At 34.9% G+C, this 259,240-nt stretch overlaps 23 protein-coding genes, 1 long non-coding RNA gene and 2 pseudogenes across 43 annotated transcripts in view; 9 read left to right on the top strand and 17 right to left on the bottom strand.

Annotated features, from left to right (window-relative positions):
* LOC128156650 (uncharacterized) overlaps nt 1–411 on the bottom strand; it is a 1,895-nt gene extending 1,484 nt beyond the window's left edge. The window contains exon 1 of the long non-coding RNA XR_008239741.1: nt 1–411. This exon is cut by the window's left edge and continues 483 nt beyond it. This is a non-coding gene — a long non-coding RNA (uncharacterized LOC128156650).
* Nucleotides 412–4,031: 3,620 nt separating this feature from the next.
* LOC128155715 (complement C1q-like protein 4) lies at nt 4,032–5,568 on the bottom strand. Its single transcript, XM_052817563.1, has 3 exons — nt 5,462–5,568; nt 4,724–4,886; nt 4,032–4,483 (listed from the first exon to the last, which is right to left on the bottom strand). Exons 1-3 carry the CDS (start codon nt 5,480–5,482, stop codon nt 4,095–4,097), a joined length of 573 nt encoding a protein of 190 aa, XP_052673523.1. The 5' UTR covers nt 5,483–5,568; the 3' UTR covers nt 4,032–4,094.
* Nucleotides 5,569–7,602: 2,034 nt separating this feature from the next.
* Nucleotides 7,603–19,188, bottom strand: LOC128156456 (kinetochore protein NDC80 homolog). The gene is made up of 15 exons (XM_052818617.1): nt 18,766–19,188; nt 18,476–18,581; nt 17,386–17,472; nt 16,957–17,142; nt 16,706–16,789; nt 13,713–13,806; nt 12,795–12,901; nt 12,404–12,548; nt 11,820–12,025; nt 11,474–11,614; nt 10,960–11,049; nt 10,224–10,316; nt 9,993–10,123; nt 8,701–8,803; nt 7,603–8,229 (listed from the first exon to the last, which is right to left on the bottom strand). Exons 1-15 carry the CDS (start codon nt 19,032–19,034, stop codon nt 8,155–8,157), a joined length of 1,917 nt encoding a protein of 638 aa, XP_052674577.1. The 5' UTR covers nt 19,035–19,188; the 3' UTR covers nt 7,603–8,154.
* An 11,170-nt stretch (nt 19,189–30,358) lies between these two features.
* LOC128191156 (complement C1q-like protein 4) lies at nt 30,359–31,265 on the bottom strand. Its single transcript, XM_052863224.1, has 2 exons — nt 31,108–31,265; nt 30,359–30,881 (listed from the first exon to the last, which is right to left on the bottom strand). The coding sequence occupies exons 1-2, from the start codon at nt 31,244–31,246 to the stop codon at nt 30,493–30,495; spliced, it is 528 nt and encodes a 175-aa protein (XP_052719184.1). The 5' UTR covers nt 31,247–31,265; the 3' UTR covers nt 30,359–30,492.
* A 2,693-nt stretch (nt 31,266–33,958) lies between these two features.
* Nucleotides 33,959–46,525, top strand: LOC128155287 (uncharacterized). Of its 5 annotated transcripts, XM_052816917.1 has the most exons (15): nt 33,960–34,357; nt 35,888–36,092; nt 36,272–36,374; nt 36,462–36,572; nt 36,677–36,850; nt 37,484–37,598; nt 39,833–39,980; nt 40,754–40,888; nt 41,934–42,155; nt 42,527–42,597; nt 42,786–42,909; nt 44,577–44,705; nt 45,370–45,507; nt 45,865–46,035; nt 46,317–46,525. In XM_052816917.1, exons 1-15 carry the CDS (start codon nt 34,187–34,189, stop codon nt 46,523–46,525), a joined length of 2,226 nt encoding a protein of 741 aa, XP_052672877.1. In that variant the 5' UTR covers nt 33,960–34,186. The 5 variants fall into 5 exon arrangements, with proteins under 5 accessions (XP_052672879.1, XP_052672877.1, XP_052672881.1 ...); XM_052816919.1 differs by lacking the exon at nt 45,865–46,035 and having other exon boundaries at nt 33,959–34,357; XM_052816921.1 differs by lacking the exon at nt 45,865–46,035 and having other exon boundaries at nt 45,370–45,487; nt 46,317–46,455.
* A 47-nt stretch (nt 46,526–46,572) lies between these two features.
* On the bottom strand, nt 46,573–64,765 carry LOC128155286 (nucleoporin NUP188-like). Of its 3 annotated transcripts, none has more exons than XM_052816914.1 (51): nt 64,689–64,765; nt 63,286–63,343; nt 62,957–63,030; nt 62,520–62,601; nt 60,669–60,749; nt 60,291–60,428; nt 60,101–60,160; nt 59,917–59,985; nt 59,667–59,714; nt 59,485–59,571; nt 59,309–59,385; nt 59,150–59,221; nt 58,976–59,018; nt 58,592–58,795; nt 58,309–58,407; nt 57,918–57,983; nt 57,706–57,828; nt 57,432–57,561; nt 57,277–57,327; nt 56,929–57,036; nt 56,567–56,699; nt 56,148–56,235; nt 55,950–56,026; nt 55,619–55,854; nt 55,445–55,526; nt 55,109–55,228; nt 54,752–54,998; nt 54,436–54,525; nt 54,229–54,354; nt 54,048–54,113; nt 53,212–53,315; nt 53,049–53,121; nt 52,650–52,726; nt 52,445–52,520; nt 52,230–52,358; nt 51,620–51,694; nt 51,439–51,524; nt 50,964–51,118; nt 50,588–50,712; nt 50,293–50,424; nt 50,122–50,205; nt 49,759–49,860; nt 49,429–49,590; nt 49,117–49,254; nt 48,821–48,895; nt 48,633–48,733; nt 48,446–48,524; nt 48,131–48,265; nt 47,726–47,793; nt 47,398–47,527; nt 46,573–47,119 (listed from the first exon to the last, which is right to left on the bottom strand). In XM_052816914.1, exons 1-51 carry the CDS (start codon nt 64,715–64,717, stop codon nt 46,910–46,912), a joined length of 5,280 nt encoding a protein of 1,759 aa, XP_052672874.1. In that variant the 5' UTR covers nt 64,718–64,765; the 3' UTR covers nt 46,573–46,909. The 3 variants fall into 3 exon arrangements, with proteins under 3 accessions (XP_052672874.1, XP_052672875.1, XP_052672876.1); XM_052816915.1 differs by having other exon boundaries at nt 49,429–49,587; XM_052816916.1 differs by having other exon boundaries at nt 50,122–50,190.
* Nucleotides 64,766–66,198: 1,433 nt separating this feature from the next.
* On the bottom strand, nt 66,199–72,503 carry LOC128156553 (uncharacterized). The gene is made up of 2 exons (XM_052818728.1): nt 72,406–72,503; nt 66,199–69,283 (listed from the first exon to the last, which is right to left on the bottom strand). Exon 2 carries the CDS (start codon nt 69,270–69,272, stop codon nt 66,549–66,551), a length of 2,724 nt encoding a protein of 907 aa, XP_052674688.1. The 5' UTR covers nt 69,273–69,283; nt 72,406–72,503; the 3' UTR covers nt 66,199–66,548.
* A 984-nt stretch (nt 72,504–73,487) lies between these two features.
* Nucleotides 73,488–75,936, bottom strand: LOC128156115 (Kv channel-interacting protein 4-like). Its single transcript, XM_052818130.1, has 6 exons — nt 75,845–75,936; nt 75,684–75,741; nt 75,458–75,573; nt 74,892–75,056; nt 74,672–74,718; nt 73,488–73,592 (listed from the first exon to the last, which is right to left on the bottom strand). The coding sequence occupies exons 2-6, from the start codon at nt 75,728–75,730 to the stop codon at nt 73,521–73,523; spliced, it is 447 nt and encodes a 148-aa protein (XP_052674090.1). The 5' UTR covers nt 75,731–75,741; nt 75,845–75,936; the 3' UTR covers nt 73,488–73,520.
* A 685-nt stretch (nt 75,937–76,621) lies between these two features.
* On the top strand, nt 76,622–79,541 carry LOC128155701 (uncharacterized). The gene is made up of 3 exons (XM_052817542.1): nt 76,622–77,486; nt 77,610–77,691; nt 77,812–79,541. Exons 1-3 carry the CDS (start codon nt 76,862–76,864, stop codon nt 78,059–78,061), a joined length of 957 nt encoding a protein of 318 aa, XP_052673502.1. The 5' UTR covers nt 76,622–76,861; the 3' UTR covers nt 78,062–79,541.
* Nucleotides 79,542–80,661: 1,120 nt separating this feature from the next.
* LOC128157409 (serine/threonine-protein kinase TNNI3K-like) lies at nt 80,662–88,934 on the bottom strand. Of its 2 annotated transcripts, none has more exons than XM_052819933.1 (22): nt 88,857–88,934; nt 88,347–88,467; nt 87,971–88,079; nt 87,628–87,731; nt 87,330–87,427; nt 86,952–87,065; nt 86,729–86,827; nt 86,397–86,538; nt 85,887–86,025; nt 85,468–85,572; nt 85,254–85,348; nt 85,006–85,158; nt 84,514–84,657; nt 84,179–84,329; nt 83,587–83,713; nt 83,341–83,408; nt 83,091–83,248; nt 82,949–82,998; nt 82,702–82,834; nt 82,425–82,534; nt 82,014–82,210; nt 80,662–81,760 (listed from the first exon to the last, which is right to left on the bottom strand). In XM_052819933.1, the coding sequence occupies exons 2-22, from the start codon at nt 88,384–88,386 to the stop codon at nt 81,604–81,606; spliced, it is 2,493 nt and encodes an 830-aa protein (XP_052675893.1). In that variant the 5' UTR covers nt 88,387–88,467; nt 88,857–88,934; the 3' UTR covers nt 80,662–81,603. The 2 variants fall into 2 exon arrangements, with proteins under 2 accessions (XP_052675893.1, XP_052675890.1); XM_052819930.1 differs by having other exon boundaries at nt 80,663–81,763.
* A 2,415-nt stretch (nt 88,935–91,349) lies between these two features.
* On the bottom strand, nt 91,350–102,392 carry LOC128156159 (metal-response element-binding transcription factor 2-like). Of its 3 annotated transcripts, none has more exons than XM_052818193.1 (15): nt 102,259–102,392; nt 96,538–97,429; nt 96,331–96,412; nt 96,134–96,226; nt 95,840–95,940; nt 95,345–95,375; nt 95,218–95,258; nt 94,946–95,022; nt 94,710–94,762; nt 94,406–94,517; nt 93,786–93,912; nt 93,239–93,306; nt 92,849–93,019; nt 92,536–92,635; nt 91,350–92,153 (listed from the first exon to the last, which is right to left on the bottom strand). In XM_052818193.1, the coding sequence occupies exons 2-15, from the start codon at nt 97,423–97,425 to the stop codon at nt 91,590–91,592; spliced, it is 2,508 nt and encodes an 835-aa protein (XP_052674153.1). In that variant the 5' UTR covers nt 97,426–97,429; nt 102,259–102,392; the 3' UTR covers nt 91,350–91,589. The 3 variants fall into 3 exon arrangements, with proteins under 3 accessions (XP_052674153.1, XP_052674154.1, XP_052674155.1); XM_052818194.1 differs by having other exon boundaries at nt 96,538–97,475; nt 102,259–102,390; XM_052818195.1 differs by having other exon boundaries at nt 96,538–97,489; nt 102,259–102,384.
* A 1,999-nt stretch (nt 102,393–104,391) lies between these two features.
* LOC128156613 (uncharacterized) lies at nt 104,392–122,074 on the top strand. 8 transcript variants are annotated; one of them, XM_052818808.1, is made up of 25 exons: nt 104,392–104,733; nt 105,211–105,394; nt 105,625–105,755; nt 105,966–106,066; nt 106,235–106,329; nt 106,570–106,766; nt 107,079–107,157; nt 107,447–107,552; nt 107,681–107,764; nt 108,174–108,326; nt 108,679–108,795; nt 108,891–108,970; nt 110,613–110,679; nt 110,792–110,988; nt 111,106–111,175; nt 111,360–111,502; nt 111,835–111,904; nt 112,414–112,475; nt 113,204–113,994; nt 114,884–114,994; nt 116,603–116,683; nt 119,365–119,591; nt 119,857–119,986; nt 120,522–120,555; nt 121,258–122,074. In XM_052818808.1, exons 1-25 carry the CDS (start codon nt 104,537–104,539, stop codon nt 121,279–121,281), a joined length of 3,531 nt encoding a protein of 1,176 aa, XP_052674768.1. In that variant the 5' UTR covers nt 104,392–104,536; the 3' UTR covers nt 121,282–122,074. The 8 variants fall into 8 exon arrangements, with proteins under 8 accessions (XP_052674768.1, XP_052674767.1, XP_052674771.1 ...); XM_052818807.1 differs by lacking the exon at nt 120,522–120,555; XM_052818811.1 differs by lacking the exons at nt 120,522–120,555; nt 121,258–122,074 and adding an exon at nt 120,127–120,510.
* Nucleotides 122,075–125,649: 3,575 nt separating this feature from the next.
* LOC128156615 (adenylate kinase isoenzyme 5-like) lies at nt 125,650–144,695 on the bottom strand. Of its 3 annotated transcripts, XM_052818815.1 has the most exons (24): nt 144,485–144,692; nt 143,474–143,705; nt 142,847–142,888; nt 141,909–142,019; nt 140,942–141,117; nt 140,714–140,827; nt 140,389–140,580; nt 140,040–140,118; nt 139,723–139,944; nt 139,430–139,605; nt 139,167–139,280; nt 138,708–138,899; nt 138,268–138,348; nt 137,386–137,404; nt 132,334–132,375; nt 131,956–132,119; nt 131,700–131,816; nt 131,164–131,355; nt 130,247–130,316; nt 128,919–128,972; nt 128,442–128,605; nt 127,461–127,577; nt 126,147–126,338; nt 125,650–125,868 (listed from the first exon to the last, which is right to left on the bottom strand). In XM_052818815.1, the coding sequence occupies exons 1-24, from the start codon at nt 144,542–144,544 to the stop codon at nt 125,797–125,799; spliced, it is 2,994 nt and encodes a 997-aa protein (XP_052674775.1). In that variant the 5' UTR covers nt 144,545–144,692; the 3' UTR covers nt 125,650–125,796. The 3 variants fall into 3 exon arrangements, 2 of the variants coding, with proteins under 2 accessions (XP_052674775.1, XP_052674776.1); XM_052818816.1 differs by lacking the exon at nt 142,847–142,888; XR_008239737.1 differs by lacking the exons at nt 125,650–125,868; nt 126,147–126,338; nt 127,461–127,577 and having other exon boundaries at nt 128,519–128,605; nt 130,144–130,316; nt 144,485–144,695.
* Nucleotides 144,696–144,829: 134 nt separating this feature from the next.
* On the top strand, nt 144,830–152,612 carry LOC128156616 (GPI-anchor transamidase-like). The gene is made up of 10 exons (XM_052818818.1): nt 144,830–144,958; nt 146,152–146,306; nt 147,492–147,550; nt 148,437–148,513; nt 148,938–149,049; nt 149,167–149,263; nt 149,546–149,663; nt 150,372–150,482; nt 150,591–150,760; nt 151,107–152,612. Exons 1-10 carry the CDS (start codon nt 144,899–144,901, stop codon nt 151,174–151,176), a joined length of 1,029 nt encoding a protein of 342 aa, XP_052674778.1. The 5' UTR covers nt 144,830–144,898; the 3' UTR covers nt 151,177–152,612.
* A 466-nt stretch (nt 152,613–153,078) lies between these two features.
* Nucleotides 153,079–157,876, top strand: LOC128191149 (isocitrate dehydrogenase [NAD] subunit beta, mitochondrial-like). The gene is made up of 10 exons (XM_052863210.1): nt 153,079–153,147; nt 154,312–154,374; nt 154,497–154,636; nt 154,862–155,002; nt 155,117–155,249; nt 155,488–155,621; nt 156,628–156,730; nt 156,941–157,087; nt 157,239–157,394; nt 157,550–157,876. The coding sequence occupies exons 1-10, from the start codon at nt 153,097–153,099 to the stop codon at nt 157,625–157,627; spliced, it is 1,146 nt and encodes a 381-aa protein (XP_052719170.1). The 5' UTR covers nt 153,079–153,096; the 3' UTR covers nt 157,628–157,876.
* A 325-nt stretch (nt 157,877–158,201) lies between these two features.
* On the bottom strand, nt 158,202–163,617 carry LOC128193117 (uncharacterized). 2 transcript variants are annotated; one of them, XM_052866374.1, is made up of 6 exons: nt 163,512–163,617; nt 162,624–163,022; nt 162,038–162,361; nt 161,736–161,863; nt 161,147–161,375; nt 158,202–160,818 (listed from the first exon to the last, which is right to left on the bottom strand). In XM_052866374.1, the coding sequence occupies exons 2-6, from the start codon at nt 162,996–162,998 to the stop codon at nt 159,481–159,483; spliced, it is 2,394 nt and encodes a 797-aa protein (XP_052722334.1). In that variant the 5' UTR covers nt 162,999–163,022; nt 163,512–163,617; the 3' UTR covers nt 158,202–159,480. The 2 variants fall into 2 exon arrangements, with proteins under 2 accessions (XP_052722334.1, XP_052722333.1); XM_052866373.1 differs by having other exon boundaries at nt 162,624–163,076; nt 163,512–163,587.
* LOC128193118 (N-glycosylase/DNA lyase-like) lies at nt 163,537–168,805 on the top strand. Its single transcript, XM_052866375.1, has 7 exons — nt 163,537–163,757; nt 164,423–165,013; nt 165,137–165,269; nt 165,668–165,812; nt 166,017–166,066; nt 166,165–166,224; nt 167,347–168,805. The coding sequence occupies exons 1-7, from the start codon at nt 163,648–163,650 to the stop codon at nt 167,491–167,493; spliced, it is 1,236 nt and encodes a 411-aa protein (XP_052722335.1). The 5' UTR covers nt 163,537–163,647; the 3' UTR covers nt 167,494–168,805.
* Nucleotides 168,806–173,607: 4,802 nt separating this feature from the next.
* On the bottom strand, nt 173,608–182,953 carry LOC128155559 (iron-sulfur protein NUBPL-like). Its single transcript, XM_052817327.1, has 10 exons — nt 182,810–182,953; nt 182,535–182,673; nt 177,327–177,361; nt 177,135–177,225; nt 176,729–176,768; nt 176,524–176,614; nt 176,227–176,320; nt 175,753–175,959; nt 175,333–175,415; nt 173,608–173,765 (listed from the first exon to the last, which is right to left on the bottom strand). The coding sequence occupies exons 1-10, from the start codon at nt 182,915–182,917 to the stop codon at nt 173,694–173,696; spliced, it is 960 nt and encodes a 319-aa protein (XP_052673287.1). The 5' UTR covers nt 182,918–182,953; the 3' UTR covers nt 173,608–173,693.
* A 153-nt stretch (nt 182,954–183,106) lies between these two features.
* Nucleotides 183,107–191,360, top strand: LOC128192399 (tRNA methyltransferase 10 homolog B-like). The gene is made up of 7 exons (XM_052865029.1): nt 183,107–183,431; nt 184,922–185,039; nt 185,263–185,390; nt 185,670–185,822; nt 186,856–187,002; nt 189,559–189,676; nt 190,985–191,360. The coding sequence occupies exons 1-7, from the start codon at nt 183,210–183,212 to the stop codon at nt 191,080–191,082; spliced, it is 984 nt and encodes a 327-aa protein (XP_052720989.1). The 5' UTR covers nt 183,107–183,209; the 3' UTR covers nt 191,083–191,360.
* Nucleotides 191,361–191,704: 344 nt separating this feature from the next.
* LOC128192398 (uncharacterized) lies at nt 191,705–198,909 on the bottom strand. The gene is made up of 2 exons (XM_052865028.1): nt 193,525–198,909; nt 191,705–193,295 (listed from the first exon to the last, which is right to left on the bottom strand). Exons 1-2 carry the CDS (start codon nt 198,167–198,169, stop codon nt 193,282–193,284), a joined length of 4,659 nt encoding a protein of 1,552 aa, XP_052720988.1. The 5' UTR covers nt 198,170–198,909; the 3' UTR covers nt 191,705–193,281.
* A 5,149-nt stretch (nt 198,910–204,058) lies between these two features.
* LOC128155732 (fibrinogen C domain-containing protein 1-like) lies at nt 204,059–227,890 on the bottom strand. Its single transcript, XM_052817580.1, has 6 exons — nt 227,815–227,890; nt 226,958–227,065; nt 226,654–226,793; nt 226,444–226,540; nt 204,708–204,872; nt 204,059–204,451 (listed from the first exon to the last, which is right to left on the bottom strand). The coding sequence occupies exons 2-6, from the start codon at nt 227,040–227,042 to the stop codon at nt 204,216–204,218; spliced, it is 723 nt and encodes a 240-aa protein (XP_052673540.1). The 5' UTR covers nt 227,043–227,065; nt 227,815–227,890; the 3' UTR covers nt 204,059–204,215.
* On the top strand, nt 205,156–208,170 carry LOC128155733 (uncharacterized). The gene is made up of 2 exons (XM_052817581.1): nt 205,156–206,100; nt 206,589–208,170. The coding sequence occupies exon 2, from the start codon at nt 206,608–206,610 to the stop codon at nt 207,289–207,291; it is 684 nt and encodes a 227-aa protein (XP_052673541.1). The 5' UTR covers nt 205,156–206,100; nt 206,589–206,607; the 3' UTR covers nt 207,292–208,170.
* Nucleotides 213,331–218,863, bottom strand: LOC128155731 (uncharacterized). The gene is made up of 2 exons (XM_052817578.1): nt 218,625–218,863; nt 213,331–217,958 (listed from the first exon to the last, which is right to left on the bottom strand). The coding sequence occupies exons 1-2, from the start codon at nt 218,751–218,753 to the stop codon at nt 213,366–213,368; spliced, it is 4,722 nt and encodes a 1,573-aa protein (XP_052673538.1). The 5' UTR covers nt 218,754–218,863; the 3' UTR covers nt 213,331–213,365.
* LOC128155735 (glutamic acid-rich protein-like) lies at nt 223,901–224,683 on the top strand. Its single transcript, XM_052817582.1, has 2 exons — nt 223,901–224,021; nt 224,209–224,683. The coding sequence occupies exons 1-2, from the start codon at nt 224,005–224,007 to the stop codon at nt 224,534–224,536; spliced, it is 345 nt and encodes a 114-aa protein (XP_052673542.1). The 5' UTR covers nt 223,901–224,004; the 3' UTR covers nt 224,537–224,683.
* A 1,528-nt stretch (nt 227,891–229,418) lies between the features above and the next one.
* Nucleotides 229,419–231,213, bottom strand: LOC128155734 (fibrinogen C domain-containing protein 1-like; annotated as a pseudogene).
* A 10,661-nt stretch (nt 231,214–241,874) lies between these two features.
* Nucleotides 241,875–256,505, bottom strand: LOC128155738 (fibrinogen C domain-containing protein 1-like; annotated as a pseudogene).
* Nucleotides 256,506–259,240: the final 2,735 nt, after the last annotated feature.

The following is a 259,240-nucleotide window of genomic DNA, read 5'->3' as shown; positions in this document are numbered from 1 at the left end:
TTTTAAAGTACATTTGTCTAATTGCATTTAGCTATAGATTTATTCAAATCATTTGAATGAATTTGGGAAAGTCACATGTATATTTTATCGCTTCTCAGTACACTTTAACACGCATAATTTACTTGCAACATTAAACTTTTCTAGTAAACTTACAAGAAATATACATTAGATTAATTATTCAAAATAAGTTTTTAAAAACACCAAACAAACAAAATTCAAGTTAAACGCATGTTTTCTGACCGTACAGCTGTGTATATAAATTTCATTTTATTCTTTGCATGTACTATAGTCTATACAATAGATCTACAGTCCGCAAATCTCGGCAATATTTCCGGAAAGCTATAGTTCTGTAGCTCAGCAGAATACTACAGTCATCTATGAAGCACATTTTTTACCTTCATGTTTCATTATTTATCGCAAATATAGCATGGATGTATACGCTACGGCCGATTTAGCATTTCGTTGAGTGATGACATTTCGATTGCGAGTCGCAACAAACTGGCGCATTTATATAGGCCCGCCTATTTGTAATTGGAAACAAATGTCGAAGAAAGCTCATAATAGAGTTGTACTCGCGAGTTAAAAATTATTTGAGAACAAAGGGGGTGATATTTACGTACATGTGTAAATAATGTTATCTATTTGCGAAAAAATCCCCCAAAACCAAAGAAAAGGTTCTCTGATAGCAGAGACGGGTGCATATGGATTAAAGTCACAGATTGTACTTCGCTCATCAAATTGCGTTATTTCAGTTTAGTGGGAAAACTGTTAAGTGAACAAAATTATTATATCTTACATTACCGTTCACAATGTACCATAAAATATTGCATGAGTTGAACCGATTGTTTTTTCTCACAAAAAAAGCTAGCGTTTGCTGCAAATTAGAGATACACGAGCTGATACGCCGTGAAATCCAAAAGACGTTTTACAGCATGTCTTTAATCCCTTATTTGTTTACAAAAAATCTGAACTGAAAATCTTTGAAACATCGTAAAATGTTGTTTGTTTATACATGTACATGTAAAATGGCGACTTGATTTGCACGTGAATTTTACAATCCGAGGTCGATCGATTAGCGTGTTTGAGAGAAAGTCAGCAGCAAGTAAAGCGTCAACATCAGTAGTAAATATTGTCTGATAAATATTGAGGTGCCTGTAATAATATTAATGTTCTTACAGACTGAGTGGTATGGTGGCATATCTCTGCCCCTTTTGTGCAAGTTATTTTCCATCAAATATGTCGACATGCAATATAAATATGTTGACATGCAAGATAGTTATGTCAACATGCAACATAACTATGTTGACATACAAGAAATTGCAATCTGATATGAATTATACAAAATCTCAAAAAATCGTCCACCTGTGACATCCAAGATGCTAGATGCTATCTTTCTATGTCGACATGCAACTTATTTATGTAAACATGCAAGATAAATATGCTGACATGCAACTTATTTATGTCAACATGCAACATATTTATGTCGATATGCAAGTTATTTATGTTGACATGTGGAATGAATATGTCAACATGCAACTTAGTTATGTTGACATGCAAGATAAATATGTTGACATGCAACTTTTAAGTTGCATGTCAACATAACTAAGTTGCATGTTGACATAAATATGTTGCATGTCAACATATTTATCTTGCATGTTAACATATCTAAATTGCATGTTGACATAAATAAGTTGTATATCGACATAAAGGAGTTGCATGTCAACATAAATAAGTTGCATGTTGACATCAATAGGTAGCGTATCTAGCATCGTGGATGTCACATTTTGGCGATATTTAAGATTTTTATTACTCTTATTTGATTGCAGTTTTCTTGCATGTCAACATAGTTATATTGCATGTTGACATAACTATCTTGCATGTCAACATATTTATCTTGCATGTCAACATAATTAAGAGAAAAATAACTTGCACACAGGGGGCAGAGATATGCCACCATAGAGTGGGTTACAAAATTAGGTAAATCACAGGATAGTCCAAAATTAAACACATTTGTATCGTAAATTTCAAGTTTTTTGTTTGTTAAAAGAACACATGAACACTTGTAGAAGAAAGTGTGCCATTGATCGGTTGAAGTTCAATAAAATGTAATTTATCAAAAATTCATTATCAGTATCTGATATGAATTCTTTAGAATAAGCTACAAAAAAATAAATATTCTTCCTCAACTAAAATTAATGCGTTAAAAATGAATGAATTTATCGATGAAGCATACTTGCTGAAATATGAAATGGCAAACCTTTTTAAATTGTGTGTGTTTCTGACAATTGTTTACATCATAAAAAAAAAAACAAGAAGCGATTATTGTGAGATTTCTTAGCCAATTATCCCAGTGATATAGTTTATGCAGTCCTGATACAGAGTTTAACGTAACAACTGGCAGTTGGTGCATACATTATCGATACCGCGTAAGCAGACAGGGTAACGGCTCATTTAAAATAAAACATAATTTCATAAATAATTTAAATATATGTACAAAATGATTAGCAGCTATAACGCTTAAAATATCTGATAAGATTAAAATTAGTTATCATACTGAAATTGATACATAGATAAAACATTGCGTGTAACACTGTATACCTAACAGAGTTATCGTTCGTTATCCGCTAGGGTCCCCGTGAGAAATACTCTTCCGGTCAGAACCGTAGCAATAGACCGTGGCTATTTATAGCCACCGTCTAATAAAAACCCCGTTCACGGTATAAGGATATCTCTGCAAAAATCCACCAATGACAAAACGATATACATAGACGACCCAGGGTGCGAGTATCTTGAAGGTTGTTCTAATGACGGACATTACCGGGGGTTAAGACCGAGAAGTTAAAGTGAGGCGGTTGTTCGGGTATACAGACACTGAAGTCAAATGTCTAGTTGTTAAAACGAAAGCAGAGGTATCCGACCACTACTCTTTACTAGAACCTGAGCCTTAGGTAGCAAGAAACAGTTTTGTAAAAAGGCACCCGGTCAATAATTTTGTAAATTTGAAAATTTTTGTAAGTAGTTAAAAAGTTTCGTAAAAAGTATCCCGTCAAAAATTGTGTAAATTGGAGAATTGATGCATTTTAAAAAGTCTTAAGAATGTTGCTAAAATATTTGAGAGAGAGAGAGAGAGAGAGAGAGAGAGAGAGAGAGAGAGAGAGAGAGAGAGAGAGAGAGAGAGAGGGGGAGGGGAGGGGTCTTGTCTATTTCTTTACGAATAAATTTACATTCGAATATTATTGAATACCATGTTTAATAATTGTTGAAAGTAACCACGTATATTTAATTCCTGATTTAACCCCCCCCCCCCCCAAAAAAAAAAAATAACAGAAGTTTTACCTCCTCTGAATTGTTTATAGTGTTTTTTTATAACACTGATGATTTAGATGTGTACGTGTATTATACTTGTTCAGTATTAGAACAAAATTACCCTTTGAAACACATTTCAAATGGTTCCAACTTCAGCATCATAAGATGTGTAATGACATTAAAGAGTATGTAGGTCTTAGCTTCGATATCAGAGTACAGTTACTCCAACTTAAACTAAGTTAAACAGCTTTAATTGTAAGCTAATTGTTCACTGCGGAAAAATGGTTTTATCTTCTCCTCTTTGTAATGGATAGCTCCTGATATATCTTTGTTTCCGGACTTTACAGGTGCTTGTCTCAGCATCCAACATCAGGTTCTTGTGTTGTATTCTTATTTCTCTCTGGCTCAACAGGGTTAAGAACTCTAAAGTCAGTTTTTTGATGTACGCTTTGTAAATTACAAAACTATATTACAGTAACCTTTCACATTTTCTACCAAAAACAAAGTTAGTAAATACACGATTTTGGTAAAATCAGTTAAATTGGTGGTGGCAAATATTCGTTTATTATCAATTTTGTAAAGTCTCGTTGTAATGTAATCTTGTTTGGGTATTATGACCCAAAACTGTGTGTAATTGTTCGTTCGGGATATCAGTTGGAAGGTTAGGGAAATTAGAATCCCCACGAAAAATAATAATTCCACGACATACAAAACAAACATACAGGTATCCTTCAAGAACTATTTTATTGTTTCCTCAGATCAGTGCAATTAATAAATATCTTAATAAACTAATTAAGTTTAGCTCCACTAAAATCTGAATGTAATTCTCTAATGCTGGCTGTTGAATAATAATCCGCGACATACACGGTTTCACCTCTCTGAAGCAGAAGGATTGCGGAATTGCTACAGGTCAACCACTGAGATTTCCCGCCACCGTTGTTACAAACTTGCCAACTTCTGATCTTGCCATCTACATAGAGACCGGCGTGTGACGCTTTTCCCGGGTCGCTTAATGTGTCAATAGAGAAAATGTACAACCCCTGCTCCGGTGTGGTGAACTTTCCTGTGGTGGCGCTGTAGGCATTATGGGTATTGGTGACCACTGAATCATACACCCACACAACACCCTTTTCGTATGTTTTTGTTGACCCCATATATGCATGAAAACCCACGGGAGCTATAAACGTCAGAGAAAATACTTTTAGAATGAATGATTTTCAAATAATTGATAAAATTTTCCAAAACTATTTTAAAATCTGTTTAGATCTTAATTTTATTAACATTAAAATTATTTTTCAAATCTTTTTAAAACATCAAGGATATGCCATTATATGGTAGAAGCATACATGAACAATTTGTTTTCATTGTCATGCCCATATTAATAAAAACCAAATAGTAATCAAGTCGATAATCTTACCATTCTTCTTGTTGCAGAAACCGTCCTCCACAATAGTTCTCACAGACTTCTGTATAGCCTGTATTTGGTCATCAAACAGCTTCAGGGTCGTGTTTGTGCAATTTCCAGTCACGGAACTGATGTGGAACAACAAGGTCATTGCAAGTACTCCTTGGATATATTTCTGGGAAAAAACCCACCACAATTCAGTTTCTAAATTACGTGTACTTTTTTTTATATTTAATGTGTAGTTCCAAGTGGCTCAAAACACAAATATGTTATAACATCCATCAGGTATTTTTTTGTAATATTTTACAATTAAAAGTCTATTATCTTATGTGGTTTGCCTTTTATCGGGAAGACGTGTAATAGCGAAAATTTCTAAAAAAAAAAATTAAATAATTATAATAAATTACTCAGTGTACTTTTAATAAGTTTTTTACCATACTGAATGTTTCCAAACCAAAGATATTCAATATTCAATTTTTAAAGAGAAAATTACGATTATGTGTCGTTACTGGTGACAAATTAAAAGAAATGCATGCATTAGAACAATATTTATTCAATGATAATACATGTTTTAACTTAAATAAGAATAAACATGTCTTACAACTAAACAAAAATGAAATAATACAAACACAAAAACCCACTCTTAACACGCTTTCATATTACAATTTATTTCGACTCGTTTACACTTAGTGATCTAATATCTATCTCCTAAGTTTAGGTACGAAACGTAACTTTTCTGTAAACATTTACCTCTGTTTTTCCTCCAAACATGTCCAGCAGCTTTGAACAACAAATTTACAAATGGTATTGATTTTTAAGACTTTAGCTTTTATACACATGAAATTTTACTTTTCAGACTTTGTCATGCAATAATGCAATTATATAAACATTATATACCGTCAGTCAATGAGAATTGAGCGATGTTAACCTTGGTCTAATTTTTTAATCAAATATATATTTTGCAAATTGCTGAATTTAAAACCTGACCCCCCCCCCCTTTAATTATGTGTTTGCTTATTTTCAATAACATAATTAACAATTAACACAAAAAAACACCAAACTCTTATCTGAAAATTTAAACTTCAAAGAAATTAATGTTAATAAGAACCAATAGTACATCAATTTATGATATTTCATAATGGATACTTACGAATCAGGCTTTCGGTAACGCTTGAAGTCATAGTATTATATTGCAATGCAATACATGTTTTAAAAATAGTGCTAGTAATATGTAATGACATAAATTAGGCATTACAAGTAATGGTAATGTAATGTATTATGCATATTCGTTTTTTAAATTATGATGAATTGGAGAACTGTAAGTGTACTTTTAAAGAATATAGAAATAGTTCTCGAGATAAAACATTTAGGACAAATTACAAATCCATTTTTTGAAATTGTGAATATTACTAACAATAACATTAAAATTCAAAAAATATTTTACGATTGTTGTTTTAAGAAGTTGGAAATCATAAGTATTGTTTTAAGAAGTACTCAACAACCCAACTCACTCTCTCCCTTGCTTATTAAACAAGTTATGTAAATTGTGCATTTATACATGTACTTCATATATATTTTGTAGAGAACCATTATAATTGTTTATTTTTCCTCTACTCACGCATAAAGTGTATATTGTGTATATGTTTGTAATATTCTCTATGTTGTAAATTACAACCAGAGAGATAAAATAAACTGTTCAAACTGTTTCTGGCTGTGTTCATGAACCATTCACTGAACTGGTTTGCATTGAGGTGCAGGATAATGTCTTCTCCCAAAAAGCAAATAATGCAATACTTCATTCATGTAATAGTAAGGTAATGCTTTACTTCAAGGGAAGTAATAGTAATTCAATATCCAAATGTATGAAGTAATGGAAATGTAATTCATTACTTTCATTAAATGCATTACTTTCATAAACTGGATCCTCTATCCCATGATTCATTACTTTAATATTACATTTAGTGTATATTTCCCATTATAATTGCATTGGATATTGCGACGTTCAATTGTCTTTGAGTACACTTTGCTTAAACGTCACCACGTGTTTGGAGTGTATATAAGGAATAAGGAATCATTCTGTGAGTATTATGAGGTGATAATTTTGGTCGGGGCGTGATCAAATCCAATAAAGCCCGAAGGGCTTTATGATAGATTTGATCACGCCCTGACCGAAATTTTATTTACTTATATAATTTTAAGCCATCGTACGATTAAATATTTGAATATAAATAAGCAAACCCTGCTAGCGCCTCAATTTGGCGTCATTTGAAGTTATATAGTACAAAATCGATACGTAGTGTTATCACAGGCAAAGACACTGGAAAATATAAATATTTATTTTTGTAAGATTAAATGAAACGTTCTACCTTACATAACCAATTTGATATGTACTTTTGAAAATAATCATTAAATTATATCTACTTCACTAATACAAAATTCCTGGCACTTTATTTTAAGTCGCGGAAGCGAACCAGGTAAGATGTTAATATGGTTGTTCCATTGACTGACTGGGAGCGTATATAATGGCTTTGCAGCTAAAATACATATATATTTCATACAAATAGACATCAGTATGAAATATAAGCATTGAATACTTATTTTTGGATGTCGTCAGTCCTGTAACACACCAAGCGGTTCAGACAAATAATCATACCGCGCGTTAACGTGGTATTCAATTTGTCTGCCCTGCTTGGGTTGTCATAGGACCGACTACATCCAAAAATAAGCATTCAATGATTAAATGTGATTTGAGATATTGGTGTCGTTGTAGGCTGTAACATCCTTATAGAGAGTCAACCTGGCTATGCTTTCAACTGAAATCCTCGCTAGCCTTTTAAAAATGCTGGTGCATGATATTTATTTTTATTACAAAGCAAATAAGAAAGAGAAGATATTGTTGGAACATAGATTTATTTTAAAAACTTGTGTTTCCATAACAGAACTTGTGTTTTTTTACTCAAAGTAAACCAATGTAATTGACCCTTTTAATGAGGATAATTCCATTTATCTTAAAATAAAAGTAAACACTATTGTTGGAACAGAGATTATCTTAAGTCTTGTGTTTTCTTGACTCAAGTTAATTAACATATACATGTACAAATAGTGAAACAAAACTACTTAATCTTCAAAAGCTCTATATAGATGTACATGTTGGTATAATAATTGCATATACAAACTGGGCTTACATCAATGTTTGACAGATATCTCAGTCTTTCTGTTGAAGTTACTTGACTTCATCACCACTCCATTTGCAAGATATAATCCTAAAGCATGTGTTATTAACAAGGTTTTGAGCTTTGGAATTCATCCCTTTGACTTTCAGGAGAAGATATGAGCAACTCATCATTTTAGTTAATCATTAAAATTGACCAGATTTCCACCACTCAACAGTTTAAGAGGGAGACAAGACTTGAGAGATTGGCTGACCAGTAATGTGTAGACTGCTAAGATCTCTCTGTCTCAATCTTCACTGTCTGCAGTTTCTCTTCCAGTTTTTGGGTCATGGTTTCCAGAATTCCCTAAAATCAAGATCATTTCACTTAATATGAACACAAATGTACTGTGGAATCACTAAAATTCGTGGGGCCCAGTTTTCGTGGATTGCTTCAATTTCACAGGTTTGTTGGGATGTAATTTCGTGTATTCTCAGATACTTATAAAAGGAAATATGACTTTATAGTCCTAATTTATTTATTCCTGGAAGATGTTAATTTGTGGGTGAGAGTGCCCACAAATTCCACAAAAATTGAGCCACCACGAAATCTAATGATTCCACAGTAATAAAAATCGAAATTATTTTTTTTTCAATATTCATTTCAATGGCAGTTCATAAATTCTTGTTTTTATAAGATTTTATCCAAGTCGCATTACAGACAGCAGAAAAAGTGATTTTACAGGTAGTTACTTTGATATGTTTTTGTTCAGCAATTTTTACATTAGAAGTACAGTTACGTGTGAAGACTGTTTTGAGATTAATAGCCTTAACCTACCTCTACTCTTTCTTTGTGGTCAATCAACTTAGAAAAAGACTTTTTAAGGAAGGTTTTGTACAATTCTAGGTCTTGTTCCATGGACCGCATCTTGCTCTCAACACTAAAACGAACAAAGTAGATACATGTAATATGGCATTTAGAAAATTTCAAGGAGACTGAGTGGTAAACAAATTACCCATCAAATCTACCTTAAATACTAGGTATAAGTTTTATACCAATAAACTATTAATAAGTAAATAAAAATTCCAACTAGAACTGTCCTAATGAGACTAATATAAAATGGGACAAATGTAAGTTTCCCTCACTCAAGTAACTAAATAAATTGAAAAATGAAAAAACATCTTCATATAATGGTGTTTAACATGAATGCAAATTTTAAGGATAATCCATGAGGTCGTTTCCAAGTTTATAGTGGGGACAAATTTGTGTCTACCAACAGAGGACAGAGTGATTCTAATACTAGTACACCCCTTACACTTTGTTAGCAGGGGTATAAATGTAAAAGCTTTAAAATGATGAGTGCACTTTAAAAATAGCGACAAAATAAGTTTTTAGAATGGGCATATTTCTTTAAATTGTAGGAATTGTCAATGTCTTAGCTGCAACTTTATGCAATTACATTAATTATAAATTCATATTTACGTATGGTCATTTTCATAAACAGGGGTCATTACATTTTCTTGAATCTCCATAGGATAATGAGGATGCCCCCTTTTTTACAGACTTAATACAAAGTCAGCACATGTTTGTCTATTGTTCTCCTTTAAATGATAGTTGTATACTTAATTTTTTAAGCTTAAGTTAAAAGAAGATCAAGAGACAAACATGCGCTCATGGTTAAATAGAGAAAAAAACTGTTTCTTCTTGTGCTTGTGCTCTCTGTTGTAAATGGTATACTTTGACCAGTTGAATATTATAATACACTACATGATTTCTAATCCCAGGTAACTTTGAATACAATGTACTACACATTGTCATGTGATGTGTAAAGTAGCACGCATTCTGCTAGGCGATATTATTTGTTTGAAGGACTTAATTCCGGGTCTCAATGAAATCTGATTATCCGTTCTGTGCATTACTGATTACCGGTAATCTATTATAAATATTTTTAAACATGTAAATTCTGAACATCAGCCACAGGTTTATGATCTTCAATGGATACTTATACTGGCCGATATTTTACATTTTATGTTTTGTTTTGGAACCTTTAAAAAATGGCAACATGTAGAGAGAGAGACATGTACATCCACCTCTACATTTTTTTATGAAGGTAAATAGAGTTAACATACCTTTTCTGAGTGTCTCTCACTTCTTTCTGTCCTTCAGATAATGTCTTACCAGAAGACAATTTGATTTGGGACATTTCCTTTTCCAAACCTTCTTTCTCTTCCTGCTGTTTTTCAAACTCCTTCTGGCCAATCTAGTATGCATAATAATACAACAATCAGAACACTTTTTTCAGAACTAAGGAACCAAACTTGGTATCTGTTTTGGACATGTACAAGTTAACAGACACTCACCTGCTTTTTATACTCCAGATCATCTTCCAATCTTTTTAATTGGCTTTCTTTCAGTTTTAGTTCATTATCTAAATCCATGCAATCTGCAGAACACTGAAGAATAAAATTGACAAAATAATGTTAATTTATAATAGTAAAAAAATGTTTCATGAAATTTGTTGGTTTCTTTAATACAACATTGTTAGATCATGTATAATGATTCAGGTCACTGGTAGCTAGTTTATGATGAACTCGTGCAAACAACAAAAACAGTTTCAATCTCCCTATTGTTTAAACATATTTGAAATACTGGATATGGCAAATGATGTTTATATGGAAGCAAAATTCATTAAACTATGTTTCAATTTCTATTATTTCTCATTTCTGACAAAACAACTGCAATCAAATGTTGGCTCACAGTAGAAATACATGTATCTTTCTTTGCATTATACATGTAAACAAAATTAAAAACATTAAAAATGGATACATGTATTTGATATTTAAAAGTTTCCAGCACAAATCTTGACCATGCCTTTTTAATTTCAAAGAGCATGGGCCTTGGTTCCTGCAAGAATCTGATATACCAGATGGATGGATAAAAGTATATGTACCAAAATAACAAAATCAAATTTTAGGACTTGGCAATACAGTTTACATGTATGTACGTCAACATGTACAAAAATATAATCTTTCACACTAAATGATGAAACACATGGATGCATATACATTTATTACAATTTCTGTAAGTAAACTGTACCTGCTCATAGACATCTTTCTCCATCATCAGTTCCTTGGACTTCTCATGTACAACTTCTGCCCACTGCTCTTTTAAAGATTGTAGTGCTGGCTGTCATCAGAAATAATATGGTGATCAAACAAACATATAGGTTTAACAATAATCTGGTCTAAACTATTTTCAAATCTGAGGCCTATCACTTATCACATACTAACAAATCTTACAGGTTCAACCTTTTACAACAGCCGCTTTTTAATCTTTACAGACTTCAAAATGATGCCTACTCCCTAAATCCAAAGATTTCAGTAATTTTTTGTAGTATTACAGCATCCTTTGATTAAACATTCATTTTTGTTCATTGCCTCCAACAATGAATTATACACAACGTCTCTTCGTACCATTTGTTTACACTGGTTATATGTAAATGGCACTAAATTTGCTCTAATGAAGAGATAACTTGTGTAACAACTAACAAATAACTCCAGGTTACATAAACCTGCAAAAGTTTAAAATGGGTAATGATTGATATATGTACCTTGACAACGTCTGTGAACTTGTCCCGTGCATTGTGTCGAGAAGACAGCTCATAATCCACACCACAGGCATACTGTGCAGTGGATGGTATCAACTTTAAAAGCTGCGCTAAATCATTGTACTCATTGCAACTTGATTCAACCTGCAAATGTAAGGAAAACAACAAAGTTTTCAATAATCCTGTCATAATACAAAGTATCTCCCAAAATCAATTTAACTAAAAAATTTCTTTAATTTTTCTCTATATGAAAAATAATGTTGACTGTACATGAACAATGCTTCTGGGGAGAGGAGATATCTTTAACATTTATAACATGAATTCATTCAAAACTACAATTATGATGTACCGTCTCCAGCATTTTAGAGGCCCTCATTTCCTCCGACCAAATCTCTTGGTCCACATTGGCCACTCTAGCTTCTGCATCATCAATCTGACGCAACATGTCCTTTCTGTGAATCTTGATTTGTTCAATATCTTCTTGGGAGAACTCCTGGGACTCAAAAATCAACTGCTTTTCGTCATTGCTTGCCTTTATGTTATGGAGATCAGCAGCTTTAAATAAAATCCCCCAAATACAATGTATGATATTTATTACATAGCTAGAAATCAAATAACAGAAATGTGTTTTATTTTGTCAATCAGACATTATTTTAATTTACCAATATTGGAAAGATGGGTAGTAAACGTTATGAAAGTGTTTTACAAGTGCCTATAATCACTGTATTCAAATAAAAAAAATTCCCAAAGTGAAAGTTATGAAACTGCATGAATCAAGAAATACTGATGATACATGTATTGTAGTTCATGCTGTATGAACATGTATACTGAACATAAGTTTAGTTTACACAGGAATATTTCTGATTTTTTCGTGAAAAATTTGTCTGATTCTTGTTCAACTTATTTCATTGAAATTGAGCAGGTTTTCATTACCTAGTGTCTCTATTTCTTTCTCCACATTTTGGTAATTTTTTTCGAGACTCTCTACATAACCATCCATCTCAGCAAGGTACTTGTTCATTTTCTCATCGTTTTCTTTCAAACATACTTCCTCTTCCTGCATTTTCTTCAATTTCTCCTACAATTTTAAATAAAATGTTACTACATACTGTGGAATCATCATTGTTCGTGGCGGACCAATATTCAGGTCTTTTGTGGATAACCCTTGTCAACAAATCAACATCCCCATGAACAAAAATTATTTGACACTGTAATAGCCAAAAAATCGGACCAAGCAGCTTTAATAAAATATAAACTGTCTGGAAAGAACATGATGTTTTTTTAAAGAAACTGTTTCAATATGGAAAATTTTCTGTAGATGTACCTGGGATTCCTGAATTTCTTGTTCCAGCGAGTCCAGCTCATTCTCTAATCTCTTGTTCTCTTCATCTAAGTTTTCAATTCCTCCACTTATTCCATAAAGTTTTTGATCTGAAAAAAGTAAAATAAGAAAATAATATGTACATGTATGAACAACAATATATCTGGCATGATGATGGCATCTCTCACCTCAGCTGATCTGCTATTGACTTTTTTTTTTTTACAGATGCTATTGTAATAATGCAAATTATGTGCAGTATCTCCCCATGCAAGTTACTTACAATTGATACTGAAAGTTACCGATGGAGTGACAGGTTTTAAACAAGTTTATTCTATGTATATTGTCAAGATCTCTGAGATGATCAATCAAGTTCTATCTACAACAATGTTATTTTTCTATGGATTAGCCAAAAAAAAAAAAAAAAAAAAAAATGTATTGATTCTCAGGCCAATAAATTCAAGAGGCAGGCAGGTATTTTATTTTTTTTGCATGATTTGCAAAGGTCAATTTTCATATTTTAACTTAAAATTCCCCTTTTAATTAAATCAGGCAAAGAAATACATGTATATCAATGCAGCATCATTTGACCAAATGCAGACTGTGCCTGACAACCAAACATTATTTTTTTTTTTGGCCATTTTGTCAAAATTTTAAGATATATACTTCTAAATTAATGGACTCTATTTTTGTGCTTTAACATAATAAATTGGCTGAGAATTGTCAGAACAGTCAATTTTTCAGCTTTTTACACCAACATCTAACTTTGGGGGATGTGTATTTTACATGATTAGATTCTTTATAGAGAACTTTACGATATCCATGTGTTCATAAACTCTATACAAAACCAACACAAATATGTGTACAAATAACCAACACTAAAACTCATTAAAAGCTTTGAGCTACCTAACCCCCCTATCTTACTTAGATGGTTGGACAGCTGCTCATCATAATCCTCAAAGCTGTCATTGCCCTCCATGTATGCGATGTAGGTTTTCTCCACATAGTCAAACAAAATCTGAAAAAATCAATTGTTTCAAGATTAAGGAAGGATTCATGTACAAGCCATTTTGAGTTACTTTTGACTGCTCAAGAATTCAGTCGGTGTTCTTTCCCTTAGATAGCTCGTAATCTATATATCAGTTAATGTAAATTGTGATACCCAAATAAAAAAAGAGTCGATTTTTCTCCTTTTAAGACCATTCTTTCCCATTTCAAACATTCCCTATTCAATTGCATAAAAAGAGAAATTTACAATATCAGAATTTTATTAGTATAAACATTAGCTTAATAAATTTGAAAGACATCTTTCTTTCTTTTTTTCAAAGTCTAGATATCAAATTAAATAACAATGAATACTTGTTTATTCTGATGGATATGAACTAATAGTTTTTTATCTTAGATTAAATGTTATTTGATGTACCGGTAATTGAAAACTCCCAATTTGAACTACTGGTACTTGAATATCATTTCAAAAATATTTTCTTTTGTATGGATACTGGTACCCAAATACATAGATTAAACAGTTTGAGGCTATCTAAGTCTTTTGTGTAAATTATTTAATATTCATTTCCCCGTGATTATACCAAAACAAGAGGCCCATGGGGCCACATCGCTCACCTCAGCAACAATGGGCGTTCAAAAGATATTGTGCCATATGGCCCTCGGTAGAATAACAAAAAAATAAATATTGTTATGTATTCGAATTTTACAATTATTTTTGCATACACGTAATCTTTGACATTGTACCTTCATGAAATACTGTTTTTACACAGAATAAGAAAATCTTAGGCAAGATATAGAATTAAATATTTGGTAGGGGTACACTGTTATATAACTTCTAATTCCCTGTATTTTTGTTCTGCCCCCCTCCCCCACTTAATAAAGCGATCAAAATATATGAGAGTATATAGGTACATTTTATTCCTCAACTATTTACTAGTTATTGTATTTTTTTAAAAAATATAATAGTTATTGTATTTTATCAAAAAATTTTTTATTCAAAAATAACAAATGGCTACAAACCAGGATAATTTTCCGCTGTAATGTTTTCTTAGGAATAGCGATAATTCTTTTATCCCAGCAACAGAAATGTGTCAGAACTATGGAAACTGTTTTAACGATGTCGTTTTTATTTACTCACATTTCACATTATTCATTGTATAAAGAGGGGGCCCCAGAGAGTAGTTATATACCGCATATCATTCTTTAATTTTTTTTGTGTACAAGTATTCAACATACTCTTAACTCATATAGAATTTCTAATGATCAACCAAAATTTCAGCGTCAATCGTAGAATTATAAGCAAGATACAGAGCTCAAAATTTTGCTAGGTTTGAGTCATATTTTGTTCACATGGGTTTATTATATTCAGCTTAAGATTTTTAACTTGGTATTTCCTATTCGGCATTTAAAATGGATAAATATGAATGGCCTCAGATCTGTGTACAAACATAGAATTGTGAGCAAATCTCTGTATCTTGCTTATAATTCGAAGCTTAACACTCAAATATGGTTAGTAAATAGAATTCGTAAACAATTAAACACAAGAAACATGCACTATAACAAATAAAGAACACAATTTATTTTTCAAAATGAATCATATACATGTATATACCTACATGTTTCCGTCAGCGATATTAAACTCTATTTAAACTGAATAAACTCGAGAAAATGCCGAGCATCTCAACAAAACATATTGCATTATTCTACCATTACGCAAAAGATGATACCGAATTACCGATAGCCTGAATGAATTGCATTTTAGTTCTTTCTTAATACATCAGATGTTGCTTAATTTGCGCAGGTAAACAGTAAACTGTTTGATTTACCGAAGTCTCTGTTTGATTTGATGCATAAAAATCAGGAAATACAAGCGACAGTTCCTAGGTTAACGCAAAGCATAAATGAAAACGAAACGAAAATCACAACAAGCTAACCCCACCGTCATATGTGAAAAGTGTTAACGCATTGAAATATTTAGCCTCAATTTACCTAACAAAATCTGCACCAATGTATTTTGCATGTTTCAAAGATTCCCTTCGTACACGAACTGTTGCACAACAAACAAATTCATCATTGTCAGATCGACCCGTTTATCATATAGTGTCATGGCTGCTTTAAACAAAGAACATTGTTTTAGAATTATGGAATACGAGTCTTGGTAAAATGGGTAAGCAAAACCGGGCGGGGGCAAAATAAACGCCGGGGCAGATTGGCAATAGTCAATTCCAATTACGCATTATTTTGCAGCAATATTTACAGCAAATACAAATATACTGGTCAGTAAATATCTTGAAATTTTAATGAGATTGGCAGATTAATAACTGTCAATCTTTTGTTTTGCCCTGGCCCGGTCATGCCTACCCATTTTACCAAGATTCATGGATGCTATAAATTGCTTGAAACATGCCTTTTCTTTCTTATTTTTTTCGTAATAACTCAGATTTGAAACAGAATTAGCCCATAATTTTTGCGATTTATATTTTCCTTCCCATAAGGATTATTCATGCTAATTTACATTGAATTTGCCTCGGTAGTTCTTCAGAAGATTTTTTAAAATTGAGGTTTTCTCCGCTTTCAATGAAAATTTTTCTTTCATTTCTGCAATTCATTCCATAAGAATGCTTTGAGCCAAATTTGGTTGAATTTGGTTACGTGGTTTTAGAGAAGAAGTTCAAAATGTGAAAAGTTTACAGACGGACAGACAGACGGACGAAATGTGATCAGAATAGCTCACTTGAGCTTTCAGCTCAGGTGGGCTAAAAACTATAACATTGATGAATATAAATTTTCTGATGAACAATCAACTCAGAAAGCAAAATATAATGGATTTATCCTTTTATAATTTGACAAACTGATTGCAAATTCTATAGACAAGCGAGTACATAAATTGTAGTTTTGTTCATTAATCAGACCTGGGATTCTGGCAAGGTGTCAAACTCATCTTCATTTGGAGGAAACAGAAAACTGTCTATTGACTTTCCAACTCGCATACCAAACTGAAAAAAATGATAAAAACAAATTCCTATATCAAACCAAAAGTGATATTTTCTAGTTAATACATGTGACTATACACAATGTATTCGGAAGACCTAAACTTCAATTCCAAATTACACAATTGAATACAATTTGTTACAACTTATTGCATGAGGTATAAATATGTTACCTTTATCAAATCTACCATCCAAACGAGAGCTGCCAGTATTGTAGGCCAAGTGTGAGGGGATCCCAATGCATACATAGCAGTTTTTGAAATCATGAAGGGATACCCCAACTCCTTGAAGATTTTTGGGATCTCTTCCTCTGGTTTTTTGCCAATCCTATATCTTGGGGTTAACATGCTGTACAGGAACTACAACAAAGAGTACTAGTTACCACACGATTTCCATGCATTGTTTATTTACATGTACATTAGGCCTCTTGGCATCTCATGAGTTAACCAGGGAAGAAGGCATGCCTAGTTGCAAATAAATATTTGACTTATTAGGTGAAATGTAAATAATGTATATTTTATTATTCTTCTTTTGAAAACTGCAGGAAAAGGATATTTCCCAGTTTCAATTGTCACAAATAATCCTTATTACCACTATCATACCTCAAATATCTGAAAGAAATCTTTCCTTGGTGGTGCCTTGAGAATTTCGGGGGACAATTTGTGTGGATAACCTTTCTCTGTTAAAAACTGAAATGAATCCATGACAATCACATATTTGAACTTGATATACCCATGTAATTTATTTCACATTAATTTAATATCAAAATTTACATTTTTATTTAGATATCAAGGTCTTAATCAACACCACAACTTCAAACTGTCACATAGGCGTTAATGATAATCTAAATCTCAAGTCAATGATCATGTGGAATCATAAATATATATGGGGGCCAATTGGAGTGGATTTCAAATTTTATAAAAAATTGTCAAGATGTTTTTTTTTGTGAATTTGCATCTATGTTTAATAAATAAAGACTGTTCATGTATTTCATAATTATTTAAAGATCTTAATTGTTGATATGAACTATCCAAAATTCCTTCAAATTTGATCCTCCTTATGAGCAATTCCACAGCATTTGTATCATATACAATAATTTGTATGTGTGTTTGTTATCATTATAAAGGAGCAGTATATAGCACACTGTAATTGAGAAAGAAAATTACTCCTGACAGTTATCTTGATATTCAAGGAAGTCCTATACTCTGTCCCAAGACATCCTGGATTTACATTTTGCTTAATAATTGCATGATATTTATAAATACCTCAGGGTTCAAATGACATTCTTTCAAAAGTAAGAAAAGTTTCCAAGATTTCTCAGTCGAAACGCCCCTGTTAGCTTATCAGGTTTCAATACAATGTTAAAAGATGTGATGTATACGGGGATTTTGTATTGCAGTAAGCCCGGATGATAACGTTGTAAAATTGCGTGATGTATTCCAAGTATATTCCGAATGAGATGTAAACATTCCCCATTATCAATCTCCGTAAGAGATCTTTTTTCATTCCTGTGATTTTTGCCGAGTGAAAGATGATAATGTGTCAATGAAATTATCTTGGAAATTATCCCTTTCAACTATTTCAATTGCACTTCTTTCAAAGGTATGTGTATTTTTTTTTTATTAAAAATTGTCCAAATGTGCTGCATAAATATCTTGGGACAGACTTTAATATGCAAAAGTTTATTCTTACCTCTACAAGTTTTGCGACACATATTGCTTGAAAACTTTTGTCAGAAACCTTTCTTGGGTCTTTCAGTATCGTAGTTGGCACACCCATGTGACTTGCTCTGCGTAACCTAGTCCAATGAATATAAGCAAATTGTTTTTAATAATTCACACTGACAGCGTTTTTTCCTGATTACAAAAAAATTGCCATTTGAGAAAAATTTATGTAATAATATTATGTTCATTAAAATAAAACCAAGTGCAGAATTTTGTTACTCATGCTGTTAATTGTAAATGTCAAGATGAATGCTGTACCCTTTATTTGGTGTCTTCCCTTGTCCAAATGACATTCTATCACTGTAGCTGACTGGTTTTTGGTAGTCCATAGAAGGCCTACCACTGAAACCATACCCTGAGCTTCTTTTTGTTTTAGACGAGGATGCTGTAACCTTGGGGTTGTCATCGTTCCTCACCCTGAGGGGACCGCCTCCTCCCACGGATGACCTAGATGTTGATGACGATCGCTTACTAGCACTACTGTAATGCGGAATGGAAGATCTCCCCAATGAGGATGATCTTCGCATGGTGGGAAATGGAGAAATACAAATAAGATTGCTTTTTTTAACTCCTTAAGCGCTTTATAAATTTCAGTTGTCACATAGGCTATGCTTTTTTCGGTTAAAAAGCATTTGATCTGCATACATAACTGTTTGTTTACAAAAATTAGAATTTCGACCTTTCGCGCCTGACTCGTTTACGCATGCGCAGCAAAAATAAAATTAAAGCTTTTTCGGTAATAGTTCCGGCACTTGCAAAATTCGTTTGTGCGGAAACGTACAGAGGACTACTGGTACTAGTATGATCACCGATTTTCCAAAAAATACAGGCACGTAGCATCGCTTTTGAAAAAAGGGTGGGGGACAGACTCATCAAAAAGATTTTGACAAGCAAAGAAAAAGGGGGAATTCCCATCATAATCTCATAATCATTAAAATAAAATCCTAATGGGGGGGGGGGGGGCGTAGTCTCACTCCATGATAACTATTTTTTTTACATGTAAATTTAATAAAAATCTTTGCTGCGAGAAGAAGTGGGGAGGGGAAGCATTCCTTTCCATTTTTCTTCTAAACTAATTTATAATAATTGGAGAATTATGCTGGGAAATAGTTAATAGAACGAAATCACTGCAAAATGCAATGTTCAAGTTTCGCATAATCAATATCATGATCGTATTTTATTTCAAAATACTTTATAACATGCATGCTTGCTAGTTGCTCTTTAAGCGAGTATTTTGTTTATAAAAAAAAAGTAACTTAAGTCATATTTAATTGATTTAACAAATAATTTCCCGGATGTAACGAAGAATTTACGTTACCTATAGTAACAGTAGTCTTCTATTCCATAACATAGGCGTCGCGGAACCGAAGGGGGGAGGCTTCCCCCCTTCCCCCGCACCCTACAATTTTTGCAAAGTTATGTATAACGATAACCAAAGACCCTATTTTTTGTTTTGTTTGGTTTTTTGTTTGTTTTTTTTTGTTGCCTGTCAAGATTGCCCCCTCCTTTTAATTTGCTTCCGACTCCAAGTGCTGCATATTATGTAACTTTGACTTTTTCTCTAAATCAGTGCAATAACCCTAAAAATATTTAAACAATAAAATGCTTTCTTAAATGATTCATGTGGGATATAAAGGTGGCGAAATTGCAGAAAAAAATACATAACACACGTTTATGTTTTTGTTTTTCTGCAATGATCGCTATCTTCATAACCTGCATGAATCATCAAAGAAAGCATTTTATTGTTTATACTTACATCTTTCTTTTACACAAATTAATAAATGGATTGTAAAAAGTAAGAAAAATTTACTAATTTAATGTTAAGGTATACGTTTACTCAAAATGAAAAAAAAATCTATTGTGTATTATAGACCTTTCATGGTAGTGTTATTTTTCACTTTCAAGAAAGTAGGTCAGTGGCCATTTAATATTTTTTGAAAATTTAAGAAAAATCCCTAACATTTTACACTATGATTGAGATTTTCTTAATTGTGAAAATAATACAAATTGCTTAGCTCTTACAAAAATGAAATACAATTCATGAGTGGCAGTGACCCAAAATAGATACAAAGCAATAAGTTTTCATTCACAATTTCTATATATATTCCAATCCAAAATCCCTCTATCAGTTTTCAAATTCTTACCCATTTTTTGATTTAAATCAACAAAAAACTGAGTGATGATAATACTAAAATATTTATAGTATTAAACTTAGTATATTGACCGTACTCTGTTGGCATTAAATTTATATGACTCAGAAGTCAATGATATGGTGTCTTTTATCGTTTTTAAGCATTTTTCAATATTTTTGTAGTATGTGCAATACTAATATCTAATTGAAAAGGTGAGATAAAACCATCAGAAAATATGCAAAATTATGATGACTAACAATTAAAATCTTAACTTTGAATATTAAAGTACTACCAAAAAATATATCAGTGAAAAACATAATCTGAGAAATTTAGTCCGCATTTTGTCCCTCTATTTTGCTAAAATTCCAACTTTGTCTGAGCCTAATTCCATAATTCAGTAAAAATATCGAATTTTTTGTCAATAATAATAATGTTTAGAACAAATTTTACTCATGACATTGAACTTTATAGTAATCTGAATTTGAGAACTCAAACCCTGAGTAAACAACGTCCTTAAAGGACATTAATACGTTAGCGAAAAGAAACCAATGGGTGTCTGACATCATGGTATTTCGTGCAGTCCGTGATTTTTCTTAGGTCGCTGTAGGTCGCGACCAACTGGAACTTTGAAATAACTATAAGTTTATGTAAGAAATAGAGGGAATCAAGTTCGGTAGATATAAATATATACTGATTAGATGCACGAGTACTGTTAAATTACGTAAGTTCCTAGGAGCCAAATTTCGCGGAGTATCAATTTTCAGGTTAGTTAAGATATATTTTTGTGCATTTTTTATCTGTAGAATGATCTAAAAATGATTTTTACTGTTCGTTGGGGGATATTTATTCGGGGGTATTTGGTACCCACGGATTCCGAAAGAAAGTTAAGCACTATTAATATTAATAATTCGACAATATACAAAATGAACAAGGAAAAACATAGAAGCATCCTTGTAAAACTTTTTATTATTTCCGCAGATCAATGCAACAGATACATATGTGGTCAAACTTAGTTGAGTTTAGCCCCACTAAAATCTGAATACAGTCAGTCCTAATTGTGCCGCTTGACGAATGGTCTGCAACATAAATAACATCGTCTTTCTGAATTAGATACCGAGTCTGCAACATGAGCGACATCGCCTTTCTGAAGCAGAAGGATCGCGGAGTTCTTACACGTCAGCCACTGAGATTAACCACCAGTGTTGTTAACAACTTGCCAACTTCTGATCTTGCCGTTTACTTAGAGACCGGCGTGTGACATTTTTCCTGGGTCGCTCATAATTGAGTAGGAGTAAATGTAAAGACCCCGTTCCATTTATCATACACTCACACAACACCCTCAGCGATTTTTGTTGTTGTTGACCCCATATATGCATGAAAACCCATGGGAGCTATAAACATAGGAGAAAATAAGAAGAAGAAAATGTTTTGTCTAACTTCTGTTAGAGATGGCGTCACAATAGTTTTAAGAAAATTATTTTTAATCATAATTAACATTTAGGCGATGTCAATATAAGACATGAACATGCATGTACATGTATTTATTACATAGTTTCATTTCCATACTCATATATTTAATAAATATATAGTAATCCTATCGATAATCTTAGCATTCACGTACAAACTATGTAGTAATGCACTTGATAACCTTACTATTCTTGTTGCAGATTTCATCCCCCACAATGGTTCTCACAGACTTCTGTATAGCCTGTATTTGGTCATCAAACAGCTTCAGGGTCGTGTTTGTGCAAATTCCACTCAAAGAATTGGAGTATAACAACATAAAAATTGTAAGTACTCCATGGATGTACGTCTGACAAAAAAACCCAAAAGTCCAGTTTATGAATAATATGTATTTTTTGTCTCTTTATCTTAGCAATAATAAAATTCGTGCAACTTACGTGCACACCTATTAATGTCCTTTCAGTTTTTTCAAGTGGCCCGACACACCACTCTAATATATATTATTTTAAACTTTCTTGAGGTATGATTTCACAATGAAAAGAATGATATAAGCTCTGAATTATTTTATCTGATTTTTTTTTATTTGTTTTCTAAAAAAAACTGGAAAATGTGTTCTTAGTGCAAACAATGCATCTTAGAGCCTGTTTTTTTTAATCAATCAATGCAAATTATACTTATCTAATAATACATTTATAAGAGAGTTAGATAATCTTTGCAATGTTTAAGATTAAAAGATACATATATGAATATGGAATTAAATAAAATGAATGTAAGAAACAAATAATATGTTGGTGTGTTGAGACACAAAATAAAAATAGTCCAAACATATCTGCTAATATTGAAGATGAATAATCCATTGTCCTTTCCGATATATTTTATTTTATCAAATAAAACATACAACATGACTTGCCAAGCGAGTTGCTATTCCCCGTACTTATAGTGTCGCAAAGTCATAACATCAATAACATCTTAAATACGACGCGACACCATTGTCTTTAAAAGAAATGAACAATATTTGAAACACTTAATCTTTGAGATTTTCTGTGATAAACATTTTATCGGGAAGAGGCATGATTGCAAAACAATAAAAATAACATAAACTTACAACTTACTTATGGTAATGAGAAAAGTATTTAACCCTACTTAAAGTTTCGAAACGAAGGATATTGAACTTTATCAGACCGAAAATTACGTTTATATGTCATTACTGGTGACAACAAGTTAAAACTATAATGAATGTATACATATTTGGCATTTTAATTTAATAGTATAGTATAGTTTATTAGCTCAAAACCACATGGTTAATAGGCATTGTATAAATACATGTAAATACATAATCAATGTGAACAATTTTTTTGCAGTACACAGACACATCTGCCATTATGAGATATTACCGCAAATGTACAATGTAATAATTATATTTAAAAAATAGAAAAGAAAAATGTACAAATATGTATTTTATAATGCTTAAATTATTACAATAGGACGATAATATACATATTAATTAAAGCAAATTATTTCTATACTCTGTGGCTTTCTTAAGAAAAATAAATAGTTTGTTTAATTGTTTCTTATTTCTCGAACTCAGCAACTGAACAAGCTTGAAGCTAGAAGGCTTTGACCAGTAATAATTTTTGATATTAATACACTGTAAATGACTGTACTTTGGGCATTCTAGAATGAAGTGATATTCATTTTCAATCCTATTAAGAGTACAAAATCTACAAATGCGACGAGAGCGTACAGTTTGATTATACCGACCTTGCTCTATTGCTAGTTTATGTGCAGAAAATCTATATTTTGTCAAATAGCGAACAATATTTTCTGATATACATTTTTTAAGATAATACTGGAGACCAAAAGGGTCGTACAAATATTTGTATACGTAACATTTAGAGGAACATGTAAAGAGGGCGTCTCTTTCCTAGATAAAGACATCACATAGTCTTTGCTTAATATCTAAAAACAGTTTTCTTTGATTTGGAACATTTTGTGCATACCAAACATTGCTAAAACCAGCAGAGCACAATAAATATTTTACCATAAAAATCCAAGAATTTTCACATTGGGTGGAATACATATCCTCATATATGTTTTTTAATATACAATTTTGCGTATTTAAAATTTTCATCCAATATTTCAGTATTTTTAACTTTCTAAAATAACTAAGAGCAAACGACCCAGTTCCGTATATATCATAAAATTGGACGTGGAACTGAACACTCTTAGTATTAATTTACAAAATCGAGTATAGACACGTTCAATGTCCTTTCCTGTATGAAAACCCAAACCTCGGCACCGTAATTAAGGCACTGGCGACATATGTATCAAACACTTTTACTTTCGATTCAATATTAAAAAAATTTTCCTTACATGTTTTAAGTATACCAAACATGCATTTGTACGGTGGCTGCCATAGGACATATGCTTGAGATATATTTTTTAAATTCGTGGCCCCGAAATAAAAGTCGTTCCCACGAAATAAAAGTCGTGACCACGAATTAAAAGTCGTGGCCACGAAATAAAAGTCGTTCCTACGGAATTAAAGTCGTGGCCATGGAATGAAAGTCGTTCCCACGAAATAAAAGTCGTGGCCACAAAATAAAAGTCGTGGCCACGAAATAAAAGTCGTTCCTACGAAATAAAAGTCGTGGCCACGAAATAAAAGTCGTTCCCACGAAATAAATTTAGTTTCTACGTAATAAATAATTTCAAATGAAACTACAATTAAAGAAGTTTATTGAATAATATGTCAAAAAGTTCATCTTTAATATCTTATAATTCTTCAAATAAACATTGTATCTTTAGAGGCAACACATTGTAACAAAAACAGAACCTTTAATTTTCATTATCTAATTCCACGGAATTAACAGTAGGTAATAGCCAAACAAACATGAACCAGTTGTGCGCATAATTTCAGTTACTGTAACATTTTACAGCCTTGTCTATATCTTACATTTTATATAGCACTTTTCAGTGGGATGCATATTGATTTGATAAAGTCAACTGGGCTAAAAATTAATAAGAAATGGATTCGTCATTGGATAAAACAAAAAAATGGATTTTTTTCGATATATTTTTCAACAAACTTTTTATTCCTATCTGAAGTTCTACCAGTAATAAATACAAGTCATAATAACAAATAATAAGCTGGTTCATAGAAACAGTTAACTTGTATATTGACCATCTAAAAAGATGGAATACATTAAAGTAGTATATTACACAGTACTTGTTAAACCCATTCAATTCTCATTTAGTTACAACAAATAAAATTCGTGGGAACGACTTTTATTTCGTGGCCACGACTTATATTTCGTGGGAACGACTTTTATTTCGTGGCCACGACTTTTATTTCGTGGCCACGACTTTTATTTCGTGGGAACGAATTTTAATTCGTGGCCACGACTTTTATTTCGTGGCCACGAATTAAAAAAAAATATCTCAAGCATATGTCCTATGGCAGCCACCGTACATTTGCTACCTTGTTGAGCCAGTAATTTCTGTGTTAAATTAAATTTACCATTAAAACTCAAGGTCATGCCTAAATAATTGAAACTATCTACAAGCTCGACCGGTTGCTTATTACAAAACTATCTGTAACTTTTAGGTAGTTTTGATCCTTTTCGGAACACAACAACTTTTGTTTTAGTCACATTTACATCAATACTCCAACTTTCACAGTAAACATGCAAATTATCTAAGATATTTTGAAGACCTTCCTTAGACTCAGACAGTAAAACAGTGTCGTCTGCGTACATCAAACGAAACAATGAGATGTCGTTAAATTGAGTAGGTTCATATACACTCTTATGGAGATCAGATTCGAAGTCGTTAATGTATAAGGAAAATAACAGTGCCTCACCCTGCATTACTCCCCTTGTGGAAGAAAAGAACTCAGAGAGATCGGATTTGAACTTCATACATGATTTAACATGAATGATAAAATACAGATTTTAGTATTTCCTTAACATACTTTACAAATAAGCAATCCGAGAGATGGAAACAGAAGTTTATTGCAAACACGAAAAGCTCACCTTCAACAAATGTCCTTAAATTGCAAATTATTACGACACAAATATTCATAAAAATCTAATATATACAATTCTAAGTTAAAGTAAGGAACAAAGCCATTTGATGCTTAACTTCAGTTTTGTTTTTCCTGAGATTTTCTTCCAAACATGTCCAGCAGCTTTAAACAAAAAATCTAAACATTGTTTCTAGTTTTTTAACATCAGTTTTTATACTAGTACACAATGATAAAACTTTAACATTCAGACCTTGTCATGCAATAAAACAATTATATTAAAATTTGATAACAATGCAAACATTAACAATTGACGTGATATACTAGTAGTCTGCAATTTTAAAGGAGTTTATAGTCTGTAGCTACCAGTATTGATGCTTCATCTCTTTATGTCAATAGAAAAATGGACATGGCGCGTATGTGTATTTGTCTGGTTTAATCAAGTTCAAGTTCAAGTTCTTTATTCCAAGAGACAAATGTCTCATAGGTTATACACATGAACATATACATATTAAATAAACAGTAAGAAAAACAAAGTATACATAATCAATTTGGATAATTCACATGGAGAGTTCGTTGCTTGTTTGCATAATATAAATATTTACCTAAATTACACAGTTCTTTAGTATTAGAGGTAGATAATAACTGTATAACTTTATTGACACTTGGTTTTCGGGAGTAGTACTTTTTAATATACTTATCTCTTAAACTACGAAGTGATGGACAAATAAGTAAAAAATGGAACTCATCTTCAATTACATTTAAGTTGCAAGAAATCACGTGTTAAATTATCATACCTCCCTGTTTCAATCTTTAAGTCATGTGAGGACAACCGTAAACGTGTAATTAATTTACGATATTTTACATGAATTGGTTTCTTTAGGTAAACTTGTAAACAAAAATGATCAAGAACATGTTTATATATTTTGATGCATTGCTTATATCGTTAACAACTTTTTGTTTAAAGACATCACACATTCTATTAAATATAATATCTAAAATAACAGATTTTTCATAGTACTTCGATATAAATCGGCTAAGCCTAAGGTGGACAATTCTTTCCTAATATTTGAAATCCATATGTCATTATTTTTCACCATGTCTTCGTAGCATGCTTTTAAAATACAGTTTTTACTGTAATCAGTGATAAGCAATACAAAACTGTGACTAACATCTTTTCTAATTAGGGCAGCGACAATTGGTATTAACATTAACTTAACAATAATAACACAAGTAGCAGTGAATATATACATACTCATGAAACAAATTGATTAATAAATACGCAATGGATGTAATATGTCAACTGACAAACAAAACACTCCTATTAAAGCTACCCAAGATGTTCGTGAACTTATGACTAACGCGCGTTATTCAATTTGTATGCACACACCGTTGCAGTTATGAGACTATATCTTTCAAAAAATAAGGATTCAATACTTAATATTTACATTCTACTGTGTTTTTCCATTAAATTCTGTGATCTTCAAATGCCTCTAAATGCAACAAGTAGTCAAAGGTCAAATTGACGAGTTTTATTATGACGTCACAAACGTTGAACGCTGTAAACTGCAACGTCACAAGCGAAAATCAAAGTTCACGCCTGTGGCTGTTACTGTGGCTCTTCCATTAATATTAACTTACCCTTAGGATAAGATAGGAATTTTAAGGTATGAATCACATTTGCAGACAAGGCAAGAAGTTAAAAAATGTAAATATAAGCATTAAATCATGATTTTTTGAAGTATACACTCTCATAACTGCAGCGGTGTGTGCAAACAAATTTTCATAACGCGCTAACGCGCGTTACTCAATTTGTATGCACACACCGCTGCAGTTATGAGAGTGTATACTTCAAAAAATGATGATTCAATGCTATAAATAAAAGCATTAAAAGTTTCTCTTAAATTAAGACATTCAGTATAATAAAATAAATAGTGCCTGTTTGGGAGGGTAAGAGTTGAAATTGACACCCCTCGAAAACCATTGTCAACCTCCGCGAAATGTTTTAGACAACCAAATCTCGTGAGTCAATTCATACAATTCAAGCGAAAAAAGCTTATTGAAACAAGATTGGTCTTATGTTTTTAATTTTGTTTTTACATTTAAGTTTCTGAATCATTTAAATACATGAAAATAAAAGATACAGTCGGTAAAAAGTCCTTCAATATATATAATATTAAAATGTTATCACATCAACCTACCAATATCTATATTTTGTATTACTAAAACATCTAACAGAGTAACTCCTCGTTTACTTAAGAATTGTCAGTATACAGAAAATTAGACAATAAATTTGTAAACTGCTGTGTATAAAATCCTGTTGAAAAGGTTTTGGGGGTTTTTTCTTGTCTCTTCCATTACTCTTGACGTCATCATAATGTTTCAACAAATTTTGAGAACACAATGCAAGAAAAATTCCGTGTGAAACACCACAAAAAAACGACGTCATCCATGCTTACAGAACAGCGGTTTGTGTTGACATGAGAAAAACACCGATGGAGACCAAAAAAACCCTGATGAAATCAACAGAAAAGCCAAGGAATACATGAAGGTCATGAAATTTAAAAATGGCATTAACAGTTTTCCGATGGTATATATGAATAACTAAGACTATTGTCGGATGAAAACAAGTAATATATAATATATAAAATTAAGTGGAAACACCGGGTTTTCCCAGCATCAAAGGAAGAAAAGTTTTCAAAAAAAACCCCGGGAAAACAGGTATTTAGATTTTTTCCGCGATCGCAACGGGATAATTCCTTTTAACGCTGTAAACATCGGTCAAACATTAAATGCGTCATAGAATTCTCTGGGAAATACTGTATATACAACAGGACAATTTTAACTATTTATATAACAATATCAGTACAGTTAATTAACAAAATGTTTACAGTAACCGTGCATTATGAAGCAAATGTTTAGATTTTGTTAAAAATGTCAAATGTAATGTGTTTCACACATAATACTTGATTAAAAATATAGATTTAAAACATGACTCTTTGCTTGAACACCGTATTAAGAATTGCAAAAATGGATATTAGCCGCAAAATGTTTAAAAAAGGGGGTACACAATGTGGAATATATTGGTGCTTTTCAAATACTACATAAAATGTCATACTATTATTTTCAAGAGAGAGAATTACTTTATGCTCTTTAGAATATCAGTTTTGAACCCTGATTACACCAAACGATAATAGAACTATCTGTTAGTTATTCAATACTTTTTTGTATTTTATTAGATAAATTATGAATATTGTTTTTACTGCAATCAAAATATTTTAGATCTTAAACATTGGACTCAGTTAATACATGATATGGATTTCTTGTCACACAGGGACAAATGTCCACGTTTTCTTTAAACTGACATTTTGAATTTCGAACTTGGCTTAATTTATATGGTAACTAATTAGACTATAGGGTGATATTATTGTTTTTAAAGGCAATATACATGTACTTACTGTTCTTGTGTGATTTAGCAGTTTTCATTCCATGTGGGATAAAATTATTACTTTTGTGAAAAAAAACTAATTCAAAAATTTTGCTATATTATTTTAGATTGACTTACGCACCATTGCTATATGCTGCTTTAACAAAATGATGAAAATATTAAGATTATACTGATGTACAGGATATCACGGGTTGTATTATATTTATAAAGTTGCACAGACACAATGTCTATTTTTCCACAGGGAAGTATTTTTACGTTGATTCAATCAACCTCTGGTAAATTGTGTAATGTAGCCAGGCTACTGATTAAGAATTTTTTTAACTAAAAATTGTAACCTCTTAGATATGATAACGAACGTGTTTGATTAGATTATTTTTATATAGATTATATGCCAAAGTTAAGTTACGATAAAAAAATCAGTAAAAAAGTAACCTATTTTGAAACAATACCCTCATAAAGATGAAGTATTACATATACTTTAAATATGATTTGTACAGTTGAAGCTTCTACTTAAACGCTGTTTGTTTTCTCTATAGTATTGTAATTTTGACCTTTTTTTGTTTACAAATGTAATAATACTAAAATATAAGATGAAAATACACGATATCTATGAAATCAGTTAAATTTATGGGGACCGTTTTTCGTGGATTATCAATTTTGTAATGTTTCGTAGGAATGTAATTTCGTGGATTTTCTTCTGTATATAATGACCCAACACTGAGATTTATTGCTCGTTCTGTGATATTAATTCTAGAGTTAGGAGTGCACATGAAAGCCTCGAGAATTGAGCCTCAAAGAATATTAATAATTCCACAAAAAAGCATATTCAACATTTACAAAAAACGAACAAAAAGTGTCCTTAAAGAACTATTTATTTCCTCAGATAGAAAAAAACCCAGATTAGTATATGATAAAACTTAGTTGATCTTAGCTCCGCTAAAATCTGAATACAATCCTCTAATGGTAGCAGCTGAATAATGGTCCGCAACATGAACGACATCACCTCTCTGAAGCAGAAGGATGGCGGTGTTGCTACACGACAGCCACTGAGATTTACCACCAGTGTTGTTAACAACTTGCCAACTTCTGATCTTGCCGTTGACATAAAGAGCGGCGTGGGACCACTGGCCAGGGTCGCTTAAAGTGGTATAGGAGAACGTGTATAACCCCTGCTCCGGTGTGGTGAACTTTCCTGTGGTGGCGCTGTAGGCATTGTGGGTGTTAGTGACCACTTGATCATACACCCACACAACACCCTTTGCGATTGTTTTTGTTGACCCCATATATGCATGAAAACCCACGGGAGCTATGAACGTCAGAGAAAATAAGAAGAACAGATTTCTTAAAGCTACTGTTAAATATTTATAAAACTACAAGTATATCAAAGTGTAACAGGATCAAAATTATTTTTTCTCATTGTTAGCATTTAGGCATGTCAACATAAGATATGACAATACGTATATTTATAAGCTATTTTTATTTTCATGCCCATATTAATATAAATCAAATAGTAATCCAGTCGATAATCTTACCATTTTTCTGGTTGCAGAATTCATCAGTTACAATGGTTCTCACACTCTTCTGTATAGCCTGTATTTGGTCATCAAACAGCTTCAGGGTAGTGTTTTTGCAATCTCCACTCACGGGATTAATGTGGAACAACAAGGACATTGTAAGGATTCCATGGATATATGTCGGGGGGAAATATTCACAATAATTCAGTTTCTAAATTATATGGATTTTCTTTTTCTTCAGCTTACATGCAAACATATTTTACTTTCTTTAGGTTCTTACGGTGGCTCGACACACCACTCTATTATTTTATGGTTATATCAATTTTCTTTCTTGAAATATGACATATTATTTGACAACTAAAAGACTGATATAAGGTCTTAATAAATATATATAATGTTTTGTTTATTTTTTTTTCTCTCAAGAAAACAGGAAAATATATTCTTAGTGCAAACAATGTATATTATATCCTGGGTAGGATATAACGCAAATCATAAATATCTTATTATACATTTCAATATTCTTAGTATGTCTTTAAGAGAAAACATTACATATATGAATGTGCAATTAAATAGAATGAATTAAGAAAATTATAACTAATATATTGGTGCATCGAGCCACAAAATTATTAGAGTCAAAACATATCTGCTTAACTTGAAGATATACAATTCATTGTCTTTCAAAGAAATGAGCAATATTACAGACACATTTTTAAAAATATTTTCTGTGATGGACATTTTATCGGGAAGAGGCTTGGTAGCAAAACAATAAAAATAATTTATACACTTACAATTATAACAATAAGAGAAAAGTATTTTACCTTATTTAAAGTTTCAAAACGAAGAATATTAAATTTGATCAGACCGAAAATTATGATTATATGTCGTCACTGGTGACACATTATTTAAAGTCAATGCATGCATTCGACAATATTAAAATAAATGATAAGATACAGGTGTTGACTAAGATTTAAAATGTCCTTAACATATTTTACGACGAAACAATTCGTGAAATGGAAACAGGTATAATTAAATTCACAAAAAAGTTCATTTCAGCCAATGATTTTTCGTAATTATTTACCTGAATGATTTACCGTAATTTTTTACCTGAATGTTTTACCGTAATTATTTACCTGAATGAATTACCGTAATTATTTACCTGAATGAATTACCATATTTATTTACCTGAATGATTTACCTTAATTATTTTCCTGAATGATTTACCGTAATTATTTACCTGAATTTTTCTTCCAAACATGTCCAGCAGCTTTGAACAAAAACTCTACATTGAAACTTCAGTTTTTATACACAGTGATGCTATTTTAACATTCAGACATTGTCATGCAATTAAACAATTATATTAACATTCTAGTACAAATATTTTACTACTTAATGACAATTTAACGCGATATTTTAGAGGCTAAATATTTTATTTGTATACATCATAATGCTTGATTTAAGACGATTTTGTAAAATTTTATATGCTTGTTTCATTAACAAAAGTAACAATAGACATAGAAATAATCTATTTCCCCAACATATTAAAGAAAATATGGATAAATGTACAGTTCTAGAATATGCTATGAAAACAAAGAACAGATAGTCATTTATGGAATTGACATTCATATTCCGACGAATGATCATCATTTGAAGTTGCTCAATGTTCATCAAACTCAAGGATTCTACAGAATATAAATTAGCATTTCAAACATTTGTTTTAGCAACCCAAGCAGGTATTTTTCACTAAGCAAGAAAATTATCCACGTACTATGAAATGATTTTAAAGCTCTCAAAAGGTTACTTTTATTTAATAATTTATGTGAAAATCAAAAAATGAATTCATGCGCATTGTATTTTTGTATATTAAAAACATTAACAATGGAAGTGGGAGTGAATTTGGCAAAAATCAATATAATTCAAATGCAAAATCTGAGTTTTGACTTTGTTACAAATGTTACACTGAATTATGACACCGGATACTGCAGGCAATTCCCACGCACGCACACATGCACATACACACATTACAACTACCTTACAGCACTTACTCAATTGTCTCTTTTAAAACAATTCATTGATAACGAAACTACTTTAAATTATTACAGTTGCTTAAGTCTTTGTTTTATCTACAAACTACCAAAATATTGAAACAATCGATCAAAAGGGCATATGCAAACTCACAAAAATTGCTAAACCAAACACTTTAAATTTTTATGTGGTAATTATTTTAAATTCATATTACAGTTTAACACGTGTCGTCAGTATAAAGGTTTTACAATTGCAATGTTTAAATGAAAGTATTAAATATTGTTCGTTGGTAAGACAAACTGACGACGAATAATATTTCTTGTCATTCTGATTTTAAAATTTCTAATTCCCTGGATATGTCACAGATTTACCCATCCATAGTTTTACATTTCAGAACTAATTACTGTTCAATTATCCTTTCAAGCATAAAACATTAGATAGTTTTGATGTTCTGTAATGATATTGGTATGCACCAGTGAAGTATATGATGTGGTATTCCTATAATTTATCTACATTGGCCTAGTTTATTAATTGCGGATGTCTGATAATACCTACACAGAAAATAACTAGCACTTTCACCTTGATGAAATACAATGCCCACTCAATATTCCTATTGGATGCCTCCAGGTTTTGAAATGCTCATTAATTATCCATTGTATTGACAAACATAGTATGCAAATTATTAACTTTCAAGCACTCGCTGAATAGATGCAGCCAATTTTAAGTAATTTTATATCCCAGTAGTTTTTGAAACTTTTCTGATGAATTATTCAGACATTTGATATTTATTTTTACACAAAAACTCCATTTAATCATATCGATGGCACAGCTAATGAACTTCCTTGATATGGTAAACGCATTCCTATTCAAAGACCTTCATGCTTAAATTCCCATGGAGCAAAGAGTGGTAGTTAAAATTTCATGACACTCGCAGAGCTCACCGTCATAGCTTGGAAAATAAAATTATTATAAACATCGCTAAAAACAGGGACTTTAAACTGTGAAAGGTGTTTCTAACAAAAAAATTTTTAAGAAGGAGAAAGTTGGACGGCGATACAGTTCGGACTTTTAGGACATGGAGAGAGATATACTACGTCATCACTGCCTCTGGCAGAAGAGCTGGACTGGTCCTCCTCCGTTGGATGGCTCCCCACCTTTGACCTCCTTCGCCTGGAACTTGACCTCGCGTGATTCATCATCTTCTCCAACTTCCAACCATTTTAAGTCAGCAAAGATTAAGAAACAGGTAACAATTCATTTTTTATTATTTACGTTTGAAACTTAAATAAAATCAAAGTACTGAAAGCCGGACTCTTTCGGTGTGTCTTTATGCGTATTGTGTAGAAAAGACTGAAATCTCTCTCTCTCTCTCTCTCTCTCTCCCTCTCTCTCTCTCTCTCTCTCTCTCTCTCTCTCTCTCTCTCTCTCTCTCTCTCTCGTGCTTTTAATGTCGGCAAACCGCCAGAGAGCGACCGAATTTTGTAAGTGGCTAAAAACAAAATTATGTCTGTCTAGTAGAAAAAAGTTCAACAGTTGTTGCCTTGAATTTTGCAACAAGCGTTATTGCTAGCGCTCTCGAGCGCTAGCAACTACGTTAGTCCTTTACACTGGAATACGCATGCTCGACTCCATTGTAGGGGATTCTGGGAATACTGTACTACTGTAGATAAACTGTACAATTTGAATTTCGTTTTATAATCTTCACTTGAAATTTTGTGTGTTTATTGTAAATGTAAAAAAAAACCTAACAGTAGCTTAGGTCTTATAATGCAAAGTTATTTTAAATACAATGTATTATAATAAATAGCTAGCTTTATCTTAAAATTAATTCCCTCAAGCTCGGAAAACCCCGGATATGTTTTCCGAGCTTGTCGGAAAGGCCCGAGAAGATACGATTGCTGCATGACAGTACCAATGGTTCTTTGAAATTGAAAGTACAGTAGATACATAATGATTAAGGCACAGTCAATGAGCTGTGCCATTGCCGATGTGAAGCCCACTCTAGATTCACAATTCTAAATTGAGACCCCACTCCAGCACAATTCCAGTACACCACTGTGCCTTCTTATTTTATAATTAATCTATTCAGAAATATAAACCAATGTTTTAGAAATCTGCTTCTGTGTTTTATGATGAGTACAGTGCTAGCTCACCAATCTTTTTATAAGATAAGCTTGTATATTCAATCCCCATTTCTATAACGCGCAGCAAAGTAGTTCATGAATATCATGCGCATTTTATGTGTCCAAAATGCATAGTCTTGTTTTTGAAACACGTTATTAATAAGAAAACTAAAAAAGACAGACAGTTCTCTCGAAATTAAAAAAAAAGACAAAATGCCAACATTTTTGACAAAACGTGGCTTTTTGTGTAACTATTTGGAATAGCGGAAGCTTTTACTTTGACGCTGTTTACATTTTTGTTTCCTTTTGAAGTTGTGCTTTTTACAGTAACATTGGCAATTTGCCTGCCTACAGCCAGGACTCTGCTTTCAGCAGAGCCCAGCTAAAAACCACACAGTTTTTTCAATGAAAAGTGATTTTTATTTAATTTCTATTCTATACAAATATTCTAATTGTTTTTTTGAAACCAGGTAATTTTTTTACAAGATAAAGATCGTTTGACACGTTACATTTCGGCAGAAATTTCTACTGAGCCATATCATGGCTAAACGGAGGAAAATGTTCACTTTTTTAAATTCAAAAGACACTTTATTCACTTCTTTTAAAATAAAGAATATCGCTCAATGGTAAGAATAATTTATCGACTTTAATAGACTGGAATGAGTACATGTACTTCTGATTCGGGGATCCGGCGATGGAAAAGCGTGCCCGATAACATAGGACAGCCTGGAGCAGATGCAGGGAAACCTTTATCTATTGCAGAAATATTGGACAACAGACGACAGAATCGAATGTACAGAAGAAAGCCATGGACTGAAAAAGTGACCATCAAGCACAGCTCTCCAAAATATATAAAAGGTTTAGACATGATGTCTTTGAGATACAAAATGTATGGAACAATAAACGTGTTTAGCAATTCCTTTCTTATTCAGCAATATCAGTTTATCTAAAGATCATTCATACAATTTAATTTATCAACTAGCATATGATTTTTTTTCAAAATGATGCACATTAATTTACTAATCCCACAATTTCAGAGTTTTACTATGGCAGCGCTCTTCCGCCCGATATAATTGACGCAAAGCGAAGAACAAGAAAATACGTCACCAACTCCAAATATGGCGATATATACGAAGTCAGGTTCGTAGACTTTGTAAAATAAAATTGCCGGTAGTTGTTATGTGTATGATATTACAAAACAAAGGTAGATATAGGAACATATTGTAGATGTGAAGTCGACTCGAAGAAAAAGAAAGAAATTAGACCATTCTCTCGCTGGCTGTGGGAAGATGAGTTCAAACTTTGGACAACAGAAAACGGCATTGGCAACCAACACCAGTAACGTCATATACATTCTCCTTATATAGTCTTTTCTAAATAAATGTTTGTTTATGAAACAGTCTCTTACTATTTGCGATGATGTGTCTTTTCCCGCCTTATAGTGGGTATACTTCACTGTTAGAGAGGACCTCCCCCGTCAGGAGTAAGACTCCTACCACTCCTAGTACCGTCCACAACAGCAGGAACAGCCACACTAGCCGCTCCGTCACACCCACGGGGTCACGGGCCCAGACATCCCCTCGCAAAAAGGCGGCACCTAATCCTCACCTGTACGCGTAAGTAGAACCGGAAATAACATGTCGGAGACCTCTAGTGGAGTAGTCAAGTCATTTCACCATCAAATATCGCGTACTGGATCAGCAATGCTCTTAAAAGACCCAAGTCGTCATTTTCAAGATTTTTACAATTGTTTTCGTGGTCAATGAGTAAATAGTATGTGTGGTTCTTGCAGTGACTACCATGTTTCCCATTTCATGTTCATTTAGTTATTAGTATGTGTGATGGTTCTTTTTCATTGTCAATGAGTAAATAGTATGTGTGGTTCTTGCAGTGACTACCATGTTTCCCTTTATATGGTCAGTGGGTCACTAATATGTGTGGTTCTTTTTCATGGTCAATGAGTAAATAGTATGTGTGGTTCTTGCAGTGACTACCATGTTTCCCATTTCATGTTCATTTAGTTATTAGTATGTGTGATGGTTCTTTTTCATTGTCAATGAGTAAATAGTATGTGTGGTTCTTGCAGTGACTACCATGTTTCCCTTTATATGGTCAGTGGGTCACTAATATGTGTGGTTCTTTTTCATGGTCAATGAGTAGGCTAAATGGTATGTGTGGTTCTTGCAGTGACTACCATGTTTCCCTTTTCATGGTATAGAGTAATAATATGCAATGTGTGGTTCTTGCAGTGACTACCACTCTCACCGCCTACAACACCGCCGACGTACGGACGCCGCTCGTCTGATCCAGGCGGTGTTCCGGGGATGGTACATCCGGCGCTTCCTGCAGAATCTGAAGAGAAAGGTAGGCTCTGTGGAATCTAGTGACCATCATGTTAGGACTTCATCAGTTTAATCAACGATAGGATATTTTATTGATACAATAAATGCAACACAATATTGGCAAATAGCCATAATTTCAATTTTAAACTGGTATGACACACCTGCCAATACTAATGTGGATAAAAGGAAGAAAAAAAAGTTTAATCATCCAAATAATTAATCAGTTGTTAGAGTATATGACAAGGTTTAGCAATTTTAATGTTAAGTGTTTTTGGTGGGGGGGGGGGGGATGATTGGGGGGGAGGGGGGGAGTAAAACTTTATACTCTTTGTCAAACCAAGAACGTCAGTTGTGATTTGGAAATTAACAAACGTCTTCCGTTTCTGTCAAATCAAGAACGTTTTTGAAAATGGTTATTTAATTGAATTGCTGTCTTGACATAAGCCAGTTTTATATCGTATTGAGTTTAAAAACATCAGTTCTTTATACATTGTATTATATCAAGAACGACTGCTTTTGTGAAAATAAAAATCGTCATTTGCTAATCATGAAGTTGAGAATTTTTTGAAATGATGAATATAGTAGCTATGATTTATTCATCTATATACACACAGGGGCCAAGCCCATTTTAACATTAATTTCAATGTAACCATAAATAATTACATTGAAATTAATGTTAAAACGGGCTTGGCCCCTGTGGTGTGTCACAATCCTCCAGAGGAATGCAGTTTTAACTCATCCAACAAGAAATATGTTAAATCGTATATCAGTACACCTGTACTCTGGATTTGCGTTGTAATGGATAACATATAGACGGCGCTTCTTCTTGTTGTTCATCTTTTGGACCAAATCAATTATTGGTAGTTTGTCTGGGTTGACAACCCACGAAGATAGATGTCGGGTTTCTAACTAGCATTCCGTTGTCATGCATGCTAGATCTCTAGGGGCAACAAATATTTTACCCTTAATTCAAAATGCCAGCCTGCACTGATCAAACAGTACAAATTATTGATCAGAAAAAAATTAATTAGGTAATTCAAATATTTTTGTCCACATCAAACAACGTCATCTGTAATTTTTTTTAAATGCCACTTTTCCGTAATTGCTTCGAGACATATGGTTTAAATTGAAAATAATCCAATTAATCAAGTCGATTTTGAAAAAGCGATTTGATGCACAGCATGGTACACCGCTCGGGAATTTGGGATCGGGACGTTACTAGTATTACATGTCAAGTTTCCTGCCACAAAAATCTATAGTGTATTATTATTTTAAGCATGGCCAAATTTTAATGGCGATTAATATAGGACGTGAAGTAAAACAGAGCAGGACAAATTACCAATAAGTCACAAAGGCAGGACAAATTAGATGTATATCGGAAACAGTCAAGATAGATAAGAATCACCTGTCAAGCTCGTCAGTATCTGAGCGTTTCAAGACTTATTTAATTATTGAAGCATTGATGAGTGTCCCCCTCTGTTTTCTCTTTTACAGAAAATTTTCTTTTTCTACTTTACCCGATTTATAGTAAACAAAATAATTAACAGTTTTCAACTGGTCATGGTGTTGATTTTAAAGACCACTTCATGGGAATTGCCTTGAGCCTCGAATTACAGTTCATTCCCTGGCATAGATTTGTTGTCTTTGATGTCGGTAATTTCGAGGAGGGAAAAGTTAGTTAGGTCTTATCAACAATTAATAATTAATACACGAGAGCCTACTGCACCTGTATGCTGCATGTTTATGAAGACATCAAATCATTTGGCAAGACTTAAATATTCTCTTTCAATAACAGAACGGAGAGAAACGTTTAGTTTATATAAGCATGTGATGTTTTATTCACGTCAACTTCATTGAGGGCCTCTGTCACTCGTCAGGAGTTGGGTGTCGGGCCCCTTTTATTTTGTTACTTGTCACCGTAACTAACTGTATCAATAACAAAACAAACAAAGAACACACCAGGAAATATCATCTCGAAAAACAATTCTATGATGCAATGAATTAACATTTTATGTTTTCCTCTATTTTAAAATAGGTTGTAATAGTTGGTTGCTTGTTTGTTTGCGATGAAATATTGAAGGTTTTGAATTCGACTGTTGTTTGTACGTTAGCATTGATTCTATGACAATGTCAATTACCACAGTGAATGAAATATTGTAATTTTAAGCTTTTAAATCGGTTCATATATAGTTGGTTTTTATGTTTGTACGACAGTGTCTGGTTTAGTTACCTTATAGAGTGAGTTGACCATTACAGGTACAGCTGGAACACCTGACTTCCTGGGAGAGGTGTGTCAGTGAGTACAAGGACTTGGTACGGCGGGTACAGGAGCGGTATGGCGTCAGGAGGCCGTCCTGTAGGCTGGACCTGAAGGAGTTCCAGGCCTTCCTCGACAGCAAGCTCAGTAAGGCTCTTACAAGCCCAATAAACTTAACTGTAAACTCTAGAGCAAAGGACCGTTAAGAAACCTTACAAACACTTTCGATCAAACTGACTCGGGCTCGGGCTCAAACTCTTCAAATACAGAACTCCTTAAATTTGATAAAGGATTCCTTGCATTGGTCATTTAGATACTGTATATTCCTAATTAAACGCGAGAAATTATTTTCCGTGTGAAATCGCGAGAAGCAACCTTCACGGATTTTAAAATATCGCTTTTTATATTTCAGACAGTTTTGAACTATATAAAAATTGTAACAAAACATTGGGGATCGCAATTTTATATTCTCGCGATTTTTATTAATACAAACATCGGAATCGTGGAATAAAGTACACCCGTAAATTAAGGAATTTACAGTACTGCTTTTTATGATAGTTTTAAAAGTAAGTTTAACAAATCAAATCTTTTAGTCTGAAAAACACGAGTTTTGAAGAGGCATAATTGGCTTAAAGATTACGATTATAAAGTTAGTATTTAGGATGCAAAGAGATTGAGAATATTTAAATAGATTATTTGTGCTTTCTTCACATGCGAAAAATTCACATCTATACAAGTCTCCATATTGTCGTTTTACGGGAGGATGATAGAGGGGGACGAAATATACAATTACTAGTATGTCTTGTTTAGAAATGGAAAAATACTTGCATAGGAGCGAGAACAGAAATTAATGATTTGAATAATTTTCTGATGCTATTTATCATTGTATAGAAATAAACTTTTGGATTTCTCTTTTATAGAATACGAACAGACCTTCAGAAGATTAGCTTATGGAGACCGTCTTCTTAAATCCGACTTACCACGTTTCTTCACCGCCTGTGACCTGCATCCAACTGAGGGAGAGATCCAACAAGCTTTCGAAAAAGTTTTCAAAGGTGTAACGTCATGATTATTTCACACTAAAGATCGTTTTCGTTACACCGAAGAGAGTCTTTGTTTCTCATCATCATGAAAGATATGTCAGGGATAAACGCATAGATCTTAATTACATGTTCTTAAAAGAAAACCATGGAACTTGGACGAAGTTTGGTAATGTTTCGTCAAAAATATTGATTGGCCAGGGTCTGTCAGAGAGGTCGATTAGCCAAGGTCCATTCCATAGGTCTATTTTGTTAAGGATTTTTATCAAGGATGATTCGCTCAGGATCCACATTCAAAGTCGATTTTGTGAAATTTTGTCATATTGGTCGATTTGGTAAGTGTTTCGTCACAAAGATCGATGCGCTTAGGATCAATATTAAGAGACAACCCGATAAAGGCCCAATGCATTGGTCGATTTGATAAGTGACCGTCTCAAAGATCGATTCGATCAGGGTCCGTATTAAATGTAAGTTTGGTTAAAGCCAATCACATGGGCCAATTCGGTCAGGGTCCCACATAAAGGACGATTTGGTTAAAGTCTGTAAAACAAAAGTCAATTTGATTAGGATATAATACAAAAGTCGAATGAATGGGTAAAGGTCTGTCACAAAGGTCGATTTGGTTTGATTCTGCGTTTAAGGTTTATTTTTCAGGATCCGCCACAAAAGTCGACTTGGTAAAAGCCCGTCCTAAATGTTGATTTGGCCATGTTCCGTCACAAAGATTTGGTTAGAATCTGCATTAATGTTATATAAGTCCTGATATCCTTCTCAAAAGTCGCCGTGTCTTTAAGGTTCGTCACTAAATTTGATTTAGTCAGGGTCGGCTTAAAAGATCAATTTGGTTAAGGTGGATTTGGTCAGGATCCTCATGTTGATGGTTCATTGGTTAAATTAGTTAAAATCCAAAAAGTTCAAGGAATAACTCTACAATATTTCATTAGATTAATAGGATCATTACGATTAGTTATGTCTGAGATCACAGTTTCAATAGTGACGCAAGTCGTGAAACTAGGAACGAAGTTTTACTTTCTATCAATGATTTTATTATGAATTTCAGGTGGAAACAATACGGCGGAAGTTATATTTCTGCTGGACTGTTCGACGAGTGTTACCCCGATGTGCTTTCACGACTTGACCCAGTTTGTGAAGAGTGTGGTCGAGTCGTTTACCATTGGTCCCGACAACATCCGGGTGGGTGTGGTTCCCTTCAGTGATGACGTATATCAGGCGTTCGGTATCAACAGGTACAATATGACGTACCAGATTTGTGCGGCAATCGGTTAGTGTACTTCTACACTACTTCCTATCCATGTCCAAATTTTCTAAAAAGTAATTTACAAAGAATCCGTCAACCGTTAACCTTGACCTGCAATATTACTCAGTATCTTAGCAACATTCATAACGCTAAGGAATTTATAAGGCAGTACTAGTTGCTTTTGAAAAATATAAATTCAACAAGATTTTTTCTGATAAACAAACTTGATAAACATGTATATTTGATCTGATTAAATATAATATTTTTGTTACAACTTTGCATTGAATATAACTATATTGATGATGATATTCAACCCCCACCTCACCCAATTATTCAACATTTGAAAGCGTTCTTGGACACTGTACGTTAAATTAATTTGCATGAGGTTTTTTCAGACAACATTGGCCACAAAGAGGGTTTAACCAGGACAGATCTCGCTCTGAAAGAAATGAAGAAGCTATTCATGGTAACTCAGATTTCAAACACGTGCCGTATAGATGTTTACGTGTCATCGTGTCTTGCTTGGGCGTAAAACGAACAATTATGGTTAAAGCACGTTTATTAAACGGATGAAAGCATATGATGATGACGTAATTAAAAGAGTGGTTTTGTAACTGTTATGACTGTCGTAACTGTCCATGTGATTGTTTGTAGTGTTCCAGACCGGGGGTCCAAAAGATCGCCATTATCATCACAGACGGCAAGTCCACGTGCCCTGAGAGAACTCTGCAGAATGCGCGTGACGTCAAAAAGGACAATGTCAACGTCATCACTATTGGTATGCCACACAACATATCACATAAAGAATCTTTTATACAGCAGAGAGCAGAAAGATACCATTCTACAAGAAAAAAATAATAAATAAAGCCGAGTTTTCACACGGAACTTCAGCTGCAGCTAACTAAATAATACTGTATTGAATGCACGACAGAATTTCCAACATCCACCGTAAAGTATTGTTCAAAGCCCAATGCCTCTGTCACATTTAGGCCTATATAGGGCAGATTAGTTTAACCAGGTCGGCCGAAAAACACAGTTCTTATAAAATCACATGAGTCTAGGGTAGTAATATTACTGATATTAATATCTCACCAAGCCGATTATACTTTCTCAGATTGATTGTCTGGAGCATCGAACATCGATCGTTGATATGCGAGTCAGGCAATAATCAGCAAACTGTCGACAGTCCAATAAAGCTATGATGAATGTGTTTAAAGCGTTTTTAGCTCACCTGAGCTGAAAGCTCAAGTGAGATATTCTGATCACATTTTGTCTGTCGTCCGTCCGTCTGTCCGTCCGTCTGTCTGTAAACTTTTCACATTTTTAACATCTTCTCAAGAACCACTGGGCCAATTTCAACCAAACGTGGCACAAAGCATCCTTAGCTTAAGGAGTTTCAAAGTTGTGAAAATTAAGGATCACGCCCTTTTGCAAAGGGATATAATTAGGAATTTATGAAAATTTTCGAGAAATTTTCAAAAATCTTCTACTCATGAACCATAAGACCAGGAAAGCTGAAACTTGTGTGGAAGCATCCTCAGGTAGTGTAGATACAAAGTTTTGAAAATCATGACCCCCGGGGGTAGGGTGGGCCACAATGGGGGGGGTCGAAGTTTAACAAATGAATATATAGAGTAAAACTTTAAAAATCTTCTTCTCAGAAACTAATCGGCCAGGAAAGCTGACACTTGTGTGGAAGCATCCTAAGGTAGTGTAGATTCAAAGTTGTGAAAATCATGACCCCCGGGGGTTGGGTGGGGCCACAATGGGGGTCGAAGTTTAACATATGAATATATAGAGTAAATCTTTAAAAATCTTCTTCTCAGAAACTAATCAGCCAGGAAAGCTGAAACTTGTGTGAAAGCATCCTCAGGTAGTGTAGATTCAAAGTTGTGAAAATCATGATCCCGGGGGGTAGGGTGGGGCCACAATGGGGGGTTCAAAGTTTAACAAAGGAATATATAGGGTAAATCTTTATAAATCTTCTTCTCAGAAACTAATCAGCCGGATGATTCTTTATAATTGTTAAGACTTTGGCCCCAGGACAATTCTTTGGCCTCACAAGAAGGTTCAGAGTTTGATGTACGTTTATATCCCATTTATAAACTATTGTTAAGGATCTTTTTGAGAACTGCAATACTCAACATATGATATGACTATAAAATCATCCTTTTAGAAAAGGGACTAATGATTATAAAAATAAATATATCCAGGGGAAAAATGGATTTTATTTATACAGGATCTACATGTATTATTTTACATTGTCCAGATAGTTTGTATTATGACTCCATTAAGCTGATTTTATCATACCTATTGTTCCTCAGGTGAGCGATGTGGCCCATGGGCCTCTTGTTATAATAATTTTTGCGAATATGATTATAGTATTACCATAAAAAACATGCTGCCTTTCAATAGTTAACACCAATGTTGATATGTCATCAATAGGTGTGGGTAGTCATGTGGACCTTGAAGAACTCAAACACATTGCGTCATCAGAGAGAAACGTGTTCAGTGTTTACGATTACAGCTCTCTACCCAAACTCCGTGACGTCATCTCAAGGAGAACGTGTCTAGGTAAGCATCTGTAACGGGCGGTTGCCCAAAGTCCCGAATTAAGCACAGGAATCGATTCTAGTTTTATAACCGTTTATTAAAACAATACTTGCACAGCGTAACAATAACAGTGGTTACTGTTCAAATGTTTTCTGACCAACCCTCTCAAACCCTGCTTCTAAACAATATATGGAGAACATACAAACACCGTCGGGCTACCCCGGGCCGGGACGTCATATTTAACAAATGACGTTAATTATACAATGAGTGCGACAATTTGATATACGTGAACAATATTACTATAATAACAATATGTACACTAACACACATAAACATATGCTGATTAAATACAATTCAATTACTGAAATATTAATTAATACACATAAATAAAGAACCCCTCGTCGGTAGGTAGGTTGATCAGTCGTAGGTGTAACGTTAAGTGTTGTCCGAAGATCCTTTTGATAGTCTTTCCTTTAATTCAATTCATAGGTACATTCCATCGAGACTATTTAAATAAGGTCAAAGGTCAAATGTCAAACTACTCTGGACCTCCAACCAGTAGACTATGGTGTTGCTCACTCAGAATCCGAGTCTATGTAGGAGTTTGGAAACAAAACATTATAAGCTAAGCTAAGGAACTTCTTGCCAGCCATATTAAGAATTCTTTGCTCTCGACACTTTCCAGCTGCCTGCGTGTTGTGTCAGACCATTCTTCCTCGTATCCGGGATCATGGATTGTACCCCCGTGAGGTTCTGGAACTAGTTTGGACTCTCTACATGCCGATTGGCTGCGAGATTTCATGGTACACAGAGATTGACTACGGTACCATAACGAATGCCCGCTGACACCTAATTCCACAAGGGTGGAACATCCCTCCGAGAACTAGAGTTAATCGTACATGAATGGACATAGATGAATTTGATCATTTATCAGCAAATTTAAAGCATTATTTCGAGTGTTTGTAAAATAAAATACGATTGGATTGTTTTCTCTGAGGGACATTCTACTCTGCGTGGTCAATATTTTACTCACAATATACACCTTTATGTTTGTAGATTTTCGCGCACACCGCCATGCACACGCTATATCGCCTGCTTGGATCCAAGCTCCGGTGCATTTTTCAAAAGGGTGTTTGGTTATGGGTTAAATTCTTAATTGTTAAAATTAAATCATTAACAGATAAAGATATGTCCAGACCTAATTTTGGCGAGAGTTGTCGGCCGTTGGAGCAGCGGGAAGTGCTAGAGGTTTTGTGGACCACATATCCCCCTGCGGCCACTCAACTTAACGTCCGCTCATCTCGCTGGCTCCGGCCCAGGTCAAAAGGCACCGAAGCCTGGTCACTGCTTGGTATGTTATGACTGCCACCTGACTGTTTTATTTAAAGTGTGTCACTTCAAAGTAGGTTTTCTATCATATCAAATATTAATGCACTGTTAAATCACAAATATGCATGATGTAAAACACGGAATGAGATACAGTATTATCATAAAAAATATCACCAAATCATTATATACAAAGAACAGTAAATAAAACTTCATTGGTTACTGCTACAAGTATCAGTCTACTAATTTCATCAGGAATAGCACAGTTTACAGGTTTGTACATTTATTTTATGACCATTATTGTAGATGATAAAGTGAAGAAGTCAACAGACATTAACACATGTCTAAGGCTGGTGATTCAGGCCAAGATAGAACGGGAGGGGTTTATAACCCTGCCCTCAGACGTCCGCGAGGGGGTGGAGGAGGTGTCTGACCCAGATCTAGCCCTAGAGAAGGTCCACAAGTGGATCGAAGATAAAAAGAGAGCAGGAGAGACATTCCAGGGTTTCAGTTAACAACCCAATCACAGAGTGTGATCGATAGCCAATGTTACAAACGAGAATTCTATATGAAAATACTTTTAATGTAATCTTTGTACAACAAATTCATTTTTATATACATAAAACACAGAGCATACAGGCTGAATACATCACACTGGTACAAGTCGGTTTTGATCTGTCTGTCACACTGGTACAAGTCAGTGTTGATCTGTCTGTACTAGGTTAGGAGAACACAGCATAGTGGTGGCTTCTTGTCACTGTATATCCACATTGTTTTTTTTTAAGGGATCCAAACACAAAATCTATTCATTTTAGAAATAACTTATTTCTCCATCGAGTTTCTTCCCTAGTATATGTGTACCGAGATCAGATTTGGACCCTGATTCTTCATCCTCCTCATCACTTTAACACAGCGGACACGAACTCTTGGACGAATTTAAAGAACTCCATTTCTGGGGCAGACATCAGGGCTGTCTGTGACAGGGACCGCCCCAGAACATTGGGAGTGCCGCTGATCTTGGGGCTGGGCTGGCGATGGGCAGAGCTGGGGGAGGGGGATGTTGGGGCCCCTCGTTTCAAGTATCTCTGGAGCTCCATCAGGAAGTAGTTCTACAGAGATAAACAGTCACTGTTAGCACCCTGCTACCCTGGGCTCCACAATTATTTGTTATATTGTTATCAAAAGTTTAACGTTTCTACATCATATCAAATGTACATGTTGACATATTAGAATGTTCGATTTTTTGCATTTTTCTGTCATTAATTAAAAAAGCTTCATGAATAATTGTTTGTCTTCCTTTTATCTTGCCGTTTTTTGTTAGATCATAGTAACTTCACTTGATTTAAAATTATATCTATAAAATATATCTAACAATAATGCTCAGTACCATTTCTGTGCCCAGCTCCCTCTTCAGCAGCTGTTTGTCTGTCTGTGGCAGGCCAGGGTCCCTCAACAATCGCATGGCTTGAGACATGACCAGATACAGGGCGTTCTCCATCACAAACACGATCAGCGACCTACAAATTGACACCGCTTATATCTATATGTAGGTCATCAGTAACAGACATCATCACAAAGAATTTATCATTGAAATTCAGTAGCTGTCCAAGTACCGTATATTTACAGGAGTTATTTTATAACAGTCTACCATTGCTGATCAATAAGAGTAAAAGTGTGTTAACATTAAATTTTATGAATTCTGTGGATAGACTGACTTTGGAATGACCTCCAGGACGTTAGGTTCTGTAGAGGAATGTGGAGACTGACCAGGTTTAACTTCATGCTGTCAACAGAAAAACCTTATGTACCCAAGAGCATTGTTTCTACAGAAATGTACAATGTAATATAACGTGTACATTCTATGTACACAAAGGACTTAATGTGGTTTCACACAAACCTACACATTTAAACATATAACCTTAAATCTGAATGAATAAATAACTAGTTCTCTGCACAATTTTCACAAAAAGGCAAACTTGTTTTTAACTTCACCAAATTTGAACACTCAATAACTTAAGCTTGAACATCCTGATCACTTACATTGTACGAGCATACAGGAAAGAAGATGACCAAACAAAGGTCTTACCTTGGCCAATAGTCTGACCAATCAAAAGTCTTACCTTAGTCAACAGTCTGACACAGACATCTCTCACACAGGAAGTGAAGGTTCCGAATGACGGAAGACACTCCTGCTCAATAGATGGCGCTGTAAAGGCTAATGCTAAAAATGGCTGGTGCTCTGCATAGTCCATGTTCTACATGAAACAAACAAACACAAGCTCCTGTAAGTCTTAACTTAATAATGTATATTTTTCTCTAGATCTTGAAACTTTAAACCTTGTATCCCCATGGATAAGTTACAGAAAGGTAATGGTTAAAGTGATCAATCAGCAGCCCCCTCCCCCCCCCCCCCCCCCCATTTTTAAGTTACTTACCCTCTCATACAAAACCTCGCAAAGTTCTGGAGTGAACTGTCTCAGCATGGAGAAACCTCTGCCTAGTATTTGTAGCATTCTGAAAATCAAGACAGTCATATTATTCCTGATTCTTACATCTGTTAGTTGTTGCAATGATTAGTTAAAGTGAATAGACATGGAGGGAGCAGCCATTTATTTGTCTGACCTTTTTTTGATCACCAGGACATGTTTGGTTGGTAACTCGTCCTCCAGTGAAGACTGATGCTGCAGACTCCGCCTGTGCATGTGGTTTTCTGGTGCCCTGTTCTGTAACAAAATGAACCCGTTTTATTAAGGGGCCTATTGAATCTTTGAAATGGACAATACCAAAACCACCTGGATCTAATGGCCTACCTCCAACATGTGCTGTAGATATCTGGTACTTGTTAGGTAGGCAACATACGTCTGACACAGGTACAAAACACTGCCCTGAAACAGAAAACATTTCAATACACAAAATATACTGTATAATTCACTTATGTAAATTAACTTAAAAAAAATTAATGAATGATGTCAATAAGGTGATGACATATGTTGTATTCAAACAAAAACACACTAAAGTAAATGTTTATCAAACATCAAGCATTATCAGTGCAACCATCAGTATCCATGGAATTCAAAAGAAACTGGCCCAGAGGCCTGGGAATTACCTGTAGCTGATGAACCGATTCAGGGGAGCTAACTCTCCACTGGGGTAGGTATGATGACAGCTGACAAATAAAGTCACATGTCTTCTCTGCTTCAAACAACACATTTTCCTGCAGCAGCACCTTGGACAGCTCAAAGCACTAAAAGATAGAGGTACATATCAAATCATTCTCTGACAGAAAATATACCATAAACAACTGGTAAAATGTATACATTCAAAGAAATCATCTATCATTACCCTTCCATCAAAAATCAACCTTATAAGAATTATTCTTTCTGGTTAAAACTATAAGACAAATGTATATTAATTGTACCTGAAGCATTCTGTCTTGGTGAACCCCCAGGAAATGGAAGGCGTCCTCAAGGAAGGAGAACTTGAGCACCAGTAGAGCTGTGGCATAGAGATCTACACAGAGGCAGTAGACTCCGTGCCATGACAGAGTCACCGCACTCTCGCTCTGTTTGGAGGTCATCTTCTGAAGCACAAAAACAACACACTTACTACACACAAAAAGGTTTTATCTCTGATAGCCATATCATCTGGTTGAAAAATTGCATATAAAACATAACTTAATTATTTACTTTTAATATTTTATTCTGAATGACTGTGATACTTAAGAGAATCATGCAGTAGATTGTTGTACCATGGTTTGCCTCATTGCAGCAGGTTCCAGATCCTCATACAGGTTTGTGACGGACAGACAGAGGTGCTGGGTCAGGCCACTGGAGGCCAAGGACTCGGCCCCCTGAAAAACGGTCAAAGGTTACAAAGAACTCTATCCATGTACTCCAACAAACCAAAAAACAGTCAAAGGTTACAATGCCTTTGTATCTGTCACACAAAGTAAAAGTCAAATCATAGAGAGTTACTTTCTGTGTGTATTTTGACCAGAGTTAGAGGACATTCATGTATCTGTCCATGTTAACTTGTTGAAGAGAATGGTTTAAATTGACAATATGATATTAAAATCTGTTCATATCATCTCCCTGGTAAAATATGAACTAACCTTTTCTTGCTTGGCAATGGTTAGAAACAGTAGTATCACGGTGTGAACAAAGTTCAGACCTTGTTTTGCCTGAAAGAAAGGTTTCTGTTTTTAAGCCTAAAGGATAGAGGTATGCATAACTACAGATTGAATTTATCTCAACATGATATACAAATCTTTTTCAATACAGACCTTGATGAAGTATTCTACAGAGGAGAGTAAGGAGGATATGACGAGATGTTCTTGTAAAACAGGTAACCATGACAACTCAGAAGAAAGCTGAAGGATCACTTCGTCCAGTAGACAGCAACTAACAACTTGCATCTGTATAACATTAAAAACCACATAACACTATCAGCTACATTATAAGAATAAATACAAAATCACAAAGCACTATCAACTAAATTATAACAAACTTCTAAATTACATGGGCAGTTAACTGTTTACACTGTATTTCAGACCAGACAGGTCTATTTTTAGCCCTCACCTTGAGCCACACCTCCCCCGTACTCCCCGGGGTAAGATCTTTGGCGGTCGGTAACTGGAATATGCTCTGGTGGATCACTTCACAGCCGGTCTTAAACACCTCCAACAAAGTGTCTGGGTCCACCTCTGGATACAAAAACAACAATCATAATCATTTGATTTATCAGTAACAATAATTTAATATGAAAGAAAATAAATGCATTTTAAAACCAAACTTGTGGTTGATAAGAAAACAGTTTTTTGAGCAAAAAACCCTGAAAAAGGTGTATTATCAATTTATATCATCAATGTACCAATTGATTGGGTGTTTGTATTTTCTGGTCTGATAGATGTAAATATTGTTGAGGTATATTTCACATAGTACGATACACACTTACTCTTGGCTGGGTTGGGTCGGACATGCTGTAACATGGCCACCAGTGAGCCGATCATCCCGATCTGTAGAGAGGGGACGACCGAGGCATTGTTAGACAAGGCCTCCAGGATCGCCATCTTGACATCACGCACAGTCCTCCTCACATCACTGAGGGCGCTGTAAACATACGCAAAAAGAATGAGTGTGCGAAAATTTTCACACTGATATGGAACACACCCAATGGAAACAGAATAATATGTCAATTTTTGAGTATATAATGTATAGAGTACTGTGGTTTTATCATTGTTCGATTTAATTATTCTATGTACTTAATTTTCTAGACATCCAAAAATTCTAATAAAAGCTCAGTATCTGTCAAAACACTTTAATCATATTATCATAATACTACAAGTACATGTACATGTATTCTGTCAAAATGCTTAGGAATGAATCTGCATTAAAAAGCTCTACTATCATGCTGTAACTTTTAAACACACCTTGTCCATGATGTGATGAGTCGGAAAATCAAAGCACTGGTTATCTTGGCCAGTTTATTGTTCAGCGGGGTGCTGCTTCCATTGATCTAAAACAACAAAATAATCTTCATCTTATCAAAGCTACAGAACTACTTAGTTATATGTTATAATAGTAAATATTGAGCGATAAGAAACCACTAACCAAAGCACGGAGAGCCTCCAACATGTCTATAATGATCATCTCCTTCAACTGATTGTCCATCTTCAGTTGCTCCACCTTAAAATTAGCCAGGAGTATAAGTAATATACATTTTACATGCATGATTCTCAGAAGCATTGAACATAAACTTAATGAAATACTATTATGTCTGTCTACTGTAGTATAATTTTACTACTTTCTAGAAACGCTTCTTGTTACTTGTTATTTATAATGTCACTTGAGGTTTGTTTGTTACATCAGCTTAGTTTTTGTTACCAGAAGTTTGTTTGTTACATATAGTTTATTTGTTACCTGAAGTTTGTTACCTGTAGTTTGTTAACTGAAGTTAGTTACTAAAGTTTGTTCCTTGTAGTTTATACTGTGGAATTATATTTATGTGCGGGGTTCAATTTCGTGGGCATCCAAAAATTTTCTGATTCATGGGAACGTAACTTCTTTGGTAGCAAGTTCGGTATAAATCAAATAAGTACTAAACAAATGCTTAATAAATGCAAAAGAAATGCAGGGGTTATCCACAAAAGCCACGAACATTGGTCCCCCAAGAACTATGATGATTCCCTAGTATTTACCGTTCCTTGAGTTTGTTGTTTACCTGTAGTCTGGTGAGTGTGATAAGGAAGTTCTTCCAGGCGATCAGAAGTCTGAGCGTGTGGTGCTCACTCAGCCCCTCCTTGTGCTGACTGCTTTGTCCCGCCTCAGCGATCAGACAGTCACGGACTTGCTGTAAAGGTAGAGCCTTGTGTTACTGGAGAGAGAGAGAGAGAGAGAGAGAGAGAGAGAGAGAGAGAGATATGAATGTTTTCATACCCCTGTCCAATACTTCAGTCTACTGGTCGAGTTTATTTCTGCCAAACATTTCTTCAGTTTTTCATCAAGTTTTCCGCTACAATTACGCATAGAAGAGCACCATTTACATGTAATTACAATGAATTATTAAATTAAATAAAAGGAAAAACAAAGAAATATCATTTATTTCTCAAAAGGCTTTGATTTTTACAAAATCTTTACAAACCTTGCCACACAGAAAATTTCTTCAGCAAGAATCTCCAACACATGGGATACCGTCTTCACCTGATGTGTGTACACATCCTGAAATATAAAGTCCTGGTGTTAAAAAAGTATAACATTCTCGATTAACACTTTTCATACAGTTGACCCAAAACATTTGGCAATCGCAAAAATATATTGCAAACAAACTTTTGCATTAACTTATACAGAAAGTAACTTGTTATCTTGAAACAGCATTGTTAATTGTAGTCACAATGGTATGGTTCTCGGGAAGAATTTTACCATATTCAAGTACATGTATGTACATGTATTGCCATACTTCAAAGATTAACAATTACCGGCAACACCACTTTATCAAATAAACAATTCAACCTCTTTATTAAATCAACAATCTGGTGCATACCTTTCCTGGTTCCTCTTCAGAGTTTGGTAAATTTCGAGACAGAGGGGCACACACACTCATCCAAAACTTGTCACTGTTGAGTAACAAGTTGCATGTGTTTAGTTTATGGGGGTCAAAAGTTAAGATACAAAAGTTACAACATTCAGAATGGAATCAGACTTACCAGGTTCTCAAGACAGACATGGCTGTTTCTCTGTGACCGGACCAAAGCGAGTGGATGAACTCCATACAGGCACAGAGCAAGTCAGAGGGGCACTTGTAAGTCATCTATAACAGTAAACACAAAGCAAGTCAGAGGGGCACTTATAAGTCATCTATAACAGTAAACACAGAGCAAGTCAAAGGGGCACTTGTAAGTCATCTATAACAGTAAACACAGAGCAAGTCAGATGGGCACTTGTAAGTCATCTATACAATAAACACAGTGTAAGTCAGAGGGGCACATGTATATAACAGTAAACACAGAGCAAGTCAGAGGGGCACTTGTAAGTCATCTATAACAGTAAACACAAAGCAAGTCAGAGGGGCACTTGTAAGTCATCTATAACAGTAAACACAGAGCAAGTCAAAGGGGCACTTGTAAGTCATCTATAACAGTAAACACAGAGCAAGTCAGATGGGCACTTGTAAGTCATCTAAAACAGTAAACACTAAGTCAGAGGGGCACTTTTAAGTCATCTATAACATTAAACACTAAGTCAGAGGGGCACTTTTAAGTCATCTATAACAGTAAACACAGAGCAAGTCAGAGGGGCACTCATCTTGTACATTAACACAGATCAAGTCAAAGGGGCACTTGTAGGTCATCTATAGCAGTAAAGATATGTATACACTGTACTAACACAGTGCAAGTCACAGAGGAACCTTAAGTCAAAGATTATATGTATACATGTATGTTGAACATTGAAATAGTTTTAGCTACTTAAACATTAAGTATGGATAGAGGAGTAGTAAGTTGGTTCATTTAAGTTGTATAATTTTTATGAAGAAAAGTCCTACCTGTTTATCTGCTTCCATTAGATTCAGAACAGTTTGAAGGCAGCTAATTTTACCAATGGATAAATCCTGACAAAACAGAAAAATCCCAGTAATATTACATTCACCACTGTAATCAGATAATCTGGGTATACAAATGTAAGTAGTTTCAGTGCTGTTCCTGTGACACGCTTTCGATACAGACCTTTCTGGCGGCCTCTGATGATGAGGAGTCAGTGAGTTGGACATTTAGAAACATCTCTATCAGACCCGGCTGTGCCTCCACACAGACTGACAAAAACTCCAAAATGGACACCTTCAGCTTCAGGTCCTATAATAAGCACATTAATTACATGTACATAAATTGTTCACACAGAAGTACTATAAAGTACAGAGGGTTGCTGGAACTCACTTCTGTGGCACCCTGTAGGCGGTTAAGGTACATGTCCCTCACTGACTCAGCAGCTCCCCCAAAACACGACAGGATAGACATCTTTGTCACCTACAGACAAACAACAAGATTAAAAGAAGCAAGGACCCATCATCCTTAATTCTTTAAAATAGATCCCCAATGTCATAAAGGTAACCTCATAATAAACCGTCAAAATAACAAAATATCCTTAAAAAATATTTTTTTTATTGTTTAAGCATTAAATTTTCATAATTTTTATCTTGATATTCTATTTAAGAGAGGCTTGAAGTTTGACCTTGAGACCGTTTACACCTACCAAGGCCAGCCTCTTGAGGAGGAGACAGGCCAGCATGGGCAGGCGGGGGTTGTGTTTGTGGTAGATGTACTGGGCTATGGTCGCTACAATGTGCTGGTTCTGGCGGACCACTGGCTGAGAAGATAGAGCCGACTCTACTGGAGACAAGGGCAGGTCAGGACTCTTCAGCAACAACAGCTGGTTCAGAACCGAGAAAGAAATCTGGATCAGCCGGATCATCTCTGCTCCTATACCACCCTCCGCCATACTGAAATACACAGATCAACATGTCTCTTCAAATCCATATTAAATCATCCTCTGTTTTGATAAACATACTGATCTTCAGTTTGGTTGACCAAAGTATTAAATGCCCTCTACCTTCCCTGTTGAACCAAGGCCTGGTCTACATTGTCTGAGCCAGTGGCGATGATTCCCAGCAGAGTCTGTCCAGCTTCTGTGAACAACAGGCTGTAGACAACCACTTCCTGTACTTTAGGTCTGAAAAGCACATAGGTTACTGAATATATCCCAAAATACTACTCACATAGGTAACTGAACACATCCCAAATCACATCACGCAAAGGTAACTGAACAAACCCCAAAATACATCATACAATAGTTGGTTACCAACAAATATTTAACCTTTGAGGGTGTGACAAGGTTTAACTTTTTCAATGGTATATATCAAACATCTACACAAACAAAAAGACTTACCTCTTTGATGTGGACTCTACTGGCTTGCTTCTGTTGATCACATTTTCCAGAGTTTTATGAAAAATCTCAACACATTTTCTTCCTGAAAAAAGCAGACAACTAATTAATTACCTACTGCATCAGAATCAAATATTAATAAATCGGCTCAAAATATGCTTTCTGTAATGCACTTACCAATCAGCTCTCTTGTCTTTAGTTTGTAAAATCTCCATTTTTGAAAAACAGGAAAGATTTCCCGCAAGATGTACATGAAAGAGGCCATTAATTCACTCTCCATGGAGTCTTTGAAGAATGGCTCAATAATGTTCGAGATGAATTCCAATACGGCTGTTGTGATGGGATACGATCCCTCGATACATTCCACTCCAAACAGCATGTTACCATAGCAACCAGCCATCAAACCTTGACCACTGAAAAGAGCATTATGCCATACATTAGCAAAAGAGAAACACAAAAGTATTAAAATAATTTTTTTCTTTTTAAAAATGATGATATTAATGGTAACCTGAGTATTTCTGAGATGTTGTCGATGTTTTCTGTGAGATATGGCAATAACCCAGTCTGTTTCATATTGTGCCAAACCTGAAGCAAAAAAAACCCATCTACAGTCGAAGATCTCCAAATTAACACAATATTAACCATTACCTGCCGCTTAAAGAACATCAAAATTACTTATGTAATGAAACTGAGAGCAATGACTGACCTTGACTGGATTCTGTTTGGCCAGACAGGTTACACACTCTATACATTGGACGATCAGTAAAATAGGTGGGTGGGACAGTCTCACAAATCTACAGGTAAAAAAGACAACTTAGACACATCTTTAAAAGCATGGTCTACAGGTAAAGAGTCATGTATATATTAAATATAAGAGAGACTAAAAAATCTACGAGTTTAATTAATACATTTGGAAAATCTGACATAAATTTGTACAAATATCTATTGAAATCTCACACAGTTACAGTCGAAGTAACCAGAGATTGAAGGTAAAGACAGAATGCGACAGAGACCGACCCAAACCAATATAACTTCTCATCAACGAACTCAGGAGCATAAAACAAAGAGCATGCACTCTCAACTATGATTTCCTGCTGATACAGAGAAGCAGGTGTTTGTCATTACCTGTGGATCAGTGAGTATATACAATGGATGATAGGCTGGAAGTCTTTCTCACTCTGTGGATGATTCTTCAGCACAGCATGTACCAATTCTACAGCATCTGTCACTTTCTCTATCTGTGTGGGAGACACCATGCCTACAACAACATGATCAACACTAAATTCTGTCAAAACCAACAGGAGTTACATGTACATCAGTTGGAGTGTACATATACTTTTCAATTTAAATAGATCTTGATTATTGAAATTTTATATCTTCAAGTTCTCACAATATAAGAAAACCCTGTACTTTAAAGAACTACATGTGCATAAGTACACTGATTTGGATTCTATTTTTACTCTTCTTTGAGGCCTTTTGACACATACCTGAGCCTTGGGCTACCTGATCCAGCAACGTCTCTACCTCACAGAGAAGAAGATCCCATCCACTGAACGTCACATACCACTGGATGATGGGGCTAGCATCATGCTTTGCTGGAAGATGAAATTGGAGATAACATACTGTATTACTTAAAGCTGTAATTACTGTTCCTGGATTTTATTACATACATGCACCCGGTATTACATATTATCTCTTTATCAATATGTTTACTTTACTATATATAGTAAATGTCACCACTGTGCTGCCAATACATTACTGTATCAAACAAAAGTTTTTATTAAAAATAATAAAATTGTACTCTATTGTTTACAAAGTGAATGGTCAGGACTTACTTCCCATTGTGAGTATTTTCCCCTTGGTCCCAGCATTTAATATAAAATCTCCTACAATAAATAAACATACACGTGTGACTCAGATTTCACAAAATACAACAAGGTTTTTTTTTTTTTAGTTCCAGTTCTGAAGAAAACAGAGTTTTGGCCCTTACTGTTTGGGTACGGGCGTTTATTGACAACTAGTTTCCACTCATTCAGTTCCTTGGTGGAGGTGAGGTCAGAGGAGTGGTTACAATCCAGGTACTCCGTGTACCGCTGTAACTGCTTCCAGATGTGGAAAACCTACACATAAAAAAAGAAGTAGGTTATTCTTCACCTCTTTTATTCATCAATTTTACATTTGAGAAGTTCCAAGAGCATCTTGAGCATTTATGTACATGTAGGTTTCATTGCTAGTTAAGCAACTTTTCCCCATGAGAAACTTGCCCTTTCTGCACTTGTTGGTGTGGATTCTGCCAAAGCTGCACTGAACTGGACAAAACTGCTGTAATCCAGAGGAAACCGCAACAAGGCAGAATGATAGACACTCCCCACTCCCTCATCACTCCCCTGTAATTTGGAATATTTGAGGAATGGTAAGAACAAATTCATGACGACTAGAAAACATTTGATAACAACATTGATCAGGAAACACTTGCCTTCTCCCAGAAGTCTTCTGATACACTGACTTGTTTGAGAACAAGGCAAATCACTCTGTGTAAAGCCTGAAAAAAAAACAATTTAAGTATGGATGTCACAATTTCTCAGTGGTTTATTTAATATTCATGGCCATCAATTATCATCAATTCAGTAAAAGTTACAATACTGAAATTCATTGGCAAAAGTGTAACTAGTACATATATAACGTTTTGCCATCTTTCTTATTTTTAAAGAACAGTTGATTCACAGAATAAATATAAGTGACAAAATACACAAAATTTTGTGTTCCACAAATAATAATGAAACCATAGAATCAACTTTCAATTTTAATAAATCAACAAATGAGATGATTTTTATTCATTAATCAATCAACAAGATGCGACATCATACTAGAGCATCCTGGTCGGTTCCAAGCGTGTGTTCATCAAACGTGGACAGGATCAGGACCAGTAGGTTGTAAACAGTCAGGTGTGAGACAGAGCAGATCATCTGGAACAGAGAAATCACAGTGCCAATACCAATGCAACAACCAGCTAATCAGCTCATATCTAATGACATCCCCCTTATCAAATCCTTTGTTCATTAAATTGATATTTTAGACCAAAAAAATTAATGACAGCATTAGAAAATCAATTTTTAAAATGATTTTATCAATTGGGCGATGTCTATTTACCGAGTTTTCCTCGTTGAATGGCTCTGACATCAACAGGTTGTACAGGTAATGGAACACGTGCAGATGTATGGCGGCATTCCCGTACTTCCTGGCCAGGGAAAAGTCTGAGCCTTCCCCGCCAAACATGTGCATGGCTGACCAGAGCAAGAGGAGGGGGCCATGACTGTCCTCAGAACCCAGGGTCTGTACGACCTTATCCAGCTTCTACAGAGTGAGACATAGGAACCAATAAATACATGTACACTCACTATCCACAAAACTGGAAAACACAGGGATCAAGGCCAGCTTTCTCCTTAAGTATATTTCAGTTTTTATAGAGAATATTATTTTTGCCTATATTATACAATACAGATTGTTTTAGTTCAAATGATATACATTACTGACCATGAATGTTTCTTTGTCTTTCAAGAGAAAGTGATCGTTGAAACTGCAATTAAAATCAATATCATCCTTTAAGGAATACTGTAATTATCATCAACTCTAGAATCAGCAAGAAATTCATGAATTATCATACCTACTATTTATAGTGCAGACATAAGCAATTAAATCTATGTTTACCTTCCTCTCTCAATGCAGGCCAGTACAGCCTCAAGATCCATCATTTCAACACAGATCAACACCTCCAGGTATCTGAAGAGAAATGTAAATAAATAGATAACCAACTGTCAAACAAAATTTAAATTGATTAAAGTTCAGTTGAAGAAGAGAATCACAAACCCTATTCTTTTCACCAGGAAAATAAGAGAGTCGTCTATGACATGTTTGTAATTCTGTAATCGCCCAAATCCATGTCGCTGTGCAAAAAAGTAAAATAACAATGTAACTGGAACTAACATGTATAACTTTTATGTTACATCTTAAAATTTGGCATTCACTGAAGTGAAGCGTAATACCTTGAAGAGCTCTAGAAGTTTAAGGACTTGTTCCTCAGGAAGATCAAAATCTTTAACATATATGTACAGGATCTCCAAAATTTCACTCTGAAAATATTATTAAATATGCATTGTAATTCTTTTTCTCTTCCATGCATGTATGCCCATTCAATCTTAGTAACAGAACGCCAGTTGAGCTATACCTGTTCTCTCAGATTCTCCTGCACCCATAAATACATCTGACGGTCATTCTGAAAAGATAACAAACAGGAACTGTTGTGACTGCACTTCTCATAAAATTCTACCAATAAAGTTAACTTTATCAAGGTCAATGTCATAATGAGACTGACTTATTATTATAAGCTTACTATTTGAGATTTACAGGATACTTTACTATGAAAAGAAGACTTGATCTCATGCTACATCTAAATCTATACAGAGATATGTGCCTACCATTAAAATACTGTTGGTCTCCCAAGTTGGGAAAGGTTCTTGTGTTAGCTGTTCAAAGGTCTCTAAAAGCTGAAACAAATATATTATGATTGCAAATTCATCAGATGTAAAGGTCTTCTCCAGCTGAAAACAAGATATCAAGATCAGCTATTTCATCAGATTGTGAGCTTAACTATGTGCTTACCATTTTCATCCAACTCCCACTGACTACCTCTGTACTCTTCATAAAAGTCCCAAACTCTCTCTGAAAAATCAAAAAGTGTTACAATGCAATGACTATGATTACCATTTGCACATAGAATTTGATTTGTTATGTGTTTGTGCGTGTTTGTGTGTTTGTGTGAAAGAAAGAGCTCTCTGCAGTTGACCAGTACCTGGAAGGGGTGAAGGTTGTTCTGCCATGAGTTGACAATGACCTTGACACTTTGGAGGAGGTACAGTCTCTCGGTGTAGTAGTAGTCCCGGACTTTGTAGGCCAGGGCGTGGGCCAGGCGTTCATTCCTCAGCACTTGCTGTAAGCAAACACCCAGCAAGTTCTAACCCATACTAGTATATAAAAATCTTAATTTGTTAGTACTTTTGTAAAGTTTGTAATGGCATCTGTCAACAAATGTAAATCCAAAGAGATTCAATTACCGGTACCTGTCACATGGTGAATTCAAAGAGACATAGTTGTATCAATTACCTGTCACCTGTAATATAGTTGGTACTGTGCATGTACATGTAAGCTGACCTGTGTGATGTTGACTTACCTGCAGCTCCTTCTTGGAGCCCCGGAAGTCGTTGGACAGGTAGGAGGTAAACAGTTCATACGTCTCTCCCTCATCCAGACCCTGCAGGAGCAAAAACAGACACAGTCAGACAGACATACCTGGTATATCCACAGCTTTCATTGACATAGACACAGACAGACAAACCCACAGCTGTCATTGACATAGACACAGACAGACAAACCCACAGCTGTCAGTGACATAGACACAGATGGACAAACCCATAGCTTTAATTGACATATACACAGACGGACAAACCAACTGCTGTCAGTGAAATGGACACAGACACACCTACAGTTGTCAGTGACATAGACACAGACAGACAAATGCAACCGACAAACACGTATTGTTTATTATTCACTACAGAGTTAACTCCTGTAGTGAAACCACCTTTTCAAATAGTTAAATATCATTTGGGGTTAATTTAATCCATACTTAGTTCAGAACACAGGGCGAAATTAACTTCTCTTTCTGAAGAAATTCTGGCAAAGTTAACGCTATAAAAGTAATTGTTTCACTTAACGAGGCCGGGTCTAATTTCTTCTGCCCTAGATTTTTGAATGAAATTTTTTACAAGAATTTCTACTGATATAATTATTATTTTAAGATAAAAAAATAAGACATTTACCACACTGTTTTTTTAAGGGGTCATCTCAAAGTTTGTTAATTTTTAACATAGGACCCTATGGGATTTCGCTTGAAATGATCCAATTTTGCACATTTTTTAAACTTCTGCCATAGGGATTTCTTTTTCTGTTCTACATATCAAAGTTATTGCTAAAAGGCATCAAATGGTCAAATAAAAAAAATCTTTTACCTCCTGGTTTGTTCCAGGGGTCTAATCAAAGTTATTTTTATTTTTGTGTGCCCAATTTCTCAGTTTGTCAGATAATGGCTATTTTTTTATTTGACAAAGACGGAAATGGTGATCTTTATAGTATTATTAAAACATTCAAACATATTTAAGTAATAAATAGATATATAACATCACATATTACGGGTCATTAATATAAAATACAAGGTTAATGTCTTGAAATAAATGCATTAAGCGATATTTAGGCGGGTTAAGAAAACGTGATAGAGGGCTAGGCTTGCTGAACCCTCTTCACGTTTTTGACCCGAGCCCAAATATAGCTTATACTTCGAGACATTTATGTTTATTCCACAATATGATATCAATTTTACACATCAAACTAGCTATTTTCAACAAATTTCGCTGAATATCTGCAGTTGAAACTATCACGCCATGGCGTCAACAAAGCAAAAAGATGACATCACAATACAAATGAGACGCTGCGCGAAAGCGTGCGTACTCGTTCTGTTCTCGGCCTCGTTAAGTCGCCCCTTTATTGGTCCATTATCTATGCTCAATAATAAAAAAAAAGTGAAAAAGAAAGGTTGTTAAAGTTGCATTTTAAATATCAGCAAAATATGTTCTGATATTCAAAATTATGAACACTTGATTGAGAAAAAAGGATAGTGATTTGAGAAAATATTGATGATTTTTTGTTACAGGTAAACAGACCTAAAAATAAGCCAGGAAAACCCCTGCTGAGACATAGACATGGACATACAAACCCAAGGCTGTCAGTGCCAAAAACATGGATTAACAGCTCTCTGTGACATAGACACAGACAAACCAACAGCTCTCTGTCAAAATCAGACATAGTTGGATAAACAGCGTTTTTTCCATATGATAGAGGTAAGACTAATTTACAACATATTTGTTTGATCCTGCTTTTCACTCAAGTTTTTAGCATTAAATTAGTTACCTGTTCATAAGAATAATTGACTTTTATTTTTACAGGAAGAGCTTCAGATAATTTTACAAACCAGAAAGGCACTGGTCTTTAGGAGGAACTCTTCTGTCACTTTTTTCATCTTCTTTGTTTTCAGGATTTCCCCTTGAACACATCTGAAGATTATAAGACTTATAAGTTCACAGTAAAAAATCGAAATTATTTGCATTTATTACGGGAAAAGATAGCAATCATGCCATAGCTAGATAATTTTCAAAAAGTGTTTTATTTTTCCTCTGTGTGGTTATTACCATAGCATGCTGAAAGGAGTAGAAAATAATTCAGAATAGATAAAAACTGACATACACTTTAAATGTAGATGAATATTATTGATCGGCTCTGGAACTTAATATTTTCTCGTTTAAATAAAAGCAGGCATCGTAAAAACACATAAGATTCGAACATTAAACAGAAAAATCTTCATTGCAGCCTTATCACAAAGAAAGATTTTGTAAACTTCATAAACTATACCTTGGCTTCTTATAAAAACTTAAGCCATTGATGATTTTCTTTTTATTTCTGTTCAACTCTCTGTCCACAAATTCCTATGAAAATAAGAATCAATCATATCACGACAGGTGTACTAGAGAAAAATAAAGTTAATACAGGTATACTAAGGGAACTTATTAATCAAATACTGTTGTACTTGATTGAAATAAAGTAGATAAAGCGCTTAAGCTGAGCTAAATGAGGTACTTAGTATATAAGCGTAACTGTGTTCCAGAGTCAAGTCCGCTATATTTTTAATATAACATATACCTGTGATATGTATTACAAAATGACAATTGAATGGTACATACGTGAGGCCTGAGTACGCCAGTCCCATTGATCAGCTGATAGAAGGATCGATTCCCAAAACTAAAAACAAGTACACATGTATATTACATGTACCGGTATATGAAAAACAAAACCGCTTATACAATGTTATACAGTTTGTTTATTCTTAATACATTCCAGAAACAGCAAGATCCTTTGTAAAATGTGTACACTTATTTATCATGAAAGGTAGCCCGCTCCATTAACAAATGTATTGCAGCAGAAGCTAAAGTCTTGGCGATAACAATAGGTCCGCAGGGTTGCCTCTAAGACCCGGGAGGCTGGGAATTCCCCCGCCTATAATGCCTTAATTACCCGTCTATTATTGCATTTTAAACACAATCTAGCTATAAGCAAGACCCCCAGACCTCCTTCTACATTTTTATTTCCTCCTACTTCAATTTTTAGAGACAACCCTGTTAATAGGTCCAGTACAATCACTAGATTCAGCTACATAGCTTGAATTACTTACATAGCTTTCTTTACCTACCTGATGTACATTTATTTAGCTACTCAATCATACTTTTTTATTACACTGCATTAGTACAAAAAGTCGCAATTAGTTGCAGCAATAATTTTTACTTTGAACTGATCCGGAAACAATTCATGAAAAAACTCATTTTTGAAAATGTTGCTCTTTTAGCGCAATTGCAGTCAAAGTTCTAAAAGTTTTACAGCTATGTATAACTGTCTATGTTCTTTTCAAATGGAATAACAAAGAGAAGAACAGTTCTAGTTAACATGAGAATTCATTTGTTATAATTCAGCACAATGTGAAATAATCACCCATATCCATGCCTCATTGCACACAAGGTGTCTTATAATTAGTCAAACAATACAAATGCATGTTTTGCTTAGAACTGCTCAAAAGTAGTTTTAACTTTTTTCGCTCTGTTACTTTTCTAATAAAGCTACACAGTACAAATATAGTCTGATAGTTCCTTGAAAATTTTGTCTGTTTTACAAAAAAATGGAAAATTTCATAGTTAGCTAAACAAAAGGTAAATAAAGCTAAGTAAGTAATTCAAGCTACGTAGCTAAATCTAGTGATTGTACTGGACCTGTAGGCTGTGCAAAATTCAAACTCATATTGGTTAAACATGTTAAAATTACGGATTTTTACGATTTATTCTTGCTGATAAATAAAAAATTAACACTCATTGAATAAAAAGATCAGATTCACATTAATTCATTGTATAAACAACATTTTGTATAAGTTGTTAAACAAATTATCTAAAGATCTATGTTTGTACGAGAGAAGCATGCAAGCATGGCTCATTCAAATTTCAAATTAAAATATTCAAAAGACAAAAAATGTTCTCTTTGTACTATAGATTGTTAAATTCAATTTAAGGTCCAAGTTTTCAAGCGAACCCACTTTATTTACCTGCTTAGGTTACCCAAATCTCCCTCCATTGCCACCGTGTTTGAAATGAAACCGAAACTAAACTTGGTAGGTCGTACTTAGTTGCTTACAACCCTATTCACATGTCATATTAAACTATCATAATGTATTTTCAGCACTGGTTAAAAGATGTTAATTCATTAATTAGAAATAGCACAAAGCTATCGGAACGTACATAAACATTTTTTTACTTGACTTTAAATGATTTTAAATAGATAAAAATTAACTATAAACAATGACATTCTCGCTGAAAGAGTACTGGATTTCCTATTTTATAGCATGAGGACTACAATTATGCAAAGCATGTATTTAATTAAGGTCTCATGCTCCTAAGTCATTGACACTGAGTACAGCTTATCTTAGTGTTGCTTCGGTTTACTTACTTAGTTAAAGACCTTGTCTTCAATCTCAAGTCTGTGTTAGACTTTGTCCTCGACCTCTGCCGGGCTTTTTGTAAGGTTTGTTGACTTTCATTACAAATTTAGTTTATGTTAGGTGTTTCATTAATAAATACACAAACAACTTCTTCAATCTCAGGTTTATACAAATTTTCTTCTTTAACGAATTTGTCTTCAGTTTCTAGTTTATGGCCCTGTTTCATCAACAACTTGAGTTGGTCATCCCAACTGCTTTCTTATAAAACGCGGAGCACCACTTAAAAAGATCAGATTTATGAAGGGTGTATGTGAAACATTTTACTACATACCATTCTTCAATCTAAGATCTGTGTACGATCAGTTTCATCAATAAATTGGTCCTTTGTTTCGGTCCATTTAAACTTTCTTTGTATTCTCTTTTGAGAAGTGGACAGGCATAGCCTGGATGTAGGCCATGCTTGTCCACTTCTCAAAAGAGAATAACATTCTTAGGCGATTCATGATTGTGATTATGATTATGATTGTGGCGATATTGCAGAAATATATTAACTGTAAACGGGTTATGTATATTTTTTTTTCTAAAATTTCGCTATTTTCATATTCCTTCGAATCACCAAAGAAAGCATTTTATTGTTTATAGATACATCTTTCTTCTAACAAATTCATTTATTGATTGTAAAATGTAAGTAAACCTCACTAAACTGCTTTTAATGTACATTATTACGTTAGCTAAAAGAAACAGCCAAATCGTCTAATTGAAATTTTGAGTCCAATCATCGTGATTATTTCGTACAGACCGTAATTTTTATCAGTTTCGACCAATCGATAAATGGGGCGTGTATATTTCAGTATTGTCAGGTTGTGCAGGGCTATGAACTGCAAAAAATTTTAATTTCTTTACGAAAAAGAGGGAATCATTCTTGGTGGATATCAATATATAAGTATATATAGGCATCTCATTTATCAAGACATTGGTTCTAATTCATAGAATTGAAATTCAAATGTCTTATAGACATACAGATAGCGGATCAAGTCCTCGTCTCAGAATTATAACAGGTATTTGTTAACACTGATCCCAAGATTTTGCAATAAATAGTCACGCAGAAAAAATGAAGTTTTTTCATCGTTCATTGAGTTTTATTCAAATATCTAACACATCAATTGGAAACACCAAGAATTAACAGAAGTAATAATCTAATAGCACACACTGCATTACTGCTCGCAATGAAACGGAACAAACATAATCACAACTGTGGTTACGCGAATCAAATAAAAAAAAAAGTCTTATTCACAAAAACTCTATATCATTTCAAGAATGTAGCTGGTAATCTACATATTCAAAATCTGTACGTATACACAAAACCTTTTGCATAATCTAGAGACCCATTTCTTAATGACCATCGTCATTTTGAATTGTGAACTTTTATATATACGGACATCAGGGGTATTATTACCCTATCTTCATTCAAATAAGCATACTGTCGGGTATACGTAAACCTTTTTCTTCAATGGTGGAATCCAGCAACACAGGTCGGAATTCTGGCTTAGAAACGTTTCTCATAAACATATACTGAGGTTGGCCATCTTTTCCCGCCATTTTCTTCCTTTCATCCTCCTCATCCACATCTATTACTTCCTGTGTAAAATATGTCCTTCCGCTGGGCTTCGGAGCCCCACGGCCCTTCGTCCTCTTGCGAGCGTCAAACTCCTCCCTCACAATGTTCACTGACTTTCTTTTGCTGCCGGTTTTTGGTGGACGCGGTTCGCCATCATGCTTTGTTGGTGCAGACACATGTTTGACGTCGGGATCAAGGAAACGGGGGTCGGGTTTTGGCGCCACAGCATAAAATGGAACAACGTTCTTATTTCTAGCAGTACGTGGGGAAGTATTGGGACCACTAGCTGGCTTGTTCGGATCAATGCAATTGGACGTTTCATTTTTGTGATTAGTCTTGTTGGAATTAAGAATAGGGGGTACTGATTTCTTTAACAATCCTGAGGTTGTTTCTTTGGGCGCGTCTTCACTTTGAAAAAGATCTGTCTTGGTATTCAATATCTGAAAAATAGATTCTTGAAACTTGGGTCCACTTTGGTTTGTGTTTTCATTCACGGCATCTTGAATAGACGCTATCTTGACGGTTTGTGGAGCCACCTGTGTCTGCGCTGGTCTAATAATCCGCACCCTAGAGTTCTGAATTTGTTTCTTCACAAGATCACTGGTATTCACGGCATCGCGTGTTGGATTTCTCTGGACCGACAGAGTTTGTTGAACAGGAACATTTGCATTCGTTTGTAAAACGACAGGTGTTCGATTATTAGTTTTTGAAACGTTCTGATTAACGATCGGGACCAAGGAACCATTCGGAAACTGAAGGAATTGCGAAGAACCGGAAATAACGGCGCCATTAATGGGAGGAGGAGGAGGGGCTGTTTGAACATACTGAACAGGGTTGACTGTCGGCGGAACGTTGGTGGATAGAACACTGTTTGTGATAGGTAGACCGGACTGTGCAGAAAACGAGACGGTGGTCACTCCGCCATTTTCACTCTTTATTGTTGTTGTGGACGGTTGGTTGGTGCCAAGGATGGCAGAATCATTGATAATAGGGACTAGCTGACCGTCAGCGAGCCGGAGATAGGACGTATTGCTGATTGGTTTGGTATTTACAGTTGGTGTAACTGGGTTTGGAGCGGGCAGAACAGAATAAATTTGCTGCTGGGCAAGAGGTAATATATTTGGTGACTGAATAGACGATGGTACAGCGTTAGGAGTGGAAATAATATTTGCCTGCTTACCATTTTGTTGACATAATAATGTTGTATTTGGAATGCTAGTCTGTGGCATAAATACGATTTGGTTTGTTGTACCTTGTTGTCCCACAATTCCTGGCGCGAAGTTGCAGACTTGGGGCATTATTGTCGGAGTTACGAGATTTGGAGCAGTGGGAGCAAGATATGTTATCCCAGGCTGAACCATTGGGGATATGAACGGGTCGGCAGTGCCCGGATTAAGCGAATATATTGTGGGTACGTTTACAACATTGGCTGCGGCACTTGTTTGGACAACAGGAGAACTAACATTGGCACTCAGTTGCTTGACTGTCTCTATTGGAAGAAGTACCATTTGTCCGTTCATCAGCTGCAATATACACATCCCATCCTTAGATGGCGCTAAAGGCGGCGGCGCGGGGGGAACGGTTGACTGGTCAACAGTTGTAACTACAGAACTAGTTCCTGATGGTAACACTTTAGACATATCAATATTCACTACTCCTGAGGCGTGTTCAGCAGAGCGAGCGCTCGCAAGCGATGGCAAAATTTCCCTATGCCCACGAACCTTCTCGCTAGCGCTCGCAGGCATCCGCACTGCTGAACACGTTTGGGGTAAAATTGGACGATTTTCTCTCTGTTTTGATAAATTAGATGAAGCAGTTGGGGTGGTTGGTGTTTGCACCTTGGTGACAGGGTTCAGCGTATGGTTTGTCGAAGACATTCTTGGTTGCACAACAGCAGTCTTTGATTTTAATTGTTGTGACGGGTCTATTGAGTCAATCTGTCTTAGTTTCGTTTCAGCGGGTTTTGGTCTAGGTTGTGTTGGCGCGTCTTGAGACAATTTTTCTGCTGAATCTTTGATGACAAAGTCTCTGTTAACACCTCGTCGTCTGTTCTCTCTGAATTTATAAACGGCGTCCTTATAACCAGGCTCCCCTGGTTCTACTTTGACCTTCACTGTTCTTTGTTCATTGGGATCCCATTTACATGTATTTATTTGTCTGCCCTTTGATAGAAGCTGAGAGAGAGAGTTCTTGTCCGCTGAAATGATGTCCGTTTGGTTGGGTTGGGGTGACGGAGGTTCTTTTTTTATCATAGTTTCGTATCCTTTTATGTCAGGAGGGGAATTTTCTTCCCTGTCTGTTTTTGACAAATGACAGCTATCAATAATTTTGGAGTTTTTAGAGACGCGCCGTTTAAGGCATTTTTTCATACATACAGCCCATTGCTTCTCTAGTTCTTGGAACGACTTTGCTTTCAGCGATGTGTCTAAATTTAAAAGCAGCACACTGCACGGCGTACACGCTTCCTTTGCCCAAGACTTGTTTTTACGCTGGGTGCTGTTCCATAGTTTCTTCGCAAGTGCGGGAAATTTGACTACAATCCTGCTATCCTTGTTTCGACTGTGTTCATTCATTTGTCTTTCACCTGAAAGTACACAATTTATCCATTATCAAAATGTGCTCTGTTGGTAAGATCAATTATAACTAGAAATCATTAAGATGATGACCACCTTAAAGGGCCTCACTCAAATAATGAACAAGAGAACGAAAAGCATTTCGGAGATGTTTGCCTTGACCTTGACCTATAACTACAGAGCTGGCATAGAACTTTTAATCCAATCTCATTACCCATAACTTACATGTATTTTTTTGTTCAATCTGAGCAAGATAAAGCAATTGGGTAAAATCTATGGTCTAGAAATGGATTATAAAGATATCGGCTATGACTTCACATTGACTTGATTCAAAGTCACTGCATACCCTTTACCAAAAAGTTCCGTTTATGAGCCAAATAGAGCTAAGTAAGGAGTATATACCGGTATATGCTCTGGACCAAAGGGGAGAGAAGATATGCTCGGGTAAGAATTTTTTTTATTATATGATTCTGCTACACTGAAACTTGGTTCAGGTCACTGCACAACCTTTACTGGAAAGCTCTCTTAATGTGAAGTATGAGGAGTGTTGTGTTGTTCAATATGACATTGACCCTTGACATACAAACATTGTACACCATTTGACCGTAGGCATTCTAGGAGTGAAGTGTGAACCAGATTGAATCAAGGGGAGAATAGAAATGCTCCGGACTAGAGATCTCGGACGGACAGAAGCTTGGTAGCCGGCAGAACGGGTTCCTATATTGTGCGGCGTGGTGTCTACTGTGTGCTCGAATGATTTTCAGGCACCTCTTTCACAAATAGGGCCATTTCAGGTCGTGAAAATCTGCGTTTGCGATCCGAATAACTATTCTGTAATGTATATTTTATACCATCAATGTTTACGCTGATTTGCGAATGTGCGCGGGAAAAGTGTTTTGAATTAACCAACACAAATAATAAAATTTCAAGTAATATACATGTGCACGCTCTAGATCGAAGAAAAAGACTGAATTTGCTCCGTTTATGAGTTTATGAACAACGGCCAAAAATTTTTTATCATTAACTTTGAAAACAGGGCTGATTTTGCTGTTCACTGTACCCATTCGTATTTATCATTTGCGTTCATGTCTCGGAATGCGTTACCAACAAGCGGTCCAAATTTTTGGCACCGACATCTCTTGTTTACATATTGAACAAGATATCTCAAACTAGTGCGCTTACTGTCCGCACTGGGCAGTAAAAAATTAATTGGATATTATTTCAATACTTTTAAATACATATTAATCAAAGTATTTTGTAGAGAGTATATAACTTATGTACCTTCTGAATTAACACTTGACTTTGACTATCTTTAAGAACACTCGTTAAGTGCGGCATTATTAATTTACATCTACTTTTTTTTTTCTCACGCACATGTTGGATTATTTAACATTAAAATGTTTTCTTTAGCGATTCATGCGGTAAATAACGGTAACGATATGGTACAACAAATAACAATTTGTATTTACATCTTTCAATTATATAATACTAGTGTCTTTTATTAATTTTCAATCTAAAGTTGAAAATGATTACAGGACAACATGTAATCATTTTCAACTTTAGATTGAAAATTAATAAAAGACACTAGTAAATGAATTCAACGTAAAGAGTAAATAAATATAACTAAATTATTGTAAATGTACATCAGTACGCAAAAAAAAAAAAAATTTCAAGTCGTCTTCAAGCCAATTTAGGGAATTGAAGTCTGACATCACCATGATTATTCCGCTCAGTCTATGATGTTTCTTAGGTTGCTGAGGGATCAACAGATCGATAAATTTCAGTAGATTTCAGAACTGTCAGTTTCTACAGAGCTATTAATCTCAAACGGTTTTTTGCGATATAGAGGATAAAATACTCGCTAGATGTAATTATACATATTTACATTCTATACTATGTTTTCCCATTGAATTCCGCCTCCAACTGCAACAACCTAATCACTGAGTATCTTTACATGTAAATTACACAACTAGTTATAACATTGGTTTCTATTTTAATGGTTAAAAAATGTATCATAGCTGTTGTAAAAGCACCATGTTTTATAATTATTCAACAATAAAGTTGAATTTATTGTTAAAAATTTCAAGATTATTTTTCATGGAATATATGCGATAATCTGTCTAAACAGTTGTTCTTGCTGTTACTAATATTGCTCCCTCCGTCATTTGCGATTTTATACCGATTTATTTAATACAATAAATGTCAATGATTTATATAGTTTATCGACAAGGGAATGTAAATTAAAGCATTAAATGATTTATTTTTGACGTTGTTAACGCTAACACGCGTTATTGACTTTCTATGCTCATTTGACGGCAGTCTGCGACGTCAAAAAATAAACATTCAGTGCTGTAATGCAATAATGCTATAATGCAAAGGAATATCTACTATTTGTATGTATATCTAAAGCAGGGGTGAAAAGGAACGGTAAGATTTTAACCAATCAAACGTCGATATGCAAATAAATTCGGAACTCGGATTCATCTTTATTTTATAATATAACGTGATGATGCAATATCCAATCAATCAATCAATCACTTCATATATAATCAACCAACAACAAAAAGTCTAACTTGAATTTTTTGTCTGATATTACTCCTGGGAATCATCTAAGTTGTGAATATAATTATACTTATTATAAACATACATGTAGTAATTTATATATCGAAGGAAAACAGATTATATCAACCATTAAATATTTTAGTAAAAAAAACCAAAAGTGATTGCTGCCACACTACTACTTTTTGTCACAGCGATGCAAAACAATCGAGTTTAGGTTAATGTTTTTTGCTCGGTGTTGAAAGTTAAGGAAGAGATATGCGATCGAAATATAATCAGATTTTATAATTGTGTTTACAGTCTACCACAGATTTTCAGTCGTTAAAAGTTTACACAACACGCACTTCACTCATCGGATACAAATTAGCATATCATTGGACACGCCCCCTTTCAGGCCGCTGACATAAACACGCCAGTAATGGCGGACTATAAACACGCCACACAAATACACCTCTGGGTGGACTACTGCGGCCGATTCTAGTCGTTATTTAATTCATCAAAATGACAAGTTCAAGTAAAACAGAAGTATGATTAAATATGTTACAATGTAATAAATCAAAATGGCGTAACTAACCTTCGTACACAGGTTATTTATCCTGATGTAACTGTCGTGGCAATGTAGGTCAGGTCTTACTGTTGAACAGAACGGACCAATTGGTGAGTGACGCATTGTAACCACGCCTTCTCGGGAGATAACGCATTTAGATTGATTGAATTGTAAGAACTCCTTTTATTGGATAGAATTGTCACGTGCCCACACAAACCCGCGAATTTTATAACATTCAAATATGTTTAAGATTGCTTTTCCAAGTATTTGATAAACAAAACAAATGAAATACGGTTTGAAAAGACATTATATGTTAACAATTTATTTATTTCTTTATAAATTTTCACCAATAAGAGTATTAAATCGATATTTCAGACTTTTCGTTTCGGTTTCTGGATATCAAATATAATTATTTATACGTGTACAACGATTATAATTTCCTTTATGGAAATCATTTCAATATAAACATTTCTTAGTATGAAAACCCTTAATTTTGTATTTTCGGGCCTTCCAATAAATACCATTAACGTACTTATACCATATAAATTGAACGTTTTGATACAGGCATCCATTATATAATATCAGACACGTGAAATAAATATTTAAAAAAAAAGTTGTAATCATTTTGTTGGATTGTTTTTAAGATTTATTCATTTATAAATTTTGTGCATTTCTAAATAATTTTGTGTACATGTTGGTTTTGTTTTGATAGTTTAATTGTTATTGATTATTTTTTTATTTGTTTTGTTAGGGTAATTTTTTTTTTGCATTATTGGCAACGTTTTTGCTATTTATTCACACTGTCAATGTTGTAAAATGTAATACCTTATTAAATACACTTAGTAGAGATTACTTACAAGAAATAGTGTATTTTGTAGAGTTCTGTTTTTTTCTGTCAAATGCGACAATCACGACACACTGGCCAGATTCGTGAAGTCACTGCATGAGTTGACAATCCAAAGTATAGTATATTCAGTCTGCACTATTGAAAGCAAATTAATAATCTTACATGCAATCAGATTTTAAGAGAGCCCTACAATGATTTCAAACTGTCTATGCATGCAGTGATGTACCTTTTTTTAAACATTTAAAAACAAAACAAGACAGGGCGGGTTTATTAGAGTTTATTTGACGTGTCCCATCTATCGGCGGAGGTTCCTGGCAGCTCTCTGGGACTGACTGATCTTTCCGTTGACACGGCAGTTGTTTTCCAGCTGTAAACAAAAACAAAAAAAGCATGTAACTAATGCTTACTTGAAATTAAACGTCTATGTTTGCTTACAGTGTGGTACACATGGCAAAATGCACTGTTTCTTGCTTAAAATACATTCTTGAGAGAATATAGCAAGTGAATATTTTAAGACAAAATCTATAAGAAGAATTAACTACATGTATAATTTTAATGACACTCTATGTAGTGAAATTCAAGCGGGACATTCTGTGCTGTGTTTCTATCAATTTAAAATTTTATTAATTGCGCTTTCATTGATTTCATAAGTTGCACTTCTTACATCCCTTGAACGATCTTAATACGCATTCAAAGTATTTTTTTTTATTCATGTACCTGCAAGAAACTTTTATTTGTGTAAATAATTTCAATCATTGGTCGTTTCAACACGCTGATGATATAAGTTACTGCCAACACAAGCCACAGAGAAACAAAACAGATATTGTATCAGTAACATCACACTACGGATATCAGAAAAATAACACTAGGGTATCAGGATGATCACACTACAGATACCAAATTAATATCTCATACTACTAATATATGGACATAAGAATTATTAGCTAAGGATATTATGGGGATGACCATAGGAATATCAGTAAGATTACATTTGAGATATCACAAGACTGCATGTCCTTGGGATTTTAAAATATCAGACTGTGAATAGCATAAGTTAATGATCACACTTGAGGCATCATAAAGATTCCACTACAGATATCTGTGAGAATACATTAGGTAAAGCAGAACTATCCAACTATAGGGATATTTGACAGATCACACAGGAATATCTGAAATATTACACGTAGGAATATCACAATAGGGATATCAAGAAGACCACACCAGGGGTATCTAAAAGATCACACAAGGAATATCTGAAATATTACATATACATTGTATAATGTATCTGAACTAATACACTAGGAATATCAAATTGGGTATATCAAAAAGATCACATTAGGGATATCTAAAACGTCACACTAGGAATATCCCAATGATCATATTTGGGGTTTCAGAAAGATTTTGTACAACAGGATACCCAAAGACTCGAACAAAATGTTCACTCACCTGAATAATAAAATTTGTGAATTCATCCTCGCTCACGATTCCATTGGCTGCAAGAATTTACAAAACCATAGTTAATAAGTCTGATCGTAACATTTTGTATTTGTGTCTATAACATATACAAGCTTAAGTATATTAGAAGTACATGTAATTATATATACAATCGTTTAATGATATAATGGTCGCCACTGGAATACTGTGTATATGATTCTATATAGCTGACCGTTTTTGTCCATGTCGCTATAGATAGTTTTAATGTGGTTCTCTTTGATGAGGTTCACGTGGTCCACATCGAGGGCGTCAAAGAAATTCTTGCCACACTGCCAGAGTGTGGGGGCGGCGGCCACCAGACCAAAGTAGAACTCTTTCTCCGTCACCAAGCCATCTCCTGAATCAAACGGTCGATACACGGGGTGTAATACAGTCGGTATACAAGTCCTTTTCATTGAAGCAATTTTTATCATGATAGATCATTAATGATTTAAATATTCTTCTGTCTGTATAATCCATATTCTTTAAATTTCCTGTAAATTGAAACTCTTTTTTTGGATCAAAACAGAAGAGTTTATGCTGGTAAAATGTATTATCAAATATTTTGAAATAATCTTCTCTGGTCAATTTACATTAAAAGCTGAAAACGCACATCCGTTGGCAGTCTACGCAATGAAATCAATGATATATTCGATAGGCAATTCGCTCGAAGTTTGTAATCTATTTGATATGAAAATTTTGGCACGTTGTCTATATTTACACTCCTGAAGTAGAAAAAAGTCAGACGAGAATCCCTACCGTTGGCGTCCATCGCTTTTAAAACCGCCTCAGCCTCCGTCATTGATAAAAATCCATTCAAATCAATGTCCATTTGGTTAAACAAGTTGTGTAGAAGAGTGGAGCCGTCATTCTGACTATGGAAGACAATTATCATCAGGTCAAGTACAGCATGGACACGATTTGAGCATCAAATTAATTTTAAAAATAAAGAAAGAGAAAGGTATTTCTTTTAAACAGTCCTTACCACATCACACCTCCGACCAAAAAGGCAAAAATGACAAACTTGTTCATGATGATATCCCCTACAAGAGTAAATAGGCCTAATAAGTTCCGTAAAACCTGGACGGGATTTGATAGTTTTTGGGGTGGTTAATTTGGTTTTAATGTAGATATAAGTGTACTTACTGCTAGCGATGAGACCGACTGAGTACGTACCAGCGCTGTCTTATCTTAGAAAGGCCTCGCCCCCTGACCCCAAGCACATGAAGTCGGGTCATCCTTTCGCAATAGCCGTAAGAACAAAGGCAGATATTTTTCTCTTATCGAAAGAAAAAGTTCAAGAACTCGAACAAACGTATGTTAAAGTACAATTATTCTTTGCAATTTTAAGTGTGAAAATATAGTGACCAACTTTTGTGAATGAATATCACGTGATATAATAAAAGTGCAACATTTTGAAGGATCATTGGTATGGTATATGTGTCTATTGTGGAATTAAATATAGACAGAAAGCAATGATGTGGGCTACGATGAATACTAGTTCGCAATTTATAACTTCTTAGCCCAGTATTATTACAGGACAGCTTGAAATATTAAAGTAGATAAGAAAACATCATATCAAATGTTACCTTCGTTTGAAATTTTCAAGGGTCAGTGGTTGACTTTAAAAAATAAATTTTTTTAAATGAAAAATCAAATTAGAAAGTAAAATGTAAATTTTTATAGGTTATTATTTTATATGCCAATGAATATTATTCTTTAAATCATTTTTAAAAAAAATTCTCTTCTTAACCCATTCGTTTGTTATGAAAATACGCTGCAAAGATTCATAAACCTTAGTTGATCTTATTTACCACTAATGAATGTGTATTACCCAATTTAAAAAAAATAGTTTTAATTCATTTTCTTAGGAACTGTCTCACCCAGCAAAGTAATTCAAACAAAGATTAACTGTAGGTTTGAAGCTCCCGGTCTGAAAAGATTTGGATCCGATGGACAGGGCTAAAGGCACTCGATATGCCTCGGTCGACTCCGTACCTCATGAGGGAATCATCCGAGGATTGCCGAATGCAAAAGAACTGATGATGTCATAATGAATGTGACGTATCATTTTATCAACTGAATAGATTTTGTAGTGACCGATTATAGCCTAATGTAAAGCCACTATACCACAGTATAAGGTTTGTAGGGGAGCGTGGAATCATGAAAACGAACGGCTATAGCAGAAGCATCACTCCATCAGATTCGCCATTGTCTACCGCGTCAATGACACCCGGCAGCGTTTTCTGTTATGGGTCATCTTTTGGATGTCTGTCCATAACGCCATTAGAAGCAACAGACCAAAGTTTTAGTTATGTATTAACTCCTCTCCATTCACCGAGACCCGAAACCCCGAGGCCTTCATCAAATACAGCCAGGAAGCTCAAGTATTCACCCACGTCATCTATTGGTACTATTCCAGAGGATTGTATAAAAACTCCATCACAGGGAAATTCTCTTGTATCAAACAATAAAAGCTCAGTGATTGAAGGCATTGAAGAGCCTTCCTCTCCGCAATCTCTTCTAATTAAAAATAGCACACACATAGGGCCATCAGGATCTACTGAAAATGATCTGGAAATTATTGGATATAAAATCCCAGTTCCATCCCCGGCAGATTCAAATGGAAGTGAGACATGGTACCCTGGCCTTGCAAGCTCCATTCTAAACATAGAACAAGGGGAAGGCCATCATGGCTGTCAATCCTCTGATTGTGGACTGCAACCAATACCTGTTGATCATGTGACCCAAAGAGTCGATCAAATGATATGTCAAAATGTTGTAGATGGTCAGTAATATTAAAAAAAAAAAACTACTGAAAATATAAAAATTGTCAGTAATGTTACACTTCTGAATTATTTAGAAATATTTTAACTATACATTTTATCTTGCAATATTGTCTTTGCTCCAGTTTTGAAAGTTAAACAGCAAAAATCAATGCAGCTCATGAATAAAGAAAGAAGAAAAATCCTGGAATCTGGCAGTGAACAGTTGTAAGTACATAAAACAGATACCAATAGTCAGTTTACCCTCTACCTTCTCTAAGCTCAGTCATGAATAGTATTCCAAGCTACATCAGCTCCTCTTTACAATAATTTCTTACTTTTGTTCAGTTGTGAACCAATCATTAAAGACAAAAAGACCAAGAGGAAATATAAGGCAGATAAGCGGGCCAAAAAAGACGTGGTGGAGCTCCCACCTGTACTTCATCAGAGGAAAAAATTCTTTGTCCTGGAAGGAAAAAAGCCACACAAACTGGGCACTGTTCCCAAAATCTCTCCAAAGGATGAAGAATTTCTCTCCAAGATGGAGTTTCAAATAGGAATGAAAAGCAAGTTACCCTCTATCAGCCCTGATATTTGAAATTCAGTGTATCAGTAGGACTTACTAGAATAGAGAAAGAAGCTTCTTGATTTCATACATGCAGTGATAGTATTGTCTATGCTATGTACATCTTTGAAGGATTTTTCAGCAAAAGGATTATGCAAAAACAAGACTGCAGAGCAGTTTTATTTTTTTCTCCAAAAAACTACACCAGATAATTTTTCTGAGGTGTTTGACACACCTGCTACCTGTGTTTAAGAATAAACTGTTTATTCTTTTTAATATCAAATGATGTGTTCAAAATAAATAGATTCAATAAGCCATTTCTCTCTCCCAGGTATTTTTCCTATTGAAATTCACATGTCAGATCTTTAAACACATTTATAACCTGACTAACATAAATGGGAAGTGTGCGTACCAAAAAAAAAAGTCAAGTAGAAAACAAATTCAAAAATATTTGTTTATTGCACTGAGTTTTGGTTACAACCTGTGTAATCAGAAAATAAATTCTTCCCCATAATACTGATCCATTTCATCTGCATAGACTTAAAAGTGGAGTAGAATTACAAAATACCTGTCTGCATATACACGTGTATCATCATTCAAGAAAAAAGTTTCATAAATTAAAGTTTATATGTTTAGTTCACCATCAATTGATATCTATGTGTGAATGGACGGCATTAAGATTCAAAGTATTCTGAATCTTTTTTAAGCATCATATTCAAAACACAAAACAAAACCACCAATTGATGTAAGTAAAAGCAATAAATATCTTATTAATAAGACTAGTGGGTCATTTATTTAAACAAGAGGCCCATGGGCCACATCGCTCACCTGAGGAACAATAGGTATGATAAAATCAGCTTAATGGAGTCATAATACAAACTATCTGGACAATGTACAATAATACATGTAGATCCTGTATAAATAAAATCCATTTTCCCCCTGGATATTCTTATGTTTATAATCATTAGTCCCTTTTCTATAGTCATATCATATGTTGAGTATGCAGTTCTCAAAAAGATCCTTAACAATAGTTTATATATGGGATATAAACCTACAGCAAACTTTGAACCTTCTTGTGAGGCCAAAGAATTGTCCTGGGGCGAAAGTCTTAACAATTATAAAGAATCATCTGGCTGATTAGTTTCTGAGAAGAAGATTTTTAAAGATTTACCCTATACATTCCTTTGTTAAACTTTGACCCCCCATAGTGGCCCAAACCTACCCCCCCGGGGTCATGATTTTCACAACATGGAATCTACACTACCTGAGGATGCTTCCATACAAGTGTCAGCTTTCCTGGCTGATTAGTTTCTGAGAAGAAGATTTTTAAAGATTTACCCTATATATTCCTATGTAAAACTTCGAACCCCCCCCCCCCCCCATTGTGGCCCCAACCTATCCCCAGGGGTCATGATTTTCACAACTTATAATCTACACTAACTGAGGATGCTTTCACACAAGTGTCAGCTTTGCTGGCTGATTAGTTTCTGAGAAGAAGATTTTTAAAGATTAACTCTATATATTCCTTTGTAAAACTTCGACCCCCCCCCCCCCCATTGTGGCCCCACCCTACCCCCGGGGGTCATGATTTTCAAAACTTTGAATCTACACTATCTGAGGATGCTTCCACACAAGTGTCAGCTTTCCTGGTATTATGGTTCATGAGTAGAAGATTTTTAAAGATTTACTCTGTATATTCCTATGTAAAATTTCGACCCCCCATTGTGGCCCCACCCTACCCCCTTGGGGGTCATGATTTTCACAACTTGGAATCTACACTACCTGAGCATGCTTCCACACAAGTGTCAGCTTTCCTGGCTGATTAGTTTCTGAGAAGAAGATTTTTAAAGATTTACTCTTTTATATTCCTATATAAAACTTTGACCTCCCATTGTGGCCCCACCCTACCCCCGGGGGTCATGATTTTCACAACTTGGAATCTACACTACATGAGGATGCTTCCATACAAGTGTCAGCTTTCCTGGCTGATTAGTTTCTGAGAAGAAGATTTTTAAAGATTTACTCTTTTATATTCCTATGTAAAACTTCGACCCCCCATTGTGGCCCTACCCTACCCGCGGGGGTCATGATTTTCACAACTTTGAATCTACACTACCTGAGCATGCTTCCACACAAGTGTCAGCTTTCCTGGCTGATTAGTTTCTGAGAAGAAGATTTTTAAAGATTTACTCTATATATTCCTATGTAAAACTTCGAGCTCCCATTATAGCCCCAACCTACCCCTGGGGTCATGATTTTCACAACTTGGAATCTACACTTCTTGAGGATGCTTCCACGCAAGTTTCAGCTTTCCTGGCTGATTAGTTTCTGAGAAGAAGATTTTTAAAGATTAACTCTATATATTCCTATGTAAAACTTCGACCCCCCCCCCCCCCATTGTGGCCCCACCCTACCCCCGGGGGTCATGATTTTCACAACTTTGAATCTACACTACCTGAGGATGCTTCCACACAAGTTTCAGCTTTCCTGGCTGATCAGTTTCTAAGAAGAAGATTTTTAAAGATTAACTCTATATATTCCTATGTAAAACTTCGACCCCCCCCCATTGTGGCCCCACCCTACCCCCGGGGGTCATGATTTTCACAACTTTGAATCTACACTACCTGAGGATGCTTCCACAAAAGTTTCAGCTTTCCTGGCTGATCAGTTTCTGAGAAGAAGATTTTTAAAGATTTACTCTATATATTCCTATGTAAAACTTCGACCCCCCATTGTGGCCCCACCCTACCCCCGGGGGTCATAAATTTCACAACTTTGAATCTACACTACCTGAGGATGCTTCCACACAAGTTTCAGCTTTCCTGGCATTATTGTTCTGGAGAACAAGATTTTTGAAAATTTCTCGAAATTTTTCATCAATTTCTAATTATCTCCCCTTAAAAACGTGTGGGACCCTTAATTTTCACAACTTTGAATCCCCTTTGCCTAAGGATGATTTGTGCCAAGTTTGGTTGAAATTGGCCCAGTAGTTCTTGAGAAGATGTTGAAAATGTGAAAAGTTTACGGACGAACAGAAGGATGGACAGACAGACGGACGACAGACAAAATATGATCAGAATAGCTGACTTGAGCTTTCAGCTCAGGTGAGCTAAAAAGGTTGATTAAACACACTCAAAAATTCATAACCATAGAAAAATCCATTTACTATAAATGAAAGATAATCAACCCAAATGACTAGATATGTTGGATAAAGGGACAAACATGTCAGAGTTAAAAACAGAGAAACATGCATAACTGCTGAAAAATCCTGCAGTAAATAATGGCCATTTAACATCAATCCCTGCAGTGTATGAATTTAACCTACTCAGCCACAGCTTTTCCCATTTTTGGCAATCACTGATACATGAACAAAAATACATATGTATGCAATAACATGTAAAATGTACAGTACATGTCCCATTTATTCAACCCGTAATAGCACCATCCTTTGTCACACACCTTACGGTCTCCTCCATCTAACTTTTAATAAGCTGAAGGTAAATATCTGATTGTCTGAAGGTAAATTTCTGATTGGCTGAAGGTAAACTTCTGACTGGTTCTGGTTGAGTCCTGATTTATGATTGGCTCTGATTGATGGCTGATTCGAGGAGTTTCTTGGTTTGTTCTATGGTGACAGAGATTCCCAGAGTACTCAGCGGGTCAGATACGTAGCCATTTTTGTCAACCTGTGGAAACTGGAGCCTTCGTCTCAGCTCATCAATAGGCACACTACTGCTTATGTAAAAATGTCCAGATTAAGAAAGAATTCCATTAAATGATAAGTTTGATAAGAATGATAAGACCTGCTTTGACTTTACTTTTCTTTCAGGGTGAGACGCTAACAGTCTTACTGTATTACAAAGTTAAGCTCATTCTATGGTATCTATGTTTCACAAAATGGCCTCACTGTATTCCATAAAACCTTTTACTGTCAACAATATCTACTCATAATCTCACAAGCACCAAAATGTATTCAGAGTGATACCTGTTTTTGGAAGCCTCCTGCTCCCAGTGGGTCCTCAGTGCCATCACATTGCCTGCTATGGGGGGCGAGGTCTGTCCATCCTCCCCCTCCCCTTCCTCCTTCAATGAGGGCACAGTACTGTTGTTCAGCAGAGCTGCTACTTGGCTTTGTTTACATTCTTCCAAAATCGGCACAATTTCTTTAAACTCTGGTCGATCCTGCAAGAGATATAAGTTTATACTCATTACTGTATAGATACAATGCACATAAAGGCATATTAAGTCATTTGGTATAGATAAAGAAATCTGCATACCACATCCAGGTCGTGTATGTGTACACAAATAAATGTTGCCATATTATGATTTAGGCAATGAATCAATTACGGGCATGTAAATTACCTGGTAATGAAAGAGGTTTATAAATAGTACTTACATCAGCACTAGCATTCCAGCATCTTTGCAACAAAGCTACAATTGGCTTGGGAAATGTAACAGCTATCGGGGGTCGCGTTGTATGGTAAGCCATCTCTGCAGCTGCTGCAGCTATTGACAGAAATAAGATTCACTAGAGCATTGATTTGAGAAGATATAAATGTAGGAAAAAATGGCAAATTTTTTATCAGCAACATACTGAACCTTAATTTATGGATACATATGTAGATTAACTATGCACTAGTCTGTAATTCAGTTCTCATCTTTTGAGGGTTTACCTGGTTTTAAATGTGCAAAAGGAAGTTCCCCCGACAGCAACTCCCATATACAGAGAGAGAAACTGAATACATCCGCCTTGATGCTGTACTTTGTACACTGGGTAAAAATCTCTGGTGCCATCCATCGCAAATTCTTCAAAGAGAATAAATTTACATTACAGTATATGGTACCTACCTAACATTACACAAGACACAAATATTTTTTTTGTTCAAACGAAAGAAGAAACAACCAAAAAGTAATTCTTACCCCTGGCTGCTTGGTCATATTGTCCTCTTCAGAGAGAAGAAATCGGGATTCTACAAAATACCACAAGTGTATCTATGACAGGAAATATACCAAGACGCCTTGAAATTTCACCTTTTATGATAAAATGATGATTTCAAAGTACCTCCAAAGTCAGCCACCACTGCATGTCCATTCTCATCCAATAAGATGTTGTGACTGTTTAGATCCCGGTGAATGATTGGCTGAGGTAGATTATGCAAATAAGCCATTCCTTTAGCCACATCCGTTGCTACGGTTAATTTGGACTGCAAATCGATGACTCTGAAAAAATTTTCAAAATGAAATTATTAAATCATCATATAAAATCTCATTAATATACAACTACATTTGATTTACAAGATGAAGATAAATACCTTTTCTGCTCATGAAGAATACTGAAGAGTGATCCTCCAGCTACAAACTGGGTCACAATGGCAAAATTCTGAAATGTTTTATAACTTTTCAATAACATGGATGAATACCCTACCTGGACATACACTGTATATTACAATCAATTTTTAATGTACTAGATGAGCTTAACATACAATTCAGTTTAGTTAATATCAGAAACAAGTAACACTTGGTAATCCACCTATAGACTTTCAGACTTTTGCACTCACACTTGGATCATCCAGACTAGCACCGACGAAGCTGATGACATATGAGCTGTTGAGTTTGGAGAGAATGGCAACTTCTCGACAAAACATGTCTACGTCTGACTTACAGCCAAACGAGGAGGCACGGTACCTGTCAAATAGCAAGGGGATATTTAAGTTAAGAGATACGCCGAATTAAAACTCGGGGGTCAACAAACATGTTAATGGAGATGAATAGAAGAAATATTGAATTTTTTTAAATGAGAAAAAAAAAAGATAATACATGGTGTTTCCAATATGCTTCAGAGTCCACATACATGTATCTATATTCATTCACAAATCTTACAACTTAATTTAATGCAAGTACATGTACTGTGGAATCATTTAAATTCGTGGGGGCCAATTTTCGTGGACTGTGACTATTATGTTCATTCGCGGGGATGTTATTTCATGGATGCGTCGGTAAATGTTTCAGTAACAAAAATAACTCTTTATAAATTTGTTTTCGTTGAGGATTGAAATTCGTGGGGGAGGGCTTCCCACGAATACCACGAAAATTGAGCCACCATGAATTTTAATGATTCAACAGTATATGGATTAAACTCGTATAGCTTACCTCTTTATGGCCACCGTTTTGCCAAGATATTTCCCTTTATACACTTTGCCGAAGGAACCACTTCCGATGGGCTCTTGAAAATCCAAGTCGGTGATTTGTAGCTGGAAATATCGAGGGAGAGAAGAACGCAACTGCAAGACATCTATCTTTTCTGTGAAAAATTAGAAAAGAAAATTCAAAACTATGATACAAAACACAAAATTTAAAAATACATTGTAATAATGAACTTGATGGTTTGATGCTTTAGTCATAGTTCATAGAATCTTCTTTCTACTTGCAATAATCTTCAGCAAAGTCGTAATCAAATAATATTTAAAGTTTGCCATTGGTCATACCTCTAGTCATGCTTTTGAGTTTTCCCAGGGGTGAGGGAACAGATACATATGACCCCTCTCCTCCAGGCTGAGAGTAGTCCCCACATGCTGACTCATCCTGGGGGCGCTTGTGATGCTTCAACAGGGTCACTATGGTATCATGACCTACAAAACAATACAGCACATTTAGCAAGCTTCTTAGTCCCTTTCACTTTTCTTGGTTCAAATTTGAACTGAAAAACAAAAAACACCATTCTAAAATCAGTTTTATCATTTCAGTATTTGAATTACTTACAGTCAACTCTCATAAAATACCAACACAACTACATGTATACATAAATCATGAATAAAATTACAAGTAGAGATCTGTTAAACCCATCCAAGAGAGCAGATCATCCCCTGGAGCTAGTGAAGAGGGGTATTTTCATGTTTGCTTTAGCCTTCTCTTCTATACAACTATTAGTGATGTTCCCTGTATGTACTTATCTGACTGACTGTAGAAGGACTTAATACCTTGTTCATAAGCCCACATCAGTGGGGTCTGTTCCTCCTTCTTGTCCACGCCCCCGCTCATCTCCGCACAGGCCACCAAGTTCATGTCTGCCCCACACTCCAACAGGAACTGCACCACCCGGATGTGTCCGTGGTAGCAGGCACTGTGCAGGGCTGTGTGTGGACAGAGGATGAAGAGTTACATGTTATTCCAGGTAACGAAGACTGATTAAATGAAGACTCTACCATTTACAACACAGAGAGCCTACCTGTGTGGCCGTCCTTTCCTTGGTAGTTGATGTTAACATTGGGGTGTTCCAGAAGGTACTTGATTAACTCCAGACTTCTGCCACTGGTACAGGCACTACAAACACACATATGTGTAGCAGGATTGTTCTGGTTCTAACCAAATTATATATTATACCTGCATACACATCATTCACCTGCATAAAATATGGAGGCATATATCACTGAATCACAAACCTGTGTAGAGGAGTCTCACTGAAGATGTTCTCCTTGGACAAACTTTCACAACCAGTCATAGAAATCAAATGTTTGACAATTTCCACTTTACCACTGTAGCAGGCTCTACATCATGTACAAATAAAACAGCATAAAGTATATTGTATCACATATACCTGTCTACATGTATTTAAAAAAAAGATTGCTGAATATATCACTGGTTATTTAATATTTATCATTACAAAGATGTACAAATGAAAGACATTATCGATATATCACTGGGACATATCAATGTGTCTAAAAAATGACTGCAAAATTGACCACTGGTCTTTAAATTATTCCTGTAAGTGATACAAGCAATCAGTGGCCGTCACTGTTAGCTACCTACAGATGTAGCGGAGTGTCGCCGTATATGTTACAGACGTGTGTTAGCTACCTACAGATGTAGCGGAGTGTCGCCATATATGTTACAGACATGTGGTAGGGCCTGCTTATCTAGGAGATAGCTGAGCACATTCAAATGGCCTGACTTGCAGCAGAAGTGGATGGGGTAGTGTTCTTCATCATCTTTCACATTCACTGAAAACACACATTTTAACAAAATAACACACTATTAACGAAGAACCAAAGATGGACAATTTAACAATATAAAACATAATATTTTATATCCACTTAAGTGTATACACAATGTTTATATTTTGAAGTTAAAGGGAATGAAAATCACTTCACTAAAAGTATAAATTCATAATATGTATGTTCGCTGTAAGTGTATATTACTGTACTGCCCCAATGTTTCCACACCAAAGATATCTTGAATTTGATCTTGCAACTTATTGAGACAAAATAAGTCATATATGTTTTGTTTTTGTCATCTTGTATTACAGAAATTTATCATTAGTTGCTTTAGTTTTGTTGAGTTTAATATCCATTGGAATCTAAAAATTCCTCACCTTCAGCAGGTTGTTGTGGGGCTTCCACCAGGAGTTTGGTGACCTGCAGGTGCCCTCTGGAACAGGCCAGGTGAAGCGGGCGGTCACCTACTCCCCCTGCTGCATTGACATCAGCCCTGTGGGACACCAACAAACTCACAACCTGTAAAGGGAACCACCAATGAACAGCCACCAATAAAAGTACCAAATATGTTGCATACCAATATGCAATTAAAAATGATTTGCCAAAAGAAAAGAGTAGAAGGAAGACTATTGGTACAACATGCTTAATATATTGGGAAGCCTATATTCCTTAATTGAAACTGTTACACTGATTCAGTTCTGAGACCTACCTTATCATTACCAAAGTTGCAGGCTATATGAAGAGGTGTAAAGTTAACAGCATCCTGCATGTTGATTTTTGCCCCATTATCAATGAGAACTTCTGCAATCTAAAAATATAATATTTGTTCAGATTTTACAGCATTTCTCAACTTAGTTGTACTGAACTGGAAGCTGTAAACTTTTTTCATTGTTAACCACATGATAAAACAGAGAGGCTAACTGTTCACAAACCTCCTGGAATCCACACATGGCAGCTATGTGTAAGGCTGTGAGGCCACTGTTCCCAGCCAGGTTAACGTCTGTGTCCGGACTTTCCAATAGACACTGGACACACTCCGCATCCCCCTGTACCAGTAGAACAGACATCAACAATATCAGTGATAGATGGAGGCTCCATAAGATATCAATGTCATAGATATGTGCATGAGACTGTGTAAAAATTCTATACTGAAAATGTGTCACAAGTACTTCAGATTTAAAATTGTTTATGTTCTTTAGATAACAAAGAAAATTTATGACAAGAAGAAACTTTCAAATGATGTTTTGCCAAGAAATGGGTAAAACTGAAACTATAAATTGAGTTGCATTTTGTGGTTTCATTAAACATACCCTATATGCTGCCAAGTGGAGAGCTGTGAATTGTCTTCTACTAAGCACATCTGGTTTGAGTCCTTTTTCTAACAAGAATTTTATCAATGTTCTACTTCCTATAGAACAAGACAAAAATAAACAATCAACGTAGACATGATATTTAAATACAGATGAAACATATTTATTCAACATCACAGAGCTCATCTTAATTCTATATACCGGTATGCTTTTACTTAAAATCATCCTGAAGCTAATCTCCTAGAAGCTGCATTCTTTGTTCTGATGTCATAAGTAATAATCTGAGGCCAGCTCTTACCCCCATAAATGCCGACAATATGTAGTAACGTCAGGCCTCCATCAGTCTTCTCATGCTTGTTCTTCTCTGTGATCAACTCCACAACTTCATTGTATTCTCCTTTCCTGGATTCATCAAAAAGAAATTACCATAAATCTCTATCTTAATTGTTTACGGTTACCATTTCCAGTATCCAAACAATCTTATAAATGCACATACCACAGTAATTCTTATAAGATTATAGCAGGATATATGATTTAAAAAAATAAAGATGCAGTTAATTCTGCGCTATGTATATTAATGCCGTTCTCTGCTGCATGTGTCTACAACTACTGACTCATACACATCTGCTACAATTACTGACCCACACACAAGCTGAATTTCTGTCCAATCCTTCTCAATTGGACGAAGATCTTCTATAGCTCTAGACCGGAAAAGTGAATAACTCTCACTGATCTTCTTCTTAAGCTCATCTGTAAATCAAACAGAGATATCTATCTTCCAGTAGATAGATCTTCAAGAGTGATGTTCAACAAACAAATCAATATAAATACAGGAGATTTCACTAGTACTGCTATGGCACTACCGTAATTACTACTTTTTCCTTCTTTATAGGTCTAACCTAGAGGGTAAATAATTTTGATTTATTAAATTATAAAGGTTTGTTTCATATGCCAACAGACCAGAGTTCACCTGGCCAAAGAGGCTAGTTTGGATTATCCTGACAAAGTGGTACCTACCAGCACAAGACACGGTTGGTCTTGATTTAAAGTTGCCCATGGTTTGTGATCATTGTCTACGCTGATTTCATGCCTGGAGTTGACACACTCTTGTTGTTGACAATCTTGTATCACATGGTGTCTATAAAGTATTTTAAAACGTATGATCACATAAAACTAGACAAATCTTCATCAGATGTTTATAATTTGTATGAATGAAAGAATGAAATGGATGTACTAATCTAAAGACTCAAAATTCGGCTGTGTTATTTGGACAGACGCTTGCATCTGGGAAAGTCGTACAACCTAGCTAAATTTAAAGGTATTCGATTATTATTAATATAAGGATAGATGCTGTAATTTTGTCTTGCCGTGCTTATATATCTGCTTCTGTCAGGTAAATGGTTTACAATCTCTACTGAGAAATATACTTCCCTAGCCTTCTACCTGAAGATGAAATTAACTTGGGCTCTCGAGATATTGTTTTGGCATCAAAAAAGTAAAAAGATTAATGAATTTGACAGAGCTTACCTTTGAATCATCACAGGTTAACTTCTTCATCAATTTCAGAATTTGATCAAAATTTGACAAGATCTTCGAATATCAAACCCGATGCATAAGAAATAAGGTGAAATTGATTGAACCCGACCGTATTACAAAAAATACTCTTGCGATCATTAAGTTTAGATAAGTATAAAATTCGGAGAAAGTTGGGTTATATTTTAAACTACCTATTACTTATTTTATGATTCATTGTTCTATGCTATTAAAATAAATTTTTATATATATATATTTTTAATGATTTTGCGGCGTGTTATCAAGATGCAAGGAGCATTGAGATAAACTTTGTTTTTAGCAAGAAAAGCCTTTACAAAGTGTTTCATTTTCTGTAACATTTTTTGTATCATGTCCTAAATATCAGGTAGGTGGGCGGGATGGAAGACGAAAATATATTTACATGTAGTTCCATGCGTCTCCAATATCTGACACATTGTTGTTTGAAATTAATGAAAGATTTTTGTCGGTAGTATTTGTTATCAGGATCATAATTTTTTAGAACCCGATAAAGTGCATTTATTATTTTTTTTTATTTAGACTCGTCAGACTTACCAGAGACATAAATAACATTAATATTATTTATGTCCCTGGACTTACTTTTCCTACACTTTTTTATTTTCCAGTTTTGTACACCAGTTACTAAAAGCAAATAACCTTCTAACACAAAAGAATTGTACAAATAAATGAGAATTTTTAACATAAAATAAATTGAACGCATCAATAATGTAGCAAAGATGCCAGCGGCCACATTAAAAATAAAGAAAATATAGAAGATACTAGCAATAGATTATATCGACATGAATTTCATTTATTTAGTAAATCCAGAGACATAACATTAACGTTATATATGTCTCCGGTAAGTCGATACAGCGCGTTACATTCTTTCTTCCATTTCAATTTAATATGTATTTGGGAATAAGAATGTACGTAAGAAATCTGGACCCGAATATTCTCTCTTTCCATACACAAAATGGAAATGATGTTCGTCATTATTAAAATTGATAGACGTTAAATTAAGCAGACAGCGCCTTTTATACAGCAGCTGTGAGTTCCTTCTGGAGGAATAAGTCACTTCACTCGATCGCTGTCGTCCCTGTCCCTTTGATACCAAGATGAAGTCACACGGTCCATTAAGTCCACCAAAATCTTATCACTACACCAACATGCTGTGTACATCGTTAGTCAAATTAGCTTTTCTCTAATACAGATAGATGTAATAACACGTTCGACATCTATCGGTCCCTTTTTTAAACAGTTTTGCATCAACATGGCGAAGCTCTGGTGTCTAAAGCTTTTTCTCCTGGTATTATTTTTTTAATGTATCAAATCAGATCAACATGAGCTTAGCTTCGCATTCTAATTAGAGTTATACAAACGACACAATATTTCTTGTGTTTCAGCTGACGTTGGAGTTGCAACAAGTCGCCGGTGAGGTAAGAAAACCTTTTAATTTCGAATTACATGTACATTCTGTAATACTGCTTCCACTGAAAAGATTTGTCTCCGCTGCTGCAAATCAGTTTTTTCCATTAATTATTCAATTTTTTAGTAAACGCAGCACTTTCTTATATCGTTTATTTAATTAAATAGAAACAATTTTCATTTTTTCTGAAAACGAATAGATTGTTTCCATTTTCTGCATCAATTTTACTTTATTTGTACGCTAAGCATCGTGTCCACATACCTCTCCTAGTGGATAGTACTTGTATATTGGCCGTGGTTTGCGACGATTCAGATATACACCGGGTTGCTACTCCCAAGTCTCCAAATTTGGTCTTGCATTGAATCATCAAATGATTATTGATACATATCTACTTAAAAAATATGACACGTTTATCAACAGACAGCGTTAATCAAACCAGTGGGGGACAAGATCTGTACCCCCGTATTACCGGAGCTGGCGGTCGAGGGTCCATGTGAGAGGAAGCAGTGTAACAGTAACAGGGATTGTAGGAGGGGGCGGGTCTGCTGCCCGACCAGGAACCAGCGCTGTCGCCGCTGTCTGCACCCCGACCGCCAGGGAGGGGCATCACGGGAGAGGGGATTCCAGTTCAGGCTGACACCCTGAATGACTGACCAATCAGGGTACAGGTCAATACAGCACTTAATGTGGGTGTCCACTATTTACTGATAGAAAGCTTGAATAAACTTCCATGTGTCCATTAATGCCATGTTTCTTTAATTTCTGGTATTATTTAACATGATGTTTGGTAATTAAATGTTGAACTGGTAAATTAATAGTTGAAATGAATGAATTCCAAGTGAACTTGCAGATTAAAGAAAATAACCCTTTCTGTCTTTTAAGACATCAGCTATGCATTATTTTTAATAACATGTTCCAAGTTTCCTTGATGCTAGTTCTAAGCATAAACTCCTCTCTTCCTGGAGTAAATCTACATTTTAAAGCTGTACATCTATTTGCCAAATCAATTCATATTTCCTACACACACAACATAACAATTATTAATCCTAAATTCATTTAATTTTCCATCAAAGCTTGTGTATAAAATTTAAAGAGCATAATAATGAAATTCATGTACATAACTGTGGATATGATTAAAATATGAAATATTTCATGCAGCGATACTCATTAAAACTGAATACCCCTATCTAAAAGAAATTAAAAATTCTCTAATAGTAAGTAAAACAGCTTTTGAATGAAGTAAAATAGGATACAATAAGGATACAACTATGATAAGACAATGGTCACTTTGTATGAAGCCCCTCCCATTTAACTAAATACTGAATACAACCACCAACAGTCCGTTTACCCCCAACAAAATACTTCTCCCCCTTTTTCATTTTTTCTACAGTATCAAAACATAGACTCATGTCCGTTTTAACGCTGTCAGATTGTTCTAGTAATTCCTCCACGTAATTCTTTTCCGCCTCCTGTGACACGGTCACTCGCCTCCTCTTTGATGTTAACACGGCCGATTCATCCAGATGTTTCCGCTTACGTGATTTCTTTTCCTCTGGCGCCTCAGGACTGGCTACGCTGGTCTCCTCTTGAGAAGAATCCTCTGTGGGGATGTTGAGTTCTGTTGTGTAGAACAAGTACTTCTGTAGATCATGTTTCCTCCTGGCCAGGGCTTTCTGGTGATTCTGTTCACACTCCGTCAGAAATGGATGGTTGTATCCATCGTAATCTTCCGGCACTGGAATCAGAGATGATAGGGTCCCAGAGTGTTTGCGACTTTTTACTGAGTAGTTCTTTCCTGTGTAACCCTTGTACTCCTGATTAGCACTGTAAGGATTGACCTCCACATTCTGAAAACAGAGATAATTCTATAACAACACACTGTGAACCTGGCCTCTGATTATAATGACCTAAACTATAATTTTTGTAGTTTATACTGATCTAGAATTCATATCTTAAAACACACTTTGTCGGGAGTTTTGCAAAGCCTATCTAAGTGTAAGGACAATTTGACCTCTGGTTGGACCAATGAAAATCAGAGTGTGTAAAGTGTGGACTTAAAACCAGGGCATCAAAAATCAAGTTCAATATTTTAAGGCTGAGTAAAGGAATAATGTTAGCTATTTCTTCAGACCTAAAATTGATTGTAACATTGAGACACATGATCCTAGAGAGGTACAACAATGGCACAAAATTGCAATGAAAGCTTTGTTTGCTTTACATTTCTCTCACCTTTGTAATGGCCAGTGACAAATTCTTTCTTGATTTCAAGGCAATGCTGTCATGAATTTCAAGCATACCGCCTCTATAATTCAGAGGTACTGGAGATTTGCTGTAAACATGACCCAAAAATATGTTAAAAACAGAACCATATGTACATGTATTCCACTACTACTGTAAACCTAAATATATAAGCCTCATCTTAAATTTGCTATTGATCTCTTAAAAATTAATCTGTGAACATTCTTAATAGTTGGAACGAACAATTTTCATACATCTCGTAAATAAATCTGTAATTTATAAACCAGTATCAAGCATTTCTCACCAGATAATGGGGATGAACTTCTTGACCTTCTTGTTGCCGGTCAGCTGAAGGTTCTGTAGGACCTCGTCCGTGACCTGTCCCTCCAGGGGGAGGATAAGGGTCGGGACTGAGGGCGGGGCCCGCAACTTCAGTGTGTACATCGAGTTCCGTCGATTCTCTCCACAACCAAAGCTGTTGAATAAACACTATGATAATGTATTACCATAGGCTGCTCTTACATGAAAAATTTTCTACTTTAGATTAGTATATCCATTTTATGATAATTGTCTTGGATCTTAAACATGGTATGTGCATAAATACTGAATCAATACACTGCATGCAGAAGTAAGTTTAATATAAAAAATAAAATGTGAATCAGTGATGGAAACCTTCAAACAAATATTTATGTACCGTTTATGTTCCTCTTTTAGAGATTTCTTCACTCTTTCAATCCTTTCATGGTCTGGTACACTTTCAAACTATAATAAAGTATGGCCATGTACATGTACATATCTATCAACTGGAATTATCTTAAATCTTTATGTGATGTTAAAACCATCATCAACCATTTGTTGAAGATATTTCATTTTGCAAATAATTTAAAAAATTTATAACCTATCATAGTAAAATTTGACTGAAGCACATTTTTAAGGACAAGTTGTGACAGGCATTGACATATTAAACAGAATAATAAGAGCTATATATCATCTTAATCCTAGTAATACAGAAAGAACTCGGACTAACAGGACTGTACATCATCTTTACCCAACTGATGCATAGAAATCTACTACTTTGATCAGGCCTGTGACGTTAACCTAAAAAGTTAACTAAACTTGATCAGACCTGTATATCGTATTAATCCTAATGATACAGAGAGAACTCGGACTTCATTGGACCTGAATATCATCTTAATTCTAATGATACAGAGAGAACTCGGACTTGACCGGGTCTGTACTACCTGTGAGAGCTGGAGTTTCTCCCAGTTCACTGTGATGAACTCCACAATGTCTTCTGAACTGTAGTATTTCTTCTTGGTTTTCAGCTGGATGGTCAGATTGAAGAGAGCAAGGTGTGTTAGGTCGGCCCTGTAAACAAAACAATGCAAAGTGTGTTAGGTCGGCCCTGTTAACAAAACAATGCAAGGTGTGTTAGGTCAGCCCTGTAAACAAAACAATGCATGTCACAATCCCAGATTGGAGCATTGAATTGAAATCATCTAATTGAAACATTGGAATTCAAGTAAACTGAGCATTGCATTTACTTTCCACTTTAATAGAAAAACAATCAGGCCATCCAAAAATAAAAATAAAAATTTGTTTGGAATTGCTGTCTGAAGGTTTCTAGACCAAGAAAGGAAGTAAGGATTTTTTTTTTTCAAACTTGAAGTTAAAACTAATTAAAATTGGTAAAAAATAACAATCTCCGAATAAAAAAAGGTTATCTATTTTTTGCTAATAAAATTTTATCAGCGGGGGGCATTTCAATGAGGTGGGAGGCAATTCCAAACAAACAATTTTATTTTGGCCCTATGTCCAAAATGAATGGTTGCTGTTTTATATGTGACTAAGGATTCCATACCAAGTCATCTCTAGTCGCTTGATGTACTCTGGTCCCTTGTTACAGTGTGAGCACACAAACAGGTAGAATCTGTCCCCAAATACCAGGGGGTACTCCAAGCACTGGATGCAGGCTGGGGTGTAAAAATTCAAGTTTATTCAGAAATTGCTATCAGCTACTTTTAAAAGCGTATAGTTTAATTCATTCTTAAAACAAAATCAAAAATCACTCTTAATCATTATATACACTTGCATAAGCCAAACTGAAACAACTATAGCTTTAGAATATGCACATTAAGCCCAGTAATTGACCAGAACTGCTTTACCTTCATGAAACCACTGTCTGCATCTACAGCACTGTAACATCTTCTTGTGCCAGCTGTGCGAAGAGATGTTTAAAATTCTACTCAATGCATCAAGACTTTATACTTAAGGTATATCAATTATTATAAAAAATACACTTGGGGCATCAAGATGTCTTGTGTATTGTCCTAAAAATACCACTTGATTTTATTATGTAGATATCTAGAGGGCTGTCAGTGTACGGTAATCATTGACTTACTCGCCCGGTCCCCCACAGTAACAGTAGCACTGCTCCACATTGACCTTATGTTGCACATCCCAGGTCAAGGTCTCAAGCTATCAAAATATTCAGAACTTGTTATATATTTTTCCTGAAGTACAATCAAAATCTTACAAAATATATTAATCATTCATTTATATGTAAATATTTTTAAAGTAACAACCAAATGATTAAAAATTATGTTTCAAACACAATCATTTCAGGGCAATGTATGATGATTTGGATTTTTATTATGCTTAATAGAGTCTCACCTTGTATGGGAAAGTCTGCTTCATCTGCTGTAATGCTGTGGCTATCAAGTAAATCACAACATGTCATTGATTGAACTATTTTCCCATAATAATTAATTGAACTGATGAAATGCAAGATCTGTCTTACCATCTGGGCCACTTTTCAATGCTCCACCCTCCTGAAAGAGTAAGAAAACTTTAGAGTTGTTGGCATAAAAATGACTTATTTTATTATATTGCAATAATCATATTTATTAGTGAGAGTTTCACAATTTTTCTTTGCTTTTTTCAGACTAGAAAATAAATTTTAAAGTCATAATTATAATGAAAACCCATGTACTGTGATTCTGACATCATTTTGTACAATTCAATATGTATGTTTACACACCAAGAAACAAAGGAATGTACATTTTGTGCATGTCATGTTGTGGGAAAATAATTTGGCAGCAAACATGTATTAAACAAGAAAAATATTAGACTTTATAATGACCTGTTTAAAATATAGTGCAACCTTTACAGCTGTAGCAAGTATACACTGTTACCTTTACATGTATGTCACATATTCAGTGTGACCTTTACAGCTGTGGTAACTATTACAGGTGGATTACCTTTGAAGTTGTAGTAAATATTACAGGTGGTTTACCTTTACAGCTGTAGCAAATATACAGAGTCTGCAGCACCACTCTACGTCAGGGGCCAGCACGTCATCACCGATAGTGGGGTTGTGGCAGGCCTGATGATAACCTAAAACAGTACACCGCACAGCTGTAGCCATGATTCAGATAAAAAAAAAAAAGGTCCACTTTAAACAATCTGTTTAGGTCCCAAATTTTCAATTCAACAATACTCGAACCTTCTACTTATATTTTCTTTTCTCAAAAGAAGATAACTTTCAACAAATAAATCCTGTTTATTTATGAACAGTTATGGCAGCTACCTAGACCACAATTGTCACACAGGACAATTTCGTTTGGCTTCTCTGATTGGTCAGTTTGGCACACACAGCAACTAATTTCATCGTCTTTGGCACCTATAATGTACATACACATACACTGAAGTGGTCTTTTACATAAATATATTTTTACATTCTGATTTGCAAGATAACTAAATGTTGAATATTTTGGAGGACCATACCTTTCTGCAGATCTTTAAACAGAATCCAATATTCTGACTGATCTTCAAACCGAACAAAACACCTGGATTTGTTCTTTTCAATCTGTGACACAAAAAAACAAAATGTACACACAAAGTCAATCACTGGGACATTTGCTATAACAGACAATTTTTTCAATCCACTTTTCTATCTATATAATACAAACACAAAGATCATATCCCACTTACTTTTTGTACAGAACCCAAATAAAAAAGGCCATCGTTCCACCTTGCTAACACATCCTGTCCTATCCCAAAACTGTAGCGAGAGTCCTCGCCATCAGTCGCCCCTGAATCCTGTTTGACACGTTGATTCTCCGATTTTATTCGTTTTGAATGTTTCGTTTTAGTTAATTTCTTTGGCACGTTTTTGCTTCCGAATGGCCGTCCTAGTTTCCTCCTCTTTGGTGCTACATATTCTTCCTCTGTTTCAACCGAATGATTAATTTCTTCAGGTTCAACAGCCATAGGTGCTTGACCATCCTCTGAAATCAAGGATGGGTTACTATTACCCATCATTACCAAATCATGAAGATCATTTGAATCCTTTGTACCCCGATTTTCTGAGCCTTTTCCACAATTTGATCGTCTTGTTTTTTTTAATGAAGTGGTTTCTTCTTTCCACGAAACCACTGTTACAGTAGGCTTGTGATGGGATGCACCAAGATATTTATTTCTACGATGTGGAGAATCTTTAATAATGTCTCGGAAAGGTATATTCTCTTTGCAAAACTTGATATTGTTATTTTCTAGAAACTTGGAGTCTGTTCTTTTGCACCTTGTAAATGTAGCATTTTCAGAGGAGTCCAAATACTCTGGTGAAGTCATATTCTTCTTCAGGAAGCTATTAAAACTTTCTTCAAATGAACTTGCATCAGCAAGTAATGAAGAGCATCCGGTCCCGGTGTGAGAAATGGTCTGAACAGGACTGCCTTCCTCTTTGTTGAACACTTTGGGGGAGAGTTTTGGCATGACTTGGGGAGGGCTTATGTTGGCCAGGTCATTACTGTTGCTGAGAGTAGGTGAATCAATATCACTGGTCGAATCTTCTTGGTAAAGTGTCCTTGTTTTTGCCATCAGTCTTTGATTAGAGGGAAAATTTCAAATTAAGGTGATGCTCATTTAATCTAGAAATAATATACTGAAAAATATTCCTTGTAAAAACATTATTACAGCTTGAACTTAGAATTTCGAACAAATGTTAGAAATGCTTATTTAGTTATATCAACATTTACAAGCATTTATCTCAGTGATTGGGAAGGCCAAAAATGTCAATGGGATTATGGCCCCACAGTTATTAATTTTTAATGGGCCATTTTCATAATGAAAGGGCCATCTATTTATTCATTTAGGCCATTTTGTAAAATTGAAATTATTAAAGATCAACCTAGAGCAAAACAACTTCTAAAAAATTTAAAAACTTTAAACCAGTTGATTAAATTTCATTTATTTGATGTGTTTATACATTTCACTGATGCAATATTTGTAATGGTGTTTGCTAAATGATAAATAAAATCAGTCTCTGTACTTCTGTGTTTTTTGGAGGTATTAGTCAAACCCTTTGACCCAATTATTACCATTATACTGTAGAGAATCTTTCAAACTTTGAGGATAACTGTAGGAAACAGTTTTTCTTATCATTTAAACATTAATTTTGTGAGTTATTAACTACCGTATTTTTCCGACGATAAGTCGGTATTTTTTTCCTCTGAAGCAGAACACCCGACTTATCGTCTTGTTCGACTTGTCATTAAAAATCTTGGTTTTAATCATCTTGAGTTGGCTGTGTGATTGAAAATTACGTTGTTGAATTCAATGTTCATCTTTAATAATTATCATTTTCACTCATCTGTCAATACTTAAATACATAATAATAACAACAGTTATTAAAAAATGTTACATTGTCTTTAATCAATTAAAAGTTTTACCATTCCGTTTTTATAAACACATTGTCACATGGTTCTATGTATCACTAGTAGGAAGATAACATTGCGCAGTAAAATTGAAACCAAGTTTGAATGGAAGAAAATATTGCAGTAGGTCCGGGGGATGTTTTTTTAAATTTAAAGTAAATCCACCCTCCTGTGACGTCATACATTTTACATAAACCATAAATTCATTAAAATTCTTGCAAGTAGAGTTGTGAAAGGTGCATATCAAAAACTCAAATCATTGTTTACTTGGAGATATTTAATAAGCGTTTTTCGTCCTTATATTTGACATAATTCAATAATGACAAAGGGAAATAACTCTTTTCTACTTTTCTCTAAGTGATATATCTACCGGTAAATGCATTAATTTTTCTAATGTAAACAATTTTTTTCTTTTTTTAAAATTAATTCTAGTTTTCTGGCAAAGTAAGCAATAAAATTTAAATAGACAAACAAGTATCCATCCACTTATATATAGTTTTTAAACAAAAAAAGTGTGATTTTCAGATGATAATTTCAGCCTTTGGTTTTTATTACCTTACATCTTAAATAGTATGGATACATATATATTTTATTTATTTTTTGATGAAATTCAAGTCCAATAAGTTAAAAAAAAGTTAAGTTTTTAACTTTGAACCCATGATTTTATCGGTACGGAGTTACCTTAATTATTTTATTTGTAAAGAGTTGTTAGTGGAAAGTATAAATCAGAAATATTTAATAGTCAAATTCAATCTTAAAATATGTAATCGGCAATTATCAATACTACTGTTTATACAATAGGCTGACACCGGTTGTGTTAATAATCTTGCCCTAAGGCTGAGATCTTTACGGCGATTTCACTCCCTGTGTATATAAAGAGTACCGTTATAAGAGTGATTATAGTTCATTGATTAATTATTGTCCAATTCTTTGATTATTGTTAGATAATTTTTTTAGGAAACGTATGTATGTCGTATATCGTCATTATCAAGTCGTACAAATGATCAATCTATTTCTAACAGTGTCTATGTAAAACAATAGCGTGTAACTGCATTACTGGATAAAAAGTAAACAAGTTTCATCAAATCATAGTAATTGCTAAGCTTTCTGCACTTGAGATCCCCCTTTGAAGTCCGACACGAGACAGGTGCATGCCTATGACACCGGAAATTGTTAAACAAACATTGACCACGCGCCGAGTCAACAGGTGGCTGGTTACGTAATGGCGAATACGCTGGCGATAGTCAGAGTGGATACTTATTTTAATGCTTGGGAATAAAATATTTCTGACAAAGTAAGTTTAGTTTTGCATAACGAGCGATATCGGGAATTGTTTAAAATGCAAGCGACTTTGTAGAAGTTGCCGGTATTTGAAAATTTGATGCATAAGTATAAAGCGTAATTGTTTAAATGTTAATCATTAATAATAATTGGTAGCAATATCGGTGACATCGTGGCATCATACACTGATAATGTTACTGCAGTTTTATAGGCCATTTTGAAGTGATAAGATCGACGTATGGTCTGAGATCGACGTATCGTAGGATTTTGTTAAAATTTTGGCTAAAAATGGGCAATTCGACGAGTCGTCTGCATCGACGAGTCGTCAGGAATACGGTTATTACAAGTTACAACTAATTGTAGTATCGACACTTAAATAAACATCAGTTGTAATTTTCAATGCACAGTGTGGTAACATCACCTGTATTTATAAACCCTACAGTAACGATCAGCATGGTAAGACACTTAGACAGTCGTGAGTTTTAATAATTACAACAGGGATTAATTGAGGCTGTGAAAACGTCTTTTCAATTAGATAATCATCATTTTACTATATTGGGGTTAGTTTACATTATTGAGATCTCAGAATACTGGGCGACTTCAACTTCTCTTTTGGAGGAAATTCTGGAATTATCTACCATGCATAAATGAGTGGAAACGTTTTTATTGGTTGTTTATTTTTGTTTTACCAAACACAACCAATGAAATTTGATGTTTTAAAACAAATGTATTAAAAGACGATTAGGTAAGTCATACAGAGTAAATTTCCAGCGAACATCACTAAAACTTTTATTACTGATGAGAAATTTGAATGCGCACTTTGGCGCTTAGAGTAACTGATTTAATGCGCCATTTTTCTCTTAAATGCAATTATGGTGCGTGGCGCAGGTCCTTCCCAATCACTGTTATCTTTATCAAAGAGGCTTAAAGCTTCTGCGGTTATATAACCATAGGGGAAAAGAAATTAATGACTTTTTTCTTGGGCAAATTCTATCAAAACTAGATGTGGTATAGCACTAAGCAGTGTTTTTTATCTTTTTTTTTTATATATCATTAATGAATTTTAAATATAGCATTCAATTTTGTACTTATTCATATTATCCTAAGTTATGACACAGATTGAACAACATCTATATTCTCCACAAAATCAAATATCATGTTTTGATTATTACCATAAATTAGAAGACACACAGATAACCCAATTAAACCGCAATAAGTTACTCAAGTCCAAACAATGGAGATTTATAATGGGATAATCTGACGTCTTTTGTCATTCAGGACTAGACAGCTAGATGTTTTGGTATCATGTCATCATACATATAAACATACATATTGTACATACTATGTTTCAATATTAAAGATTATATTTCATAAACAATGGTGTTTGAAACCATAAATATGAAACCATGATAACCCCATCTGTGCTAGCCAATGGTTTTCGGTCCACTTTGCTCCCCATAAACCCTTGGCGGATTTCATTACGAAAACTCGGTGATGTGGTTGCGCTATCTAGCGAGCAACTTGAGTTGCTCCCCTTGCATATTTACATTTTAATCGGATTAAACAACGGGTTATATACATACTACAGCATTATACAACTTGAAAACATGTTGACTACCGAATATCAGAACATAATTAACGACTTTATTAAATACAAATTAAGTTATAACCTTGGGAAAGCAAGGAATGTTTTATTCAAAGTGTTTTGTAAGGAACTGTACTGGGAGTGAAAAGGTCGCTGATTTATATGAAAGCTTTCATGCCACAAAACCATGTATGATTGTCGTGAATATTGCGGACCAAAGAAATTAAATAAAACACAGCTCATTGAACCCTTTAAAAAGCAATAACCATAAGCAGGAACGTATATACTAACGGGATAGGCAACTTCTACATTTGCCATGTTTACTTCCCATGCTATCACGCGAGCCTTGGCAAGTTTGTAGAACTACATGTTTGTTCATTCCCAATAAAACATACAGGTTTTTAAAGCGATCTGGTTAGACCATCGTTGGGGAGGCACTGTACTCGAGAACTTGTGTCTCAACTTGTTGAAAGCACCGAATGTTTAACCAAAGATCACACTTGTGTTTTCTTTTAAAGTTTATATACACCAGCACTGCGATTGGATCAGCTACTCGCAGCTGCAGCCAATCATAAAACGGGGCTTGTCACCGAGTTTTCATAAAGAAATCCGCCAAGGGTTTATGGTGAGCTAAGTGGACCGAAAACCCTTGGCTAGCGAAGATGCTTTTTGTTGATGGATCACAGAAGAGAATTACTTCATATCTACTTTGCTGCTTTTCCTCTCAAAGTGAAAGTGCAGTTTATGAAAAGGTCATACTACATGTAATTTGGAGCTAGATATCTCGTGTTATGGTATTTACATTATTAATTCAAACTTTAATTACAGAAACAGGAGCTCGTTGCTAAAAGGTCTGAAAGGCCACTCTGATAAAATCGAGTCGGGTGAGCAACGTTGTCCTTTGCCTTTTCACTTTTTAAATAAGTCAAAACTTAAACAGCGACCTATTTAACGAGACAATGACAGAGATTGTGATTGTTAAACAAGTTTAACAAAATTTGGCAACATTTATCTGACCACGCTCTCGGTCGTGGGCGGGATAGATCTAAAGCTTTAGCCATTTGATAGATTACAGTAGTCCTGCATATTCTTAAATAAAAACATCAAGTCATCATATCTGAGTATACTCACGGTTTACAACTTTTGGGGCCTAGATACAGAGTTGAGTGTTTCTTTAACTATTTTTAAACGTCGTTACATAGTAAACATTTCTCCCGCCATCGGTCCAGGGTGCGCATTGATTAGGGTTGGACTAATAAACGCATGTGGGAGATAACTTATCAGAAAACCATAGTTTGTATCGATTGGCACAAAAAGTATACAAAATAATAAATTAAGTAAAAACATTTTTTTTAAAAATTCCTCAAATGAATGACATAGATAATATTTACTCTGATTGAAAACATATTTTTTTAAATGGTTAATCGAAAACGCTAAAATTAGAAGTAAGATATTTATAAAATAGGAAAAAAGATGAGCATCTATTTACATTAAAATAATCCATCTAGGCAAAATTTTATTAAAATGATAAATTTATCTGGTTGTTTTCAAATAAATCTAGAATATTTGAAAAATATGTCCAACGCGGGTTTTATACATATTTTTGGGAACGAGGTAAGTCGTACAAGGATACCCCCCCCCCCCCCCCCCCCCGAAAAAAAAAACAAACAAAAGAACATGTAATCGCTTGCAAACGTTCAAAAGAATGGTAAAAAGGTGTAGAGTTAACGTAATAATCTCGTAAAGTTTACCAAATTATAGCGTGATTTCTCTGATAAGTAAACGAGATATTATTTAGTATTTAATTTACGAGTTACTTGTAGGTAAGTCGTACAGGTACGAGACGATGCTGTAGTATTTCTCCCCCCCGGGGGGGGGGGGGGGTCTACTTTTCAATTTTTTTTTCAAATTTGTAAACAAATTTTTTTAATTTGTTTACATGCTTCCAGAAAAGGAGATGGGCTATCACCTCGATCGTAAATTCGATGCAATCTAAAATATTGCGAGAAAAAAGGGAGGGGGGGGGGGCGAAAAAATTTGTGACGAGAAAAATTCGATCAAATGAGCCCCGTGTACAAGAATAAATGCTTTACCAAGAATATTTTTAATAAACTTAGAGTTAATTTTTTGGAACAGTATAAGCAAGGTTGTCTTATTCCTAATTCTGTTTTTAATTTTAATCCTTTTTTACATCCTTATTAAGATCAGTAATATTTGGCATAATCGCTCCGAGTCTCCATCAAATGCAGTTAATAATTTAAAAAATAAGATAAACTGTAATTATTTCATATCTGGAAACATACTTTTTTCCATGTTAGCTGATTTAGCACGGCCTGGGCGCTTTCCATAGCTTTAAACTAAAAAGATAAAACACAAACAATGTATTACAACAATTAAAAGTTAGGGGTATTTCTCTGATCAAGAAGGCAGCATCTATCATTTATAAAAAATGTTCCGTGTGTATCAGTTACAACTGCTGAGTTCATTCATCGCGTTTAAAATTGGCCGAGTCCTTCAAATTTAAAGTCACTTTGCATTTGTCACCAAGGACCAGGTGGTACTTTCACGAAAGCCTTCGTTGTTTCTTTTTTCAAACTTTTGTGTAGATGAGCATGGACTCCACACATTTTTAACCCCACCCCAACCCCAAGCACGCACACACGCCATTTATAAAAGATGTACGCTTACTTGGAAAATTTATTTTAAAAATTGGTAAAAGAACCTGCATGGATGTATGGAGATCTGTAAACACATCAAAAGCTTCTGTTTTGCAGATCGAGATAGACTAAAATAAAAATTTACAAAATATCTTTGTTTGAGGAATGGCTGTAAATTAATCAGTTAAAAAAAATTTAAAAGTTTAATGGGATGATGTAAATGAAGTTTAAAAAAAGATAAACACGCCAGCTTCATATGATATGTAATAATTGTAATGAACGGTTTTTTTTTCATACTACATCGTTGAAATAAGTTTAATGTAGAGAAATCCCACGCGTTTCCAAAAAGTTAATCACAAGTTGTACATTTTCTTTGCTCGAAGGAGTAGGGCCTATGATCTTTATTTTGACAATAGAGGGGTGCACCCCCCTTTAAATCCGCCACTGATTAGAGAATAACCTACGGTATTTTGTATTCCGCCGGTTTACTTCATTTCGCCGTTTAACGTCGGTTATATAAATGACCGGTGCATTTCGGCAAAGTATTTCGTATTTGGCCGCTTAATCGCCTCTCGTGAACTCTCGCGAGATCTCGGTTGTTGTAGTTGGTAACGAACCAACATGGAGGACCAAGACAGACAAAATATGCGTGCATATGTGCATATGGTATTGAACTGCTTTATTTTACAACCATAATTGTTCAGGAATATGTCAACTTAACACAGAACACAACTGGCAGCAAGCCAATCACAATGAGCTGCAACTGGCAAAACGATGACTACTTTTCGTTGCTCATGAGCACGGATAAAAAAGCTCATGTTGCACTTGAAATGCTTGTTGATGACTTACATGGAGATAAAGAAAGAACGGTGCATAAATTTCTTGGTCATTCTGGTGCTGAAGATTTTCTATATGGACTTGTTAGGCTCCTTGGCAGTGATAATCCAAGGTATGTTACAATATGCAGAAACGTGCGGGAACAACCGGGGCACCTGTTATTTTTTTTATTAGACAATAGACAGACCGCTTTAACAAAAAAAAAAAACAAAACATAGTTCTTAATATTGGAGAACACCAAAAAATTATAATGTCATGCAATAATCTGAAGTTAGTTTTATATGTGAATGTCTTATATAAAATAAGTTGATGTCAATAAATAAATATAACACTAGGTTTAAAAATATCTTATTTTGTGTTAAGATGATAAAGATAACAATTTAAAGTACAATTTCGAAATGATATATACTTTTAAAGGATACTGTTAATGCATTGAAAAATATTATGATTGAATATATTGGTTTGATCATTAATACATTTTACGTACATAGAACTATACTTGGTGTAGCCATCATAAATTTGAGAAAATAAAATATGAATATTCCCTTAACAAAACAAATAGGGTTACTTGTAAACTTTATCCCAACAGGGTGGCTGGTAATGCAGCTTACATCATTGGTACTGTGGCAGAGACAGAGATGGGTTGTTACAGAATTCTGGGGCTGGCTAAAGGTCAGCAGGGGGAGAGGAAAATCCTGGCCGACCTGACCCGCATGTTGACATTTGATGATTCCGAGAGTGTGATGAACGCAGCGGGGACCATGGGAACCCTGGTCAGTGATTTAATCAAGGAAAATCAACAGGAAAACAGAAAAAGACTCTCACTATTCAAATGATTGAAAATTATCGAAATATTTTGTATATAAAGTAATTACCTCTGAGTTTACATGCATCCTCATTATATTTATCACAACTCCATCTTTTGACCACAATACATGTATTTGTATCGATAAATTTGAATTAATTGCAAAAATTAGATGGATTCTATTTCTTTTGACATTAGGCTGAGAGTTTTGATGGTCGTGAGTGGATGCTTGCTGATCCCTGTTTAGATGCAACCCTGAATCACATTACAGCACTTCTACAAGCGGAGAATATGTGGACTGCCAGCAATGCAGCTTTAGTTCTTGCCAGGTAACACTCGGGGCACAACACTGTCATGTAGACATATTGGAGTTTTTGGAAAATGGAATAATCTGTGTATACTTTACATGTAATTCTACCCCTACCTCTGTTGGCTCAATATAAACACTAGTTTGTCAAGTATATGCATTTTTATATCCCAGTATTGATTGAAGAAAATGGCTTTAAAACGATGTAATATATGTTTATCTTTTTTTCCAGATTAGCTATTTCAGAAAACGGTTGCAATGCAATTCTAGAGCATGAAAACTCTCAACATATTCTCTCAAAACTAGTCCATTCTCTTGGTGTTGATGAAGCAGGTACAGTTTTTTGCCAATGTTATATATGATTTTGTTAGCTGATACTACAACATCATAATGGAAACAAGTTTTTGATATTTAGTTATATTACAAGTGTCACATTTATCATATTTTTGAGATTTTTAAAACCTGCTGGGTTTACACTGATAAAGGACTTTGATGTTGCAGGTCGAGGAATGAATGCTGCTTTTGCAATAGGTCGTCTTTGTGACATGGAAGTTGGTAGAAAGAGATTATTACTATTGTCAGATTCTGAAAAAATGGTATGTCATGATATAGTTTTCGTTAAATCATTAGAAATTAGAAGAATCTGTAATTTGTTCCTTTTCCAGTTTTTAAACAAATTATTAATAAAATAATAAATGTTGAAAACACAATTATATGTAAATGAATTTGGGTACAATAAACTAATATACCTGGTTCATGCATTGAGTATCTTTGCCATGTACATGTAATTATGTTTGCCTCCATTTGAAAGTTAGATCACACCTTTTCATTTTCAGTTGTCTTCCCTTGCAAAGATGTTGAGTTGTGATGACACAGGTGCTAGTAAAAATGCTTGTTTTGCCCTCAGCTGCCTAGCAACAAATGCTGAAGGTCATGCGAGACTTTTGAAAAATATTCATTCAGATAATATTTTACGCACGCTCTCGGAGCTTCTCAGTGCAGAAGATAGTGAGACTGGGTGGTTTGCTGCAATGTGAGTAGGATTCACTGGTTTATTTCTGTTTTAAAGAAATGGAGAAAAAGAGAGAGAGAGCATAACAAGAGAGAGCATAACAAGAGAGAGAGAGAGAGAACAAGAGAGAGAGAGAGATACACTGATATTTTAGAATATGAAGATGCATTTTATATCTAGATTATTTATGCTTAATGTACCTTATGAGCATAAAAGGTTGTACAGATACCGTTAGTTAGTTTTACATTTAAGCAATCTTTTTCCATACTCACTTGCAGTTCATTTGAATGTTGGAAAACAAAATAAATTTGTACCCCTGCTTTGATTTTCTAGGACATTAAGAACCTTAGCTAGTCAGCCTAGAGGGTGCCTCAGACTGAGAGACCATCCTCAAGTTATACCTGCCCTTCAGGTAAACAAGTTATGTTCTGTAAGGTTAACAAGTTATACCTTCAATACAGGTTAACAAGGTATACACACCCCATTGGTAATGAAAGTTATATCTGCCATTTTGGTTAACAATTTTTATCTGCTATATATCTACTTATTTCCTCATTTTGCATTTAACTACATTATGATTTTAGATTGTGAAAACTAAAAGTTGTATCTTGAAAATATTACTGCAAACTTTGGTGGCAAATGAATTAACTGATTATTTACATGTGACAACTCTTTCTACTATCCTAATTTACTTGTCATAGGCTGTAGATAAAGGGCCAAATTTAAACAGCGATCTGAAAGAAGAAGCTACCATAACGTTAGAAATTCTAAAAAGATTAGACAAGCCTTCCCCGCCCACGATTGAAGGTAAGACACAAACTGATGGCAGAAATCTCCACGTTGTGTTTTAATATACATTTGTACCGTATGTGAATCATTCAAAAGCTGGTCAGTGAAATAATATATGGCCCTAAGCATTCCGTCTGTATTTTCAGTGATTGGTCACAACTCCATCAAAGCATCATGGGAAGCTGTGCCGACGAAGAGTGGATTCACTGTCAGATATCAGCTGTTTGATTGTGAGTTCTGGAACTGGAATATACTAGTTTATACTTATTATACAGAATTCTTTAACTTCTTTTCGTGAGAAAAGGTTCATCTTTAAACAATGAATATTTGGATATTTATATATTGAACTACACCTGTGAAATATGTATTATCTACCGATAAACCTGTGCATTTATTGATACGCCTGTACAAAGCACATAACATTAGAGCCACTGTGAAACTCACTGTAAACTATTTACATGCTTTTATGGAAGAATAGAACATTACAACATGTGCAGGTTATTCTATCTATTTTGTCTCCTGGTCATAAATGGAGGTAGTGCCTGCTTTATACAGGTCCATAGCAATATTCTTTTAGTCTCTTTCCAGAATCCATACAGCCTTTGATAATAGAAGTATATGATATGGTTTTTTTTTCAGCCAACAATAAATGTGTGTACACAGGTAAAGACCTGACTTGTCAGATCTTTGGCCTCCATCCATGTTCCCAGTACACCTATAAACTTCGGGCATTTACTGAGGGTGATGAGAGTCCATTCAGTGAAGGCATTACCATAGTGACAGAGGAGAATGGTCAGTATTTAAACACTAAAAATAGGCCAGCTGCAGTGTCCTCAACCCTAAATATCAAAAGATGTACATATCTTTAAATTCAAAGAAATAGCAAAAAATTTGACATCTTTAAAGTTAGAAAATGAACATTCTCAATAGCTTACACACTTTTATTAATTGTGATCACTGTTAGTCAGTTTAAATACCGGTAAGTTAAATTTCAATTTTCAAACTATCTTGATATCATATATATATGTAAACAAATTTTTATTAACCAATTAGAAGATTTGATGATAAGTCAACGTCAGCATCTTCATTGAAATGCATTTGTCATTACACACATCTACAATTATGTATTTTGCTGTATTTTCAGTTCCCACGGCACCCATCAATTTACGTGTTCTAGGCTGTACAATTACGCAGCTCAAAATAGGCTGGGACCCCCCTGAAGAAGTAAATGGAACCCTGAAAGGATACTATATCTATTTAGGTAGGATCGTGAATTTGTCCTTATAACAATTTCTCAAGCCTAATCTTTGTAACAGCCAGTAGGTTGTTGTAATGGTTTGTCTTATTTCATTGTAGATGACAAAATGGTGGAGCATACTCAAGAGCTCTCGTCAATTTTAACTGGACTGGCAGCCAGTACATCATACAATATAGAGGTAAAGCTTGCTAAACATCGTACAATATAGTGGTAAAGCACTATTCATATACTGTATACGGGTTTATTTTCGTCCCATATAATTATACCCCCGCTCCGAAGGAGAGGGGGTATACTGTTTTACCCTTGTGTGTCTGTCTGTCTGTCCGTCCGTCTGTCTGTCCGTCCGTAACAAAAATTTCTGTCGCATTTATCTCAGCAACTATTTATCGCAGATGCTTGAAATTTTTACACAGTGTTTGTTAAGGCATGCCATATCGTGGGATATATTTTTGTACCAATCGGACGTCAACTTCCTGTTAAATGACCACTTTGCTTATTTTTAGCAAAAATTTTCAAACAAATTTTTGTCAAAGAATTCTCAGCAACTGTTTATCGCAGATGCTTGAAATTTTTACACAGTATTTGTATAAGCATGCTATATCGTGGGATGTATTTTTGTACCAATTGGATGTCAACTTCCTGTTAAATGAGTACTTTGTTTATTTTTAGCCAAAATTTTCAAACAAATTTCCGTCAAAGATTTCTCAGCAGCTATTTATCGCAGATGCTTGAAATTTTAACACACTATTTGTTATGGCATGCCATATTGTGGGATATATTTTTGTACCAATCAGATGTCAACTTCCTGTTAAATGACGACTTTGTTTATTTTTAGCAAAAATTTTCAAACAAATTTTTGTCAATGAATTCTCAGCAACTGTTTATCGCAGATGCTTGTAATTTTAACACACTATTTGTTATGGCATGCCATATTGTGGGATATATTTTTGTACCAATCGGATGTCAGCTTCCTGTTAAATGACGACTTTGTTTATTTTTAGCCAAAATTTTCAAACAAATTTCCGTCAAAGATTTCTCAGCAACTATTTATCGCAGATGCTTGAAATTTTTACACACTATGTGTTTTGGCATGCCATATTGTGGGATATATTTTTGTATCAATCGGACGTCAACTTCCTGTTAAATGAGTACTTTGTTTATTTTAGCCAAAATTTTCAAACCAATTTTCCTCAAAGATTTCTCAGCAGCTATTTATCGCAGATGCTTGAAATTTTAACACACTATTTGTTTAGGCATGCCATATTGTGGGATATATTTCTGTACCAATAAGATGCCAGCTTTCTGTTAAATGTCGACTTTGCTTATTTTGCATATTCACATCAGAGCGGGGGTATCACTAGTGAGCATTGGCTCACAGATATCTTGTTTTTGCCCTTTTTCACTTGCAAACAGTTTAGCCTCGTCTTGAATTCACCCAGACACAGTTGTGTTTGAAGAGAAATAATTTGGGACATTTCGCCCAGGCTTAAATAAGCCCATTGACAGCGAGGGCGAAATGGACAAAAATAAGACAGAGGCAAATAATTCCCTGCATACAGTATATTATGATACATGCACAGGGTTGTCTCTAAGACCTGGGGGACGGGGAGTTCCCCCGCCTATAATGCCTTAATTACCGGCTATTGTTGCATTTCAAATGCAATGTAGCTATAAGCAAGACCCCCTGACCACCTTCTACTTTTTCATTTCTTCCTTCTATTTCAGTTTTTAGAGACAACCCTGCATGCATGTCATACGTTACAGTGGTTAATATGAGATGGTATTTCAAAAGTACACAAAAAGATATTCTTTTATTTAAGGTGTGTGCCGCTACTAGTAAAGGCAAAGGAGAGAAATCTTATGTTGTTGGGACGACTTCAGAAATAGGTATGCTTCTTAAAAATTCACTACTGCTGAAACAGTCTTAAACTTCAAATGTGACCAAAAATACTCAAATACAGTGATCTTTATTATTAAATCAATGGAATTCATGTTTTAGGTGCACATGCCCCCTCCAAACCCCATGTGCAAGTTTTAGGTCGAAATGAACTGCACATCACCTGGGAGCCCCCTGAAGTGCCCCTGGGAAGGATTACAAGATATGACGTTCTTATGAATGGGAAAATCATTTACTCAGGAACAGAGCTCAGTCACACAGTCCGGAGACTGACCCCAGACACAGAATACTCATTTGTGGTAAGTGATGATCTACCTGGTGAATTCACAGTGAATTTTTCAATCTTCCAATGATATCAATGTTTGCAATGTGAACTGCAGGTAAAAAACTCGGTGATTTACACAATTCCTTTTTAGGTTGTTGCTTTGACAAGTGAAGGAAAATTTGACAGCAAAGTGTCAAAGAAGCGCACAGCTAAAGATGAATGTAAGCCTGATAACTGTTTGCTTTTAAAATACTCAGTTTCCTGCAATTTTCCAAAAAAATTCTCTAAAGAAATAGCTGTTATAATCAAACAAGCAATCATCTCATCATTATCATCATCCTTGATTTTCTCCAACAAGTGATGCAAGTACATGTATCTGTACTTATTTGAGAATGCTGTTTGTAGATGATTCTAGTCGGCCGCCCCTATATCAGGCCCCCACCAGGAGGGACAGTATGGGGGAGGTCTCCAACGTGTCCACAACAGTCAGCCGGAAGAAGAAGTCCGCTGCCCTGATAGAACCCAAGCGCCAGGCAGCCAGTGGGAAGGTCAGACTGAATGTAGAGCTCAATTCACAGCTTTAATATTAAAGTGTTAGATCTTTTAAAGAAGAACTGTGCTCAGATAGATATTGTTTAAAAACTTCACAAAGAAATAAACGCATTTTAAATTTTGACCATCCTATTTTCCTATATCTTCTGTCCTCCGTATAAAATACATAGTGCAAGATTCACAATCTGAAATAAAGTTTCTTTGTTTTAATTGCAAATAAACTTGATCCTCGGCATATAATGTAAATGAAATAACTCAGAGAGTACCTACCTCCTTTTTCGCTGAAGAAAATAGCTTCTATTTATACAGCATGTCTTTGTTTCCACAGCACCGCTCTGTCACCCCTGGCAACCTGAGGAGTAAAACTCCAGCAGAGCAAGTGCCCCGGCCTGTATCAGGTACTGTTGGAGTTACCCCCCTTTGTAGTGATCCTACTAACTATGGATATATTAAGATTATGCATGACATTTCTGTGATATATAACCCCCGTGAACAATTGAGTTGATTACTTGTTTTGTTTTATGTTTTAAGTGTACTAGAATGTTGTAATCCCTAGAAATGAATTCTAAACAGTCATGAACCATGTTGTTTGCATTAATTCCACAATCTATTCAAAGTAGCAATTTAATATTATATTGTGTAGGATTCAACAGATATCCCTATTCAAACAAATCAACCAGCTAATTTTTATATTTAGTGATTTAGGTTTTTGAATCATTAACAAATGCAAATATTTGTTGTGAATTTGTGGCAGCACGCATTAACACTGCATTTGGATTTGATTAATGGAGGTTAATATTTCCACGCTCTTGTTTCAGATGTTTCCCGTTCACTTACTCACACACTGACAGGGTGTTTGCTGACGTGAATTAATGCATAAATGTCACGTGTTTGTTCTTTTGATTAGGTAGCAGCTGTGCTTCAACGATCCCAGAAAAAGAAAGTAAAGAAAATCGTGAAACTGAACACGTGAGTTTCCTGTTATTCTGTACATTACAGGTGGTGGTATTCATGATACAGAATAGTAACCAGGCTTTTATCTTTCAAAATGCAAACCCAAAATCATATTAGCATTATCACACTCATTAATAATAGCGAAGTCTAATACCAGGGAAATTACATCTAGCAATTAGTAATTAATAGAATAAAATTTTCTTTACTTTTGAATTCACACCATGGACACAGGCTGAGTAACTAACAATGCATCACGGTAATCTGTTGATTAGTGTCTATCTGCATGATGACACTGGAGGCATGATCTGATTAGTAGTTAGAGTAACACACTTTGTTAAAACAGAGTATTGTGTCAAATAACATCTGCATGTAAGTCTTCAAATTAACAGTGTAGTTGTCACATCTCAATAATGACCTCACTAATAACAACTACTTCAGTGTGTTATCACAAAGTTTTAAAGTAACATATTGTGACAAATGTATTTTAAGTTTAACCTTTTTCGAGGTAAGGAAATGTTCCTCTTGGTTTAATATACTGGTAGAAATTGCTGTTTTCCCCTTTTAATACATTTCCAGCCCTACATATTTATTGACTGAACCAGTCGTTTTTTCTTCCATTCCAAATCAATAATTTGTTGGAAGTAATAGTCATCCCACTAAAACTGTTTTGTTTCTTATAATTAGCCTGTTCCAACTGAGTATCGAAGTAAATGTATGTTTACCCTGATTAATTTGTTTTACAGAAAGAGTCTACAAGAGTACATGAGTCCCATCACCCAATCCCAGAGCGAGCACCAACAAAGTCCGCACCAGTTCACGCTGTTCATTTCCGCGATAATCATCATCATCAACCTGTTCAAAGAAACTCTTCATCCAAACCTGAACGTCTTTCCCACGTCAATAAAATGTTTCCTCTCTCGGTATCCTATGTGTCTATTCAAGGAAATGAAGCAAAGGAAAAAGAAGACAAAAAAGTATTTTACAAATCTGGAACGTTTATTGAGAACTCCAACTCTACCACGATGCCGGGGCTTAGAGTGGAGCGTTCTAGAACTACAATGCATAGCAGTCATGTGAAAAGGCGAACAAAAGTGATAGAAAATAATGGTCCAATAAACACTAACTTGATTGGTCAGGAATATCTTAGTACCTTATTAGGCAAATCTCATGACGTTGTGCAACCCCAGCAGGATGTTCAGTTCAATGTGAGTTCTCATCAGTTAGAAGTCAGTAGACAATCCAGCCAGAATGAAGTAGCAACAACCAAGCAACAAAGGAAAATGTCTCCCATTGTGTCCCAACCTTCAAAGTCTTCAGAACCTGTTACCTCAACTCAAGCGCCGAGGGCAAGAGAGCGTAGAGAGAAGCCAACTAGGGACCTGTACCTACCCAAACCTGTGCCTCCCAGTCAGCATTACCTGGAGGGGCGGACCCAGTCCACGCCCTTTGGGTCAAGGTCACTGCCCAGTCCTCGCTCACTTTATCTCCAGAAAGAGGCTGAGGTCGCAGATCAGGAAGTGCATCAAAAGAAAAGGTAACTTGTTTCTTGGTTCTTGTGAAAACATATAAGAAAAATATATACTGGGGTTGTCGATATGATTTGTAAATCAAGGAGTTGCTCTAATCCTCTCTCTGTGTAATGCAAGCACCTGCAGTCCCATCCATCAACCCCCGCCAAAATGATTCCTCAGCACCACCTATCCAACATCAACTGATAAAGTCTTTCACTTTTCATATATAAAACCAATTCAGTCAAATTTATTGTGCATATTATCCTTGTAAATTTGTTCAGAGGGAGTTTAAAAACATGCAATCTAATGTTTATTCTATCATTGGCAGATTTTTCAGACTTTTCAAGAGAATACAGTAGTTATAGGGGACTTAGTGAAAGCATTGGTAAATCTTTTAGCTCCTTGTGATTCACAACTGCTAGAATGTATACATGCAATAGCCAAGCAGTACCGTTCTATAACCAATTGTCAATATGTGTATAGTCAGTACTTTTTATTAGACACCAGTGTATATTTGTTTTAATACCTGATATGTTTGCATACAATATTGAGCATTTGTCAGCGCTACTGTAGTTCACAAGACTGTTACAAAAACTTCAGTATTTTAGTGCAGTCACAGCATCAAATTTATTCAGTTAGGCACATTTTGAAGGAATCTTGCTACACAATAAAACCATGCTAAAAATCTCCAAAACATGTTCACAAGAATAAATGAGATACAAAATCTAAACACACAGGTAAGAAACATATGGCAAGCATATAATGCCAGCTTTTTACCAATGCCTGGACTTACACAAGTTTACATCTGTGAAGTTCAATAACTCTGCTACAAGTTATATTTTGCTTGACCTTGCACTTTGACCCTGCCTAACTGAGTGAGAGTTGATGACCAGTCTTTGTTGTATGTTTCAGCGGTATTGGAGGTAGAAACAATCAATTGTTCCTCGCGGAACACCCCCACGATTGTTCCTACTTCCTGTCTATGCAGGAACAGCACTCCAATAGTAACGTCGGTGTTCACAGGTAAACAAGCTCAGCGTTGGTGGTCTTCAGTTGTATCTGTACGCTTTGGTTCTGACATTTGCTTTAGCAGGCCAAACAAAGAAATATGTTGATAAACTAATCAATCAACTCTTTAAGAATTCTTTATTTTTTCCAAAAAAATTGCATGAATAATTATTGCTGGTGTATCATAAGCATTGTAGGCTATAAATGGTGTCAGAATCAGAAGATGTGTATATCTTCCAAACACAAACATAAGTATTCTACCTTTCATAGATTACCTATTGAGTTGCTTTTTTTTTTGAGTTTTTGAAAAAAAAATTTTCAACAAATGTTAACTTTTTATGATTTATATATCTCCAGCAAAAGAAATCTGTCATTCATTCTGTACTTAACCTTTAGCTCAGTTTCAAAGAAACTGTCCAAAATTGTTTTTTTAAAAGATTTCATTCAAGTTTTTTTTAAAGTTCATGTAAGATGTGTCATTATTATCTGATCTTGACCTTGACTTTGACTTTGACTTCACTCTTTCTCATTTTAAAATCACCTTAGTATCAAAGAATTTTCAAAGATATGTATCTCTCAAACTTTGTACAGATATGCATTTTGATGGGAGCAGTTCAAATGTATGCATCATTATTATGACCTTGACCTTCTCTTTGACCTTGACATTGCCATTCTTCATTTTCATTGATCGTCACACATACGCTATTTTAAATTTAAAAGATCAGAAATATACTTTTTGTTCATTCAAAAAATGTTGAGATGGTGAGGTTATGGACATGTATTCTGTTGTTTGGCCTGATTGGGTTTAATTGGCTTACTGTAGATTTTTTGTCATATATATATATATATATATACGTGTGTGTGATATCTTTTATGTATACATTTATATATGATTTAGCAATAGCTTTTACTGACCTTCACAGATGAAGCATATAAACAGGTGGACACATTTAATTTTAGCCATTAGATGTAGAGGACAGTGCTTGTTGGTGCAGGGATCTATGATGTATATCTGTTCCATATAATTAACATGGGGTCTAGTTTCTGGACAATTTTATGCATTTATTTTGTTCTTGTATTGGTTATTTTATTGTGGTGATGGGATGCATTAATTAACAGATATTGTAATTTTGAAGGTGTTCCATGGTCAGCATAACAGTTCAGTTTCAGACTGAGCTTGTCTAGGATAGCTATAACTTTTTTTTTTACATATTTATAATTATTTACATTTAAATATATAGGTAGTATTTTAAGTGTATACATCTTTTAAATTACCTTTACATACCAAGACTTTCAGGTAGTGTTAAACAACCTGAGAATTATACAATGTATAATTAGACAAACGGATATTAGTTATGTTATGAAATCACTAATCAGCGTGTATGTTGTAGTACATGTATATATACATAAGTCATCTCTCTACACCTCTCTTTGTTTTAGCTGAATTCAAATTTTGATGGAATATTTTTTAAAAATTAATATATTATGAAATGTATTCTAAATTCTGATCCAGCTGACCTTTTCCAGCTGACCTTTTCCAGATTTTTTTCCGTTGTTCGAGTGGTACATAATTCTCGGAGCTCAATGATTGCTGACTGTTCTTCTTCCTGTTTCTATATTTAGAATTAGCTCTGTCCAGCCGCAGACAGAGAGAACAAACCAGAGACTCTCGCTTCCCAACATCCCTCAGCAAGGAAATTCCAGGTTTTTTGCGTGATGTAACATGATGTTGCGCTTATCCAAAAATATCATTAGGCAATAAATGCTAGGCCCACTTGAATATGCCTTTTGAAATATATGATGTTTAAATGCAGTTAAAATCAGGCCATTTATTTTTTTGAGAGTTTTTTTCAGAGTCAAGCTATTATTTTTTTTTATTTCTTTAAATTAAGTACTTTATCATATGTTATGGAACAATAATCTTTTACATTTTAGCTCTTCGGTCTATAAAAGTTAACAACTCTTTGTTAATTGAATAATCCACTGATTTTCATGTGTGGTAAAACTTTTTAAACTTAATTTAAAAAAAAAGTATGTTCAAGTTGTTCAAAGTTCATTTCCCAGTATCATTTGATAATTTTTATCTGCACATTACAGTGTGCATTTGTATTTCTGATAACGGTCATGCATTATTGGATTTGAAGAATTATCACATGACATGAAGCACATTTTGTAAAAATATGCAAAGAAAATAAAACAAAGTTTTAGAAAAACTTAGGTAATATTAAAGACAATTAAAATATCATATTTTATGCATTAAACTAGCATGTAATTTTCTGGCATGCAGTTCTGATTTTATGAAGATTGCAGATGCCTTAAAACCTGTGTGAAAACTCAAAGAATTGGGATGTGGTTTTGCTTCTACTAGCAATTACTTCAGATGTCAATTACGTGTAGTATACCACAGTTATAACTGTAGTAAAAATTTCATGTACATGAAAATTTATTTTTACTATATTTTAATAAATAAAAAACATGCCAAAACCACTCAAATGAGTTAAAAAATCTGTGGCAGTAAATTACTTGTGAACCTGTATTTTTCTTGCACACAATAGAACCCACCCAGATTTTAGGCATAGAGTTTTTAAGGTGGTATGGGACATCTGTCAATATTATTGTGGATTAAAGTTCATTATAATTAAAAAACTTTGAATGATTTAGAATTTTCAAATTTTATATCATTTAACCAAAAATGCATTTAAAATTTTTTGGACAGGTAAAAAATTTCAAATCCCCAGCACGTTTGAACTCGTGATTTACAAATTCATTAAGTGAACTCTCTAATCCACTGCACTATGCTGTTAGGTGACAATTTTGGGGGAAAGATTATCAATAAAATTACACTTGATTTTATTGGTTATTTCAATAAATAGTACGTCACAACATGGAGGTGTCCCATACGACTTTAGAAATATTTTTTGAAAATTGACATTTCAAGACAATAAATACCTGGGTAGGTAACTCATTGTGAAAATCGTGAGTAGGAGACAAGGCAGAAGGTATCTAAATATTCTTCATTTTGATATTCAGTGCTGGAATTGTCTTCTGAAGTTTCTCTACATATCAAATCATTACATTAGTACATGTATAATGGTACCTACAGCAGTGTAGGTCCACTCATACCTAGTAGGTATATATAGTCAAGGTAACAATATCTGACATTTTCCCTATTAAATTGGAAACATTTTTGTGTGTGTGTATGTGATATATCTAAAAATATTTGTTTTTGAAGAGGTTCCCTTTTAATGGCCTGTAGATTTAAATACACACATAGCATTTTAAAACATTTATGCAAGTCTCTTTCTCCAAATGGAGATGGGAGGGGGTGTAATCATCTCCAATCTATTTAGTTATTGTACTGAAGAAATCTTGCATGTATTGTAAGTTATTACAAGAATGTCATAACTTAATATTATTATGTAAATTAAAGTCAACATATTTCAGCTCTGAATTGCTGAAACTGATTGCTGTTTATTTTTTGTATGAAGAAATTCATTAAAGTAATGTTATCCCATATAACTTTAAAGTGTGCAAGAATTGATAGTATGCATATCTTGTGCAGTTAAGTACAGAATTCTTGCATTTTTTTGATACCAGTTATTTTTTTTATTAAATGAAAAATAAAATACAATGAACAGATGCTCTGAAAAGACCCAATATTTCCAGCCATATTACAACTGCTAAAAGCAAACATATTTTGTTTCTGAAAAAAAAATGTCTGAAAATAATTTTTATTGCCTAATGATAAGTTGTCTATTGTTCCCTGTGTTATAACTTTTGAAGCCTGTGTTATTTTTGACATTTTGGTACACTAATTTCTCCTGAGTTTTCTGACACGTTTCAGAGCATGTTTGTCAAATTCTAAGTATGTGTATTACCTGAATACAGATAACAGCACTGAGACTAATGGACCTGCTAGCTTCTTTGCATTTTGACACTGATAAAATTGCAGCTACACTTGCCAGTACTCGCAGTAGCATTTTTGATTTATATATATAGTAGCTGCATAATTTTTCAACTCACATCATTAACACTGAACTGATATATTATGACCAGCATAATTACTAGTTTAGCTTATGAATACAAATCTTTGTTGAAATTTAACTCTTTAGTTCCCATTTTGATGTACTACACTTAACCTATTAAATCTCAGAAAGAGAAGGGAGACTTTATACTGTAATTATATACATGTATTTGTTAATCTTAGCAGGTAAAAGAGATTTTCGCCTCAACCATATATAATTGATTTCTGTCTTATTTTAATCAATTGGTTTTCATTCATTTTGAACTTTAATGGTTTTAAGAATTTTCAAAGGTTTATGTTATATATACCTTAAAGTTTATATTTACTTCATGCTAAAGATAAAAAACAACTTCCTCTTCAGATCAATGAATACGAGAAAAATGTACAAAAACTTGTCGCCTGAGTCTGTCCCTGCCATGCCCATGGTCCCGAGCGCCCAAACCTTCAACCTTGACATCCCAGAAAACAAGTCAACCATGACCACCTGGAATCGGACCTTTATCCCCATGCAGCTTCGCACCCAGCCTTCCAACCTACCCCCGAGCCAGCTCCAGAGGATGAACACCACCCTGGGGGAACAAGCTAAAGGTACTCGCTCACTGATCACTGCATTCTGGGAAACATGTTGTAAGGCATTGGTTGCATGATTGAAGCGCATGCATGGATTTTTTTTTATCAATTAATTTTAAAGTGGACGAGTTGCTTGTCTATTCTGAAATTGTGCACTAATGAAATAGTTAGAGGTTTGTTTAACTTAGAAAACCTTGTTTTTTGCTGTGTGGTTTTTGCTAGATTTATTAATTGTGGCCTCCATATAGGCTGTGACTTTTTGAATTGTTGCTTTTTATTAAAGGTGTTCAATTTAAACGTGTTGAGGCCTTAACCAGAAGTAAAACTGTGATAGATTTAAAGCAAAATCCACCAACCTTAGCTGAACAGGCAGAGAGATTTCCTATTACACAAAGTGCTAATATCAAGGGCAGGTAATGTATGGTCCAAATACCAATTTTCTCCCTTCCAAATCTAGTTAGTCATTATATGAGGCAGAAATTCATGCATCTTAAACTTCATCATTTTAAATATTTAGTTTAATAACATGATTAACTGTATTTTCCCTATTTAGTGCCCCAGGTGCATAAAGAATTAAAAAAGGTGGTAATTTTGAATTTTATTTGTTTCCATTTTATCAAAATTTAAGCCATGGTTACTTAACAGTGCAATCTTATTTCATTTCTGGGTTTTTTTTTCAATACATTAATGTACTTTTCATTTGTTTCTTGATTACTATTTTACACTAATACAATATTAAACAAGTCTTTCAGAAATGTATTTTGATATATATTTTATTATGATTCAAAAAAGCAGCTCATATTTTCAGATTTTTAGACACATGTTGAGTATAGCTATGGTACTACATAGGGAGAATACAATAAAAAGTATTGCTGAAAGAGATTATAAATCTTTTTCAATTAGTCTCAGAAATTCCTAAGTCAGTAATGAATACACTTTCTGTTCTAGAGGGAACAAAATCTTTATATTGGGACCTCGAATGGTTTGTGGTTTGACAATACTGTAGATGTACAACTATTTTATCCTACACCTTACTGCAATGTACTAAACTATCATATCCTTGCTTGGTAACGGATCGCCATGTAATTGTTTGATGGTCACAACCAAATTGTCCGTCTCTATACCATGTGTTATGGTGTACTCCAAGATGTACCTACACTTAACACATTGATAAGGCCGGTGTTTGTTTGATTTTGTCCTTGTGTAAAAGATATAAGTTTGTACCTTAGAGAAATTCACTTCCATTAAAGTTTTAATTCCCATGTTAATATAATAGCTATGATTCTTTGCTTCTGAGAACTGTGTATCCATTAACAGATTGTATCCTACTTAGTTAAGCATTTCCTTCACAACAAGTGTTGATACAGGCTAGAGTTTCACTGCTTTATGCATAAATATTATCATGGGTATAAATCTATATACAAATGTTTTCTGCACAATTTGGTGATATCGGGTGAAGTTATTAACTGCTGTATTATATTATCACGGTAAGGACTTTGGATGGACAAAGTGTTTATCACATCTGGTAAAACAGGCTTGAGTGTTGCAGCTTTGTTATTTGGGGTATAAGATAAATAATTAATAATTTAAACATTTTAATTCTGTGTAAGTTTGGGTATTTCATCTACTTAAGATAAAGTTTAAATCTGTGAATGGTTTAACTGATTGTACGTCTGTATTGCAGGACGTCCCCACATTTGAAAGGTAGCAAGGGGCTGATGAGGTCGCCCAGTGCACACTACAAGGAACCTGACTCCATGTTGCTCAAGAAGTCCTGGTCCTCTCACGAAGGGACACAGCTCAGCGCCAGGTGATCCGGGATCCCTGTCCCCCAGGGCAGTCAGAGTCAGGCCAAGGTCACATCAAGGCAACAGAGCTGATGTTCAAATCCATACTTTACTATAGGGAATCCATGTATGATTTCTTTCTGTTATTGTCAGAATCTCTGGAAGCACCCTGGGTTTTTTTAAATGTGCATACTTGCTGAAATCAGATGTTCTGCCTGTAACTCTGTGAAATTGTTGTGTGTCTGTGATATTGAAGAGATAACTGTAATTACTGAGTGGCTTGTCATAGTACATATACCAATTGAGGGAAGTTACAACAAGGGGATCCAAAAGAATTATGTGTCACAATAGGTGACTTTCACATTCTTAAATATTATCCTATGGGTCAGCAAAATAAACATTTTTTGTTTAGACAGTTTTGTACCATACATGTATTCAGGAGCCAAACTTTGGCCCAGTTGGTAATGTTATACTTATAGAGAAAACTTATTCTGGTCAACTCCAGATAAAATGACACTGTAAGGGGAAATAACTTGTTTACTGTAGAAGCACATTATGATTTTCGTTGTTTTTTAACCAAATAAAATTTCGTTGGCATTTAATTTCGTCAGATTGTAATCTCTTAAATGTATCACCTATAAACTCTGTATTTATTGATATTTGGGTTAAAAATTTGTCATGGATTAAATTTTGCTAATTTATTTGGCGCACCAATTGAAAATAACAAAATAAAATCCTCAACAAATAATTCTGCTTCTACAGTATGTAAAGTTTGTTTTGTACCAAGGATTATATGGTGACTTTTGCCATCTGAAAAGAGAAGATTTTCATGCAAATTTACATAGTCTTAAAACAAAGTATTAGTCATATAAGAGGAGGGGCTATAATAGTTGGAGCATAATTGCCCGATTTTTATCAGGGAGGAATAGTTGGAGCATAATTGCCCGATTTTTATCAGGGAGGAATAATGGAGATTGGTTACTGGTGATTTTTGTGAAGTTAGAAGTGTACAGTAGAACACAGTTACAGCAAACATGCTTATAACGAATTCAACCCTACAACAAAGTCGGTTTCTTTCCCCCTAAACTAAAAGCTATCCAACGTATAACAAATTACAGTTAAAACAAGATAAAGTCAGTCATATATTGGCACTTTGCTTTAGCTGTGTTTTACTGTAGTTTGAGGGTTTTTTAAAAATTATATTCTTTTTATAAATTTGAACAATAAAATATATATTTACAAATACCATTTAGAAAAGTGTTGTAAAAAAACAGAAGTATGCAGAGGTAATCGATTGTTATTTTACACCTTTTACTGAAACTTTGACGTTTTAAGGGTGAGGGCATGTCAATGTTCTCTCCTATGGGAGACTGTGGGAGCTTTATGATGGCCGGACTTCTATTTGCAGGGCAACAGACATACTGTTTTTACTAAGTGCATTATTTTATGTAACTAAGAATGTGTCAATATATCACATATGATTACTGTGAATGTACAATGTTTTAATACTTTGGTGGAATTTTAATTTTTTCAACAAATCATTGTAGATGTCTTTATTTACATGCATGGCATCAAGCAATATATATTTGATGTGATGGAAGCTACATTCCACAGTCAATGACATTTACAGTAGTTGTATCAGTGTTGGGATTAGGAATGAAATGGGTTTCTGTTCTGCATTTATTAAGTCTCTTTGTCTTGAACTTTCCTGCAATATCTTGATGTATTTCTGACTTTTCAATTAGTACCGTATCTATGTGGTTTTTTTCATTGTAGAATACTCATTTATGAGCACTTTAGTGTGGCATTTATTTATGACGTCATTGAAACCTGTTTTAAACTTGCCAGCTGCTGGGGTTGACATTATTACCATTTTATGTCATCGTTGGAAACCCACGGTTAATTACGCGTCATACCTCTCTCCATTACTGGGTGATAGAGAGAGGAACGTCACCTAATTAACCGTGGGTTTCTGATGATGATTTGATGTTTACAAGCTGTCCACCTTAGCATGTCTTTTCTGTTATTACTGTTGTGAGTATGAATGTATATATAGATATAGGTATATCCATCTGTATCAAGTTGATTGCATGTGATTTTATGATTTACCTTTAGCAGGATAATTTAAACTCATTAGTGATGTAGTATTGAAGAAATATAAAAGCACAACATTTAACTTGGTGCCAATGTATTTCCTGTGGGATATGTAATATAATGGAATATATAGTCTAGGTATTGTGATGTTATAAAACTAGTCTGTTGTTAAAATAAAAAGAATTTGATTTGATAACACCATTTCTATTGTGATGATGTGCACAGATATCAATATGTACTTTCACTTTTCTTGTTTTCTTTGTCCACAGACTCACATTGTGCAACAAAAATGTTCTCTTAAAGCCTTTACTGAATTGTTCAATTTGTTTATTTTGTATATTTAAAAAAAAAATATTTATCTTTTTTATAAACATTTTTAAATTTATGTATACTCTAGTGACTTAAATTGGCCTTCAATTTTTTTCTGTCCTGATTTTACACCTGACTGAAAAAGGCCCAAGTGCTACTTTTTATAGAGCTATACAATATGTCCATCTTTTTCCAACGTTACCAATTTATTGTTGTTCCACTGAAGTGAAGTATGAGATATCTATTGTATATCACGTGAAGTATGAGATATCTATTGTATATCTACGTGAAGTATGAGATATCTATTGTATATCTACGTGAAGTATGAGATATCTATTGTATATCTACGTCTATTGTATATCTACGTGAAGTATGAGATATCTATTGTATATCTACGTGAAGTATGAGATATCTATTGTATATCTACGTGAAGTATGAGATATCTATTGTATATCTACGTCTATTGTATATCTATGTGAAGTATGAGATATCTATTGTATATCTACGTGAAGTATGAGATATCTATTGTATATCTACGTGAAGTATGAGATATCTATTGTATATCTACGTGAAGTATGAGATATCCATTGTATATCTACGTGAAGTATGAGATATCTATTGTATATCCTCGTGAAGTATGAGATATCTATTGTATATCTACGTCTATTGTATATCTACGTGAAGTATGAGATATCTATTGTATATCTACGTGAAGTATGAGATATCTATTGTATATCTACGTGAAGTATGAGATATCTATTGTATATCTACGTGAAGTATGAGATATCTATTGTATATCTACGTGAAGTATGAGATATCTATTGTATATCTACGTGAAGTATGAGATATCTATTGTATATCTATCAGGACACCTGAGTAAGAAGTCATATATCAATATGCAGTTATGTTTATTTTATCTCAATGTTATTTACCATGTTGTGAAATCTCACCCCCCCCCCCCGTAACTTCTGTCTCTTTTCAAATGTACCCCCACTTTCCCAATGGATGTGATCTTTCCTGTTTGCTTATTATGTGTTCATAATTAAGTTGTTTTACAATTAAGTCGTGATTATCTGTTTTACAGGCATTTAGTTTATCTTGTTTTGTTTTGTAAATCACTTTTCTTATTCAATATATTGATGCCAGGTTGTTGTACAGAGTTTTGTAATACTATATTACTATACACCTGTTTTATTAATATCAAGAATCCTTTTTTATTTAAAAGATATTAGAAACTCTTTCTTACAAAAGTAAAAATGGCCGTAGGTATAAAAGAAACAAACTGTGATATAGCTACACATGTAATGAGGTGTAGACATTATGTGACCAAGTATTGCCTGTTAAAAAGGAAGGTGTACAATCATGAAACAATAGCCTGTGATGAAAAGGATGATTCTCAGAGGCAATATCTTGTCCTAATTATTTTCTGATGAAATGTATATCAAAACAGGATTCAATTAAAATGATACAAATATTTCAAGTTGTTGTTCATTTCTAAAGTCTGCTTGCCTGACTTCATTATCCGTCAATGACAGGACTTGGATTCCTGTTTGTTCAATCACAGGCATCTGAATTTCTATCAATAAGGCGTTAAGAATCTTCTTGTCTTCGGGTGTTTTATTTTTTATTCTTGAAAAATTAAATTCATATTTATTTGCATGCAGTCTTTGGTTTTCTTCTGCTTGCAAATATAAGTTCACAGCATATCATATTATATGTTATAGTTTTTACCAAAAGATGTTTTTTCCAGAGCCATGAGTTAGATTATATCACGTCGACCGACAGTTCTTAGCGTCTTTACATGTGTGCTCGCAAAAAAAAAACCCCCAAAAACAGTTACAGGAAAATGTACATCTACTGACTAAAATAAGGGGGAAAATAACGCAAACATTAATCATTGTTTAATTAGAATAAAAAAATTGTATAAATGTTAGTAATGAATAACAACATGGGTCTCTGCAAGCTGGATAAAAGCCGAGCACGGTAGATAATCGGCCATTACATTGCGAGAAACAGTTTATACAAGTCCTTGTTCACCACTTGTGGGAGCTCACATATTTCTCAACCTCCGCGAAAATATCCTTCTCTGAACCCTCGGCGGGGATCTACAACAATAAATAAATAAAATTTATATTACATGCAATGTTATTTGCTCTATAGATGTAATTACATGTAGAATTGCATATATATTGACTCGTAGACTAGGCCCCGGGGCCATAAAACTTGGACGAGCTCACTTTTAATCTAAAGTCTCACTTTTACAAAAGGAATATATTGCAGGATAGCGAGACTGAGATCTAAAGTGAACTTGTCTAAGTTTTATGGCCCCGGGGCCAGATCCCATCAACAGACAGACGGACGGACGGACGGTCGAGGTGCTCACCTTGCAGGCTTTGTCCTGCTGGCTGTAGTAGTCGATGACCGGTTTGGTCTGGTTGTGAAACGTCTGCAGCCTCTTCTTGATCGTCTCCTCGTTGTCATCCACGCGACCACTCGTCTCTCCTCGCTTCAGCAGACGACTCGTCATCGTCTCGTCCGATACGTCAAAGTACAGCACCCCGACACATGGCACGATCTACAAACACAAAGGGCGCTCCATTACCGAAGATGTCCATGTTGTTCTTACTCTTGTTCGTATAAATTTTCCTCATGCAAGTTTGAGATAGCAAGTCTTAACGGAATTGTTCCTGATGCATGGTAACTCGACTAAATGTAAGAAATCCTGAAGCGTTTATCTGTTCTTGATCATAGAAGACCCCCATTCACCATCATTCATGTTTTAGAATAGTTTTCAAGCAAGATTTGTAAAATGCTACGGTAGTTCATAGTAAATAAAACAAATGGCCTTTTTTATCGTTTAAATTATAGTGTCAGTGAAATGGGATTTTTTTTTAAAGAGGGACAATGATTTTTTTTTTACCTCTCCTCTATTCAGGTTCTTTTTTTTTTACCTCTTTCTCAAATCTAGTCCTCTGTTCAAGTTCTTTTGCCTCTTTCTCAAATATAGTCCTCTGTTCAAGTTCTTTTACCTCTTTCTCAAATTTAGTTATCTGTTCAAATTTTTTTTACCTCTTTCTCAAACCTCATCCCCTGTTCAAGTTCTTTTACCTCTTTCTCAAACCTAGTTATCTGTTCAAGTTTTTTTTTTTTTTTTTTTTACCTTCTTCTCAAATCTAGTCCTCCTCTGTTCAAGTTCTTTTACTTCTTTCTCAATCCAAGTCCTGTGTTCAAGTTATTTTTTTTTTACCTCTTTCTCAAACCTAATCCTCTGTTCAAGTTCTTTAACCTCTTTCTCAAACCTAGTCCCCTGTTCAAGTTCTTTTACCTCTTTCTCAAATCTAGTCCTCTGTTCAAGTTTTTTTTTCACCTCTTTCTCAAACCTCGTCCCCTGTTCAAGTTCTTTACCTCTTTCTCAAACCTAGTTCTCTCTTCAAGTTTTTTTTTTACCTCTTTCTTAAACCAAGTCCTCTGTTCATGTTCTTCTACCTCTTTCTCAAACCTAGTCCCCTGTTCAAGTTCTTTTTTTTTTGTTTACCTCTCTCTCAAACCTAGTCCTCTGTTCAAGTTCTTCTACCTCTTTCTCAAACCTAGTCCCCTGTTCAAGTTCTTTTTTTTTTACCTCTTTCTCAAACCTAGTCCTCTGTTCAAGTTCTTTTACCTCATTCTCAAACCTAGTCCCCTGTTCAAGTTCTTTTACCTCTTTCTCAAACCTAGTCCCCTGTTCAAGTTCTCGAGGGTACCCGTCGATTAGAAAACACTTCGTTTCCGAAATCTTCTTTTTCATTGCATCGCACATCAGTTGTAATACGTCGTCCTACAACAAGTTGATATGGTACTCTATTATATTGCACAAAATGTGTTTTAAGTTTGTTTTTTTTAGTATTTCTCCCCTTTTCTAAAAAGGTCATTGTTAATAGGTAAGGATAGATATGTCCACCCTGTTAAATACATGTATCTACATTTTTATCAAAAATTTTGGGTTTCCTATGCGTGGATCATTTCGTGATCAAATAAAACTCAGTCACATTTAGAGCTCGGACTGCAAATAAACTGCACGAAATAACGCCAAACTTCCAAATAGGTACGTGTAGTTTATATGGGCCAAATCTAACTATTTTATCTATGAAATTTGAATGTTTTGCTATTATATATTTATACATTTCTCTTCTTTTTAAGAGGATTAAGATAGTGTAACAGTGGCCACGACCATCCAGTCCTCTTTACGTAGACAAATTTACAATGCCGCGAATTAGAGTCTCCATTTTTAAATTGGGCATTACATTATAGCATCCACAAATGCAAATGAACATGGATCAGTCGTAGAAGGTAGAGCAGTTTTGATTATGTCGAGGTTTATCTATAATTAATATTGAGCGCGGTGCCCTGAGCCGACTTCAGCGTGGAGGAGATACACTCTATTTAATTTCATGTTCAATCGAATACCTCATATAACAGCCGTTACTATGTTTATTTACATAAACACTACTAGGTCCCACTGAAACCAAGGATATTACCTTCTATGTAGAAACATTATAATATGCTATGAACACGGTCGGATATTGTGATATTATTAGTTTATTACGATGGTCTCTGTTTTAGTATAAAAACGTGGTTATTGGGATATATACCAATAACCATGGTGATTTCTTTAGGGATATTGCTGAAATACGAATATTACCATGGACACCAGCTCTCCTCTGGCCATGACATCCTTCAGCTTGGCGCCTCGCTCTGAACCCGAAGCTACCTCTTCCCGCAAAAGATCCCCGGAAGACAGGTGACAGAAGCCGAACTTCTCTACGATCTTAGCACATTGCGTCCCCTTTCCGCTTCCAGGTCCACCTATCAATTGTCAAGTCAAAGAAAATTTCTATAAAGAACTAGATAAATGTGATATTTGTTTACATGCGTGCATTTTATTTTATATAAAAAATGGGGGCATTTCTCCAATATATATCCTATCTAGTTCTTTGCGATTGCTTTCCACTTAGACCACAAGTTGACTTTGTTATTTTTATGGAACTCAGCACTTTCTGGCTTTTGTTTGTCTGACGCTTTCCAAATTCGCATGGTCAATGAAAGTATTTATAGTATAACTAAGTATTTATAATAAACTGAAGCTTGACTCTTATTGAATATGGACTTTAGATCTTACCAACGATGAACAAGACCTTAGCGTCTTTTAGGACAGGGTCCCTCCCTGATTTATCTGTAAATAAAATCAATACAGAGTTACACCATTCAAGAGTGTTGTGAATATCTCTAATTGTTTTACCAAACAGACTGATTTTCGCCATCAAGGGATAGTAGCATCATTTTGTTGTTTGGGGTTTGTGCAGCAAAAATCAATCTGATATTTGCAACAATAACTATAATCTGGTTTTTGCAACATGAATCAATCTGTGTAAGAAGCATACATCAATTTGGTTTTTGCAACATCAACCAATCTTGAGTTTGGCGCATGAACTAATCTACCAACTAGAGTTTGTGGCACGAACCAAACAGGTTTTCAAAATGGTTTTTGCAGGATGAACAAATTGTTGCTTCCAGGGTTATCTGTATTTTAGATATAATGACGTAATGCTTCATCGTGTTTTACCGGCATTACGGACGTTTAAGCAGCAGCATTAACCGACAGTATTAATTCTTCTACTCGTTTTACATTCCCAGTCAACATGATAACATTTTACTGTATCGTGGGTATACTAGACTGTATGTAATCCAAATTGTTAAACACTACCTTTTTAACACTGATCGTTTTTATAAAAAAAAAAACCAATGACCACTGTTATAAGCTTTTACCAATAGTTTCCGTTTTACATTCCACTTCGTGACCCAGGTAACGTTGTCATTTGAGATGTTTCCTTGCCAACAAAAGGTTATCAAATTCAACTACATTCGCCGACAAGATTAAAATAGAAGGTTATCAAATTCAATGATCAACTGATGTACAAATTGAATGCCTATATATTCTAATGAAATATCGTAGAGCTGAGATCTTGATATTAATTTTTAAAAAGTCATTTAATCACAATCCCTGTAAAAATAAGCAAAACCAACCTGATGATGACGCTGGTGGACAATTGCCCATTACTAAGGGAAACAGACCTCACTACAATCCGATAATCCGATAAGCTAGTAAATAAAGTGAAACTAAAAATCTGGAGTGTCCTCCTCACTGTAGTTTGGATATAATTGACCCCACAATGCCTGAACCCCTTTTTAGTCATCAGCCTGAAAAGAATACTGACCTCCTCCCCCCACCACCACTCTTCCCGCCATGACTCATTGCGCTTGTTAAATTGGGCCGCTGGCAAAAATTCCACAGCATCGCCGTACAGAGTAACAGTTAGTGACGGATTAAGTAAAGCATTACTCACTTGGGATACCTCCGTGTGAATATGTGTCCATATGAATCGTCTCTATGCTTTATACAGGAAATTGGGAAAAGTGAGCAGGCGTTTAAAGCAAACAGTAACTCACCCAGAGACATGGAGTCGAACACTTTCTGGACCTGCTGGAAGACTTCGTCTGCTGAAGACTCCGCCGGGACCTACAGAGACACAAGTACCAGGGGCGGATCAATATAGTTCTATTGGAATCAATCAATATAGGCAACGCAGAGACAATTACCAGGGGCGGATCAGTACAGCAATCGATAAACGAAACACAGAGACAAGTATTGGGGGTGGATCAATACAACTCTAGGATTAGATCAATACACCACAAACAGATCCTCACTACCACAGTCAGACAAGCAAATCGGACGTGGGCTCTGTCTACGTACCCAGCTGTATCCGGGATTTTGTTTCCTAGACTTTACATCTCTCCATTAAATTAATAACAAGCACCCGTCGAGGTGATGTTAGTTTGTCTCAATTTACAAGCTGGATATTCTATATTTCATAACGGATGGCGGCCAATGTATAGCTACATAATTGTAAGCATAAGAACAAAGTATGAAAATTGTACCATCGTTTGTATTGATGAAGTGATTACGAAATCATTTCTAAGAAAGATAAAGGTACCGAACACAGACTTGTTCGGTCAGTTACTCATTCATGTCATTGTACAATTGATTCGGTGTAGGCATCAGGGAACCAAGCGGCTTAATACTACTGAAGATGAACGCGTTCAGACCCGGACACTTGTTTCCATACAGGTTTACTCCACAAAAAATGTCTTTATCTTGAAACATTTAGGCGAGAATCTTATACACCAAGAACATTTTTAATCCAAGTAGACAGGTATAGATTTTGTGGAATCAAGATTTTGACGTTGACGATACGAGCTCTACGAGGTACTACGTGATCGACGTCAAACATTTTCCGAAAAGTGGTAAACTTTTATTACAAATCAAATGTTTGTGTTTTAGAATGATAAACTATGGATGCTATTACCCGCTGGACCATGTTCTTTTTTGAGTAGTAATCGATGACGGGGGTTGTGACGTCATGGAACGTCTTGAGCCTCTGTTTGATGGTTTCCTCGTTGTCGTCCACGCGCCCGCTCGTCTGCGCGCGACCCAGCAGACGTTTGGTCATCGTGTCGTCTGAGACATCGAAATACAGGACACATTTAGGGGTGGTTATCTGTAAAACAGAACATGATAATATTGACGCCACCTCAAGGTTATAATGAGAAGTAAGATTGTTTTAAAAAAGACGTGAATGTGAAACGTTAAAAATAATTGATAATCTCCGTTAATAAAAAAAACGCCTATACATACAAATAAGTTTTTCAATTAGGCGTATATGCATAAAAAGTGTGTAATTACCAAAAATATCTTACTAAAGAATATTTCAGTTATATGTTATCGTCTGTTTATATAAGTGATATCACCTATTCGAGTGATATGATCACCAATTCAAATTCAGATCCGTGTACAACGATGGATTTATTATGCGATATACATGTACATGTATTGGACGCGCACCTGTTCCTCAAACTTGATCCCCTGGTCCATCTCCCGGGGGTAGCCGTCTATCAGGAAGCCCTTGCTGGAGCTGGCCTTGGCCGTGATGTTCTCTCTCAACAGTTCCAACACTACGTCCTGCACAGAAAAGATGCCAGTGTTTTTGATTTTGATTAGAATACAGCATGAGTCCAGAATATAGTATCATTATATGTAAATTATATTTTTAAGTGATTCCTTTTTTCATATGCAGCCTCCTTAAAGGCACTATACGTACCAAGGGTACCAACTCTCCTTTCTGCATGATTTCCACTAGGTTCTTGCCCCTGGGGGTCCCAGCTTGGACCTCGGCCCTCAGTAGATCGCCCGTAGAAAGGTGTGTGAAACCATACTTCTCAACGATTCGTTCACACTGTGTCCCCTTCCCTGAACCAGGTCCTCCTGCAAATTGGAAAGTTCAAATTCCCAGCCGTTCATTATATATATCATATACTATTGTAGTATATATAATTCTCATTTCATAAAACAAAACATTCTTCAGAGGAAGCTAGGGTAATATTTTGTTATTTTTCTATAAATTTATCTGATGTTTATCCGTGCTATTTCCGAAGTTTCCCTGTATATTTTTGTGGGTCACGCTGTGAATGCTACTCACCGACAACGAAGACCACGTTGACACTGCTGAGGTCTGTGCTGGCTGCAGAGAGAAAATAGTCCCAGTTAGATCACGCTGTATTCTTAACGTATCTAACAGTAAATCTATGATAATATTTGGTGTAGAACTCATTTAAGAAGGTGCTATTAGGTGTCTTATAAAACTGTAAATTGATTCTATGCAAGTTAGTTCACTTACACCATTAATACTACGGTATCTGAAGTACTTATACATTAGGTTTACAAATGCTGATAAAATGTCAGAATTACAGCATAAATCATAGGAAAAACCTAAATTTGCAGACTAATTCATATATCTTAAGTATCATTAGTATAAATAATTCTTTGGGTTGTTTGATAAAGCTTTAAAATTGACATTAATTCGCAAAATGGAAGAGTATTTGGTCTTTAATGAAACGGTCCCAAGCATTTGATCAGGACACGGCTTGAATCATGTTGTCTTTACATTTTTACCTTAGAAAATATCAGAAAATGCTTTCCTATCACGCTGTTTAGTACAATATCAAGTGTCAATCTATCGTAAACTATAACCAGTGGTATTTTGTGCTGCAAACACTCAGGTGTTTTGAAGAAAAAAGAACAATACCACTGCGCATGAGTATGGAATTCAATATACGACAGACAACTGTCAGCTGTCAACTGCTGCCTGCTTACTGTCAGCTGCCATCTGTTTAACGACTACTTTTATCACTTTACTGTTTATTACTATCCGTATTCTTGTGTCCTGTGCAGAAGATTCAAGGCGTTATTAAAGGGTTCTGGTGATATACCACATATGTAGAGGATATACAGAACTACTATCGAACAGTTAGAGTTTTAATTGGTTCGAACCCAACTTGCAAATAAGTTTCAACGGGAAGATTAGTGGAACTGGTTTTTGATGAGCAAAATCCGAGTAGAATAAATTGGCATTGGCTCAATCTAAATTGCCAAATAATTAATATACTATTATGGATGTTTTTTTATCCAATGCCGTTTGAGAAGATAAGAGCAGATTAAAAACATTTTTTATCGTTTTAATTAATTTCAATACGAGCTAGTACCCAAAAAGAATATGTCCAAAGTCAGAAAGATGTAGGCCAAATATCGAGAATTTTTCATGTTACAAACAAAAACATATCTCATATGTAAAACCATATTTAACGATTGTAAACTATAGTTTACGAATGCTAATGTTTATTTGTCTGTAAATAAACGTTTACTTAACAATAGATTTTGCTGAAAGATTCGTATCTGTAAAGTATAATTTACATTCGTTGACTGTAGTTAATTTGTGAAACCATTGAAATTTATCAGTTAAACTATATTTTGCAATTGCAAATGATTGTTTTCAGTGTTAATACTAGTAAAAAGTTCTGAAAAATGATCCCCTTAACTATGGTTTACGTATGTGAAATATAGATTAACGTTTTTAACTAAAGTTTACGGTCTGTTAACTATAGTTAACAGCTGATAAATCTAATCTATGTAAAAACTATGTTATCATCATGTTTGTTACTTTGGCGTGCAATAGAAAACAACCTTTCTGCACAAACATGTCTTTACTATAACATCTTTTTGGTCATCTTTGCCCATGCGCAGAACCCATGATACGAGAAGGAGTAAACAGTGATAGATAGCTGTAAACAGTGCCATTAAGTTATAAACTGTGAGAGAAAGCTGTAAACGGTGATAGTTATATGTAAACAGTGACAAAAAACTGTTTACTGTGACAGTGAGCTGTAAACAGTTACTGCAAGCTTCAAACTGTGGCAGTAACCTGTAAATCATGACAGTAATCTGTGAACTGTGACAGTAAACTGTAAACAGTTATGTGAAGCTGTCAACAGTGACAGTAATATGTAAACAGTGATAGAAAGCTGTAAACATTGATGGTTATCTGTCAACGGTGCCTGTAACATGTAAGTGTAAGCTATGAACAGTGACAGAAAGTAATTGGTCTATTACACTATGGCTGCTGTAGACAGTCTTTTGGATGTGGTGGATAGCTAAACGCAAGCATCAAGATCCCAATAAAAGAGTGACACAATCTTGGGGGATATTTTTATTTTAATACTTTTGGATTCTTCATAAACAGAATTTATTTCAGTAATATAAAAACAGTAATGTACTAATAATTAATAAAACCATTGTTCCCATCCTTCAACATAAACAAATACATCCAAGTTTTAGTTCAACAAACATAACTTGATAAATTCTTGTCTTTTTGAGTTCTACTTAATATTTCTCCCCACACAGTATAATTTAACAGGAAAAAAGTCCAAATACATGAATTTACCTGAGAGAAACAAACTTTGAATGCCTTTTACATAAGATATACATAAACGGCATTGTGGGTAAATTCCAGTAAATCATTGATTGAGTACCCTAGCATGAAAATGTAGACAGAAAAGTTACACCTTAGAGTAAATTAAACTTGCATGTCATTTGAGATGTAAATGGAAAAAAATATTTTTCATAAAAAAATGTTATCAAAACAGTATATTATTAACATTTAAATCATAACTAAAATATGACATTTGTAAAGGCTTTATTAATTATAAAATCTTATCTAAATATGTGTAACTATTGCTGATTGGGAAAAAATTCCACAAAAAGTTGTGTTTCAGTATAAAATGACATGAAGGAATGAGCAAAACAAAAATCATATAAATATACCTCTAAAAATGAAAACAATAGACAACAAATATAGCTTTGGTTTCTTAAAGAAAACAGTATCACAGCTGGTTTTAGATATAGGTATGAAGAGGGAATGTAGTCAGAATGTAGAGACACAGAAGTGACAGCTATTGTATACAGTCATATATAAAGCACTCAGTTACTAGCTGTTAGTATTTATCCAACATTATGCATTCAAAATCGGATTTGAACTATATGAAAACTCTGAGAAAAGTAACATAGTAAAAATTTATCTAAGTCAAGCAGTTTAACTTTTGTAATTTTTTGTGAGATATGGTCATATTTGTAAAGAAAACAATTGAAATTGTCCTAATATAGACAATAGCAGTGTGCTTTACATGAGAGCACGTTTTCCTATATATACAGTGTTCACAAGAATCAATATCTGTCTGGAGTATAGTGTCTTTAGAAAAGTTTGTCATGGAGTAGACCCGCCCAGTACTCGGGGATAGGGTCTGTGATGTTGAGGTGAGATGAGGGACCTCCACTAATGGTGTCCTAGGAGTGCAGACCGCCTTCTGTTGCCATGAGTAAACCTATTGCTGAACACGCTCTGAAAAAAAAACATTTACATCATAGGTAGATACATACACACTTATATTCTGACCAACTTCAAAGTAAATTTACCCATCCCCATATTGTGATGTACTTCAAGTATAATTTTTTTCTTTCCCAAAATTGTTACCTTACAGCATAGTGCAATAGATTAAAGCATTTAATATCTATGAATCTGTAAGGCATGAGTTCAAATCCACTTGGGCTGTTATAATTTTTACATTCCCCAATATTCTGAACACATATTTTTTTGTCAAATATTGTAAAATTTAAAACATTTAAACTGGTAAAAGTATTTTAATTATAATGTACTTTTTTCACATTAATATTTACACATGTCCAATACCACCTTAAAGAAATGATATGTGAGATGAGTCAAACTGGGATAATTACTATCAGTTCTTGACAAAATTGTTAGGTTTTATCCTACATTTTGAGCACATGTTTAATATAGGTTTTAGAAAATGAGTACCAGAAACACAAAAACTTTCATATGAGTCATCAGATGTGAAGCTGTCTTAGGACATTAAATCCTTTCAATATTTACAATATATTGCAGTAAATAAACTGCATGTTTGATACTTATATTTCAATTTTTAACCAAAATGTCATTTAATATGAATAGAGGATATTCAATGTTACATTATTGCAGAGAAAATTTATTTCATTAGTTTGACAGGATTTTCCCCCATTTTTTTTATGAGTTACCAAAATCAAAAGCGTGCCCTTACTTTCTGCCTCATTAGCTGCTTGGTCCAGTTTTTCCGTGTGTGCCGGGTTTGCGACATTTTCCCCCGTTTTAGATGAGCCCTCTTTGGTAACTGCAGCCTCTATCACCTCCTCCTTAACTTCCTTCTTAGCTTCTTCTTTCACTTCTTGTTTCTCAGATTTATCTCCCTTGCTTTCTTTGGCTGCGACATGCAAAATGAGGGAGGATGGGTAATTTCATGCAGTTAGACCACAGAGTAACGTTAGTCTAAAGTTCCGACTTATACCGCGAGGAGGCCAGTGCACTTGAGTTCTCAAATGTCCGATGAGCAATGTATTTAAAAAACTTTTTTTAGAGAGCATATTCGATATCATTCGATATCATATTGTGCTTTTACAACACAATTATTAAGAAAGATTAATAAAACAAGGACATATTTTTCAATTATAAAGATTGACTTATGGGTTTTTGTTTTCATTAGGGTCAATAGACAAGTGTAATGTATGTATTGTTTATTGCAAGGAGAATTTAAGAGCGTATAGTCCAAATAAGAAAATGCAAAGCATTCTGCACCAGTATATTGGTCAACTCCTTTTGGTCCAACTCTTGGACTAGCTCTTATTCCAAAGTTTACACAATGATCACAACACCAAAGAAATTAAAAACTCCTTTTAGATGTAGATTTCAAACTGTATTAATGAAAGTTGTCAGCTAGTATGCATTAAATGATCTCCAGCATCTTCATGTATCTTATAATAATTGTCAGAAGCTAGATCATCCTAAAAGTTTATCTGGTTGACATATGCAAATGCACTGTGATAAGATGTTGCAAAAAGGGAGAAAAGTATATAAATTTCCTTCATTGAGAAACTTGGCAAAGTTTGAAGGGGAAAGTCTGTTTGAAGTCACATTTTTGGGGGTATGATTATATGAATGTGATGATTAAACAAATGCGCTGTCTCTTATAACATTTAAAGCCTATCTATCTTTGAAAAGCTATAAAATTTATAAATATAATATACAATATAATATATAATAAAAGCATAAAATGAAAAACAAAAAGATACAAAAAGGTGAACAGTAACCTACCTTGTTCACTCTTCTTTCCCTGAAAATAGAAGAGGTGAGATCTGTGAATGCCAATGGAATGGTTATTTAATTGAGATGAATGATAAAAGTCACCAGACTGTTGGACCAGGTCACAGATTGATACAAGATAATTATAGTTTCCTTACAGCCATAGTTTCACCGATCAGTTCCTTGTTCTACTCCAGGCAGCACCTAATTCAGACACCCCTATAGCTTTCTCTCAGATATCTATACCTGTTCACAACAAGCACTTTGTAGAGGTTAAAAATAGCCTCCTACACAGCAAGGTGTTCTGAACATAACAAACTTCCACTTCTATGAGGAAGAATGTACATAGGCACCATGGAAAAGGTATTATCTGTAATCACTTGACTTAAGATCCTGCTGGCTGTTGTTTTTGTTATAGGACAACATTTCTCTGTTATGTCAATGGTAATGAAGCAATGCCCTGCACACCGTGCTGTGTTTTTGTGTAGTAATGCTAATGATCGTTTATGTGGAGGGGGCGGGATGCTGCCTGGTTTGTTGTGTGCTCTATGTTTCCACAGAAACAAATTGCTGAATGTTGCATGCAGAGCATGTTGTGTGTTGTATAATGAACATTCATAGAAATAACATGCATTATATACATACAATGAATATGATTTCCCATATCATTATAGCAAATGTGTGAATCATAAAACTTTTTATATTATAAGAATAGCATATATGAATGAAAACATAAATATTTCTTTATGACCCAAAAAATTTAAAGTCAAAAGTTATTTAAAAAAATTAGAAACATCAGAATTAACCTCTTAATTTAGACAAACATATTATATAAATGCTGAAATCTTTGTCACAATCAGTAAGTATTTTGCTAAAAATTAACCCAAAACTTACAGGTTTTCTTCCATAGAAGGCAAAATCTAGAATTCTGCAGATATCAAAAAATATTTCATCTGAATCTCTGTCACCATTTACCTATAATATAAGACAAATGAAATATTAAGAACTGATATTTTTCACAGTATATAGCACTAGTTCAGTTTCGTCAATGATTTAGTTTATTGACAATGGAATGGTACTTTAACCAAGGTTGATTAATGATGTCTATTGCAGCACTTTTTCTTACAATATCTTGCCATTGAATGATAATTAATGTGTGATTCTTTTGACAACTATGCCGCACTTTCTGATAAATACAGATTTAGGATGATTTGAATGGTCCCAGTGTAAAATCAAGTCAAAATGAAAAGAGTTATCCCTCTTAATGTTAAGGGGAGCATCTACCTCAAAAGGATGTATAAAAGCAACATGCAGTAAAAAAAATCTTTTCTTACAACGACTAATTTTCCTTGGTCGTCATAGTGTTTAAAAACTGGAAGTGTGTTGTTTTTGAAGAAGCTGATTCTATTTTGGATGGCGTTGAGGTTATCGTCAATCCTCTGTGTGGCCTTGCCTCGATCCAGAAGTCGTCTCTGCATGTAATACTCCTCACAGTCCAACATCAACATGAAGTTCAAGCCACCAATCTGAGAACAAACCAACATTTCAGGTCAACATAGTAAGCGCAGTGAGTCAAAAATACAAAAAATGATACTTCATGTTACTTTGTTGTAGATTTAAATTCAGAACAGAGTCCTTCTGGTCTTATTTTTTTTTTTTAGATTTCAAACATTAAGATTGTAACAGGTCTTGATTAGAAACATATTTTTCAAAAACCTAAGAGAGAGAGAGAGAGAGAGAGAGAGAGAGAGAGAGAGAGAGAGAGAGAGAGAGAGAGAGAGAGAGAGACTCACATGTTTATTGAACTCCTCTACTTGATTTTTGTCCCTTGGATAACCCTCCAAAAGATAAGCACCTGCTTTTGGATGCTTCTTGATATGTTCTACAATTAATTCCACTGTTACCTCCTACAACAAACATATTGTTAGATATTATTTGTACAGATAAAAACACTTACAGCTAATCAAATACATGTCCTTAAAAAATGATCCAATTTCATTTTCATTTTGTATTTTAAATTTCCAATTCCATTTTATATGAGTGTGTATGGGGTCACCTGTGGTGCCATTTCTCCCTTGGACACTAGTGATCCGATCATGTTCCATTTGTCGTCAGCGGTGCCTTTGTTTGCTATCTGTGACCTCAGGATGTCTCCCATGGACAGGTGCACCACCTCCTTGTAGCGGTCCAGAATCTTCTTGGCTTGTGTTCCCCTCCCACTGCCTGGCCCACCTTAGGGTAGAAAAAAAAAATACCGTAGTTAAATTTGCTTATTTTGCTCTCTTTTCAATAAATGAGGGTGCAGTTTGATTGGTTGATGAGCAATAATGAGGTTCTATGATTGCGTACCTGCCAGGAAGATGATGGGAGCCTCGGGTAGTCCTGGTTTCCTGCCCTCGTCTTTGTTGACGATGGTGGGTGGGGGAGGAATCACAGCTTCGTCAGCGAACACCACAGACTTCTCCCTCTTTGGAGCCTTGGGGTCTGAGGTTTCCGGGGATGTTTTGGGAGGTGTTTGGGGCTTGGGTTGAGCTTTCGGTCTGACAGGTTTAACTTTTGGTTCAGGTGTTTCTGAAATTGCAGAGACAAGTTAAGTTGCTCATTAAATCAAAACTTTTTTTTGCAATAAAATGTTTACAAATATATTGGTTAAAAAATAAACTCACTGAAATTTCTTTTAATAGCTGCCTTCAATATTTGTCCCATGTTAAAAGCAATATCCAAGATATCTCTGTCTCCATCAACCTATAGAATATGAACTCATGTCAAATATTGCAACTCAATAGACTGAGAAGATGTATGGTACGCATAAAATTATCATCATATATCATGAAGGGTCACAGTTTGTGGATTTAATCCCATCCCCACAAAATACTCACATTCTTACAAAAATTTATTTCAGAAAATTAACATATCTACAAAATAACAGATAATTAATTTCAAAAATTCCGCTTGTTATAGATTTTATTTCTTCCTTATTACAATTACCACCAGGAGGATCTGACTAGGACTTACAACAACAAGTTTTCCTAGATCATCAAAGTATTTGCAGACAGGCAGTGTATTCTCCTTGTAGAACGAGATGCGATTGCTGATGGCAGCCAGGTTGTCGTCAATTTTCCCCTTCTCCTTGCCTCTCCTCAGAAGTCTCTGGGTGCAGTAGTACTCATCACAGTCAATCAAAATGGCCAGGTCCAGTCGCCCAATCTAAAATCACACCCATTTTACATTAGGATCAAGAAAAAATAGAACTCATCCAGGTTTTTTTTTCATGAACTCAGGGTGAGTTGCTGTTTCCTTCCAACAAGTACCATACTTCGAGAACTCGTAAGTGACTTACTTCTTTTTCGAACTCCTCCAGCTGGGAGGCTGTTCTGGGGTAGCCCTCAATAATGAAACCCTTGGCATCAGGGTGCTTCTTAATGTGAGTCAGCAACAACTCTGCAGTGACATCCTATAAAAAACAAATAAAGTAACTTCAAATAAACAGCATTCTGAAAATGTTTCCCTTAAAGCAAAATATGTACACAAGATTTTTAACAAAGATCAGGGTTAGTTGACTAAATACCTCTGGTGCCATTTCTCCCTGTGATACCAGGTCCCCTATCATGCCCCATTTGGCCCCCGCACTTCCTTTCTTAGCCACCTCTGCTCTCAGAAGGTCTCCCATTGACAGATGTACCCAGCCCGGGTTCTTCTCCAGCAGTTTCTGGGATTGAGTCAGTTTGCCGCTTCCTGGTCCGCCTACATAACAATGAAACAACAATGAAATCAATCCAAAATCAAACTCAGTATATCTACTTATAATTGAAAGTATTATAGTCATATCCGCATAAAATAAGTCCTGCAGATCTGTTAATTAGGACATGGGAAATCTCGGTAACCTCAAAAGTATGATGGTCTCGTACTGTACACCATCACATTATTTTAATCTTGTTAGTGAAAACAGTCAATGGGATAATCACAACTATAATGATAATTAACATTAATTGAAAGAGTTGTGAGGGAAATGAATCCTAAAAAACAGAACATTTGTCCAAATCAAAAGCACTAATTGCAACATTATGGAATTTGTCATTAAACAAATACATGCACAGCCATTTTAAATTCTACTTTCTTTGCCTGATGTTGCCTTTTTAATTGAAAATCAAACAGATCAAGAGAGACTGACAATAAAAGGATAATTAAAGTACATATACCAGGTGGACTGCATTTTTCTTTACTGGTATGTTCTGATAATGTGTTAAGCCATGATAGATAAATATATATAGCAAAAGATGGTTACAGCAAAGTGCCAGGAATGAGCAATTCTGCTTTGTTTAATATCCATTAAGTTTATAATATATTTTAATGTAACTGAGTTTGCTGTAAGCATGAATTCATTTTAAGGGCGTTTGATATAACCATGTTTTATTGTTGTATCGCTGCAGTGTCATTCTGGTTCCCTAGTCTATCCTTAAATTGTCATCCGCATTATTTTCTAGAAATGATTATCATAATCTCGTAATACATTAATTTCCACCACGCTGACTCACCCATGATCAGTGTGATTGGGACGTTTGGAAGGACGGCCTTGCCAGGCGGGGGAGACTTGGAGATGGGGGGCAATGGTGAGCCCTTTCTGGTCTCTAGTGATTCTTTTTCCTCTGTAAAAAAATAGAAAGCTTTTAGCACTATCATACTTCATTAAAAAATCTTACTCTCAATTTTTTTTCTTTTCTTCAAAAACATAGTTTGTTCTTTTGCTTCAAGTAAAGGAAAGGACATTAAAAAGTAAAACATCAATATTAGGAAAAACCAACATGAAATTTGAATAAAAAATTCTTTGTCTTGGAAATTTGCTTCTTAAACCACACACTTTGTATATTGTGTAAAATCATCACTGATGATATTTAATGGAATCTCAAGGACAAAACAATGGGTGCTGATAATCATGGGAAGTCTGAGTAATGTGACACAAGGCATCCCACAAAGTGAAAATTAAATCAGCACCTCCTGAGTTTGTAATATGATTAGTCACATTTCTTAATTAATTATCAGAGGAATACAAGTTAAAGTCTGAAAGGAGATCATATCTGATAATAACTGAATTAAGGTGATCATGTTGATCTGGAATATTCATATAGCCTAGCTTACACTAAATCTGTGTACTGTACACTACTAAGATTCAAAAGATAATGCTTATTAGATCAGTTGATAAACAATCAACATTAATGATGATCAAAATACAATAAAGGGGAAAAAATACAATAAACTTCTTGCGTGTGGAAAAAGGCTAAATCAATACCGAGCTGAAATTGCAATTTATTTCCTAAAAGCTCACTTCATGGGAAGTCAGTCGCAGAGAAAGAGACCATTAGATGGGTTTTAATTAGAGATAAGTGAACAGTTGATGTAACAACACACATGAGGTAGCTAGAGTAACATTGGGGATTAGGTCGATCTGTCAGTACAATCATGATGCTTGCTCTACCTGCTGGAGAGTCGTATTGTTCGATCCAGAAATACTCCTTGCCTGTTGTGAACAAATTCAACAGGTAATTCTACAGAGACTGATGTCTCTAATGAACACACTCTTATATAAATGTGGCAATGTTAAGTTATTGTGCATTATTGTATGCTGTAAAAGCAGTGTCGCATTCACCATGGTAGGAATCAATTAATTAGATGGAATTAGAGACACCGTCTATCACATTGTTATCATATATATCCTAATGCACATACAATTCCTTCTGTCATGTACAAGTCCTTGTATGTGCTCTTGAAACTATATTGTTTAAAGTATATCTTAGCAATGTGTCACCAATTTAGTATACACATTTCTAAATTTGACTTCAAAATGTTATTCGATTTTTTAATTGAATTTTGTTGTACGATTCAATAAAATCTCATTACTTAATTCTAAAGTTATTGGATAAAAAATTGTGCAGCAGCTAGTATAATGCATTAATAAAGATTTAATTTGTTTAACCATCATTCTACATTAAAGATAAAAGGCACAAAAAGTCAATAAACAGTAGCAAAGCATTTGTATGCAATCAAATGTATCATTTAATTACTAAATAATACCACAATTAAGGTATTCTATTACCAAGCATACCTATTTTTACGGGAGTCTTTGCTCGAGAGGAAGGACGTGACCTTGGCCTTGACCCTGGCCTTTTCTGACCATTTTGGTCAATAGGTGGCAGTGGTGTTTTAGCTCTGCGTATATCTACAAATGAACTCCAGGTGACATTCTGATATCCTTTGTCCCTGACCTTTTCGAGGCATTCAATCAGGTACTTGATGTGGTCCTGTGGTCTGTGATACATCAGCCCCGTCATCAGACTCTGTCAGAAAACACAACAATCCTTTTAACACAATATCCTATCATGCCAAGTACTCGCCTCCTCTGTATTAAGATTTATATCAATGAGAAAATAAATTATAATCTGTTCACCAGGATGACAATATTACGTACATTTACCCGGAAAGATTATTTCTAAAATTCTTTTGTAATGACAAGGAAAATAAAAAACATATCATATTGATGCATTACTATCAGTCAAATTAGCTAAAACTTTTCATTCAAAGTGAAATATTATTTTGTCATAAAATTTTCTTTCCCTTTAACTCATAAAAAGCTTTCAAAATATGACATAGGCTATAGTAAAGTTTTTTAATGTTTATAAGATGCAAATATACCTGTGCAAAGTTAATCTACTCAATTTCTATTTTTTGTATATAAATGTATCGCGATATATATAATTTAGCTAGAAAAGAAGAGTAAAGCTTAAATTTTAATTTTTCATGAATTGCTAATTTGAATTAAAAAAAAATCTTCATGCAAGTAGTTTTAAAGTATCTGATCTCAATTATTTTGAAATCACCTAGTGTCAAAAGCTGCACATTCAATACAGTAAAATGTTTATCAAAACACAAAAATAGCAACGATAAAAATATGTGTAATATTTCATAAATCTACAAGTTATCATTAATTTATTTCCTTCAACTGTCATTTCTTACCAATACTGCACTATTTAAAAAAACAGATTTTTTGAATTACGCACGTTTTTGTTTAATTCACATGATTTACTATATAACATCAGAAGTTGCAAAACTTGCCAACCTCAAAGAGCCGCGGGATCTCCCGCTTTGACAGATACGACTTGGCATCCTCCGTAGACATCTTTCCGCTACGGACTCGGATGTAGGACTCCTTTTTGGGTGGTATTTTGCCGAATTAAGTATCCCCGCAGCAAAATGATGAGAGACACTTTTCTCGTTATCTTCAAAGCACTTGTCTCTAAGGACAACAAACCCTTTCTAAAAGTTCGACTTCCGGTGTGTTTGGAAAATAGTTCTTAAGTTTATCTATAATTAGATCTTAATATATTATCGCCATAAAGTGTTGATATACTAATAGAATATTTAAGATATGACAATCAGTTGCTTTAAAATACCACTTTTGCTTTAAAAAGTTTGTTATTATAATATATTGCTTGCACTCGTTCGCGCATTAATATTTTCGGAAAAAATCAATATGGCTGCGCCCATGGTCAACTTTTATTTTCAGTTAATAGCTTTTGCATTTTTGCACCAGGTACGTTTAAAATCATTCCATGCAATCAAAAGTTTTAAAACTGTGATATATTTGAATTTGGAATAAAATTTACTTGACTGTGCAAGTACTTGCTGACCAGGTGTTTATATGGCATTCTGTCATTTCTGAGTTTCACTTTACATGTATAGGTAATATTCGGAATAGCTTTATTTACTAAAGCCATATAGCTTATAAAAGCTATATAGCTAAATCAAGGAATTATGCTGAACCTGATTGAGTGTGGTTTTCGATAAATTCCCTGTACAATAGTATCTCACTTACAAAAATCTTTGTATTTTTTGCTTATTTTAATCAGATATGACTGTTTCAACACCACTGCAGGAAGTAAAGCAAATATAATGTTACATGTGTGTTTACATTTGAAATGATTTATGTGGAATTTTTTTCTGTTCTTCTATACTCTGTCCCAAAATATTCCCGATTCACATTTCGCTTAATTACTCAATATTTACAAATACCCAAGGATTCAAACAATGTTCATTCAAAGGTATGAAAAATCTCCAAGATTTCTTCTTTGAAACACCCTCTAGCTTTGCAGACACAGCTAAAAAATTGTGATGTCAATGGACATTTTGTATTGTAAGAGACCCAGATGATAACGTTAAAAAACTGTGCGAGGTATTCCGAGTGACTTCCGAATGAAGAAAAGATGCCAACATTCCCCATTTTATATCTCCCTATGAAATCAGTTTTCTTTCCTGTGAATATTGCCCAGTAAAAAATGAGAATGCGTGAATGAAATTATCTTTGAAAATTTCCCTTTCAACTATTTTGACATCACTTCTTTCACAGGCATGTGTATTATTATAAATAATCGTCCAACGGTGCTGCATTAATACCTAGGGACAGACTATTGCTTTATTTTTTTTACAATGTACTGTGAATTTGACCTGATTAGAAAACATCATTGTATGAATGTATTCCTGAAAACTTTCCTGAATATTTCAATCTGGAATTTCAGCATTGTTGATGACTGTTTTAGGCAGTTAAATAAAAGCGTTTGCATATTTTTTGAGTTAAAAATAAATGAATAAAAGATGTTGTTGAATTGCAATCAAATTCTTAAAAAATTTTCAGGAAAATTTTATAATAACATTGGTATAAGCAGTGTTTTCAAAATTTTGAACCTGAAAATATATGCCATATATATGAGCCTTTTGATTTCTTTTCAGTGTGCAGGAACAAGTCCAGAGGAATTCTTCAAAAGTGGACATACAAATAACTGGGCAGTACTTGTGGACACCTCTAGATTTTGGTTTAATTACCGACATGTTGCCAATGTTCTCTCCATCTACAGAAGCTGTAAAAGACTTGGAATACCTGATAGGTTTGGTGTATTTCAATACATCCACGTCCAAATAATAATTGTACTTAGGTTAATATGTTGTTTTTTAAGAAATGAATGATTTTGTTGTAGATTCCCAGTCATTAAAAGCAGGGAAATAATATCCCCTTAAGTTTGGAAGAACCCTTTGTGAATTTCAGTTTCCCACCTTTATTTTTCTTGACATTTATGAACTATATAATATCTTTATAAAAGTTAATTGGCATTCGGAATTTTATAGTCTCAGGATTTGGTACAAAATAACAGAGTTGCAGAATTAAGAACTCAAGTAAAAAAATATGATATCTACAGTATGCAATACACACTTTATTATTTAGAAGTTATTTGTTACCTTTGTTTGTGATTTTTGTAAAAATCAATTTTTTTATTCACATTTATTCAGTGTATTTAAGAATTTAAAGGTATATACAAGTTGTACACTGGATTTTTTGTATTTATTTTTGTTTCCTTTCACCACATATTCATTCATGTACACACACATCAATAAAGTACTGTTGTTTCATTGATATTCATGGGTATCAATTTTCATGGATTCAATGAATATCACAGTTTCAAGGATATGTCAATTTGTGGCCAATGATCCTATCCATACAAAATGTCAGTAGAAATTGCACTTCAATGAACATTTAATTTAGTGGATAAACATAACAACGAAATCCTCGAAAATTGGTATTCTACGAATAGTGGTGAAACCACAGTATTATTTGCACAGGTAATTGGAAGGTATAAAAAAAATCAGTGGATTGATCACTGCTCGTAATATTAAAAAAAAGAAAAAATATAAAGAATTTCTTCACTAGTTTTGCTCAAAAATATTTTTCCAAAGTGACTACTTGTTATCAAAAGTTGACAGTTTTGAATTGATTTGTGTAAATTAGGTCTTTGTGAAGGATTAACTAATTGTGTACTAATATTTTTATCATTTTTGTAATTTCCGCCACATGCACCATAAATTTGGATTTAAAATCAAATTGATGAATAAGTACTTGTTCAATTCAGAATTTTTTTTATTCACAAGGATATGTTTGCCAAACGGACATGGAAAAAAAAAATAACAGGAATGAAATTAATATCAAAGTAGAATCATTACCTAAATTGCTATTATAGAGAGCTAATGATAATGAATCCTGATTCTGATTTTATTAAGACACAATATTCTGATTTCAGTCGCATTATTTTGATGGTGGCAGATGACATGGCATGCAATCCCAGAAATCCCAGGCCTGGTAAGAAGAAACATTATTCATTTAATTAGCCTGTCATTAACATATTGCATGAAATCTTTGCTTTTTAGCTCACCGAGACGAAGTCAGGGGGAGCTTATGCTATACCCTCGGCGTCGGCGTCCGGACCTGGTTAAAGTTTTTGTTGCAGGTCCTGTATCTAAGCTATTACTTGTCCTATCTTCACAAAACTTGAATGGATGATGCATCTGGACCTACTTATGGACTTGAAAGACTTGGATGCTGAATCTGAGAATCAGAATCTGTAATCTGAGAAATTACAGTAAAACTCATTCTGTATTAGTGCAGATACAGAAAATTACTATTATAGCATAGTCTTCTGGAATCTCTAGCAAATTAGCTGTAAAAAACACTGGTAAAATGAATTGAATGATACAGCCAATTGATTTTGAGTTTTGTATAATTATGTGAAAATAATGAAGTTTAAAAGTTTAAAAATTAACAATAGCAATTTACATTATTGTTTGAAGGAATTTATTTCCACAGAAATAATTAAATCAGAAAATCATAAGTTTCTAAAAAACTTCAAGATGTTATTTTCTTTATCAAAAGTTGTTTTTTTTTAATTCACTTTATCTATTATAAATTCGTTTTATGGATGTATCAAAAAATGGATATAGTGAGGTAAATTTTGTAGTCTTTATGACTTTGCTTATATAACTGAGTTTTATTGTAAAGACAAATTCCTATTTTAGCATATATGGCCATCATACTTAAATTTCAAATACAATTCTTAAGATTTAAGCTCATAAGATGTAGATTCCATATTTTACAACGTAGCTTCCATATTTTACAAGAAAGTACTCAATTCTGATGTTTTGTATCAAATCTTGAGAACTTAGAATTTGATTCATTTAATATTTTGCAGCTACTGTTTTCAACAATGCCAACAACCAGATTAATGTGTATGGAGACGACGTAGAAGTGGACTATCGTGGATATGAGGTGAGTTACTCAAGTAGAGGTAGACTATTGTGGATGTGAATGACTCAAGTAGAGTTGGACTATCATGGATACTAGGCAGGTGTCTTTAGTAGAGGTGGACTCTCATGGATACGAGGTAAGTGCCTCTTTTATAGGTGGCTATCATAGAAAGGAGGTGAGTGCCCCTAGGAGATGTGGCTAAATGTGGGTACAAGGTGCCTCTAGTAGAAAGTGGATTTTTGAGCCTTCAAGATGAGTATCTCTAATAGAGGGGGACTTTTGTGGATATGAGGCGAGGGCCTCTAGTAGAGGTGGACTATCATGGATACAAGGTGAGTGCCTCTAGAGGCGATGGTTTATCCTGGATACGAAGTGTACCAGTACGTGTTTGGTAAAGGTGGACTATTGTGGATTTGAGCCGGGTGTATTGTGGTATTTATTTCAGGTAACAGTGGAAAACTTCATTCGAGTTCTGACTGGCCGATTGCCCCCTAGCACCCCAAGAAGTAAACGTCTGCTGTCTGATGAACACTCCAATGTTTTGGTGTATATGACAGGTAGACTTTTGATAGGATGAATTTTGCTTGAAAATAGTTGATGGATGTATCGAATGAGCTGAAAAACAGTAAGATTTATAGAAATGTTAACAAATTTTGTGTTAATTATTAATGCAGGTCACGGAGGTGATGGATTTCTAAAATTCCAAGATGCAGAGGAAATTTCCAATGTTGAACTAGCAGATGCTTTTGAACAAATGTGGCAGAAGAGAAGGTAGGAGTACATGTATTGTGGGCTTATTATGACCATATACGATTGTCCATTAGTTGGCCAAACTTGTCATGCATTTTGCAAAAGACATAGAATTATGAGCTCTGTGTCTTACTCATTAAACAGCAACTACATTCAAATTTTGCGTACCCAATAAAAATACTTTAAAAGGTCAAAGTCAAAAAGAATTGAAAAGCAAATAGTTAAAAATGTTCAGCTGAAATAATGATTATGACCCTTTAAAGTGGAAATTCTCATTTAATTTAATCAAAATTTATTTTCCAGATACCATGAGGTGTTTTTCATGATTGATACATGCCAGGCGGAGTCCATGTTCCAGAAGTTCTACTCCCCCAACATTCTAGCCGTGGCCAGCAGTAAAGTGGGAGAGGACTCGCTCTCAGTATGTATTCCCTTACAGTTATCATAACCTCAAAATGATAAAGTTCAATTTAAAGGAAGATTATAATGGACAATTGCAAGGGAGATAATAATTCACACTTTCAAGGGAGATAATAATTCACACTCTCAAGGGAGGTAATAATCCACACTCTCAAGGGAGATAATATTGCACACTCTCAATAGTCTCACTTACCCCAGACTCTCGCTCTCGAGACTTATCGTTTTGTTCGAAATTTATCATGTTTTATGCCAAGCGGTTCAAATTTGCATAAAATAAGCGTTCCTCTCTGGATATTCACTCGAATTGATAAGATAAGTCTCGAGAGCGAGAGTCTGGGGTAAGCGAGACTACACTCTCAAGGGAGAGAAGAATGCACACTCTTAAGGGAGATAATAATGCACACACTAAAGGGAGATAATAATGCACACTCTAAAGGGAGATAATAATGCACAATCCAAAGCAAAATAATGTTAGTAACATGGCTTGTAGTTTATACGTGCTCAGTAATTTCCTTATGGGATGTGAGAAGAGCACAATGTTGGTGGTGATAAAAAAAAAATGTTGAGAAAGAATTCAGTGAATTTGTTGTGTAGATAATGATTATAATTAATTATTTTTAAATGCTATCAAATATTTTTCTTGTGCATGTAATTACAATTGTTAGTTCTTCAAAAAATGAAGTGACATGTTGCTGTTTGTATGTTTCAGCATCACGTGGACCCAAGCATTGGTGTGTATGTCATTGATAGATATACATATTATGCACTAGAATTTTTGGAGACGGTCACTCCTGGCAGTAAGAAAACCATGGGACAGTTTGTAAGTCAAACACTGCAGCTGTTCTCTAGTCTGTCAATGTGGGTAGACATTTATACATCTCTCTGTAACAAAGATCTCACAGAGATGAATCTTTTGTGGTATTTGTAGCTTGAGGTTTGTCCCAAATACCAGTGCATATCAACAGTTGCTAAACGTACGGACCTGTTTAGGAGAGATGTGAACAAGGTGCTACTGACAGACTTCTTTGGCAGCGTGAGGAACGTAGAACTCCTCCCAGACTCCATTCATCTTCAGAACACAACTCTCCGTACACACAGGTAATGTCTCATTGATTTCATCAATCCCAAACAGATACAATTATCAAATTCTTTTTTATATAGATAATTTTCAATTTGACAAAACATCATGTAAATATTACCGGTAACACCATTTGACCAGCAAAAATTCACCTTTTCTTTGAGATATATATTAGGTATACATCTACATATGAAAATATTGCCTCTGAATTTGCATTTATTGTGAATTAGAGTTATAATAAAGATAGGTGAAATTATCAACAATCACTTTTAATTGAAAATAAAATGCCTCTGTTGATTTTATCACCTAATGTATTGATGTGCATTGTGTTCCAACTGCTTATCTTATCTGATGTTTTGTTACCAGGGAAGATTCATCAGATGTTAAAAGTGACAAACCTCTGAACTACGCACAACAGTTTCCCATGCCAGTGTGACCAGGAGAAAAGATTGTAGCCAATCGAGAGTTCTTGATCCATATGTTCTGATAAAACAAAACTACCAACCAATGCAAGTGTGTCCCCCAGGATTTGGAACTATGAATGTACAAGTTAAAGGATTTCACTGTTCTGTACTAAGGCCACATTGGAAAGGAGTAAAACAGTGATTTTTCACATCATTACAATAGGAAAAGATTGTTTCTATTAGAAGAGTTTTAGCTATGTAAATAGTTGAGACTTGTTTTACATGTATTTATTTTCCATAGAAAGAATCAAAACATACATGTTTGTATTAACATTGAAATGTAGATTAATTCACTGACTGCATGTGTTTTATTGACATTTTGTTCTATGATAAAATTTGTTTATCCAATCATTTTTTACAAGGAATCATTTTTGTGGCGTGCAATTTTGTTCAGGTAAAATATATTTTAACGTGTTTGTGATACATTTAGAATTCTGCATGTATAATTTGCATAACAGTTACTGATTTCGATTTAGTCTAAAATTTGGACTGTTGTGTTTGATGTTTTGGAAGGTTTTATGTGTATTTGTTATAATTGTACAGCCACTTGCAAAAGGGAGACTATACTGGTACTGCACCAGATTCAAAGTCTGATGATTTCGGAATGCCACAGCATGGACTCATCCTGATTTGTTTGTCTTTTAACTTTTTGACCACAAAATAGAAAACAAAAAAGATTGTGACGAGCCCCAGTGGTTACAGCATAGCTGTTGTGTAGGACAATAGATGCATTCCATTATACACAGTCATTTTTGTATTCTTTATATTCACCATGATATGACTAGAAAATTACCACTCAGTGTTTGGAAATTGTATGAACAGTTATTTATTATATCATGTGCATATATAGTATTATGTGTAGTTCTATATGTAGAGTGTGTGTTTTTGATGCGTGCAATATGCGACCTTTGTTTTTTGGGTTTTTTTTTTACATTTTCTATTTTGATCTCTGAAGTTCAACATTAATTACAGTAGAAAATTTGAAACAACAAGGTATACATGTTTATACCTACTGTAGAGATTTCCCGGAACAAGTCTATAAGCATTTTAATTAAGTGATTTGTAATTTACTGTCTGTGTCTTTACAGTCTTAAAAATATTATGACTAATTCCAGTAAATTTTATTTTTAGAAATTTCAAAGGACATTGTACTATGTATGCTCTGGGATATTTTAAATTGTTGAGAAAATAGTACTTTACATTTATAAAAATTTTATGTCTTCTCTGAAGATTGTAGGTACATTTACAATGTTTCTTTGAATATCCAAGATCAATATCAAATTACATGTATATAACTGTAGTTAATGGGTTTTTTTTTCAAATCATAAAAACCTGACCGTGCTGTTAGATCTCTGTGTACAACTACATTTATATGCATTTTGATTAAATTATCAAATAATCATTTGAATTTGTGTTTGAGATTTCTGGTTCTGCTAGGCTCACTTCATATTTTAGAACAAAAGTGTGCATGGTCTGCTTTTAAGAGATGCAATTATAAATTATTAGTGTCAAAATCTGGGGTCAGAAAAAATTAATTTGACATGTAATCATATGACTTTGATTTAAATAAAAAAATTATTGATGAATATCATTATTTACATACATGTAACCTTTTATTAACAGGATTACAACGAATAGGGCAAATTTTGTTACATTTACATAATTATATAAATGTGTACTGCGTGGAAATATAGGTAGAATGTTTCACCCAGTATCAGGGATTAAAGAAGTAATTAATAAATTTTTCAGAACAAGAATTCATAATCTAGCAACACATGGGTTTGACAGAATCTAAGCAACAGCAAAAAAGTGTCAAAACCCTATGCTTAGCAATGCATTAGTGACGAATTTAGTTCGGGTTCGACATTCCGTAATCTGTTTATTCAGGCAACATGTCCTCTTTCGTTTCAAGGACTGTCTTCAGACGACTTTGTCAAATCAAGGTATTTACAATTATTTAAAGCACAAAACGGTTGTGACTTTGTTTATTGTTTGGGGGGTTCATTTAAGATTGAGTATAATTCATCAGTAGAAGTAATTTCTGTTAAAAAATCAATAAAATTTGAAAAAAATGATTTATAAGTAACAGCAGACATGTTAGCCACAATCATAATTAAGTTAACGCGAGGTCTGCACTGTTTCTTTGTACTCTTGTTTTATGTTATAGAACTAAATATTTAACATAAATATAAGACTTAAAGGTATCGTTTATTTAAAATTTAAATAATGATTTTAATTCCCAATATTTGATCTTTTCTGTACCAAATATTTGACCATATTGATGGAAGGAATTAATCTTGTACATGTACTATTAACCCCTTCACGGTAACTGCGGTACTGCTCTTTTACAGGGCAAAATAACATAATTTGGTAAAATATGATGTAACGTCAATTGTTTCATTTACATCATCTAATTATATACCAAAGAAAATTTCGGCAAAGGATATCAATTTGCCCTGCAGGAGAGCAATATCACAGTTACCGTGAAGGGGTCTATTGGCGTGCAGTAGGTTTATATACTCTGTCCAAAGATATCTTTACACCACATTTGCTTATTATTAGATATTTATAAAAACCTAAATGTTAGGTAGCTTGTATTATTATATTACACTATTGGGATACTTAATCACAGAAATTAGTGTCTAGTGCTGTTTTAAATAATTATACAAACATGTCTCTTGGCAATATATAATTGAGAAGTTTATCGAGGCAGCCAAGCACTCGGCATGAATGAAATAAACTTGGTGAGAGTTAGTTTATTTGATTCTAAAATGTAATGAGATATTGATTCTCAAATGTAATGAGATATATAAGCTTTCACCAGCTCTCTGGACACTCTGTCGATCATTAGTCTGTTTGCCCCTAAGTTCTGTCACTTCATTTTAGTTATGAGATCTAGATACCCAAAGAACCTGCCTATAATCTCAAAAAAACAATAGGCAGATAACAATCAGGTTCAGGAGATATTTTGGTTGGTAAATTTTAGTGAAGCCAGCCTTTAGGTACTCGACCAGTAGCTGGTATATACATGTTGTATTTCAATTCTCTAATATATAATCATAAGTAAGGCTTTGTTTATAGAGTGAAATCTTGATTTTCTTTTACAGCAGCAGGAGGCATCTTTTCTCTCTAAATGTCTGTTCCACAGAAGCATACCTGCTTTATCATCAGTAAGTTACCTACAGTATCTGTGTACTGCTATGAATTGTTATCAACAATATTGTGCATCTAATATCATAGTTACACTTAGTTAAGAATTTGAAGACTTTGATGCTCATTGTTTGTTTCAAAGACCCAGGATTCGTCTGCTGATAGCTGTCAGACGGTGACACTGATCCCCGGGGATGGGGTGGGACCAGAACTTATGCACAGTGTCAAGGACGTCTTCCAAGCCGCAGGAGTTCCTGTTAAGTTTGAAGAAATTTATTTAAGGTAAAGTTGTACTATGACATGTATTATTTACTAATTTATACCAAGGTTAAAAGCATTTTGTTTTTCAATGATACTGATACAATCAGATAAATGCATTATATCCTATCCCTGATGGAGTTAAGAAAACAGATTCTCACATTTGATGAACACATTAATGCCAAATGCTAGATGATCAATGTAGTGTTTTGGCTTATTATTGTATGCGATGTGGTCTTCTTTCCTCAGTGAAACTAATCCATCCATGAGTGCAAATCTAGACACAGCTGTTAAATCGTTCAAGAAGAATGGGGTAGGACTGAAGGGCATTATCAGCACGCCCAGCCAGCTGAAGGGAGGGATCCTACAGACCCTTAATATGAAGATCAGGTAGGGTCAATTTTACACACTAAAAGAAATAAAACATCTGTAAAGAAATGGACTGTACTCTGGATCTGTTTAACAATGTACTAGATTCCATTACATAAACCTGTTACATTTTAGAACTGAAATAGACCTGTTTGCCAACGTAGTTGTCATTAAAAGTCTGCCAGGATTCAAGACAAGACACAAGAATCTGGACTTTGTGATTATCCGTGAACAGACGGAGGGGGAGTACAGTGCCCTGGAACATGAGGTACAGCTCCCTCTTGTAATTGTGCATGTACAGACATGATGTTGGGCTCTTATCAGCCAACATCTTTAATACTCAAACTACAAGAGTGTATTTGTACAATGCTTTAAGTTTTGAAGTCAGCCTTTGGTATATGGTATAACTGAAGTGGGAAAATGTGGATCATTTCTACACATCTTTTAAAATATTTTTAACTTTTCTATTATGCTTAATAATGGATTTACTTCATACATATTGACAGACAGTACCTGGAGTTGTTGAGAGTTTGAAAATCATCACTAGGAAAAACTCAAAGAGAATCGCCAAGTTTGCTTTTGACTATGCCATGAAGCACAACAGAAGTAAAGTGACAGCAGTTCACAAAGCCAACATCATGTAAGTAAGCCAACATCATTAAGTAAGCCAACATCATGTAAGTAAGCCAACATCATGTAAGTAATCCAACATCATTAAGTAAGCCAACATCATTAAGTAAGCCAACATCATTAAGTAAGCCAACATCATGTAAGTAAGCCAACATCATTAAGTAAGCCAACATCATTAAGTAAGCCAACATCATTAAGTAAGCCAACATCATGTAAGTAAGCCAACATCATTAAGTAAGCCAACATCATGTAAGTAAGCCAACATCATTAAGTAAGCCAACATCATGTAAGTAAGCCAACATCATTAAGTAAGCCAACATCATGTAAGTAAGCCAACATCATGTAAGTAAGCCAACATCAGGTAAGTAAGCCAACATTATGTAAGTAAGCCAACATCATTAAGTAAGCCAACATCATTAAGTAAGCCAACATCATTAAGTAAGCCAACTTCATGTAAGTAAGCCAACATCATTAAGTAAGCCAACATCATGTAAGTAAGCCAACATTATTAAGTAAGCCAACATCATGTTAGTAAGCCAACATCATTAAGTAAGCCAACATCATGTAAGTAAGCCAACATCATGTAAGTAAGCCAACATCATTAAGTAAGCCAACATCATTTAAGTAAGCCAACACCATATAAGTAAGCCAACATCATGTAAGTCAAACTTCGCAAGTTCATGTCTAATATACTAACAGAATGATGTCATATCGATCATTTTTTTGTCGTAGCTTTATTTTAAAATTCATTTGTTCTTAGAATATGAACATATTGTTTTCTATCATTTGTCCTTTGAATAATAACATGATTAAAGTTTCATATTATAGAATACTGGTATACATGTTTATTATAGAATACTGGTATACATGTATTTAGTGTTAGATGGAGTGATAATACTGCAATATTATATTAATATTTTTAATTCAGTTGACAGATTCCAAGTAATGTGTGTGTAAAAATATATATCTGTATGTTCACTGTAGCATATTTATTCATTTACTGCTTTTGTACACAGGAAGTTGGGAGATGGCTTGTTCATCAAATGCTGTGAGGAAGTGGCACAGTTTTATCCCAAGATCAAGTTTGACACAATGATTATTGACAACTGTTGTATGCAGGTACCATATAATCGTGTACAGCATACATGTATGCCTAATTGTATCTTTACATTTTGTATACAATGACCAAATTTTTAACAGTAAAGGAGATACTGTACTAAAGAAGGAAAAAAGGAATAAATGATGTGTTTTAAATCATTCTGAATCAAAGACTAATACAATGTCTCCAGGTACATTTTTTTTTACACTTTTTACTCATTGTCTTTGTAGCTTGTTTCTAATCCCCATCAGTTTGATGTCATGGTGATGCCAAATCTCTATGGAAACATTGTTGACAACCTTGCAGCCGGTTTAGTGGGTGGGGCAGGGGTAGTCCCAGGGGAGAGCTACAGCTCAGATGTAGCAGTGTTTGAACAGGTACAGTATGTTCTCAGTCAGAAAGAGGAGAGAGCGTTAGTTAAATGGATTTCTGTTGTTCTAATTTAGGTGAGATTCAGTTCAGCTAAGTCTTGCCTAGATTTTCTACTGTGCATACAATTTTGTAATCTTTTTTGTGTATTTCTGTTAGGGTGCGAGACATGCCTTTGCTGAAGCCATAGGAAAGAACATAGCTAACCCCACAGCGACTTTACTGTCGGCCTGCAACATGTTGAAGCACATCCACCTGGATTACCACGCCAAGCTGATCGAGGACTCTGTACACAGGGTCATAAAGACCCAGAAGGTTGGTCTACACAGTAAAACCTGTCTAGTATCTGATGGTGTTTCCATAATCATAGCAAGAAATGGGGTTAAATAAGTTCTGATGAATTTAACACTTTTACTGAAATTGAAAACAGTCTTGTAAAAGAATAATCCATGATTGTTTTTGTGTTTCAGGTGAAGACCAGGGACATGGGAGGCTATGCTTACACCTCAGACTTCACACACGCTGTCATAGACAGCTTACAACACTAGGTCCGAGCGAGCCCTCTATCTATTTATTACTGTGTTCCTGGCTGTCATTGTTGTTTTACTTTGTCCTAGGATATTGTTATTTGTTGTTGAGTCCCTTCCTATACTCCTGCTGTTCTTAATATGTTTTTTCAAAGGCAGTTTTATCTCTTATAATGAACATAAGCAATTCAGAAAATGAATTGCTTGTAAAAGATAAACACAATATTTTATGTCATCATTGACTTTGAAAATAAATGGAATCTCAAATAACTTTTGTTTTATGTTTATCTTTTTAAGGCTCTCCCTGCATGTGATTTCAATTCATTATGATGATCACTCGTCTTGTTTTATTAAAACATTTTACTTTGTTTGAATTGACTTTACCTTATAAAATTCTTTTTCATTATAATTCTGGTTTAGCTACAAATTTCATCTTTTTACAATGTTTATCATGGCTTTAATCTTGAGCTTTGAACATCAATTTTAGACCTGGTATTGAGTTTCAATAAGATAAAAGCCCCAGAAATCCCATTCCAATAATTAACATTTGAAGTCATATACATGCTAAATCAAAATAATTCTCAAAAAAGTTTTTTTCATTTTTTCATTTTATTTTAAATTGTGTAAGAATTGAGACATTAATAATGATTAAACAAAAACACAACAGAAGGAATAATCACAACACATAATATCACAGAGAGCTGAAACAGATGATGGCAGAGTGTTCAAAGATGGAGGTAACTCGCACACCTCAGCACGATGTCACAACCTTCAGATGGAGAAAAGTAGTCTTGTTATCAAAAATACAAAACAAACAGTAGTTAAATCAATGATCGACTCAAAAAGCTATGATTTTCATATCTTTGCAAGACAAAACAGAAAATGTTCACAGGATGAAAGCAGTTCAATACAAACTTGGAATTGTTGGCTGTAAGTAATGCTGTTACATGTATTGTTGTACAAACAGACCCCATTCAGCATTCTATAACACATACATCTGACTGCAGCAACTAAATGGTCCACATAACACTGAGCAAACCAGCTCATTAAATGCTGAACATTGGAGACTTTGGCACTGGATTGGGTACAAAAACTGTCACATTGGCTGTCTACTGATTGAATTCTGGCATCCAACTATATAGTAGGACTGCAATTATTTCAAACTGTCTGTCAGAAAAGATATGACAATAGAGGTTTTTTTTAAATCACAGTAAGCTGTTAATGAATAAATAACATAAATGTACACACATGCTGACATGTTAGGGTATATTTGTAGGCTAGTTCTAGTATAACGGTCATATAAAAATACACAAATAAAAAACAGCCAGTAATTCCTCCTACTACTCGGTATTACATGGCTCGCTCTTTGTAAGAATCACTTTGTATACGGTATGTGGGTTTGGGGCTACATTATAAACAAATACATGCATAACAGTGCTCTAATCTAGAGGTACATCATATTTAGATAATTAAATTGACAGTAAAATTCATTTATAAAATAAATTATTCCTGAGTAAATAAGTTTACATATGGTTGTTGTTGCTTGAAATACTTGTTGTATGCACATACAAAAACATTAAATTTTCTTGTAAGATGGTTTATCATTAATGACAAAGACAAATAGGGAGACACGAGAAAATCCTACAGCACAGTGTACAGTGAGCAAGGGGGCAGCTCGATCTGCTAAACAATAAAGCATTTTATGAAATTTTTTAAATGTCCCCGTTTCACATACATCAATAGCATTTCATACATGATACCTACATTCATTCATTAAAAGTTGATGTTAAATTTAGTTAGTTACTGGTAAGTAAGATAGGTGACAGTTCATGCCCAAGATTAACAAACTAACGCAAAGCGTTATCAGAAAATGGTTACGTGACGAGGGTTGGGTGTTTTCCAAGGCGACCCTGAGACACTATCACGTTGGCCTCGAAATGACTGGCCCCAGCTGCTGGGGTGGTTGGGAGAGACTGGGCCGTGGGGGGAGGTAAGTTCCGTGTGTTGGGGGTAGCCGGGGCTGGATTGACCGTCTGTGGGAGAGGGTAGAAGGCCTGCACCGTTTCTCTTCTGGCCTTCTGCTGAGCCACTCTCTGTTTCGCCTCCATCAGCCGATCATTGGCCTCCTGCAGCATTCTGGCATCCAGAGCATTCTTAGCCATGGCAGACTCAGTCTGTCTCATCAACTGTCGATGCTCCAAGTATTTCTTTACCACATCTTGCTGCTCAACCTTTGTTGACCTATGACCCATCACAACCTCTGACTTCTGATTGAACATGTCCTCTTGTTTGGCTTGTTTGTCATGGCGCATCAGTGCATTGGACACTGAAGTATGCTGATTACTGAACTCGGTGATGAATGTGAAATCAGCTTTTACTGAGCGAGTCATATCTGAAGATTTGGCCTTGAAATCCTGCCTTCTGTCCAGATAACTCAGTCTCTTCATCTCTCTCTGCTCCAGAGCATCCAACATCCTAGCTTTCTCTTGATCCCTCTTCTTCAAAGCCTGGTTTCTCTTCTCATCCTGAAACAGGCGGATCCTCTCCTTTGCTCGATCTCTTTCATCCCTCAGGTTTAAAATGTGTTCCATCTTGGCAGCAGCTTGCTCAGCCTTCTCTCTGTCCTTGTAAGCTTGATGAACTGCCAATAAACTGGATATACCCATAGTTCCGTGCACTCTAGAAAATATCCGCTGATCCGTTGTGACTGCTTTACGAGGAGTTACTTTTGGCTTTGGAGCATCTCTGGCGCGGATATGAATGACATCCTCTGCATCTCTGATCAGCCTACCTGCTTCTTGTTTCTCTAGGATCATTTCAGTTGTTGCATCAATAAATGAGATTTCTGGCTTCATTCCCCTCAAGCGATACTCTGTGATCGGGATCTCCTCACCAGGGACCTCTGCAGCCACGTCTTCAATCTTCTCCGACTCCACCACAGGACCAAAGAACTGCTTCACACTCTTCACTATTCTTCGCTGTGGTTCCTTCTTTTTTCTCCTCCTGCTGCGTCGTGTCTCTAGCCTGGCTGATCCTATCTTATCATATGAGGAGTCAGGTAATATTGTCTCTATGGCTATGGCTTCATCATACAAAGTAGAGAATGTACCACTCTGAAGTTTGGCAAGATTGATCAGAAGATTCTTTCTCTTTTTTGGAACATCTGCATCCTGTGGTACAGGCGTCAGTGCATCACTTGGGGACATGGGCGGCTGGAACAGGAGTGTAAACAAACTTATAATGGGTACTCTGAGTACAGAAAAACAGTTATAGCGAGCATGCTTATAATGAATTGATGCTGACAGCGAAGTGATTTACATTCCCCATGACTTAATTACATGTTGTTTACCATAATTGAAATATATAACGAATTACTCTCATAGCGAAGGAAAATCTTCGTTCCCTGGCACTTTGTTATAAGCGTGTTTTACTGTAATTGGTATAAATATGACTTCATCTTATGACATTACCATAAAAAAGGAATACTGTTCATGCATTTAATAATTCCACTTCCTCCTAAAATAAAATCATATAAGTTACCTCTCTAATGAATGAATTTGTGGTGGTCAAGCTTTCACTAGGGGCTGATGACTCTGGCCTGGTCCTTGGGAACAGATCCAGTTCCAGATTGGTGTAACTGGAGTCCTGAAGGATGGCATGGGACAGATCCGGGGAGGAGCTTGGGGGAGGGGGAATGTGGGACTCTTGGTTGATGTTGGGAAGTTGAAGCCCTGATGCTGTCTTTGGCTTTTTGGTAGTATGTCCAAGTCTAAAAACACATGAAAAGGAAATCTGTGTCAGATACAGTTTAATGCATACCTTAATAGTTTTTTGTACATAAACTTACTTTGAATTAACACAACTCAGATTGGTGTTTACAACTACAGCAATCAAGATACTTGTAAATAAAATATGTTTGTCTATCAAGGATTAAGGTGAGAGAAGAGACAGATTAAATGTTAGTCATACACTTCTGTACCATATAAAGATAAGCACCTTATTAAATTTTATTGTGTAAATTCTCTTTTTCACAGGTCTGAATCCCAAGGCCAATAAAATGGGCTTTTATCAAAATAATAATAAAAAATGGAATAAGTCATATGGGAAAAAGCAGAGTAATTAGTTGCACCTTTTACGGGTCAGAAATCCGCGGATAAATCTCTGGATGATGAGGACAGGAGAGTGATGTGCCTGGATGTCATTGATAGTTGCGATCACCAACATAAAGACATGTCTCTCCTCTTCATATGTTGTGTTCTACAATACAAGAGGAGTCAAAGGGAGATAAACTAATCTTATGAATTAAAAGTTCTGGTTTTCACTGTGTTTGTTCAGTACATCTACAAAATTATATGAAAGGTGTCAATAGAGTTTAACCATTTTACAAAGCATACATTGACATATTTGATGAGGATGTTGACTACAACTAACCTCTGGAGTGGGAGGACACAGATTAATTCGAAAAGCTGGGTTCAGTGTCCCAAACTGTCCCCCAAACACAGCATCTTCTATAATCTCTTCATCAGAAACCACATAATGATCCAAGGCCTTCAGTGTCCAAATGCTGTTGGCCACATGGTGTCTGTAGTTTTTCTTGAGGCTGAGAGGAGTGTCATACAGAGTGAGGGCAATCAGATTTGGGCATGTGGCAAGACTCTGTAGGGTCTCATACTTCCCCAGGGGATTGTCATGGAGAAACAGCATCTCAAGCTTTCTCATTCCAGACCAAAAAGGGATCCCTGGAATTTCTGATAACTAGAAAACAAAAGTGTTTCATGTTATGCTTCATTTTAAACAGTTTTATAAATTAAAAAATGCATTAAAAGATTAAACACAGTCATGAAATTTAGTAGTAGTTGAAATGAAAATAAGTTATTTGAACATCTGACATGTAGTTATGCATGTATAAATTGAATAAAGTCTATTAAGTTTAAAGCAATAAAATATAATTCTTTTCAAGAGAGTGTCTACAAATGTTATTTAGGCCTAGTAAAAATACTTTAAATTAAAATAATACCTGATTACTGTGGACATCCAGTTTCACCAGATGATGACATGACATTAGCCCATCAATCTTTGTCAAAAAGTTGTTGTTTATGATGCATATTCTGAGATATAGGCAGCTTGAGATTTCGCCCACTTTTCTCAGGTGAACACCACACAACTTGATGAGCTTCAAGTGACTGACATCTTTGTATTTATAATCATTCCTCTTCTTTGATTCCTCTATCAGATACTCCTGAGTGGGAACTCGAAAATACCCCCTCTCCTCAGCTTGTCTGATAGCTTGCTCTTCTCTCTGCTTGTAGTACTTATTGAGCAATAAATTGGTTGGTTCTTTAACATTTTCATGGAGTTTTCCAAACTTTGACCAATCAGGAATGCTGACCATATTGCTCCTGTACTGTTATACTCTCTTCATAAAAAATATTGCAAACAGATCAAAGTCTGATGACATTATGTCTTTTCTCTACAAAGTTCAAATATGTACATATTAATAGATGGCCGCATAGCAATATTAATGTTAGCTGCAGCAAATTAAAAGGTCTCTGAGAGAGAGAGAGAGAGAGAGAGAGAGAGAGAGAGAGAGAGAGAGAGAGAGAGAGAGAGATTTGGAGAAAAAATATAGAGGTCTTTTGAGTCACCTTGATTTTAGGTAACGGGCATTTGTTGTTTAGACAAATTACGAGCAAAAATAAGAGTAAGGTATTCATGCTATCTGATATTTTAATGCGAAATTTAAGCAATAAACTTAAACAAATTCATTATGGCATCTCAACGCAACGTTAAAAAGTGACATCGCCAAAACAGTCAATTATGCCTCATTGACGGATTTATGAATTCAATGTTTACATATATCTTTATTTATTTTGAGACGGAAATCAACAAAAAACAACCTTCGTACCACAAATCCATAGTTTTTGTCATTTCACTTTCCTTTCCCCTGTCCGCCATTTGTAAACGTTTCCCACAACAACGGAAATCCTCCATTCGAAGTGCCTCTAATTTTATGCTCATTACGCAATGATAACTTCCGTTGCATGTTACAGTTCGTAAGAAAAATGTCAGCCCCCATTAGTAGTGGCAGAATTCTTTGTCATATTTCGGAGATTCGGTTAGATAGAATTCTTGTCAATGGCCAGTCATTCAGGTACACCTTTTACTTTAAAAGCAATCATAAATGTTACATAATGCATGTCTTATTTCTTTACTTTTATTTTATCAACGAGGAAATTCGAACGCCATTATAAAATGTGTTGGTTTTCTCCTTTTTCAGATTAATTACATTAAACATAATGAATTTTAAAACTCTGTGAAAATATATACAGTATTTAAAAGTTGATCACACAGACAAAGCACTATAATCCACATATTTATTATGGATATTCATTGAACATTTAATTTTGGTTAAAAATTTCAGGGACGTATATACTAATATGTTATATATGTCTCTGTAAATTTTGATTTCACTTAAAAATTGATCTGTAGACAACTCCAGCTATTACATTCAATGAAGGTCTGTACATCAAAATGCTACTTAAACAAATCAAACTTTTGATGTCAATTCTATATTAACCTTATCAGTAATAATATGATGATTTAAAATAAATTGAAGATTCAGAAGATTAACAATTATGAATACATTTACATGTATTATAATTATATTTGCAATCAAAGTTAATGATATATGAATGCAAAAAAACCCTATGTTCTACTCCTGTCAATTAACCAAAAACAAGAGTAACACACCTTTTACCTAATTTTTAAATTTTTTCTTGGCTTGCTAATAACCTTAATTGCTTTTTATTTAATAAGATGGAAAGAAGAGAATCCAGGAATTTGGACTGGTGTCTTATTTGACAAAATATTGAAATTGTGGCAATCGGAAACTGCCATATCTTATCAAATATTTGGGAACACAAAACAGGAATTGGGAGTTGAAGTTACAGCAACTAGTAGTTCCAAGAAGGTAGAAGTGGCTACATGCTTGAAGGAACCAAATATTGTTCCCACAGACAGTGTAATCAAACAATCTGTCATAGGAGAAGAGAAACATTGTGAAAACAGTTATGAAGATTTAATCAAAGACTACTTTCAGCTGAACATAAAGGTAGGGAATCTTTATCAAAAGTGGTCTGGTGTGGATTCAAACTTTCAGAGTATATCTTCAAAGTTTGAAGGAATACGCATTCTACGCCAGGATCCTGTAGAGAATTTATTCTCGTTCATCTGTTCATCCAATAACCACATCTCCAGAATCTCCTCTATGGTAGAAAAGCTCTGTGAGAACTATGGCAGAGAAGTGGGCAAGTTCAATGGAAAGACTTACTTTAGTTTTCCCACCATCTTTGAATTGTCGGAGGATGGAGTAGAGAGTGAGTTACGGAACCTAGGATTTGGATACAGGTACAGATAGATGTCTGTTGATCATGTATAGAATTACATGACAGAGTTCTATTACACTTGTGATTTAGTCATACAGTAAGAGTGTGTAACGATACATTTGTAATGTCTTTAACTTTTTTTCAGAGCCAAATACATTAACAAGAGTGCACAGCAAATTTTGGAAAAAGGAGGGGAAACTTGGTTAAGATCTTTAAGAGAAATTCCATATGCAGAGGCAAAGAAAGAGTTACTGGCCCTGAATGGAGTGGGAGCAAAGGTACTTCAACTCCAAATATTGTTATACTTTCATGTTAAATACTGAAATCTGATTGGTTTAGACACAGTTGATAATCCGTTCTATTACCCTCAGCATTAGAAACACACTATATAAAAACAGTAAAATTGTCATTATCAGACATTCAGTATGATAAAATAAATAGTGCCTGTTTGGGAGGGTAACAGTTGAAATTGACACCTTGAGAAAACCATTGTGAACCAACGCGAAGTGGAGGTTGACAGTGGTTTTCTCGGAGTTTACCCTCCCAAACTGGCACTATTTATATACTGTAGAGTCTGTGATGAGGCAAGGAATGAACTTTTCTAAAGCTTAGATAGTAATTGTGCCAGAAGCTTTTGAAAATTTAGTATGACATTATGCATGCTGTGATTTTGTAGGTTGCTGACTGTGTCTGTTTGATGTCTCTAGACAAGACAGATGCTCTCCCTGTAGACACCCATGTCTGGCAGATTGCTGCACGTGGATACATGCCAAGTCTGTCCAAATGCAAATCCCTGACTGATAAACTGTATAATGAAATAGGTAATGTGGAATAATTCTCTCTGACTGACAAACTGTAAAATGAAATGCGTAGCGTAGACTACCGGTAGTTACTGCATGAGTGAACATCAGAATAAATCATACAAGGATTGATCGATTCTGTTCTTAGGAAGAGTAATGACTGTTCATATAATGAAACAGATGTTGAACAAAAAAAAAATTAAGTTTAGTGTGTTTATATTGTAGGTGACCATTTTAGAACTCTGTGGGGACCTTATGCAGGCTGGGCCCAGGCCGTATGTAAACCTCAAAGCAGTCCAAATTTTAAAATCAAGTTTCATGAACTAAAAGAAATAGTAAAAATGTTTCAGGATGCCTGTTTTTATGTTTACAGGTGCTTTTTACAGCAGATTTGAGGCAATTTAAAGAAAAGGACAAAATTCCATCATCTAAAGTATGTTGATTCATAATGATACATCATAAAAGGGTGTCAAATTTGGTCAGCCAGGTATTACATCAGGGCTGCGTTCAAAATTGTAGCAGCTAGTCTAGCCGCTAGGTCGTGGATATCTAGGTCTATTGAACAGACCGCTTGGTTAGCCACTGGGTCTCTGATTTGAAGTTGGAAATATTCAACTTAAGACTAATTACATCTACATAGTTTGTTAATGTCAAGCAGAAATATACTAGTACAAGTTAAAAATGTTAAATAGGATTAACAAAATATCACAAAATAAAAGGAATTTTATGCTTGTTACAAAGTAGTAACTAAGGTAGTCATCTTGAATTTAATGTTTAGCCTTAAACATTTAGGCTATGAATATCTACAGTGTCTAGGCTAGCTTGCTGTACAACAGCGTAGCTGCTACATAGCCATCTGTAGCAGCTACAATCTTGAATGCACCCCAGGTCTAAATCTAGGTCTTGTGATAACTAAAGTGTAGATTGTTATTGCACAAAGAAAAACTCTTCTATGGTTATTTATTCTATTCATGGTCTTTTGAAAAGAATAGTCACCTGGGCAGCACTGCATTTTATAGTATCAGTAAATTGGAAAATATTTCATAAATATTATTACCTTTATTCAAAAGACATTTCTGATGAAACTTAAGGGAAATTTAGACAAATGTAAGCATAAAAAGAATGTTTTTTTGCTGTACATATTGGTTCCTCAATTCCTGTGTCGTCATCCAGCACTAATAGTATTTTTGTGCTAGGGCTAAGTTATTAGTTCAAACTAAAGCTATACTGTTGGATAAAATATAGAAAATATATTACCATTTGCAACAAAAAAATCTCCAAAAGTGCAATTATTTACTAGATATAACTCACTTTTTTGAAGTCATACCTGAATAATCATATGACCTATATTTAGACCTAATGTGACACTTGGCTGACCAAATTATATACCCTACTGAGCAATCCAGCAAGCTATTGAAAACTCTACTGGTGTTCTGTAACTCGCTGTAATTACCAATAGAGTACAAATATAACTGAACCGTGCTGTTGACAAATGATTGATGATGAAACAAATTTGTTATCAGTAAGCAGAAATCTATATATTCATTATATTCAGAGCAAAACAGATAAATCTAATGATGGTTCAAAGAGCCCAGCAAAGAGGAGGAAAATGGAAGCAGAGTCGGAGGCTGGTGCAAACAGAGCAGAAAATCAGAAGAAAATGGCAACAGCATCACAGAGAAAACAGAAAAGAAAATCATGATGTGTCAGTAAAAGGAGAGATACAGAGCTAGTGCAAACAGCAGATAATCAAAAAGTGGCTGCAATGTTCCAGAGAAAACTAAAGGAGAAAGTGTGATGATTAGTATTGTGGTCTCTGTGACATTTGCTCTTCAGGCAGCAACAGTTTGGGAAAACCGTGTACCATGTGCTCTCTGTCTTAACACCTTATCTTTTTTAATCATATCCTGTGTATCTTTCTCATTATTTAAATCTTGCTCAGATCAAACAAAACGAATGCTTGTAGGTAAGGGTTTCATGCACGGTTCAAGAAATTTTTTCTGCGGGGGGTGGGGGGTGGGGCTGGGGGACGTCCAAGGCATATTTTTCAGTAATTTTACTATGTAAATTTTAAAAAATTGGATTTTCCAGGGGATGGGAGGTCTGGACCGCCCCCCCCCCTTTCCCCTATAGATCTGCGACACAGGTTTGTAATGAGCTAGAATTATAGTTCTATGCTAATACCGTAAAACGGGTATTTTCTGCGGTTGTTTATTTTCTGCGGTATTTTGCGGATAAGTAAAATCCACAAAAATTCAAAACGCAAAATATTCTTTTAAAAAAATCACTAATTTTGACATTATTTAAAATACAAGCTATAATTTTCAAATGTGATCAATCCGTTATTAGGGGGCTCTGCGTCGTATTTCACACCTAATTATCTCATGTTACCTGTGCGATATCAATTATAGCTGAACAGATATAAGGACTGTGTGTTTAGTCGAGTATGAAATAAAAATGATCTGAGAAAAGTTCACAAGCAGTATTTAGTAGACTTGTAAAACATTTGAGAGTTAGTTCTCATTCACCATGAACACGGTAAGAATGTCGATTTAAGATATGCAAGTTTAGTTCTCTAGTTTACGTTCCCTTAGGCAAATCCGGTAAACATATGTTGTTTTTTTTTGCGGTCTAATGTAACCGCAGAAATTGAAAACGCAGAATATAATTTGATACGTTTTAGGGGTTAAACCGCAAAAATTTCAAGCCGCAGAAAATACCCGTTATATGGTATCTAAGTCATAGGTTAAGGTGAAAATAAAGTTCTCTGAAATGCTCTTCATCCTATTGCCCATTATAAAAGTGGGGCTCTTTGAGATGGTGACCATCTCAATGATGTCTAGTCCACACAGCTGATATACCCTGGCAGATGAGAGACTGGGATCATTATATAACATGTTGTCGAGATCCACTTGTTCCAAGTCAATTTTTTGTGAGTGAAATTATTTTTACAAGCAGTATAAATATCTGTTATAGGTACATGCATGTTTATCAAAAATGGAATAAAATATTAATCAATGAATACAAGTTTTTTTTAAATGTATATATACACAATTTTAAGACCAATATGTGTTATTAAACTGAAATTCTTTCAGCAATACACAGGCAATAAATTTTAATGAGAACTTGTGTCAACACCAGATCTGGTAAGCCATGATTCAGTTGATCCATCGTCACTGTTGAAGATTAATAATCAGGTCCTGTTCTTTTTCTCAGAGAAAAATCATAAGAAATGGGTCAATATACCCTTGGCTATTAAAAATGAATTCAGTCTCTGTTTCAAAGAAATCTTAAAACTTAATTTTGATTCATCAAAACTGGTTCTGTCAAAAAGTGGCTTTGCTGACAATCCCGAGTAAATTCACTTCTGTACTCCGTTTTATTAGATTGTCATTGTATGTGATGGAAAACTCAATTATATTGATTGTCAAGAGAAAAAAATAATTATTTCTTTGAGGCAGGTATTTAGGATAAATTCAATTCAAGATGAACTTAAGAAAAGTTATGGTCTCCAGCCATGGTTTCAACTTCACACATAGTTCTCAAAGGATAGTACATGATGGCTGTGATTGTAATGATGCAGAACATGATACTTTCAACTCAGGGTTAGGGTTTCAGTGCAGGAATATTAACAAGAGGCCCATGGGGCCACATCGCTCACCTGAGCAACAATGGGCGTTCAAAAGATATTGTGCCGTATGGTCCCTCGGTAGAATAACAAAAAATAAATATTGTAAAGTATTCGAATTTTACACTTATTTTTGCATACACGTAATCTTTGACATTGTACCTTCATGAAATACTATTTTTTTTTTTTTTACAAAAATAAGAAAATCCTACGCAAGATATAAAACTAAACATTTGGTAGGAGTACACTGACAAGTTGTTAACTTCCAATTCCCTATATTTTCGTTCTGCCCCCCCCCCCCCCAACTTTGTAAGGCGTTCAAAATATATGAAAGCATATAGGTACATTTTTTCATCAACTACTTACTAGTTATTGTATTTTTAAAAAAAATAAAATAGTTATTGTTTTTTATTTTTAAAATCCTACATGTATAGATGTGAAGAAAAAATTGTACCTCAATGTGCTCAATTCCTCAAATTAAAAACATTCAAAAAATTTATTTGTCTTCTCCATTATAATTAAATGACTGTTATTTACTTCGCGTACAAACCAGGATAATTTTCCGATGTGATAACTTCTTAGGAATAGCGATAATTACTTTATCCCGCAACAGAAATGTGTCAGAACTATGCATATGGAAACTGTTTTAAAGATGTCGTTTTTATTTACCCGTGTCTGAAAAACTATCAAAATTGATGTAGATTTCACATTATTTATTGTATAAAGAGGGGGCCCCAAAGAGTAGGTATATACAGAAGACCATTCTTTATTTTGTTTGTACAAGTATTTAACATACTCTAATTCATACAGAATTTCTAATGTTCAACCAAAATTTCAGCGTCAATCGTAGAATTATAAGCAAGATACAGAGCTCACAGTTCGCCTAGGTTTGAGTCATATTTTGTTCCCATGAGTTTATTACATTCAACTTAAGATTTTTAACTTGGTATTTCCTATTCAGCATTTAAAATGGAAAAAAAGAATGGCCTAAGATATTCAATTCTTTTATTCACTCAAGACCAGTTCACTGGTATTTGAGGTTCAAAATCAGTTTATACAAATGTACACAAACACAGTCAAGGATCACATGTACAGTAGGAGTAATAATGACGAAGAAAGGTTAAGTTTACAATACAATAAGTTGTTAAAGTTGGTTTCTGGAAGAACAGACTTTGAAAATTTTCTTAATAGCGAGCGCAGCGAGGCGGCGCGAAGCGCCGCTCGCGTAGCGAGCTCCATAGACAACGTGTACGAGCGGAGACAATTCGAGTTGAAATCTGCACATTGTTCAAAGAAATTTTTATGAGGCCACGTGAAAAAGTTCTACTATCCCAGTGATCCTTTGCGGTACATAGCAACATGGTGGAACAGGAAGCGTTTCTTAGGAAAATTCTTACCTCTAAATCGCATACATCATTTTCATTTAACTATAAAAAATCCTTTTAAAAACATTAAAGTAAACAACACATATGCTTACGTAAAAAAAACTGTATCTGAACTTTTGCTGACATATGACGTCATTTCCTTCGCCGAATTTGTCCGACAATTTACGAAAACTGTCGAACGCAAAAGAAAGTATGACGTCACAGTGATCTCGCGCTTTAATTTCCCGCGATACATTTAGAGGTGGATCAAGCATCTGTATTGGATGTAACGTGTTGGAAGTACTCAGTATCAGTGTTAACGGTGACTCTTTGGCTGATTAGTTTTGTTTTAATAATTTGTTTTGCTTAGTAAATACACATGCAAGTTCAGGCCATGCTAAATTTACTGTCATATTGATCCAATCATATATGCATACGTTAGGTATAGGTGACAAAAATTATTAAAAAAGAAAAGTCCAATCATTATTAGATTTACGTGCAGCCACGTCATTTTGTAATGAATAAATAAAAGGAAAACAATTGAACTGTTAAAATATCTACATGTATTTGTTATAGTTGCATATGTGGTCAAACCTTTCAAAAATATTGGATATCAAACACTAAAAAAGAGCGAGGGCACATGTCTACAACGCTTATAGAGCGTAAAAAAAACCCAAACCAAAATCGATGTCACAGAGGAAAATAATTAAAACACAGGTAACAGCAAGGAACAGAATGAGAAATAACACAGACACACAATTTATTGTTTACAAATGATCATTAATAAAAGGTAAAGTAATGATAAAAAATAATTGTATCTACATAAAAAGAAACAAACGGCTCTGTGTTTATCAAAATATTTTATTAAGTCTGTTTAACATTTTATTAATGCTCAGTGGTAGTTTGTTAGGAAGGGACCATTGGAATAAAAGTTTTGTAACTTCGGGTTCCTTGCGGTGGTAAAAGTTTTCGAGACAAAGCCAAAGTTTTTTGGTTAGGGCAAGTCCACGGGTTGCATTTAACAATGATGACAAATGTGTGGTTTCTTCTGCGCTCGCCCCAACGGTTACACCGAAAAACATATTAAATATTGACAATTTTTTTATACTTTTTTAATCTTTAGTTTTTAAGATCTGTGTACAAACATAGAATTGTGAGCAAATCTATGTATCTTGCTTATAATTCGAAGCTTAACACTTAAATATGGTTAGTAAATAGAAATTATAAACAATTAAACACAAGAAACATGCACTATAACAAATAAAGAACACAATTTATTTTTTCGAAATGAATCGTATATATACATGTTTATTCCTACATATTTCCGTCAGCGATATCAAACTCTATTTAAACTGAATAAACTCGAGAAAATGCCGAGCATCTCAACAAAACCTATTGCATTAATCTACCATTACGCAAAAGATAAGATAATGCCAAATTACCGATAAAATGAATTGTATTTCAGTACTTTTTTGATACATCAGATTTTGCTTAATTTGCGCAGGTAAACAGTTAACTGTTTGATTTACCTAAGTCTCTGTTTGATTTGATACGTAAAAATCACGAAATACAGACGATAGTTCCCAGGTTACAAAGCATAAATAATGAAAACGAAACGAAAATCAGAACAAGCTAACACCAACGTCATGTGTGAAAACTGTCAACGCATTGAAATATCTAGCCTCAATTTACTTCACAAAATCGGCACCAATATATTTTGCATGTTTCAAAAATTTCCCTTCATTCGCGAACTGTTGCACAACAAGCAAATTCATCATAGTCAGATCGACCCTTTTTCGTATAATGTCATCACAGTCATGGCTGCTTTAAACAAAGAACCTCGTTTTAGAAGTATGGAATACGAGTCTTGGTAAAATGGGTATGCAAACCCAGGCCGTGGCAAAATAAAAGCCGGGGCAGATCGGCAATCGTCAATCCCAAATACGCATTATTTTGCATCAATATTTACAGCAAATACAAATATACTGGTCCATCAAATATCCTGAAATTTTAATGAGATTGGCAGATCAATAACTGCCAATCTTTTGTTATGCCCAGGCCAACCAAGTCTTGTCTACCCATTTTACCGGATACCGAACCTATCGGATCCCGAACCCGAAGCTATTAAACTGATTAAAACACGCCTTTCCTTTATTATTATTTTTGTAATAACTCAGATTTGAAACAGAATTAGACCTTAATTTTTGCAATTTATATTTTCCTTCCCATAAGGATAATTTATGCTAAACTATGATGAATTGGAATCAGTAGTTCTTGAGAAGAAGATTTTTAAAAATGCACCCCCCTTTTTCTACAGTTTCAAGGTTTTCTCCGCTTTGAATACAGATCGGACTTTTATTTCTGCAATTTATATTCGCCCTCCCATAAGGATGCTTTGTGCCAAATTTGGTTGAAATTGCATAAGCGGTTTTAGAGAAGAAGTTCAAAATGTAAAAAGTTTACAGACGGACGGACAGACGGACGGACGGACAGACGGACGACGGACAAAAGGTGATCAGAAAAGCTCACTTGAGCTTTCAGCTCAGGTGAGCTAAAAACCTAATATCATCAGTAAATTTATGAACAGGAACTGAATGGTATTGAGAAACAGATCTCTAAAACAGAAATACCCGGTAATAATAATATTGTTTCACATTGGACTCAAATTTACATCACGTGAGAAATACATGTACCAGTATCAGCTTTGACAGTAATTAATTAAAATTAGTTTAACGCTACATGGATATATGCCCTTTCCTGGATTGCAGAGAGTGATACATTTTGACCTGATTAATGATCAATAACTAAGACACTTTTTTTGCTATATTTTATTCACACCATTGAGACATTCACAAGCACACATACTTTAATTAGCTCACACGAACACACATTCGTATCACATGCTATCATTTAAGTAATCTTGTCCCTTTGATTTTTCAAAATCTCTGCCACTTTTTTTGCAATATCCTTGTAGATGAGGGACTGCAATAAAATTTAAAGAAAAATTAATGAGATTGAAAATGATTCATTTATAATTAGAACAAATGCATGAATGTACAAGAGTTCCAAACAATCTACATGTGAATAGGGCACATGTATCATATATACTATTACATGTACTTATTAGGGTTGTTATTGACTGACTACAGAAATATATATCGGGTTGATGAATCTCAGAGGTGGCAAAGCGAAGCTGAGCCATCTATGAAATTCATCAACCTGATATATATAGGATCTCTCATGATTTGCGATGGTATATGATTTTTATCCAACGAGTTGTGTGTTTTCTATCCCCGAGCCTTGGCGAGGGGATAGAAAACACACAACGAGTTGGATAAAAATCATATACCATCGCAAATCATGAGAGATTCTTTTTATCACATGTTTTACCAAGTATTTTTTTTATCTCAACTTTTTCTGTAAAAATTGTGATTGTGAGCCGCACAACATATTATTTACAACACGTCAACAACGTTAAGCATGGAAAAAAAGTTCCTTGAAGTTTAACAAACAGACATTCATTTTCGAACATTTTTTTATGAATTCATGACAAATAACTGAAACAACATTAAATGTTTCAAATTTATATCTCAACACCCCTCAACTGAATTAATTATTTACTTTTTCATTCTACGTCAATCAACCGTCTTAACCTACGTAATGATTAACTATGACGTCACGTGGCGTAAGAACACACAGTGGAATATCAAAAATTTATCCCATGAGTGATATCCACCGTATATTGGGATAAACATGTGATAAATTTCTTTACTCAGTCAGTAACAAACTAAATAAGTGTTAAGTTTTTCTTAGGACTATCAAGTGAGACATTTATTTCATAAGCGATTTTAAAAATTCATGTAAAAGTGGCCTTACATCTTGTCCAATTTAACACAGTTGAACTCTTTAATATTCTCATTATCACCATTCAAATGGTCTTTGAAAATCTTTTTGGCACCCTTGTTCACTTACAATGTTTTGGTGCTATTTAATTTTAAACATTTTCTCCCTTTCCTCTGCAGAGATTTGAGTGAATCTTAACGCTACCATTTTATTCCGCTCCAGATACAACTATGTGACGTCAGTTCAAAGGGCAACTACTCTAATGCAAAGTAATTTCAAAGGGCAACCACTTCAAACATTTTAACTACATACAGAATGCAATTTTTGTATTAAATACAGTAAAACACGCTTATAACGAAGTCCCAGGGACGGCCAATTTAACTTCGTTATAAGCGTAATTCGTTATATCCGTCAAGTTTACAACATGAAATAGAGACTTAGGGAATAAAATTCACTTCCCTGTAAGCGTCAATTCATTATAAGCGTGTTCGCTATAACCGTGTTTTACTGTAATATGTAATGTCAAGATGAGAAGGTGAAGCGTCGGCTGTATTGCCAAATATCATTTCTCACCATAGAGATATATCCAGCAGTCAAGTGCCATGTTTATACCAATGAAAGTGTGACATTTCAGTCCAAAGGAAAACAAAGAGGAATATCCTTTGGATGACAAGAACTTTATTAATATTAATACTCTTAACCTCACCTCTGGACAGTTAGGGTCTGTAACTAGTATAGGTTTCCCTGAGTCACACCCCTCTCTGATGTGTTTGTTCAAAGGAATGTCTCCTGTTACGTAATAAAAAATAAATGGATCATCTACATCAGAAAAGCTCAATCACAGGTTACAGACAGCTCTATTGATAAAACCCTGTGTAATACTGTACACGTAAATTCTGGGGACCAATACTTGTCAATTTGTCAAAAATTAAATTGAAGGAAGTGTTGAATCTAATAATGGTATATTTATAAAGAAATGTAGTGTATACCCGGTAATACAATAAAATGTAGAATTATTTCTTGCTAAGAAAAGTATTGATCTGTGATCAGAAGAAGTAGAAAAGCTAATCAGTAAATGATGTACATATACAGATTATCTACTGCTTCAACAATAATTCGCTGTTACCAAGGATATCCAGATTCATGGCTTTGGCGATCTTATCAATGCCATCCTTCCCGAATATATGTTCGTGGTGACCACACTTGGGACAGACATACACACTCATGTTTTGGACGAGGCCCAGCACAGGGACCTCTACCTTACGGAACATCTCTGCCCCCTTCCTGGCATCTAACAGAGCAATGTCTTGTGGGGTGGACACAATCACTGCACCTGAGAAAATAATCTTAGGTTTGAAAATGATTCTATGTGAAGCATGTATACATTTATATGCATTTACAGGAGTGAAATTGGGTTTTCCACAAATATCAAGAAAAGTACGAAAGTGATTTTAGTAATATTTTCAGGATAATGTTTATTCAAATAGATCTCCAAAATATCAAATATTGACTGGCATTGCATTGGTCTTTACATGCCTTGTTTAGATGTCCCTATTTGTGGGTCTGTGCTAGATTTGAGAGCTGTTGTTAGTCGTCTTACCATTGATGGGGATGTTCTGTGAGATGGACAGCTGGGTGTCCCCCGTCCCTGGAGGCATGTCCACCACCAGGTAATCCAACGGACCCCAAGCCACCTTTATGGTAAAATGGAATATACTATACAAGATAGATATCAAGAAATATATAGATTTTCTGGTTAAAGGTACGGCTATTAGTATTTTTTTGCCATGTACAAGATACTGAATTTTCACCACCTGGAACATAATGTATTGTACATGTACAAGAATGTTTCAGTATAGCTGTATTTTTCTGCTTCTTGGTATCACATGGTACTTACTTGTCTAAGTAACTTTTGTATGGCAGACATGACCATCATTCCCCGCCAGACAATCGGGGCATTCTCCTCCACAAGGAACCCCATAGACATGCTATTCATTGGAAAATTGTATTACGGTATTATACTCAGAGAAATGTCTAGCAGAAAATCACATAGATATGAATGATTGAGCTAAAAGTCTAATGATGTATTAAGAGATACCTACCATTTCAGTCCATAATTTTGTAGTGGTATCATTAGATTTTCTGCAAAGTAGAGATAGCAGAAAATAAAGTTTGTTTCTAAGATACTTCTGCATGCACTTTAAAATATTTCATAATGATCCTTTATACAATAGTAACTGTAAGCAGGTTCCCCTAAATTTTCACACGCACGCACATGCACGCCTGTGCGTGCGTGCGTGTGAATAGGTACATTCTGAATTGCACAAAATCAAACCTATGCTATCTTGTTGAAAAAATTAAATAAAAATTTAGACACGCTAAATATAATAAGTTAACTGAATTTTCAATTTAACATTATCGGGTAGTAAGATCGAAAGACGTACATGCACACTAGTAGTGAACTAACAAAACCAGTGAACACCCTCAGTATGTACATAGTACACCTACGCTTGTTTAACTCCGGTTCTTCATTGACGTTCATCATGGTTGGAAGCGAAGGACCATATACATCAGCATCTAGTAAACCTACTCTCTTTGACTGAAAGCATATATACATATATCACATGCTATAATAATAAAGAAACAGATTATACGTTTGACAATATAGAGGCACAGATCTCACTTAAAGAACACAATTACCTCATCATTTGCAGCTAATCCCAGGGCAAGATTCACTGAAAAATACATATTTACCATAAATCAACTTTTATTAGCAACAACATTATTTCATGATCTACTTAATATGATAAACTGTATGGTTTGCGACAACTTTTTTCTACAAGCAAGCCTTATTCAGACTGGTGTTGTTATAACAATCACACGATAAGGTTTGTGAGAAATTTTCACAACAAGGCTCTCGCAAACCTTGCAGGAATTTCTTGCATGTGAATAAAAGTTGGTATACAACATATTAATCAAAAACAAAAAGCAGTAAACCTCACTCTTTAAAAAAAGAAGAAGATATATTCAAAGATCTGAAAGGATTTTAGTCAAAACTTTTGAACATTTGTTCTTGCATTAAAAGATAATCAATTAAAATTCAATGTTTATCCAAAAAAAAGTACAGACATATGGGTATCAGGGAGTACAACACATGGTCACATTAGTGTACAACACATGGACACCAGGGAGTACAACACATGGACACCAGGGTGTACAACACATGGGCACCAGGGAGTACAAAACATGGACACCAGGGAGTACAACACAAGGACACCAGGGAGTACAAAACATGGACACCAGGGAGTACAACACATGGACAGCAGGGAATACAACACATGGTCACCTGGGAGTACAACACATGGACACCAGGGAGGACAACACATGGACATCAGGGAGTACAACACATGGACATCAGGGAGTACAACATATGGACACCAGGGAGTACAACACATGGACATCAGGGAGTACAACACATGGACATCAGGGAGTACAACACATGGACATCAGGGAGTACAACACATGGACATCAGGGAGTACAACACAAGGACACCAGGGAGTACAACACATGGACATCAGGGAGTACAACACATGGACATCAGGGAGTACAAAACATGGACACCAGGGAGTACAAAACTTGGACATCAGGGAGTACAACACATGGACACCAGGGAGTACAACACATGGACTTCAGGGAGTACAAAACATGGACACCAGGGAGTACAACACATGGACTTCAGGGAGTACAACACATGAACATCAGGGAGTACAACGCATGTATACCAATGAGTACAACATGTGGACACCAAGGAAAACAACACATGGACACCAGCAAGTACAACACTTGGACATCAGGGAGTACAACACATGGACATTACAGAGTACAAAAGATGGACATCAGGGAGTACAAGACATGGACACCAGGGAGTACAAAACTTGGACATCGGGGATTACAACACATTGACATCAGGGAGTACAACACATGGACATCAGGGAGTACAACAATGACACCAATGAGTACAACATGTGGACACAAAGGAATACAACACATTGACACCAGCAAGTACATCACTTGGACATCAGGGAGTACAACACTTGGACATCAGGGAATACAAAACTTGGACATCAGGGATTACAACACTTGGACACCAGGGAGTACAACACATGGACATCAGGAAGTACAAAACATGGACACCAGGGAGTACAACACATTGACTTCAGGGAGTACATCACATAGACATCGGGGAGTACAAAACATGGACACCAGGGAGTACAACACATGGACATCAGGGAGTACAAAACATGGACACCAGGGAGTACAACACATGGACATCAGGGAGTACAACACATGAACATCAGAGAGTACAACACATGTATACCAATGAGTACAACATGTGGACACCAAGGAAAACAACACATGGACACCAGCAAGTACAACACTTGGACATCAGGGAGTACAACACATGGACATCACAGAGTACAAACGATGGACATCAGGGAGTACAACACATGGACACCAGGGAGTACAACACATGAACATCAGGGAGTACAACACATGTATACCAATGAGTACAACATGTGGACAACAAGGAAAACAACACATGGACACCAGCAAGTACAACACCTGGACATCAGGGAGTACAAGACATGGACACCAGGGAGTACAAAACTTGGACATCGGGGATTACAACACATTGACATCAGGGAGTACAACACATGGACATCAGGGAGTACAACAATGACACCAATGAGTACAACATGTGGACACCAAGGAATACAACACATGGACACCAGCAAGTACAACACTTGGACATCAGGGAGTACAACACTTGGAAATCAGGGAATACAACACTTGAACATCAGGGATTACAACACTTGGACATCAGGGAGTACAACACATGGACATCAGGGAGTACAAAACATGGACACCAGGGAGTACAACACATTGACTTCAGGGAGTACATCACATGGACATCGGGGAGTACAAAACATGGACACCAGGGAGTACAACACATGGACATCAGGGAGTACTAAACATGGGCACCAGGGAATACAACACATGGACATCAGGGAGTACAACACATGAACATCAGAGAGTACAACACATGTATACCAATGAGTACAACATGTGGACACCAAGGAAAACAACACATGGACACCAGCAAGTATAACACTTGGACATCAGGGAGTACAACTCATGGACATCAAAGAGTACAAAAGATGGACATCAGGGAGTACAACACATGGACACCAGGGAGTACAACACATGGACATCAGGGAGTACAACACTTGGACATCAGGGAGTACAACACATGGACATCAGGGAGTACAACACAAGGACACCAGGGAGTACAACACATGGTAATCAGGGAGTACAACATGTGGACATCAGGGAGTACAACACATGTACACCAATGAGTACAATATGTGGACACCAAGGGAGTACAACACATGGACATCAGGGAATACAACACTTGGACATCAGGGAATACAACACTTGGACATCAGGGAATACAACACATGGACATCAGGGATTACAACACATGGACATCAGGGAGTACAACACATGTATACCAGGGAGTACAACACATGGACACCAAGGAAAACAACACATGGACACCAGCAAGTACAACACTTGGACATCAGGGAGTACAAGACATGGACATCAGGGAGTACAACAATGACACCAATGAGTACAACATGTGGACACTAAGGAATACAACACATGGACACCAGCAAGTACAACACTTGGACATCAGGGAGTACAACACTTGGACATCAGGGAATACAACACTTGGACATCAGGGATTACAACACTTGGACATCAGGGAGTACAACACTTGGACATCAGGGAATACAACACTTGGACATCAGGGATTACAACACATTGACTTCAGGGAGTACAACACATGGACATCAGGGAGTACAAAACATGGACATCAGGGAGTACAACACATTGACTTCAGGGAGTACATCACATGGACATCGGGGAGTACAAAACATGGACACCAGGGAGTACAACACATGGACATCAGGGAGTACAAAACATGGACACCAGGGAATACAACACATGGACATCAGGGAGTACAACACATGAACATCAGAGAGTACAACACATGTATACCAATGAGTACAACATGTGGACACCAAGGAAAACAACACATGGACACCAGCAAGTACAACACTTGGACATCAGGGAGTACAACACATGGACATCAAAGAGTACAAAAGATGGACATCAGGGAGTACAACACATGGACACCAGGGAGTACAACACATGGACATCAGGGAGTACAACACATGGACATCAGGGAGTACAACACATGGACATCAGGGAGTACAACACAAGGACACCAGCGAGTACAACACATGGTCATCAGGGAGTACAACATGTAGACATCAGGGAGTACAACACATGTACACCAATGAGTACAACATGTGGACACCAAGGAATACAACACATGGACACCAGCAAGTACAACACATGGACATCAGGGAATACAACACTTGGACATCAGGGAATACAACACTTGGACTTCAGGGAATACAACACATGGACATCAGGGATTACAACACATGGACATCAGGGGTTACAACACTTGGACATCAGGGAATACAACACTTGGACATCAGGGAGTACAACACATGGTCATCAGGGAGTACAACACATGGACATCAGGGAGTACAACACATGTACACCAATGAGTACAACATGTGGACACCAAGGAATACAACACATGGACACCAGGGAGTACAACACATGGACATCAGGGAATACAACACTTGAACATCAGGGAGTACAACACATGGACATCAGGGAGGACAACACATGGACATCAGGGATTACAACACATGGACATCAGGGAGGACAACACATGGACATCAGGGAGTACAAAACATGGACACCAGGGAGTACAACACATGGACATCAGGGAGTACAACACATGGACATCAGGGAGTACAACACATGGACACCAGGGAGTACAACACATGTACACCAGGGAGTACAACATATGGACATCAGGGAGTACAACACATGGACATCAGGGAGTACAACACATGGACACCAGGGAGTACAACACTTGGACATCAGGGAGTACAACACATGGACACCAGGGAGGACAACACATGGACATCAGGGAATACAACACATGGACACCAGGGAGTACAACACATGGACATCAGGGAGAACAACACATGGACATCAGGGAGTACAAGACATGGACATCAGGGAATACAACACATGGACACCAGGGAGTACAACACATGGACAACAAGGAGTTTATCACATGGACATCAGAGAGTATTTTAGGTTATAGTCTGTCCCAAGATATTTATGCTGCACATTTGGGCGATTTTTAAAAAAAATATACTTACCTGTGAAAGAAGTGCAATTGAAATAGTTGAAAGGGATATTTTCTAAGATAATCTCATTGACACATTATCATCTTTCTCTCAGAAAAATTCACAGGAACGAAAACAGATTCCTTAAGGAGATTTATAATGGGGAATGTTTACATTTTTTCTCCATTCGGAATACACTCGTAATACATCGCGCAATATTTCAACGTTATCATCCGGGCTTGCTGCAATACAAAATCTCCGTAGACATCACATTTTTTAGCATTGTATTGAACCTGATAAGCTAACAGGGGCATTTTGACTGAGAAATCTTGGAAATTTTTCATACTTTAGAATGAGCATCGTTTGAATCCTGAGGTATTTATAAATATCAAACAATTAAACCAAACGTGAATCCAAAATATCTTGGGACAGAGTATAACAGCAGGCGTCCAGATTTCTCAGCATGCATGTTTTAGTATGACCGTATGTACCGTACATGTACATATCACTGAACGGAGATTTTGAAAACAACTGACTTAGTCAGTGACTATAAAGTACAAGTACCTGCTGTTGTGGACTTCCCTACCCCACCTTTGCCTGATGCAACAACAATGACTTTCTCAACTCCTGCAATTGGTAGTTTTTTCGGCAACCCTCTCGCCATATGTTGTTGTTGCTGTCCGCTAACATATCTCGGGAAACTCTGAAATTATGTTTACTATCGCTTTTAAACATTTATTTTGCGATGAATAGAAATTAATGAAATGGTCTGTAAAAGAAAAATCCATTATTTATTCTTAGAGAGTCTACAATTTTACACAACTAACGTTACAACTTACAAGTTTGTATGCATCAGAAAATATCCTCTCGCCAAAATTCAGAAACGTTTTCCCTACTTTCATTTTCTGTTTAACAAGATAGATTGTTCCTAGTTTATTCGAATTCATCTCTCACAAAATTCATTCTATATATTTAAATATGATACAAACGTAGTTAAACAAGAATTCTATATCTTGCAAAAGTTGTTGAATTTTAGCAAAAACGTTCATGAAATGTTATTTTTTTTAGCAAAAAAAGAAAGCAACACATGTTCAGGTTATCTAAAATTTGAAGACCGGATATAGGCTAATATCATTTAAAATGAAAGTCGCATGGATGACATGTAAACAAATAGAGAAACACATCAAATTTAGGAAAATATGAAATTTGATTGTAAAACGCTGATGGACAGTTAGTGCAATGTGTGATATTGAGGAGAACGAAACACAAAATTACGACTCAGTGAGTCTATACAAAGACAAATCTAAGAATGAAAGTCCAGCCACTACGATCAAAGAGAAATCTGAGGATGAAATCCTGGACACTTTGGAAGTGAAGTCCTCGAGTGATTGTACTGGGGTCACGAGGGACCAGTCTGACGCACCTGACAAAATAGTGGCTACTGAACTGAAGCGGTTACCGGTATGTGAGAATCATTCAATCAAACTTTATGAATACAAATACAAGAATTACAGTCAAGTCGTACCCAACCCGACTCGCACCCAAACCAACTCGTACCCAAATATTTGAGTACGACTTCACTAGTCAACTCGTACCCACGGGGAAAAAATATACTTATACTAGGAAAATAAAATGAATGGCTTTTATTCGTATGTTGTTATGTTTTGTATATTATCGATAACATTAATATGCGAATTGTATAACAAATTTAAAAGAATTTGTTTTAAAAATCTGGTATACTATAGTTCTGTACTTGAATGCGGACGGATCAAAGAATGATTATGAGCAGGCTTACTATCATCAATTAAAATTAAAATTAATTGCTTTATGTGATTCCGTTCAACCAATCAACCAATGAGTTTGTCAGCACAAAATAAACATGCTGCTCATAATTAAGAAGAAACACACATTTTCATCACTTTTGGAAGATCAACATGGTTCGAGAGAGGTGTGTTTCCTGCAAGAAAATGGTAAGTAAATCACTACATTAGATATTGTTTTATAATTAAAACATATTTTTTTGAGTAATCAAATGGATTAGGCAACAGGCAAAGTTAATTTAAAGTTAAATAAAACATAAATAAAAAACATAACATATGAATGAAAACTATTGTATTTTATTTTCCTAGTATAAATATATTTTTCCCGTGGGTACGAGTTGACTAGTGAAGTCGTACTCAAATATTTGGGTACGAGTTGGTTTGGGTGCGAGTCGGGTTGGTAACGACTTAACTTGATTCCAAATACAATAGATGTGTTTTTATTAACACTTATAGTCTGACTATGAAGTATTTCCTAAAGATAAAGTATTTAGTATGGTATAAAGTATACCTTTTAATGTTCAAGGGCAAATATAATTATGCAATATACCAACCAGATAGTATATAAATTCAAATTATTAAAAATAAGCTCATCATGAATTGAAATTCAGCACTGATCCATTGTTTCAGGGACGTATGCACTAATACTAGTATATATGTCCGTGGTAGTTTAATCACTGTAAGTTTGTAAATATAGGCAAATGAAATGTATTCATAAACATATATTTCTAGACCCTACCACCAGGAATCAGTTTAATTCATTGTTTAGCACTTACTGTAAACCAACTTTTATTGGCGTGCGAGAAATTTTCGCGAGGTTAGCGAGAGCCTTTTCGTCGCGAACATTTCTCGCCGCGAACCAATTGTTTGTCTGTAGTTTTTATAACAATACAGGTCTGGATAAGGCAAGGTCGCGAACATTAGTCGTCGATTAAAAGAATAAAAATTGGTTTACAGTACTTGTTGTGTTAATAATATGTTTATTTACTGCTATTTTGAATGTTTATATGCAGAAAGTATGATAAAAATTGATCTTTCATGATATATTGATGTACCAGTAATTTCATATGAAACAAATATTAAAACAATTTAATTTAAAAATATGAACTTGTGATTTTTTTATACTGTTAGAGATCACAGAAAAAAAGATTAAAACAAGAATTAGCCATGCAAAGAAAAAAAGAGATGAGGAAAGAAAAAAGACAGTTACAAAAGCTGAAAATGAAAGAAAAGGCAAAGAAAGAGAAAAGTTTGTATTTTGACACTTTCTATACTGTAGTAGTAAATAACATAATTTATCCATTATGATTATATTTTAAAATCATAACATATGCTTGAAAACTGTGCTCTGTCATCAGTATTCAGTATTTATGATTTAATAAAAAATGATTTAAACAATTTCAAATGCAGTTAAAATACTTGTCAAGCATTGTCACATCTGTCAAAGTGAATATGTTTGTCTTTAAATTCAGAGGAAGCTATGGTTCAACCTACTAGGAAAGAGTTGAGAGAAGAAATAAAGTCTAAGCTCGAGGCGGCCATGATTTGTGGTCAAAGAATTTGCATTGACCTGAGCATGGAAAACACTATGACATCAAAGGTGAATTCTGGTGACACTTTGAAGCTTTAGTTTTGTAATGATCAAGTGTGATATGTACGGTATTTTCCATATTTTGTTTTTATGGATAGAAATTCACGAAATCCGCACAGCCATATATACCGGTAGTCCTATACAGGTATTAGGCATTATATTTATTTATTATAATGTTGGAATATGAAATAATTGAAAATTTATAGTATGAAAGTTACAGATTGTTTATTGTTACAAACTGACAATTTGTGTGTGTTTTTTAAAAATTCTTTATAATTTAAATGGAAGGAAAAGAATAAACTGGCCCAGCAGCTTTGCCGATTGTACGGGGTAAACAAAAAGGCAGACACACCAGCTCATGTTTATTTTGCCGGATTTGACAAAAACGGAGAGTTATACCAGGAATGCATTCATAAGATTGATGGTTTTGAGAAGTATCAGGTATGACATTTCTATTCTTAGGTTTATAGGAGGAGGTCTGTATAATTGGTTTAAACACATGCATATGTAACTGTGTTGAAAAGAATAATGATTAGTGCAAGGATGCCAAAGTAATTAGACTTTTCAGTGTCAAAAGGAAAGAAAAAAGTATCGATCTCCCACCAAAAATTTATTGCAATACTGTCAGACATCAGTATTTAAAAGATAATGAGTAAAAAAATGAATCTTACGTAGCTTATTCCTTGCCAATAAATTATTTCTACCATGATACCAAATGTACATGCTTAATTTTGTACAAATGAATATACATCTAAGAACAGGCTGCTTCTAATTTGCATGGCAATGTAATTGTTTCATTTATTTATGGAGAGTTGATTAGAGCTTAACAAGTAATGGTTACATAAATCTTCCTCTCAGGAACAACTTGGCTTCTGCTTTGTGGTTGGATTTCAATTATCTGTAGAAATGTGTGTTACAGTAAATTGTTGTTTTATTTTCTCTGTGTGTTCCCTATTCACCTGCTGTCCTTCAATTCGGCATTAAGAACTCAAAAACCTCCCTGTTCTCTCTAGTGTTTATGTCTGTCCTGGAATGTATGTAGGAATCCCTCAAGTGACTCACATCTTGTGTCTCAAGTAGGAACACATTGTGTTCTCTTTCTGAAATTCTTACTGTTTTATTAACCTGGTTGTTTTAAATGACTTCAAAATGTTCAGAAATGACACACATCTATGCAACAGACCCTTCCTGCAAATTGTGTTTGAAGATTCTGTTGTTTTTTCTTTAATTACTGCAGTCAACACAAAATAGGACCATTGTTTCATATTGTTTCATATATTGTGAAACCAAATATTGTTTTAATTAAACATTTCAACTTGTCTGAGCATTTCTCAGATAAATTTTGGAAAAAACGATAAAAGAAGTAAAAGCCAATGTATTTTTTAGCAGCAATATGCATCAACTAAATCATTTATTTAATTAAAATGATAACAAGATGGATAAAATGGTGGGATTGAACTTTTCTTTGTTTTAGGTGGAAATGACAGAGGTTCCAGTTTTGGAGCTGTTTGACACTAATGACATCATCTACCTCACTCCTGATGCAACTGATATGTTAGAAGAATTAGACAAAGACAAAGTCTATGTTATAGGTGGAATAGTGGATGAAAGTGTCATTAAGGTGGGTCTCAGGTGGATAAATAGTGGATGAGATTGTCATTAAGGTGGGTCGCAGGTGGATGGAATAGTAGATGAGAGGGTCATTAAGGTGGGTCTCAGGTGGATGGAATAGTGGATGAGAAGGTCATTAAGGTGGGTCTCAGGTGGATGGAATAGTAGATGAGAGGGTCATTAAGGTGGGTCTCAGGTGGATGGAATAGTGGATGAGATTGTCATTAAGGTGGGTCTCAGGTGGATGGAATAGTAGATGAGAGGGTCATTAAGGTGGGTCTCAGGTGGATGGAATAGTGGATGAGAAGGTCATTAAGGTGGGTCTCAGGTGGATGGAATAGTGGATGAGAGGGTCATTAAGGTGGGTCTCAGGTGGATGGAATAGTGGATGAGAAGGTCATTAAGGTGGGTCTCAGGTGGATGGAATAGTGGATGAAAGAGTCATTAAGGTGGGTCTCAGGTGGATGGAATAGTGGATGAGAGGGTCATTAAGGTGGGTGTCCGGTGGATGGAATAGTGGATGAGATTGACATTAAGGTGGGTCTCAGGTAGGTCTCGGGTGGATAAATAGTGGATGAGAGTGACATTAAGGTGGGTCTCAGGTGGATAAATAGTGGATTAAGGTGGGTCCTTATTTTATTTGAGTACTTAATTTCGCGATTAAACCGTTTGGCATCAAATCGCGAGAATATAAAATAGGAGCATGCGACAACATTGGATCAAAAGTGTCAAACGAAATCCGTAACTGCCGATCAAGCTGTTTGTCGAATAACTATATCCTCACACAAACTTTTTTAAATTGTATTTTCTGACAAAATAGTCGACGTTTTAATTGTTGTAAATATCGGAAATGTTGATGTATATAAGGTAGAAGATGGTAGTTTATTGATTCTAAAAAACAAAACTGAGCTCTGTTAACCACACAATATTTACCTATGTATCTGACGTGCTACTGGCGTGTATGTGGAGTTCATTAATGATTTATGGGGCCGCTTTATGCTTTGGTCCCTGTATCTCTCGTCCTGACCACGTGTTTGCCCAGTATGAACTGTGAACTGTTTTGTTTAGTACCAATTACCGTGTCAGACACCATCAAATACATGAACCTCGCGTGGTCGTTTCGATGATACCTATGGAGTCAAAGCTTGAATTGGTAAATAATGCATATTTGAACCTTAACATATTTTTGTGGTTTTAGTTTGCAAATAAAGAGCAGTTTTATGTAAATATCAAATGTTGTGAAGAAAATGACTCTATTCGAGAAACAAAGAATAGGGGTTAAAATAATCGTTAGTCTCTGTCACGCAAATGTCTTATTTAATTCCGCGTTTACTCATAATATGTTTTACAAATTGCCGCAATGGAACCAAAGATGTCATCGTGTTTTCAATGCTCTACCAGATTATTATAGTGAAACTCTGGTTTACCTTATTGTTCTTGAATTTTTAAAAATCAATTTAATCGATGTATATAATATAATGATGTGTCAAACGGAGACTGTAGGGGTAGCATATGTTCTACCATTAGAATTTTCATATGTGAATGTTATGATTAATATTTTCATTGTAGCAGTTAAATAAATACAATTTAAATACAGTAGTTATACAAAGGTTCTTGATCTCAGGTTTGTATTCATTAACCAAGACGGGCTTTATTTGTAACAAAAGACCAATAAAATCTTATTGCCTCAATGAGTCGATTGGTGACGCGAGGACCAGTCTCACCAAAACCCTGGAAACGGCGGTTTTATTCTCTTTGTGAACGCCTTAATTGACGGGGATGCTGGGGGACCGCAACTAACTTCCTGTCGGTGAGCAGTCGTTCATCTGACGACACAACTGGTCAGTAACCAGTGGTCCAGCAGTCCGGCCTAAATCAATTCACTTAATGGTCGGAAAAGGTTGTCTACCTCAGAATATTCCAAATCAGAAAATTTTATTTACGCGATATATTAATAAGACCAGAATTGTGGATCAATTATTAATACTCCCAAACCAGGTACTTTATTCGAATAGATAGTACATATACATTGTATATATAAGTCCCAAACTAAACCTAGAGCTGATCGTTATTTAGTATTAAATCTCCTTATGCAAGAATTCATTCAATACATATCAACAACGCGCATTCTGTTTACGTATTGCTTGCAAATATTTGATTATTTGCAGCACACCGTTAGTAACTTTTCCGACCGTTTGATTTGTTCCCACATAGCCGGCATTCCTAGTCTTGTTTCGTCAGCTGTCCAGAAGAATTAGCATACTGTGAAGAATAAACATTGGAATAACATCAAACACTTGTGTCAGAATTTTATCAAAGTTGCTTTCTATCTTTGATAAGACTCAGAAACATTTAAGATAATTTCATGTTCGTTACATTGTTTGAATAAACACGCACTTGTCTCACATCTTCATCGTCGTTCTCAAGGAAGACCTTGAAAATTAACATGCATATCGCTCAATAATCCAGCTAAATTAAATGCAGCCATTATAATTTGTTACGGTATTTGGGTTTTATTTGATCGGGATTGACTTCTTGGCCTACCCCTGTTGTTTCTGTCCCACAGAACCTGAGTAAACAGAGAGCGGACGCCGCCAACATCCCCACCTACCGTCTCCCAATAGACCGCTACATGAGGAGGAAAGACCAGATTCATTTCTCGCAAATTCTCGCCATCAATCAGGGTAAGCTTAGTTATCTTCATATCCCGGAGCTGTCCAAATCAATTCACAGCCGTAAAGAGTGAAGATGGTTTCTTACATTTATTTTATTTTATTGTAAATTGCATCCGTTGTTACAGGACTGATATAGAGCATATATACACTTGTATGAGTAATACGGTTTTTGTATTATTGAAATAACGAACTTAGCTTCTGTTTGTATGATTTTTCGTTTTGTTTTTCATTTTTCATAATAACTTGGCTTTGAGTTATCTTTTATGGATATTCAATTTTCATGGAACTTTATAACACACGTTGAAAATCATGTGAAGATCATATGATTGCGGGGCAGGTGCATAGCATCGTTTTTGACCCATTCATTTTTTTTTTTTTTTTTAGAAAATCGTGAAAATCCTAATCTGTGATTGGGGGACCCATTCATCCAAATATTATCGACAAGCAAAAAAAAAAATATTAATTGTGATGGGGGGGGGGGGGTCGCATGTACCTTCTTTAGCTCCGATTTCTTGATTTTCACTTCAATAGTTTACATGCTCTTCATAAAGTGGGGACCAACATCATGATAATTCAATTAATTTCCCTTAGGTAAATTTAAGAAAAAGGGTTGCCTTGTTTAGGAACCCCCGCCCCCCTTACGATGCTACATGGACGTGTCTGCAGGGGAAGGCGGGGGGGGGGGGGGTAATTCCTAGTGAACTGCATGGAAGTGAAAATACCCCAATACTACTATAGTAATTGCTATACATGTAGAAGTGTACTACTGCACTGTGAATCATGGAATAGAATCATTCTAATATTCTGAAAAGAAAGAGGCCCCCTTGATTCCTAGAAAAACCCGATTTCTAGTTTGGCGGGTGTCCACGAATGACCCAGTGGTCACGATGAATATATCCAGTTATCCACGGAAAATCACGTAACTACAAGGTATAAATCACACCGTCGTTGACTGATACGCTTACATAATTTATGTAATTCGATGTTCTGTAATGCGATAAAAAACCGGTAAGTTTGCAATCAATACAACTAATGGAAGATAAACTGGACTCGATCGTACATTATTAAACATACAGCGAATCTATACACCTATTAAATTTTCACACTAAATAAGTTACTGGAAGGTCTCCACTAACACTGTGCTCAGTAAACCATGATGGAGAAAACGTATTTATAAATGTTTTAATAAGGAAATGCGTGATATTTTATCTATGTGTTTGATCTGCAATAAAGTTTTTCACCTTTACCTCCAAAGATGTATTTTTTAAATCATAGCCAATTTAATCAAAAAGCTCACGTGTGAATGTTTCTTTTCAGTGTTTGAGATATTGGTGACCTATCTTTCTTCCAAAAACTGGAGAGCAGCACTTAGTCGAGGCGTGCCGGAGAGGAAGGGGTATGTTCTAAAGGACTGACTCGGACCGTGGCAAGGTACCCTACAAACAAGTTGAGGGGTCAGCAAGGAGATGTCAGAACCGCTTTAGTGTTTAACAAAACCTGATATAAACACTATAGATTAAGCCCTGCTTCTTCATAAGCTGTAATATGAAGAAAATATCTGTTTATATAAGATATGTGCTGTATTTTACTTAAAAACAATCATACTTTACTGCTTATGTTTGTAAATATCAGCGTGATTCGTGGATTGTTGTCGAAAGTGTCTTTGGTAAACTAGATAAAACGGAAAAAGAGAGATGTTTTGTGTTTTATATCCGTTTGATTACAAGATTCCCTCTGGCTACATAGGAAGCATTGCCGAACAAGACTTTAGGTGGCGCGACAAGAAAGCCAAATGGCTTGGCTTACTTCTACCTTGTGGGTTTACTTTTATAAAGAAAATGAGAAGTGTCATCATTACAAATGTGTTCAAGATCTGAACTCAATGGCGATATGCACATGATCTAGCTTTGAATGTTACAATGTTACTGTAAAACATAGCAATATCGTTGAAATATAGTATTTAGTATCTTGCATGTGGCAATAACAGAGTGAAATCTCTCACGAAATGACACATGAATTTCTAACAAAGGAGGAATATCAAGTTAAACAATCTTTTTTATTAAGTTTTGTTCAGTTATAAAACTTAACAATGTGTGAAATTTACATAACTTTTTGGTAAAATTCAATAAAAAAGTTTAGAAAGTTACAATTTTATAATGTACAATTCATAAAATATCGTAAAATACTTGCTATATTGGATCGATTGCCCTTCTCAATGCCAGTGTTTTCAGAAACAATAAAATGAACAGAATTCCGAGACATTCAAAACCATCCTCTTCCTCTCTCTTTCACACATTTAAAACAAACAAACAAACATGTAAAACAACAGTTGACAATAAATATATATATTCATTGTGTATCTTTTCATAACCAGTTTCCCCGTCTTATGATCTGGCGTGGTCAATGACGGAGAGTGTGAGCGCCAGACACCATAACCCCCCGGGGCCACATACGTCCATAAAAAACAGATCGACGCGAAACTAGGGCTGCCTCTTCTGTACAGGGCTAAGTGTGAAAATAAACCCCCCTTTTTAACCCCCTTTAACTAATTCCCTTTTCACAATGTCAAAAGCTGTGCAGTATACAAGCCAACATCAAATACCTATCTTGTAGTGCCTCGTATATCAGCTATTTTCACAAAATTGTTGTCTGCCACAATACAGAAAAGAAAAAAAAAAGCGAGCGGCCAAGGAAAAGCAATTTCAAACGCCATTAATCAAAAGAAAATAATCTTGTTCCAGTCAAAGGAGATCGACCTGGTGATTTTTTTATTAATCAGCTGACTGAGGCTGAGGCTTCGTCTCACAGGTAGACACAATGGTACACCTGGGAGCCATCCCCATCCTCAGGTAGCCGTCTTATTACAGGTAACAAAACTGTATACCTTCACAAGCTGATAAAAGCAACAGATGTGTCTTCAAATAAAATTTCCGCCAGGCATAAACATAGCAGATAATTGGACAGATATGTTTTGTAAAATGTAATAAATAGTACAATATGGCAAAAAACAAAAACCTTGCTAAAATTGTTTCAACCTTTCAACCAATTTATTCGACAGATTATCCAAAAGTATTTTAAATAGGCAATCCAACCTTGATATCAATATTTTTTTCTATCCCAACTAAATGGAGTAAATTCCGAATTCTTCTGAACAAAATAGGATAATAATCGGTCTTTGTGTCAGAGTCAAAACATTTCTTTTGAACAAATTAAAGATCCAGCGAGAAAGGCAGAATGATACGATTAAATCTAGGTCAGCACACAGAACAGATTCCACAAAAAGAAAACGTAAAAAGACAACAAATCTGGTAAAACACAAAAGGGAGTTTCCTTTCAAATGGGATAACACCATAAACGTCTGACACAAGGACTAGGAGAGGAGGAAAACCCTCCTTTTGTTTCCATTTGGAGTGAGTCATGAACAACATGTGTTGTGTAGTATTTGAACAAATCCAGTGCACAATGTTCATAGAAACCCTGCACAAAACATGAACACGGATGTAGATGTCCTCTGAGTCGCAGTCAGATCCGATTTATGGCCCGATGTCGGTAAACTAGCAATGGTACACAAGTAAACATTGCTTTGCGAAACACAACTATATGATCCACCAGTTTCAAACTGTAGTCTCTGAAATATACAAAAATATTCATGATAAATGACTTGTAAACATCTCGTTAAGGTATAACACACATGTAGATCTACGTCAAAGCAATAAAAGTACCATACCTGTCCAACGAAGCGGGTCAGAATGACCAAAACATGAAAGCCGCATGAAAATTCACATACACAAATATCAATGATTAATACACAAATGTCAAGAGATGTATGGTCTTAATATCAGTACTTTCTCTCTCACCTTTTCTACTCTGGGCGGACTCAGCTACAGCTGGTTTGGGTTGTCTAAGCGCAGGCGTGGGGCGGGCGACCATCGCAGGCTTGTTGCTAGCGTTCTTTGGCTGCACACCACGAGGAATCGAACCGTCCGGGATCTCCCTCTGTGGCGTAACTTCCTCCTTCTGGATTCTTTCTTTGTCGACGGTCTGCGGTTTGGGGACAGCCTGGTCCGCCCCAGGAGGCTTGCGTTGTTTATATGGCTCATGGTTGAGCTCGCCGTTTGAGAAATGTTCTGTAAGCTGCATTGGAGACCTGTCTTCAATCGTCGGCGAGATCGGCGTTGTCTTTTTGAGTATAGATGGCGGTACCTTTGTCTCTGTTACTGGGATATGTTTAGGCCTAGTAGGTGAAGTTGCAGAGGGGGCGTTAACAGGGGCATTGACAGTAGGTTTCACCGGAGCAGGGTCGGCTGCCCTTGAGTCCGTGCTCTTTTCAAACATAAGTCGTAACTGTGAGAAAGGCACTATAGGTATGGGCATTAGCTCTTTTGGCTTTTCTTTGTTTCTAAATTTGTCACTTGGTAAAGATATACTAGCTGGAGATATGGGGGCTTTTTCGGGAGTCATTGGTAGCTTAGGACCGCGGAAGAATTTGGCACTAGGGGGCGTTACTCGAGTTCTTATGACGACAGGGTTTTGTTGTAAAGGAGACTGGCAAGCGGACGAGGAGATGCTGGGAGGGTAGCCTATTGATGACATGGTAGAAGTAGAGTCCCGTCTTTGTTGGGATCCATATAAACTAAATGTACTTCCACTACGCGAAAAACTAGAATTCTTAAACCAGTCCGGCACATTGAGTTTTTGTAGAGATTTCGACACCCGTAGTTCATGAACAGAAGGTACACGCGCGAGGTTTCCCTCGCCTTTCGCTGTAAACACGTCATCTATGTTTGTTTCCAGGGTCTGGAGACTCTTTGACTTGGCGACATTTTTATCTGCGAAACGACCACGTGACGTCTTTTTCGTCTGCTTTTTGGCACCCAGTTCACTCATACTGTGTGCTCTTTTGATGGAACTCTGAAAATCAAAGTCATAGTCAACATCAGAATCAGGGTAAACAAAGAGTGTCTCAGTTGTTTCGCCAGTATCTATATCAGTTTCTACCAGAGATGCCATTGAGCTGTAGCGCATCATATCAGACCCACTCATTGAAAAACTACCATCTAAATTGTCTATGGATTCTGTGGTGTTAAGAATTTCTTCATGTATTGCAGGTGAGAACATGCAGTTTTCATGCAGGGAATGTAGTTCTCGTTTTTCAAACGACTCGTCACATGAAACACGAGATGAATATAAGCTACTAATGTGATCTATCCTTTCGATGCTAGAGTTTCTCAGAGAATTGCGCGATGAGGACAATTCGCGTTTTTTGTAGCGCCCCGTTCGTGGGAGGGATGAAAGCGAGGCTTTGTGAGAAGCGAACTTGTCTTGCATAGGACTTGGTGCCAAGCTTTCTTGACTTAAAAATTTGTGTCTCATGGCAAATATTTTTTGTCTGGAAAGAGGTACATTTTTTGGTAACTCGAAAACAAAGGTCTTCCTATCGGGCTCTGACACCGGATTTAGAAGTACCGACTCGTACACAGAGGGGGGTCTCCTCTTTGGAACGTGTTTAGTTAGTTTTGCTTTCACGCCCTTTGCATCTCGGCGAAATGACGACGGTTTTTGTAAAGGGGTTCGAGCAACTCGACTAGGGGCTGACTTGTCTAAATATTTGTTCCAGATTTCTAGGTTTTGATCATACACGGCTTGATCAATTGGCTTAGAACGTTTCATCATTTCCAAATCGGATTCCCCAACACCAGAATCAATAGTGTTCAATGTCGTCTCTACACTTTTACTATCCGATTTAGGAATTATTTCCTCCACAGAATGGGAGTTATCACAATATCCCGCCTCCTCTTCGATGTGAAGTAGGTCCCGTACATTACTATTCGCGTCTAAGACCTTCTCATCCTCGATACTGCAAGGATCAGTCGGACTTTGTTTTAGGTCGTCTGTGAGGGATCCAGCGTTTAATTCCGATTTAATCTCTAGGGTCTGTGTTACGTTAGGATAAGTACGTGTGGACACATTTATATTTGAATTTGGCAAAGTATCAACAACAGCTACGGTGTCATTAGAATTGTTTGTTTTATCTGCTATTTCTTCCCTGTGTTGTTCGTGTAGTTTATTTTCTTGTTGGTCATTTAAAAGCTCGTCTTGTTGTGCTGTGCACTCTGTCTCGAGGACAAGGTCCTCCTCTGATATGTGTAAACTCTGTCCATCACACGCTGGGGTACCCTCCTCGCCTTCACTGATCTCATCTCCTTCATCAGCACGCTGTATTAAATTCTTGTCACGACTTCTCTCTGGGTCCTCATCAACTTTATCTAAACTTGCTGTAGTGTATGATAGAATGCTTTCTGTTTGGACAGCTGATGGATTATCTAGCTGAGTAAAATCGATCTTGGTTGAGGCTGTATTGGCTTCGTTAAGAAGACGTGTTTTCTCGTCTATAGCAATAATGTCCTCCTCGGAGCGTCCACCAATTATGGTCGCTGTATCCGTTGTTGTTTCTCTGTCGTCTGCTGGAGGATAAGGACTCTCCGAAATCACCAGACAATCGCTCACCACTTCGTTTGACTCGCGAATGACTAAATCTATTTCGTTGATATTGTTCAAGTACTCGGCACTGTTTTCAGTGTCGGCATTTCGTTCCCGGGTGAAATACCTACTCCTGTGCTCTATGCTGATATCCTCGGTTCTAGTGAACACCAATGACTGATTAGGGCTGTGCATAAGAGTCCTCAAGTCTTCACACGGCTGTGAGAGCCCGGCAATGTTTAAATTGTTCACAGTTTCAAAGTTCCTGAGATGCCCGTTATTGCCGACCACCATAAAGAACGAGTCGCTATCATCGCTGTCCTCGCTGAAATCACAGAAATCGTCCTCGAACGGGTTGTACTCTCGCGGCTGGACATCGTCGTCAAATCTACTGTCATATGCCAAGCTATTCCGAGTTTCCTCCGCGAATATGGGGCTTAATCGTCCGTTTTCTTTGATTTTGTTCCCTTCATCATCTCCGCGAATTTCACTTTGATCATTGATAGATTTCACGAATTCATCATAATCCAAATCACTTGCAGTTCTTTGCTTTTCGTTTGTTGTATGCAAATCCACAGGAATGGTCACTTCTAAATCTTTTTGTACTTGTACATTTAAATCTCGGTCATCTGTGAGGTTGGCTGTTTTGCGGGGTAGTGTTAAGTCAGCTTTGCAGCTGTCGTCTGGAGTGTTTTCAGTATTGTGTATGAATGCTAGCAGGCTTTGGTTGGTAGGGTCTTTGACCTTTTCACATTCGGGCATTGTAGAGCACGCTTGCCCAGAGGGCTGGCTATCTAGTTTCTCTTTCGCTTTGTTAATTTCCCACGTGTTGACACTCACGACTGTCAGTACCGAGGCGCTACTACTACAAGTACTACACGACTCATCAGAGAGATTCTCGTCATCGTCAATTGCACATGTTCGCACAGGTGAATTGCACATAATTTCCGCTTCGTCTGAATCAAAGTATGTCAGATTTTCGGGGCGATTGTTAACGGTAATTATATCCGACTTTGAATCAAGTTCCCCACATTCTTTAGTTTCAATCTCGTTAACATTTAAATTCCCCTCCTGCTGTTTTTCTGCCTCTGTCACTGTTGCTAAATCCCTGTCAAATGGCTGTTCGCTATTATCGAGAATGCGTTCAACAACTTCTTCGTTAGACGAGTCTTTTACATCCATGAAGTTTTCCTCACTCAAACCGTCAGAGACTTTGTGGTTCCTCACATATTCACTTTCGGTTTCACTTTCATCAGTGTCATCATATTCATCGTCGGAATCTTCCTCAATGATGGGAGCCAATGGTTGGGGACAGTACACCTGGTTTTCATCTGCAGGCGGGAAACAAAATTCACCCTCATCTCTCCCCTCCTCTTCTTCTTCATCATCGTCCTCATCATCACTGCTGTCACTAAATTGCATAGAACTATCTGCTTCCTCTACGGCGCTTCTGTATTCACTATTTACATACATTTCCTCCAGCAGTTGACTTGACAGCGGCGGTGAAATATCACTGTTCTCCGGCGATGAGTTTTTGTCACTGTCCTTCAAGGTTTTGGCTGACGAGATAAAGTCTCTAGCTGTCCTACGGGTGTGTATGCCGCCATACATGTCGTCTTCCCAGCTGTAATTGGCCCAGGTAGGACTATCGTCGTCATCATCTGAAACACAGTAATATTCTGGCCCCGAGCCTTCAGATGTGGCGAGTTTTGATGTACCGTCGTCCGAACCCGATATGCCCGACACTTCGGCAGAGGGGCTCATCGAGGTAGAATTACCCACAATAGCTTTATTGTGTTTGTCACATTCATCATTTTTATCGGTTTTTTTCGTCGGATTGATTATTTGTTGTGGTCTGAATTTTGTAGGTCGGCCATTGTCAACTTGGTCCTGTTGCTCTTCTAGCAACCTCCATGAAAACATAATAGTTATTATTGTGGCAATGGCGGCTGTCAAAAATCTCTCGAATGCCCCCTCGGTGTGGGACCCTAGCCCGGCGCCTTTACCTATATTATCCATCATTCACTGTGTCCAGCGGATGTAAACACACCTGAGATATCCTTGGAATGTCACATTGTATACCTTTATAAACACCAGATCTTTTACACAGCTCGCTCGATAAATATATGATCCATCACGCCACAGCTCACATTCACTCTGTGATTACAGTCGGCCATATGTGTCCTTGTCGTAGATTTAAGGGAAAACACTGTCCATTTAACGCTGAATTTACACATACTACTGCAAAGCTTAGTTGTCAAATATAGCCCGGTGTTTCAGAATTCCTTTTCCAGACGGGCAACCAATGAAATGTTGCGTTACATACACGTGGTCGGCAATGCGATCGATAGGTAAAAAAAAATCCATTGACTAATTTTGAGTGAATTATCGATGATTGTTACAGCTAATTATCATGTTATCTTAAGCACAATAATAACATTTGCCATGTGTCCTACTGCGCTAGGTCCCGTAACTGGCCTTTGACATGCAAATTCTTGTATAATTACAATCCGGCGTTGAATGGGTCTATACAGTAACAAATAACAGCTTGATTAATTTATTTAGTCGCTACAGCACAGTCTTTTAGACGAAACGAGAGCGTCACAGATGTTATATACCTCTACCATATCCTTGCATTTATTATCGAATCTTCATCAGACACGTGTATTGTATGAGTGAAATTATCGATTGGGAAATAGCAGCAAAATACAAAGACAAGCGGTGTTCGGAAGCAAGAAAATTATTAAAGATTTCTGTGGTATTTTCGAAAACGAATACATAGGTGTTATCCTTAATCCAGTCTTAAAATGGCGTAGAGGGCGAATGCTATGTAACAGTGACAAAAGCACGCATTCCTGAACAGACAGAAAAGAACTTGAAAAACAGTGATTAAATTCAGTCCTCGGGCCATCCTTTAAAACAAACAGGGACCAAAGGACCAGGTTTTGTTTCACTAACATGATTTTCGCGGACTTCAAATAAAACGTACTTTAAAGAAAAAGAAGCCCTGTAAAATCTTCATTTTATGTCATTCTTTATAACTTTATGAATATGGGTTGTTAATATCTTGTTCAAGCGAGTGTATTACATCGTTTTTGCCTTGAGGTAATTTATCGTGTAACGAAGATATAATCATCGACAATGATTTCATTCAGCAAAATTATCTTTGAGGGATAAGATAGAGCCGCCCCTTTTGTTGTGTCGATTCAATGCTGTTTACGGACAGAATATATCGAGGCTCGTAAAATCCAGTAAAGCACCGATAAGCTGGCCGGGTACATAGTATAATCTGCGAGGAACAGATGGGTAAACACTATTAATGTTATATGTGAGCAAGTAATCTTAGGTCAACATAACTCGTGGCTTATATAGACTGGAGAGCTACACCATCTCTCTCTCAATGATTAGTTAAATACTTACACCAAAACATAAATAAGCCTATCCCTTGTATCGAAATCTTCTCACGTGGGTGCTGAAAAAATAGAGAAAATGATTGATAAAAATTATTTTCATATTTTAAAAAACTCAATTGTATTACTATCCCCCCCTCTCTCTCTCTCTCTCTCTCTCTCTCTGTTAGAACAAATTGATCACATGATAAATTATTGAAAATAGATATTAAAAATGAATTTTCTAAATACAAAACAACATGAATCAATAAGCGTTAAAATAAATGTACTCTGCCCATAACCCTGTGTTACACGTGTTGATTGATTATAGATTATGATGAGTCCTGTACATAGGGGAGCATGGTAAATGTATTACTTAAATTAGTTTTCAAGTATAAGTTGTACGAACTTGCCTCTGACCCTTTTGAATGTTTTATACAATAAACATGTTCCGTCCACATGTATGTATCATTCCTACCTGAATCGATATACTGATGAGCATGTAGACACCCAACATGATATTTATGAAGCTAAGTGTGAAGCCGAGTTTGAGTCGATAATTATACGACGTTTAACATGTGTCATAATTCACAAATTGCTTCCAAAAAACAACACGAAAAATTATTATAATATTTACACGTGTTATATAACTGAAGGGCTTTACAGTCGGCTGAGCGAGTGAGCATGCCAAGTGTGCGCGCGTATCCGTGGTGTGAATGTTTATTACCCCCCCCCCCCCCCCCAGCTGTTTTATCACACACACAAGGGTAAATAATGCAATTTAGAAGTTTGAGACGAGTTACGTTACAGGATTTGTAATGAATACAGTTATGTAAGGAAAATAGTTTGTACTAAAATACCAAATGCATAAACTCTGTTGATTTCTTTCAACTTAGAACATGTCATTGAAGAACAAGTTGTGCAGTTTTATATAAATGGGAATGTCATACAGTCATGTTGATACTTGTGTACATTAACGAGAGAGAGAGAGAGAGAGAGAGAGAGAGAGAGAGAGAGAGAGAGAGAGAGAGAGAGGAGAGAGAGAGAGAGAGAGAGAGAGAGAGTTAATAAGTTGACATTAGCTACTAGACAGTTATATTGATTATGATAATTTACTTATTCATTTTCCTTGTATCCATTATATTTAACGACAACAGCTTGATACAAGGAGAGCAGATAAAAACCTGACGGAAGATCTATGCATATATAGCGCTTGGAAAAGAACTAAATGTTATTTTTATCTGTATTGAAAATTATCATATCTCTCTCAGAATCGATGGAATATTTTGTACATTGTTCAATGATACAGAAATTAACCCCATCCCCCTTCTTTCCTCATAAAACTTCTTTTTTTTTGGTGTTGGAGAATTGACCTATTTACCGGTATGGACGTATGACAACGAAGATAAATCCCTGAGTGACAGTGCGGGGTTTGATGCTCCATTTATAATACACTGGGCAGCGTTATCAACAAAACACTACAGTTAGAATCACACGTCCACAGACTGCAAACAACCAGAGAATCGAGTCTAGTTCAATTCTTAAATTCGTCATCAAAAACAAACACACTGTGTCCATATAGATAATCAGTAGCGACCACGGCGGTCCCCTCTATAACGAAAAGAAAGATAAAACTTCTGGATATGGAGCCATTCACCTACCGGCAACATGTACATGGATTCACACGAAGCCTCAACGGTCATTAACATAGTGATTAGGTTTGAGATGCATCTGGCTTACTCTACAACATGTGCCCGTCAAAGACCGGCATATTAGCTCAATCTACACCATCAAAAGAACGAGACTCCACTCGCCTCCCCCTCCCCCAAGATGAGTATACCAAATAATCACTAGACGGGTCCTATTTTTATTTTCATATCTTGTACATTACGTAATGTGAGAGAAAGAATCCAACATTATTAATAAAACCGTTACCATGGATCCCTGTCACATCGCTCAGTTTTTGCATCTTGTTACTCCACAGGGCGTGAGACGGAGAGATGTGATTGATTGTATATCCTGCTCACATTTATATTACCTCGACCTTCAAACACACCCTACATACTACTGCAATCATTCACACCGGCTCCACACATATACTTACCCCAGTGTTTCATACGAGTGAATACAGATTCCTTGGGGTTCCGACGCACGTGCACTTCAGCCGGTGGCCCCGCCCGTGCAGTTGAAAGTTTCCAGAATAAACAGTTATTAGATATCGGTGCAACGTTCGATGATTTCTCTTAAGGAGGAACATTCCAAACCTCCATATCGCATAAAGTACGCACAGACGCCGCTAGGTTGATGATACTATTCTTGTCTCGCGTGATTTCATTCTCCAAGCGCGTTACCAACGCAACAGATTTTCCTTCTTGAAAACCCGGTTTGTCACAACTACCGCGGCACAGGCGTTATTTGTAACTATTTACTTCTCAAAAAAGCAGCGCGGAGATTTTTGTTATAACTAGATAATATATGCATTGATTGTTGAGCCTACAGTAGGTTCTGGGTGTAGTATTACTTTAGACTGTGAGGATATTCTATACCGCGGAGGGCGCCATACACGAGCGAGTGATTTATTCTGATTGGAATAGATCGCTATATACACTCTAAACCTTAACACATGTGTAAATCACAGGGGATACATTAAAACCCGCCGGTATGGGACTTCTGATGGTTCTAGTGTGCATTAACCCATCTCTCTATCTTTGCCCATCACTTCGATTTTCTCTCCATTTCTTAGATTATATTCAACCTCTCTGATGTTTGATTAGCTTGATTAGACTCTATTATATTCAACCTTTTTTTGATGTTATAATTCGATGCTTTAGTCAAGAAACCGCTAAATTACTGAAGGATTTAGATGTATCCATCAATAATGAATACAACCTGTATGTAACAAGCAGAAAGCCAGGGATGATTAAAGTGCCACATTGATTAAATGCTTGCTTATCCCCGGAGAAATAGTTGGTATATCCAATAGCGAAAACGATGGCACCCGTCGACATTTGTAAATTTACCTTTGGAGAATAAGTGGTATTGATATTGCAATAAACGCAACAACATTATCTGGAGACTATATTTTCATCTTTTTAAGAATGGAATTGATTTTATATGATATATATATAAATTTTCTTTTTGGACGAATATTTTATTCAAGAATAAGGAATGTTTTGCTCGTGTACTGGACTCTCGTTCTATCCTGACGAGTATATATCATTTGCGTTTACATGAGCGGATTGGTGGGATCCTCAAATTTTGTACAATTGTTGAATCAAAATAGTAAAGATTATAAAAAAAGGCCCCCCGGAAACTTTGACCTGGATAGTTTGTATAGGAATACTGGAATTGTATGATAAATCAAAATAGTAAAGATTATAAAAAAATTTGCCCCTCCCCCCCGGAAACTTTGACCCGGACCCCCGAGATTTAGTTAGTTTGTATAAGAATACCGGAATTGTATGATACATGAAGAAAGCCGATACATTGAGAAATAAACCCACCCCAGTCACACTCACACCCCACCAACAGGTTAAATAAACAATGAAATAAAAATGACTTTACATATATTTTTAGGGGAGGGATTATGGTTAAAGGAGACCGTTTTGTCTGTATAGAGAGAGACCCTTTCACATCCACAGTTGATCCAATGAACGGAGGGTGTCGTTTATAATTTTGATGCTGATGTACCGAGAGTGCAGTCTTCTTGGATTACTGACCATTGTCACTGTTTACCCTCACATTTCCTTTGATGCCTTTGCTGAGTTTTGGGTGGTGATTCATTCGGGATTTGAAGGAAGCGACATTGGAGAATAAAAACGTAACCCGTGATATATTTTTTAAGGTTGCTGAACGTTTCGACCAATGAATAACTGGTTAGAACAAAGTCGTGTAGATTTTAGTCCTGTCAGTTTCTATATAGAGGTATAAATTAATTATGTCTAATTAATTAATTTTTGTAAGAAATAGAATGAATCATTCTTAATGGATGTAAATGTTAACCCAAGTTACGTAGAACTTACAAAAGTTATCCCGCTTAGAACACTTTTAAAATCATGCAAATGAGAGGTTAGTGGAATATAGAGTTGTCTTAGCGGACTATGTAGGTCGTCATTCACGTTAATAAATTAATTCCACATTATGATTTCCAATCTACACACTTAAAAGCGAGATTCTTTTATAATACATTGTCGTTGCACAAAACAGGTTTGAAATACTTCTGCGTCACATTTTTAAAAATACATTTTAATAGTGTTTAATCAATAATAAAATGAACTTCAAACAAAACCATATCTATAATCAATGGTTCTATTTTGCTTGTGTCAGAATTTTTGAAAGAATACTGCATAAAGATATTTTGATTGCATTTATAAATTTATGATTTAACATTATTGAAATCTCTCTTAAAATGTACGATATACATGTAACTTTGTAACATCATCTACTAAATGATGTCATTGTTCTTTCAAATTAAAAAAAAAAATCCCAACTGTTCAGCTAAATTCATTCTTTTAATAAACTGATGACAATGAGTTCCAATGCATAATTATTTCATCTTCTCATGATTTAGATATTGATGTTTAATAAAAAAAAATCGTATGATTAAATTTTGAGCAAATCTTGCACCCCCCCAAAAAAACCATCAACCCACACACATAGTGCCAACTTCATTTCCAAGTCTACTGTCTTCTGATTTTCATTTCCGTTGTTTTGAGCGAGTAATGATAGCCATGCCAATCAAGCCAGTTCACGCCATCAGCAAAGGACGAGTGGCTGCCTTTCAGGTATAGTCCGTTGAGGTTCGACTTGTGGCAGGCGTCATACCACCATCCACCTTTATATAGTTTTGAACATTCATTTTTATCTTTGTCTCTTGCATAAAATGATTGTCCATTGTGGGCTTTCAACGAATCTCCTGTAAAATTTTGTTAAAATTTTAAATTGATACCGGTATTGTGGATTATCATTATAATAAACACACACACACACACACACACACACACACACACACACACACACACACACACACACACACACACACACACACACACACACACACACACACACACACACACACACACATATATAGATATATAGATATATAGTACATAAATTTGAAATTATTGACATCGTGGGTAAACTAAACTTAAGTTCGTCACTGCAACAGTTACCTGCATTTCCCTCGTATTCTCCAACCGTCAAACGATAGCCGGAAGTTTTATTCCCCACAGAGAAAATTCGGTAGTATGCAAATCGGCTTTTCTTGCTGAAGTCAGACATGTCGACTCGCAACTCGTACCAACCCTGAGAAGTCAACTGATGAATTCTCTGGTTTCCTTTCATTTAAGAAAGTTTTACTTTATTCAGGAAAAAAACCAACTACTGCATGAAACATATCTGTTTATAGTCTGTCCCAAGTTATTGCTTCCATCACAATTGTTTATAAAAATACACATACTGTGAAAGAAAAACAAATGAAATCAATAAAAGGTAATAAATTCAAGATATCTTCATTGACCCATTATCATTTTTCACTCATAAAAGTTCACATTTCTTATGGGGATTTATAATGGAAAATGTGTACATCTTTTCGCCATTCGGAATTACTCGGAATGCTGCATATAGTACCTTATAGAGGTGGAGGTATAGGTGATGACGTAATTATGCATTTATAGAGGTCGTTTCTGATTGGTTGTTTTAGAGAGGTTGTATTATAGAGGTGATTTTTCATCACTATTTTTAGAAAAGGTAGCAATATAGAGGTCGTGTTCTCATTGGTGGACTGGATATAGAGGTGATGACGTAGTTACTATTGAGGCCCTATAGAGGGGGACTTTTTAGAGCAGTAAATTTATAGAGGTCGTGTTCTCATTGGAGGATTGAATATAGAGGTGATGGCGTAGCTATTTATAGAAAAGGTTCTGTACAGAGCTTGTTCGTCACCATTATATTTAGAAAGGTATCATTATAGAGTTCGCATAGAAACATATTCATTATAGAGTTAATTACTATACCAGATAATGAGCATGCGCAAAAAAAAAATGATTTTTAGTTATTCATTTATGTAAAAACAATCATTTCATTATGGATTGTCGAGGAGTACAGTACAAATGGAAAATTATAGCTTGGAGTGCATTGAAAAAAGATGAGAAAAATCCCAAAACGTGGACATTGAATGAGAGTCGTTGGTTTGACAATAAGACAGCTTGTATAAAAGATTTTAGAGAAGTGACCCGAAACGGTTACGATTTTGCAGACAGCTGGGGAACTAAAGAAATTTTATTAAAACGTAGAGTTATGCCCCAGTGAGCGCCTGATATGAAACACGATGAATGCAAGACAGACAAAGTTATCAATGAAAAAAGTTCAGTTTAACGATAACGTTCACACTCTGTTAGTTCCATACGAAGATAGGAAAGGTGAATGGATGAATTATGCCATTGATAGAGCCCATTTTAGGAGAAGAATTCAACAGACAGAGATAATTTTGTTGCCTATATTGAATAAGAAAATAAAATTATTGGAGTGTAACCAAGCATAACCCGGGTGAAAAAAATTGCAAAGGTAGAGGATTTTTTAAGTAAAAAGTTTAAAGTGCTGATATTGCACAACATGTTGAAAACCATGGAGAAAGTAGATATTGCACAACGATGGTGAAAGAATATATTAAAAAAATGATTTTGCAGAAAAACAGTATGTAAGGAGGGCTAAATTTAGTATATGATATAATGAGGTTTTTTTTAAGTAAAAAGTTTAAAGTGCTGATATTGCACAACATGTTGAAAACCATGGAGAAAGTAGATATTTCACAACGATGGTGAAAGAATATATTAAAAAAAAATGATTTTGCAGAAAAACAGTATGTAAGGGGGGACTAAATTTAGTTTATGATATAATTTTTAACAAAAGAAAAAAATGTTATATTACAGTGCGTTATGAAATGTTTTACGGTAAATAAAAAAGTAAAAATAGATGATGATGTAAAGTACATAGTATAAATACTGAGGATGAATTAAGAGCTACATTACTATTGCATCTACATTTCCCTGCAGCAGGCACAATTTAGAAGATATGGCTACTAAACCGACAACCTACTGGAAATGCCAAGACGTGGAGACTTCTGGGGAACCGAATCGGATTAGGAAAAGATTATTCATCGACTTAGACCGAACTGAAGACCAGGCTCCTATGGCTAAACATCCCAAGATGGACAAAGAACAGACAGAGAAGGCCCCAATTCTGAAGGAGGACATAGGACGAAACATGTTCCTCGTGGTGTCAAAGTTTCATAGTGACACTAAAGTACACTTAAGAGTGTATGAAGAAAAAGAAGACGGATCCAACTACCCAACTAGGAAAGGGATTGCACTCGATTTAGAAAAATGGAAAAAGATTACCTATTACAAGGATGATGTAGATAGCGCTATTGATCAGCATGATGCTGAGATGCAGGTAGCTTATAATCAGCACTTGGGGGAGAATTACTACATGACGATTGACAACGACTACCCTGTAGTAAATATCAGGAAGTGGTGGATGCCGCCTGGGAATGATGAAATAGTTCCGACGAAGAAAGGAGCTGCCATTACATTTGATCAGTGGGAAACTCTTAAGGAACTGATGCCTGAAGTCGAAAAGAAAATTGGTGACCAGTTAAAGGAGATCGAGTTTTGCGAGAATTCCGAAAGTCACCAGAATCAGATGGGCTTTTTGCAATGTCCACGTTGCAATCCAAATGACTGTAATAACTATTAGATTGTGAAAAAAACCCATTTCAGTGTGTTCAAAGTACCATTTGTGTTCAGTGATATATTTATGTAATTATATTTGTTACTTATGTATGTAATATGCTTAAAAGTTTTTTAAATACATGTAAAGATAATGAAAGAAATATTTTATTAGATCATGTACAAAACCTTTTTTTTGTATTATCATGATAGTATTGCTATTTTAATCATTTATGTTGTACTATAATAAAAAATGTTTTACTATGCATTATTCTTATAATTTTTTAAAATCTTGTCTAAATTTAAAAAGAGATGTTAAACAGTGTTTGGTTCATAAATCAAAATGGTGTTGACTGATGAACAACGACGGTACTTGGAAAACATATGGACTGATGTGAAACATGCTGCCTCTTTTGCAGGCCCTTACAAATTGTATCAAATTGTAAAAAAAGAAGGGAAACAAAAAATTGGTTTAAAGGGTATAAGAGACTTTTTGTCAAATTTAGAACCGTATTCACTTCAAAAGAGAGTTCAGAGAAAGTTTCCCAGACGTCACATTTTAACCGATTCTATAGACACCATATGGGATGGTGATTTACAAGACGTGCGAAACATATCCAAGGAAAATGAAGGCATACAGTATATTATGGTTTTGCAAGACATATTTTCAAGATATGTATTTACAGCTCCTTTGAAACAAAAAACGGCGTCGTATGTAATAGAAGCTTTAAAAGGGATTTTTGCTAATGGAAGAAAACCCAAAGTATTCAGAACCGATAAAGGAAGTGAATTTAAAAATCGTTGGGTGTCCTCTTTTTTGGAAAAAGAAGGCGTACACCAAACTTTTACGGAAAATGAAACAAAAAGTAATTTTGCAGAAAGGAGTATTCAAAACTTAGAAAACAGATTGCAACGCATGTTTACTCAAAATCAGTCTTACGAATTTTTGAGTAAGCTACAAGCAGTTACTGATAACATTAATAACACTCCTTCCCGTCCTTTAGGGGGAATAACTCCTGCATCTGTGACTAAAGAGAACGAAGAGGAGGTTCGTTATAGAGTTTATTTACAAAGGAACAAAAGACCAGGTGTTGTATCCAGAAAAAGTAAAAACTCTAAAATAGCAGAAAAAAAGAAACCTTATAAATTCAAAGTAGGTGATAAAGTTAGAATATCTCATTTGCGGCGGACATTTCAGAGAGAATACGACCAAAAATGGACGGGAGAAATTTTTAAGGTTTGTCGAAGATACCGTAGTCAAGGTTTGCCTGTCTACAAATTAAAAGACTTTGCTGAGGAATCTATAACTGGAACTTTTTATTCACAGGAACTTCAGAAAGTAAGCACAAGTGACAATTTTATCTGGAAGATCGATAAAATTCTAAAAGAACGAAAAAGAAAAGGAACAATAGAGATCCTGGTGTCCTGGCACCAATGGCCTGCTAAATTTAACTCTTGGATAAAAAAATCCGACATGCAAAACGTATAAATAGGACTGATCACTTTTATGATATTCATTATTTTCAAACATGAGCATCAGATTGGTTCTAAGATCTACTGATAGTCAACAGATTTATAGTGGTAATACGTCTTACGACTTTGTAGTTCATCTACCCAAGCCATTGTATCTACAAGGACATTGGACCGTTTCTCTGTTGGAGTTTAATTTGTCTACGGCATCCACTCAACCAGAATTATACGTCTGTAGCAATTTATGCCAAGATACTGTAGTGGGGGAGCGAGAATTACCTCTCTTGCGACTGGTAAATTATAAAAAAGCGGAAAATATCATTTATAATTTTCCTTACGAAATACCTTTGCGATTGGGGGAATTTCAAGACGTGAGGGTGTATATAAGGGACTCAAATAATCAACCCGCTTCATATTTGAAAGGTACGACCACTATTACACTACTGCTGAAAAAACGTTTATTTGAAATACAGTAATGGGTTCTACGTATGTGTCAGACCCTAGGGTGTGGAAAACATTTTATCAAAATATGTTCGAAGGAGGATTTAAACCTAGTAAATACAGAGGTCGGCAGACAGGTGGTGGAATAGGGGGTATGTTTTCCAAGAAACCGTACATGATTCCAGTCAACCCACATCTATCCCGGAAGGAACCGGCAGATCAAGTTGTGGGAAAACACGTGACGCCTATGGCAGCCGTAGAAGAGAGAGCCAAAGAAGAAATGAAAGAAGCCATCAAAGAGAAGATTCCTCACGTGTCGGAGAAGACTATAAAAGCACAAAAAAGGCTACCTGTTATCAAACCTAAGCCAACACTCAAAAAGAAAACACCTCAGAAAGGACTGAAGAGAAAACGAGACACAGGAGACAGTATTTTTAGCGGAGCCAAGAAAAAAGTCAAGCATCAATAAGAATGGCCTTTTTAAGCGACAAAATTACAGACATTGGACTTCCGGCAGAATTGGCTTTATTTACCGTTCCACCCAATCAAGTAGCGGTGGATAAAATTTATTTCAGTGAATGCAGACCTGTAAGTTCCTTCGATACGGAGGACGCTCCGATCGAGATATCGGTGCCTGGCCAGGGTAACGAGTACATAGACTTAAGAAGAAGCCGCCTGTACGTAAAATGTAAGATTGTTAAAACCGACGGTGCAGCCTTGGCATCACAGGAAAAAACGGGGATCATTAATCTGCCACTGCAAACCATGTGGTCTCAGATAGACACTTATATGAACGGAAAGCTTGTGTCCCTCAATACTAGCTACTATGCTTGGAAAGCCTACCTAAAACTTCTCCTTTCGAGTGGCAGTGATGTCTCTCAATCCCAGTTACAATCCCAACTGTACTATCCAGACGACGACGACATGGACAATCCGGACGCATACGGAGGCAACAACGGGGGCCTTAACAATCGCTATGCATTTACTCAAAACAGCCAAATATTTGACATGGAAGGTCCACTGTATGAGGATATATTCAGAACTGATAAATACTTGATCAATGGGGTAGATTTACACTTGAAACTGTTTAGAAACCCCGCTGCCTTTGTCTTGATGAGCAAAGAAGCCTCCCCTAGCTACAAGTTGCAGTTACTAGACGTGTCCTTTAAAGCATGCATGATTAAGGTGGACAGTGGAATTTTGATCAACCATGCTGAAATCTTGAAAGAGAAGACGGCCAAATACCCCCTGACTAGAACCGAAGTAAAAATGAGCACCTGTCCTAAAGGTTCTGGATCGTTTATTTGGCAGAACGTTTGGTCCAACACCTTACCAGCCAAAGCTGCATTCTGTTTCATTTCTCAGAAAGCCGTTAATGGAAATTATGAGAAGAACCCATTCAACTTTCAGAACTTGGCAGAAGAAATTGCACTTTACGTAAACGGGGAAAGCATGCCAGCCCGACCCATGAAAATTGACGTAGGGACCAATCAAAATTACGTGACACTTTTTGTCAATTTATTTGAAGCGGCTGAGAAATGGAACAAAGATGCCGGCTTGGAAGTCACAAGAAGCCAGTTTGGCAAAGGATATGCCATATATGCCTTTAATTTGGCACCAAGTGACCTGGGTGAAGAGTATTTAAACCTGGTGAGACAAGGAAACGTTAGACTTGAAGTCAAATTTGCTGCCGATACAACGGAAACCTTGAACTGTCTGGCTTACGCAGAATTTCCGGCCCTTTTGGAAGTGGACCAATCACGGGACATCAAATACACTAAAGTATGAATTCATCAGACATTGTGTGCATTGCCAAAGGACACGAGTTGCTTAGCAAATTTTTCAGAGGCGTATTTTCACCGGATACCTTACCAGAAAGAGTCCAAGCCTACCCTTCGGCCTACGTTTGTAATACAGATCCCTCTCATTTACCAGGGTCCCACTGGATAGTCATGTGGATAGACGGCTTCCGAACAGCGGAATTTTTTGACAGTTTTGGTCGACTTCCTGAACATTACGATATACGAATCAAAAACTTTTTAAATCATAATTCGAAAAAAATAAATTGTAATGAAATTCCAATTCAGAAAAAAAATGCCTTGACTTGTGGTTATCATGTACTATTTTATTTAATGATGAAATGTCAAAATTATACAATGAATGACATTGTACATATTCTTAAAATGCAGAATGATCCTGATGTTTTTGTGTATCAAACTATATCTCAACAAACGGAGTGCATTTAACCTTTGTATTTACCATAAATATGCATACGTTTTGTGAATAAAAAATGATGTAATCTATTTTTTTTATTCTATAAAAATAGTATGTATTGTAAAAATAAAATCAGTCTTAACTGAGGAATCAATGAACATGGAAGCTTGGTGGAAAGAGAGATCACTCTTACCCTTTAATTCTCCCGCCACAGCTATGATCGTGGGACCCACCATGAGTGGTAAAACTTCTCTTATTTACGAAATATTAAAACATGCCGATGGTATGTTTCAAACGCCACCCGAGCGAATAGTAATTGCATATACCGAATATCAACCTTTGTTCGAAGAAATGGAAAAAAACATCGATAGATTGATTTTGCATCAAGGGTTACCCTCTAAAGACCAGATCGATGAATGGAGCGAGGGTGTACAGCACACTGTCTTGGTGTTAGATGACATGATGATGCAAGTCGCCAAGAGCGAGGAATCTCTTAATTTATTTTGCGTGACGGCACACCATCGTCGAGTCAGTGTGTTCATGTTAGCTCAGAATCTATACATGCCTGGAAAGTTTGCCAGAACTATTTCTTTAAATTGTCATTATGTCATTCTCTTTCGTAATGTACGCGATTCTAGGCAGATCTTTACTTTTGGATCTCAGGTTTTTCCTTTAAGGTTGAAATATTTTAAAGAGGCTTACGACAAGGCCACATCTATACCCTTTGGATATTTGATAGTAGACATGAGTCCTAGGACTGAGGACAAGTACAGATTGCGCACGCGCATCTTACCTAACGAAGATACCATTGTTTATCTGCCTAAATAAATAAATTGTCTTTTTTGATTTTTTATCATTATTTCACAATGAACCGAACAGTAAAAACGCATTTATCATTTCTAGAATTGTTAAACGCTACGAACATGAAACAGCGACGAGCACTGTTGTCGACCATGACACCCTCTCAAATGCAGACTTTGTGTGAGGTGATGTTTAATGTTTACAAGGGGACCATTCCGGTCTCTAAGCAGTACATAAAAACTCTGTATCCGTACAAAAATGTCATAAGTACCCTTGTGAGCAGAACAGTAAACAAGGCTCAACGTAAAAAGTTTTTGTTAAGGCATCAGAGCATCATACCTCGTCTGATCAAACCTGCGCTACATCTTTTTCAAAATGGCTCAAGAACTAGTTCTCGTTCCAAAAGAAAAATACCAAAAACTGACGCAAACAGAGAATCATCCCCCGAAGAGCATGGAGACAATCTTGGAGCCGACGAAGGACCCACCCACTGACAAAGATATTCCTACTCAGATGCACGTTCTCGAAATCTTGGAACATGTTATTCCAAATAAATTTCATAATAAAGCCAAAGGATTGCTTAAATTCTTATCTCAGTATGGCGGTGACGTACTCTCTTGGAAAGATAATGGAAATTTGATTTACAAAGACAATGTCATTGAAGGCTCGCATATTACAGATTTGATCAAACATGCACTAACTCATAATTCAAGAGGAACTCCTACCGGATATCGACAATTTTATGAAGCCTTAAAGGACATTCAAGCTCCTACTTCATTCATCCACAATAAAGAAATGATGAAGCACTCTGGAGAACAGACTGGCAGTGGCTTAGTGGTTAAAAAACATACGAACGGAGCACCTCCTAATTACAATCCTCCAAAGAGAAAGAGACTGGCCAAGACAAAAATAAAGTGGTTAAAATTTTAATGAAACAATGCATCAATAAAAAATTACAAATGTACATTTGATAATATATTGTTGTAAAGACAACTGTATGTTTTTTAATAAACGTTTATAAAAAAATCGTTTTTAGAGATTTCTTTAAAAAAAACAAATTGAATAATATCAATTCATTCAAATTACAATTTTTTTTCAATATGATGGGAAAAAAAATCAATTTTAAACAATATAATTATAGTGTTCACATGATTTTGTTCACTACTACAATAACAATCAATATCCGTAGGGTAAGGTGTCCCAAGTGTTACGTTGAATCACTCTTTTATCATACACAATTTTGTATTTTTTTTCTTCATTTCGATTGTAAATAATTTGCTGTTGCTTATGTCGCATAATTCTGTGTGGGTTAACAATCGTTGTACATGAACCTGTTGAATCGGAATGTTGACCCTGATCCGGCCTGAGTACCAAATCCAGCATGGAAGCAAAATTAAGTTTTAAACTGTTAACATAGTTTAGGGTAAATCCTTTGATTTTGCATACTTCTTTTCCTTCTGAAGTCCTGTAGGCGTAATTTTTAGGTCCTCCCGAAACAAATTCTGTAATGTATTCTTTGGGTTGTAACTCACTGGTAAGTTGACCAAGAAATGACCCGACTTTTGGTTCCTGATCTCCAGGTCTGCTGACGAAAATGACTGAATCCGTATCGAAATATAAGACTCTTCTATCCAGCATCTGTAACACTTCATACAGTTTAAGGCGGGCCCAGCAAGTTGTAAAAGTAGCAATAAATACGTTTGTTTGGTAATCTTCTTTAGTAAAATTTTCTTTTTGCTGCCACGAAACTTGAATAATTTCTTTACTGACAATGTGAAAATTCGAGACTTCTTTGGAAGGATCCGATAATAGCTGAAAAAATTTGTCAGCCTCTCTTTCGTGAAAAAATGTCGTCTGCTGCATGTTGAGTCGTTGGCCAAACTTTCCCCAAAACGAATTCAGCAGTAGTTTAGCAATCGATCTCAGAGCAGGGTTTTTGGTAATGTTCTCTCGTTCGAGTTGAATACCTTCTCGAAGAGCGTATTCTTCCATGTACTTCACTGCGTCTTCTTCGGTATGCACCCGCTCAGGCCAGCCACTGGCTTCTTGTTTGATCTTTAAAAATAGGTTGATATATTCGCCAAACAGACCATTGCTTTTAGTCTCTGCATTGTACTGTGAAGTTTCATCCCAATGATAGACCTCGTATATCTGTAGAATTTGGTAACCGCATTCTATGGCTTTTTCAATTTCTGGTGTACAAAATACTCCTGTAATTGCTCGGTCTTCGTCTCCGCACTGACATGGATTTTGTTGTTGTTGCTCGCAGCAGGTACGACACAGAGCAAAAGTTAATTTTCCGTTAATTTTTTGAGGCAACACGGGGTGATACAATTGTCTAGGAGGTAAAATTTTGACTTTGACCAACCCAAAATAGTCTGTAATTTCCGTAAAATTGCTTGTAATGATTTTTGGTTCTTTTACGGGATATCTACCATACTTGTTGACCGAGGGGTAAAGAGAGCAAAAATCAAGATAGTGGATTTTTTCACCTTCCTTGACCTGGTAGTACATTTTAACAGCATTTGTTCTTCCTCCAAAGAAAGATTTTCGAGGGTCTAACCTTTCTTGCAGGTTTAGGGAATGAACATAATCAGATGCGTCTTGGTTCTGGTTCAGGAAGTTTTCAAAATCATGCTCCCAAATGTAGACATATTTCATGCCCAGCGATTGAATGTATTCTCTCTTTTTTAAAGTCATGGTCAGTAACTCGTTCATGGAGTGTTTGGTTCTTATATGTTTAAGTTGCTGACGCTGAGTAGGAAAACATGTGGGACATCCGTGCCAGTAACACCCATGAAATTCGTATGCAGTGTTGGTTTCGGGGCAGTATCCATCTAATAAGTATTTGGTACCCGGCAGTCGAAATTCACCCTCATTTAAGGCATGCTGTATGTAGAGACGGTGCCCTGTCTTTTTGAAATGATCTTCTTGTATCCATGAGAGCCACTGTATCGATACGCAACTATATTGTCCGAGAAAAGGGGCATAACCCGTGGAAGGGATTTGTGAAATAGGTGAACTAACAAATTCAGATTCTTCTATTACGTATTCTTGATTCTGTAACTCTTCACCCGTAACCCAATGTTCCTTGAATAAAATGGAAAAGTCCCCTTGCAGTCGGCGGGCCTGTAGCCAATCACTTATTCCATCATTGCCTCTAACTTTGACACGCCATTCTTCTTGAAGAAATTTGCTTTTAAACACTTCCATGCAAACCCCAGCAATGGTCGTGCATTGAAAAGGATCCACGCCTCCCATTAATTTTTTCTCTGGCATTTCATCCTCAAATACCACTTCTTCTTTTCCTGTGATTTTCATAAGAATTTCTCTGAATTTCAAACAAGCTTGTCTGAGTATGTCCACATCACTACGGCAGTAATCTAAAATTTCTCGATCAAAGTCAAAGATCATGTTTTTCTCCAATTTATCCTGATGCCAGATTAGAAAGTCTTTGCGTTCTTTAGCATTCATCATGTCACTTCCGTAAAAATGAGCTGCAGGGTAGGATCCAACATAGTAGGCATTACCTTTAGTGTTAAAGAAATGAGGGAAGTACCCTTTCTTTAGCTCTCGTAAACCGAATGCCTTGGGTAGTTCAGCTAATCTCATGGGAAGAAAATTGAGGGAATCTAATATTTTTATATTAAGTCCTCTTTGAACATGTAAGTACATGATTTTTGATCCAGCATAGATAATTTTTGGAATGATGGAATTGGCTAATAGGTACTCTAGTAAAAAATATCCATCATAGCCCTTCATGTTGTGAGCAATAGCTGTAAAGTCTTTGTGAGTTTCAGTGAACAACCACAAACCAAAGGCATTAGCAGTTTGATCTCCTCGAAATACTATTTCTCGAAATCCGCATGTATTTTTACATGGTGGGTTAATAAAAGTCTGTTCATTTTTTTTATTACATTTTTTGCATCTAGTTCCACAGTTATCGCATTTAGAATTTGGTGTGAGTTCTTGATTGCAGCATTCCTCACACACTGTTTGAGCCACTACCAAGTTGGGTTTGTGCTGAGATTTACCACACCAAGACTGATGACAGTTTACACATTTACAGCATTCCATGCAGGGTTCGGGGCTGTTACTGCATTGAACACATTCATCATTTCTTTCCATTGAGTATCCATCTTTACAATGCAAAAGATCTTCTTGTATACATTCAAAGTCAAAAAAAATATATCTGGGTTTTTTCTCTTTACATTCTCTTGACCTCATGTAGCACAAATGAGATCCTGTTACAAATCGTTTACATGCTTCACACTGCCATTCTCCGCAAATATGATCCTCTGGTTTTCTTTTGCATCTATCTAAAGTTTTTTTACAAACCACACATTTCCACCATCGATCACACTGAGATGATTTTGACCTCCCACTTTTTATCTTGTGACAATTAAAACAATCCAGAGATCTACAAACCATGTGACAATGTCGACAACTTAATTCGTGTTTTACAAAACAAGATTTTTTTCTTTTACACACAATGCAACTTGATTGACACTGATGCAGCTTTTGATAGGGTTTCAAACATTCATGGCAAAATTTGGATTGAGAAAAGAACCCACAAACATTAACAATAGTATCAAAATGTGCGTTTCCATTTTGCTCAGAATGATATAAAAAAATACGATCTTTTTTCGGAATTTCTGACCCTTGCTCATCTTCACTGACATCTTTTGGAGCAGTTCGTATGAATTTGTTACCAGTAGTGGCACTGACAACTAGAATATCAACATTCAATACGTTCTCAAAAGCATGAATGTCTTGAATGGACAGACGTCTCTCACTGCTTACATTGGCTTTCTGGCATAACAAAATGGCTAATTTTTTTTGACGTTCATTATTTCTTTTGTTGTGCTTCATTAATTCTTTGTAGAACCAAATAGGACATTTCTGCAATTCCATTACTTTTTCTTCTATTGTTCCTTTGTCACCTTGGTGTGCTAATTTCTGCCAATCAGATGTTGGAATTTGATGTAATTTGAGAAACCCCATGCAAATGCTTCGAGCAAGGCATAATTCATCTGTGTTTTGAATTTTGATACATGATCTTTTGATTCTGAGAGAATCATTGCTGCTACCAACTTTGTTAATATGTTTGCCTTTTGTACCGCCCTTTGGAACTTTAATAAACCCCACATTTAAATAAAAACTTTTATCTAGAGAAAGATTTTCATGGCTGATTAAGACATTTTGTAAGTTCTCCATCACACTTTTTCCAGTAAGATCTTTCAAGGGCCTTAGCGGTACATACACAGGATTGTACAATCCCATGTGATGAATGATGACTCGTCCAAGATCCAAAAAAGGGTCAAGTCCTCTAGCTGTTTCATTGAGAATGTTGTCAAACATATCTTCTAAATCACGAAGAAGGTCAGTCAGCCTCATTCCTTGTTCAGGGTTTTCTGCATTAAATCGAATATTGTAGTTTATATCGATAGCATTATTTTTCATTATAGTTCGTTCTCCTACTTTTTGAATGGTATATGGTATTTTTTTCACACCGCCAAAACCAATTTGAGATGAGTTGGTTCTAGTAGAGGTTGATGCTTCATCGGATTCCATGGATTCAGGAGCCATTTCTTGATCTGCGACATGGTCCTCTTCCATAGGTTCACATGTTGAATTGGGAATCAATGGGGACCATGGACCTTCACCGCTGTATTCCATTTGATCCAAATCATGAGTTAATTCGTGAAACATCAGGTCCTGTTCATTGCTCATTACTTTATCACAGTGGTGGCAATGATGTTCTTGATCCTACAAAACACGGTTTAAAATTTTTATAATAAAATGTTTTTTTTGTGAAATTGTTCTTGCCTTTATGCGTAATGTATTAATCTGTATTACAAAGAATATAGGGTGAGTTCACCATGCATCACACAAACTTAAACAGTAGAGACTTAAAAAAATTTCTTATTTTCATGCAAAAATGTAGAAGTTCAGAAAAATAAATTCATTATATTACTGTTTTTGATTTGTTTTAAGTTTACAGTCTGGAATTTAGACCAGTGCCTTTGTAATGAATATTTTGTCAATGAGGGAATCTTTTATCGTGCCAACACCTACAGGAATTTTGGATTTAAAAAATGTTCTATCTTCAAACATATAAAACTTGGTCAACAAAAAAAAGTGGTTGTATCAATTATTTTTTAAAAGTCAATGTACTACACATTTTGAGGTATATTGCATGGAATGTGTACCTTGTTAACTATAAGAGAAAAAAACATGCACTGAAATCTCTTCAATGCATGGCTAATTTGTGCCCAATTACTTGATAAACCCACCTGCAATTCTTTTTATAATGTGACTCATTTATAAACAAGGGTGAGTGTATTTGCTTTGAAATATGCAATGTAATAATATTCCATTTTTCTTCAGTGTTGCAGGTTATCAATAAAAAAAAGCAAGTAAAAAAATAATAACTGTTTTTGAATGGAATGTTGCCCCCTTTTCACCGTCATGATGAAGCTCGTGTTCACTCTCGTGTCTTTGACCTTCGTTGTCATCGTCAAACAATAATCCACAGTATCCGCATAAGAAGAAGGTGTTCATCTAGTTTAAAAATATTCATGTGTACTCATAAAATGAACATGCAATTTAATCTCAATAGTGTAATGGTCTTTTTTTTATAATTTTACTACTTACTTCTACTTTCTTGATTAATCCGGAAACAATAATTCAATTATAATATTAAAATTGAAAACGTTTAAGGATGTGATATTTCCGTAATTCATAGTAAGATGAAATCGTTGATTTTTACTATTAATATTCTAAAACGGAGTAAAAATGTATGATTATGTAATTAAGATTAGTTACTGGTAACAATTATATATCATTACTGGGTCATCATCATCATTATTCGATAGCATTGGGCGGTTATGTCCATCTTCATGCATTTGACCTTCAAGGTGATTCTTAAATATCAAGCCGCAGTACTTGCATAGGAAATCTGACATCTATATAAAAAAAAAGATGAACATATTCTGATTCTTTTTTTTTTTGCTTTTCAAATATTTATTTCTTTTTTCTTAAAGTCATCATTGCCTGTTGTTTTTTCCCCTTTTTTATCACTGCAAAAAGAACGATAACTCTACAACCTGGCTTTTCAAATTATCTTTCCCTTCTCCATAGAACAACAGAAAAAAAGATAGTTTTTTTTACGAAATTTATTAAATGGATGACCATGCATCGTATAACTACAATATAAAATATACACATGATATTATACTACAATAAACAGCAAAAAATGGTATCTTAAGAAATTAATTACATAATATAAAATTACACCAAATATTTTGAAAAATAGTTTTATAAGTTTTGGTAAAAAAAAAGACTAGAATTACGAAATGGCACCTACTGTAGTATAATATCATATTTTTAAAGTAAAAATTAAAAAACAATTTGGCACATCAATGTGCACATGTAAAAATTTGTAAAACAAAATTAAAAAAACATAAAAAAATCAATTTAACATAATGACACCTGATGTTTCGCCTAGTTTTTACAAATTAGTCACATCCTTAATTTTATTTTTTAAAAAAATACATCACCATGTATAAGTATATACATTTTTTAAATTTTAGTAAAACAAAAAGTGGCGTGTAATTACATAACACAACCATACAAATCTACTCATTGTTAAGTTTACAAAATAATTCAAATGTATACTTATTGTTAAACTCAGCCATACATATATACTTATTGTAAAGCTTACAAAAAAAATAATTCAATGTATACTTATTGTTAAGTTAACAAAATAATTCAAATAATGTAGCAAAACTATCAAATCTTTTTAAATACTTCATAGAATAAATGTTAACATTCTGTATTTTGATGTTTCGACAGTTCCTGCAGTAGCTTATCTTTACTTTTAGATAAAAAATTACCCCAAAATTTCCAAAATAAAAAAAATTTGAGTCTGTAAACAAAATTTCCTAAAAAATACCCCTACCATCCCCAGAAAAAAAATAAGTCTATTAAAAAATTTTCCAAAAATCACCCCCTTCCCAAAAAAAACTGAGTTATAAAAAATGATTTAATCTTTTTTCTTTTGTACCATTGATCTCGTTACCCTTCTATTTATATTACCAAATGTTGACATTTCACAGTGTTCTTCATAATATGGTTTAGAAGAAGCTGCTGCAGGAACCGTTGAAACATCAAATAATGATATCTCTGAACTTGATGTACTGGTTGAAAACAATGAGGGTGTATGTAATGGCGTTGACATGTCAATACTTAAAGGTGGTGAAGGTGGAGTATAGATAGGGGATTCCTGGATAAATGGTATTGGTGAAGGTAATCTATGGACGGTAGTGTGGCGTTTTCTTCTAATGACAATAAATATGATGGTGATGATAAGGCAGATGGAAATGGAAATGGATGTGACTGAAAAAAAATTAAAGTTTGGTTATTATAGTCTTGGTAATTGGTTCCAGATATAATTCATTTTCTGATACTGATACAATAGATGCAATAGATGCATAATCATTACTAAAAGATGAATCAGAAAAATATTCATCCATATCAATATTGTTTGATTCATAAGAGTTTAAAATACAGGTTTCTTTATAAACACCAGCCATATTTATGGCTTTTTGTCTAGTATCAAACTGCTTTTTTTGAGAATAAATGATAAATCTATAAATACTTATTGGAAGAAACAACACAAGTAAAAATAAAAAGTAAAGGTAATTTAAATTCATATGATAAGTATTTGATTGCAAATTACCTAATATGAGTGTAGTAGAACTAGGCGAAACATCAGGTGGTGTTGAACCAGTAGAGGAGGGGTGGGTAGAATTACCTATTCTACCTGTAAACCTCGACCCCTCCTCTACTGGTGTCGTGGCCTCCTCCTCCCGGCCTGGGTAGAGGTGGCGGCCCCCGGTGGTCTCCACACCGGCCTCCTCCTGTGGGCTGGAACTCCCTGGGGTGGTGGTGGTGGTGGTGGGCGTACCACTACTGGGTGTGGGGGTCCTCTGGAGGCCGGTGTGGAAGTGGCGGCCCCCGGTGGCCGCCACGCTCGTCGCTGAGGCCTCGCTGGTGGCTGGGGCCTCGCTCCTCTGAGTCTCTGAGGGCTCACTGGTATCCTGAATGGGGAGGGTGGTGGAGACAGGCTCACCGGAGGGGACGGGGTCCTCGGAGGGAGATGAACTACGATCATCCCCTCCGGTGGCGCTGCTGGTTGTCGTCTCATCGGCCTCACGACTGCTATTGGACGGTTCTTCAAAACAAAAAAAATATATACATATTAAATATGCATTGCTTTAATATTTTTGCTCTTTTAAGTGAAATTGTTTTTTTAATCATAAAAAATCTAAATATTCTGACATAGTGTGTGAAAATCATGGTGTGAATGTTTTTTTATCGAAATTTGGCCCCCACGTGCGTAATCATGTTACCAAAAAAATCGATGATGAAATTCGAATGGTAAATCGAGTTGAGAAAAAATATGTAGGTATTTTTTATGACAAAACACAAGGTATTCTCTTCTTTATCTGTTAACTTTCTTCAGTTTATTCCTTTTCCCCACCCTTCAATGATGCAATGCATCAACTAAAAAAAAATGTGACCTCGTGTTCCGTAAATTAAATCGCGGGGTATGACAATTTGACAGGTAACCGTCGTCTGCAATCCGATCTTTTAATGGGAAAATAAATGGGTCGTGAGTTAAGTACATTAAACACCTTTCACAATCTAACAAGTATTTTCATTCCATCAAGCCCCCAATATTAAAATATAAAATTCTAAGTGTCGGGATGACAATCCACATGTCATCTACCTACCATTTTGCTTCGAAGAATGCGCGCTCAATAAAGTTCAATAGTTGAAGAGGGATGACGTAAAACCCGACATTTTTCCGAAATAGTCTTCTCACCCCATAATTATTTTTTTTACTTATAAAATAGCATAGGTTTTTTTTATTTTATACTTAATTTTAACATTTCTTTTATTTTAGATTTTTATTTAAATTTTTAAACAGTTACAAATTCATACCCCCCCCCCCTTTTTTTTGTAAATATTTTTTTACATAAAAAATATGATATCTTTGAATAAATATTGTCAAAAACATACCTTGACATGGCATCCTTGTAAAGGCTGTGGAGCTCTGCTGATGGACAATTATTTTCTCTGAAGCAAATATTCTGTGGGTAGCGCGGCCAATGTCCACAATCTTGTTGTCTGCCACCCCGCACAGAGAAATACAGGAACATGGATCCCTCTTCACGCAATCAAACCCGCGAGTGGTTTCCCGACAACAACGGTTCACATTATTACATTGTTGGACCGACAGTCCAACAATTCCGAAAAGGAGAAAAACAGCAAATTGCATTTTTACAATTCAACACGTAATAAAAGATACTCGGTGTGAAATGAAGTCAAAGTGCGGTACTGATAAAATTTTTACCTTTACTTATATAGTTTAATTGTGACCCTCATAACATTAGAGGGTCAAAAACGATAATGGAGAATCGGGTGTAGTAATTGATCCTATAATTGAAGAACCCCCAAAGTTTCAAAACTTGAAGAGAGCTGACCTATACATGATGACATAAAATGTGCCCTTTTTTTAGCAACAGTTCATTGTATTAAGTGAAGTGTAGTAAATCTGTGTTAAAATAAATTGAACTAGCACAATTATTTGTCAACCGAAATCACTAATACAAAAATATTGAATAAAAGTAGAAATTAACTTGACCCATTAGGTCAAAAAAGTTTCTAATCGAGCTGATTTTATTGTAAATGCAATTACTTTTATTAGGTCAAACCTTTCCAAAAGAAGTGAAAAAATACAAAGTCAGCAGCTTTGTGCCCTTTTACCAGAGTCAAAGCATATCACATCCATGGGTTGATTCATTCTTACAATTAATTGCAAAAAAAAAGGGGGGGGGGGTGAGGGGTGATTTGCACTTCTCATTCAATAATGTCATCCTATTTAAAAAGTATTTCACTTATTCAGCATTTTCTTAAATATACGCAAAAAAATTTAAACTAATGTTACAAAACCCATTACCAATGTATCAAGTATTGTATTCAATTTTTGAAAACTATGCGTTTCTCTTTCAATTTTTGAAATCGATGTCATCTTAACAAAAAAAAATTCTTTCTCGTCACGTTACACATCATTATAAGTACAATCTTATCAAACTTTGAAAGGGTTACGGTATCAATTTTATCTACACCCGTAGGATAATATACATATCATTAACCTGTTTCAATACACTGTACCAGCTGCAAAGAACTCATTTTCTGCATCCAATCAGAAAAAGTAAAATAGTTTTTGGAGGGAAATTTAACATTTACAATGTATAACAAGACAGCACAAATATCCAATCAGAAAATCTTACGCTGTACTAATTGCAAAGAATTTGTTTTTTTGTATCCAATGAGTAGGAGTAAAATAGTTTTTGGAGGGAAATTCAACATTCACAATATATAACAAAATCAAACCAATATCCAATCAGAAAAAACTTAAACAGTACAAAAAATTGGAGGGAAAATGCATCTCTTTTTTATAAAAATCAAATTAAATTTTAAGAAAATCACCTTGCAATCTTAAACCCAATAGGACAAGTTCATTTTTTTTCTGACCAGATCTGAACAATTCAATTCACCCTCCAAAAAAAAATGGAAGTAATTATTATGTAAGTAGTTTTTTTTTACATCTATGCAGATTTTATTTTATTTATTTTTGTCTTTATTTATCCTTTTAAATTTTTAATATTCATTTCTTCATTTTTTTTTTAGAAATGACTTGACAGCTAATAACAGCATTACCATACAGTTTACAGAAAATACCATGCATTTCACAGTCGGGTATGCGTTTTATTTAAAGCAAATGAAAAAAAGGATAATTTAATATAGAAAAAAATATTTAAAAAAAACTTTATATAAAACAATTTTTTTTCTACCGAATGTTTTTCTTTGTTTAATTTTCACTTATTTTAAGCACAAAATATAAACTTATGTAACATTGACCCTCCTCTTTTTTATATAATTACAGTAACTCCAATCTCCCCTTAAAATCAACCAAAGAAGTAGGTACTTCTTGTGAAGGTCTACAGCAATTCAGAAATAAAGAAACACAACATCAAGAAACAGAAGAAGAAGAAGAAAAAGAAGAAGAAGAAGAAGAAGAAGAAGAAGAAGAAGAGCAAACGGCAGAACAAATGGAAATTGACATTGACGGTGTTATATTGGAGAGGATGATTCATAGACAAGAAGAGTTAAAAGAAGAGAAAGAAGAAATTGAAAGACGCTTAACAGACTTACAATCGAGAGTTGATAACATTGAACAAGAACTTGAGGATATCATGTATTTAATGGATTAACGGGAAATTTTCGCAGTGCTTGTATAGTTTGTAGAGTTACCTCTCTTTTCTCATCATTAAGTAATTTATCATGATTTAAAAACTTACCTTTTCCACTGATGTCTAGATGTGAAATGAAAAATACCTATATCTCAAAAAAGAATTTTGCCTTATATATATATATGTCTGTATTTATCATTTCTAAAAATATTCTTTGTAAAAAATACGTATAAGGACATTATTATTTCATCACGTTTATGCAATACCGTTCACTTATTTTTTTTTTAGACATTATAACAAATGATAGCAATTATGTTCTATATATAAAACCTATTCTTATAAAAATTATGTTTTTTTTTAAAAAAAAATGTTATATAAAAAATATTGAACATAATTTTAATTTGTTTTCTTCTTAAAAAGCATATAATTTCCGTTATTTTTTTCAATTTTCTTGCTTCCTACAGTTATTTATCACAAACTTAACTGATTAAGCATATGAAAAAATTAACTGTAGGTTGTCAAGAAAAAATCTTTCATTATACAGTACATTCGGTGGGAAAAAAAACCTTTTCACCTACTGTACTCGAATAATACTTTTCCTCTAATGCACACGTTTCATTGTATTAGAGACATCTTTTCGAAAAATTTGGTGGCCGTTAAAACGACCGTTGAAATATTTGAGCTTCAAAGAAGCTACTGTTCTTTTCTCTTGTCTTCTTCTTCTTCCTTCTTCTCCTTTACTTCTTCTTTCTCTTCTACTTCTTCTTCTTCTTCTGCTACTTCTTCTTTTTCTTCTTCTTCTTCTTTTTTTTCTTCTTTTTGGTCTTGTAGATTTTGTAAGTACTGTTCGTACTTATAATCAAACATATACACTAGTCTACCATCAATGTCTCTTAACCTCCCAGAAGGATAGGGATCCATTGCTATTTCCCAATCCCAGTCTTCATGCTCAGGGATTGGTAAAGCAGTATCCAGCCCGCTTACCGCAGCCGAAGGAGTTGAATCGTTTGGTGTTAAGGGCATTTTAAAAAATGATAAAAAATTGTAACTACTCTTTAAAATATACCCTAAATTTTTTTAATATACACCCTTTTTTAATGTTCAAGTGCGCATGCTACATCACCTCATTTTTTCATGTAATTTTTTTTATTAAAATATCTCTCTCTCTGTGCACAGGTAAGTACACCTTATTTTCACTGTTTGCTCAAAATAGGTCATCCAAATCGATCTATTTTTTCTAAATAAAATTCACGTATTGCTTAATATCATCTATTTTACGTTATCGATACTACAGCGCATGCTCTCAAACCATAGAATCATCTTATGGTTTCGTCATAACCTAAAACCTCCTACTTTTTTTACACATGCTCACTAAATCTGTATATTCAACCTCCCTTTCTAAAAGCAACCAATGAGAACACGACCTCTATAAATTTACTGCTCTAAAAAGTCCCCCTCTATAGGGCCTCAATAGTAACTACGTCATCACCTCTATATCCAGTCCACCAATGAGAACACGACCTCTATATTGCTACCTTTTCTAAAAATAGTGATGAAAAATCACCTCTATAATACAACCTCTCTAAAACAACCAATCAGAAACGACCTCTATAAATGCATAATTACGTCATCACCTATACCTCCACCTCTATAAGGTACTATATGCAGCATCGGAATACCTCGAACAATTTTGCAACGTTATCATCCGGGTTATTTCATGGCCGATGCAATGCAAAATCCCCGTAGACTTTTAATTTTGAGCTGTGTATTTAAACCTGGAGCGGTAGAGGGGGCGTTTCAAAATAAATAATCTGAACATTTTGTCATATTAGTGGATGAACGGTATTTCTGGTTATCGAAATATAAAGCAAAAAGTGGTGGAAGCAAAAAAATCAGGACAGAGTTTTGTAGCTTTAACAGCGCCGTACCTATCCAGTGTTCTCCACCAATACTGCCAAATCCATACTGGTACTCTCTCCAAACCCTATTAAATCCAACCTTACCATTCATTCGTCTTTGAAGAACCTAATGAAAAAACTATCGTGCAAACTTGAAGTTTTAAAATAAATATAATACATTTACTAACATGACATGTCAAAATAGAAAAAAATATGAATGAGGATTTTATCAATCTATACCGTCCATCCGCCCCCAGCCGTGGTCATGTCACAATACACCTTGAAACCACCTGTTCCTTGTGGATAAATCGTGTAGACACCGCTTGTATTACGGCCCGACCACAGAACATCTTGGCAATCAATGGGACGTTGACAGCTTGCTGAAAAAGGTCAAAAATGTAAAAAATTTTGAATTTGAGAATTGCTTCCTTTAAATACAACAACAATCTCGGCAACTTATGTTTAATTCCGACACGTAATAAGCCCAAGTCCACAAAAATGACCAAGAAGAGCCTTACCTGGTCACGTAATTTTTTTTACTGACCTAACGTGGGGTCCAAAAGATTGGTTAATATGAACCAGCAAACGAGGGCTGCACGCGGAATATGAAGATTACTTGCCTCTGACATTTTTTATGCATACTGCTTTCCCGCTGAAAGTAAACCCAATGTTACGTGTATATTTAAAGCATTTTCTATAGAACAATTTTTCAAACTAAGAAAAATAAATTTGAATAAGATTTAAAAAGTGATAATTTTGTATCAATGAAAGCGATAACATTGTTTTAAATTTGATTATTTATTTTGCTTATGATTGAACTGTTGACATTGTATTCATTTTGTGGAAAAAGAATAGTACAGATTAAAATTTTTAAGCATACACTGTCAAATTTATCTTTGAAAGATTTCAAACTGCTTGTATCAGATTATTGCAAATCATTTTTTCGTAAACTATTTGAAATAATGTCTATGAAAGAATGTGTTTATCAAATGAATGTACATCATCCGTCATCTGCATGACGATATATAGATGTAGTAATATGGCGTCAGAAAAGAAACTTTTCGTATGGCAAGAGTTTAAAAACATCACGAAATATCCAATTTCTATATGCAAGAAATGAAATAGAAAATGATCTAAAATTTTTCATCATAAGAACCACGCCATATATTCCTTTAAACCTGGATATTGTCAATAATTAGCATAGAATGTTACTCGTTTGAAACACAATCAAACATCGCAGAAAAAACACCAACTTATGTCTAGGAAAAGTTATGCGAGTTCAAAGAAAGTAAATCAAAACAAATGAATGTTGATTTCGGTAAAGATTCAATAAAGAATACATAATCAAACTATAAATCAAAATAGCTGAGATAAAATGTAAGAATGAATATGGATTCTCACCCGAGTCATTGATTAATTGTTTCACAGTACATATATTTTATCGTAAAAGTTTGATTGAAGGTTCCTACGCTTATTTATACACTAGGATTAGTTATGTTCGTGTGTGTAACATAATGTACTGCGTACTTGTCATCATATTTCACTCTAATGACAACATGCTGTTTTAAACTTTCAACATATATACACGCTTAGCACGTCACTTTAAGGTGGCTCGATACGCCAATATATTATTAAATGGATCAATATAGTATATACATGTACTAGATTTATTTCATATGATTTTTAGCTCACCTGAGCTGAAAGCTCGGGTGAGCTTTTCTAATCAACAATTGTCCGTTGTCTGTTGTCGTTGTCATTGATGTAAACTTTTCACATTTTCATCTTCTTCTCTAGAACCACTTGGCAGATTACTGGATGAAGGGAGGAGATAATCTAGAATTACATGTATTAAAAATTTGGTGGTATTTTTCAAAACTCTTTAAAAATCTTCTTCTCAAAAACTATTTGTCCAGCAAAGCTCAAACTTGTGTGGAGGCATCCTAAAATATATAGTGTAAATTCAAGTTTGTTTAAATCATGGTCCCGGGGGGTAGGGCGGGGCCACAATAAGGGGATGAATTTTTACATTGGAATGTATAGAGAAAATCTTTAGAAATATTTTGTGAAAGGTTTCAGTCCAAAACGCATTTACTTATGTAAAAGCATGGGTTATGCAGACTAGTTTGATCAAACCATGATTCCCTAGAGAAAATTGGGGAGGGGAGGGGGGTATATAGGAATAGATAAAAATCTTCTTACCAAATACAACAACAAAAGGGGCTTGGTATTTACCATAAAAATATGTGGATAAAAATCGACAGATAATTTAAATTTTGTGAGCAAGATCTAATGTACTTACCATGGTAGTTGTCAAGCTATTTTGATTTTGATACTGTAATGCTATTTTGATCAAAGTTAATGTTATTGTTGCTCAGGTTAGCGATTAGGCCCGTGGGCCTCATGTTTTTATTTGTAACACAAAGAGTACGATTTAAATTCAGAGTCGTCAAGAGTTTAGGACTGCGATGACTTTACTGGTTATTTGGAAGAAAAATGTGTAGAGTTTTTATGACAGCAAATTAAGAATGACAGGCCAAGATAACATCAGTAAATTACTAACGTTGAAGAGACGTTTTTGGGTTGTTTTTGTTCATCATATTCGTTGTTTTTGCGTTTAATGACAAGCATATCAATGGTACCTTTTATTCCGGAAGCATGGGACGAGCAATTGCCTATGAGGTACGATCAGTTAAAATCTAAGTTACGACAGTTTTCATGACACCATCCCCTTTATATTTATTGATTATATGTTAATCACTCGTTAATAAACTCGCAATAATAAACTGTTACCAGAGATTGTACCATATTAATTTTATGTGATTGATAATAACCATAATGTTGTCACACACTATTCAATTTTACTTAAAAATGACAAATCTCAATGCATATGGTGCTTTTTGCATTGAAACTTTGGCAAAAATAACACACAAATGAAAATAAGTTGAATTCAATCTTTTTAATGTTTTTTTATAGGTAGTTCCAATGAACTATGAGTTTAACCGGCATCAAGTTTGGATATTATTTATAAAAAGCCTCAATGCTTGATTCTGTAGCTAAACAAGCTTAAAATACAGACTGTAAACTTAATAACCATAACTAATTCTATTGTCTTCTGATCTTCATTTCCGTTGTTTTGAGTGAGTAATAATGTCCATGCCAATCAAACCAGTTCACGCCATCAGCAAAGGACGGATGACTTCCATTCAGGTACAGCCCATTGAGGTTGGCTGTATGGCAATTGGTACCACCAGCCACCTTTAAATCTTTTTGAACATTCATTGATATCTTTGTCTCTTGCATAAAATGATTGTCCATTGTGGGTTTTCATCGAATCTCCTGAGGAACAAAAATTGATTTTGTTATTTAAATGGATAAATTGACCTATAATAATTAATTGAATTTGTCTGAATAAATCATGCAGTTGTTTACCTGCATTTCCCTCGTATTCGCCGATCGTCAGCTTATACTAGTAACCAGATTCTTTGTTTCCGATAGAGAAAATTCGGTAGTAGGCAAGTCGGCTTTCGTTGTCAAAATCAGACTCTAATCTAAATCTAAATCTAAACTGTCCACTCTAATCTCATACCAACCCTGAGAAGTTAACTGATGAATTCTCTGGTTTCCTGTTATCAATTTCAAGGCAAGCCAAATTTATTTTTTTCTTTCTGTTTTATTAATAAAATTATGTATTCTAAAGGTAGTCCATCTCTAAATAAAGTGAACGGAACAATTTTGATTGATATTAAATACATTAAATACGTCTGTTAAATCAAAATAAGGCTGACTTAATCAAATTCAGGAGAAAGTAAGTAGTGATTTAAATGAACATTTTGCATTTAAATATTTTTAAAAAAAATTATCTGCCTTTCATAAGAATTAGGGTAAAATCATTTTCATAAAATATGTACGATAGGTTATGAAATTTTGGCCTTTTTTAAGTAAGGGAAAGCTTATGCAAATATTTGCCAACAGATTTGTAAGAAGATAACAAAATGTTTAAAATTTTAAAAGGTGAACCCTTTCATTTTATAAACCTTTTAAATCATAAGATTTTAGTGATCGAACATTCAATCTATTAGATATGATATATGAAAGTTATGGATAAAAAATTGTAATCAGTATTACTCTGTACCAATCCAGTGGTCTCCATCAGTGTCACCAAATCCATACTGGTATTCTTGCCAAAGTCTGTTAAATTCAACATCCCCAGTTATTCGTCTTTGAAAAACCTAATATAAGCATAATATGGAGAAAGTGTTCTTGATATATTATTTTATAAATAATGACAATAAATGCATTAATATGCTGCATTTATTTTCTATTTATTATTGAATTATAAAGAAAATATATGTTATTACCGTTCATCCACCTCCAGCCGTAGTCATGTCACATTACACCTTAAACCCCCCTGTTCCTTGTGGATAAATCGTGTAGACACCGCTTGTGGGTCTTACGGCCCTCATGATATCTTGACAGTCTACTGGTAGGGGACAGCATGCTAAAAATCCCAATCTTTAGATTATGACACTCTTTTCTTACGAATCACAATAAACAACTCGTTAATCAATTGTTGTTAAAGACATGGAAATTTTTATCCAAACTTTTCTTCAAGGTTACAATACCTATCATTGCTTCTAATGATTACGTTAGAGTCCATACATATACTTACATGCTTTGGGCAGCAGCACAGTGGTTATAAAGCAGCAAACAATGATTGCATATGCAGCATATATAGTACTAGCCTCTGACATATGTCTCTGCATACTGATTTGGTTTGGTTTGGTTTGCTTCGGTTTGCGGTTTTTTTTTCTAATAAAAAGTAGTACACATCATTGACAATGTTTTAATATGTTTTGCTGAAAAAGTGTTCGTTTTGCAATAATTTGAGAAATGAAATAAAATGCATACTTTTATTCTGAATGACGACATATGGATCAGAGTAAGGAGAAACTAGATGCTGTCATTATAGACAGTAATACCCGCACCAAGTGTTTGCCCCTAAATAACAGTGTTTTGTACCAATTTAATTCAAAATGAAGGCCACATGCAAGTTCCGGTAATACATTTAAAAATTATAATTTTCATAACTGAAGGATTAGATCACTTCCCATGGCATATGATAATACACTTGAGCAGCACTTTATGTGCAATGTGGGATTGAACTGTTTGCATGTGAATTTCATGTCACAGAAAGTATATGGTCTGTATAATTATCACAAACAAAATTAAATTATCCCCCCTCTCCGCTGAGGTGTCTATCTATCAAATCATAAGAGGAGTTCTGGGATCTATGGTTTTTTTTGAGTGATAAACGTCGATTTTCTGCTACTATTTGACTCCCTGGATGAAATTCAATTTTTTAAAACCTAATTGCACATCTATAGGACAGCCCAAATTGTATCCCAAGAGTATGGAGGGTTATCGTGTTCAAAAATCCACACATGTAAACTTGTAAAACCGAATACGTAATAGTGTTGGTGTGTGAGTCTGAGTATGGATATGTGTAATTCTGATGGTATAACATATAAAATTCAGGGATACACACATGTAAGATTTGACTCAGTTCCTTCGCATGATGCACAATTTGCAGCTTAAATCATTGCTTTCATCAGTTGATTAAACCTTCAACTTTGCACACTTTTGATCCGTAGTTTCTGCATTTGTATCTTCAGGCTCGGCAATAGCACATCTGACATAATACAAATTGACAAATGTAAAGTCTACAAGTTTGTCAAATTTTGACCTAATATGGCAACTGCCTTGCTGCTGCGGGGAAGCGGCATGCCGTCATCGCCGGAATGGATGAGAAATAAACATAATATTCAGCTTAACTGTTGCATTAAACTTTTAATGAACGACACTTTTTCTATCGAAAATACCGGTATTATCTTTAGAAAATTTTTTGAAGTATGATTGAAACTGGACCAAACAGGAAGATGGTCATACATATAAAAATCGTCGCTAATATGACGAGTGTGCTAATTTCTGTAATATAATTCTCATGGCATTATACGATAAGGGTTAAAAAGAATTGCCTAATATCTTATTTCTCTACAATAATTTGACATGTAATTTAAAATGGAATATATTAATAAGTTAATGCATACTCTTTTCTAGAAATGAGACGGATTAAAAAATTTTCTAAGGGGTAAAATATATTTTGAGCGGCATGAGGTTCGGAGACTGCCGTGAGGTCCCATGTAGCTCCATTGCTTCTGAATTCTAAAAAATTTTCGAGAGAATTTTTAACCGGGTTTTTCGATTTTTTTTATTTAACTTATTTAACTTTCACATAACTTTCACATATTCACATACCATAGTATAAGTATTGCACATATATATATATATATATATATATATATATATATATATATATATATATATATATATATATATATATATATATATATATATATATATATATATATATATATATATATATATATAAAGCACTAAAAATGGCTAACGACACGAACAATAGAAATTGTCAAATTTTCGGGACAACCCGTCCCTTCTTCAGGACCAAGAAATAATTTATATCTTAATTAATTAGAAATTATTTATTTCTTGGTCCTGAAGAAGGGACGGGTTGTCCCGAAAATTTGACAATTTCTATTGTTCGTGTCGTTAGCCATTTTTAGTGCTTTATATATTCAGTTTACTGGCTTAGTATCTATATATTAGATCCGACACCTTAAAGATGCCTAGTGTTGTTGATTCTATTCAGTGCTTTTTATATATATATATATATATATATATATATATATTCACATACCATATTATAAGTATTGCATATATATATATATATACATTTATAGAATTTTTTAAATATTTTGATATAAAGTATATGTACATATATTTATTACTTCTCAGAATAGTTACAATATAATTTGAACAAGTTGTGGTATGTAAAAATATACAAAGATGCAGAACAAAAAAAATTAATAAGAAACAGGGACATTAAGGAGAGAATATAGATGGTGATGAATGTTACAACGTTGAAATATATCTTTCCAATCAATATCAAACAAATGATAATTACAGTTTTTCAGAAGCAAAAGTTTTTCAATAAACAGTCTTCTGGTTATAGATTTCTTAATGCTTTTTACTTTTAGCCTTGATGTTTTCATTTTAGTTTGCAGAATACATTGTTTTGTGAAAAGAATGATTAAATTTTCCAACATATGAATATCTCTATTATCAAATTTTCCAAAAAGTATTGAAAATTTGTCAAAATTTGTTTGTAAACCAAAGATATCTGTCATCCATTTCTCCAAATCAATCCAAATTTGGGTAACCAATATGACAATTCTTATATATAATATTTATATATAATATATGATATATAATATGTATATTTAATACTTTCACATAATTTTGTAACGCTTTTGTAAGATCGAGATATTGAACAAAATTTGTTTTTAAGTTGAATCTGTTTTTCAACTGATTATAACTAAACATCTGATTGTCATTTTCATACATTTTTTTTTGATTAGTGAAATTGGCGGGCGGGCGAGTGGCTGCCAAAAAGTTACCCGTATTGTACCGATAACTCCTCATACAGTTTTCGAGACAGGAAATTGTTCTTTTGCATATCAATTATAAATATATCAGAGGTATGCAAATTGCTAGGATTTTTATTTCTGATAATTAAAAAAAAATATCAGCTGTTGAATTTTTTTGGCCAAAACAATGCATAAAGAGTACCCCATTTCTTTGGATAGGTTGTATTTATCAATTCAGGATTGACAAATGGATTATGAATTCTGTTCACGCAAAAGAAAACCCGGTTTGCTGTCACACTGACAGCTTCTCTCTTGTTATATTTGTTATTTTTTCTGAATTAGTTAGAATAAACGACCTGCAATGATTTGGTAATTTTTGCTTAAAAATGTATGTAACTATACATGTATTTATACTTTTTTAAAATATCAAGATGATTTTGTTGTGCAAGAGAAAGATAAATAATAAAAAAATCAATACTCAGTCCCGAGTTTTTGCTTCCATCACTTTTCTCTTGATATTTCTATAATCATTAATACCTTTGTGCTCAATCTACGTTCATCCATTAATATGAAAAATGTCCAGATTATCTGTTTTGAAACGCCCCTCTGCCGCTTCAGGTTTCAATACAGTACACATCCCAAAATAGAAAGTCTACGTGGATTTTGCATTGCATCAGCCATTAATAAGGCCGGATGATAACGTTGGAAAATTGAGCGAGGTGTCCCGAATACTTCCGAATGGAGAAAAGATGTAAACATTTCCCATTATAAATCTCCGTAAAAAATTTGTTTTCGTTCCTGTAAACTTTTATGAGTAAAAAGGGATAATTTGTCAATGAAGATATTTTGGATATTTTCCATTTCATCGATTTCAACTGTACTTCTTTCACAGTTATGTGTATTTTTATTTAAAATCAACAAAAAGTGGTGGAAGCAAAAACTCGGGACAGAGTATAGAACTGTTATAAAAAAAGATTTCTGAAAGTAAGGAACGGGGTGGGTCAGATGAATTTGATCGTATATGAACTTGTAGAGTTTAAATCATAAACTATTTTAAAATATATACTGTATAGACGATAATTTTACAAAATTAAGTAGTTGCTTTATGGTAAACAGTACATGTTCACAAGTGACTGTAAAGCTGTATTATAATAGCTATCCGGAATTTTTTTTATCAACCAACTTCACTAAGTGAGTCTGTATTGAACCGACATTCAGGACGTCATGCACACATTCCGTAATAATTGCTTGAATTTTAAAAAAATGCCAATTTTCAAAAGCTTGATAGGCTCTTTTTCCCTATACATTGCCGACAATGCAAAATGAAACATTTTTAAAAATAATTTATACACATTTTAATTTCACGACAGTTAACCTTATCTTTGGAATTTTTATTTATTTATTTTTAAGGGGTTATGTGTCGTTTCTCATGTCTCATATTAATCAAAATCTCAAAACGAATGTCTTAAAATTCTTTGTTTTTCTTATCGATAACTTTCCAAGAAATAACACTTTCTAGGAAAAGTTGTTATCCAGAGATAATATGATTATAGACCTACCTAATATGTTTTATTTATTCCGTCCCTATTCCGGCGATTACGGCATGCCTTTACCTGCAGCTAGCCTTTTTCTATCTGTGACGTCACTGTTTCTATATATGGTCATGTCAAAATTCGACAAACTTGTAGACGATTTGCAACATGTCAGCCGTGATATTTCAGAAAACAGAAATAAAAATGCAGAAACTACAGATGGAAAGTTTGTATTATAGTGGCAGGTAACATGTACATAACAAACAGCATTTTACAGCTGCAATTGGCATCTGTAGGAAAAATTAGATCGGACGCCTGCGGGGTCAACTCTAAAGTGTTTATCCCTGAGTTTTATAGGTTACACGATCAGAATTACATATATTCATACTCAGACTCACACACCAACACGATTACATATTCGGATTAACAAGTTTACATGTCTGGATTTTTGAACACGATAACCCTCCATACAAGAGATGACGTAGCTACTTCAAAAGTTGTAAAAGGAGTTCTGGGAACCGTACTTTTTTCTGCCAATAAAAGTCATTTTTTGATGCCCACTGATCCCTTTAATAAAAAAAAATATTCTGGAACCTGATCACACTTTAATATGACACTCCCAGTCATATTCTAGAAGATCCTTTGGCTACTGCAAAAAAAATGACGATTTTGAAACCAGTTTTTTTTTGTAAAAATAAAAACCCCGTCATTTTTCAGCCATAAAATGACCCCCAGGACCAAATTAAAATTTCCAAAACCTTATCGCACATATAGGATACCCTATATAAAACATATTCCAAGAGATGATTTGTCGATTGTTGAAAATGTAGGAGGAGTTCGAGGAGGAAGGTTTTTTGTGGAAAAAACATCATTTTTTACCAATTGTTTGACCCCCAAGACTACCAGAGAATTTTTGAAAATTTTTTACAAAACAGCATGACACCCCAAATCAAACTCCAAGAGTTCAGTTTGCTGATTTATAAGATGTAAGAGCAGTTTGAGAAAGTAAAACGTGACAGACGGACGGACGGACGGAACAGGGTAACAACAATATACCCGAACTTTCTTAAGAAAGTGCGGGTATAATAATATTCTTCAGATGAAATAATTATGAAAAGAAAGCATGTCATTCCTCAGGTTTTCCCTCAAAGTATGCGCTGTTTTTATTACGCATCATAACAACATTCTTGGATGCAGCCAGTCACATTAATATATTTATGTATGAATAAAGAATAACAAGGTTTTAGTAAACACATTCTGAAAATATTAAATATCATTGTAAGACCATAAACTTGTTTTATGTAAATTGCGGGAATGTTATTACTTTTTTACACGAAATACGATGGAAGAGAGAGTATTTTTCATCTAAAATCGTTTTACTTTAACCTAGTTTCATACATGCAAATGTAAACTCTGTATGATCTCCTTATTTTTTAAAGGTTTATAGCACGCGATTTTGATATATTTTTAAAGATTACATGCAATACCACCTTAATACAAACAACAAATAATGATTTAATCAATAGTTTTGAGTTCTGTTAGTTTTCGGAATATACATTAAAAAAAATGAATATAGTTTGAGAAATGATGAAGGAAATTCGAAAAAAAATAATTTCAAACATTGATGTTCGAACCAGCTTTTTTAGTTTTATAGTGACAATATCAATATTCGAGTGTGTTTCACTCTTTAAACAATTTAGAGAATTGTTATATTTTCAAAATAAAGATAACCTTGGTAGTTGGTACAATTATTCGATGAGCATTCAAAATTCACTTGAATAAAAGTAAATCATCGACCTTTGAAATTGAATAATATCACTACATATAGTAAGGCTATAATGTACAACTGGTAGATCTATTTTATTTTTTATTGGGATTGGTGTGCTCCATTAGACCGAATTTTGATACCTAATGCAGATATATTTATGAAAAGGTTAAGTTATTGCAAAAATGCATACCAGTTAAAACACCTGGATAAATGTTAAACATTCTATCAAAATTTACGATGCAAGAATGAATACTCACCAGAGTCCCAGAAAAATATGTGATTGGACAGTATCTCTACGTTAAAGTCTAGTCAACCCTACTTATATACACTTTTTTATATGTTAACGACCAATAAAAACTATAGGTGTGGTTTGCAGCAAATGTAGTTATCATACATCATTTTATCGCAAACAATTTTTAAAATTAAATTTCAAACCCACCGGGGATAACCGTGGTAACAGTTTGTCAGGAAAAATATTTGTCTGCTTTTTTATGTTATTTATAAAATAAAGCTGACAGCATAATCACGAATATGCATTAAAAGTTTAAAGATTTTGCTTATATTAACCAAGTTTGATTTTTTCTATCTCAGGTGATGACATTGAATCATTATCAGTCCCCTTAGTATCATAGCCCATAAGCAGACCTGTTGGGGAATCTCATATAAAGTAGTTTTCGTTTCTATTGTTACGCTAATCGCTACACATAGCCTATAGGACAAACTTCATTTGGTAGTTTATTCATGTACAATTGTTTTAACGCATATCTTAATTTCAACAAACCAAAAATATAACATGCAAATATACAGGTATTAAATTTAATAGTACTATTATAAACATGGCTACGAGAATTACTCCAATAAAAGTTTTAACTCTGTAGATATTCTAATGCTAAGTGCTCAGTATTTTCATTATTTTCACCCACTTTAAAAGTTAGTGCAATACCACAATATAAAAATAAGATTATTTTTTATCAAATAGTGGTAAAATATCACAGGTCTGTCAAATTCTGTGCCTTTTGCATTACAAAAATGTTGATGATTGATTACAATATAAAATGAAAAGAATTCATATCTAAAAACTCTCTCGTTACGCCCTTCCCCTGCTTTTCCGGTTAACTTTGGCATACTGCATTTGAGACCACCATCCCCTTTCACTGTTGTAATCACATTTACCTTCTATCACAAACCCACGCAGTCAGCTGTTCACATCGATTTCGCTCCTGTTGATTGTATACAGTCATCTATTTTTACAAACCACTTTAAATATTACAATGTACAATGCATTCTTTAATACAAATTCAAAGCAGAGCAACACGGACCTCTAAGAAGATAGAATCAAATTTCACGTTTCAAATTTAAAATTTCAATTTCAAAGGTAAATCATAAATTATATGAATCAAAATGTTTTTTTTTTCGATCAGCATTTTGCTTTTGTTAAAAACACTCCTGAGTTTTCTAATGTAGGAGCTACGTATGATATTAGTATAAAGACAAATATATAAAAAGTTCTAAACCATGTTGCATGTGTCCATTTAGTAAGTAAATCTATGAAGAAAAAATAGTATTCTTAAACACTTATAACAGTTTATTTGTTTTAAAGAAGTGTTCATTTTTTTGATACCGAAAACTTCCAACAAAAATTTTGTCAATAAATATTTTTTTAAAACTAAAAAACTGCAGCGATGGAACTTTTTATATATTTATATATTTTATATTTATATATTTATATATCTTATATTTTAAATAGGAAAAACATTGTTATATAGTAAGAGTTAGTTAATTTTAAAATAGCAAGCACAGCTGGCCAGTTTCTTCAGCAAAGGGGGTTATTATTCTACGTCGAAAAATGACCCCCGGTCTTTATTCTACGGGGGTCCTTATTCTTCATTACACCGGCAAGCAAAGCGAGTTTCAAGAACCAGTGTGCGGGAAAATAATTGAGCTATAAGAACGTCAGTGTGAACTCGCACTATATTTCTCGGGATAAATGTAAAGAAGGGTCAGGCACCGTTACTAGGTGTTGCATATTATGAGTACTGCCTACTTAAGTGACCGCCATCCCCGGCTGATAACGTTTTGGAATTAGATATGTTTAGTTTAGATGGAGATACAGCTACAGGTTTTTTCATGCGTACTTTCATTTTTATCAAATTTCAAAAAAATGAAGTTTTTAGAAGTACAGCCAATTCATTTGACAAATAAAAAGAAAAAAAAAGAGACAATTAAACGACTTGAGAAATCTATGTTTCTGTTGCATTCAAACTTCTCCAGGCACGTAGCATTAGCACCTTTTCTCGCAGCAACAAATTTACATATAAAAATGAATTAACAGGGAATTGCCCCCCTACTCTTTTGGGAGTATGTGAAAAATTGATATAAAATAATAAGGAAATGAGGAGTGAAATTAAAGTTATATACTACGCCAGCCCCCCCCCCCCCCCCCCCCCCCCCCGGATTAGGATTTTTAAGATTTTGGGAAACTTTAAATTTCCTTTTTTTTTGCTTGTCAAGAGTTTTTGGATGAGTCCGCCCCCCCCCCCCCACACTTTCATAAAACGATGTTACGTGCCTGATCTCTAATAAATAAAGTATTGTACAAAACTACAAATAGTAAATACACAGAAGCCAAGCCCGTTTTAACATTAAATTTCAATGTAACCGCTTGGCCCCTACACACACTCTGTTTCATCCGAGGGTTTTTTTTAGTGCGGAAGGTTTTTAATAGTTTGCGTGATATGTTTCTGTGCAACTTTCCATACTTATTCAATATCCAGTGTTATGTGCAATTAAAAAAAGCTACCTCATTAATCTCTCTTCGTTCTTGTCAATCGTCCACCGTCACCGACCTTCATCTTTGAACTGGAGGGCTAACACGCGGAAAACATAATTGTTTAGATATTCTCTATTACAAATACAAGTAACTAGAGATTCCCTACTTCTGTTTTACTTTTTGCGTTCGACTTGACTATAGTTGAAATTGATGTCGCAATATTTGAATTACTGTATATATGTTTGGCTGTCGAGTATATTTTTACCTTCCCTTTATTTTTTTTTAATCTTTATTATCACGTCTCAATATCAGTACATGTATTTTACCTATGTGCCCTCTGCAAACACAAATAAATTACATCATAGGCAATATGCTGCATAAATGGGCAAAGGATGTTTTATGTATTAAGAAGTGTTCGAAAAATTCAAATGGATGATCAAATTAAGATAACTGTTTTACGCAAAAATTGATTTGCAATGCTTTAAAAAAATGAAGTTGTTTACAGAGTGGGTGCTCTGGCGCCAGTCATATTCCAAATAATTATCTTTAAAATGTTTGTACGTTTACGATACTACACTTCTTTACAATATTATACCATTGAATAATTTATAAAACTAATACAAATGAATTTATAATGAAATGATTGCTTTCTGTTTACTTGATTTAATCATATTTAAACTGGCATAAAGAAAAATTCAGAGGGGAAATAAAACATATAAAAGGAGTTTTTTCGTATCATTACTGGAGTATTTTCTTATTATTACTGGATACAAAAAATATGTAAGTTTAACAATTCATTTCGCCTAGGGATTTTCAAAAGTTTAATTTGTTGCGGATTTTTTTTTTTTTATCAATTTCGTTTTTATTAAAATTATGTATTTTACTCTTAATCATATTTCTAAGTTTGTTATTCTAAAACTAAAAGTAGGACATTTATTGTTTTAAATTTCATTTTCATATGTTTCAAATGTTAATGCTTTTTTGCAAATTTAAAATTACATTTTTAACAGTTCCTATTAGTTTATCTATATTTATTTATACAAAATGTCATTTTACTCAAATATAAAATTTGTTTTGATATAATTTTCAAAAGCACTTTAATATAGTTTATCAAATGCCACGATATTACATATATCCTCAAATTACATTGCATTCTATTCTTTTAAAAGATACTGATATAGTCGGGAAACATTTTTAAGGACTTTTTTTCTTTGTGAATTGGCTCATTACAAAATCCAGTTAAAATATTTTATACCAGAAACGCCATTGAAAACAACTGAGGGTTATTAATAGCTGATGAAATGTTAAATTCCCGTAGACTTTCAATTTTGGGATGTGTATTAAAACCTGAAGTGGTAGAGGGGGCGTTTCAAAACAGATAATCTGGACATTTTTCATATTAGTGGATGAACGTAGTTTGAACACAAAGGTATTTATGATTAACGAAGTAACAAGCGAAAAGTGGTGGAAGCATAAACTCGGGACAGAGTATAGTAACGAATTCTTTATTTTTTTCTATATTGTAGAGAAGTAAGGTGAACTGATTGTTTAAAATATTACTCTTGTTGGACGGTTTTGTGCCAATTTAGCTACCGAATCGAAATACCAGGAAGTGACCCGCAATGTACAAAAGTGGTGGTGTCATAGATAGATACATGTATTTTGTTACACAAACATGTTTCCTGTCATAAGCTCTTTTCAGGTGATACGAAACAATCAGTTATAAGCATGCCTTTTATAAACTTTGCTACCAAGTTCGAACAAAAGATTCGAAATACTCCAAATGACTGTATTGTCATTATATTTTCACATTCTGATATCCAGTATACACACATAAAAGCGTTTTTCTTAGCAAACGAGTTTTTTAAATTCGCAATAATATGCGTTCATAAATTAATTGTATCTAGGTATAGTCCGTTGAGGTTTGACTTGTGGCAGGCGTAATACCACCAACCACCTTTAAATCTATGGGAACAATTACTGATATCTCGATCTCTTGCGTAAAATGCGTGCCCATTGTGGTACTCCAAAGAATCCCCTGAAAAAATCCGATATTTTGATACTAGTTTTCGGAATATAGTGAATGATTATTCATTTGCCAAAGTTTCAAATTATTAGGGACATTGTGTATATACGCATGCGCAACTTTAGTAAGTAATCTTTATTCACGCAATATTTTACCAGCATTTCCTTCGTATTCTCCAACAGTCAGCTTATAACCGGAATCTTTGTTCCCAACAGAGAAAATTCGATAATATGCAAATCGTTTTTGGTTACTTAGGTCAGACATGTCCACTCTTAGCTCATACTAACCCTGAGAAGTCAATTGATGAATTCTCTGGTTGCCTTTTATTGAAAACAGGGTTTAATGTATTTCGTTTTTTTAATGAAAAAATCATTACTAAACAAACAACCTTATTGTAGCTTTAATGAAGCCGTACCAATCCAGTGCTCTCCACCAATTTTGCCAAATCCATACTGGTACTCTCGCCAGAGTCTGTTAAATCCAACCTTACCATTCATTCGTCTCTGAAGAACCTAATATTTGTACAATATTATACATCTGAAATTTTTAAATAAATGCACATATATTACATTTACTAATAATTACACAACATATTAAGAATGATTATGAGATTTTGTTTCTATTTATACCGTCCATCCACCCCCAGCGGTGGTCATGTCACAGTACACCTTGAATCCACCTGTTCCTTGGGGATAAATCGTGTAGACACCGCTTGTATTACGGCCCGACCACAGAACATCTTGGCAATCAATGGGACGTTGACAGCGTGCTGAAAATATTACCAGAGTCGTCAAAATTTCTCATTATCATTGTTTTTTGATATTCAACAACAAGCAATATCGGCATTTGATTAGTAACGAGGACTCGTAAATAACTATCCCTTCTTATCCCTCCCCCCCCCCCCCCAATAAGATCAAAGAGAGCCTTTCATGATAGCCTAATTGTAACCTTACCTGGCGTTAGGACCAAAATATTGATTATTATAAACCAACAGACGATGGCTGCATTTGCAACATTTATATACGTAGTCCCTGACATTTTTCTCTGCATACTGGCACTATAGCTTACTGTATTACTAAAAAAGAAACCAATATATAAATAGTTATTTATTTTATTATACTGAATGTCTTAATTTTCGAGAATATTTTAATTTACGCGCATGTTACAATTCGTTGTTACCCGTTGCTAAGTGTGTTGCCAACGCTGAGGGTAATAGTATATAAATAGTGCCTGTTTGGGAGGGTAACAGTTGAAATTGACACCCCGAGAAAACCATTGTCAACCGACGCGAAGCGGAGGTTGACAATGGTTTTCGAGGGGTGTCAATTTCAACTGTTATCCTCCCAAACAGGCACTATTTATTTTGTTATACTGAATGTCTTTTTTAAAATTTTTAAGAAAATTTTACTGCTTTTATATAGAAATAACGTGAATTCTACAGCGAACCGTACGCGCATAATTTTCGCGCATGTAATATTTTTTAATATTACCCGTTGCCAAGTGCGTTGCTAACGCTGAGGGTAATAGTAAATATTATTAACTGCGTCTTAACCAATCAGATTTCAGTATTTAACATGAAAGTATAATAATATTGCATGTACATTTTAATCATTTTCCAAACAAAAGATTTCAAACTATGAAAGCAAATCAGAATTAGTTTCTAAAAATAATGCTTTTGACATCTCTAAAATATACTATTTCATTTTTTCATTGTCGAATATAATTAACGTTGTTGACAAAGTATTCATTTGAGGAAAATATATACAGTGCTGCTATCGTGAAAGTTGACAAAACTATCCTATCCTATCCTATATCCTGTATCCTGCATCCTATCCTGCAAATAAGCTCTATCCTATCCTATCCTATCCCATACCTTCAAAATATAGGAATGCAAGTTAAATGAAACGAAATTTAAGAATTAAATGATTTTATCAATTAATGTAGTACTAAAAATGAATAATTAAATCTTAAAACCGAATATTCTTCGAGCGGGATAACCTTCTTACCTGTGCTACGGTATAACTAAATCGTACGCAGGATGGACACAATAACGTAAACAAACAGGTAAGCGATTCGATTTTTGATTTTACTATATTTATGCATAAAAAACAGATAGATAACTTCGATGTACTTATTGAGGAACTGTTTAGTCATATATTTTTATCAAATTATTTTGTTATCACATATAACTGAGCGTAATTATCATTATTCGAGCGATTCGTTCGGCGATAAATGTAAACACGGTCTGGAAATAAATAATTCCTTTAGGAAGTTTATATCGTTTATAGTTAAACCTCTCGGAGTTATTCTCAAAGTATAAATTCTTAAGCATTTATAGCTAGCTTACATTTATTAATTTGATATGTTCAGGTTAATATCGGACAGAAATATGCGTCCCTGTTATTGGGCATCGACGAAATTTTATGAAACGTGAAGCAATATCTGTTTCTTGTATAGATGTTTATCTTTTAAAATGCCGAATTTGTCGTTTATAAATTCAAGCTTTTATTACTTTGCTGACTTTAAATGAAGTAAATACATAAATCTATTTCTGACTTTGTCAAATGTTGCATCGAATTCTCACAGTAACTCCTTACTTGCGTACGAATTGACAAAGATCTAGCGCCGACATTTTAGCGCGCATCAATGTTATGCACCGCGTTCTTGATATAATAATTATTCTTAAATGGTTTAACATGTAAAAAGTATTAAATTGACATTAAAAATACATTGTTTAGCCAATATTCGTTTTGCATAATTACTCTGAAATTTATACTCGAATCTGATTGGCTACAGGATGCAGGATAGGATAGGATAGGATAGGATAGAACTTAACTTTTATATTTCTATCCTGTATCGTGCATCCTGCATCCTATCCTATCCTATCCTTGTCAACTTTCAGGATAGCAGCACTGTATCACTACCTGTACAGCAGGAATAGAAAAAAATCATTTTACCCTGATAAGGCCTTCTAACTATTTGTACCTGTTACTAGTAATTGCTACCTGATTTTGCGTTTAGTATAATGTTTTATGAAATGACATGTGGTGATAACGTACAGTGTTCAGAATCAAGAATACAAAACAGGAGCAGTGCAAACACGGACCTTAAAACAATTAGAGGTAGGATCAGGTGCTATGGAGGAGTGACCATCCTCTGCTGATTGGTCACACCCGCCGTGTGCTCTTTGTCGTAATCGGAAAAAAGGGGAAATCCGTAGACTATTAGGTGATTATTTATTATCTATCAAATAGTATGAAAAACGTCAGTCAACATGTGACCAAGTGGAAGACTGTATTTTCTGATAAGGTCGTTGTAACGACAATAGAACTTCAGAAAGATGATTTCAAACGAGAATCTTGTGTTACATGTGTTTTATCAACTTGTTTTTCAGTAGAATGCCTCGCTTTGAATTGAATTTGTTAAGAAACGCAAGTTAATCATTATCCATCTCTTTCTTAAATCAAAAGATATTTATGTAATATGGTATAAACATTTTCATACGGTATGAATTCAGGGCAAATCTTGAACAATTCTATTTTCTGTGAAACGTAGTGAGCTTCAACTGTGAACTGTGCAGGAAAGTTTTCACTATATATAAAAATTGAAATAGAAGAAATAGTATAAAAATTTCCATCAAAGGAGCTACGCCATATGCGTATATCCATCTTACTAGTTAAGCGCAAAATTTCCTATACTTGCAGAGTGTATATACATTTATTGTGAGATTTTTAATCAGAAAGCTTGACACATTTCAGAAAAGAGGATTTGCAATTTTGAAAGCAAGTGTCAAAATTGATTATCATTTAAAGGAAACAATTAAAATTAATTGTATATTCCCTTTCCAAAACCGTGAAATTCCTACTTTAACTTTCATTTTAAGAGTTTTTCCATACAGACGCATTTTGCAGTAAAACGAATCTGATTTCAAACCGCAAAGGTTTAACAGAAGAGAGAGACAAATCCATGAACTTTCATTCAATAACCTCGTTGCTGAACGAAAATCAGGACCGGAGCTATGAACCCGAATGTTAATTAACATTACCGCCGAGGGAAAACTCCAGTATTCCAGATAGGTGATCTAAAATAACGTTGTTAAGGTCTTCCGTTTCCAACGGAAGACCTTATTGTTATTGCTTTGTTTCTTTTTCCCTATTCTTATTAAGGTCTTCCGTTTCCAACGGAAGACCTTCTTGTTATTCTTCCGTTTCTTTTTCCCTATTATTAGGGTCTTCCGTTTTCAACGGAAGACCCTCTTGTTATTCTTCGGTTTCTTTCTATTATTAGGGTCTTCCGTTTTCAACGGAAGACCCTTTTGTTTTTCTACGGTTTCTTTTTTTTCTTATTAGGGTCTTCCGTCTTCAGCGGAAGACCCTTCTATTATTGTAATGTTTCTTTTTCAGGTTTTTTTTTTTCTTTTTCTTTTCTTTACAATTTTTGTGCAGAAGATTTCTCTGAGATGGGTGGTCCGATTTTTGTCAAATTTTCAGCATCGATCTATTATTATATAAACTTGATACGCTTTTTTTTATTTTGTAAAAATCACTTCCGGTTCGGACTTATCCGCCATTTTGTCATTTTTTAAAAAGTTCTTGTCCACGTATCTCCTCAAAAACGAGCAAAGATAGAAAGCTGAAATTTTCAGGAATGATAGAGGACATGAACGTCTAGCCTCACGAGGAAAATCATTGTCCGGAAATTCCGAGTACGGAAGCTAGCTGGGGTCAAAATATAGGACACGTTTTTGACGAAAACGTCTTGTCCACGCATCTCCTCAAAAACGTCCAAAGATAGAAAGCTGAAATTTTTAGGAATGATAGAGGACATGAACGTCTAGCCGCACGAGGAAAATCATTGTCTGGAAATTCCGAGTACGGAAGCTAGCTGGGGTCAAAATATAGGACACGTTTTTGACGAAAACGTCTTGTCCACGCATCTCCTCAAAAACGTCCAAAGATAAAAAGCTGACATTTTCAGGAATGATAGAGGACATGATCGTATAGCCTCCCGAGGAAAATCATTGTCCGGAAATTCCGAGTACGGAAGCTAGCCGGGGTCAAGATATAGAACACACTTTCGATGAGTTTTCATTGTCCACACATCTATTTGAAAGCGAGAAAAGATAGAAAGCTGAAAATTTCAGGAATGATATAGGACATGATAGACTAGCATCACGAGAAAAATCATTGTCTGGAAATTCCGAGTAGGGAAGCTAAATTTTAAAACTCATATTAAATGTGTTATAATGACCTCAGACTAATTTTAAAACATAATATCTAAGTTGCATTTTAATTCTACGTCTAATAAAATCTTTTTCCAATTGATGGGATGAAATTTAAATTTTTTTGAAATTTTAAATTTAATTAAATCGTTATAAAATGACCTCAGACTAATTTTAAAACATAATATCTAAGTTGCGCTTACAATTTTTTGTCCAATGAAATTTTTATCGAATTAATTGTATGAAATTTAACTTTTTTAAAAATTTAAAATTTAATTAAATCGTGTTAAAATGATCTCAGACTAATTTTAAAACATAATATCCAAGTTGCACTTACAATTCTGCGTCTGATGACATCTTTTTCGAATTGATTGGATAAATTATAAATTTTTAAAAATTTTTAAATTTAATTAAATCTTTATAAATTGACCTGAGACTAATTTTTAAATGTAATATTGAAGTTGTGCTGACAATTCTGCCTCTAATGACATCTTTCTCGAATTGATTGGATGATTTTTAAAAATTTTGAAAATTTTAAATTTAATTAAATCGTGTTTAAATGACTTCAGACTAATTTCAAAACATAATATTTAGGTTACGCTTACAATTTTAAGTGTGATGACATCTTTCTCGAATTGATTGGATGAATTTTAATTTTTTAAAAAAATTTAAACTCATTTAAATTGCATTAAAATGACCGCAGACTAATTTTAAAACATAATATCTAAGTTGCGCTTACAATTCTGCGTCTGATGACATCTTTCTCGAATAAATTGAATGAATTTTAAATTTTTAAAAATTTTTAAACTCACTTAAATCGCGTTAAAATGACCTAAGCCTAATTTTAAAACATGATATCTAAGATGTGCTTAGAATTTCGCGTCTAATGACATTTTTGTCGAAATGATTGGATGAGTTTTAAATTTTTAAAAAAATTTAAACTCATTTAAATTGCATTAAAATGACCTCAGACTAATTTTAAAACTTAATATCTAAGTTGCGCTTACAAATTTGCGTCTGATGACATCTTTCTTGAATAAATTGAATGAATTTTAAATTTTTTAAAAATTTTAAACTCATTTAAATCGCGTTAAAATGACTTCAGCCTAATTTTAAAACATGATATCCAAGTTGTGCTTAGAATTCTGCGTCTACTGACATCTTTGTCGAATTGATTGGATGATTTTTAAATTTTTTGAAAATTTTAAATTTAATCAAATCGTGTTTAAATGACATCAGACTAGTTCTTAAACATAATATCTAAGTTGCGCTTTGAATTCTGCGTCCAATGACATCTTTCTCGAATTGATGGGATGAATTTAAAAAAATTTAAAAAATTTAAATTTAATTAAATCGTGTTTAAATGAGATCATAAAAATTTTTGAACATGATATTTAAGTTGCGTTTTGAATTCTGCGTCTAATGATATCTTTGTCGAATTGATTGGATGATTTTAAATTTTTTGAAAATTTTAAATTTAATCAAATCGTGTTTTAATGACATCAGACTAATTTTTAAACATAATATCTAATTATTTTAATTTTTTTTCTTACAAATTTTGTGCACGCGATTTCTCAAAAACGGCTCGACCGATTTTCATGAAACTTTCAGATCTGATAGATAATGATCTAAACCTTATAGGTTTTTTATCATATTGATGACGTCACTTCCGTTTTTGAGAATTTGACGTTTTAGCGATTTTCAGAGGGGTCGCTTGTCCCTCTACGTTCTCCTAAACTATAAAAGATATTGAGTTCAAATTTTCAGGAATAGTAGACAAAAGATTGTAGATTTGCAATTTTATTTTCATTTTGATCTGACTTAAAAGGCCCTGAAGCTCGCCTGGACCCGAAAATTGAGATGGAAAAAACGTCGTCATTTTTTCCGGTTTTCTTTGATTATCTCTTTTCTAAAAAATATTTTGTTAAGACATGTAACGTAAAAAAAGTTTGTATTTACAAGACCTTTTCTTTGAAATCAAGAAAAAGGGGCTGGCCCCTCAAATAAGGGGACCAAAGGGCTCTAAAGTCTTTAATCTGTAGCCCTTTACTGAGAGATATTTTGTGAAATGTTATAGAAGCAAATATGTTTATCTCACAGTAATGTATCCAAACAATGTAATGATTTTATTATGTGTTACGTAATTAAGGGTTTTTAGGGGCCAAAAGTCCAAAATTTCGATCTCCCATATCTCGGAAAGGAAAAATATTTTGTAATGCAATACAGAAGAAAAGTTGTTCAAATTAATGTTTTTAACAATATGCAACCTTCAAAATTTCGTTTAACGGCCCCTATAAGGAGATATGGGATCGGCCCCTAAAACCTTCTTTCTAATATATCTCCAGAACGGTAACGATTTTCTGAACAATTGTTGAACAAAAATTGTTAAGAATTAAATGTCCTTTCATTAAATATCAAGAAAAAGGGGCTGGCCCCTTAAAAAAAGGGACCAAAGGGCTCTAAAGTCTTTAATCTGTAGCCCTTTACTGAGAGATATTTTGTGAAATGTTATAGAAGCAAATATGTTTATCTCACAGTTATGTATTCAAGCAATGTAATGGTTTAATTATGTGTTACGTAATTAAGGGTTTTTAGGGGCCAAACGTCCAAAATTTCGATCACCCATATCTCGGAACGAAAAAATATTTTGTAATGCAATACAGAGGAAAAGTTGTTCAAAAAAATGTTCTCAACAATATGCAACCTTCAAAGTTTCGCTAAATGGCCCCTAAAAGGAGATAAGGGATCGGCCCCTAAAACCTTCTTTCTCATATATCTCCAGAACGGTAACGAATTTCTAAATACTTGTTGAGCATAATTTGTTCAGAATTAAATGACCTTTCATCTAATATCAAGAAAAAGGGGCTGGCCCCTCAAATAAGGGGACGAATATGCTCTAAAATCTTTAATATGTAGCTTTTTACTGAGAGATATTTTGTGGCAGGTTATAGAAGCAAATATGTTTATCTCACAGGTATGTATCCAAGCAATGTAATGATTTTATCATGTGTTACGTAATTAATGGTTTTAGGGGCCAAAAGTCCAAATTTTTGATCACCCATATCTCAGAAAGGAAATATAGTTTGTAATGCAGTACGAAGAAAAATTGTTTAAAATGATGTTCTCAACAAAATGCAACCTTCAAAATTTCGTTAAACGGCCCCTAAAAGGAGATAAGAGATCGGCCCCTAAAACCTTCTTTCTCATATATCTCCAGAAAGGTAACGAATTTTCTATACACTTGTTGACAAAATGTGTTCAGAATTAAATGTCATTTCATTTGAATCCAAGAATAAAGGATTGCCCCTTAAATTAGGGGATCAAAGAGCTCTTATTTTTTTTTATCTATAGCCCTTTAATGAGAGCCATTTTGTGAAAGGTTATTAAAGCTAGATTAGGTATAATACGTTTATATATCCTAACAATATAATGATTTTCTCTCGCGTTACCCAATTAGGGTTTTTGAGGGACCAGAGGTAAACAAGTTTGATCTTTTCTATCTTAATTGAAAGAAATGCAAGTATTTAAAAAAGCAAGAGAACTTATAAAAAGCGATACAACAAAACATTAGTACTTCACTCCTTCTTCCATAACATGTTTTGATGTCGAAAATCAAAGTCGATGATGTCATATTTCATTCTAAAAATAAAACGGAAGACCTCCTCGTTGCTCGCAACGAGATCGTGTCTAGTTCTTATTATTATTATTCTTTTTATTTTTTTTCCAACTCAAATATTTCAAAAACGCTTGCATCGATTGTTTTCAAATTTACAGGTGTAATGTGTATCTAAAATATCTCTATGATATGAAAAAATTATTTGATGACGTCATCAATTTCGTCAGATATTGACGTTTTTCACGTTTTAAAAAGTGATTTTGTCCGGAGCTTTTCTCATTTTTGATTTAAGATAAAGCTATGAGATTTACAGAGAAGGTAGAACTATCGTTTTACTTATGACATAAGGCTGGAGACTCAATTCTGACACTTCCGGTCGAAACCGGAAGCAAAACCAATTTTTTTGAATTTTCATGTTTTTCAATTTTAAAAATTTTACGTACGTATCTTACAGAAATTTTCATGCTGAGTTCAAAACTGAAATCCGTTTTTAAATCGGACGATGCATTACAGAGATATCGGGGTTTAAAAATTGATTTTTCCGGAAATTTTGATTCCGCGTCCTTGGTTTAAAAAATAGCGTTTTGTTTAAAACGGAATTAACTCGTACCAAAAATAATTGCTCAGTCGTACTTAAAACGATTCGGATATTGTTAAGTCGTACCAGGAATAATTCGATTGTTTTCATCTTTTTTTATTTTAGTTACTCTTGTTATTGGTTTAGAAGCTCTGCTTCTTACAGGAACTTCCAGCTTTACATCCGACATTAACGGAAGACCCACTCGTTGCTTTGCAACGAGCTTTGCTCTAGTTATTATTATTCTTTTTATTTTTTTTTCTGACTCCTTTTCATCTTTATAACTCAAAAAGTTTACAACCGATTTTAATGAAACTTTCAGAGATTATGTGCAATTATAATACCTCAAAGTTTATGAAGTTTCTTTGAAAATGTCACTTCCGTTTTAACGTTACGTCATTTTGAAAATTTTAAAAAAGTCATTTTGTCCGCGGCGTTTCTCAAAAACGCTTTAAGATAGAGGCTTGAAATTTTCAATGCTTATGATTTGGTCGATTTACTTCTGTAATAAGGCTCGAAATGAAAATCGGTTACTTCCGGTCGAAACCGGAAGTGAAACAAATTTTTCGAAAAAATGAATTTTCTGATCAAATCAAAAATGAATATGTGTTTTATAGAGCTTATTTAGCTGAATCTAACACTGAAAGCCGTTTTAAAATCAGACGATGCATTACAGAGATATACGAGTTCAAAAAATGATTTTTCCGGAAATTTTGATTCCGCGTTTTTGGTTAAGAAATTAGTATCAAGTTCTTGGTTAAATTAGCTTGTACCTAAAAATTAATTGTTAAGTCGTACTGTAACACATTCGGATTTTTTTTTTGTTAAGTCGTTCTTGAAATCAGAAAGGTTTTTGTTAAGTCGTACGTAAATTCATTCGGATTTTGTTAAGTCGTACCAGGAATAATTCGATTTTTTCATCTTTTTATTTAAGGTACTCTTGTTATTGGTTTAAGAGCTTTGCTTCTTACAGGAACTTCCAGCTTTACTTCCGACATTAACGGAAGACCCACTCGTTGCTTTGCAACGAGCTTTGCTCTAGTTATTATTATTTTTTTCTTCCTTTTTTTGTGCACGCGATTTCTCAAAAACGGCTCGGCCGATCTCAATCAAATTTTAGGATGTGATAGATAGTGGTCTGAACTTGATTGGAAATTTTTTGTATTGATGACGTCACATCCGTTTTTGAGATATTGAGATTTTTCTAATTTTTATATGGATATTTTGTCTTCTGTTGTTCTCCTAAAGTATAAGAGATATTAAGCTCAAATTTTTACGGTAGATAAAGGAAAGATTGAAGTTTTGCATGATTGTTGTTTTGTATGTTTAGCACTACTGGCGCAAAAGCTCGCTATGGCTCGAAAATTGACATTAAAAAGCGTCGTGAATTTTTGTGCTTTTCTCTCTTTATCTCTTTTCTGGAAAATATTTTGTTAAAACATGTTATGTAAAAAAAAATTATATTTACAAGACCTTTCTGCTGATATCAATAAAAAGGGGCTGGCCCCTCAAATTAGGGACCTAGAGGGCTCTAAAGTCTTTTACCCATAACTCTTTACCGAGGGATATTATGTAATAAATTATAGAAGCAAATATGTTTATCTTACAGATATGAAGCCAAGCAGTATAACGATTGTGTCATATGTTACGTAATTAGGGATTTTTAGGGGTCAGAAGTCCAAAACTTTGACCACCTATATCTCAAAACGGAAAAATATTTTGAAATGCAGTATAAAAGAAAAGATGCTCAAAATGATGTACTTAACACCATGCAACCTAAAAGATTTGGTTCAGCGGCCCCAATAAGGAGATAAGGGACCGGCCCCTAAAACATTCTTTCTCAGATATCTCAAGAATAGTAACGAATTTCTGAACACTTGTTGAACAAAATGTCTTTATATTTAAATGACCTTTCATTTGATACCATGAAAAAGGGGCTAGCCCCTAATATTAGGGACCTAGAGGGCTCTAAAGTCTTTTTACTATAGTTCTTTCCTGAGGGATATTTTGTAATAAATTATAGAAGCAAATATGTTTATCTTACAGTTATGAAGCCAAGCAGTATAACAATTTTCACATATGTTACGTAATTAGGGATTTTTAGGGGTCAGAAGTCCAAAACTTTGACCACCTATATCTCAAAACGGAAAAATATTTTGAAATGCAGTATAAAAGAAAAGATGCTCATAATGATGCCCTTAACAACATGCAGCCTAAAAAAATTGGTTCAGCGGCCCCAATAAGGAGATAAGGGACCGGCCCCTAAAACATTCTTTCTGAGATATCTCAAGAATGGTAACGGATTTCTGAACACTTGTTGAACAAAATGTCTTTATAATCAAATGACCTTTCATTTGATACCATGAAAAAGGGGCTAGCCCCTAATATTAGGGACTTAGAGGGCTCTAAAGTCTTTTTCCTATAGTTCTTTACCGAGGGGTATTTCGTAATAGATTATAGAAGCAAATATGTTTATCTAACAGTTGTGTAGCCTAACATTATAATGATTTTTCTCATGTGTTACGTAATTAAGGATTTTTAGGGGTCAAAAGTCCAAAAATGTGATAACCTATATCTCAAAAAGAAAACATATTTTGAAATGCAGTATAAAAGAAAAGATGCTCAAAATAATGTACCTAATAACATGCAACCTTACAATTTTTGTTTAGCGGCCCCAATAAGGAGATAAGGTCCGGCCCCTAAAATATTTTTTCTGAGATATCTCAAGAACGGTGACGAATTTCTAAACACTTGTTGAACAAAACTCTTAAACCTAAAACAAAATAGTATCAGGCACTTAAAATGTTTATTCATCTTTTCCTGTTTTAAATCATGTATAGCTGTTAAATAGCAAAATCAAGATCGAACATAAATCTCAATTTCTAAAATCAGACGGAAGACCTCCTCGTTGCTCGCAACGAGATCGTGTCTAGTTATTATTATTTTTTTTCTTCCTATTTTTGTGCACGCGATTTCTCAGAAACGGCTCGGCCGATCTCAATGAAAGTTTCAGATATGATAGATATTGGTCTGAACCTGATTAAATTTTTTTTGTGTTGATGACGTCACATCCGTTTTTGAGATATTGAGATTTTTCTAATTTTTATATGGGTATTTTGTCTTCTGTCGTTCTCCTAAAGTATAAGAGATATTGAGCTCAAATTTCTACGGTTGGTAAAGGAAAGATTGAAGTTTTGCATGGTTGTTGTTTTGTAAGTTTAGCACTTCTGGCGCCAAAGCTCGCTAGGGCTCGAAAATTGACATTAAAAAAGCGTCGTAAATTTTTGTGCTTTTCTCTCTTTATCTTTTTTCTGGAAAATATTTTATTAAGACATGTAATGTAAAAAACGCTTATATTTACAAGACCTTTCGGCTGATATCAGGAAAAAGGGGCTGGCCCCTCAAATTAGGGACCTAGAAGGCTCTAAAGTCTTTTACCCATAGCTCTTCACCGAGGGATATTTTGTAATAGATTATAGAAGCAAATATGTTTATCTCACAGTTATGTATTCAAGCAATATAATGATTTTATCATGTGTTACGTAATTAAGGGTTTTTAGGGGCCGAAAGTCCAAAATTTCGATCACCAATATCTCACAAAGGAAAAATATTTTGTAATGCAGTACAGAAGAAAAGTTGTTCAAAATGATGTTCTCAACAAAATGCAACCGTCAAAATTTCGTTAAACGGCCCCTAAAAGGAGAAAAGGGACCGGCCCCTAAAACCTTCTTTCTCATATATCTCCAAAACGGTAACGAATTTCTAAACACTTGTTGAACAAGATTTGTGTAGAATTAAATGACCTTTTATTTGAAATCAAGAAAAAGGGGCTGGCCCCTCAAATTAGGGGACCAAAGGACTCTAAAATCTTTAATCTGTAGCCCTTTACTGAGAGATATTTTATGAAATATTATAGAAGCAAATGTGTTTATCTTATAGTTCTGTATTCAAGCAATGTAATGATTTTATCATGTGTTACGTAATTAAGGGTTTTTAGGGGCCAAAAGTTAAAAAATTTGATCACCCATATCTCAGAAAGGAAAAATATTTTGTAATGCAGTATGAAAGAAAAGTTGTTCAAAATGATGTTCTCAACAAATTGCAACCGTCAAAATTTCGTTGAACGGCCCCTAAAAGAAGATAAGGGACCGGCCCCTAAAACCTTCTTTCTCATATATCTCCAAAACGGTAACGAATTTCTAAACACTTGTTGAACAAGATTTGTGTAGAATTAAATGACCTTTTATTTGAAATCAAGAAAAAGGGGCTGGCCCCTCAAATTAGGGGACCAAAGGACTCTAAAATCTTTAATCTGTAGCCCTTTACTGAGAGATATTTTGTGAAATATTATAGAAGCAAATGTGTTTATCTTATAATTCTGTATTCAAGCAATGTTATGATTTTATCATGTGTTACATAATTAAGGGTTTTTAGGGGCAAAAAGTCAAAAAATTTGATCACCCTTATCTCAAAAAGAAAAAATATTTTGTAATGCAGTATAAAAGAAAAGATGCTCAAAATAATGTCCCTAATAACATGCAACCTTACAATTTTTTTTCAGCGGCCCCAATAAGGAGATAAGGTCCGGCCCCTAAAATATTCTTTCTGAGATATCCTAAGAACGGTGACGAATTTCTAAACACTTGTTGGACAAAACTCTTACACCTGAAACAAAATAGTATCAGGCACCTAAAATGAAGATCCTCTTTTCCTGTTTTAAATCATGTATAGCTGTTAAATAGCAAAATCAAGATCGATCATAAATCTCAATTTCTAAAATCAGACGGAAGACCTCCTCGTTGCTCGCAACGAGATCGTGTCTAGTTATTTTTATTATTGTATTGAACAAATTAATAAGCAGTATAATCGTTTGAACACAATCAAATATTGCAAAAAAACACCAGCTTGTGTCTAGGAAAAGTTATGCGAGTTTAAAGAAAGTTCAAGTAAAGATTCAATAATGAACACATAATCAAACTATAAATCAAAATAGCTGAGCTAAAATGTTAGAATGAATATGAATTCTCACCCGAGTCAGTGATTAATTGTTTCACAGTACATATATTTTATCGTAAAAGTTTGAAGGTTCCTGCGCTTATTTATACACGAGGATTAGTTATGTTCGTGTGTGTAACATGATGTGCTGAGTATTTGTCATCATATTACACTCTAATGTCAACATACTGAATAAAACTTTCAACATATAAACACGCTTAGCACGTCACTTTAAGATAGCTCGATACGCCAATATATTATAGTGTAATAGAATAAAATCGCTTTTCTGTTCAAGTTCTTTATTTCAATTAAATATTAAATTTATTGGCAATGAGCTACTATATAAACAAAATAACTCAATAAATTTAATATTTAATTGAAATAAAGAACTTGAACAGAAAAGCAATTTTATTCTATTACAAAATGGCGTCGTGGACAGGATTTCAAAAAAAAAATTTAATTGGCAATGAGTTACGGTTAGGGTCCATACACTGTGGAGACGTTCAACGTTGTGATCTGATGTAACAGACGTTGTGGCTGTGGCAATTTTGGCTGAAGACCCTGTTATTGTGTTGACAATTTCGATGATCATCATATACTCACGATCAACTGATATCAACAACTACGTACAAACACCGTTCTCAACGCAACGATAAACGGACATTTGACACCCCATCGTCATTACAGAGTGCGCGTGTTCCTATCAACAGCCAACGCCCATTGAGGTGATAAACAACAATTGCACATACTATTAACTGTAAACTCACTTATAACATTTTTTTCTGTGCATTGATTTGTATTTGAAAATGCCTACTAAAAACGAAATCAAAGAACTATTTGACCGTGAAAAAGAAAAGTCTGACCAGTTAGAAAGTGAGGTATTATTACTACATCGAAGGTTAAAGAAAGCAGAGCATGAATTAAGTTTGAAATAAAGAACTTGAACAGAAAAGCGATTTTATTCTATTACAATAGGTTGGATCAATATAGTATATACATGTACTAGATTTATTTCAAATGATTTTAGCTCGCCTGAGCTGAAAGGTCGGGTGATCTTTTCTAATCAACATTTGTCCGTTGTTTGTCGGCGTTGGTGTTGTCATTGTTGTACACTTTTCACATTTTCATCTTCTCCAGAACAACTTGGCAGATTACTGGGTGAAGGGGATTCAAGTTTGTTGAAATGAAGGGTCACTCCCTTTTCAAAGAGGAGATAATTTAGAATACATGTATTAAAAATTTGTTGGTATTTTTCAAAAAGCTTTAAAAATCTTCTTCTCAAAAACTATTTGGCCAGAAAAGCTTATACTTGTGCGGAAGCATCGATCCTTAGGTAGTGTAGATTTAAATTTGTTCAAATCATGGTTCCCAGGGTAGGTTGGGGCCACAATGGGGGATTTTTTTTTTGTTTTGTTTTTTTTTTTACATAGAAATATATATTAGAGAAAATCTTCTTCTCAGAAACTATTAGGCCAGAAAAGCTCAAACTTGTGTGGAGGCATCCTCAAATATATAGTGTAAATTCAAGTTTGTTTAAATCAAGGGGTAGGGCGGGGCCAAAATGGGGGATGAATTTTTACATAGGAATATATAAAGAACATCTTTAAAAATATTCTGGGAAAGTTTTCAGTCCAAAAAGCAGTAACTTGTGTGAAAGCATGGGTTATGCAGACTAGGTTGATCAAACCATGATTCCCTAGAGAAAATTGGGGAGGAGGGGGGGGGGGGTTATATAGGAATAGAGAAAACTTACAAAAAGGTACAACAACAAAAGGGGCTTGGTGTTTACCATAAAAATATGTGGATAAAAATCGACAGATATTTTAAATTTTGTGAGCAAGATCTACTGTACTTACCATGGTAGTTTTCAAGCTATTTGATTTTGATACTGTAATGTTATTTTGATCAAAATTAATGTTATTGTTGCTCAGGTTAGCGATTTGGCCCGTGGGCGTCATGTTTTTATTTGTAACACAAAAAGTGCAATTTAAATTCAGAGTCGTCAAGAGTTTATGACTGCGATGACTTTACTGGTTATTTGGAAGAAAAATGTGGAGAGTTTTTATGACAGCAAATTCAGAATGACATGCCAAGATAACATCAGTAAATTACTGACTTTGAAGAGAAAACATACTCAAAACACAGAGTATAGTCAATAACAACGTTTTTAGGTTGTTTTTGTTCATCATATTCGTTGTTTTTGCGTTTAATGACAAGCATATCAATGGTACCTTTTAATCCAGAAGCATGGGACGAGCATTTGCATCTGAGGTACGATCAGTTAAAATATAAGTTACGACAGTTTTTATGTCACCAACCGCCTTTATATTTATTGATTATATGTTAATCACCCGTTAAAAAACCGTTAATAAACTGTTACCATAGATTATACCATATTTATCAGCTGCAATAATGTAGCCCTCTCCGATTTTTCAAGTTAAATCTGATGTTTACTGAAGAGGGCTACAATTCCACAGGATCTCCGTAATGGTGCAAAATTAATTTTTTAATGCGGCTGACTTTGGTCTGAAAAGATCGATTTTATATTTGACTTTCTTTGGATAAAATGATTTTCTAATTCAGGTTGAACAAACTAACCGTATATAAATCAAAACCAGATAAACACATCGGCATGTTTACCAGTCATCTTTTTCAGCAGCCATGACAGTTCTCGCGTGATTTTATGGGATGTACACTTGGAGTTTTGATGGGCTTGATAACGTGAATGTCAGTGTAAATAATCGATCTTTCCTCGTTATTTCACTAAAACATCATTTAAGGAAATGGTATATAATGGAAAATTCATATTTACCGCGT

This window comes from Crassostrea angulata, chromosome 7, assembly GCF_025612915.1.
Source record: "Crassostrea angulata isolate pt1a10 chromosome 7, ASM2561291v2, whole genome shotgun sequence".
NCBI lineage: Eukaryota > Metazoa > Mollusca > Bivalvia > Ostreida > Ostreidae > Magallana > Magallana angulata.
Note: the sequence above shows the minus strand (reverse complement) of the source record. Positions and strands in the feature narration are given on the sequence as shown.

Coding starts and splice junctions, on each gene's coding strand:
- LOC128156615 (XM_052818815.1), bottom strand. CDS start 144,544: ATGTCTACGGAGGATGCCAAGTCGTATCTGTCAAAGCGGGAGATCCCG. Junction 142,020..142,846: donor ACAATACGACTCTCCAGCAG/GTAGAGCAAGCA, acceptor ATTTTTTTACAG/AGGAAAAAGAATCACTAGAG. Junction 139,606..139,722: donor TCCCATCATCTTCCTGGCAG/GTACGCAATCAT, acceptor TTCTACCCTAAG/GTGGGCCAGGCAGTGGGAGG.
- LOC128155701 (XM_052817542.1), top strand. CDS start 76,862: ATGAAAACGAACGGCTATAGCAGAAGCATCACTCCATCAGATTCGCCA. Junction 77,487..77,609: donor ATGTCAAAATGTTGTAGATG/GTCAGTAATATT, acceptor TCTTTGCTCCAG/TTTTGAAAGTTAAACAGCAA. Junction 77,692..77,811: donor GAATCTGGCAGTGAACAGTT/GTAAGTACATAA, acceptor ACTTTTGTTCAG/TTGTGAACCAATCATTAAAG.
- LOC128155287 (XM_052816917.1), top strand. CDS start 34,187: ATGGAGAGAGATATACTACGTCATCACTGCCTCTGGCAGAAGAGCTGG. Junction 36,375..36,461: donor GGCGATATATACGAAGTCAG/GTTCGTAGACTT, acceptor AACATATTGTAG/ATGTGAAGTCGACTCGAAGA. Junction 39,981..40,753: donor CTTCCTCGACAGCAAGCTCA/GTAAGGCTCTTA, acceptor TCTCTTTTATAG/AATACGAACAGACCTTCAGA.
- LOC128157409 (XM_052819930.1), bottom strand. CDS start 88,386: ATGGGCAACTTTAAATCAAGACCAACCGTGTCTTGTGCTG. Junction 83,714..84,178: donor AAAACGGTGGCCATAAAGAG/GTAAGCTATACG, acceptor GCTATTTGACAG/GTACCGTGCCTCCTCGTTTG. Junction 82,835..82,948: donor ATATGACCAAGCAGCCAGGG/GTAAGAATTACT, acceptor TTCTCTTTGAAG/AATTTGCGATGGATGGCACC.
- LOC128155286 (XM_052816914.1), bottom strand. CDS start 64,717: ATGGAGGGAGATTTGGGTAACCTAAGCAG. Junction 54,355..54,435: donor GCCTACAGGGTGCCACAGAA/GTGAGTTCCAGC, acceptor TGCTTATTATAG/GACCTGAAGCTGAAGGTGTC. Junction 53,122..53,211: donor ATGTCTGTCTTGAGAACCTG/GTAAGTCTGATT, acceptor GTTACTCAACAG/TGACAAGTTTTGGATGAGTG.
- LOC128193117 (XM_052866374.1), bottom strand. CDS start 162,998: ATGGTCAGCATTCCTGATTGGTCAAAGTTTGGAAAACTCCATGAAAAT. Junction 161,864..162,037: donor TGTGTCCTCCCACTCCAGAG/GTTAGTTGTAGT, acceptor CTTGTATTGTAG/AACACAACATATGAAGAGGA. Junction 160,819..161,146: donor CAAATTCATTCATTAGAGAG/GTAACTTATATG, acceptor CTCCTGTTCCAG/CCGCCCATGTCCCCAAGTGA.
- LOC128155559 (XM_052817327.1), bottom strand. CDS start 182,917: ATGAATTCGAATAAACTAGGAACAATCTATCTTGTTAAACAGAAAATG. Junction 177,226..177,326: donor GATTAGCTGCAAATGATGAG/GTAATTGTGTTC, acceptor ATATGCTTTCAG/TCAAAGAGAGTAGGTTTACT. Junction 176,615..176,728: donor CAAAATTATGGACTGAAATG/GTAGGTATCTCT, acceptor TCCAATGAATAG/CATGTCTATGGGGTTCCTTG.
- LOC128191156 (XM_052863224.1), bottom strand. CDS start 31,246: ATGTCCTTGTTGTTCCACATTAATCCCGTGAGTGGAGATTGCAAAAAC. Junction 30,882..31,107: donor ATTCTGCAACCAGAAAAATG/GTAAGATTATCG, acceptor TGACGTTCATAG/CTCCCGTGGGTTTTCATGCA.
- LOC128155733 (XM_052817581.1), top strand. CDS start 206,608: ATGGCTACTAAACCGACAACCTACTGGAAATGCCAAGACGTGGAGACT.
- LOC128192399 (XM_052865029.1), top strand. CDS start 183,210: ATGTGTGATATTGAGGAGAACGAAACACAAAATTACGACTCAGTGAGT. Junction 185,040..185,262: donor AAAGGCAAAGAAAGAGAAAA/GTTTGTATTTTG, acceptor CTTTAAATTCAG/AGGAAGCTATGGTTCAACCT. Junction 185,391..185,669: donor AAAACACTATGACATCAAAG/GTGAATTCTGGT, acceptor TTTAAATGGAAG/GAAAAGAATAAACTGGCCCA.
- LOC128191149 (XM_052863210.1), top strand. CDS start 153,097: ATGTCCTCTTTCGTTTCAAGGACTGTCTTCAGACGACTTTGTCAAATC. Junction 156,731..156,940: donor TTGACAACTGTTGTATGCAG/GTACCATATAAT, acceptor TTGTCTTTGTAG/CTTGTTTCTAATCCCCATCA. Junction 157,395..157,549: donor GGGTCATAAAGACCCAGAAG/GTTGGTCTACAC, acceptor TTTGTGTTTCAG/GTGAAGACCAGGGACATGGG.
- LOC128156115 (XM_052818130.1), bottom strand. CDS start 75,730: ATGAACAAGTTTGTCATTTTTGCCTTTTTGGTCGGAGGTGTGATGTG. Junction 74,719..74,891: donor TAGCGACATGGACAAAAACG/GTCAGCTATATA, acceptor AAATTCTTGCAG/CCAATGGAATCGTGAGCGAG. Junction 73,593..74,671: donor TCACAAATTTTATTATTCAG/GTGAGTGAACAT, acceptor TTTTGTTTACAG/CTGGAAAACAACTGCCGTGT.
- LOC128156613 (XM_052818807.1), top strand. CDS start 104,537: ATGAGCTGCAACTGGCAAAACGATGACTACTTTTCGTTGCTCATGAGC. Junction 113,995..114,883: donor GAAGTGCATCAAAAGAAAAG/GTAACTTGTTTC, acceptor TGTATGTTTCAG/CGGTATTGGAGGTAGAAACA. Junction 119,592..119,856: donor CCTGGGGGAACAAGCTAAAG/GTACTCGCTCAC, acceptor TTTTTATTAAAG/GTGTTCAATTTAAACGTGTT.
- LOC128193118 (XM_052866375.1), top strand. CDS start 163,648: ATGTTACAGTTCGTAAGAAAAATGTCAGCCCCCATTAGTAGTGGCAGA. Junction 165,014..165,136: donor AACCTAGGATTTGGATACAG/GTACAGATAGAT, acceptor ACTTTTTTTCAG/AGCCAAATACATTAACAAGA. Junction 165,813..166,016: donor TAAACTGTATAATGAAATAG/GTAATGTGGAAT, acceptor TTTATATTGTAG/GTGACCATTTTAGAACTCTG.
- LOC128156159 (XM_052818193.1), bottom strand. CDS start 97,425: ATGGCAAAAACAAGGACACTTTACCAAGAAGATTCGACCAGTGATATT. Junction 95,941..96,133: donor GTGTGACAATTGTGGTCTAG/GTAGCTGCCATA, acceptor GTACTGTTTTAG/GTTATCATCAGGCCTGCCAC. Junction 95,376..95,839: donor TATTTGCTACAGCTGTAAAG/GTAAACCACCTG, acceptor TTACTCTTTCAG/GAGGGTGGAGCATTGAAAAG.
- LOC128155715 (XM_052817563.1), bottom strand. CDS start 5,482: ATGTTTGGAGGAAAAACAGAG. Junction 4,887..5,461: donor TGTTTGGAGGAAAAACAGAG/GTAAATGTTTAC, acceptor GTTTTTTCCCAG/AAATATATCCAAGGAGTACT. Junction 4,484..4,723: donor TTTCTGCAACAAGAAGAATG/GTAAGATTATCG, acceptor TGACGTTTATAG/CTCCCGTGGGTTTTCATGCA.
- LOC128156616 (XM_052818818.1), top strand. CDS start 144,899: ATGGCTGCGCCCATGGTCAACTTTTATTTTCAGTTAATAGCTTTTGCA. Junction 149,050..149,166: donor TGTTTTGGTGTATATGACAG/GTAGACTTTTGA, acceptor TTATTAATGCAG/GTCACGGAGGTGATGGATTT. Junction 149,264..149,545: donor CAAATGTGGCAGAAGAGAAG/GTAGGAGTACAT, acceptor TTTATTTTCCAG/ATACCATGAGGTGTTTTTCA.
- LOC128156553 (XM_052818728.1), bottom strand. CDS start 69,272: ATGAATGAACACAGTCGAAACAAGGATAGCAGGATTGTAGTCAAATTT.
- LOC128155732 (XM_052817580.1), bottom strand. CDS start 227,042: ATGTCAGAGGCAAGTAATCTTCATATTCCGCGTGCAGCCCTCGTTTGC. Junction 204,873..226,443: donor TGGTGGAGAACACTGGATAG/GTACGGCGCTGT, acceptor CTTAAATGAAAG/GAAACCAGAGAATTCATCAG. Junction 204,452..204,707: donor AGAATACGAGGGAAATGCAG/GTAACTGTTGCA, acceptor AAAATTTTACAG/GAGATTCGTTGAAAGCCCAC.
- LOC128156456 (XM_052818617.1), bottom strand. CDS start 19,034: ATGCGAAGATCATCCTCATTGGGGAGATCTTCCATTCCGCATTACAGT. Junction 17,473..18,475: donor GTGTCGCAAAACTTGTAGAG/GTAAGAATAAAC, acceptor GATTCATTTCAG/TTTTTAACAGAGAAAGGTTA. Junction 11,050..11,473: donor AGTTCACAGACGTTGTCAAG/GTACATATATCA, acceptor TTCTGATGACAG/CCAGCACTACAATCTTTAAA.
- LOC128155731 (XM_052817578.1), bottom strand. CDS start 218,753: ATGAACACCTTCTTCTTATGCGGATACTGTGGATTATTGTTTGACGAT. Junction 217,959..218,624: donor CAACATTCCATTCAAAAACA/GTTATTATTTTT, acceptor CGTGTTTTGTAG/GATCAAGAACATCATTGCCA.
- LOC128192398 (XM_052865028.1), bottom strand. CDS start 198,169: ATGATGGATAATATAGGTAAAGGCGCCGGGCTAGGGTCCCACACCGAG.